Raw genomic sequence first — 288,358 nt, forward strand, 5'->3', positions numbered from 1 at the left:
TCCCATCATTAACTCATTTTACCAGGTCCTGATTTCCCATCTTGACCTACTGCTGCCTTATTTCCTGGCATCTGAGAGTGTGGAGGGATGATCTATGTCTGGACAAGAGTAACCTGAAGATAAGACAGGATGAGGTCCCTGTGGGAGATACAAGATCCTTCCTGCCTGCTTCATCAGCATCAGATGTTCCTCTGGAGCAACTTGTAATGGAGTCTTTATCTTTTCTGTTTTCCTGGTTTTAGTCTTGGTAGCAAGCTTTTAGGTTGTGATTAATTGGCAAAATGACCTAACTTTGTTTTATATCTTAGTACAACTGACATTTCAGGAGACATATGTTTTTCTTCATTCTAGTCCCTTAAATGAATTATGTTTTCTTAAACCAGCAATATGAAAAACTCATGAAATATCTTTTGAGGATTTTTTAGAAAGTTTAAAAATTAGTTCCATCATTAATAAAATAAGAAATTGAATAAATCACTGTTTCAATATACTATGTGTGCATGATTTCAGGTATTCTATAATCACATCAGAGGATAAGGATAAAGGCTGCTATTTATATAATATTTTTAAAGTCTGCAAAACACTATGTGTTATCTCATTTTATCTTCACCACTTTCTTAGGTAAAGAGTACTCATAGGCATTGTTCTTTCTATTTTAGAGATGGGGAATCTGCAGTAGAGGCTAGTTAAGTAACTTGTCAATGGTCATCTTACTAATCAGCGTCATAACCAATATTTGAACCTAGATCTTCTTGATTCTAAGATAAGTATACTAACAACTATTCCACATTCTTTCTGTTATCATCTGAATCACCTGATAGACCAGAAAAGAATCCTAATTTCCTAATAATGTTTTGAATTTCTTTATTTCTTTCTTGTGTATTGAGAATTAAATAGTTAAACAAATAGAAATGTTAGGAAGAGGATCAACATCAAGGGTCTGACCTATGATTTCACTAATCTAGTGAACTCTGGTTGTCAAAAAACACTTTAGGAATTCAGTCCTACAACTCATTTATAAGAGTCTTTGGAGAGTTGCCTGTGTCAGGAAGAAGAAAAGTAAATTTTATATGGTCATACAGATTTTATATTCCAGAGGCTATATGTGAAATCCAGGTCTTTCTGAATGCAAGGGTGATCCTCTATCCCCTAGGCTTGCTTTCTTTTAATCTTCTGTTTATTAGACAAAACTAAGCAAGATTTGGATGTTTATTAGCATCAATACTTTTTAATTCTTTCATCTTTTGGATGACTGTAAAATGTTAAGGGATTAATCCATTAAAATATAACATTACCTTCTGTTTATACTAAATTCATATCCCATGTGAAAAACTGTACTGAATCAAGCTGGGAAATACAATCACAAAAGTTTTCTATATGAAAAATCCCACGTTACCTACAGTCTTCTGTCTGATCTGAGATTGCTCTGAAAAAGGAAGTCAAGGAAAAAGCCCATTTTCAATGGGATCTCAAGTTAGAGACACATACAGAGTAAAAAAAAATAAGGAGAGCTTACAATAGGGTAATTCCCAGTATTTTTATTTAAACAAGGCAAACTATAGGGAGAAGTAGAGTGTGTCAGAGTACATGTGGGGACGGGGTTGTAGGCAGTAACTAAGTCAGCCTATGTTTCCCTCTGCCCATGAATCATCCCTTTTTCTTTTGAAAGGTGGGGTAGCCATACATATAACTAAATGGATAGAGGAAGACAAACTCATAAACCACTATTCCCAAGATGCTTAGGATGAAAATCAGACCCATGTTAGGTGTAGAAACTGAAATAAATGGAACATGTTCAGGAAACAGGGACTGAGTTTTAAGACAAAAGTTATGGAATGTAAGCTACTTTATCAGTGCATTTTATCCAGAACAACTTGTAACAGATGAAGTCTGTAAGCTAAATTTTTCTAGATCAAGGCTCCCCAGATTTGTTTTAAAGGAAGCTAGTTTTAATTTGTTCTATTATTAGCATCATAATATGATATGGCATCCATAAAACCATTGGAGAATCAGAGGAGTACTGGTAAGACCACATTTGGCATATTATGGTTGCTTTTTTTCTTTTTTTTTTTGTTATTGTTGTTGCATGTTTGGCCTTTCCTCCCAACTATCTGAATTTTTTCCTCACCGTGCCCCAGGAGATTTATCATCCTGGAAGATTCCTCTGGTCCTGCTGATCTTTCCTCTACCTGGTCAGTTACTCAAACAATATAATTTTTAATTAAGACCCAGATCTAGTGTTCACGACCTCATTCTTCTTTGACCTCAGCTCCTTTATCTTTTTATATTTTTTCCTCTTCCTTCCCTTGTCAGTCACCCTTCTACTTTTTGGCTTCCTTTTCTGCGCGGTCTTACCCTGAAACCCACCTGGTGGAAAAAAGGCTTTTCAGCTTCCTTTTAATATGTTGTCTTTTTTCATTAGAATATAAGCTCCTTGAGGCATGTACTATCTTTTATTTTACTTCTATTTGTCTTCCTACCACTTACCGCATTTCCCAACAAGTAGAAAGAGCTGAATAGATTCTTGCTCACTTGTTCACTTCACTCAATTCTCTGCAATCTGGCTTAAAACTAATCTTTCTAAAGTTATGAGTAATTTCTTAGTTGACAAATTTAACATGTTTTTTTCTCAGTTGTCATCTTTCTTGACCCCTCTGAAACCTGTGATGTTGTAGAATATTTCTTCCTGGAAACTCTGTCCTCTCCATGTTTTTGTGATACTGTTCCATTTTGGTTCTCCTTCCTATCTATCTTTCCTCTTTCTTTTGTTTTCTTTCTTGTATTTTTAACCAGGTTTTGCCCCCTAGCAGTGACTGTCCCTGAAGGGGCCCTCAAGTCTTGGGACTTGTTCTCTTTCTCCTCCTCTATCCAGTCTTACTTTTTCCTTTGACTATCTCTCTTGGGTTTAACTATCATCTCTGTGCAGTTAACTTCCAGAGAATATATACTGCTCTGACCTTTGTCCTGAGTTCCAGTGATATATTACCCTACACCTTTTATAAGTTTTAAACTTGATGTCCCAGAGGTATCTAGGTATCTCAAACTCAACATGTCCAAGGTGAATTAATTATATTTCTTCCAAAAGCATCTCCTCTTTCTAACTATATTGTTAAGGGCACCATCATTCTCTCAGTCACCTAGGTTCCTCATTTTGGTATCATACTTGATTGCTTACGTGTGCTGAATACACATATCCAATCCCTGGCCAATCTTGCCATTTTTGCCACTTCAACCTGTATTTCTGATATGCTTCCTTCTCTCTACTCTCTCCAATATCACCTTCATTCAGGCTCTCCACTCTTTTCATTCGGACTATTGCAATAGCTTTTTAATCTTTTAATTAGACTCCGTGCCTTAGGTTATTTTCCATTACAACCCATCCTCCATCTAAATCTAAAGTGACTTTTCTAAAGCTCAAGTCTGACAAGATCAGTAACACCCCCATGTATTTAAATATAGCATCTCCCTATTACTGCCAGAATCCAATATAAAAGCCAGTATTTGCCATTTATAGGTCTCTCCCACCTGGCAACTTCCTACCTTTCCAATCGTCTTATACTTTACTCTCCTGCATAGACTAGCATTAAGCTGCTTGTTAGTCCTAACATAGGACACCCCATTTCCCTATGGTTTGCCTTTGAATTGGCTGTTGTTCATGACTGTAATATTTTACCTATCTACCTCTGCTTCTGAACTGCCTTGGCTTTTTTCAAGACTGAGATCAAATCTTGAGTTCTGAAGACAGACTTTCTGTTCCCCTCCCCTAACCCCATGTGCTTTAAATTCCATGTAAACTTCATAACATTCAAATGAATAGTTATTTGAATGTGATCTCTTCCCTGTAGGTATTTACTTAAGTATTATATCCTTTATATGAATAAATTGTGGGAATGTTGTCTCTTCTATACATATAGATTTTTAAATGTTATTTCCCTATTAGAATGTGAAATTCTGGAATATATGAATCCTGTTTTTGCCTTTCTTGTTACAGTACTTAGCTCAGTGCCTGATACATAGCAATCATTTAATAAAAGCTTAGCTGAGCCTATTGTTGGGGAAAGTAATATTAAAAGTTGTTTATTTTTATTTTTATAGGATTTCTAGTTTCAAATTTTTCTCCCTCCCTCCCCCCTCCCTCCCTCCTCCCCAAGATAGCAAGTAATCTGATATAGGTTATACATGTACAATCACACCAAACTTATTTCTGCAGTAGTCATGATGTGAAAGAAGAATCAGAAGAAAAAGGAAAAACCTCAAAAAGGGAAAACAACAACAACAAAACCAGTAGAAATAGTATGGTTTGATCTGCATCTAGATTCCACAGTTCTTTTTTTTTCTGGATTTGGAGAGCATTTTCCATCATCAGTCCTTTGGGACTATCTTGGACCATTATATTGCTGAGAAGAATCAAGTCTATAACAGTTGATCAACATATAATGTTGTTTATACTGTGTACAATGTTTTCCTGGTTCTGTTCATCTCATTCATGATCAGTTTGCCCCTGTCCTGTGGGTGGCCCTCCATCTGGCAGCCTTCCCTCTCCACTGGTGTTGGTGGATGTCACAACTGGCCTGCTGTACCACCAGCATGCTGAACCAGGATCAAGGGGCCTCAGTTGCTCTGCTGTGGCCAAGAGCATCTTGCTGACAGGCCCAGACCCCCTCTGTGCTGCACTGCACTTTGAGCTATGCTATGCTCCCCTTTTGCCCCAGTGAGATAGACCTTTCCTGAAGTCTTCTAAATTATCTCAAGTTGGCAGATTGTGTGTCTCTGTCTTTTTGTAGGTTCTGTAGTTTCAGAATTCATTTAGAAGCTTGATTTAATGTTGTTTTTGAGGGAAACTTGAGAGAGCTCAGGCGACTTCCTGGCTTCTCTCCTCCATCTTGGCTGCACCTCCTAAAAGTTAAGTCTTTAAACAAAGTTGATCTTTATATTTATGACAACCTGACATTTGTTTAAAATATGCTTAATTCATGCTGTCTAGGGGAGGGGGGAAGGAGGGGAGGGAGGGAGAAAAATATGAAATTGTAAAGCATGTATAAACAAAAGTTGAGAACTATCTTTACATGTAACGGAAAAAATAAAATATCTCAAAAAAAAATAAAAAAATAAAATATGCTTAATTCAGAAAAAAGCTACTTTTTCTGTTTAAGGATAATCTGTAATTTCATTGCTGTAGAACAGAGGTGCTCAATTCACAAAATACAATTGGGCAGTGTTTAACAAAATAAAAGATAATACAACATAGATAATTTTAATTTGTGTTTTTCTAAGTCAATATATATTCTGAAAACCTGGAGAGCATTATACATAGTAATAACAACATGGTATTATGAAGAACTGTGAATAACTTGTTGATTCTAAGCAATGTAATAATCCAAGACAATACTAAAGGACTCATGAGAAAAATGCAATACACCTTCAGAGAAAGAATGAATGTCACTTGAATACAGACCTAAGCATATTATTTTTGCTTTCTTTATTTTTGATTGTTTTCTTTCACAAAATGACTAATATGGAAATGTTTTACATAATTGCACTGTAACCTATATCTGATTGCTTCCTATCTCAGGGAAGGGAGAGGGGAGGGAAAGAATGAAGGTTAATATTTGGTAGTCAAAACTTTAAAAAAAATGTTAAAATTGTTTTAAATGTAATTAGGAAAAATTTTCTATGTCTATCTAGCTCTCTATTATCTATCTGTCATCTATCTATCTTGGAGAGATTTCTTTTTATTGGAGTTTGATGCTACTGGCATAGAAAACTCCCAATCAAAAGAATCCCTCTACTAATATAAAGCACTAGTTATTTTGAAATTTTTAATATTTGAGCATGGCATGAAGAGATCAAAATATTAAATAACTCACTAAGGATCACACAAAAATATGTGAGAAGGCTAAATTTGAACTTATGTTTTCCTTACTATGACCAATTTATCATATACAATATCAAGCTTTCTCATGCTTCTTTATTGACAAAAACTCACTTTTTTTTAATAATGTTTAAGATTTTTAAAAATTCTTTTTTCTCCACATACTGGCCCCCTGGCTTTTTTTTTTTTGGGTGGGGCAATGAGGGTTAAGTGACTTGCCCAGGGCCACACAGCTAGAAGTGTCAAGTGTCTGAGGCCAGATTTGAACTCAGGGAGTCCTGAATCCAGGGCCTGTGCTTTATCCACTTCGCCACCTAGTGCAGTGGATAAAGCACCGGCCCTGGATTCAGGACTCCCTGAGTTCAAATCCGGCCTCAGACACTTGACACTTCTAGCTGTGTGACCCTGGGCAAGTCACTTAACCCTCATTGCCCCTGCAAAAAAAAAAAAAAATTTAAATTTAAAATTTAAAAGAATTTAAAATCCTTTCTTCACAAACACTCTAGGAGAGAGATCATGTAACAATTATTTTCTTCATCTTACCTGAAAGGAAATTGAGGTTCATATAGACAGTGAATTAATTATCACATTGCACTAAATGTGAAATAAGAATCAAAATCAATTTTATAGACTCTGGGCCTACCTAGCTCTATTTTTCCTGAACCATACTGAACTGTCGCTTGATTGCCAGAAATTATAGACCCCTATTTTTAGCATCATGTCAGTGAAACCACAGTTTGAGCTTTTTTTTTTTTCCAAATCCCCTTTTATAACATCCCACTTGAGCAGACATGGAGACCTCAGCTTAGTTTCCCTTTACTGTGAGCATTCTTTGAAAAAAAATTATCTCAAATATGACATCACTTTTCAATCCACAAAACTGGCAAAACAGGGGCTCAAAGGAAATGACATTTCAAAATTGAAAAGCACCAATGAAATTTCTGTATGTAGAGGTATGAAAGATTTTTTTTTCAATTAAATCATTTGCTTTTGTATGTTAAGGTATAACTATATATGAAGAAGCTTATGTGGTCTAATATGGTAGTACTATTTTCAGGGAAATAAGCAGGAAAAATAAAACATTGTGGTAGCAATTCTTTATTTTTTCTGTTCAGTATTTTTCCTCTGCTTTGGAAATGGTTTCCTATTATATATAAGCAAACAGAAGCATCCCCAATATGCCAAAGTCATTTTGTGCTGAACAAAACAGTGCTCATTTTTTACATAAATGTTGGATTTTGTTTTGATGCTCCCTAATTTATAGTCTGCTGTACAATCATGTGCCAAGCCTGCTTTTGTGAACAGAAAACCCCTAATCGAAATGAGTCATGGGCAAGGAATACTGATTCTTCCTCAAGAAGTGAAGCATTATGCATTATGCCTGATGTGGCTAATGGAAAATAAATTGAATGATTTTTCTTTATTATGTCATGATCTTGATGAATCTGCCTTAAGCTTTTGTCAGTTAAAGTACAGACCTTTCTACAAATGTAGCCCAGGGTACTTCTTGGCTTCCAGGTCAATAATCTGATCCTGATTTGTGCTGGTATGAACAAGAAGAATGAAGCCTTCTGGGTTTTATGTATGTGAAAAAAAAAAAGAAGCAACCATGAATATTTCACATCCTTTGACTCCTTTCTGTATGAATATCATAGAGACCAATAGGATCCACAAAGGATATAAGCTCCTCAAGGAGAGGGACTGTTTTTCAGTCTATCGTTGTGTCTAGAATGGTAACAGAAATGTAGCAGGCACCTCAGAATTGCTTGCTGTGCTGTGAGAAAGTCGACCCTGCATGGTAGATGATGACCTTTCATTATTCCTGAGACTATGAGTACATTATAAGAGACTTTGTGTCTCCAAGTCTCAGTTCTATCATCTGCAAATTAGAAGAATTAGATTAGATCTTTATTTCCTTTCACCTTTTTTTTTTTTTTCTCCACAGGCTACAATGATTCTCCTTGAAATTTTCTACCATACCCCCAAAGCCTCTTTTATCGTGTAAATATTTTTTTTCCAATTACATGTAGAGATTGTTCTCAACATTTGTTTTTATAAGATTTCTAGTTTCAAATTTTTCTTCCCCTCTCTCTTCCCTCTCCCCTCCCCCAGACAGAAAACAATCTGGTATAAGTTACACATGTACAATCACATTAAACATATTTCTGCATTAGTCATGCTGTGAAAGAAGAATCAGAACAAAAAGGAAAAAAAAAAACCTCAAAAACGAAAAACAATGACAATGACAACAACAACAAGAAGACATAATGTTGTTGATACTCTGTACACTTTTCTCCTAGTTCTGCTAATCTCACTCATCATCAGTTCATGCAAGTCCTTCCAGGTTTCTCTGAAATCTGCCCATACATAGTTTCTTATAACACAATAGTATTCCATTAAATTCATATACAACAACTTATTCAGGCATTCCCCAATTGATGGGCAACCCCTCAATTTCTAATTCCTTGCCACCACAAAAAGAGCAATTATAAATATTTTTGTACATGTGGGTCCTTTTCCCTTTTTTAAGATCTCTATGGGGAAAAGACCTAATAGTGGTATTGCTGGGTCAAAGGGTATGCACAGCTTTATAGCATTTGGGACATAATTCCAAATTGCTCTCCAGAAGGATTGGATCAGTTCACAGCTCCACCAAGAATGCATTACTGTTCCAATTTTTCCACAGATTCTCTAAAATTTATTATTTTCCTTTTTTTTTGTCATATTAGCCTATCTGATGTGCGTTAGGTGGGACCTCAGAGTTGTTTTAATTTACAGTTCTCTAATAAATAGTAATTTAGAGCATTTTTTCATATGACAATAAATAGCTTTGATTTCAACATCGGAAAACTACCTGTTCATAACCTTTGACCATGTATCAATTGGGGAATGACTTGGATTCTTATAAATTTGATTTAGTTTCCAATATATTTTAGAAATGAGACTTTTATCAGAAATACTGGCTATAAAAATTGTTTCCCAGCTTTCTGCCTCACTTCTAATTCTGATGCATTGCTACTATTTGTACAAAACCTTTTTAATCTGAGGTATTCAAAACCATCCATTTTGCATTTTATAATATGCTCTATCTCTTGCTTGGTTATAAACTGTTCTCCTTTACATAAATCTGAGAGGTAAACTATTCCTTCCTCTCCTACTTTACCTATTGTGTCACCTTTTATGTCTAAATCATTTATCCATTTTGAACTTCTTTTCATATAAGATGTAAGATGTTGGTCTCTGCCTAGTTCCTGCCATACTATCTTCCAGTTTTCCCAGCAGTTTTTGTCAAATATTGAGTTCCTATCCCAGAAGCTGGAGTCTTTTGGTTTATCAAATAGTATATTACAAAAGTCATTTACTACTGTGTATCCTGTGCCTAACCTATTACATTGATCCTCTACTCTATTTCTTAGCCAGTACCAAATAGTTTTGATGACTGCCACTTAATAGTAAAGCTTTAGATTTGATACAGCTAGCCCACCTTCCTGTGTATATTTTTATGATTTCCCTTGATATAATTGACCTTTTGTTTTTCCAGATGAATTTTGTTATTTTTTCAAGCTCTATAAAATAATTTTTGCATAGTCTGGTATCTCACTGAATAAGTAAATTAATTTAGGTAGAATTGTCTATTTTATATTAGATTGACTTATCCATGAGCAGTTGATATTTTTCCAATTATTTAGATCTGATTTGATTTGCGTGAGAAGTCTTTGGTAATTATGTTTATAGAGTGCCTGGGTTTGTCTTGGCAAGTAGATTCCCAAGTATTTTTTGTTGTCTACTGCTACTTAAATGGAATTTCTTTTTCTATCTCTTGCTGCTGGACTTTGTTGGTCATGTATAGAAATGCTAATAATTTATGTGGATTTATTTTATATCCTGCTACTTTGCTAACGTTGTCAATTGTTTCAAGTCATTTTTTAGTTGATTCTGTAGGATTTCCTAAATGTACCATCATATCATCTGCAAAGTGGTAGTCTTGTTTTCTCCTTGCCTATTCTAATTCATTTAATTCCTTTTTCTTCTCTGATTGGTAAAGTTAATATTTCTAGTACAATATTAAATAATAGAGGTGATAATGCCCATGCCTTTTTCACCCCTGATCTTATTGGGAAGGCCTCTAACTTATCTCCATTACATATAATGATTGCTGGTGGTTTTAGGTAGATACTACTCATTATTTTAAGGAAAGCTCCACCTATTCCTAAACTCTCTAATGTTTTTATGAGGAATGGGTGCTGTATTTTGTCAAAAGCTTTCTCTGCATCTATTGAGATAATCATATGATTTTGATGAGTTTTCTTATTGATGTTGTTGATTATGTTAATAGTTTTCCTAATGTTAACCAGCCTTGCATTCCCAGTATAAATCCCACCAGGTCATAGTGTATTATCCTGGTGATCACTTGCTGTAATCTCCTAGTTAATATCTTATTTAAGATTTTAGTATGAATATTCATTAGAGAAATCGGTCTATAATTTTCTCTCTCTGTTTTGGCTCAGCCTGGTTTTGGTATCAACACCATATTTGAGTCATAATAGGAATTGGGTAGAACTCCTTCTTCACCTATTTTTCCAAATAATTTGTACAATATTGGAATTAATTGTTCTTTAAATGTTTGGTAGAATTCACCTGAAAACCCATCTGGCCCTGGAGATTTTTTCTTTGGGAGTTTATTAATGGCATGTTCAATTTCTTTTTCTAATATGGGCTTAATTATTTTATTTCCTTTTCAGTTAACCTGCAGTTTGTATTTTTGTTAATTTATATCAATTTCATTGAGATTGTCAACTTTATTGGCATATAGTTGGGCAAAATAGTTCCTAATTATTGCTTTAATTTCCATTTCATTGGTGTTGAAATCACCTCTTTCATTTTTGATACTGGTAAATCGGTTTTCTTCTTTCTTTTTTTTTAAATCAAATTAACCCAATGGCTTATGTATTGTATTATATTTTTTCCCATAAAACCAGCTCTTTGTTTTACTGATTAATTCTATATTTTTTTGCTTTCAATTTTATTAATTTTTCCTTTAATTTTCAGGATTTCTAATTTAGTATTTAATTGGGAATTTTTAATTTGTTCTTTTTCTAGCTTTTTTCTTTGCATACCAAATTCATTGATCTCTTCCTTCTCTTTTTTTATTGATGTAAGCCTTTAGAGATGTAAAATTTCCCGTAAGCACTGTTTTGGCTGCATCTCATAGATTTTGGTATATTGTCTCATTATTGTAATTCTCTTGGATGAAGTTATTGATCATTTCTATGATTAGTTCTTTGACCCACTCATTATTTAGAATGAAATTATTTAGTTTCCAATTAATTTTCAGTCTACCTCTCCATAGTTCTTTTTTACATGTAATTTTTATTGCATCATGATCTGAGAAGGATGTATTTACTATTTCTGCCTTTCTACATTTGACTATGATGTTTTTGTGCCCTAATACATATTCAGTTTTTGAATATATGCCATTTACTGCTGAGTAAAAGGTATATTCCTTCCTATCCCCATTCAATTTTCTCCAGAAATCTATCATATCTAACATTTCTAACATTGTATTCACCTCTTTAATTTCTTTCTTATTTATTTTGTGGTTAGATTTATCTTTCTGAGAGGGGAAGATTCAGATACCCCACTACTATAGTTTTGCTGTCTATTTCCTCTTGTAATTCATTTAACTGCTCCTCTAAAAATTTGGATGCTATACCACTTGGTGCATACACCTTTATTATTGATATTACTTCATTATCTATGCTACCTTTTAGCAAGATGTAGTTTCCTTCCTTATCTCTTTTAATTAAATCTATTTTTGCCTTTGCATTGTCTGAGATAAGAATTACTGCCCCTGCTTTTTTTACGTCATCTGAAACATAATATATTTTGCTCTAACCTTTTACCTTTACTCTGTGTGTATCTCTCTGTTTTAAATGTTTTTCTTGTTTAGAATTATGTATTGTAGGATTCTGGTTTTTAATTCACTCTGCTATTCACTTCCCTTTTATGGCAGAGTTTTTCCCATTCCCATTCACAGGTATTATATTGTCTATTTCCCTCCATTCTATTTGCCCACTTTTTACTTTAATTCCCCTTCTTTCACTCTATTCCTTTGCTTCTTACCACTGCCTCCCCCAATCTCCCCTCCGTTTTATCAGCCCTCCTCCCTTTTCTTTACCCTTTCTCCCCTGCTTCTGCCTTCCCTTCTATCACTCCCTCCTTATACCCTTACCCTTTTACTTCCCTAATGAATATGCTTTTTCTTTATCCAAATGAACATATATTTTATTCCCCCCTTTGAGCTAAATCTGATGAGAGTAAGGTTATAACAATGCTCACCCATTCTTTCTTTCCCTCTATTGTAATAGGTATTTTCTGCCTCTTCATATGATGTAATTAACCCCATTCCATCTCCCCTTTCCTCTTCTTCCCCAATACTCCTTTTTAACCCCCTAATTTTATATCATCACATCGAAGACAATTTATATTTTACCCTCTCTCTCTCTCTCTCTCTCTCTCTCTCTATATATATATATATTCATTCTGTCTGCACAAATGGAGATACAGTTCTCAAGAGGTATATGTATTATTTTCCCATGTAGGGATGTAAACAGTTTAACCTTATTGAATAACGTTTGTCACCTGTGTGCCTTTTTAAACTTCTCTTGAGTCTTGTATATTAAGATTGAATTTTCTATTCAATTCTAATCTTTTCATCAGGAAACTTTGAAAGTTCCCAATTTCTTTGAATATCCATCTTTTCTGCTGAAATAGAATGCTAAGTTTTGCTGGGTAATAGATTCTTGGCTGCAATCCAAACTCCTTTGACTCTCAGAATATCATATTCCAAGTCTCTCAATCCATTAATGTTGAAGCTGACAGGTCCTGTGCAATCTTGACTATTGCTCCATGATATTTAAATTGCTTCCTTTTGGCTGCTTGGAGTATTTTCTCCTTCAGCTGATAATTCTGGAATTTAGCTACAATATTCTTTGGAGTTTTCTTTTTGGGGTCTCTTTCAGGAGGTGATTGGTAGATTCTTTCAATAATGATTTTATCTTTTGATTCTATAAGAACAGGGAAGTTCTCTTTGATAATTTCTTGGAATATGGTGTCTAGACTCTTTTTCTGATCATGGCTTTCAGGTAGTCCAATAATTCTCAAATTGTCTCTCCTGGATCTTTTTTTCCAGGTCAGTTGTCTTTCCAATGAGATATTTCATATTTTCTTCTATTTTCTCATTCTTTTGATTCTGTTTGACTGATTCCTGGTGTCTCATGGAGTCATTAGCTTCCATCTGTTCAATCCAAATTTTTAAGGCATTGTTTCCTTCAGTAAGTGCTTATACCTCCTTTTCCATTTGGCCAAATGAATGTTTAAGGAATGTGCTTCCTTTTCTTAACTGCTGATTCTTTTTTCATAATTTTCTTGTGTTGCTTTCATTTCTCTCCCCACTTTTCTTCTCCCTCTCTCCATTTATTTATTTATTTTTGTAAGGCAGCTGGGGTTAATTGGAAACAATTTAGTGGCTTGATTTAATTTTTTTTTGAGGGAAACTTGGGAGAGCTCAAGCAAGTTTTTGGCTTCTCTCCACCATCTTCGCTCTGCTGAGCTGATTAAATCAAACACCAGCAAAGAGAGAGCCAACAGAGAGCCTCCAAAGCCTCTTTACCCTGGAAGCTCACTCCCAACCAGGACTTCATACACTAAATACTTTCTGCTCCATGTGGACTCTCCCTCTGATTGATAACTTCCTCCATGAACCTCCACTTTAAGAAGAAGACCCAAGTCATCAAGGTTTTCATTCTTCTCTAGTTTGTATTCCCAAATCTATTTAATTTTTCCTACATCACAATATCTAGTATCTATATTTCTTTCAGATAGACTTTTTTCCATTTTCTTTTGTGTTTGCATGTGTGTGTTTATGCATGTCTGCATGTGCAAGTGTGTGTTCCTTTACACCCCACTGGAATGTAAGCTCTTTGAGAGGAAGCATTATCTTTCTGCTTATATTTATATTCCTAGTATTTAGCACAAAAAGAGACACTTAATAAGTACTTGTTGATGTGTTAAATCTATAAAGGACAGCATAGCAGAAGGTATAGAAAATTGTATGTTGACCAAGAAAACCCTGGTTTAATTCCTAGATCTGACACTTTCTGGTTGTGTGACCCTGAACTAGGAATTTAACTTCTCAGTGCTCTAGGCAACACAATAAGATTGTTGGTTTCAGAGCAGTGGATTACCTTCACTGATAGAGGGAATTCCCTCTATCATTAAAATCGAAGGTCCAGTCCCAACCCCTATTTATTATACCATGACCCTGAGATTCTTTATTTTGATCCTCTCAAACCAAGTATCACCTTAAGTGAGCCTCTAGCACTAACACTCTTATTTATGTTCCCCAGGTGAAAAAAAATATCTTCCAGAAGAAGCATTATGGCTCCTCTAATTTTTTTCCAAAACCAGCTATTCCAAAGACCATATTTCAGAGTTGACATTCTAAAAAGAAAAAAAAAATCTCTTAATAGGATAAATTTATTCCTTTTTTCTTAAGAAAAAACATCAATAGATTTTCTTATAACTTAGATTGTGTTCCTAATAATTTTGAGTTCCCCAAACCTAAAGCTTCATGCACGGTATGCCTTGAGCTTGTCCTGCCTTCAGACCTCTTTGGTCATATTATGCCATTCATGGTGAATGTTTTATTTCATCATCTCTACCTTCTGAAATATTAATCATTATTCAGGGCCCAAATATGACTTCAACCTTAGCATCCTACCAACTGTTCTCCCTTCTTTCCTATAAGATATTAATTTAAGTAGTTGTTGATTGAACTGCACATGGTATAGCAGAAAAGTACTGACACTGGAATCACAGGACCTAGGTTCAATTCCTGCTTCAGATGAATATAATTAGGCAGGTTACTTAACTTTCCTGTGTTACTTGTACAATTTCCTTATCTCTAAAATGAGGAGGTTGGATTATATGTACTATGGATAAGAAAATAAGAATTATATGATGGAAAGAGCATCAGAGAGCAGTTCTGATCATACCCCTGTTACTCCCTCCACTTTAATAATCAATTTCTTCACCTGTATAACTAGCATATTAAACTTGATATTATGTAGGGACTTTTTCTTCCTATAAACAGCATTTTTGTTGTTTTAAATTATGTACATACTTTAATGCATATGTCCAAATATTTTTATGTTTTGGACTGAATACATATAGCCTAACAAAAATATGTTGAACTTCAAACTGTAGTTTTAAAAATGCAAATATACTTCTCAAATTAGTGAAAAACAAATGTCACTTCAACAACATCATATAACCTTTTCTTTACCTCTTTATAAGAGTAGCTGGGCAGGAACTAAATATGCATACAAAAAGAATTGAACAGATGACCTCATTCTCTCTTCCCTAGCAACCTGAAGAAGATTTTTTTGTGAGTTTCTTAGTTGGGTATAGACAGTAAGTAACAAGCTGCATTTCCCAATGAGACAGTCATGAATTTTTCAAAGCTTGTTTTTCCTATTTCTTTTGTGTTCAGTCTTTCCTGATCCTAGGTAAATAAATTTTATAGATGATTTGTCTCAGTGAGGACCTTGTGAACATTGAAAGTTCAGTGAAAACATCAAATGTATCTTTATGCACAAGATTTCGTAGCATAGACAATCAGAACTAGTAGCAGTAACCACTGAGATGGTAGAAGTGCTAGTGCTTCAGCCAAATGACTGTCTTGCCACAGGCCTACATTTTATTGACTTGTCACCTGAGGCACTACTCCTATGAAAAAGCCAACTTACCTGAACAACAGAGGAGCTCATCCAACAACTTAACTTGAACTAGGTAAGGACTCTTCAAAAGAAATAAAGAATCCTCAGGGTAAGGATTCACAAAGGACTTTTGATCTTATATGTTATGTTTACATGTGACTCAATAACTTCATACCTTTAAATCTGTGCCCACTCTCTCCAGGGTCTGGGTTTGTGGAGAATGGAAGTTATCTGGGGAATGTTTTTAAATTTCTGTCCTTGTTCTACCTTCTCAGTGCATTATTCTTGTAAAAGATAATCAATGCCATTTGCTTAATTGGTATTGGGGACATATCAACTGCTTAATTGATATTGAGGAGCATACCAGATGGGAATTTGTAGAAGTGTTAGAAAACCAAGTCTTTTAGGGTTACATGGTGATCAAAACCAGATGATGTTAGAGAAGTAGTCAGTTACTTTCTGGTAATCTTACCTGCAAGCAAGTGCAATAAGAGTTTGGTATATAGCCTATAGGTAGAACTATACCTCTATTCAATAGACATGTTCAATATTTATTAAATTTCTATTATGTGAGAAAATAATGGAGTTTTGGGGACTTGGACCCCCCCCCCCAAACACACACATACACAAAGGAAATCTGGCTTGTTTTGCAGGGCCAGCCCACAGTCAGGAGAATTTCAAAGGAAATGTTGATCAACCTTCCTAACTAACTAATGGAAGTTAACTAACTTAAGACCACCTTCAAGTCATGTCAATCAATGGACTTGAATGCTACCAGCCAATAAACTTGGAGCAATGTGTAGGGACTGCCTCTGTTCTGGACCTACAGGTAGCTTCCACTCTCACAGGCACAGGAACTTTCCCTTTTTGGCCTGAGACTGAGAGTTGGAGATGCCTGTTTTTCTCTTCTCTCTCCCTTAGATCCTAGCTAAGCTTTCTTTCCTATCTTTCAGAGCCAATCACACTCTCTTTAATAATATTTAATATACTTTAATAAATGCTTAATGCCCCTAAACTGGAGCAATAGCCTCTAATTTCTAAGTAGAAAATATATTATAAACCCCAGCTAATGTTCCCTATAATTTGGACAGTAATAGGCAACCACAATTAATTTTACCCATCCCAATTATATAGAATACACTGTGTCATTTAAAGTCTATGGTTGGACAGCTAGATGGTGCAGTGGATAAAGCACTGGCCCTGGATTCAGGAGTACATGAGTTCAAATCTGGCCTCAGACACTTCACACTTACTAGCTGTGTGACCCTGGGCAAATCACTTAACCCCAATAGGCTCACCAAAAAAATCAATCAATAAATAAATTTAAAGTCTATGGTCTCTTGTCCCATTTGTAGAAATTTATTTTTCTTCTATCATTTTAACATAGTTACTTCTTTATGTTATTTTTCACTTAATTCTGCATTATTGTTGTTATTGAGTTATTTACTGATTAAACATCATATATTTGTATATAAGTTGTATATTCTGTTAATTCACACATTTTAAGGATCTTGCCTTCACATCATCTAATATAGTTCTATATTAAAAAATGGTTGTTAAATAAATTAATGAGTGAATGAATAAAAATGCATTAAGCACTTATGATGTGTAAAGTATTAGGTATATAAATTTAAAATCAAGACAGCCACCATTCTCTTTTTTTCATTTATTTAGAATTTTATTTTCCCCAAATTACATGTAAAAACAAATTTTAAGGTCAATTTTTAAAACTCTGCATTCCAAATTTTCTTTCTTTCTTCCTCACTAACCCCTCCTTTAAACTCAAGCAATTCAATATAATTTATACATGTGTAGTCATGCAAAACATTTCCACATTAGTCAGGTTGTGAAAGAAAACAGAAACAAAAAAACTTGAGAAAAAGGAACTAAAAAAAATTATACTTCAATCTGTATTCAGACACCATCAGGTCTCTCTCTGGAGATAGATTGCATTTTTCAAAATTCCTTCAGAGTTGTCTTGGATCATTTTTTTTTGCTGAAAATAACTAAGTCATTCACAGAAGATCATCTTACAATATTGCTGTTATTTTGTATTCAATATATTTCATTTTGCATCAACTAAGTCTTTCCAGGGTTTTTCTGATAGGATCTTGCTTATCATTTCTTATAGTACAAAAGTATTCCCTCCTAATCCCACCCCACAATCTGTTTAGCCATTCCTTAATTGATGGGCATCTCTTCAATTTTCAATTTAACTTTTAAAATCTCTTTTTGGATATCAACCTAATAATGGTAGTACTAGGAGAAAGAGAATGCATGGTCTTTTAGAACATTGGCCATAGTTTCAAATTGCTCTACAGAATATTGGAATGTTTACAACTTCACCAAGAGTGTATTAATGTCTCATTTTCCCCATATGCCCTAAAACATTTAGTATTTTCCTCTGTTGTCCTTTTATCCCATCCAATAGGTATGAGGTAGTACACTAGAATTGTTTTGAACTGCATCTCTTCAATCAATAGTGAGCTAGAGCATTTTTTTTTCAATATTTCATCTCAAAACTTCATATCTTTTGATCATCTATCAATTGGGGAATGGCTCTTATTTTAACCAATTTGACTCAGTTCTGTATGTGTTTGAGAACTGAGGCCTGTCAGACAAACTTGCTGCATTTTTTTTTATAGTTACTGTTACTAACCATATTTCCTTCTGTGCTATTGCTTCACCATGACATTTACTCTATGTTTTATCTTCTTTCACCATATCACTTCTCAAAAGTATTTTGCTTTTGACTACCATCTCCCCCAATCTTACCTCCCTTCTTTCACTTCCATCCCTTTCCCCTCCTACTTTCCTGTTGGGTAAGCTATATTACCATACACAATTGAGTGTGTATGTTATTCCTTCTTTGAGCCAATTCTGATGAGAGTAAGATTCACTCACTCTCTAGCACCTCCCCCTTTCTCCCCTCCACCATATAAGGGTTTTTTTTTACCCTATTTCATCTCTGCCTTTTCCTTTCTCCCAATACTTTACTTTCACCCCTTAATTTTATTTTTAAAATGTATCATCCCTTCATATTCAACTCATACCTGTGCCTTCTGTCTAAATATATTCCACCCAGCTACCCTAATAGTGATAGAGTTCTTATAAATTACAAGTATAATATTCCTATGTAGGAATGTAAACAGTTTAAACTTTTAATATCCCTTATGATTACTTTTTCCTGTTTTCCTTTGTATGCTTCTCTAGGGTCTTGCATTTGAAGGTCAAATTTTCTATTAAGTTCAAGTATCTTCATCAAGAATGCCTGAAAGTCCTCCATTCATTGAATTCACATTTTTTGCCTGAAAGATTATGCTCAGTTTTGCTGGGTAGGTGATTCTTGCTTGTAATCCCAGTTCCTTTGTGCTCTGGAATACCATATTCCAAGCCCTATGATCCTTTAATGTAGAAGCTACTAGATCTTTTGTTATCCCGAATGTGGCTTCACAGTACTTGAATTGTTTCTTTCTGGCTGCTTGCAATATTTTCTCCTTGACCTGAGAGCTCTGGCATTTGGCTATCATATTCCTGGAAATTTCCATTTCGGGATATCTTTCAGGAGGTGATCAGTGGATTCTTTCAACTTCTATTTTAACTTCTGCTTCTTAAATATCGGGACAATCGTCCCTGATGATTTCCTGGAAGGTGATGTGAAAGCTATTTTTTTTATCACAGTTTTCAGGTAGTCTAATAATTTTAAAATTATGTCTCCTGAATCTATTTTCCAGGTCAGTTGTTTTCCAATGAGATATTTCTCATTGACTTTTATTTTTATTTCCTTTTTGGTTTTGCTTTATTGTTTCTTGATTTCTCATAAAGTCTTTAGCTTCCATTTTCTCAATCCTAATTCTAAAATTATTATTTTCTTCAGAGAGCTTTTGTACCTCCTTTTCCATTTGGCCAATTTGGATTTTCAAACTGTTGACATTTTTTTCATGACTTTCCTTCATTTCTATCATTTCTCTTTTGATTTTTTCTTGCTACCTGTCCTACTTTATTTTCAAAGTCCTTTTTGAGCCCTTTTATGTCCTCAGACTAATTCATATTTTTCTTGGAAGCTTGGAATGTAGGACGTTTGACTTTGTCATCTTCTTCCGAGGGTGTATTTTTATCTTCCTTGTTATCAAAGAAGCTTTCTAGGATCAGTATTTTTTTCTATTTGCTCATTTTTCTAGCCTACTTTTTGACTTTTAACTCCAGCCCCCATTCTCAAGGATATCATATTCTAATTAGAGGGAACAGCATATGTAGGTGGTTTCACATGCAAGTTGAATGTTCCCTACCTTTATTCATTTACAACCCCAAAAAAGACATAGATATTTATGCACAACAGCTTCCTTACTATAGTGGACAGAACCCTGACTAAGCATCCAAAAATTTTGTCTTGTATTCCCAGTTACGTAGCTTTATAAATTGAAAAAGAAGGAGAAGTAGCTGGATGGCATGTGAACCACATATTAAAACAGCATTGTATGATTCTAGACAGGTCACTTAACCCTCATTGCCCTTAAAAACAAAGCAAAAATAAAGAAACAAAATAAACCCAGTATTGTAAAGGTAAAAAAATAATATACAAGGGGCAGCTAGGTGGCAGAGTGGATAAAGTACTGGCCCTGGATTCAGGAGGACCTGAGTTCAAATCTGGCCTCAGACACTTGACACTACCTGTGTGACCCTGGGCAAGTCACTTAACCCCCATTGCCCCTCATAAAAAAATATACAATCTCCAGTATTTTCAAATTGTTGACTTCCATATTTTATTAAATAGTATTGTAATTATTTCTCAGTTTTGTTCTTAGTTTGTGCTTAGTATTACAATATGATATTCATAACCTTTTTAAATTATTCATACATATTTGCAAGAAGCTAAAATGCCTGATAAAATCCACATATTTGAGAGGAGTAATAATTTTAGCTGGATTTGGAATGTAAAGTCTTCAGTGAGATTAGGAATATGACTTTTAGTGCCATATCAATTGTTGATTTGCTCAGCTGATTAGAACACTATGTTGATTAGCCAAAGTTGAGAGTTTAGTTACTTCCTGAGGCAATCCCTCTATGCTCGAAGGCTACATGCCATATCTCAATCCACTTGCAAACTTGGAATCAGCTGAAAAAGTATAGTTACTTAAATGATAGAGTCATCACCAGAAAAACTTGGAAAACAGTGAAAAAACTCATACTAAATAAAGAAACTTCTTTGAATACAGATAATAATGATTTCAAAATGTTCAAGCATTATTATTTAAATTAATTATTTTTTATTTTTTTCCTCACTAAATGAAACATCACTTAAAATGGAAACAAAGAAACAACTTAAAAAACCTTGTGTTCACAGCTTATTTAATGAGAGAGGATGAGGGAGGTACAAAAAATCATGACAGTTTGGGGAGTAAAATCAGAGGTTAACAGAGTGGTCTGAGGGCATCAAGGAGGGAAGGATCACAGATAGGTTTCTTTGTAAGATCACGGATAAGTTAGTGTAAGTGGTCTTTGAAGGTAAAAATGATTTCCAGCTTGGAGAGGTGGAGAGCAGTGATGTCCATTCAAGAGTAGGAGCTGATGTATGTTTGTGTGTGTGTGTATTTGTGTATGTATATATACATATATTTACATATATGTATATATTAATATATGTGTGTTTATCATAGATATTAGAAAGTATAAGATGAACTTGAAGAACAAGAAGAATTTAACTTTTTCTAGATAATAGTGGACATGAAGGAGGATTCTGTCAAATCAAATTGTTAGATAGATGGAAAATAGAATGTTGGGAGAATAGAATTCCAGGTTACTATCTGTATTCAAATTTAATGGAGCTAGTCCATTGAAGTTTTATAAACAAGGCATGGCCATCATCTGAGCTTTGCATTAATATGTTGTTGTTGTTGTTTCTGGCATCTCTTTGTAGGAGGAATTATAAAAGGGAGAAACTAGAGGAAGGATAAATACAACATTAAGACAGAATTTTAGAGGGGACTGAGATCTTATTGGTTATCTAGTTCAAAACTTACCAGATAAAAGGATATGGAATAAAAATTCACTTGAAAACTTCTAAAGGGAATAGTCAACACTTCCACAGAGGTACACAGCTCATATGTTTCTCGGGCCTGCTTTTAACTCAGTTCTTCCTGACTCCAAGCTCTATGATGTACCCACTGCACCCCTTAGCTGCCTAGTATAAAGAGTTCTAGTTAAGAGACTTCCTTTACTTATATTCTTAGTGAGTCACACCAGGCTCTTACGGTTTAAGTAACTTGTCCAGTCTTGTAGCCATTATGCCTCAGAAGTGGGACTTGAACCCAGGACTTCCTGATTCCAAAGACAGCTGTTTATTAACTATAACATCTTGCTACTGGTTGACATATGGCAAGTGTTTATTAATGTTTGATGAATTAAATTGGATCCTTACTCCTTGTCTAAAAATAGCCATCAGCTCAGCATAAGGATAGAAAATAATATTATTATATACTCTGAATCTCCAAATAGAAGCTAACATGGCTTTTACAATAAAAGTCATGTTCTGATAAGTGCTTTGGTTAAGAAAAGTGGCAGGGACTCAACTAGTTGGATTCATTTCTTATTTCTTTGTGTGCTGCTAGCAAAGGGGAGTAATTTATCTAGCTTTTCATATTTTATTAAATTACTATATATTATAGTTTGTCTATTCTGTCACCAAACATAATACATGCTAAACAGATGTAATTCCATAACTTGGTGCCAAAACTGTGCTGTCCTTATGTTATAAATTATACTTTTCCCATACTGAAGACATATTTAGTTCTATTCTTTAGGATACCAGACTATTTTGCTTTTAAAATGTCACCAAGTGCCTTTCATGTATTTGTACAGGAAACTTTTATATTTTCCTTTCCACTTTATGTGTACCATCCATTGATTATTTTTTGACAGAATGCATTAAATATGTTGACTACTAACACTATATTGAATACCACATAATTTTACTTTGTTAATTCAAAAGACATACACTTATTATCTTAAAAGCCATCAACAAAAACCCTAGGTATCAGTATATTGGCAACTTATGCATCAGTTTCCATTAATAAAAAGCTGGACAAATGAACCTTCTTGGGCTATACTATTTGAGAGTTCTTTCTCCCTTATTTCTTTATTTCTTTTCTTTTGACTATTGTGTTTCTTTCAGCAATTAAATAATCTTTACTATTTTGTAACTGGGAGAAGGAGGAGAAGGAGGAGGAGGAGGTGAAGAAGAAGAAAAGTGAGGAGAAGGGAAAACAGAAGCAGTAGAAGCAAAAACAGCAGAAGACGACAGAAGAAGAGGAAGAGGAAGAAGAAACAGAAGCAATAGCATAAGAAGCAGAAGCATAAGAGGAAGAAGAAGAAGCAGAAGAAGAAGAAGCAGAAGAAGCAGAAGCAGAAGAAGAAGCAGAAGCAGAAGAAGAAGCAGAAGAAGAAGAAGGAGAAGGAGAAGAAGAAGAAGGAGAAGGAGAAGGAGAAGGAGGAGAAGGAGAAGGAGAAGGAGAAGGAGAAGGAGAAGGAGAAGGAGAAGGAGAAGGAGAAGGAGAAGGAGAAGGAGAAGGAGAAGGAGAAGGAGAAGGAGAAGGAGAAGGAGAAGGAGAAGGAGAAGGAGAAGGAATAAATTATGGTATTTCCCTATACTATGATACACTCTTTTAAATCATAAAAGTATTTTATTTTTTTCCAGTTACATGCAAAGATAGTTTTCAACATTTCTTTTCATAAGAGTTTAGTTCTAATTTTTTCTCCCTCCTTTCCTTCCCTCCCCCCTCCCCAAGACAGAAAGAAATCTGATATAGGTTAGATATATACAATCACATTAAACATTTCTGCATTAGTCATGTTGTGAGAGAAGAATCAGAACAAAATGGAAAAACCTCAAAAGAGTAAAAACAAAAACAAAAATAGAAATAGTATTGTTCAATCTGGATTAAGAATCCATCATTCTTATTACTGGATATGGAGAATATTTTCCATTATGAGTTCTATGGAATCATCTTGGATAATTGTATTTCTGAGAAGAGTTATGTCTATCACAGTTAATCAATTATGATACACTCTTAAAGACATATGCACACCCAGTGCACCTAGTGATTAAAAATGACTCTGAAGGGGCATCTAGGTGGCCCAGTGGATAAAGCACTGGTCCTGGATTCAGGAGTACCTGAGTTCAGATCCAGCCTCAGACACTTGAAACTTACTAGCTTCATGACCCTGGGCAAGTCACTTAACCCCCATTGCCCCACAAAAAAAAAGCAAAAACAAACAAACAAAAATGACTCTGAAGTCTAAATCCAGGTGCATTGCTTAAAAGAGTAATAAGTGACCAACTATAATACTCTGATGCAGAACCACTAGGTCTTATATTTCATACATTTATTTTCCCTAAATACCTGGTTATTATCATCTTGCCTGCTGATTCATGGTAAATATACTGGGACATTGCCATCTTCCATTCTTTTGAATCTTTAAATGGATCTTCTTAGATATGTTGCTTTCCTCAATAGAATGTGAATTCTTTGAGATGAAGGATTATCTCACTTTTCAATTTGTTTTTGTATTCACAGCATTTAACACTTGTCTTTGACACAAAGTGATTAATAAATAGTTATTCATTAATTAATATACATATATATAAGCATTACACATATGAATGTGTGCATGTATGTGTATAGACACATACCCTATAATGTCCAATAGGAAAAAAGAATATATTTCACAGGATTCTTGAGTCAGGTGCATAATTATTTACTATAGGAGAGGAAGCATTTAATTTCTCATGAAGGTCAAGGTTTACCTGTTCAATAAAAAATAATAGAGGCTTTGGGAAGGTGGAAGAGAGCCTTGTAGTTTGACAATATTATGATGGTGTTCAAAATTCCGGAATATCTTGGGTACACCCACTGCCCTTTGGTGCAGCAAGGTTGCCAGTGGATTGATTACTGCACCTGGAGTCATGAAGACTTCAGTTTAAATACAGCCTTGGACATTTACTATCTGTTTGACCCTGGGCAAGTCACTTAACCCTGTTTGCTTAGTTTACTCATCTGTAAAATCAGCTTGAAACAGAAATCACAAACTACACCAGTATCTTTGTTAAGAAAAATTATGTCATGAAGAATTGGACATAACTGAAACAACTGAATAATAGCAATCCCTACTACCCAGTAAGAAAGAAGAAAATACATATAGCAATGCAGAGTGTTGGGATCGATTGGGATCTGAGCATATATCATATCTACTTTCAACTAAGTTTCTTTTCAAGTCAAAAAGTATTTATTACACACCTATTTTGAGCTAAGTACTATTCTTAGCAGTAGGGACACAACAAAACCCAAAAAATAATACTCCTCCCAATCACAGTTGACACAACATGAAAAGAACTGTGTACAGATAAAATCCATATCATATAAATTAGAAAAAAATCAATTTGGGGGCAGGTAGGTGGCACAGTGGATAGAGTACCGGCCCTGAAGTCAGGAGGACCCAAGTTCAAATCCAGTCTCAGACACTTAACACTTACTAGTTGCATGACCTTGGGCAAGTCACTTAACCTCAATTGCCTCAACAACAACAACAACAAAAAAAAAAAAAAACAAACAGAAACAAACAAAAAACAATAGAGGTAAGGCACTAACATTAAGAGAGATCAGAGGGGCAGCTAGGTAGTGCAGTGGATAGAGCACTACCTCTTGAGTCAGGAGTACCTGAGTTCAAATCCAGCCTCAGACGCTTAACACTTACTAGCTGTGTGACCCTGGGCAAGTCACTTAAACCCAATTGCCCCACAAAAAAAAAAGAGAGAGATCAGAATTTCAGTTAGGACTTGAAGGACATCTGGGAAATCAGGAAACATATATATATATATATATATATATATATATATAGAGAGAGAGAGAGAGAGAGAGAGAGAGAGAGAGAGAGAGATGTATAGATGTATAGATGTGTATGTGTATATATGTATATATGTGTGTGTATGTATAAATATAGATAGATAGAAAGATAGATAGATATCTATAGAGAGAGAGGGAGGAAGAGAGAGGAGAGGGGAGCTCAATAAACCCCAGCATTGAAAGATAATTGTCCTAGTTGGCAATTCAAACCTAGTATCCCTTCCCACTTTTTCTGAATCAGTGAACCCAAACACCAGGCTATCTCAGACTTTAAAATAAATTCCTTTGTACATATAATATGCTCCTAGAGTGCTGGCTCATACCACCCCTCACAGAATTATTTGTTAGAAATTGCTTTGTAAAGATCACTGTGCCTAATTATTATTATTGTATCTTAGGGATGGGTAAAGAACCTTCTCTCCTGTGGAGTTCCCATCCTCCCACCAGTCTTATGGAGTGGGCAGGATGACATGTCTGATTGATATATAGATTACACACTATAATTAGAGGAGGAGCTTTGTTGGCACCCCAAGGTAGGAATAATATTCATGATTTGTATATTATGTTATTTTTTCTAAGAAAATATGCCTCAACTATTAAATGTTTGAGCTTGGAAGTTCTGAGATTCAGTAGTTCTAAAGATAAACAGATGTCTGAATTTACTAAGATCAGGACCAATGTAATGATTTTCCAATTCCCTGTCTACAAATATGAGAGTCTACCAGCCTACCTAGAGTTGTTCAAGCCTGTTAGTGTCAGAAATGGAGAAGGTCAAATTTTCTATACCACATAGCTGTGGGATTACAGCAATGAGTGGCCAATTCACTTCCAGCCTGGGCAAGTAGGAAGAACCACTAAAAATAATGAAAAATCTTAAACAATTCATGTTCCTAAACAATATTTGTATGATTTTATCTTTTATTTTAATGCATGCAATAAAATTGTGTAGGTAACCACTCAATTGAAACAAGTGGGTAATGGATAACTGTCAAGCCTGAGCAGGAGGGTAAGAAAGTTTTCATTAATTGGTACATCATTGGAGTGAGTGGATGGGGGAAGGAGTAGAAGAAGGAGCAGGAAAAACAAGTCCAAAGGAGAGGGCAAAAGATGAAGTAAAGCAGAAATTTTATTGGGTAAGTAGAAACAGAATGATGAAGTATAAAGTGTGTCCCACATGAAATACAATGTACCCTATTCAAATTGTAGCTTTTTCCATTACTAAATAGGGTCATGGGCAAAGTGTTTAGGGCTGGGTTAAAAAACAAACAAAAACCAAAAAATCAGTTTTATATGTATGGTATGCTAGCAACATAGCTCGATTACATTTTTCTGAGAAAAATAAAAAGCTAGGGGTTTTATTGTGATTTAAGCTTAAAAGGTATCAGCAATAAAGTATGGTACACATACACAGGCCTTTTTTTGGGGTGGGGTTGGCTGGAAACAACAAAAATTTACATTATTTTCTATAAGTAGAGTTATGTCCAGAGCAAGGAATTTGATATTCCCGCTAATCTTTGCCCTAGTCAGAATATATCTGTAATATTGTGTTCCATTACAAATATCCTATTTAGTAAGGACATTAATCTTACATATCAAGTATATCAAAAGAAGGATGACTGAAGGTGTCTCCACCTCTCAGCTGCTGCCATCAGGTAAGAAAAGGCAAATGTGAGAGGCTGAATGGAAGAGGTTGGAGTGTAAGAACCAATGCTATACTAAAGAATAAGAAACAAAAGTTTCTTATGTCAAGCAATGACAATAACAGAAATAAGAGTTCAAAGAGAACCTAGAAACCATTTTTTAAATTCATAATTGAAAAAGAATTTTCACAAAAGCCCCTGAAGATTCAGTGACAACATGCTGCCTCTATGTGGATTTTAGCTCTATTAGAAAGTTTCTCCTTTCATCAAGTCTAGGTTAATCTCTTTATCATGTATATCAATTATTCCCCAGTTCTTCTCTCTGTCCTTAAGCTCAAGAAGTTTCTTTCAACAAGCTTTCAAGTATTTGAAGACAATAACTATCCCTTTATACCCCTCTTCTCAATCTTCTCTTTTCTAAAGTTCGTATTCTCAGTTCCTTCATCCAACTCTGATAGTACAAGGAACCTAGACCTTTTATAATTTTGGTGGTTTTCCACAAAATTGTTTTCAGATTATGTTATTCCTAAACTATAGCATGCAAAATTTTACATAGTAATTTACATGCAGTCTGCCCAGAGAAGTAAAGTATAACAGCACGCTCGTCTTTTGTCTCTCATTCCTGGAAGATATATTTCTCAATTCAAATCAAGTAGTTGTCATTTTGGATGACATTGATTGTTTTTTACCCCATTTGAAGACACTTAAAACTCCTAGATTTGTTTTTCAAACAAACTGCTATTGCTCATCAATATTTTACTATGGGAATTGATTTATTTAACATTAGACTGTGACTTTATATTTATATCTGGTAAATAAAATAATTTTATATATGTTCCAATGTCCAAATTATTTATAAACATGTTAAAGAACTCAGAGAAAAAATATTATGTGACATTGGATCATTCAACCATTTTATTTATACAATTGTACCATGTTCTAAAAAACATATTCTTATATTGTGCAGCCACTATGTTGACCTTAATGACCACTTCTAGCCTTTTTAGATGTTTTCCAACCATTTTTTAAATAGTAGCTTCAAGATTTTGTTAGGCACCAAAGTCAGGTTTACTGGTCTATAGCTTATAAAATCAGTATTCATTTATTTTTTTTTTGAATCAGGATATTTTATTTTTTTCAGTCTTGAAACAATTTTAATTCACTATGATCTTTTTAAATAGTACTGACTGAAACAGCCACATTTAACAGTTATTTCAATGCATGAGAAATTATAATTTATTTGAACCAAGTGAGTTCAATATCTTATGGATAGTTAGTTGCACTTTTTTTAGTTAGTTCTTTAATTATACTTAATATATATTCCCTACTACACATTTTTGTTCTGTTTTCATCTCCTTGACAAAGAAAAAAGAAAAGAAATAAAGTTTGATCCACTCTGTTTTCTTTGTTATCCATTTTTATCATCCCATCTATACCAAAGAGCACCCTTATGTTGTCCTTAATCTTTCTTTTTAAACCACAGTCATTAACATTTTAAAAAATATTCTTCTAAGTTTCTTCATCATCCTCATCATAATCTGGTCACTAACATTTTGACATCATTATAATACTGTGCCAGTTTATATACATACATACATACATATATATATATATATATATGTATATACATATGCCACACACATATGCAAATATATCCTTTCTTGCCTTTGATTTTACCTTTTGCATTTTTTTTGAAAATTCCACATTAGGAAGCCAAGACTGTGGAAGAAAGGCAGTGACTTCCTGGAACTCTTCCCAAATACCTTCAAATAATGCCATAAAACAATTCCTGGAGAAGCAGAACCCACAAAAGGGTGGTGTAGGATCACTTTCCAGCCAAAGACAGCTTAGAACATCAGCAGGAAAAGTCTGTAGTACTAAGGTGAGAATAGAGCCCAGATCCTGGTCATGCCAGGACAGATCCAGCACCAGGCAGATCATGCCAGAGAAACAGGGCTCTGGAACCTTGGGATCAGCTGTAGCAGTGGCTACTTCTGGAATTCAGCTCACAGAAAGGTGAGGGGGTCAAGTGGTTGACCAGGTGGAGATTTCAGGGGTCTCTGCTGGGAATGCTGTTGTTTTGCCCATGCTCATAACCAGGAAGCAGTATTGAGTGCTGTCCTAGATAGGGGAGGGGCACAGGCATGCCCCAGCTTGCAACCACAGTGAACGAGAATTCTCTTCCGAGGTTAAAGAGTAATCAGGCCTGTGGTTACATAACAAGCAGAGCACAGACCATGGGAGTGTAGAACATGCCTCTTCTTAAATCGTGTCACCTGGGACCCCCTGAAACTAGGGACAGTGTGCCCTGGAAACAGTGACCCACTTTAAGAAGGAATTAAAAGTCAAGAAATAGGATAGGAAAATGAGCAAACAGAAAAAAAATGCTGAACTAGAAAGCATTTTTGGTGACAAGAAAGATCAAAATACACCCTCAGAAGATAACAAAGTCCAAACTCTTACATTCAAAGTTTCCAAGAAAAATATAAATTGGTCTCAGGCCATAGAAGTGCTCAAAAAGGACTTTGACAATAATGTAAGAGAGGTAGAGGGAAAAATGGAAAGAGAAATGAGAAAGATGGAGGAAAGTCATGGAAAAAAGGCAACGAATTGAAAATCCAAATTGTCCAAATGGAAAAGGCAGTACAAAAACTCTCTGAAGTATATAATTTCTTAAAAATCAGGATTGAACAAATGCAAGTTAATGACTTTATGAGAAATCAAAACACAATAAAGCAAAACCAAAAGAATGAGACAATAGAAGGCAATGTGAAATATCTCCTTGGAAAAACAACTGACCTAAAAAACAAATGCAGGAGAGAGAATATGAAAATAATTGGACTACGTGAAAGCCATGATCAAAAACGGAGCTTAGACATCAACCTCCATGAAATAGTCAGGGAAAATTACCATGATATTCTAGAATCAGAAGACATTGAATAGACATTGAAAGAATCCACTTATTACCTCCTCAAAGAGATCCCAAAATGAAAACATCCAGGAATATTATAACCAAATTCCAGGGCTCCCAGATCAAGGATAAAATATTTCAAGCAGCCAGAAGGAAACAATCCAAGTACTGTGGAGCCATAGTCAGGACAATACAAGATCTAGCAGGTTGTATATTAAAAGATCAGAGGGCTTGAAATATGATAATCCAGGGTACAAAGGAACTTGGATTACAATCAAGAATCACTTACCCAGCAAAACTGAGTATAATCTTTGAGGGGGGAAAATGGACTTTCACTCATTCTTGATGAAAAGCCATGAATTTAATAGAAAATTTGACATTCAAATACAAGACCCTAGAGAAACATAAAAACATAAACAGGAAAAAGAAATCATAATGGAAATTAAAATTTAAACTGTTTACATTCCTACATGGGAAGATGATACTTCTAACTCATTAGAACTTCCTCATTATTAGGGATGCTGAATGGAGTATATATATACAGAGGGGACAGGGTGAGTTGAATATGAAGGGATTAAATCTGTAAAGCATCTCTCTATCTATCTATCTATTCATTTATTGATTAATGGTTGATTCATTTATTGACTCATTTATTTATTTATCTATCATCTATCTATCTATTTATCCATCTACTTATTTATTTATTTGTGGGGCAGCCAGGATTGGGTGGCTTGCCCAGGGTGTCATGCAGCTGGTGAGTGTCAGGTGTCTGAGCACAGATTTGGGCTCGGGTTCTCCTGGGTTCAGGGCTGGTGCTTTGTTCACTGCACTACCTAACTGCCCTATTATGATATCTTTTAAAAATCAAATTAAGGCATGAAAGGAATGCACTGAGAGAAAGGGAAAGTGAGAGGTGAATGGGGTAAAGTATCTCACATAAAAGAAGCAAGAAATAGTATATGGAATTGAGGGGAAGATGGGTGAGGTGCAGAGGAGTGAATGAGCCCTACTCTTATCAGAATTGGCTCAAAGACAGAATAAAATACACACTCAATTGATTATAGTAATATATCTTGCTCTGTAGGGAAGTGATAGGTAAAATGGTTAAGGTGGGGAGGGAAAAAGAAAGGAAGTGCAGAATGAGGGAGGGGCAGTCAGAAGCAAAACACTTTTGAGGAGGTAAATATAGGTAAAAGGGGAAATATCAAGGGAGAGGAAATAGGATGGATGGTATATTAGTAATAGCAACTGAAAAAAAATGTAGCAAGTTTGTCTGATAGGCCTCAGTTCTCAAACACATAGAGTACTGAGTCAGATTTGTTAAAATGAGAATCACTCCCCAATTGATAGATGATCAAAAGACACGAAGTTTTCATGATATAATTAAGACCATCTAGAGTTGAATGAAAAATTGTTTTAACTCACTATTGATTGGAGAGATGCAAATCAAAACCATTCTGGGTGCTACCTCAAACTTAATAGATTTGATAATAGGACAGCAGAGGAAAATGATGGTGACATAGGGAAAATAAGGTATTAATACCCTTTTGGTAAAGTTGTAAAGATTCAAACATTCTGTAGAGCAATTTGAAACTATGGCCAAAGGGCTAAAGAACCATGCATACTCTTTGACCTATCAGTACAACTACTAGATTGCTATCCTAAAAGATTTTTTTAAAGTTGATGATGCCCATCCATTGGGGAGTGGCTGTGAACATATTGTAGGATGAGATTAGAATGGAACACTATTGTGCTATAAGAAATGTTGAGCAAGATGCTGTCAGAAGGTCTTATGAAAAATGCAATCCATCTACAGAAAAAGAACTGATGGTGTCTGCATACATATTGAAACTTGATTTTATTTTAGTTCCTTTTCCTTAAGGTTTTTTTGTCTGTTTTCTTTCACAGCCTGACCATTGTGGAAATATTTTGCATGACTACAAATGTAAATTGTATATTGATTTATTTGCATTGTTAAGGCAGGGGTTAGGGAGGAATGGAGCAAGAGAATTTGTAAAACAAAGTTTTAAAATTGTTGTGAAAATATATTTTTACATGTAACTTTGGGGGGAAATTCTAAATAAATAAATAAGAAAACAAAACAAAACAACAAAAAAAGAGTTGGACAGCTAAGTGGTACAGGGGATAGAGTGCTGGGTCTAGAGTGAGGAAGTCATCTTCCTTAGTTAAAATCTGCCCTCAGGGGGGCAGCTAGGTGGCTCAGTGGATAAAGCTGTAACGATTGGAATAACGCCACCTGCTGGATACTTACTGTAGAGGAGTTCTGCCCATGAAGGGAAGGTCTTTGAGGGCAAGACCAGGAGTCAGGAAGTGACGCGGGCTAGTGGGAGGAGGAAGGAAGAGACTGGCGCTCAGTCTCGCTCTTTTTTTCCTCTGGACTCTGGTGGAGAAGGGAGCTAGAAATGTGCTCTCCCTTTAATAGATAGAAATCTAGGCCTTTTTCTCTCTCTTTACCAAATTCTTATTCTCCTTAATAAATGCTTAAAAGTCTAACTCTTGCTAAAGCTTATAATTTATTGGCGACCACTCATTAGATATTTTAGACAGTTTAGCTAGAATTTTACCCCTTAACAAAGCACTGGCCCTGGATTCAGGAGTACCTTAGTTCAAATCTGGCCTCTGACACTTGACACTTACTAGCTGTGTGACCCTGGGCAAATCACTTAACCCCCATTGCCCCGCAAAAAAAAAAAATCTGCCCTCAGTCACTTACTTGCTGTGTGACCCTGAGCAAGTCACTTCACCTTGTTTGTTTCAATTACTCATGTATAAAATGAGTTGGAAAAGAAAACAGCAAACCACTCTAGTTTATTTGCCAAGAAAACCCCAAATGGAATCATTGTGAGTAGAACACAAATGAAAAAAAAAATGACTGAACAGCAACAGCAAAGGGTACATAAGAAAGAATTACTATGTAGTTGTATACACCAACATTTTGACATAGTTTTTGCAGTCAGGTGACATGTATTTATAATTATTGCCTGGGAGAGAGGAATTTTAGTATACAGATGAAGCAGAAGTCAAATTGTAAGAGGTTTTGGAGTGAAATGGAGCAGAAGATTTAAGCCAGGGGCAGCTTGGTGGCACAGTGGATAAAGCACTGGCCTTGGATTCAGGAGGACCTGAATTCAAATCCAGCCTCAGAATCTTGACCCTAGCTGTGTGACTCTGGGCAAATCACTTAACCCTCACTGCCCTGCAAAAAAAAAAAAAAAAAAAAAGAAGAAGAAGAAGAAGAAGATTCAAGTCAACAAGCACAGACATCTTTTTTTTCTAGACATTCAGCAAAGAAAGGGAGGAGAGATATAGGATGACAGATTGAATTATGTCACTTATTATACACACTATGCTATTTACTGAGCACTCTAAGGGAAAGAAAAAAAAGTTGGATTGTCCCTCTTCTCAAGGTATTTGCATGTTATTATTTGGCGATACAAGTCTACACATAACTAAATAGAGTATATATATATAACACACACACACACATATATATATATATATATATACACACATACATATACATACATTTACATATATACATACACACACACATACACCCCAATGTATAGTCCATCAACCCTGCCCCAAAGGGGCCCACTGTGAAAAAATTTTGTTAGCAATGCAAATTGGAACCTTTCAGCTTTTCACAAAATTGAGTTATCCCAGTAGGAAGTCTAGATGCCATAAAAACTAAGCTCTATCTGAACCCTCAAACTAACACATAAACAAATGAACAGAAGAGCAATGAATCACCAAAAAATGCATTTTAGAGATAGTGGGTTTATAGAATTTGGCTAAAATGAGTGAAAAAGGAAGCGGAAGAACTCATTCATAATGAAGCAGGATTTACTCCATATTGCTTATTCAAAAATAATGCTAATAGTTCTAATATCTGAATAAAAAAAAGGGTTAGCCCATAATATGCTGATTTAAAACTTCACATCTACCATATGACACTCTGGGCTTATCAGTTTTGATGATTATTTAACTTTAAAGTTTAATTTTGAATTTAGCTCAGATTTTCTTATAAAGACTTCAATTAGTATAATCCCATAAAACATTGATATCTAAACCTGTCCACTGATGGTGCTATCTTTAATTAGATCACAGAGAATTATAATTCTAATGAGAATACAGAGTTAAGTACTAAGGATTTCTGTTATATTCATCCAAAGCTTCAGGTGACAAAACTAGCCAGGTTTATGGGGGGAAAAGAATCATATCTGTCCCTTGAGCATACTGAACTCACTTCCTTAGTTTGTTTAAGAGTTTAATAGGTAGCCTTCTCTTGGTTACCTGCCCAGTAACATTTAAAAAAATGCATAACTTGCTGGTGTTCCTTATGGACAAAACCTCTTAGAATAATTCATATCTGTTACTATGCTTGTAAATTATTCATCTTTTGATTAATGAAAATATGTTAATTAAGGATTTGCTGTTAAAAAGGTATAAATATCTTTCATTGCCTAAAGTAATTAGAATAAGTAATTACTTAAACATTATGATTCTGAAGTTAAATAATTACTATGGAAAAAAATGAATAAGAAGAAGACACAAAAATATGCTTGATATGATTTAAACGGTTGAACCAAATGACAATATTTTTGGTTGTTTATATAAATATATACATATGCTTTGAAATATTTTAATATTTGTTTTCATATTATGCAATTTTTTCTGTTCTCATCTCTTTGACAAATGAGAATCTGAATTTTTATCATCTCTTTCCCTAAATGATTTTAAATTTAAGAAATGCACAATTTTCTCAATGATTTCATCTTGGAACAATTGATTTGGTTGTCCTAAGGTGAACTGTGACTGAAAGGAAGAATGTTTTGTTTGGCCATAGAGGAGGGATTGAAAAACAATTGTTTGAAATTGAAGACAAAGTCTGGCTTTAAGGAAAAGCTTCTTAAGAATTTGAGCTGTCCAATAGGAATCCTGGATTTGGGTTCATGGGGGTTTCCTCTATTTAGGGATTTTATGCAAAGACTACATCCTTCCATCTCTAAGATTCCTGAATTTTGTGGACCCTTCAGACTGTCACATGAATCATCATATAAATGTATGTCATACTAGTGTTTTACTAGTATATTCAGGCTTAGGTTGTGGTCTTGCTTGAATTATGCATTATAAAATGATGACATAGTTTTTGCAGTCAGGTGACATGTATTTATAATTATTGCCTAAAGTGAATATAGGGGATAATAGATATTTCACCTCAGTTATACTAGAAAATATTAAAAGCTCTAGAAGAAGGCCTCAATCACACGGCAGATCTCTCAGAGACAGTTATGGAAGAACATGGCCTAGAATCAAAGAGAACATGGAGGCAAAGATAGGTAGTTATGTCTACCATTGGAGGAAGTACATTCTCTGATGCGATGAGAGAGACTTTGAAAAAAACATCATTGCTATATATTTGGGGAAATAGGATGGTACGATTCTATCGTTAAAAAACATATGATTTGGCACTAAGCACAAACATCTGATGGCAAAAGAAAGAGGGAAGAGGATCACAAGGGAAATTAAGACTTCAAACAATAGTGTTTGTGTCTTTTTCTTTTTATTGATATATCTTTTTAATGCCTATGTGTTTATAAGCATATAGTCATATATCCATATGTATACACACAATGATAACTAGGTAGTAAAGAATTATTCTATTTTTCATCTTTTCTTCACTTCTCTCTTCTTTGTGTGGAATTTGTAAAATATTTTCAGCACTCTTTTCTTTAATAGCTATTACTTCTCACCATTCCACCTGATGTCAAATAGAGACCCCCCTCCCATTTTAAAAAAAACATGTATAGTTAAGTAACATAAATCAAGTTTTTAGTCATATCTAAGATCACATGTATGATTCTGTACCTCTAGTTCATTACCTCTCTACAAAGAAATTGAAGATATGCTTCATTATAAGTCTGAAATTGTGATTGGCTGCTGTGTTAATTAAGGTTCTGAGGACTTTCGGAATTGTTTTTTCACATAAATTTGTAGTTGTCATGTAAATTATTCTCCTGATTCTATTCACTTAACTCTACCTCAATTCATGAGTCTTTCCAATTAATTAAATATTGTCATATATATTAATTCATTTATTGCAATAAATTCTACTTCATTCACATATGATCATTTGTCCAACTGGTGGACACATGTTTAGTTTTCACTTCTTTGCCACACCAAAGTATGTAGCTATAAATATTATTGTACATATGGGTCCTTTTCCCCTATTCCTGAACTCCTTGGACATCTGATAAAATTCTGACTTGGCTTGCCTACAATTTCATCTTTGAGCAAAAAATAAAGGAAATTGCTCCTTTCTATTTAATTCTGATTAACAAAGTTGGGGAGGGGTTATTGAGGTCAAAATAGAATACTAGCTTATCTATAAATAATACAGCATATCTTTCAGTTTTCATAAAAGTCATCTGAAAAATACATTTCAATTTTGTGGAAAAGGTCATTTAAATTCAAAAAAGTTAATTGACTTGGTTAAGGTCACACATCTAAGTATCAGAGATGGAATGTGAATGCAAGTCTTTTCAAATGATTCCATTTCCAGTGTTTTGTTTTGTTTTTTTTTTCCACTGCCCCAATGATGAAAGGCAAATTTGGCACTTAGATAAGCACCTTGAACACTAGGACACCATATTTCAAAAAAATCCATTAAAAATTATAGTTATCATACAATGGTCAGATTGATAGGATTTATGTTTAAACACAGGCAGATACTGTAAAGGAGAAATCAGCACAAAAGGAAAGGAAACGTCTAAAAAAAAGATATTCTGTTCAAAAAGCAACTTATTCCAAATGAGGAGGAAAACAGAAAGATATCTAGAGAAACCAGTATGACTACCCCAGGAGCTCCAAGCTTTTACAATAGTCATTTAAAATTTACAATACTCTGAATTTTAAAATCATATGAAAAGGAGAAATAAATATAATAAAGGAAGAATTTTTAATAATGCTAAATGGCAAGGAAAAAGGGTAGAAGCTTAAGCTTTCTATGATGTGAATTTAAAAACAAAAAAACAAAAGAAGGTCAAGAATATGCAATGAATAAGTGATAAGAGCTTTGGAGAATATGCTTAGAAGAAAAAGATGAGCAAAAAGAGATGTCTAGTATAAAGATATGGAGATAAATTGTTATCAAAAGACAGAGACAAAGCAAAATGTCTAAATTCCTCTTTTGCTTATGTTTTGGTTTTCTGGGAGAAAGTATAAAAAAATGGGAGATAGAAGCCATGGTCATAAGGAAATTGAAACCTAAAATAGGTGAGGATATATTAAATATAGTTAGTTAGGTAGCCCATTTCATGAATGCATGATGTACATGCATACACTTGGATATAAACTTTTTTCAAATAACAATAACATTTATATAGCATTTGTTAGCCAGACACTATGCTAAGCACTTTATAATTATTAACTTTTTGGATCCTCACAATGACCCCAGGAGATAAGAACTATTATTATCTCTATTTTATGAATGAGTTACTGAGGCAAGTAGAGGTTGTGATGTGCCCAGAGTAAGTAATATAGCTAGTAAGTGTTTGAAGCTACATTCAAACTGATTCTAGGACTGGCTTTCTGTATACTGTGCCACTTAGCTACCTCATACAATAAAAAGATAAACATGTGATAAACAGATAGATAGATAGACAATGAGGGTATCTCATATCGGATATATGAAATATATACATATATACATGTCTAGTATATTAAATGATTATGTGAATATGCACAGCATATATCTATGTCTATACACATTTATATTATGTATATGCATCTTTTCATGCATATATAATTGCAATAGATTATCTGTCCAGCTAAATTTTATAAATACCCCAGGTTGTATTTTAATTTTTATTATCTTACATGTGTGGATTATTAAAGGTATCCTTTTTTAAAAAATCTATTTTATTGAAATAGTAACAATAAAATGATACTAATTGTAATAAATGTAAATATTTTAAAACCAAGTAAATTCTACTTGGATGATACTTGGGGCACAAAGAAGGGAAAAATCCCCAAGTAATTATTAGGTACTCACTAGATGCCAGTCACTGGGTTAAGCATTTTATAAATATTACATCATTTGATCCTCAAAACAACCCTGAGAAGTAGATGTTATTATTTGTCCTATTTTACAGCTGAGCAAATGAAGGTTAAATGATTTGAATTCAGTTCTTCTTGACTCCAGAACCACTGTATTATCTATCCAGCCACCTTTCTGCTTCTAAATAAATATAATGAAACTGTTGACTTACTTTTTTCATTTCAGTTTGTATGCATTTCTGTATACAGCTAGCCACTGATTCAGAGAAGGTACAGTTTTCAAAAAAAAAATAAAGAACACACAATTTTCTTAATTTGTTTATAGTTTTCAAATGTTTTGTTGCAGCTCTTCTCGTAGGCATGGATTTTTTTGGTTAAAGGTCTAATTTAATTTTAAAAGGATAAAGACTTAGAATAATCTTGGATAGGCACTTTATTTGGCAATGAGCATGTCCATGTCCTTGGCTGAGTTGGAGAGGATAGGACTGTATCTCATTGAAAAACCGTACAATGTTTCAATATTCCTAAGCTTTATAGACAAACAGAAAAACCCATAAATCTTTAAATTTCCAAAATTCAGTTTAGCTGAAAATCACAGGATTTGTTGGAAACAATATTGTAGATCATCCAATTGACACTGAATATGTACTTGGTGGGTGTAAGTGGATTGTAACGCATCACTAATCATGATGTGTATGTGAGAAGCAAGGCAAAAGACATTGCCAAGAACATGTGTCATTTCCAAAAATGTGATTTGATACTGTTTTAAGAGAGAAAGAAAATAAATGGGTAGACCAGATTTTAGGTTGGTAGTTACAAGATATGAAAGAATCAGAGTAAAATCTCTGGAACATTCAGTGAATCCTTTATGCAAACTTTAGTAAAAGACATAGTATGAAAGACATATGAAGAAAGGTGTTAGCTGCATTGAGAAAAAAACTGATAAGTAGAAGTATGTATAGAATAATTTTACACACACATTAAATACATATGCATACAAATATATGGGTGTATATATGATATAATTAAATATATGTATATATGTGTGTATCTATGTATTGTGTGTATATATATATACATATATATATACACATTTACATATATACATATATATATATATATATAATAGTAACCATCTGTAGTATGGGGGGCAGGGAAGAAATAAAAAGGAAATTTATCTGATAATTTCATTGTAAATTTGAAGAGAATAGCACCTTGTACATAGTAGATTGGCAGTTTCATGTACAATCATATTTTTATTGTACTGTATTATGGAAATGTTTGTTTCATTCCACAAATTAAAAGTAAAATAAAATAAAGGCATGGATAGACATCACACAGCATAAAAAGGCATAGATAGGTTAGGATCTGCATCACTGGAGGTATCATCTACACTAGTGAGCTATATATTAGTTTCTAAGGCATATTATACATTGTTTTTGTTGACCACTCCCCACCCATAAACACATATGTATTCATACACACAAATGTATGTGCTAAAGTATTCTTTAATTACCTTTGTTCTGACTCTTGCCCAGAATACTGACATAAATTGCAAATACAATGGTCAAATTGTTGGCAATGGGGTGGCTAGGTGGTGCAGTGGATAAAGCACTGGCCCTGGATTCAGGAGTACCTGAGTTCAAATCCAGCCTCAGACACTTGACACTGACTAGCTGTGTGACCCTGGGCAAGTCACTTAACCCCCATTGCCCCGCAAAAAAAAAAAAAAAAGTATCTGGAAATAGTGAGGGGTTTTCCTCTGTTTGGATAACTTTCACAGACAAATTTTTGTATTTCAATCTATTTTTATTAATACTTCCTTCTAGATCAGACATTCTTGAGCTTTTATGTAATGAGTTCTTTTGGTAGTCGAGAAATGATGCCTCAGAATAGTTTTAAATGCATGAACTAAATAAATTTCTTCAGAAATGAAGCCAAAGGTTAGGGAAAATAAAAATATTTCCCTTCATACAAGTTCATGGATACTCTAAAATTTATTCACAGACCCCTTGGGATTTGTATATTCCAGGTACAGAAACAATGTTATAGATTAAGGGTTGACAAAAAATTCAGAGGATTTGGATAGAAGCAAATGGTTTTACTTCCCCCCACCCCCCAAAAAGAAAGAGAAACAAGGGATTTTTATGAATTATAATCTGAATAGAAAATTTCCAGAAATTCATAATTAAAATGTAGTTCTATATTAATTACTTGTTACATTTCTGTAAGACAGTTGGGCACACCTACCAGTATCTCAAGCATTTCAATTTTATCTGCAATGGGAGATGAGATAGAAAGCAATGAAGCACCACAGTGCAGCATCAGCTGGAAATCATAAGAAATAATCAAGGATCATCTACTCTAGGAAGACAGAAAATGCTATTTTCTCACATCCAGGGTGCAAATAGGGCCAGGCTCTGCAAATATCAGCTGTAGCTACAGAGCAGATGCCAATCTCTATGTGAATGTGGTGTGGAAAGTAGTATTGGTCATGCATCAGCCTGCACACAGGGAAAGTTGCAACCAGTAGCAGTAGCAGCGGCAGCAGCAGATTCAAATCCAAAAGCCCCTCAGTGAATATCATCTAGGCAGAAGAAACTATATATCCACTGCCAAAGAAAATGTCTCTTGCTGTTCTGGTTAGGAAAATTTCTCTAATAAGGAACTTGAGCAACTCGCCTGGTAGTAAAAGATAACTTAAAGTCTGATGGTCTCTGTTATTCCCCAGTTTAATTGAATTCAAACAAAAAATGACTTTTGAGATGTCCTACTAAGTGTGACTAAGATATAGTAAAATCATATTTTTACAAAGTAGGTCAGGAATAATGTAATTTTTTTGGTGGGGAAATGAGGGTTAAGTGACTTGCCCAGGGTCACACATCTAGTAAGTGTAAAGTGTCTGAGGCCGGATTTGAACTCAGGTACTCCTGAATCCTGGGCTGGTGCTTTATCCACTGCACCACCTAGCTGCCCTAATGTAATTTTTTAAACTCCATTAAAACAAATTGGCCTTTTTGTCTAAGAAAATACTATGAGAACTGCAGAGTACCTTGTAGAGTCTTACATACATCTATTCTGGAAAAAAATAGAGTTCTTTTGCTTGGGGAGGGGAGTAAATGAATCCACTCTTTAAACTAGTGAATAATAGAAGCCATCAGACATATACTGAGGAAGAAAGCTGAAGTAGTTGATTAAACTTTTGTCCCATCAAGAACAGAAAGATATGGTTTTAAATGTTATGTTTCAGGGGAAGCTAGGTGGCACAGTGGATAAAGCACAAGCCCTGGATTCAGGAGGACCTGAGTTCAAATCCGACCTCAGACACTTGACACATACTAGCTCTGTGACCCTGGTCAAGTCACTGAACCCTCATTGCCCTCCCCCCCCCAAATTAAAAATTTATAAATGTTATGTTTCCAACCTTATAGGGATATACTTTAAACAACAACAGAATATAGTACTCCCTGGTGGTTGGTTTATGAATTCTAATTTTCAGATGAATTCCTAAACACAGACATACCTAAGACTGTGAAGAGGACACATGCATTACTATATTCAAACTGAAGATGTTGTATCTTTGCTCCACAAATGAAATGTGTGTGTAATATATAGAATAAACCCTTTGGAGAAAGCTTGATTTAGGTAGCATGGTGAGAATGAGAAGTAATGGGGGAAAAAATTGAGGTAGGAAAGCAGGCATTGCCAAACCTGTGTACTTAGTCAGAAAGATTGTGCACATTATTCTTGATTTTCTTCAGAAAGAATGATCTTAGAAAATGGTGGGGGTAGTGACAAGTCTAGAAATATTCTGTGCCTTAATATTATAGTTGTAAGTCCTTAGTAGTCCCCATGACCACCAACCACCACCATCATCATCATCACATTTGTATAAGGTTGTAACATTTTGACAATGCTTTACCAAAATTATTTCATTTTTATCCTCACAATAACCTAGGAGGTAAGTGCTATTATATTCACATTTTACAGATAAGTAAAATTAGACAACCTGAGGTTAACTGCTTTGTCCCTATTCATAGTCATCTGATGCAAAATTTATAATCAGGTCATCCTTATTCCAATGAAAAAACTTTATCTACTACTATACCTAGCACCTAGATAGAGTTATAAGAGAACACAAAGCCTTTCATAGGAAAAATATAATAAATGTGGATCATTAATTAAAAAAACTTATTTTTCATTCTCCTAATGTGTCCTAATTCAAGATTTATCCCAATGTTTGTGGTGAATATATTACACACAGATTTCATTTGTGGAGAAAGAGATACAACTTCACAGTTTGCCTTTAGCCATATGTGTATTCCTTTCAGTCTTAATATTTACTTGGATTTAACAGTTCAATTGCAGCTTAGAATCCATAAAATATCAACCAGGTAATACGATGGATGAGTGACAGAAAGACCCTAGATGATAATTGGTTTAGTTAAGGATGAAATGGGCCATTTTGTTGAATGGAGAATTTGCATTCACATTGTATCTAGAAACAATTTATGTGAATGAATTAATCCATGGAATCAGAATTTGAAGTGACCTTTAAAAAATTCAAACCTTCAAACTTTTATCTCTGGTATTTATTTGTAGCATTTTCCTTTTTAGATGATATCACACTAGCAAATCTAATTCTTCATACCCCAAACGGATCTCATTAGATTCCCCAAGATGCCTGTATCACTTTATCTCTACACATTTTTATGATTACAGTACCACCATTCAAACAGGCTGTACTATTCAAATTTTGGATTATGTTTGGCTCTCTCTTCCCTTTACAATGCCACTTATTCAGTCCCCAGGTTTTGCCAGTCTTATTTCCACCCCTTTTGTATCTGTATATTTCATTATATGTTCACTGCTGCCAAAGTAGTACAGGTCATCATTACCATTCTCTTGGACCTCCTGTCTCACTCTATAGAGTATAATCCCATTGAGAGAAGAGTATTTTATTTAGCCTTTATAACCCCAACATACAGCACATTGTGGGACATGTAATTTATGCTTATAATGCTTGTTGATTGATTATTATAATTTCTTAAAAGTCATCTAAGCTCCATATATTATCTTCCTCATATCTCACCTTTAATATGTATTACCATATTTTCTGGCTCAGTGGATGGAGCACTATTCCAAACCATGAGTTCTTATCCTGCCTCAGATACTTACTAGGTAACTAACATGTGACCGACCCATGGACAAGACAGAATTAGAACTGAGATCTTCCTGACTCCAAGTATGGTGTTACTATGCCACCTTTCTTCATAATAGTATTGTTGATAAGAAATTAATTTGTAAATCTTAAAGCACTATATAAATATATAAATATGAGTTATTTTTATGTGATTAGAATCATAAAAAAGTCAGTGCCCATAGGAAGAGCCTAGAGAAACATTTTAGCCTTTACTTTTAATAGTTTCATATTCTCTCATTTAATGCAGGCTGACATCATTCATTATGTCAATGCCCACTGACCTTAATAGAAGAATCTAAGATTAAACCAGAGTTTGAAAAGGCTTTAGAAGTTATCAGAAGAAGTATAGGGTGATATTTCTTTATGAACTCTTTTGAGATCAAAGCCTTTGGTTTAAGCCACACAGAAAAACAGAAACCACTCTGATCATTTCTGTATCTTCTCTCTTTTTCTAATAAGTAGAAATTGACCATTTCTTTTGCCATTCCTAGTCTATATGTTATTAATTTATAACTTTGAATTGCTTGTTGAAGAGATCGTGTTTAAAATCTCAAAAGCTCACTTCTAGGGGCAGGAGGAATTGCTGACACATTCACTGACTAAATGAAGTTGCTCTCGAGTGTATTTTAATGATTCCTCCCATTACTTTGTTCGTACATTATTACAACTTTGTTTTCTGCTTGTCTTTTTTTTTTTAATTTGTGAAGCTCTATGCAGTGATCAAAGCAGATTTTGTCATTTTCAACAATGGAGAAATTAGAGCAATGCAGGAAACTGACTCGCACCAGCAAGCACAAGTGACAAATCCCAGCCCTGCTGTGCCTGGTTTCTGCCATCATCAGAGCCCTTCCAGATGTTAATCATCCTGTATTGTGGTGGTTTCCTAGGGTCTCTTCTATCTTCCCATTTAGAGAAAGATAGTGATGTGGGAGATAACAAGGAGACTTTCTCACAGCAGAAAGCTCTTCAAATAAACATCTCAGTAGTTTTATGTGGATGTATCTATTTTCCTTTGACAGAAGATAGCAAACAGGCAAATGTTTCTTAGGGAAGCATGATAATAAAAAGTGCAGTTTTTGTGCCAGAGAGGATTTTCCCTAATACTCTGATGACATATGAGTTTGAATAAATGAAAATCTAAACCTGCCCACTCTATGCCTAACTCTTCACTCCTCCCTAACCACTATGGATGTGTTTGGTATGGAGCAGAGAAACAGCTCTATACTTGCTTCACAATATGGTGTTATTCTTGAAACCTGTATAATTTTTCAGAGGCAGCTAGGTGGCACAGTGGATGAAACACTGGCCCTGGATTCAGGAGGACCTGAGTTCAAATCCAGCATGATACACTTGACACTTACTAGCAGTATGACCCTAGGTAAGTCACTTAACCCTCATTGTCCTGCAAATTAATAAGTATATTAATATTAATAATAATAGGAAACCTGTATAATTTTTTAATGAAAACTGACAGTGCAGATCATTTTATTACCCATTCCTCTTTTTTTTTCTATTGGCAAGGACATGTGATTTCATTGGTATAAGGGTCTTCTGAGAAAACCCCCACTACGAACACAGATCAGCACTTGTTCTGCTACTTAGAGAGTTGTCTGGATCCCTGAGATGTTAAGTAACTTGGAAATAGACTGTCACAGAGACACTATGTGTCAAAGCACAGACAAGAATTCAGGTGTTCTTAGTTCTGAGGCCAGTATGCACTCTAGCGACTATTTTAGTCTGTCTATAAAAATTATTCTTAGTACAGCATTTCAAATACACACATGGAAGAGTTGGGACTAAAAAAATCTAAACTCCTATATAAATAGAATTTAAATTCTGGCTGATATTACCAAGCTGGAAAGGCTTTATAATAGGCAAAATTAACTAAATAGATTAACACAATGTGTGCTTCCTTCCAATTGGGAATCCTTATCACCGGGATGTTTGTTTGGTAATTAATTCTAGGACAAAGAAATTTCTGTTGACCACCCAATCTGATTTCATTTTATCCTTCTTTTATACTTCCTATTGTAGCAAATTGGACTGCTAACTTTCTATTTAATATTCCATTTTATAACATTTCACTATATCATATACTATCATATCCTTCTATATCTTTGCAATAGTGGTCCCTGTGTTTAAAATGTGCTACTTTGTAGAAGTGAAATATTCAAAACAACTCTTGCGGCAGCTAGGTAGTGCAGTGGATAGAGCACCGGCCCTGGAATCAGGAGTACCTGAGTTCAAATCCGGCCTCAGACACTTAACACTTACTAGCTGTGTGACCCTGGGCAGGTCACTTAACCCCAATTGCCTCACTAAAAAACCAAACCAAACCAAAAACAAAAAACAAAAAACAAAAAACAAACCCAACTCCTGCATTTCCTCCTACATAAAGCCTTTCTTGATCCCACTGGTTATAAAATCCCTTCCCCCTTGAAATTCCCTCATATTGTTTCATATTTTTTGTATGCTATTTCCCCCTGTGGGAGCCTATCCAACTATTATTGCCTATTAAATTCCTCCACATACTTTAAATTAGGCGAACTGCTGTTCTTGATGATCCTCTCTAAGAACATTCCATCTTTTCTCTCCACACCTTGATAATAACTGTCTCCCATAAATAAGCTGTGCCCCTTTCTCACTTCCAAATCTTTGAATCCCTAGTTTTTTTCAACACTATCCAATACTAACTGCTAAAGAGAGACTTTTCTCATCCACATTCATGGTTATAGGAACCTTCCTGTCTCTCAGGTTTATCTTGTATTTATTTTGCCCGCTTTCTGCCTATACTTATAAATGTGCATGTTGCCTTATTGTCTCCTACATTACAATATAAGCTCTTTGATGGTAGGGACTGCTTAACATTTCCTTTGTATCTCATTGACTAACCCAGAGCCTTTTATATATTAGGTATTTGATAAATAAATACTAGTTGACTGAGTGATTTAACAAATATTTGCTGAATTGCATTTCCTTAATCTACTAAGGCATAGACAGATTTCCATCTACATTGACCGTGTAAATATCCTAAATATCATCATTTGTTTGAGCAATTCAACTAAGGTAAGTATAGCCAAAAAAAGTAAAGGGAAAAAAGTGAGAAATTTGTTAATAAAATACTTTCTCTTTTCAATATGAAAACAGCACATGTTGACTCTGGATGTTCTAATTTATTTCACTAGATCAATGTTAAGTCATAAGTAAGTTGTGAAAGACATGTATAAAAAGCAAATAGTAGTCTTAAATTTTAATTATAAGCATTTTACACTACATTTCCATTTTTTTACTCTATTAGATTCTGTGCTTTGCCTTTGCTTCTTTTTCAAATAGTCATTAAATTCAACTTTATGTATAAATAATAAAAAGTTATTCAAAATATTTCTTTTATCTAGATAAATTATTTCTATAAGACACATAGAGAAAACCAGAGGGAAATGTTAAAAATATCTTTCCTTTATGGATTTGAAAACAAAACTAAGGTATTATTAGGGCAGGATTTTAAATAGATAAGAACTTAGTTTTCTTGAGAGATTCATAAAGAATCTTAAAAAATAAACCAGTTTGAGCCAAGATGGCAGAGGAAAGGCAATGACTTACCTGAGCTTTCCCTAAGATCCCTCCAAATACCTTCAAATAATACCATAAGACAATTCTTGGAGCAGCCTAACATACAGAAGGATAGGGTGAAATGCTTTTCCAGCCAAAGTCAATTAGAAGGTCTCCAGGAAAGGTCTGTACCAAGGTGAGAGTGGAGTGCAACCCAGCACAGAACAAGCCCCCATAGACCCAGCCCCAGCAAACCAGGAGCATGCCTCAGGACCCTTTGAATCAACCAGTTCAATCTCCCATTTTATACATGTGTAAACTGAAGTCGAAGAATCAAAGTGAGACTCAGTTACAGAGAAATAGTTAGTTCCTGAGTGAGTACTCAGTTACACAGAAATATGTCCCTCAACGCCAAGTCTGTCTTTCATTTCACTGTACCATATTGTTGCACAATATGAGAGAAAAGATCAGATAAGAGTGTCTAGAATGACATAAGTAGGATGATGAATGCTCTGGAAACTACGGGGATAAGAGAAATGTTTGAAGGGGTAGGTGAAATTTGGCCTGAGAATTGAGCTTTCTCAGTGTGGATAAAATTAATGACTTAAAATGCATTTTTTTTCTACACTGACAATACTTAATTTCTAATATCTGGCCTTTTGCTGAGTCTATCTCATGTCTATAATTTACTCCCTCTTTACCTCTACCCCCTTAGAATTCCACAAGTAGGACTTTTTTTGAGCACCTGTAGATAATCTATTTATTCTTGCAACTAAAAGTTGCCTAAACTATTTTAGCATCTATATATCAATATAAGCTCTTATTAATTATGTGATCTTTTTCACATGTATTAAATATTAATTTTTTCTCAATCTTATCATTATAGGATATATTCCTTACTCCTATATATTAATTTTTACATTTGTTGATGTTCAATTATGTCTTCTTGATTTTAGTCTAGAATTCCAGTTGGTAGAAATATTTTTTTTATTATTCATAAACCATCACTCCCAACTTTATAGCACAACTCTATCTGATACTCTTATTTTTATATTGTCATTTGAATCAAGGGTCACAATTTTAAAAATAACTAAGGGGTTATTCACTTGGGCTGCCTTCTAGGAGTTTACAAAGCTACTATTCAACAATTTTGTTTTGTGTCCATTTAATTGATATCATAAATCCACCTGATGAAAAATGCTAATTAACCAGACTAAGAGGAATGTGTACTGCCCAGATGTGATATACAGTTGAATCATTAACCCATAGAAGTCATCCATCAGTACATTTACTTTGATAATGGTTAAAAACAAGTGAGGAACTGAACCCAGACTGTTAAAATGACACTTATGTAACTTGCTTTTGAAAATATTTTTAAAGCTTGAAATAATCTTCCTGAAATAGAGGCCTATGTTTTATAACAGCAAAATTCTTTCAGTAATGCTATCTTTTTGTAATATAGCATTTATATAATAGCTACAATTTATATATTGCTTTCAAATTTACAAAATACTTTACAGTTATGATCTCATTTGATCTTCATAACAACCCTGTGAGCTGGGCATTATGATCTCTATTTTATAAGTGTAGAAACCAAGGCAGAAAGAGGATAAGTGAGTTGCCCATAGTGACACAGTTAGTAGCTAATTGATGCTGAGTTTCAGCTTAAATCTCTATCATGTAAGAGTTAATATTCTTATCTGCTGCATCATCTAGCTATTTCAAAGTCTAGTAAATTTATTTAAAAATATTATGTACAAATCCTTTTTGTTTGACAGACTGTGATGAGGGTTGCACAGAGGATAATAAATAGGCATATAATGGGTTTGAATGAGCTGAAACACTTTGTCTAGAAAGAACTTTGGGAAGAAAAGAAATTCGGGGGCAGTTAGTTGCTACAGTGGATAAAGCACCGGCCCTGGATTCAGGGGGTCCTGACTTCAAATCTAGCCTCAGACACTTGATTCTTATTAGCTGTATGACCCTGGGCAAGTCAGTTAACCCTCATTGCTCCCCCCCCCAAAAAAAATAGAAAGAACTTTGTAAGGGAAATAGTATAAAAGACCTCATCAGGAAAAAAAAAAAGTTTGACCAGAAAACAAAATATCTTGGCCCCGTGGTAAGAACCAGGGTTACAAAAGTTAACTGACACATATGCCACATGCTAGACTGGTATCCAGGCAATATAATTTCGTCAGCATAACATAGGGACCTTCTATAAAGGATTAATGGGGAAAATGTATAAAAGTTTTGTTCTTGATGAACAGAGAAAAATGTGTAATGATTTGCACCAGTGGAAAGACAAACCTACTGTGATACAAAAATGAATCCCTCACAGTATTGACATAACGGAATACATCTGCTTATTATCTTTATTGAGCTGCCCATATTTCACCATAACTATACCATGGGAGGCACTGTCAATAGTTTGACTAAAATGAAGATATGGTATATCTAAAGAATTTTCAGGATTTATAAACCTAATCACAATATCATTAAAGGAATGTACATCCATTTGATATGATTAGCCCTTAGAGTGAAATCACATTGTTTCTTCATGATTATTACATTCTTATTTTGAAAGACTTATAACTTATCTGCTTAATAATTAGGATTTTGCCAGGGATACACAGCAACCTCACTGTTCTATCATTTTTGAATTCCAATCTCCCGTCTTCACCTTTAGAAAACCAGGGAACATTTGCTTTTTCTCAATTAAATACAGTTGGTGCCTATTAAGCCCAGACATTCAGTAGTGTCCTAATCTTGATGACCTCATTTGAGGACTTCTTGGCAAAGATATTAGACTGGTTTCACATTGCCTTCTCCAGCTCATTTTACAGATGAAAATACCAGGTCAAACAGGGATAAGTGACTTGCCCAGGGTCGCAAAACCAGTAAGTGTCTGAGGCTAAATTTGAATTCAGGAAAATGAGTTTTCTCGACTCCAGACCCAACGTTCTATCAATTGGGTTGCCTATGCTGCCCATTATTAATTCCATTGCTTTTCTAAAATTTTAACGAAGATAGTTATACTTGCAATACCAATATGACAAAATTTTCATGAAAAAAGGGATTGTCAAATATTAATGAAATAAATAAGCTCAAGTTATTGCTTTTGTTTCTAATTTTACTATGTGTAAATGCATAGCAAGGAGCTGTGCTACATATTGGGAATACAAACACAAACAAAAGAAATGAGTCCTAACACAAAAGTTATTTTAAAATACTTGGAAAGGGAAAGGGAATAGCACATGCACAACATGATAGGTATATACAGGTTAAGGGGGTGATGGGAGGAAAGGCATGTTCAAATTACTCAGGAGATATTTAAGGAAAGAATATCTTTAGCTCAAAGGACCACAGAAAGACACAGAGAATAACAGAAACCCTAAAATGAATCTCAAAAGTGAGCAAACACATTTTAAGTCCGCATCTCACATAGCAGCATGAGTGTCTCTGGGGTAGCATCCATCAGTATCTTCAGCACTTGCAGGTATAACATGTTTATGGATGTTCATATCTAAAGCTACTAGATTTAATCTAAAGCTAATAAATTCCACATTACTATCTTCTCACGATCCTTTAAATAGTATTCCTCTTATCCATGTTTTCTGTACCTTTTTCAAGCTGGAAGATCATTGTCCTTGTTGGAAAAGACAGAAGCTCTCAAGTTGTTGGGGAGTCCTGCTTTTGAGTACCATCTGTTAATATCCCACGTGCCTAGGCAATAGATCTTTTCGAACATTCTTCTCTCTTCTTTATCCAAGAACAAATAAATTTGAGACCGCATATTTAGTAACCCTTTAAAAATGCATTTATAAGGAGGTCACAAAAAGACCCATAATACCATCTGCTTCTTGTCTTATGGACAATATTCTCAAAAGTCAATATCTAAACAAATGAAGAATTGGAAATAGGATAAAAATCAAAGGATTATCCCAAAATAATACCAATAATATATAATGTAATTAAAAATTTAGAGTTTAGGTTGAATCTTTTGAGAAACATATTTTGTCTTCCCTGTTCATAATTAAGTTAAATTAATGAGTTAATGGAAATAACTAAAAACCTAGGATGACTAGAAATTCAAATAAATAGATATAGAATAGCATTGATTTTTTATACCAAATAATTATAAATTTAGAGAAAAGATAAGAATAAAAAAATTGTGGGGCTAAGATAGCAGAAAATAGAAAGCACTAAGCTGAGCCCTCCCAACATTAGGGGTCCTGTCCAAGCAACTTTTAAACAATACCTCAAATTGAATTCTGTAGTGAAAGAGTGAACAAAAGGTTGGAGTGAGGCATTCTCTCATCCCAAGAAATCTTGGGAGTTCACAAAGAGATCTGTGACATTGGAGACAGGGCCAAAGAGATCAAAGAAAAAGAGAAATTTCTATATGTATAAAATATTTATAATAGCTATTTTTCTGGTGGAAATTGAGGGGAAGCTCATCAAATAGTGAATGGCTGAACAAGTTGTAGTACATGATTATGGATGAGTACTATTGTGCTACAAGAAAAAGTGATCAGAATGGCTTGAGAACATCCTGGTGACACATATATGAACTCATGCAAGGTGAAGTGATCAGAATGAGAACATTGTACATTTAAACAGAAATATGTAACAATGATAACTATGAAATCTTTAGCTACTCTGATCAAGAAAATGATCCAAAATAATATCAAAGGACACATGATGAAAACTGCCTCCTGAGAGAGAACTGATGGACTTTTAATGCAGAATTTTAAAAATATCTTTTATTTTTTTTGTTATATTTTCTGTGATACAGGACTTGTACAGAAATATGTTTTGCCTGAGTTCCTATGCTTTAACAAAATCAGGTTGCTTAACTTTTCACCACAAGGGGAGGGATTTGTGGGAGAGAATTTGGAGCTAAATTTACCCCCCAAAAATGGATTAAATATTTTACATGTACATGTGAAATATTTAATAAAATAAATTAAAAATAAAAATAAGATAAAAATTATGAAAACATTTCTTTTAAGAGGCAAGAAGATGAAAGAGTCTTGAACTTCACCATAACATTATATGGGTTCTAATCAGTTCCATCACTTAACTAGATAGTTCATCATTGGTGTCTATAACTTCTCAGGGACTATTGTTTTTATCATAAAAGTATTTTATTATTTTCTAGTTAAATATAGAGATAGATTTCAATATTAGTGTTTGTAAGATTTCTAGTTTCAAATTTTTTCAGCCTCTCTCCCATCCCTCCCACATCACCAAGACAGCAAGCAATCTGATAAAAGTCATATATGTACAGTCACATTAAATATATTTCTGCATTAGTAATGCTGTGAAAGAAGAATCAAGAAAACGGGAAAAAACTCAAAAATGAAAAACAAACAAAAAAGTGGAAATAGTATGGTTCAATCTGCATCTAGATTCCACAGTTCTTTTTTTTTTTTTTTCTGGATTTGGAGAGCATTTTCCATCAGGAGTTCTTTGGAACTATCTTGGACCATTGTATTGCTGAGAAGAGTCAAGTCCATCACATTTGATAAACACATAATGTTTTTGATACTGTGTACAGTCTTCTCCTGGTTCTGCTCATCTCACTCAGCATCAGTTCATGTAAGTCCCTGCAGGTTTCTCTGAAATCTTCCTGCTCATCATTTCTTACAGCACAATCGTATTCCATTACATTCATACACCACAACTTGTTAAGCAATTCCTTGCTACCACAAAAAGAGCAGCTATAAATATTTTTGTATATGTGGGTCCTTTTTCTTTTTTTATGATCTTTTGGAAAAAGATGCAATAGTGGTATTGCTCAGTAAAAGTGTATGCACAGTTTTTTAGCCCTTTGGGCATAATTCCAAATTGTTCTCCAGAATGATTGGATCAGTTCACAGCTTGACCAACAATGCATTACTGTTCCAATTTTTCCACAGCTTTTCAAAAATTTATTATTTCCCCTTTTTGTCATATTAGCCAATCTGATAGGTGTCAGGTGGTACCTCAGAGTTGTTTTAATTTAATTTTTATAATTAATAGTGATTTAGAGCATTTTTTATATGGCAATACATAGTTTTGATTTCTTCATCAGAAAACTGCCTGTTCATAACCTTTCACCATTTCTCAATTGGGGAATGACTTAGATTCTTATAAATTTGATTTAGTTCCTGATATATTTTAGAAAAGGTGCATTTATCAGAAATACTGGCTATAAAAAATTGTCCCAGCTTTCTGCCTCCCTTCTAATTTTGTATGCATTACTTCTGTTTGTACAAAAACTTTTAAATTTAATGTAATGAAAATTATCTATTTTGCATTTAAGAATATTCTCTATGTCTTATTTGGTCATAAATGATTCTCCTTTCCATAAATCTGAGAGGTGAACTATTCCTTCTTCTCCTAATTTACCTATGGTATCACCCTTTATGTCTAAATCATGTACCCCTTTTGACCTTTTTTAGTATAAATTGTAAGATGTTGGTCTATGCCTAGTTCCTGCCATACTATCTTCCAGTTTTCCCAGAAGTTTTTGTCATCCCTTGATATTCTTGACCTTTTGTTCTTCTAGATGAATTTTATTATTATTTTTTCTAACTCTATAAAATATGTTTAGGTAGTCTGATTGATATGATAGTTAATAAGCAAATTAATTTAGGTAGATTTGTCATTGTTCTTATGTTATCTTGGCCTATCCATGAGCAATTGATATTTTCCCAATTATTTAGATCTCATTTTATTTGTGTGAAAAGTGTTTTGTAATTGTGTTCATATAGTTCCTAGGTTTGTCTTGGCAAATAGATTCCCATATATTTTATATTGTCTACTATTTCTTTAAAAGGAATTTCTCGGGGGCAGCTAGATGGCGCAGTGGTCAAAGCACCAGCCCTGGAATCAGGAGTACCTGAGTTCAAACCCGGCCTCAGACACTTGACACTTACTAGCTGTGTGACTCTGGGCAAGTCACTTAACCCCCATTGCCTGCAAAAAAAAAAAAAAAAAAAAAAAAAAAAAAAAAAAAAAGAATTTCTCTTTCTACTTGACTTTGTTCAGGAACTATTTCTTTTTTTTTTCACTTAATAGTGAAAACTGTGAAAATAGTGACCATTTCTCAATTGGGGAATGATGTCTATTCTTTTCATTCACTTCTCTGTATATTTGAGAAACGATGCCTTTATCACAAACACTGTAAAAGACAAAAACAAAAACCCAAAAGTCCTGTTTCCTAGCTTTCTGCTTTTCTTCTAGCATTGTTTTGTTAATGCAAAAACTTTTTAATTTAATGTAATCAAAATTATCCTTTTTGCATTTCATAATGTTCTCTATCTCTTGTTTGGTCATAAATTCTCCCCCTCTCCATAGATTTGACAAGTAAACTATTCCTTGCTCTCCTAATTTGCTTATGGTATCACACTTTATGTTTAAATCATGCAACACTTTTAAACTTATCTTGGAATACATTTTGAGATGTTGGTGAATGCCTAGTTCCCGCCATCCTGTTCTCCAGTTTTTAGCAGTTTTTGCAAATAGTAAGCTCTTATACCAGAAGCTAGAGTTTTTTGCTTTTATCAAATAGTAGATCACATTAGTCATTTACTACTGTATTTTTTGTACTTAACCTCTTCCACTGATTCACCACTTCATTTTCTAGCCAGTAACAAAAAGTTTTGATGATTGCCATCTTATAATATAGTTTAGGATCTGATATAGCTAGACCACTTTCTCTTGGATTTTTTTTTTCATTAATTCCCTTGTCATTCTTGATCTTTTGTTCTTCCATATGAAATTTATTATTTTTTTCTAGCTGCATAAATAATTTTTGGTAGTTTGATTGATATGGCACTGAATAAGTAAATTAATTTAGGTAGCATTGTTATTTTTAGTATATTACCTCAGCCTTCTCATGAAAAATTGATATTCTCCAATCATTTAAATATGAATTTAATTGCGTGAAAAGTGTTTTCTAATTCTTTTCATATGGTTCTTGGATCTGTATTGTCTACAATTATTTTAAATGATATTTCTTTTTGCATCTGTTGCTGCTGGGCTTTGTTGGTCATAGGTAGAAATGATAATGATTTATGTGGGTTTATTTAATATGCTATAGATTTGCTAAAGTTGTTAATTGTTTCAAGTAGTTTTTGAGTTGATTTTCTAGGATTCCCTATACCAATATATCATCTGCAAAGAATGATATTTTTCCTTCCTCCTTGCCTATTCTAATTCCTTCAATTTATTCTAGCTCTCTTATTTCTAGTAAAATATTGAGTAAAAGTAGTGATGATTGGGGCAGCTAGGTGGCGCGGTGGATAGAGCACTGGCCCTGAATTCAGGAGTACCTGAGTTCAAATCCAGCCTCAGACACTTGACACTTACTAGCTGTGTGACCCTGGGCAAGTCACTTAACCCCCATTGCCCCACAAAAACAAAAACAAACAAACAAACAAAAAGTAGTGATGATTGCCATCCTTGTTTCACCCCTGATCTTAATGGTATAGCTTCTAGCTTATGCCCATTACATATAATGTTTGCTCAAGGTTTTAGATAGATAATGTTTATAATTTTTAAGGACAACTAAATTCATTCTTTTGCCCTCTAATATTTTTTAAAGGAATAGATGCTGTTTTGGTCAAAAGATCTTTCTGCCTTATTGAGATAATCATAAAATTTCTATTAGTCTTGTTATTGGTATGTTCAATTATGCTGATAGTTTTTTTTCCCCTACTTTTGATTTAGCCTTTCATTCCTGGTATCAATCCTACTTAGTCATAGGGTATGATCCTTATGATACTTCATTGTGATATATTTGCTAGAATTTATTTTAAAAATTTGGATCAATATTCATTAGTGAAACTGGGTCATTTTTTTCTTTCTATGTTTTGGCTCTTCCCAGTTAAGGTACCAGAATTATATTTGTGTTCTAAAAGTAATTTGGTAGCACTCATTCATTGTCTATTTTTCTAAATAGTGTATTTAGTATGTTGTTCAGTAAAAGTTTGGTACGATTGACTTGTAAATCTATCTGGCCCTGGTGTTTTCTTAGGGTGTTAATTGAAGCGTTCTTTGATTTATTTTAATGGGTTATTTAAGTATTTATTTCCTCTTCTGTTAATCTGTACAATTTATTTTCTTTGTAAATATTCATCCACTTCACTTAGATTATCAGATTTATTGGCATAGTTGGAATAAACAGCTCTGAATTATTGCTTTACTTCATTGGTGGTACATTCATCCTTTTTTATTTTTTATTGCAATAATAAACATTTTTAATTAAAGTTTTGATTTACAAATTATATTCCTCCTTCCCTCACTCTCCTATCCCCTCCCTGAAGTAGTAAGCAGTCAGATATAAGTTATATATGTGAAATTATTTAACACATTGCCATATTAGTTATTTCATATGAGAAAAGCAAAGCATGAAAGAATTAAAAATAAGTATGCTTTAGTCTGTGTTTAATCAATATCATTCTTTCTTTGGAGGTGGATAATATACTTCATCATTAGTTCTTTGAGATTGTTTTGGATCATTGTATTTTGAGCATAATTATGTCATTCATTAACAATTCTTCATCAAACAACATTGCTGTCACTGTGCACAATGTTCTCCTGGTTCTGCTTATGTCACTAAACATCAGTTCATGTAAGTTTTCTCAGGCCTTTCTAAAATTGTCTTATACCACAATAATATTCCATATCACTCATATATAGCATAGCTTGTTAAGCTATTCCCCAATTGATAGGCATTCCCTTGATTTCCAATTCTTAGCAGCCACAAAAAGAGCTGATGTAAATGTTGTTGTACAAATAGGTCTTTTGGTTTGTAGGGATATCTTTGGTATATAAACCTAGCTGTGGTTTTGCTGGACCAAAGGTATGCATGGTTTTATGGTCCTATGAGCAGAGTTCCAAATTGCTTTTCAGAAAGGTTGAATGTAGTCACAACTCCACCAACAGTGGATTAGCATCTGTTTTCCCACATCCCCTCCAAAATGTAACATTTCCCTTCTTTCGTTATATGTGCCACTGTAATAGGTATGAGATGATACCTCAGAGTTGTTTTAATTTTCATTTATCTGATCAATAGTGATTTAGAATATATTTCATATGTTATAAATAGCTTTGATTTATTCATCTGAAAACTCCCTGTCCAGACAGTTTGACCATTTATCAATTGGAGAATGACTTGTATTTTTATAAATTTGACTCAGTTTTCTTTATATTTGAAAAATCAGACCATTATCAGAGATACTTGTTTCAAAAATTCTTTCCCTGTTTTCTGCTTTCATTGTAATTTTGGCTACATTAGTCTTCTTTGTGCACAAACTTTTAAATTTTATATAATCAAAAGGAAAATATACATTTTATTTTGCTCTCTATATCTTCTTTGGTTCTAAATTCTTTTGCTTCCATAAATCTGACATATAAACTATTCCATGTTCTCTTAATTTGCTTATGCCATCACCCTCTATGTGTAAATCATATACCCATTTTGACATTATTTTAGTATGTTGTGTGAGATGTTTGTCTATTGCTAGTTTCTGTCATACTGTTTTCCAGATTTCCGAGTAGTTTTTGCCATATAATGAGTTCTTTTGTTCCAAAAGCTTGGAACTTTGGGTTTATCATATACTAGATTATTATAATCATTTATTATAGTATAATCTGTACTTATTCTCTTCCATTGATCTACCTCTCTATTTCTTAGCCAGTAGTAGATTGTTTTGATAATTCCTTATTCATAATATAGTTTGAGATTTAGACTACTTTACCCTTTTTTATTGATTCCAATGATATCCCTGATCTTTTGTTCTTCCAGATGAATTTTGTTATTATTTCCTTTAAGATCAATAAAATATGTGATAGTTTTATTGATATGACATTATATAAATAAATACAGGCAGGTTGTATTGTCATTTTTATTATATTGGTTCAGACTTCTGTAAGGCACTAAAACTCTAGCTAGTCTGTCTAAAATATCTAATGAGTGGTTGCCAATAAATTATAAGCTTTAGCAAGAGTTAGAATTTTAAGCATTTATTAAGGAGAATAAGAACTTGGTGAAGAGAGAGAGAAAGAGGCCTAGATTCAGCTATCTTTCTCAGGAAGCCCACATTTCTGCTCCGCTCTCCATGAGAGTCCTGACGAAAAAGAGCAAGAGTGCCAGCCTTGCCCCTTCTTCCTCCCACAAGCCTCCTGTGAAACTGGGAACATCCTGTCCACATGCACACACAGCTCCAAGCTAATTGGCTGGTAGCTTTGATAGACAGTACCCACAAGCAAACATCACTTCCTGAGGCCAAAGAAAAGCCGCATGGCTTGCCCTCAGATGCCTTCTTCTCATGGTGGAGCTTTCCTACAGTAACTCTCCAGCAGGGGGAGTCACTCCGATGATTACACTATACATTAGCAATTAATATTTTTCCTATTGTTTAGATTTGACTTTGTGTGAAAAGTGTTTTATACTTCTGTTCATATAGTTCCTGTGTTTGTCTTGGCAGGTAAACCCTTTTCTTCTGTCTTTTTTTTTTTTTAATTCAAATTAACCAAATATTTTTTTCTTTTAAATTGGTGTTTTTTTCATAAAACTAACTATAGAATTATTTCTTAATTCAATAGTACTACCTCCATCCTATTTATTGCCCTGTTCACACTTTTCTGCTTCCTTTTACCCAGTCTCTATTCACCAGTCTTTTGCTTCTGACCATGACCTCCCTCAATCTGCCCTTCCTTCTATCAGTCTCACTTTTTCATTCCCCTTTTCCCTCATACTTTTGCCCTTGCTTCTGCCTTCCCTTCTATCAGCTGCCTCTCCTTTCTTTTCTCCTTCTTTCTTTCCCTCTACTTTAATAGGCTTTTAAAACCTCTTTATCTGATGTAATATACTTTGTTCTGCTTTTCCCTTTTTTCCTAGTACAACATTTTTTACCCCTGAAATTTTTATAAATTTGTCTGGAAAAAGATTTCACCCTGTCTTTTTGTGGGTTTTAGTACTCCAGGAATTGTCTTATGACATTATTTGAAGACATTTGAAGGGGGAGAGCTCAGGCAAATCACTGCCTTTCCTGTGCCATCTTGGCTCCACCTACATTGTCTAATAATTCTTAAATTATCTCTTCTGGATCTTTCCCCCCCTCAGGCGAGTTGTTTTCCCATTGAATTGTTTTACATTTTCTTCTATTTTTTTCATTCTTTTGATTCTATTTGAATGATTCCTGATGTCTCATAGAGTCAATAGTTTCTACTTGCACAGTTATAATTTTTTAGGTATTATTTTTTTCAGTTAGCTTCTGCAACACCTTTTTCATTTGTCAGATTATACTTTTCAAGGAGTAATTTTCTGCTGTGGATTTTTCTTATTATGTCAATTATGTTTTTTTTTTTTTTGTGGGGAAATGGGGGTTAAGTGACTTGCCCAGGGTCACACAGCTACTAAGTGTCAAGTGTCTGAGGCCAGATTTGAACTCAGATACTCCTGAATCCAGGGCCAGTGCTTTATCCACTGTGCCACCTAGTTGCCCCTCAACTGTACTTTTTTAAGGAATTATTTTCTTCAGTCACTTTTTTTTTGCTTTCTTTTCCAAGCTACTAACTCTCTCTTGATTAACTAATTTATTTTCCCAATTTTTCTTCTACTTCTCTTATTTGATTTTTAAAATCCTTTTTGAGCTCTTCCAAGAAGGCTTTTGGGGCTTGAGACCAATTAATATTCCCCTTTGAGGCTTCACATATTCCCCTTTGAGGCAAAATGATGTTTGTAAGAAGTCACAAATGAGAAAAAGAAGCTACAGAGGGGAAGACAACTTAAGTATGGAGGCATAGTCTGGAGAGTAAACTATGGTATTTCTAGCCTATCCCTCCCAAGGTTATAAGGATCACATGAGAAACAAAAAGCATTGAAAAGATTAACTGAGCAGAATTCGATAGTATATTGATTAAAATGGTTAACACATATAACACTTTAAATGTTATAAACAGTTTATACATGGATCTCATTTGATCCACACAACATATCCCTTTGTTTTTTGGGTTTTTTTTGGGGAGGGGGGTGTTTGTTTTTTGTTTGTTTTGTTTTGTTTTGTTTTTTGCAGGGCAATGAAGTTTAAGTGACTCACCCAGGGTCACAGAGCTAATAAGTGTCAAGTATCTGAGGCTGGATTTGAACTCATGGCCTCCTGAATCCACGGCTGGTGCTTTATCCACTGGGCCACTTAGCTGCCCCCACAATGCATTCATTTGTAAGGCACTATTCATATAACTATTCCAATTTTATAAATCTATAATTTGATTCTCAGAAAAGTTGTAACTTTTTCTTGATTATGCAGCTAGCAAGTGAAAGAAAGTAGTTCACTCAATTTAAAACATATTGGTCTTTTCATTGTCACAAAGTCACCAAAGAATAGGGACTAGACTTGTCATGACACTGGCACAGGTAATACTCAATTCAGCAAGTCCTGGTTACCAGGGCAGATCAGCTCCTTCCTAGCCATTTATAGTTTTAGTGAATTGCCTAGGCACCTAAGCAATCAAATTAATTTTCCAGTGTCACAAAGATAGTATTTATCACTGGCAAGACATGAAGCTGGTTATGTATTCATTACACCATACAACAAGAATCATTCTTTTTTTTTTTTTTCAAATCCTATGAACCAGAAGTGGGCCATTAAGATACAATTATTTACATAGACTAATACTTTGTTTCTCATACTTAGCTGCTTCTTATAAAATATTTCTTTTCCTTTAAAAACCCATGCCCCATTTATAACAATAAGGAATTGAAAAGACATGGAGATTGCCTTTAGAAAACTATGAAGCTTGGAATGATCTTAGTTTATACCAATGATAAAATAAATATGCATGCTGGTTATTGATTAAAATTATAGGAATACAACAGTATAATTTTAGTTAAAATATTTTAAATGCTTCTACTTATTTTTTTTTGCAGGGCAATGAGGGTTAAGTTACTTGCCCAGGGTCACACAGCTAGTAAGTGTCAAGTGTCTGAGGCCACATTTGAACTCAGGTCTTCCTGAATCCAGGGCCAGTGCTTTATCCACTGTGCCACCTAGCTGCCCCCAGTGCTTCTTATTTTAAAGGTGACAACTCCTATACTTAGGGCTAAGAAACAAAATACCCCCCCTCCCAGTATTGGCAACTGATTTTTAGAATTGGAAATAAATCACTTACTAGTGATTTCACTTGTGTCTGTTATAATTAACAAAATAAGATAACCAAAACATCATTTTGTTTCCTGATGCAGTTGCAACACTAATTTAAAAGAATTAAAATAAATTTCTGTTCTAAATTACATTGTTCACATCTTCTAAAAATGAAACATTCAACTGAGATGTGAAGAATATATTATAAGGTTGTGTTAATCTACAGAAGTGTAGCTTTAATTGAAAAAAAAAAGAAAATCAAATGATACTATAATGTTTGAGTTCCAGCTGTGTTATTTACATCAAATCCTGTCAATTTATCCTTAGATATTTGGCTAATTAAACAAATATTTTAGGACCATAAATATATCAGAATATCTATAATTGTCATTCAGACTTCTCTGTGCTGTCTGGACACTCAATGTCCAGGTAAAGAGTATATAGATAAATTGAAGGTTATCTATGGCATTGTTGTCTCAAATGAGATATAAAATAATATAATTTTGGCTTAAGATAGAAAGTACATTATGAAGAAATTTGAGTGTGGGCAGCTTCTTTTCAAATAAATGTAGATGGATTTTAGACAGAGGAAATAAAGAGAAGAAAGGAAGCAAGGAAACTAAAAAACAACCTAAAAACACCCTAAAAACTAAAATAATGCATCATATGTATGCATGTGAATGAGCATCATCAATAAAATGTTGTATAAGCCTTTAAATTAAGACAGGTAAATTAAGACAATAACAAGATGACTGACAATATACCTTGAACTCCACAATTCTCTAGTAAAGAGAGATCTAAAATTTTCCAGCTTCATGGACAGCAAATGTAATCAGTTTAATCTTGCTTCCATCTGCAATCTCCTTTCCCATTTCCTGATTCATCTTGACCTTGGTTATCTCAAGCAGCTGGGGTGTTTGAGACCTATACTGAGGGAAGAATAAAAGAAACTTTTTTTTTTCAAGAAATCCCACAAGAAGGTCTAATTTATTTCTTTTATATTGAAAGAAATAGCTGGACCATCGCTACAGCTCACAGATAATTTTTTTAAAAATATATTATTATTATGGAATTTAGCCAACATAAAGAGAAGTGAGAGAACATTTCTGAGCCATTCAGATATTCCCCAATACATTATGATCATAGCTGAGTAGGTTTTAGTTAGTAGCTTTTCTTTATCAAATCCATGATATATCATAAACAAGTATAATTATCTGAAGTTAGCCATTGCTTTTTCAGTAGTTCTTCAGAAGAACTCTTTTTTTTTTACATCAGCTAAATATAGTTGTACCAGGCATGAATGTGAATCACCACTAACTTGGAGTCCCAAGGCAAACTAAGCTGACTTATAATCAATAAGAAATGAAGAATAAAAGCCATGGAAGTCATAAAAGGTCACTTTCCTATAAATTATGTCAGAATAAAAAGGCATATTGTATGTTAACTCATTTTGGGGTAATGCACAGCAAAATGTTAGTTCATTTTGGGGTAATGCACAGTTGTTATGTATAGTGAGACACAATTTAATTCTTCCTTGATTTATATGGTCAATACTGATGTGGCCTTCTTGGAGTATTTTACAGGAAGTTTTAAGAATTTGTTTTTGTGATTAAAAATAACTTCAGAATTGGTAAATAGAAGCTATAAAAAGGGTCTTAAAGATTTTTGTTTTTATTAATGTAGTTTTTATTATGATTAAGAATGTGGCCCCCTCAAGTTATTAAAGAAATCCCATATCCAACTATTTGGTGTACAACTCAGTGCCTATAGAATATAGTGTATATCTGCTGGTTGTTCAACATCTGCTTTCTGAAAGAGGGATATCATTTATTAATCTCGAAAGTCCTAAAAACCTTCTTTCCAGAGTGGCAAAATATAACACAATGTAGAATTTTGATTAATACAGATTTATTTTAAACAGTGTATGAAAATCATTGTTTTTACTAAAAAAAAATATTGGAGGAAGGGTAGGATTAGGGAGGATTGTTTTTTCTCTCTCATTCCTCAAGTTTTAATGGCTCTAGTGGAGCTGCTGTACTTCTTTGTAGCTTGTGAACACCAAGATCAGGTTGAGGTTCTGGCTAAATAAAGATCGTTATCTACAAAGTTTTTTAAAAGAGAGTGACTATATCAAACAGTGCTCACATGTTAGGTATGATGTGGAGAAGTGAGCCAATATGACATCTATTCTCACATGTCAAGATGGCACCACTTCTCAAAAGGAAACTCCTATTAAAGTAGTTGAAGAACTCTGTTTTAGGGTTATTAATTCGATATTTCATAGATGAATTGCAAAGAGGAGAGACTGGACATTGAGAGAAAGTTAGGACTTAATTGTAATAGGTCAGGAATGGAGAGGGCCTGGATTAGGGTAGTAGTTACTTGAGAAGAGAAGAAAACCACAAGTAGTGCTTCTTCTCATGTAAATATCTGGAAGTTTGCATCAATTTATATATGAGACATAGAATGGAGAGTGAGGAAGAGTTTAAAGTAGGAGATAACTCAGCTATTACCAATTGGGGTAAGTGGAAGGATGGTGGTATTTTAAACAGAAAAACATGAAGTTTGCAGGATTGGATTCAGGGAGAAAGATGGTGACTTCTGCTTTGTGCATTTTGAGTTTGAGTTACTAATAGGATATGGAAGTACCACTTGAAGTCACATATTACTGGCAGTTGGAGATAATTGACTAAAGTTCAGAAAAGAGAGTACAATATGAATGAAAGTCAATGGAATTTGAAGAATAAGGGCACATGTTGATTTTCTCGTTCTGATACTGCCTATGGGTTCTTGAACAAGTTTCTCTTCACTTCAGGTTTCCCACATCTTAAATGAAAAGAATGAAGTTCATGATAACTGAGATCCTTTCCTGTTCTGCACCTATGTATATATTAATCAAAAATAAAGATTTGGGAAATATATATGCATGTATGTATATGCATGCATGCATGTGTGAATACGTATATATTTATATGTGTATGGGAGTTCGGTGTATGTATATGTATGTATGTATGTAAGTTTCATTGTAAAGGGGAGAAGATAGTTAAAATCATACTTGGAAGAGAGTTAAGGGTTAAGTGAAAGTAACTTAATGATGTAAGGAGAACTGGGAATAATTACAGGAAACAAGAAAGCATTCAAAAGATAAGAGAATTTGAGAAACTACATGGTATATATGACATATTGGAAAGGGAGGATTTTATGTTTGTATTTATTTTTGGTGAGGCAATTGGGGTTGTGACTTGCCCAGGGGCACACAGCTAGTAAGTGTTAAGTGTCTGAGGTCGGATTTGAACTCAGGTCCTCCTGTCTCCAGGGCCAGTGCTCTATCCACTATACCACCTAGCTGCCCCAGAGGTTTTTATTTTTGGTAAAATTATTTTCTATTTCATGGGAAACTCAGGTTCACTTCTGAACTCATGAGCTTCTTTTGGAGAGGCAGAATTGTTTAGTGGATAACATTATGGGCTTGAAACAATGATTCCTTGCTTTCAAATTATACCTCAGGCATTTACAGCCCTTGGATAATTAACGTTTCTAAGATTTAGGGTTTTTTCTCTCTAAAATACCCTTACTGGAACCATATAAAAAGACTCTCAAACACCAGTCATCAGAAAAATCCAAATTAAAGCAATGCTGAGGTGAGCTTCAACTGACATCTATCAGATGGGCAAAGATCACAAAAATAAATGAAAATGTCGGGAGTTGCAAGGAAACAAGGGAACAGCTTCATTAGTTTACTTTGGTGAATCTGTGAAATGGTCCAGCCATTCTTAAAAACAATTAGGAAATATTCCACAAAACTTCCTAAACTTTACATACCCTTTGTCCCAAGCTATACTGCTGCTAGACCCATAGATCAATGATCTCAAAGAAAGAGGAAAGAGGAAAAGAAAAAGATACACACATATAAATGTATGTATATGTATAGACATAGACATATTCATATACATATACAAAAACATGCATATATATAAACACATACCCATACCCATACCCATATACATACATACATTTATAATGTATATCTCAAGACACACATATATATGCATGTTTATATGCACACATATGCATGTATACATAAATATCTGTACACTTTGTATAGTAGTTATATTTTTTAAACTAAGGTAATGTACTATTGAGGAATGGCTAAATGAATTATAATGATGAAATGGACAAAGGTCAAGGAAATTGATAAGAAACTTATGAACTGATAAAGAGTAAAATGAATAAAATTAGAACAATGTCAACAATAACTATGCGATATAGAAAAACTATTTTGAAAAACCCTAAAACTCTGATCTATTATATATTCTATGATTCCAGGATAATGAAATGAAACTTGAAAGTCACCTCTTACTAATAAATACATACACTTTTTGGCCAGTGTGAGAATTTGTTTTGCCTGAATATGCATCTTCACGATAAGGATTTTACTCTGTGTGTGTATGTATCATGTATGTATGTTGTTCTTGTTGCTAAAGCTGTTGTTATTGTTGTTCATTGAGGAGACAGTGGGATAGCCAGATCATAAATTTAATATGAGATTAATAAATGCATATTTTTAAAAAGAAGGTGCATCTTTAAGGTTCCTCCCAGACCTAAATCTCTGATTCCAAAATTTATGATTATATGAAGAAGTGACAGGTGAGAACCAATCAAAAAGGCAAACTACCAAAGAGAGTAGAAGAAAATGGGATCAAGGATATAATTAGATGGTATGAACTTGGAAAGGAAAAGTTCTACTTGCTTAGTTATAGCATAACCTTCCATAATTCACCACTTTGAGGAGCCTGGGGTATAGGTATAAAGGAAATCCATTTAGTGGATAGCATTATAGGCTTGGAGCAATGATTTCTTGCTTTCAAATTATACCTCAGGATGCAAAAATCTGTGATATTTAGGTTCTGCAGACCAGACTGAATTTACACTTTGTTCCATTATTGTACATGAATCAAAATGATGTATGTAGATGGGGTGCTTATATAGGAGATATACAACATGGGAAGTGTGAGTGGACCCACTACTTAAGTTCTAGTATAAGTCTGGAAACACAGACCTTCTCATACATTTCTCACTCGGTATTTCTGATATTACAGATCATTAATATAGCTGTCACCTTAGTTTCCAGATTTTCCGGTTACTTTATTCTAGTTACTCTTTCCCGAAGCATAGAAAGTCTGATGCATGTGAATCCCTTGTCATGAAGTCAGCATCATTCATTCATTAATTCATTCATTTATCTATCCATCTATTTAATTAATTATTGGGGGGGGGCAAGGTAATTGGAGTTAAGCGACTTGCCCAGGGTCACACAGCTAGTAAGTGTCACGTGTTTGAATCTGGATTTGAACTCAGGTACTACTGAATCCAGGGCCAGCACTCTATACACTGTGCCACCTAGCTGCCCCAACATGATATATTCATTAGATTTCTACACTGGGAGTCAGAAAAACATGAGCTCAAATCCCCCTTTTGACACTAAGTATATAACTTTGATGAAGTAAGTTTAACGCTCAGAGCTGCAATTCCTCTTCTATAAAATTTAGATAATAATAGTATCTATCACAGGGTTGTTATAAATACCAAATGAAATACCAAATGTAAAACACTTGCTACAAACATCAATGTACTCTTTATATGGGTTATTATTATTAGTGCAGAGAATCGGGAGTTATTAGTTATCCTTGAAAACAAATAATATGATTAAATTCATTTTTTTATGAATTTTAATTTTAGGCTATTTCCAATGAATTCTACTCTGAAGACTCATCATAGTGGCATAGAGTAACATTTATTTATTCAAAGCTATGAAAACCAAGTATAAGATTTGACCATTTCTGTTGATCTAGTTAAAGTAGTTTTATGGCACAGTCTTTAGTATTAGAATTGGAATCAGGAAAACCTGAATTCAATTCCTCCCTCAGACACTTAGCAGATGCGTACCCACCAGACAAGCTGTTTAACCTATTTCAATCTCGGATTCCTTATCAATAAAAAAGGGGTACATGTTTGCCACTTTTCACAGGGTTCTTGTGAGAATTGCATAAGATAAAAAAAAAAAAAGTAACGTACTTTGTAAATCTTTAAGCCACAATAGAAATGCTAATTGTTATTGTTGTTGTTGATGCTACTATTGTGATTGTTCTTGTTATTTCTTTCAGGATAAACCCTGTGATTGGCTGATCCTGGGGCAAGGCTAGTTTAGTTCTGAGAAACTCACAACCACATTTATTTCAGGGTGATGCATTTTTCAGCCACAACAATTTACAAAGACAGTTTATTAACATGACATTAAGACATAGAATAATCTGTATTTACAAAGGAATGGTCCACTACAACAAAACTGCAGATTCTTAGAATATAGAAATGAAATTCTATGAAGGTATATAATGCCAGTTAAATCAGAAAGATTTGATTTTTGTAAAATTTCTGTAAATTTTTACTACTACTTTCCTAATCACTTTCTCGGTGTTATTACATTACTTTGGGGCTGTTCCACTCTCAGAAATATGGGAACATGAAATTGGAAAGTCTGTACCAAACCCATCATGCCATGACTGTATGTCATCTTTTCCCTGGTCACCACTTTCAATGTTAAAGCTTTTGGCTTGTTCTCAGTTTCATTTGAATTTGCTTTGAAATATCAATGCTTTCCAGGCAACTGTCAGGTCACCCCTATGAAGGGAGATCTACAAAAGATTAAGTTATTCAATGCCATGCCTTTGTGAACTGTGAAATAAAGGGAGCAAAGACTCATTTTTATAATCTCCTTCAGCAAAATGTAAAAGACTAAAAGCTGGCCATTCTTTCCAACAAAATGAATGTTCTAACCTACTGGGAGGAAGAATCTAATTTTTGTGTCAGCAAGTTTCTTCAGTAGACCTCAAAGTCATCCAAACAGCAATATATCAATTGGTCACCATCCAGTGTTCTTTCCAAAGGGCCCAGGTACCTCTTGATAATTTAGCCAGCCTTTTATTCTACCTCACATGGTTAGAGATATAGTGAAGCTTCATTATAGCAACCCCTAGTTAATGTGTTCCTTTAGGAACTTGCTTTTTTCCTTAAGAAATAATTTTAAATCCCATATGGAATCTCTTCTTGAAGATATATATATATATATATATATACATACATATATATATATATATATACACACACATACATATATATATACACATACATATATATATATATACATATATATATACACACACACACACACACACATATATATATATATATATATATATATCTGTCTTAAAGTCCTACCTCCTAGCAGTTCCATAAAAGCACCTCATTTCATGATGCTTTGAAGATATTGTTATATTATATGTAAAGGTTTACTATCAATTGATATAACATATCCACAGACCTACACACACACACCCCAAAACTATTTACAAGTATTATCTGGTATGAGCCCTGGTGTCTTACAGAGTACAAGGATCTCTCTTGGCAGTAAGTGAACTGTTTCATTTACTCCTTCCTTCATTCTTTTGTTCCTTTGTTCCTTCATTCCTTTCTTCCTTCCTTCTATCCCCTCTCTCTCTCTCTCTCTCTTCTCTTCTCTTCTCTTCTCTTCTCTTCTCTCCTCTCCTCTTTTCTTCTCTTCCCCCTCTCTCATTCATTCATGACTCTCTTCAAAGTAGAAATCCCAATTCACTAAGGGTAAACAGCAAGTCATTATTTGTGGAATGAAGTCTTTAAAACTAGTATCCCTAATATAGTAGTCACAAACACTAATCACATTAATTCAGATCCTTTGGTTAGCTCACAAGATCCAATTTAAATGCTGATGATGTTTTTCAATTTATATTTAAAGGAAACACCTTACTGATGTTGTTTTCCCTATATCTTAACTATATTGCTGTACTTTTGCTATAGTAAAATCAATCCATTGATCATCCAAGTAGATTTTGTCAATGGTGCAAGAAGTGAGATATTGATATTTTTATAAGGTCAGTAATACAGAAGCTAGACACAGCATATAAGACAAGGTCCTAGGGAGGCAGAGCCAAGATGGTGAAGGAGAGGCTGTGACTCCCGCAAGCACCTAATAAACCTGTCCATTCACTCCCAAATAATGCCATAAAAACAAACCAGAGCAACTTAACTCACATAACAGAGTGAGACTATTTTCCAGTCAAAAATGGCAATTGGGATCACCTGCTGATGGGATTGACCCAGGCAGGAACAGACCACACCTCCAGCACCTCAAAGTCTTTGGCGCCAGCCACTTCTGAGGCTAAGCTCATGGACCTGTGAGGGGTTCAGGGGTTTGGCGGTTGGCCAGGGTGAAGTGGCTACAGTCTCTGCTGGAGCTGGGGCAATGCGCCCTGGTTCTGAACCAGTGGACCAAATCAAGCAATGGTGGCCCAGTGGGAGAGGGGCACAGGCCAAGCTTCCAACCATAGAGAATCAGATTTCAATCAGACATCTACTTCAGGCTAGAGATGAGTTGGCAAAGAAAATAGCAGACAATAGATGGATTCTTTGGGAGAGGGATAGACCAGAATACACCCTCAGAAGATAATAACAAAGTCAAAGCTCCAACATTCAAAGCTTCCAAGAAAAATATGAATTAGTCTCAGGCCATGCAAGTGCTCAAAAGAGACTTTGAAGAGAAATTAGGAGAAATAGAAGGAAGACTTAGAGAAATGGAGGAAAGAATGGAAAGAGAAATGAGAGCAATGTAGGAGACTCATGAGAAAAAAGTCAACAGCTTGAAAAGCCAAATGGGAAAGCTCTCTGATGAAAATAATTGCTTAAGAATTAGGATTGAACAAATGGAAGCTAGTAACATTGTGAAAAACCAAAACACAGTAAAGCAAATCCAACTGAATTTTTAAAAAAATAGAGGAAAATATGAAATATCTCCTTGGAAAAACAAGTGACCTGGAAAATAGATCCCAGAGAGATAATTTGAAAACCAATGGACTACCTGAAAACCATGATCAAGGAAAGAGCTTAGATGTCATCTTCCAAGAAATTGTCAGGGAAAATTATCCTGATATTCTAGAACCAGAAGGTACAATAGAAATTGAAAAAATCACATGATTACCTTCTGAAAGAGGTCCCAAAAGGAAAACATCCAGGAATATTATAGCCAAATTCAAGAGATCCCAGATCAGGGAGAAAATATTGCAAGCAACTAGTAAAAAAAGGAATTCAAATTCTGTGGAGCCACAGTCAGGAAAACACAAGATCTAGCAGCTTCTACATTAAAGGACCGGAGTACATGGAATATGATATTCCAAAGGGCAAAGGAACTGGGACTACAGCTCAAAATCACCTACACAGCAAAGCTGATTATAATCTTCCAGGGGGAAATATTGGACTTCAAAGAAAAAGAGGACTTTCACGCATTTGTGATGAAAAGACCTGAACGGAATAGAAATTTTGAATTTCAAAAGCAAGACCCTAAAGAAGCATAAAAAGATAAACAGGAAAAATAAATCATGAGGGACATTAAAAGGTTAAATGGTTTATATTCCTATGTGAGCAGATGATGCTTCCAACTCATAAGAACTTTCTCAGTATTAGGGCAGCCGAAAGGAATATACTTATACAGAGGGAACAGGTGTGAATTGAATATGAAGGGATGATATCTAAAAAGCATTTATCCTTGTTTTTTTTTTTTTTTTTTGTAGGGCAGGCAGGGTGGGGTGGCTATTGTCTAGGGCTGGATTTGGGCTTGGGGCCTCCTGTGTACAGGGCTGGAGCTTTGTCCACTGTGTTACTGAGCACACCCATAATGACATTATTTAAATAAAGTTAATGGGTAAGAGGAATGCACAGGAAGAAAGGGAAAGGGAGAGGTAGACTGGGGTAAAGTAGTTCACATAAAATAAACAAGAAAAAGCTTATGGAGTGGAGGGAACAATGGGGAAGGGAAAGGGGAGTGAGGACGCCTTGCTTTCATCAGAATTGGCTCAAAGAGGGAAAAACATAAACACTCAAGTGGATATTTTCATATATTTTGCCCTGAGTGAAATTTGGAGTGGAAAGGGAAAAGAGGGTGGGGAGAAGCAAAGGAAGGGAAGACAGAGTGGGGCAGGAGGCAATAAAAACAATAATACTTTTGAGGAGCAATAGGGTGAAAGAAGATAGAAAATAGTGTAAATATCAAGGGGAGGAAATAGGATGGAGGCTACTACATTTAGCAATAGTTATTGTGAAAGATATGATAAGCAGAATGCCATCAGAAGGACATATGAAAAATGCAAACCATAAACGGAGGAAGAAATGATGGTATTTGAATACAGGTTTAAGGATAATTTTATTTCTTTGTTCTTTCTTTCTCAAGTTATTCTATTTTATTTCACAATTTGAATAATGTGAAGATGTTTAACATAATTGCACATGTATGACATATTGAATTGCATGATTCCATAGTGAGGGTTGAGGAGGGAGGGAGGAAGAAAATTTAGAACACAAGTTTTAAAAAAAAATCAATGTGAAGAAATGATGAGCAGGCAGTTTTCAGAGAAATCTGGAAGGATTTACAGGAACTGATGTTGAGTGAAATGAACAGAACCAAGAGAACATTGTAAATAGTATCAACAACATTGTGTGTCAATCAACAGTGATAGGCTTGGGGCAGCTAGGTGGCGCAGTGGATAGAGCACCGGCCCTGGAGTCAGGAGTACCTGGGTTCAAATCCGGCCTCAGACACTTAACACTTACTAGCTGTGTGACCCTGGGCAAGTCACTTAACCCCAATTGCCTCACTAAAAAAAAAAAAAAAAAAAAAAAAACAAAAAAACAGTGATAGGCTTGACTTCTCAGTCATACAATGGTTCCAAAGGACTCATGATGGAAAATGCTTTCCAAATACAGGAAAAAAAAGAACTGTGGAATCTACATGCAGATTGAACTATACTATTTCTACTTTTTTGTTTTCCTTTTCTGAGGTTTTTCCCTTTTGCTCTGATTCTTCGTTCATAACGTGACTAATGCAGAAATATGTTTTATGTGATTGTACATATAAAACTTATATCAGATTCCTTGCTGTCTTGGGGAGGGGGGGAGAGGAAGGAGGGGAGGAGAGAGAAGAATTTGTAACTAGAAATCTTATAAAAACAAATATTGAGGGGCACCTAGGTGGTGCAGTGGATAGAGCACTGGCCCTGGAGTCAGGAGTACCTGAGTTCAAATCCAGCCTCAGACACTTAACACTTACTAGCTGTGTGACCCTGGGCAAGTCACTTAAGCCAAATTGCCTCACTAAAAACATATTGAAAACTATCTCTACATGTAACTTGAAAATAATAAAATACTTTTATGAAACACATGAAAAAGACAGAGACCTAGTTACTGGAATCAGAATGTAAGGTCAGAATGTGATCAACAGCAGGTCTCACTCAATGCTGAGGCACTGAGTTACATGTATCGGATTGGGTCAAGAGACTGGGGAAGGACTCAGCCTGCAGCTCAGGGTGAAGTAGCCCCAACTGTGAGAACTATTTCCAAGGATCCTTGAAGGAATTTACTGTTGCCATTTCTGATTCTCTATTGGTGACCTTTAAATAACCACAAAGAATGATAAAAGATTATATGAGATAAGAGATGGGCAAAAATCACATCAGAACAAGAGTAAGAAAATAAATTACTTAAACTAGGGCTTAGTAAGCTTGATATTAATGCCAGGAAGAATTCTAAAATGTATTATTTAAAGAATGCCTTGTGAGTACATAAATAGGGAAGCACTGATCATCATAAACCAACATGATTTCATAAAGAGTCAATCATACTAGACTAAATTAATTTCCATTTTGACAAAGATTCTTCAATGATAGAGAAGGGATCTTATACATATGTCAATTTCAGCAGGATGCTTAATCTCTCATACCTTCCTTCTATAGATTATGAGATGCTCTAATGCCATGCTTATTGACAGATAAAGAGCTATTTCTGGTTTCTGAGCTGTTTGAATGAAAAGACCCAAAGAAATATGAGGAATGGATAGATGTTAACCTTTGCGTCTATCCTAGTGTTGCTGGGCACTGTTTAGTTTTACCACTGACTTGGACAAAGATAGAGATTAAATTTCTATTAAATATGCCAATAGCATGAAGTTTACAGTGATAGTTTTAATGTTATATAATAAAGCTGGGATTCTAAACAATTTTGATAGGCCAGAGCAGATAGGAATAAACCTAATGAAGTGACATTCTATCTAAAGGGGTTATTAATGAGCTTACAATATAATTAGATATTGTACCTTTTTGGCTGGGGATTTATTGGTTTTCTCAAACCATTGTGGGTCAAAACCACTCATCTCTGTTAGACCTTTAAAAGAGAGTCATCCTCAGAGCTCCCAAAAGATTTGTCCCCATATATACAAAGAAACACTGTAAGACAACTCCTGGAGCAGTGGAACCTACAAAAGAACAGAGTGAGACAGTTTTCCATTTAAATATGACTTCGAAGTTTGGTAGGAGTGATCTGTTATACCAGGGTGAGAGAAGAGCTCAGTGCATGAAACAGAACCAACCCCAGGCAGGCCATGCATACAGAGCCTTAGAATCCTTAGCATCAGTACCTTCTTCTGAATCTCAACTCACAGACTTATGAGGAGATCCAGCAGTTGCCCGGGGGAAATAGTAGGGGTCTCTGTGGAAGCAGAGGTGGATCACATTGCACAGGAAGCAGACATGAATGGCAAAGGCCCAGTAAGGGAGGGGCACAGGCTCACCAAGCTTGTGGACCACAGAGAATCAGATTTCAATCAGACTTCTGCTTCCTGGTTAAAGAGAAAGCAGGCCCAGTGGTTATTTACAGGCCAGGTAAGCGGAGAATGAGCCTCTCTTTGAATAATACCACCTGGAGCCCCCTGTAGCTTAGAACAGTGAATCCTAGAAGTAGTGCTCCAAATTAAGAAAGAGTTAAAAGCCAAGAACTAAGTGGGCAGGATGAGCAGGCAGAGAAAGCAGTGGACCATCAAATGCTTTTTTGTTGACAAGGTAGATCAAAATTTACCCTCAGAAGAAGATAGTAACAAAGTCAAAGTTCCTACATCCAAAACTTTGAAGAAAAATATGAATTGGTCTCAGGCCATGGAAGCACTCAAAAAGGAATATACTTAGAGGGCACAGGTATGAATTGCATACGAAGGAATGATACCTGTAAAGCACTTATTTTTTGTTTATCCTTTTTTTTTTTTCTGAGGGGCAGGCAAGGTGGGGTGGCTTATGTCTAGGACTAGATTTGGGCTTGGAGTCTCCTGTGTCCAAGGCTGGTGTTTTGCCCATTGTGTCACCTAGCTGCCCCATGATGGCATTATTAAAATGAAGTTAAGGTGTAAGAGGAATGCACAGGAAGAAAGGGAAAGAGAGAGGTTGACTGGGTAAAGTAGTTCACATAAAAGAAACAAGAAAAAGCTTATGGAGTGGAGGGGAAGATGGGGAAGGAGGGGAGGAGTGAGTGAGATGTAGTCTCATCAGAATTGGTTCAAAGAGGGAATAACATACACACTCAAGTGAGTATAGTAATATATCTTTCCCTGCTGGAAAGTGGAAGGGGATAAGGGGAGAGAGGTGAAGGGAGGGCAGATTAGAAGAAAGGACAGTAAAAAGGAAAACAACTTTGAGGGGGAATAGGGTGAATGAAGATAGAAAATAGAGTAAATATCAAAGGGAGAGAAATAGGGTGGAGGGCAATACAGTTAGCAATAGTAACTGTGAAAGAAATGATGACCAGGATGCTATCAGAAGGACTTATGAAAAATGCAATCCATCTACAGAGAAAGACCTGATGGTATCTGAATACAGATTGAAGCATATTTTTTGTTAGTACTTTTTTCTAAAAGTATTTTGTCTCTTTTCTTTCACAACTAAACCAATGTGGAGATGTTTTGTATGACTGTACATCTATAACTTATATTGAATTGCTAGATTTCTTCGGGTGGAATGGAGGGAGGAAAAAATTTGGAACGCAAAGTTTAAAAAAATCAGTGTGAAAAATTAATTTTTTTACATGTTACTTGGGGAAAATTCTAAATAAATAAATCCAAAAATGAAAATAAAAAAGAGAGTTATCATGGTAGACTTTAGTCTAGAACTTATGGTACTTGACTCATATAGGAGCTCCAAAAATGGCGTTTGAATTAAATGATATATAATGGGTTTGTAGATATATTTTGACTCTTTATCTATAAAAGTATGTATTTATTCAGTACCTATTATTCAGCAGGTACTGCTGGTTTGGAAAACCAAAGGTAAAATAGCTTCTGTCATTGAGGGACAGACTGTTCTTTTGAGTACCAATAGTAGTTTTGACTGATTTGTCCAGAAATGCAAAGTGTATAGCAAACTAGAAAAGTGTATGGAGTATATAAGAGAGATGAGAAGGTGGCCAGGAGGACTCATGTCTGGGACCTCCTGAGTGGTAGGCCAAATGAATCAACAAGCATTACAAAAGAGCATATAAAGTACATCCCTTAGCAAAAGAATGACTTAATTTGCCAAGAGGAGAGCAAAAGTTGCTAAAGAGAACAATATAGGTTAACATTTAAGCTGATATAAAGTCATTTATATACTGATGATAGACTAAGCATGGCAGGATGTGGCTGTAGTCTGTAGTAATGGGGGAGGTGAGGATCATGAATCACTTGGGTTTAGGAATTTTAAACCATATTAAGGATAAAATTGACCAGGGTCCACATTTTCTGATACCAGTATACTTAGTCCCTGGTAGCAGAGAACAGTGCAAGGAAGGGAACACCAGTTTAGGTTGGAAAATGGAGAAAATTAATTCTTTATTGATTAATATTGGAATCTTCTTTACCCAGTCAAGATTCAGCCTATGAATGATAGCTGTACTGCTAGCTTAGGAGAGACAGAGACCCAGTTTCAGAAAACAGAACAAAATAGTAATTATATAATGATGAGTAAGCAATATTATCACAGAAATCAGTGAGAAATGAGGGTCAAAACTAATTTAGATAAACTTTGACTAGATGTCCAAATCAGCAAAGTAATCCTAACATAAAAATGGAAGATATGCAAATAGAAGTTAAATGGGTTACAACTTTCTATACGATAGTAGAAGAAACTCACTTGGGTACAAATACCTCAGCCCTATATATTCTTAATGAGGAAGTAGAAAGGACATTAAAGATAACAAGGGTTTGAAAAGCAGCCAGATTGTACCACATATGATCTATGGGAGATGTGATATGATTGTATTAAGGAATATATTTTAAGGGTTTCTGAAGGATGGGAAGATACCATTAAGTATGAAAACAATCTTGGATTTTACTAATTCAAAAAAGGTAACTGAGAGAACATTGATGAACCTGTTATTACTAATGTAATATCTATACCAAATCTTAATGATACAAATCACCCAATTTATTTGATGTACAAATCAAGGACATTTTGAATGAAGGCATTACTAGGAAATAAGTGAGCTTTGACAAGCTATGTTAAACAAAAGACTTCTATGTTAACCTTTTATAATTAACTGAAAGATATAGAAAATTTCCCATTGTGCTTATTTATTTTGGTGGTTACAAAAAAGCACTTGACTTGTTAAACCAAAAGGAATTTAAAGTGAAAATAAAGGAATAATAGGAAAGGTATTTCTTTATGTCCTCCAAATAAACATGTTTTTATGGTAGGGACTGGATCAGGGAGTTTCTTGTTAATTTGAAGACATCCCCAATAAACTTTATGAGGTTATGTCATGTGGACAATTATTTGTATTTCTTGATAATACTCAGTGAATACTTCATGACTGACCACCTGAGACTAAGTTGTTCCTTCTTGTAGCCTATAAAAGCAAGGTAGCTGGGGCAGCTAGGTTGCCCAGTGGATAAAGCACTGGCCTTGGATTCAGGAGGACCTGAGTTCAAATCTGACCTCAGACACTCGACACTTGCTAAGTGTGTGACCCTGGGCAAGTCACTTAACCCCCATTGCCCTGCAAAAATTTTTTTTTAAATAAAATAAAAAATAAAAGCAAGGTAGCCATATAGTCGTGCTTTCATGATCCGGAACTGATCTTGGATTTTCCTGTACCTTTTTATGAGAGTAAAATAAGAACAGATGTTTTTCTTTTCTTGTACATTCAAGTGAACCTTTGTAAATTGTAGAGAATCACTTGGCAGTGTTAGACTGATATCTGAGTGTAGAAAAAGGGAGAACTTCATAGACACTTCCTGACATGCAAATTTATGTATCAAGGAAGGAGAAATTTTAATTTTATTAGCAGTATTATCCCAAAATCAATCCAACAGTTAAAGAATAGAGATTTAATGCATAGTGCAAAGTTTGAAAATTACAAGTCAGAGAGCTCAAAAGTTTTAGAGGTTGGAAACCAGACTATCTTAGAAAGAGAATATTTTTGGATTCAATATAAAAACAATCTGTCTAGTTCACACTTCAGTGCCCTTCTTGAAGAGCAACAGGTTCAAAGTGCAATAGTGTCACTGTGCAATGACCAAGGAATATTAACCTTCCAGCAATAGACAAAACCACAAAGTAGTCAGTCCTATAAGTTTAGGACAACTGTGTAGAAATATTTGGGAAATAAGAACTCACTAATATAATCAAGGGTTTCCCTGATAGACACCCCAAGTTTAGTTCCTGTCCATGAGTTTTGAATTTTTGATGCCGCTATATTTGTTCACATACTTCTCTATTTTTCACCTTATGACTTTTAAAAGGATAGGGTAAAAAAAGGATAGGTTAAGATAAATTTCATCTTATAAACAACCACATATAGTAGATTGAGTGTTCTATTGATTTATTTTTTTTCCAGCAAGCTAACATTTTCTCCTCCTACAGACCCTTTCATACAATGTAAAATTCTTCTGACAATTAGCAAAATCAAGACAAAGAAATTCCTATATTATCCATGTCACAAAATAGATATCAATAATTTATTAGTTTGTTTTGATTTGCTAAGATTTATATAGTGCTTTAAGGTATGCAAAGTATTTCAAGATTTATCATTTTATTCTCACAATCACCTGGGAGGCAAGTACAATTAGGAAAAATAAAAGTAACACCTTCTAGTTCATAGTGCAGCACTACAAAGAAGAATTCAGAAAAAAATACATTATCCCAGAAAGCTATACAAAAATGAAACTAAAAGCAATTGATTCAAATTTAGAAGAATCAGAACCATTCCCTAAAAGATAATATTTTCAAAGACATGGACAGATAATTTTCAAAGAAAGAAATTCATGCTATCAACAATAATATAAAAGACTTCACTAATAATAATATAAATATAAACTAAACCATCTTTACACTCTACCTGACACCTAAAAGACTATCAAAGGTAATAGAAGAAAGAAATAATATGTTACAGAGACTGTGGAAAACCAGAAACACTAGTGCAATGTTGATAAAGCTGAGAATTTGCCCAGGATTTCTGGAAAGAAATTTGGAATTATGCCCAGAAAGTTATCAAACTCTGCATACTCTTTGACCTAGTCATGGCACTATTCAGTCTATACATTCAAAAAGATAAAAGAAAGAATAAAATGACCCCTATGTACAAAAATAGTTATAAAAGCTCTTTTTATGGCGCTGCAAAATTCAGAATGATCAGACTTTTACTCGGGAATGGCCAAACAAATTTTGCTATATAAATATAAAGGGATATGATTGTGGCATAAAAAATAAGAAAATAGAAAATTTCAGAGGAAACTAGGAATATATACATAGTAAAGTGAGTGTAACTAGAGAACAATTTATAAAACCAAAACATTATAGAGACTTTTGAAGGACTTTAGAACTCTGATCTAAGATGAATAAAAAAATGATGATAAAACATGCTACTTACCTGACTGAGAGTTGATGAACTTTCAATTAAAAAAAAAAAGAGGATTGTGATGTGTAATCAAATTAATGGGGATCCAGGTTGTATAGATATTTAAATATCAAAAAGAGAATTTTGTATATTGTTATAGATGGAATAGGGAGACACAAGTCTTTTGAGCATCATAGTCACAAGGTCAGACTTCCTTTGGAAATATCACTTTGTCAGCTACATAGGTATTGCTCTGAGACCCAGTTGTGTGCCCTTTTATTCAGAAAAAAAATATGACAGTAGTTTTTAGGACTTTGGTGGAGAGATATTGAAACTCTAAAGAATCTCAATGCTACTTTTTTTTTTTTTTTTTTGGTGAGGCAATTGGGGTTAAGTGACTTTCCCAGGCAGATTTGAACTCAGGTCCTCCTAAATCCAGGGCCAGTGCTTTATCCACTGTGCCACCTAGATGCACCTCAATGCTACTTTAAAAAAACTGCTTGCCAAAGGAATTTATCTAGTTTCATCTTCATGAACTTCTTTTTAATTGCCTTAGAAATGTTTTTTACTGTTCAACATTTGAATATATACATATATATGTATACATATATATATATATGTATACATATATATATATATATATAATTTTAAATGGATTGTCTTTTTAAATCCTTGAGCTCAGAATAATGCACTTTAACAGATGTGGAACTCACAAGACATATCTAATTCACCCAGTACAGGATCTTCCACATAGTCAGCATTTAATAAGTACTTATAGAATGGAAAAGTTATATATTTTTATGAACATGCTTTTATATTGTAATATAATTATAGCATTAAATCACCCATCCTCTTCTATTCAATTTTTCTTTTAATACTTCAGTATACAAGGAAATGATTGCTGAGACTGTTTTTGTTTGTGTTTGTGTTTGTTTGTTTTTGATTGTTTGTTTCTTTGGGAGGCAATGAGGGTGAAGTGACTTGCCCAGGGTCACACAGCTAGTCAAGTGTCTGAGGCCGGATTTGAACTCAGCTCCTCCTGAATCCAGGGTTGTTGTTTTATCCACTGTGACACGTAGCTGCCCTCACAGAGACTCTTTGGACAGAGTTCAAGCTCTAACAGGTTTTACCAAACTAGAAAGGTGTCAAAATTCCCTGGTAATGGGCCATATTTTTATTGACAAGGCACTAGCTACATCATGAGATACTACTTATTGATTCCTTCCTCTGAATGATAGGATTATTGTACTTACTGCTAGAAAGGAAATTAAATATAATTTCATCCAATGAACTAATTTTACATATAAGTAAACTGAGGAATCTGGTGGGACATGAGTGAATTGCTTGGTCATACAAGTGGTAAAATTGGTAAGGAAAACATATTCTTCTGAATTTAATTCAATATTCCATTCACTATGACTTCTTTTTCTAATACCTTGTGGGAACTAAATCTTGGCCAGGACTAAATCTATCTCTATGGATAAAAATATCATAACCATCTTAAGGAAATTATGTGTATTAAAGTTTAAATTATTATCTTTCCTAATTGTCTATTTAGAGACACATTTAATTCATTGATCATAAATATTTCAGAATCCAGCTTTGATTTTTTAGTGAAATTTTATCTTAGACCTGATGTCTGAAAATTAGTCACAGAAGAAAAATGAAAGAGGTGTTTATTTTTTGAATAATGTTATTTTCCTACTCAAATTTATAAAATCTGGCTTTGCTTCCTTTAAATTAGACAGTTTATGAAATAGGGATAGTGGCTACAGTAATTTTTCCACCTCTTAAATGGTATGAAAATAATGAGAACATATAATATTTAACAGTCCTTTAAGATTTACATAGTTTAAATCTGACCTGAGTTATGTATATAGTGCATGACTCTGAGCAAGTCACTTTTCCTTTGTTGGCCTCAGTTTCCTCATCTGTAAAATGTGGATAATAATAGCACCTATCTTTCAGAGTGGTTGTTCAGGTCAAATAATATAATAATAATAAAGCACTTTAGCATAATACCTACACCTAGGAAGTGCTCTATTAATGCTAATTTCTTGTTTTTAGTAATTACTATTATTGATTTTTTGTGCAAAAGATTATTTGAAATAGATAAAAATTTCCATAATTCATCTATTTTGCCCACTTTTAAAGTCTTTTGTGAATCTTATAAATGTAGAATGCTTGATTACCTACTACACAAGTGGAATTCCCATCTTTTCATCAAGTATAAAACTTGAAATCATCATATATTTGCCTCAAGGCAAAAGTGATTTTTATTAATTTATCCTATTACTTTCTATTAATTTCCTTTGTCTTCATCTCATGCTATATTGTATTAAAATATCTCAATGCATTTTATTCCAACCTTTCGTTAAAATCCTCATGAGTATGAAGACTCTAATTTTTCATCTTTGTGTTCCCATTAGACAATAAATAGGAAACATGGAAGAAATTTTTCTTGGGTTGAATTGGATGCTCATAAATGAAAATACAAATGCATGGTTTCATTTTATTGCGTTTTGGGGGGGCTCAGAATTGAGAGTCACATTCCCAGGAGTGCAAAAGGAAGTGTTCTAACTTTTCATCCTCTTTCTTTTGTTGCAGTGGGAATTAATTAAGGCAAATTAATGTAAAATGGTTTGAGTAAATATGTTTAAATTTGAGATGAATTTTAATTTTAACTTTATTCAGAACCTTGATAAAGGTTTAGCTCTTTTTTTCCCCTCATATGCTGATAAGACCTGTATTTGCATGTTTTTTAAAAGGATATGTAAATATGTGTGCATGTGTATACATGTGTACATACATGCAACAAACATAATATATTACAAATACATGATGTAAATAGTTTATGTATCTGTATGTGTATATATGTGTGTATGTGTATGCATGTACATATAATGCACACACGCATCTGTAATACATATATGGATACATGTACACATACACATACTCATACATGTACAGACACATATGCACATACTCATGTATGCATATATACACTTACTCATGTATGCATATACATATATATACAAAATTATTATATATTCACATACTTATATAGATACAGATATAGAAATATACTAATTGCTCACTTTCTAACTGGAGTAGTCCACTTTCTGCTTGTACTTTTAAAAGAAGCTTAAAACAATAAAATGCTTACAGAAATGAAGGTTATACTCAATGTGTGAATATGCATATTTTCTAATGAAGGGGTATAATGACCTTGTCTAAAGTCTTTCTTAGATACCTTTTGTGGTGCAGTGGTGCTCCTGGGTTTTCAAGAGTTATTTCAGGAGAATGCAGTCAGTAACCTGCCTCACCAGTGTCCCATGGACAATGGAATGTATATTGATAATGGGCCTCATGGATTTTCTTTATTGCCATACCAACTAAATTCAGAGATTTAGCTGCAAGTTCAACCAAAAAATATTTATTGTTTTGCCACAACTCTTAAAAAAATATGACTGCCTACCAGACTAAATAAGAATCATTGCATACTTCATAATTATTCATAATGACAAGCCTTGATGTAGTGCAGAAAGTATGTCACATATATTATTTGTTCAAAAATTTCTGTGAATATATAAATCAATTTTGAGAGTAGTATCATTTTATACACATGTATTTATGAGGCATGCACAACACACATACATATGTGTAAATTGTATGTATAAACTCTAGATTTTTTCCAGTCTCATATTTTCTGACAAATTGTTTCTTCAGAGGTAACTCAACTACAGTTCTCTCTCAGATTACCACTGGCATTATCTGTCTCGTTCAATTTCATTCTCTAAGATACAGTTACTTAAGTATGCTACTTCTTCTGTTAACCTAAGCAATTGATATTTTTTTGCAAATATTCACACATTTACTGTAGATTGTCAATTTTGCTGGCACATAATTCTGCAAAATAACTCCTAAAGTTGATTTAATTTCAAATTTAATGTTGGTACATTCATTCTTTTCATTTTTGATACTTAAAAGATGGTTTTCAATTAAAAAACAGCTAATCAATGGTTTATATATGTTACTGTATTTTCATAAATAAAGTAATTAGTTCTATTTATTAGTTAAATTTTTTTACCCTTAATTTTAGTTCTTTCTCCTTTGACTTTCAGTATTTCCATTTTGGTGTTTAATTCAGAATTGTAAATTTGACCTTTTCTTATATTTTAGGTTGTATTTCCAGTTCATTGATCTACTCTTTCTTTCTTGTATAAACATATGCATTTAGAGATACAAATTTTCCCCCAGGGAAAAATAAAGTTAAAAAGTTCACAGCAAAGAACAAAAGAAAATCACAAGGTAAGCAAATGAAAGCTGGGCAGTTTTAAAAATAATATATAGTATTAGTGTAGTATTAATTACATAGATTTTCTTAAAATTTCTGTTTTATATTGAATCCTCTCCTATATTCTGCTATATACATATCACTTTTTCTTTTCTAAGTTTGTATTTGTTCCAAATAAATTTTAATATATAAAAAGATCAAAGGAATAAAGTATTTATTAAGACAAAAGATTCCTAATATTTTGTTATAAGAAATGACAAACAGCCCGATTTCTGCAAGGTCTTGGAAAACTTATATGAATGGAGAACATTGTGCCCTGTGACAGCAATATTGTTTGATGAAGAACTGTGAATGACAACCTTACTCAGCCATATATTCAGGAAGCCAGCCAGTCAGCCATTCAGATACTCATCCACCCATCTAGCCATCCAATGATCCAAGACAATCCCAAAGGATTGAAAGTATATTATCCACCTCCAAAGAAAGAATTAATAATGTTTGAACACAGACTGAAGCATTCTATTTTTCAATTTATTTCATAGTTCAACTTTTATTATGCAAAATTACTGATATGGTAATGTTTTACATAATTACAAATGTATATCCTATATCTGAATTATTACTGCTTCAGGGAGGTGGGAGGAAAGGCAAGGAAAAATAGAATTTGGAAATCAAAATTCTATATAAAATGTTTATTATTACTTTTAAATGAAAAAAAAATCCCCTAAGTATTGCTTTGGTTGCATCCCACAAATTTTGGTATTGACTCATTTTTGTCATTATCTTTAATTTATTGAAAGTTTCATGATTTGTTCTTTGGTCCACTCTTTTTTTCTAATTTATTTTTTTTGGTTTTCATTTTGTTTTTGATCTATGCTTCCACAGGACTTTTTTGAACCTAATTTTAATTATATTATTGTCTTAAAAGGGTGTATTTAACATTTCTCCTTTCCTCGTTAGGATTTAGGTTAATATTGGGAAGGTGACATGTACTGTTGAGAAAAATGCATAACAATGCTATTCATACTTAATTTCCTCCCCAAGCCCATCATATTTAACTTTTCTAACACAATTTTTATCTCCTTAGCTTGTTTCTATTTATTTTATGATTAGATTTTCCTAAATCTGAAAGGAGAATATAGAGGTCCATCACTAGCATATATTTTCTCTTAATTTCTTCTTACAATTCATTTGTCTTTTCTTTTAAGAATTTGGATATGATGCTATTTGGCACATGTATGCTTAGTGTTAATTTGATTTTGCGGTTCCTTTTTGCAAAATGTTTCTTTTTGCTTATCTCTTTTAAATTAAGTCTATTTTTGCTTTCTCTTTGTCTGAAATAATGATTGTTACCCCTGACTTTTTTTACTTCAGCTGAAGAATAATAGATTCTGCTGTACCCTCCCTTTTTTTTCTCTAAATTTGTGTACCACTCTCTGCTTCAATTGTCTTTATTATAAAGGACATATTGTTGCATTCTGGTTTCTAGTTCATTCTACAATCAGCTTACGTTTTATGAGTGACGACTCATCCCATTCACATTTACAATTATGTTTACTAACCGTGCATTTATATACATCCTATTTGCTTCTGTTTTTTTCTCCTTCTCTTTTTTGAAATCATGTCCTTCCTCTCAACTTTGTACTTCTTTTGATCACTACCTTCCTTTATCCCCTATCACTTTTATCATCCCCCTTCCTTTCTCTTATCCTCTTCCATTCTGTAAGGGTAGATTTTATCAAGTAATTGAGTGTGATTTTAACAAGCAATTGAGTGTATTTCTGTGTGTATACGTACAGACACACACACACATATATATTTATATACACAGACAGATATCTATATCTATTTCTATATCTACATATTAACCTCTTTTTACCAATTACAAATGATGAGTTTCAAGAATTCTCCCTTTGCTCTGTTTTCTATAGACCATAAAAAAATTAATTTGCTCTATTTCCCTCTTCCTCTCCCCTTCTCTCTGGGCATCCCTTGTCCTTGCCCATGCATTTTTCTTTTCATTCTTTCAACATAATCACATTAATCTTATGCCTCTTTGTTTTTTTTTTTTTGTTGTTCTGGGTGTGGTTTTGTGGGGCAGAGGGTTAAGTGACTTGCCCAGGGTTACATAGCTAGTCAGTGTTAGGTGTCTGATAATGTATAACCTATATCAGATTGTCTGATTTGAACTCAGGTCCTCCTGAATCCAGGACCGGTGCTTTATCCACTGCACCACATAGCTGCTCCCCTATGCTTCTTTTCTATGTGGAAACTTAATAAATGCCATAATAATGAAAAAGTTTTTAGTAGTTATAAGTATTATCCTAATATTAAGGCTGTTATAGTTTAAACTTATGTAGTCCCTTTTGTTTTTTAGGTCATATTCACATTTCCATGCTTCCTTTGACTCTTATATCTGAAAGACAAGCTTTTCTATTCTACTCTGATCTTTTCTTCAGGAATTATTGGAAGTCATTTATTTCATTAAATACATCTCTTTCTCTTAAAATAGTATATTTAATTTTACTGGCTACGTTATTCTTCATTGGAATCTTAGCTCCTTTGTCTGCCAGAATATCATCTTCCAAACCCTCTTATCCTTTCATGATGAAATTGCTAAATCTTGTGTGATCCTGACTGGGTTTATAATTTTAATTATTTTTTTTTAATTTTTGGAGCAAATTTCTGCTTTATTTTTCCCATTATATATAACACGATTTTTAACCATTCATTTTTTTTTTTGGTGAGGTAATTGGGGTTAAGTGACTTGCTCAGGGTCACACAGCTAGTAAGTGTCAAGTGTCTGGGGCCAAATTTGAAATGAGGTCTTTCTGAATCCAGGGCTAATGCTCTGTCTACTGTGTCAACTAGCTGCCCCTAACCATTCACTTTGTAAGATTTTGAACTCCAGATTTTTTCCCTACCCTCTCTTTCCTCCCTATTCCTGAAGCCAGCAAGCAATCTGATATAGGTTATACATTACAATCATGTTAAATAAATTTCAACATTAGTCATGAAGTAAAAGAATGAGAGCAAATGTAAAAAAATAAAAGACAAGAAGAAACAACAGCACAAGCAAAAACAAAAGTGAAAATAGTATGCTTCAATCTGCATTCAGGTATCCATTATCAGTCTTTTAGCATTGTCTTGGATCATTGTATTGATGAGAGGAGTTAGATTTATCACAGTTGATCATTGCACAATTTATGTTAATACAATGTTGTCTTAGTTCTGTTCATTTCACTCAGCATCAGTTCATGTAAGTCTTTCCAGGATTTTCTGAAATCTCTCATTTATCATTTCTTATAGTAAAGTAGTTTTTCATTATCTTCATATGCTACAACTTTTTTAGTCATTCCCCAATTGATAGGCATCACCACAATTTCCAATTCTTTGTCACCACAAAAATAGCAGCTATAAATATTTTTGTACATGTGGATCATTTTTCCTTTTTAATAATCTCTTTAGGATATAGACCCACTAATGTTATTGCTGGGTCAAAGGGTATGAACAGTTTTATAACCTTTTGGGTATGTTTCCAAATTGCTCTCCGTAATGTTTGGATCATTTCAGAAGTACACCAATAGAACATTAGTGTTCCATTTTCCCCACATCTTCTCCAATATGTATAATTTTCCTTTTTGACCATATTAGCCAATTCGATAGGTATGAGGCAGTACCTCAGAGTAATTTTTATTTTCATTTCTCTAATCAATAGTGACTGAGAACAATTTTTCATATGTCTGTAGCTAGCTTTAATGTCTTCATCTGAAAACTACCTGTTCATAAGCTTTGACCATTTCTCAACTGGGAAATGACTTGTGTTATTTCAATTTGATTTACCGCTCTATATTCAATAAATTATCAGAAACATTGGATGTAAAAAAAAATGTTTCCCAACTTTCTGCTTTCCTCATAATCTTGTTTGCATTGGTTTTGTTTGTGCAATTTTTAAAAATTTGTTGTAATCAAAATTATCCATATTGCCTTGTTGGGGCGGGGCAATGAGGGTTAAGTGACTTCCCCAGGGTCACACAGCTAGTAAGTGTCAAGTATCTGAAGCCAAATTAGATCTCATGTCCTCCTGAATCCGGGACTGGTGCTTTATCCACTGTGCCACCTAGCTCCCCCCCCCCATATTGCATTACATAATGTTCTCTATCTCATCTTTATTCATAAGTTTTTACCCTCTCCATAGATCTGACAACTAAACTATTCCTTCCTTTTCTAATTCACCTAGGGTATCATGCTTTATGTCTAAATCATGTACCTATGTTTTTGTTTCATTTTATTTTATTTTACTTTATTTGCAGGACAATGAAGGTTAAGTGACTTAGCCAGGGTCACATAGCTAGTAACTGTCAAGTGTCTGAGGCTGGATTTGAATTGAGGGTTGGTGATTTAACCACTGAGCCACCTAGCTGCCTCCCACATACCCATTTTGACTTTACTTTGGTGTATAGTGTAAGATGTTGGTTTATGCCTAGTTTCAGCCATACTATTTTCCAGTTTTCACAGAAGTTTTTATCAAATGGTGAGTTCCTATCACAGAGGCTATATTTGCTGTGTTGATCAAACAGTAGATTGCTATAGTCATTTACTGCTGTGTTGTGTTTGCCTTACCTATTCCATTGATCCACCATTCTATTTCATAGCCAGTACCAAATAGTTTTAATAGTTGCTGTTTTGTAATATAGTTTTACATCTGGTACAGCTATACGACATTCCTTTGCATTTTTTTTTCATTAATTCACTGGATATTCTTGACCTTTGGTTCTTTCAGATGAATTTTATAATTATGATCCATGGTATTTAAATTATTTATTTATGGCTGCTTACAATATTTTTCTTTCATCTGGGAGCTCTGAAATTTGGCTATAATATTCCTGGAAGTTTTTGTTTCAGCTTCTCTTTCAGGAGGTGATTGGTAGATTCTTTCTATTTCTATTTTAACCTCTGGATCTAAGATATCAGAGTAACTTTTCATGATATTTTTTTTAAAAATATGATATCTAAACTTTCTTTTTTAGTATAGTTTCCCGATAGGTCAATAATTATCAAATTAACTCCCTTCGATGTATTTTCTTTATATACTTAAAAAATAATAGTGAACATTTTTGGTTTTGACTTCCAAATTTTATCCCTCCTTTCTGCTTCAGTCTCTGTTCAATCAATATTAGTTCTTTCTTTGGAGCTGGATAGGAAGCTTTATCATTAGTCCTTTGGGATTGTCTTGGATCACTGTATTCCTGATAATAGTTGTCATTCACAGTTTTTCATCAGGGTTACTGTCACTATGCACAATGTTCTCGTGCTTCTGCTCACCTCACTATATATCCATTCATTTAAATCTGTGCAGGCCTTTTTGAAATCATCCTGTTTGTCATTTCTTATACCACAATAGCATTCCGTCACAATCATATAACACAGCTTGTTTATCCATTTAATTACTGTTTTAGGTTACTTTGACTCTATTTGTAATCTTGCATTCTCTACGTTGTGAAATAAAGATTTCTCTTCACCATCTATTTATTTGTTTACTTAGGTCTTTTATGGGAAGTGTAAAGGACTTTTTTGACCCACATCTACAGTAAGCTAGACACAAACTCTATTAGAGCTATATAATGTGTTTCTACTTCTGGTGGAAGTAATAGGTGTCAAAGAGACTTTGACTTAGGAGGCAACCTTTGAATTCAAACTCAGTTTCCATAAAATCAAAGCTTGAACCAATGGCCCATGGGTTATGTATCATTTGCAGTTCACAAGGATATTCCCCCAAATATTTTTGTCTTGTAATTATAATATTTGGGGATATTCCTTATGGGCTACAGAATTTTTAAGTGCAGCTCAAACCACATTAAAATATAATCGATAACTATTTAACAAAAAATATAAACATATAATAAAAACAAAAATAATGTTAATTTTCTAAAGTTGATTGTTGTCCTTCTGGATTCTTTTTGTATGGTTTAATGCCTTTCTTATAAAAAAATTAAGTTTTATACCACCGCTCCATAGCACCTTATGCAATATCTTGCATACAACAGGTACTCAATTTGTTTGTTAATGTCAAATGAATTTGGATAGCATTTTACAATTACAGTGATTTCACAGCTAGTTCATCTGAGTATCAAAATAATTATGATAAAGGTAAAGCGCATATTATTGTTCTTCCTATCTTACAGATAATGAAGCAACTTTCAGAAGCTGTACACATGTGAAACTCCCAGAAACAATCCAAATTTGTGGGCGAATACAACTTTATGATTTCTCTATCAGAAATAGAGCTTTGGGGACAGCTAGGTAGTGCAGTGGATAGAGCACCTGCCCTGTAGTCAGGAGTACCTGAGTTCAAATCTGGCCTTAGACACTTAAAACTTACTAGCTGTGTGACCCTGGGCAAGTCACTTAAGCCCAATTGCATCACTTAAAAAAACATAGAGCTTTGTCCTTTTTCTTAAAGTTCAGATCATATAGACTCATATATACAACAAGTCTGATCTCACTAGCAATAAAGGTAATACTGGGCATAGCCACAACAAAATATGGAGGCAGAAAAAAGCTTTCATGCACATGCATATTGTACCTCAAAAGACATACAAATATTCTCACCTCAAAAAATTCTCCCAGTGATACAAAACAATTTACACACCCTCTTTCCCTGCAAAAGAAAAAAAGTATATGGATCTGAATCACTCTCCAGAATCAAATCTTCCCAAAGACTATAGAGAAGTACCCAAACATTCTACTAGAAGCACATGCCATTCTTCTTCTATATCTGAATACACAACAACCCTCTCCATACACAGTCCCCAGTTCTATTCTCACAAGCTATGATAGGTTATATCCCTTTTTCATGTAAGGGTTCTAACTAAGCTAATCCCTATTGCTGGTCATGTTGCTGAAGCGCAGGTCTCACACATAACTTGAAAGTCTGTGTGTGTGTGTGTGTGTGTGTGTGTGTGTAGGAATATTGAGTCTAGATACAAATGCAGATATTTTAACTCCAAATCTAGGGGTATTTTGTTGTTATTGTTATTTTTTTCTACCTTACCATAGTGGGAGAAGACTGAGATTGAGGTAAAAGGCCCATATGTTTTCTCTGGAGCAAAGAGTGCAAGCTTCCTGTTGAGGGAAATGAAACATTTAAAACATGAATCATTCATAATTTAGCATATTACATATTTCCAGAAAACAAATGCTTTTACCATACATTCTCTAAAATTAGTGGAAAATGAAATATACATTTTAGATATTAATTGACAGGGAGCCACCAAACAGAATTCCCTAGAGACTGAAAAAAAGTGTTCTGAAATGTGAAGAACTGTGTTTTCCATGCCAAACCTCTTAAGGATGACAGAGAGACTGGTGGAACCTATGTTTACTCTGGGCCCTCAGGACAGGTGTTTGGATTACATTAAATGAGCATTACTTGAAGGAAAATCAGCAATGCTTCAACACAGATTTATCTGTTCTCATTTGCATTGGCCTAGACGATCATATCTCTGTAATTTGCATGTTTCTGTGGTTGGTGGGGGAAGAAGGGGGAGAATAGGGATGAAGACATTGTATTCATATCCCTTGATGTGTAAAAGCCAATAACTTTTATGTGAAATTTTCCTTTCCAGTAAAATATGAAGAGGCAGCATTTTTCTTTTCTTAATGTAAACATTTGAGAAAAAATAGGCCAAGCGTTATTAAATATATCTGTTCCAGAAGAATAAAAAAAAACCTAGTAATCTCAAAGGAATACTAAAACATAGCTAGACGGATGAATGGATGGGTATTGAAAGATAGCCCCTGATTATGTAAAGCATTCTCATCCAGAAATCTCAACCTAGTAAAATATACTATTGAAACTCTAAGATATTTTTGAAAAACTTTTATCTGGGGTGAACAGTGGGGTCAGGGTCAAGATAGTAGAGAGAAACCAGGAAGTAATTACCCTTGAAGCCAACATCTAAACAGATTCTGGAGCTACAGAACCTAAAACAAGATGCAGTGAATAAATCTTCCAGCTTAAAATAACCTAGAAGGACTTCAGGAAAGCTTTGTCTCACTTGAGTAAAAGGGAAGTTCAATTCAGCACAGCGGGTTTCTGGGCAAACTAGCATAAGCCTCTTAGCCACAGCACAGATGAACAGCAAAAGATCCTTGTTCCTGGATCAGCAGGCTAGTGCTACATTCAGGCCAGTTGTAAGCCCCCTATTTCCAAAACATAAGGCAATGTGGAAGATGAAATGTATACTACACAACAGGCACAACTAGGCTGGAACAGATAGTCCAGTGAAGTACAGTGAGCAAGCCTCAAGCCACTGCGGATGCAAAGAATAAAACCAGTGATAAGATCCCCTGGAACCAACAAAAGAAGCTGGGTAGAGTACTCCCTGTATGAGAGGAGCAGAGATCAACAATAAAAGGCATGAAATAGGCTAATATATGAGCAAGAAACAGAAAAGAACCCTCAATATAAAAAGCTACTATGGTGACAGAGAAGAGCAAAACACAAACTCAGAAGAGGACAACAATGTCAAAATTCTGACATTGGAAGCCTTGGTGGAGAAGCCGACTTGGTCACAAGACCAAAAATCCCTCTTAGAAGAGGTCAAAACAGATTTTATTAATAAAATAATGAGGTAGAAGAAAAAATGGGAAAATAAAGGATATGTAAAAGAGAACCAATAGCTTGGAAAAAGAATACAACTCCTTAAAAATACAATTGGCCAAATGTAAAAGGAGGTGCAAAAGCTGACTGGGCGAAATTATCCTTAAGAATCAGAATTGGGCAGATGGAAGTTAATGACCCAATGAGAAAACCAGAAGAAGTAAAGTAGAAGCAAAAGAATGTAAAAGTAGAAGAAAATATAAAATATCTCATTGGAAAAACAATAGAACTGGAAAATGGATCCAGGTTGGACAATTTAAGAATTATTGGACCACCTGTGGGCCATGATCAAAAAAAAGAGCCTGGACAGCACATTTCAGGAAATTATCAAGAAGTGTCCCACTGTCTTAGAAACAGGAAAAAATAGTCATTGAAAGAATACAACAATCACTTCCTGAAAGAGACACCAAAATGAAAAGTCCAAGGATTATTGTAGCCAAATGCCAGAATTATCAGGTGCAGGAGAATACTGCAAACAACCAGACAGCTTCAACAATAAAGGATCAGAAAACTTGAAATATGTAACCAAGAATATACTGCCCAGGAAAATCTAGCATAATCTGTCAGAGGGAAAAGCTTTATGTACAAGAAAATAGGGGACTTTAAAACTTTCCAGATTAAAACTATGGGCCTGAACAGAAAATTCAGCCTTCAAATACATGACTCAAAGAGAAGCATAAAAAGGTAAAACAGAAAAAAAAATTACCTGCTATTCAATGAATTTAAAAGTTTAAATCCCTATATGGGAGATAATATATGTAACCTTTGAGAACTGTTTCCCTATTACGGCAGATAGAAGGAATATACATAGATAGAGGGTGTTGGTATAAGTTGATGTTTATGCAATTGTATTTTAAAAAAAAAAGAAACCTTAAGGCCATAAAAAGAATTGTGCTGGGAGAAAGTAAAGTGAAAGTAGAATGGAGTAAATCACATCACATGAAGAGGAAAAAAATACCTATTACAATAGATGGAAAAAAGGAGGGCTGAGTATTTTTTCAACCTTACTCTCATTGGAATTGGAACAAAGAGGAAAAAATATACAACCTCAGTTCAGTATATAGTAGGGGGAGAAAGGGAAAATAAGAAAATTGGGACACTGATAGAAGGGAGGGCAGATTTAAGAGGGCAAGGGGAAATAAAAGAGTGGTAGAGGGCAGAATGAGGGAAATGGCCAGAAACAAAACACATGTGAGGACAGAACAGGCAAAAAGAGAGAGAAAAGTTTAAACAAGGGGAAAAGTAGGATGGAGGTCAATAAACAGATAGTAATCAAAACTGTGTACATGGATGGGATGAACTCTCCCATAAAACAGAAGTGAATAACAGAGTGGGTTAAAAAACCCAGTCCTACAATATGCTGTTTACAAGAAACACAGTGTAAGGGTGGCAGCAAAAAATATCCTTCAGCTGAAGTGAAAAACAAACAAACAAAAAGAAGTAATGGTATAAATCCTTGTCTAACACAAAGCAAAAGCAAAAGAAAAAATAGATCTAATTAAGAGATAAGGAAGGAAATGACATATTCCTTAAAGGTATCATTGACAATGAAATAATATCAATATTAATCACTTATGCACCAAGTGATATAGCATCTAAATTCTTAGAGAAGAAATTAAGTGAGTTACAGGAAGAAATAGACAACAAAACTATAATAGTGGGGGACCTCAACCTCTCCCTCTCATTACTAGATAAAACTAACCACAAAATAAATAAAACAGAATTTAAGGAGGCAAATAGATTTTCAGAAAAAAAATTAAATATGATAGAGCTCTAGAGAAAACTAAAGGGGATAGAAAGGAATATACTTTTTCTCAGTGGGTCATGGCACCTACAGAAAAACTGACCATGTATTATGGCATAAAAACCTCACAGTCAAATGCAGAAAGGCAAAAATAGTAAACATATCCTTCTTAGATCATAATGCAAAAAAAAAAAATTCATGTAGTAAAAGTCCATGGAAAGATAGACTGAATATTCATTGGGACCTAATTAGTTTCATCCTAAAGAATGAGTGGGTTAAAAAACAAATCATAGAAACAATAAATAATTTCATCAAAGAGAATGGCAATACTGAGGCAACATCCCAAAACTACCAGTATCAAAAATGAAAAAGGTGAATTCACCACCAATGAAGAAGAAACTAAAGCAATACTTAGGAGCTATTTGGCCCAACTGTATGCCAATAAATTTGACAATCTAAATAAAGTGGATGAATATTTACAAATTATTAATTTCCCAGATAAACATAAGAGGAAATAAAATATTTAAATAAGTTAAATTTTAAAAGAGAAATTCAGCAAGACCTCAATGAACTACCTAAGAAAAATTCTCCAGAGCCAGATGGATTGACAAGTGAATTCAACCAACCATTATAAAAAATTAAAAAATGAAAAAAAAATTCCGATACTAGACATTATTTGGAAAAATATGTCAAAGATGGAGTCCTACCAAATTCCTTTTATGTGACAAATGTGAAGCTGATACCGAAATCAGAAAGAGCCAAAACAGAAAAAAAAATTATAGACCAATTTCCCTAATGAATATTGAGGGGAAATTCTAAATAAAATATTAGAAAAGAGATTATAGCAATTTATCACCAAAATAATACACTATGACCAGGTGGTATTTATATACAGTGGTGCTTCAATATTAGGAAAATTATCAACATAAGCCATTCCTATTGAAAACATCACAGAGAATAGGAATCAGTGGAACTTTCCTTAAGATGATAAGCAGTATCTATCTAAAAGTGATCAGCATGCAGTAAATGTCATGGGAATAAGTTAGAAGCATTTCCAATAAGATGAAGTATGAAACAAGCATGCCCATTATCACCACTATTAGTCAATATTGTACTAGAAATGGTAGTTTTAAAAATAAGAGAAGAAAGGGGAATAAAAGGCATTAGAATAGGCAAGGAGGAAACAAAACTATCACTCTTTGTAGATGATATGATGATATACTTAGAGAATCAACTAAAAAACTACTTGAAACAATTAACTTTAGCAAAGTTGCAGGATATAAAATAAATCCACATGAATCATCAGCATTTCTATACAGACTAACAAAACTAAGCAGCAAGAGATAGAAAGAGAAATTCCATTTAAAGAAACTGTAGACAATATAAAGTACTTGGGAGTCTACCTGCCAAGACAAACCCAGGAACTATATGAACAAAATTACGTTTTTCATGCAAATAAAATTAGGTCTAAATAATTGGAAAAAAAGTCTGTTGCTCATCTATAGGTTAAACTAAAATAATGAAATTATAATTCTTCTGAGATTAATTTACATATTCAGTGTCATACCAATCAGACTACCTAAAAATAATTTTTAGAGCTAGAAAAAAATAATAAAAAATTCATCTGGAAGAACAAAAGCTTAAGAACATAAAGGGAACTAATGACAAAAAAATGTACAGGAAGGTGGGCCAGCTCTACCAAATCTGAAGCTATAATATAAAGGAGCAGTCATCAAAACTACTTGGTACTGGCTAAGAAATAGAGTGGTAGATCACAAGAATAGGTTAGGTACAGGAGATACAATAATAAGTGACTGTACTAATCTACTGTTTCATTAACTGAAAGTCTCCAGCTTCTGGGATAAACACTCACTATTTGACAAAATTTGCTGGGAAAACTGGAAGATAGTATGGCAGAAACTAGTCATAGACCAACATCTCGCACTGTATACCAAAATAAGGTCAAAATGTATACATGATTTAGAAATAAAGGGTGATACCATAGGTAAATTAGGAGAGGAAGGAATATTTTACCTCTCATATCTATGGAGAGGAGAACAATTTACGAGCAAAGAAGAAGTAGAGAATATTATGAAATGCAAAATGGATGATTTTGATTATATTAAAGAAAAGAAAAATATTTTGTACAAACAGAAGCAATGCAGCCAAAATTAGAAGGGAAGGAAAAAGCTGGGAAAAATTTACAACAGCCAGTTTTTCTGATAAAGTCCTCATTTCTAAAATATATAGGGAACTAAATCAAATTTATAATAATGGAAATCATTCTCTAATTGAGAAATAGACAAATGATATGAACAGGCAGTTTTCAGATGAAATCAAAACGACCTATTGCCATATGAAAAAATGTCCTAAATAATTTTAATTAGGAAAATGCAAATTAAAATAACTCTGAGGTAACACCCCATACCTTTCAAATTTGGTAATATGACAGAAAAGAAAAATAATAAATGTTGGACAAACTGTGAAAAATTTTTAACACTAAAGCATTGTTGGTGGAGTTATGAACTGATCCAGCCATTCTTGAGAGAAATTTGGAACTATCCAAAGGGGCATAAAGCTGTAATGACCTTTTTACCCAGCAATGCTATTAGGTCTATATCCCAAAGAGATCATAAAAAAGGAAAAGGAACCACATGCACAAAAATATTTATAACTGCTCCTTTTGTGGTGGCAAATAATTGGAAATTGAGGGGATGCCCATAAATTGGGGAATGGCTAAACAAGTTGTGGTATATAAATGTAATGGATTATCATTGTAATGTAAGAATTGATGAGCAGGGGAATGTCAGAAAAACCTGGAAAGATTTACATGAATTCATGATGAGTGAAATGAACAAAACCAGGAGAACATTGTACACAGTAATTACAACACTGTGTGATTATCATCTGTGATAGACTTAACTCTTCTCACCAATACAATGATACAATGATAATTCCAAAGGATTCATGATGGAAAATGTTCTCCATATCCAGGATAAAGAACTGTGGAATCAGTATGCACATTGAACAACACTGTTTCTTTTTTTATATGTTTTTTTTGCTTGTTTGTTTGAGGTTTTACTTTATTGTTCTGATTCTTCTTTCACAACATGACTAATACAGAAATATGTTTAATGTGACTCTACATATATAAACTATATCAGATTACTTTCTGTCTTGAATAGGTGGGAGGTAAGGAAGGGAGGGAGAAACATTTGGAACTATAATTCTTATAAATATAAATGTTGAAAACACTTTACATGTAACTGGAAAATAATAAAATAGTTTATGGTTTAAAAAAAGAAATGAGAAGAAAATAGAAGTCCTTAGAATAGGTAAGGAAGAAAGATACCTATCATTCTTTGCAGATGATATTATGGTATACTTAGAGAATCCTAAAGCATCAACTAAATAAACTACTTGAAACAATTAACAACTTTAGCAAATTTCAGGATATAAAACAAACCCCCAATAATAATCAGCATTTTTATATATGACCAACAACACCCATCAGCAAGAGATATAAAGATAAATTCCATTTTAAATAACTACAGACAATATAAAATATTTGAGAGTCTACTTTCCAAGGCAAGCCCAGGAAGTATATAAACACAATTATAAAACACTTTTTCACAGAAATAATGTCACATCTAAACAAATGAAAGAAAAAAAATTGCTCATGGGTAGGCTGAGGTAACATAATAATAAAGAAAATTCTTTCTAAATTGATGTGCTTAGTCAGTATCATTCCAAACTCTCCAACATTCTTTTATAGAGCCAGAAAAAAATATCTTTCATCTAGAATGACAGATCAAGAGTATTAATTGAAAAATTCAAAGAAAGGTGTTCTAACTGTACCAGATCTAAAACCATTTTATAGTGTGGCAATCATTAAAAATATTTGGCATTGGCTTAGAAATAGAAAGGTGGGACAGTGGAATGGGTTAGGCATGCAAAACAAAGAAGTAAATTAATATAGCAACTTGTTGTTTGATAAACCCAGAGATTTCAGCTTCTGGGATAGGGACTCACTATTTTCCAAAAATTGCTGGGAAACCTGGAAAATAGGACGGTAGAAACTAAGCATAGAACAACATCTTACACCATGTACCAAAATTAAGTCAAATGAATAGTTTCCCTATATGATCTACAGAGAGGGGAAGAACTTATAACCAAAAATGAGACAGAGATAAGTATAAAATACAAAATGGATAATTTTATTACATTAAATTAAAATGTTTTATGCAGACAAAACCAATGAAACCAAAATTAGAGGGAAAGCTGTGAAACAATTTTATAGCCAGTGTTTCTGATAAAGATTTCCTTTTTCAAATATATAGGGAACTGAATAAAATTAATAAGAATACAAGTCATTTCCCAGTTGAGAAATAGTCAAAGGATATGCACAGGGAGTTTTCAGATGAAAACATTAAAGCTATCTACAAAGCTATGAAAAAAAGTTCTCAGTCACAATTGATTAGAGAAATGCGAAGTAAAACTACTGTGAGGTACCACCTCACACCTGACCAACTGGCAAATATCGCAAAAAAGGAAAATGATACATGTTGGAGTTGTGGGAAAATTGGAACACTGAGGTTGGTGGAGTTGTGAACTATTACAATCATATTGGAGATCAATTTGGAACTATTCCCAAAAGGCTATAAAACTGTATATACTTTGAGCCAGCAATACCACTACTAGGTTTATATGCCAAAGTGATCATAAAACAGGGAAAGGGATCCGCATGTCCAAAAATATTTGTAGCTGCTCTTTTTGGGGTAGCAAAGAATGGGAAATTGAGGTGATGCCCATCAATTGGGGAATGGATAAAAATGTGATATATGGATAAAATGGAATACATTTGTTCTATAAGAAATTATGAGCAAGCCGATTTCAGAAAAATCTGGACTTACATGAACCGATATTGAGTGAAGTGATTTGAACCAGGAAGACAATGTAATAGCAATGTTGTTTGATGATCAACTGTGACAGACTTGTCCCTTCTAAGCAATATAATGATGCAATACAATACCAAACGTCTCATGGTGGAAAATGCTTTCTTAAAGCATTGTATTTTCACTTTTTAGTGGTTTTTGTTGTTGTTGTTGTTGTTGTTGTTTCTTCTTTATTGTTGTTTTCCCTTTTGCTCTGATTCTTCTCTGGCAATATCACTAAGGTTGAAATATGGTTAACATGATTGTAACATAATGTATATCAGATTGATAGGTAGCTTTAGGAGGGCAGAGGGATTAGAGTAAGGAGAAAATTTGAAACTAAAAATCTTAGAAAAATGTATGTTGAAAAATATATTTTTATGTAATTTGAAAAAAATAAAATACTATCTATTAATAGAAATTTAAAATACATTAGTAAAATGATGGTAAACTGTCACAAAGATCTCACCCTAAAGTTCAATACTTTGCTCTGTACCCTTTATACAAACCCTCTGAGACTCAGTATTCTTATATGTAATAAAGGAATAGTAAATTTTCATTACCTAATTAATAGAGTTGGGAATAATAAGTCAAAAGAATATGAGCCACTTAATGTAAAGGCTTCAAATTTGCCTTTGTAAACTAAGGAACTAGTATAGTTTTTTTTTTTTTTTTTTTTTTGTTTTTTTTTTTTTGCAGGTGCTTAATAAATGTTTGTTGAGTTGAAGAAGATATTTTGTAAAGTTCATAGGATTGGAATAGAGTTTGGACTTATGATAAAATTGATATGGGGAATATAAAAATTAGGAAACTTCTCTATACATTTATGTCAGTATATTCACAGAAATTTCTAGTTTTACAGACTTTTACCTAGAACAATGAAAGATGAAATGACTTGTTGAGGGTTCCATAACCAATCAGGACCAGAGTTGGACTTTGAAAGACAATGTAAGTATGCTTTATAAATTATAAAATTCTTACCATTCTTGACTTTATTGACCCCAGTTCACACAAGATTAATATCATAAAACAGTGGGGAAGTCCAAAGGATGTTAGAGCCAGGTGCAAGGACAACATTAGAAGGAAATGGACAGATAAAAATTCAAAAGTAGATAAAGAACTGTGTTATTAATTATAGAAAGGTAGAATAGTTATAATTCATTATGTTGACCTTGAGTCTACATAATATATAATTAGTTCATTAATGTTCAATGTGTTCTTACACAACAAAGGAGTATGTAAACAAAATATATATTTAAAAGATGCCTATTAAAATGGTTAAAACATAAAATCTATTTTTAAGAGGAAAATTCATTTATTTAGTAAATAAAACACCATAGAAATTTCAAATGAACATTTACACAGATATATGTTTGTTTGTACATACCTGTATATGCCTACACACAGGAATATGTGAAACATACCTATACACCTATATGCGTGTTTAAATATGATATATACACATTCAATGCTTACATGTTTATATACATGTTATAAATATGGGTATTATTAGCACTATGATTTTATTGCTATTAAGAATTTTGTTGAGAAAATTCTGTTTACAGAGCAGTTTGGCACTATAACTTATCTCCTTAACAAAATTGTTTGGTATACAGAGATCTTATGTGACTTATCAAGAGTCACGGAAACACTTCATGTTACAGGCAGGTCTTGGATCCAGGACTTTCTGACCCTAAAAGCATTTCTCCATCCACTGTGCCACACATGTAAATTTTATTGCTTTGATGAGATGAAATGATAAAATATTTTAAATATGGAAAAACTATGGAAACATAGATATTAATTTAATAAGTTAAGTTAAATAATTGAAGAAACATTCATTAAATTGTCTTCAGAACATTGGTTAATATACATATTTTAGGTAAATCACAGATCCTATGTTCTTGGAACTTATTGCAAGCAATAGAAAGTGACTTTGGCACAAATGCCTATACCACTAGACAGTAAAATTGTTCAAGGAAATCTCCAGTGTGTTAACTTTCCTTTAAAGCTCATCTCAAATTCCACCATCTCCCAGAAGACTTCACTGATTCTCTCAGGAAGTCATGATGACAATAGCAATTACTGCTTACATTTATATAATTTGCCTTGAATTTTTAAAATATAATTTTCCACAAAAAGAGAGAAAAATGGAAGGAAATATGTTGGGAAGCAAGAAGTGTTTCTTGAGAAGAAAGATTAGAGCAGAGAAGCTGTAAAGATGCTATGAAAGAAGCCTAGAAATATGGCAATGATGCCTCTACAAGAATGTTGTATGGTTATTGAGGAGGGAATTTGTTCAAGAGAGACTAAGCTTGAATGAATAAAACTTGAGAACTGATTGCATCACATTGCACTGAGAAGAAGGGATAACAAAAAAACTGTCATATATGAGAGACAAGTCCTGATAGAAAAAAAAAAGTCAATTCAAAAGAAAGATTGGGTATGAGAGGAAAGATTATCTCCATTTTGTATAACTTAAGTTGATGAACTGGAAGAATATTCACATGGACATTTTTTAAAGACAGTTACAGATCTAAAAATGGAGCTTCAAGGTAAAATATCAGGGTTACAGATTTTAATTTGGGAATCATCTTTCTAGAGAGGATAGTTGAAGTAAAAACAAAAAGAGAATGAGATTATTAGGGAAGAATGTGTAGAAAATAAGAAGGAAATTCTCCTGGGTTGAAGCGACCTTAAAGAGTCAAAAAGATGACTAAAAACCAGTAGAGGGAAGTTGATAGATGATTAGAAACACAAATATGCAATGTCAAATGCTTATTGAACAGCTAGTATACAATATTGAATGTTGGGACAGATATTATATGAATTTTACAGATTTTATGGTAGTGACCTCTGTGGGCTAACTTCTTTAATTGGGCACTCATACTTACATTCACAGGATTTTATGCCCTTACAAGTGGCTACTTCTATACTTGGTATGTCAGAAGTAATCCTGGATGTCTATATTATTCACAAGCTTCTCTGCCCAGGTTTTCAGAATGGTTGAAAGTGAATGTGCATCCATGTATGTGTGTGTGTGTGTGTGTGTGTGTGTGTGTGTGTGTGTGTGTGTGTGTGTAGGAATTAATTTGATCATCTATCTATGTTTTCATAACTTATTATTAGGTGGTAATCAGTTTATTTTAATGAAATATTATTTATTAAGGAAGAAGTATAATAAAAATATTTGATGAAGAGAATTCTTCCAAATTTGGGCTCTCTTTTTACAGGTACACATAAGATCACTGGAAAAAGTAGTTTCACACTTAAAGTATGGTAAAAAGGAATACAGGTAAGGAGCACATGTAGGAAATCATGCTTACAGTCTTTTTATCTCTGGGATTTTCCTTAAGTATAACTCTTCTGAGCTCATAGACCTTTTTTGTTTGTTTGTTTGTTTGTTTTGGTTTTGTTTGGTTTTGGTTTTGGCAGTGTCTATAGCTTGTACTTCTCAGCATCATGAGGGGCCACAATTCCTGAAGCTAAATATGGCTTTCTTTGTACCATGATCCTCTATAATCACCTTAGTAGTGACTACTAATTTCTCCATTCATTGGCAGAAGATTTGATAGGATCTGAAAATGTAATAGGAAAGACAGTACAAAAAGGAAACTGAAAAGGGTGACTCAGAGTTACTTAGTGTTAACGTGGTGTTTTTGTAGTTAAAACCAAGGTGTTGGGAAATGAAGATATGATTGGAAATTCTGAGCCCTCTATAAAGGGACATTTTTGCAAGTGGTTATTTTTCTGTTTCTCTCCTCACTCCATACCAAAGTCTAAGGGGAGAAGCAAATTATGGCACAGAGGAGTTGTTGAATAACAAAGATGAAGTAATCTTGATGATTTTAAGATTTCATGTGATAAGTTTATTGGAAAACATGACGTTCTTGTAATTGAAACCAAGCAGGGAAGCCTGTGGGAAATAGGGAGGTGGGACTACCATACCACGAAGTTATTCAGGCTTGTAAAAAAAAGCAGTATTCATAACTAATCTCCCCCAATATTTGATAAGATATTAAGTTTATTTCATTTTCTATCTACCACATATTTTGCATTATTCCTTTTTCTCTATTCTTATAATCATAGAATCATAGATTTAGAAATTAACAGGATCTTAAAGGCAACCAAGTCAATCTCCATCAGTTTACAAATAAGGAAAGTAAGGAACACATAAAGTGACTTGTTCAGAGTAAAGGGTTTGAGCTGTGATTTGAATTCAGTTCTTCCTGATCACAAGCCCAGTGGTATATTCAATATAGTAAGCTATATTTTCCAAAAAAATTTCTAATTGATCCTCTTGCCCTTAGTCTTCCTTTTATATAGTGCATCCTTTATATAGCTACAAATTTAAACAACTGCCAAAGCTAACCTCTGACCATGTTACTCCTCCATTAAAAACAAACAAACAAACAAACAAACAAACCAAAAAAACCACCCCTCCATTGTTTCCCTTTTTGTGTAGGATGAAATAAGAATTCTCAGGAAGGCCATATCAACTTCTACCATCCAAACCAATCTACATTTTCAGCCTTATTTCATAGTATTACTGTCAACTAGTAAAAACAGGTATGAAGCCCAGAGCCTTAGATTTAATGTATGCCAAGGGTAAAAACATAGAAATTAGGCTTTAACCATTTCTAGACTCTTGCTGGAACGATGCCATTACGATTAAGTTCCTTACTTCTTTGGTCCTCATTTATACTTCTCTGCTCCTTATTCCTTATTAGATAATTTTAAAAAATATCATCACTTTAATGATCCTATTGGTATGATACTGGATCAAATGTATATATACATATATGTGTGTGTGTGTGTGTGTGTGTGAGAGTGTAAGTGTATAATTTGATCACTGAGGGGCTTTAGACTTGATGAGAGATGGAATAGATTCTATCCAATTCAGGCTATGCTGCCTAATCCAAGTATGGTGGCCACATACCCAAGATTGACTCTACTACCTACTGTCCTCCTCTTCCTCTTGCTAGTAGCAATAATCTTTCTTTAAGATATCTTTCTGTGGGCTGACTCTTTTCATCTGAATTCCCCTAAAATACAATTCTCTACATGTATTCTATGTACTATTCATAGTTGATAACTAGCTGTTCTTGAATTCAGCATTCTGTTTCAGCTGTGTATGTATTTATGTGCCTGGTATGAACTTTCTCCTTACTTCTACCTTTCTGGAATCTCATTTCCCTTTGAGATATAGCCCAGGTACTATCTTCTCTGTGAAACCTTCACTGATCCCAGTCCTTATTAATCTTCTCTATCTTCTATTACTTTTCCTTGACATATTTGTGAATAGTTTGAATCCCTCCAATGGGATTTAAATTTCTTGAAGATGGGGACTTTTTCATTTTTTTTTGTTTCTATCATCTTATGAATGATGGGCTCTTAATAAATCTTCACTGAATTGATTCAAAAGGAATCTAAACTCTTAATTAACTTCAATGCTCTTTCCATGACAACATCATTGACTCTTATCATAGCTTAGCCTTATCCTTCTCTGTGTATGCTCACTTGTTCAAATGTCAATTCAATTCTAAGTATCCACCATGCACTACTTTAAATCATCTCATGTTCAAATAGTAGAGACTAGTTTAAATGGTGTCATGTTAAGAAGTTCTGATAAACATATATTGGGAAGAGGAAAAACAGAAACAAACCAAGAGGGAGCTTTGACCACTCAAAATCAAGGAAGTCTGTCAGAATTATAAAGGAGAACAAAGTTATCATATTTACTCATAGGTAGAAATACTGTCCAGGAGATAAAATCATATAAAATAAATACTTTTTTGGTTATCCATGAACTATAATTTCTTTCATTCCGGGAGTATGATTTTGAAGCATAATTTTTGTGTTTAACAAGATTACATTTTTTCCAGTGCTGTGTTCCTTAGTAATCTCCATTACCCATAGTAATCAGGAAATGGCCCATTTTTTCAAAGCCATTTTGTATATTTCACGTCTCCTTCATTTTGTCAAAGTGCTCTGCTGCTAGTCTACATACAAAGTAGAATGATAAATGACATTTACATAGCACTTGAAAAATTTCATGTACATTATCTCATCTGAGACAACAACCATATCTGGGTAAGTTTATATGTGTGTATACACATGCATATACACATATATGTATATGTATTGTGCGCATATGTATATTTGTGTATATACACATAGATGCATACATATACAAGTATATGTTTATGTAGGCATGTGTATATATGTTTGTGTGTGCATATATGTGTGTATCATTTTACAGTTTGCAATTATTTCACAGTTTACAGTTATATTTTAAAATTAAGGAAATGGATGATAAATGGTTAAAGGTTATAGTGTCAAAGTTGGTTATCAAACACTTGTCTCACCTGATTTTAAAGCTAGAAATTTGTTTTTAAGCATGTCATTCTGAACAAAAGTTGAATTCTTTTGACACAGGGTCCAAAAGTCTTCATTCTCCTAAAGCTCCCACTATTTACACTTTAATAACCTATAAACGGGCATTGGAAGGAAATGTTTGACATATTTCCTGGTCCATTTTATGGTTATTACCCTCTTGATATAATTTGATTTTTTTTCCAAATCATAAGCATATCTTCTGAATATTCTCTATAAGTTGTACTACATACAGAGGAAATGTTATATGTTGCTTTTTCTTGTGTATAATTAATAAAAATGCTAATTAGTGGGACATAGCTTAAATTGATGCTAATTTTATAGGAAGATGATTTGCAGGCTATAGAATAATGAGGAGCAGTTAAGTGAACTAGACGTTTATCGATGTTCTTAGTTGAAAATTAAGTTGTGTTTGTATTCTCTCTTCCATCCTATTTCTCTTTTATGCATTCTCTTTTGTTTTGCAGGTCAGTGAGGGTTATGTAACTTGCCCAGGGTCACACAACTAGGCAGTGTTGTGTCTGAATCCAGATTTGAACTCAGGTCCTCCTGAATCCAGGACAGGTTCTCTATTCACTGTGCTACCAAGCTGCCCCTCTTTTATGCATTCTTTATGCATTTGTGATAGCTATATGTATTGTTGAAGAACATATTATTTAAGTGAAAAAAAAACTGTTACATTTGTCCATGTTAGCCAAATTGAGTAAAGGAGAGGTATAGTTTTAACATATTCATTTAGTTGATGAATTAGAGAGGTTATTTGATTTTTAAATCCATTTCATCTCTGAAATGCACCTTTGCATTAAAGTACCTATCAGTTCACAAAGATTATACTACCATACTATAAACCCTGCATATCCTACCATGTTAAAATTTGTTCATGTGAACAAAGCGTGTTTATTAAAGGAACTATTGAACAATTAAATGAGCTCCTTCATCAGCTGAAAGATTTTACATTTGAAGTTATCTAATGGCTACCACCCTATGGAATGTGAGCATATCTACTAGTATTGTACTACTTGGGTTTCAAGACAGGGTTGCTTCCTTTATTTTTTTTTCTGCAGGGCTATGGGGGTTAAGTGACTTGCCCAGGGTCACACAGCTAGTAAGTGTCAAGTGTCTGAGGCCGGATTTGAACTCAGGTACTCCTGAATCCAGGGCTGGTACTTTATCCACTGCGCCACCTAGCTGCCCAGGGTTGCTTCCTTTTGATCACCTGAATAAGAATTTCCATCATTTGAATCTCTCAATCTCTCCCTCTCTCCCTCTCTCCCTCTCTCCTTCTCTTCCTCTCTCCCTCTCTCTCTTAGAAGATCATATTTATGCCGTAAGGTAAATAATATTTTATTTAATGAACTTCATGTTTCCTTTCCCTTCCTAACTGACATCATTTTAATTGCCCTTCTATGAACCATTTTCAACTTTAAAGCCAAGTTGACCTGAGAAAAACTAAACTGAAACAATATATACTTAGACAAAGTGTTCATAAATAAAATTTATGTAATAATATTCCAATACTTAAGACTTGTTTTGAAGAACTAGCCCAAAGCAAGAAAAAGTCTGAATTGTAGACAATCTATTATAAATAGGAAACTGCATCTTGAATTTAAACTATTTTGAGATATTATGTATTTAATAAAACTCCCTAAGCTAGATAATCTTACTACAAATGTTTTACTAAACATTTTCTGAAAGACATTTATAAGTAAATGTAATGTAATGTTTATTTGCATCTTCCACAAACTTTTCAGGGACATATGTAACCTACAAAATGAAAATAACATTGTTGTTATCATTCAGTTGTTTTAACTTATGAAAGGAAGTACTGCTCTGTGGTTATCCTTAAAATCAGAAAGACCTGCATTCAATATTTCTTCTGACACACACTAGATGTGTGGTTTTTTGAAGCAGTGTGCCAGGCTAACCTGCCTGACAATCAATTACAGATAATGTTCTGATCTTCATTGGCAGAAGTAATTTCCACAATGGGAGTTGAGTATGCTTAAGAAATATTAGATAGAGATGGCATTCCTTCCTCCCCCTCTCTCCATGCTTTTAGTATTTATTTTTTTAAGTTTTATTATTATCTTTTTAAACATCACAGACATTTGAACATTATAAAACATTAAGCTCTACCATTTTAGTGGGAATAATACATAAAGGCAACATATTACTTCATAGCATATATAAATCCCAATAGAAAATTTCAGATTGTATTAGATAAGCATTAAGGGATCCTCCAATGCTGTGATTCCAAAGTTCTTTCAAAAGTTCTTTTTATTTTAATGTCTCTAACATAGGAGTAATTAATATTCACTTCAACATTATATATATATGTATATATATATATATATATATATGATTGTATTCATACTTCTCTTTCAAGTGTAACCTTCAGCATCATCAGGAAAATGAATGAGTTTTAAAATGTAAGAGAGTGGGGAATGTTCTGTCTTTGCATTTACTTAGTCTTGGATACAAATCCCTCCTGATCGGTTTGTCAATAAAAAGTCACATACTGGGGGCAGCTAGGTGGCACAGTGGATAAAACACAGGCCCTGGATTCAGGAGGACCTGAGTTCAAATCCAGCCTCAGGCACTTGACACTTACTAGCTGTGTGACCCTGGGCAAGTCACTTAACCCTCATTGCCCCACCAAAAAAAAAGTCACATATTTTTTCTTCTTTCATCAACTTAATTATTCCCCTCTGACAGTGTTTTAGTTTTTAGTGAAATCAAGGCCAAGTAACAGAGACCTCAGGAGGAAAAGGAAAATTAGGCAGTGCAGAAAAGCTCATTTTCTTAGTATTGACTTTCAGGCCAGATACTTTTTGAGATGTGTAGCCAATCTGCTAATGAAAAAATTATGGGGAATTGATCCATTGTTTTTTTTTCTTTTTTTCTTTTTTTTTCTTTTCTTTTCTTTTCTTTTTTTTTTTACTGACTTGAAAGATAAGGCTAGATTGGAGGACTAATTAGCTCACCCAGCTGGTCATCTTGTACAAGATAAGAAAGCCAAAGTAGGGACCTGGATGGTCAATTAATATTCATGTTTTCCTCTTACTAAATCAATAAGTTCTACTATTCTGTGAATCTTACTGTGTCCTGAGCACTTTGTCTAGGTATATACTGTTTCAGTTTAGTTTTTCTCAGGTCATCTTGACTTTAAATCTGAAAATGGTTCACAGAAGGGCAATTAAAATGATGTTAGGTGGGAAGGGAAAGGAAGCATGAGGTTTATTCAATAAATGATAACTGCACCCTTACTGTAGGCATAGCACTGTGGAAGTTCTAGACAGAATCAGTCAGTTTGGATAAGATACATTTCCTGCCCTAAAAGAGTTTACAGACTAATCACCTGTAGAATAGAACTACACTATAAAAACAAAGCAAAATGATGAGCACTTCTGGAGTAACTGAAGCTGGAAGAGAACATGACTAAATCTATCAAATTGTGAAGGGTCTTAATACGATGATCTTGTACTTTATTCCTATAAAAATCAGAATGTTATATTTTTGAGACTTCAAGAAGCTGGAATAAGGAAAAATTAGGATAAATGAAAGGCTTCACAAAGTGCAAAATTAACTTAATGAGATAATGTCACAAGATTGTATGGTCTGGAAATAAATAAATACATTTAGATGAAATTGGTTAGTAATAGACACATAATGAGTTAAGAGAAATTAAACAATTTACCATTACTGGAGAAACAATGTAAACTTTTGTTGAATGATTTTTAAAAGTTTCTTTAATAGATGAATGAAAGAATTTGGACTGAATAAATTAATATATCAACAATAAAATATTACTGTAGATAGACCTCAGTTTAAATGTCAGCTCTACATGTATGGAGAAGTCACTTCCAACCCCCATCTCAATTTTCTCCACTATAAAATGCACATATTAGGAATTCCCTAAGAATTCTATCAATACAATGAAGGATCTGTGGTTACTTCAGATGGGATACTAAAGGATACGAACTCCTTCCACGCAAGTAAAGAGTTCTCCAACTATGACCAAGTAGATAAATCCTGGGTAGTTAACAGAAGTGCTTAAAGACTGAGGGTAAATACACTACAAAGTTTCATTGATGGAGTAGGAAAGTGCATACTCTGATTCTACCACCACAGCTTTGTCACGTCTTCTTGGAAGAGAGACAGCATTTTGGAGTTTGAATTTTTTTCTTTAAACAGATTGTAGCCTGAGTTATTAAAGTAAACATGATTTCTCTAATTCTGCTCTTGAATCTCATTGCATTATTTGTCTTGTCTATGTGGAATTTGATGTAAAATTTCTTCTGAAGCTGAATGAGTTTAAAAATAGCCCTCAGCAAACTGAGTGTTTAAAATACTTTGTCACACATAGCAAGACCAATTATTTTCTTACTTTGTGAAATATTGATGTGATCATAGACTTTATGAGTTAGAAATGTACCCTCTTGATTTGAGATGAGAACTCTCAGATCCAGAAAAAGGAAATGATGCACCTTATTGTTGGTGTTATTTAGTGATGTCCAACTTTTTGTGACTCCATTTGGGGTTCTCTTGGCAAAGATAACGTAGTGTTTTACAATTTCCTTCTCCAGTTCATTTTACAGATGAGGAAATTTAGGGAAACAGGGATTAGAGACTTGCCCAGGATCACACAGCTAGTAAATGTCTGAGGGTGGATTTGAACACAGCACTGTACATCCTAGCTGCCCTGCATGATGTTCCTAAAATAAATAAATAGTTCCTGATAAATCTAAGACTGAAACTATGTATTTTTATGGTTTTTTTTGTTTTTACTCTAAGTTCAATCCCTTACACAGTCTAATAATTAAAAAATAAAGTAACACCATTTTTACATTTATTGAGTGGGAGATATTACTCCTAACATAACTTTTCATATAATTTAAACATGACTTTTTAAAATATAATTGAGTTAATGTTTATAAGCCTTCAATATCATATTCGCTTAATAAATGTTTGTTCAATTGAATGGACAGTTTAAAAAATTATTCTTAGTGCCTTATCCCCTTTTGAACCACTTAGCTTTTCCATTGGGAGAACATATTGGAAACAGGGTGATGCAGTATTTTCTTTGTCCTATATATATATATATAACTTCTGGCATATTAGGTAAAACCTTTGTGGTTTCTTTATACAAGGAGATGAAAGTCACACAGGTTTTGAAGACATTGGTGCATTGCTATCTGTATGACTAGAAGGAGAATCTAAATGGATGTGACATTATATCCATTATCTTATCAAGTATTGAAGTACTCCTTTAAGGAACTTTTAAAAATAATTTAATGGAAACCTTTCTAAAATGTTTTTATTCATTCCCTGTCTTCCTGGAGAATATAATAAAAACCATTTAACTTCTCTTGATGAATCAGAATCATTGTTATAATTATGTATTATTATAATACAGTGTTGCCCTCAAAGGATATTGGGGTAAGTAGAACTATTTGCCCCTCAACTAAGTAATACCAGACTCTCAAGTGCTTGCATCTTTTTAGAAAACACTATTTTTATCTCTTCCATCATTTTGAAGTGAGGCTAACCATATCCTGACTTCTCAGAATCCTGCTCTTTTATTTTCTCATTTGTTGGGGATAATTGTCCAGGCAGTAAGAAAGCAGAGGAAAAAACAAAGACATAATTGGAATTGTATTAAAAGTAGCATTAAAAGTATAAAATTATTTAAATTATTAAATAGAGTCTAACTAAATTAGTACTGAGAGATTTCTAATTAAGGTATAGAATATAGCCTTTAACAGGTTCCACCAAGCTGGAATCATTTTTAATATGGTTTTATGACAGTCAATGTAGTTAATAATAATAAATAGGCATTTATATACTGCTTCAAATTTTGTAAAGTGCTTTAAAATATTGTCTCATTTGATCCTCACAATGAACTTTGGAGGTAAACCTTATTATTATCCTCATTTTGTTGAGTATGAAGCTGAGGTATATAGAAATTAAGTGACTTTGCCCAAAGTCACACAGTTAATAAGTGGGAGACATGATTTGAACTCAGGTCTTCTAGATTCCTAGTCATTGCTTTGTCCACTTTACCAGCTAGATAATACTATGTCTATTATCTGAGGCTATACCTGTCATCTGACGAAAGTCAGAAGCACTTCTCCAACAAAAATGAAATAGCACTTTTATACATAAGATTTTCAAAGTGCTTTATATGCATGATCTTATTTGATATTCCCTCCCTGGTAAGAAGTTGCTCTAATTATCCTCATTTTACAGGTTAGCAAACTGAGGATAGGAGAGGTTACAATTACTTGTCCAGGGTCAAACTGCTTATCAATATTTAATGTATGGTTTGAATGCAGGTCTTTCTAACAATAAGCGTATCACCCTATGTACTGTGCCACATAACTATTTTTGATGATTATCTTATTGGACAATTATCTTCTTAGAGCCTGTCTTCTAAGTCACAAGGAATTTCACACAGGATCAGGATGAGTATTGTTGACAAAATCACAGGTTCTTGTTATAAAAAGGTATTAAAAGAATCTCTGACTGAGGGCCTGAAAGGGAGTCATGTAATAACAGTAAATCAAATCTATATAGTTCTTTAAAGTTTGCAAAACATTTTCTTTAGACTCTGAACTTAATTCATCTATTTATCTTGTTTCTAATTTATTCCAGATAGTTGAAGCTGAATGGCCTCTAGGTAATGCAAAGGTTATGTCAATACTTTCTTTGTGTAGGCATTGCCTATACACTCACAAAGATAATCTTTTAATGCTTTTTTACACTGTAAGTTAAATATTACTGTAATGTACTATACTTCAATGTGAGTGTGTCTATTTCTGGAATCATGTGCTCTTGATTCTTGTTTAAAGGCTTTCATCAAAATTTTTGGATTCATTGTTTTGGCTTCTTTTCCTGAATACCTCAAGTGCTTTACAGTGCCTGATCATAGCAGTAACTATTGGCATAATGCTTTTAAAGTATTTTTTGCATTGTTTCATTTCATCCACAAAACAATTCCATGAATTAGGCAGTACAGTTCTTACTTCCCTCATATTTCAGATAATTAAACTGAAGTTATTGGAGTTTATGAGATTTAAGTTTAAGAGGCAGCACTCATACCCAGTTCTCTATTCCCCTTTCCCCAATCCAGTACACCTGTCAACCATTTACATTATTAATCCCAGTGACACAAACCTCAGAACTAGCACAGTTCTTTGTCTTGCAACTAATAAACAGCTATTCAAAGTAGTACTGGATGATGCATCTTTTATTTCCAGTGTCCTTTGGGTCCATTTTCTCTCCTTCAGGTCTCCTAATCTGTAAAAATTAGCCAGTTATCTAGATTAACTAGGTGGTTCAATGGCTCAAAGAAAATATATGGTCTCAGAATCTCCTGAGTTCAAATCAGGACTCAAACACTTCCTAATTATGTGACATTGGAGAATTAATTTGATCTGTCTCCCTCAGTTTCCTCATCTGCAAAAAGGAGATAACAATACCACCTGCTAGGATTGTTGTTATGATAAAAATGAAATAATATTTGTAATGGACATTTTAAACTTTAAAGAGCTATGTAAATTCTGGTTATTATTTTTGTCAATAATAATCTCTATGTGGCCTGATTGTTTGAAATAAATCACTGCAGTAGATAATATTGATTTCCCAATCTTTATTTTCTATATGATACTTACAATTGCTACTTTTTCCCAGACTCGTGCTACATCAAATTTCCCTGATGCTAAAGACTGTGATCCTTAAATTAACCATAGGATCTGTGACCAAAAGGATCACTTTACTCATGTGGAAACATTATGTAATCAATAGAGCAGATTATTTAAAGGCTTTTGTATGCGTGGTGATGGTAAAATAAGTAGAAGCCACCAAAAGCGGCATTTGACAATAGATTGTTTAATGAACCACTTAAAGATCTACTATCCCTGTCTGAAAAAAGGAATATACTAATGATTTTAGTAATTTTTCACTTAACAGAGGAATGCCAATAGAAGACTTACTCTTTATTCAAAGACGATGAATAGCAAGGGCTAAAGTCTAAAAAAAAGTTGACTAATGCCTGAAAATAAACATAGAAAAAAGAAAATTTGTATCCCTACCATCACAAATGTTTCTTTACTGCTTCCCTCATCTCCAATGCCTTGGGAGAAATATACCCCAAGTCATTAACATTTTAGTTTGTACTGCTCAAATAATTTCAGAAAAAGTTTGAGAGTATGAGTTGTAGAAGGGAGGAGTGATTAATTTTCCAGGCATTAAATAATGGCAGCTCTGCTATTGATGTGTTATTTGAATTTTAATTGTGATCTGGATGAAAGTTTACTGAATTCTATTTATCTAAAAATATTTGATTTTGTGGGTGGGTGGGGCATGTAGTGGAGTTAGGGAAGCATGATATAGGAAAGCAAAGTCTTTATTGTATTCCTTAGGGGTGTATTCAGATATGTGGTATAAGGCTAAGAATACTGACTCCAAGATCACAGGACATGGATTCCAATTCTCTCTGATGCTTTTCTTTATGACCTTCAGCATGTCACTTAACATGAATGGGCTTACATTTCTATATTGGAAAGTTAGGAGACTGAACTAGATTATCCCTTCCAGTTTTAAAGTTGTGACCTTCTGAGATGTATAGTCTCACCACATCATGCACAGACTGATTTTGGTTGTTTTTAACAACAAGTACCATTCTATTTATTTTAATCTCAACATCAATAAAAAAGGATAGAAGAAGGTTGAAGTCATCAGTGGCACCATGTTTCAAGCCCTGGATCCAATTATTTCTCTTCTATAAGATGTTTTTTTTATCTTATAGAAGTCCTAGTCTGAAACATCCTCAACTTAATAACAGTGTAATTTTTGTATCTTTCTTATTGATCTTATATATTATATGTGAATATTGTTTGTAAGATTTGGGATACCTAGAGCAGTATCTAAGTGATTAGGCACAATTTTAATTCTGGATAGAAAGGAATGGGGTGAGAGTTTAGAATGTCAAGAGGATCACTTATTCTCATATTTCAAGCAGGCACAATTTCCTTCAAGAATTCCTGAGGGAGTAAATCCAGTGGGAGAATAAAAATGGACATTTTTCTATGTACTCCACTAATTGCAGGTAGTGAATATGGGTTCCCATTATCCTAATATGTACTATCTATCTTACACAATATTTTGTTTTAATTTTGCTGTGAGATAGGGTCTTTGTAAATGGCGAGGTAATTATGTTTTCAGCAATAATAAACAATAACAATAAATGAATGAATGAATGAATGAATGAATAAATAGCAAGGTATTTCAGAGAGTGTGCATTTTTGTTCTTCCTCCTATCACCCCAACATGGATTTCTTTTGTGTATATATATATACACACACACACACACACAGACACACACATATTTATATATATTATATATATATATATATATATACATATAAATCTGTATTAGCTATATGTGTGTGTGCAAAATTTGAGGAAGAAAGAAAGAAACTGAGGGAGAAGGGAGAAGGAAGAAAGGCAGGGAGAGAAGGAAAGAGGGAGAGAGGAAGAAGGTTTATGTAAAGGGATGCCTTATTCTTCCCACTATATGGATTTTCCATTCAGTGGATTTGCCATTTAAAGTTCCGATTAGAAACACCAATAAATAAATCCTTATTACTCATGTTCCTTGTCTTCTGGAATTAGAACCTTATTAGAACTTCTCAGGATGACTGTCTTTTCACTTAATGCTATTGCTTGCACATCTAACTCTTTTTGAGATTGGAAAATAGAACTAGAGAAGGTTAAAGCTGAGTGACCTTAGAAAACACATCACCTTACTAGATATTTCAAGCAAAGCCTGGATTGAGGAGCATAGTTTCCAGGGAAAAGGATCTGAAATACCATAGTATTTGGCCACATCTGACCTACAGTGTATCATTCTGAGTACCACAATATAAACTATTGGTGCACTGAAGAACATCCACAAAATGTCATCAACAAGAGTAAAAGTCTTCCAGTACAAGTCACAACAACAAAATTTAAAGAATCTTTAGCTATTTAACTTGGAAAAGAGATTTAACATGACATGATAATTTTACATATGCACATACATGCACACACATACACATTGTATATGTGCATATGCACATATACACATAAATATGCAATACACATATACGTGCACCTACACCTATGCCTACATATAATTACATATATTCATTAAATAAGAAATTCCATCCAGTAACTTCAGTAATTTTCACTGGCTGTCTCCAGTGTCTTAAATTTTTACCCTTGTCACCTCTATCTACTGCCCTCCTTGATTTCCAGTTAAAATTACACTTTAAAATAATCCCCCTAATATATAACCTTATTTTCTATTGATTTACTCCAATTTATTCTATATATATCTTAGTTGATAATAGTTGTTATATACTATATCTTACTAAACAGTAAATGTTCTTCGACCTCGCCATACCACCATTAGGTTTATACTCAAGTGATCAAAAAAAGAGGAAAAACATACTTTATAAAATATTTGCATGTATATTGTGAGAATTGGAATACCGCCCCCTGCTGGAGAGATAGTGTAGGGAAGCCCTGCCATGATAAGAAGCCTAGTGAGGACAAGTCAGGTGGATCTTTGGCATTCAGAAGCTGGCTGGCTTGCATTTGTAGAGCCGCCTGTTAATTCTGTCAATCAGGGCTGTCAGCCAATTAGCTTGGGGTTTTGTGTGTGGATGTCCCTGTTTCCTGTGGGAGAGGGGGCTTTTGGGAAAAAGCCAGGGAGGAGAGAGCTCACTCTGGCCACGAGGGAGAGGGAGAGAGATGCTGTGCAGCTGGTTCTCCTCGAAACTGTGGATTCCAAGTGGTAGTGAGTTTGCAGGTTGTATTTTTTTCTTCCCCTATTCTCTTTTTCATTGTCCCTAGCTCTATTAAACTCAATTGTGTTTTAAATTTGTTCGCATTAATAAACCCTGTTTTGTTTATTGAAAAGAAGCTGTTTATCTCCTTTCTTACCCCAATATTATGGCGAGCTGCCCAATTAACTAACTCTCCCCATACTAAATTTGGCCTTTACAATATAATTGTATATGCATATTGTGGTAAAAAATGAAAGCTTTTAACTAAAATTTAAAAGAGTTGGTTAACAATAACTGAAGGATGCCAGTTTTTGAAGGACCGCCCTTTCAGGGAGGAGACCATGACGAACAGCCATGGGCCTGCTGATCCCAAGCACTCCACTTCCGGGGTTCGAGCTTAAAAGCAAGGAGAGAATGGAAGTGCTCTCTCTCGCTCTCTTGCTCTCTCGCTCTCGTTCTGCACACACACGCTGACTCAGTTTTGACGGTGTGGTCTGGTGATTGGCCTGGTCCTAGGTAACAACACGTGCTTGACGTGGTTCTCAGTCTCAGAGATGGCCTTAGGATTTGGTGAGTTTTATAAGGAATATAGACTAAGCTTAGATCTAAGACTATTTATTTGTATTTCTACTTTCCTATTTCTCTAATCAGCATCACCTTGTTTGTTGGCTAATTAATTCCCAAACAATAAAAGCTAAGTAATCAATCTCTAACTAAAGCTCAGAGGCTTCTTTCTCTTACTGGTGTGGGAGATATATAAGGGAAAGGTTAAAGGAGAGTTTAATGCTCTTATATCCAATTTTAAATCTTACAATAGGAATATACTTATGTGTTTATATGAATATCTCAATAGAAACATAGGTATAAACATAGGCAATTATATATATATATATAAAATTAGGTGCATATGTGTGTGCTTATGTTCATAGATACACATACGTATATACAATCACAAACTGCTAGCATAAGCTTTAAAATAATCATTTATGGTAGATTTAACTGTACATTATATTTAAATAGGGCTATTAGACTACTGTATCAAGGAAATGTCATAGGCATAGGACATTTGGATTTTGTCAAGACAAATGTCAAGTAGCAGGTTGAACAGAGTGAATTAAATTGTTCTTTTAAAAAGATAATTGGTGTTTTATGACCGGACCCAAAGAATCATGATTATTAAGCCAATAAGAAGTCATATGTGGAGTTTAATGCCTCGAGGCAATATAATTGGCTCTAGATTGTTCTGTATTTAATCAATAATATAGATGAAGACAAATTATATATTTACAAAATTTTCTGATAACATGTAACTCAGAGGGATAGTTAATGTTTTAGATAGGATCAGGTAACAAAAATGACAGAATGACAGTCTCAGCCTTGGAAGATATTTCAAAGGTCCTATAGTCAAGCCAATACTTGTCAAGATGAAAATGGTGATATTTAATATGTATAAATACAGTATATACATTTACATTATGATCCAAAAATATCAATCAACTATATAAGAATAGCGTTGGGTACAAATGGGTATTCAACGATCTTCTGAAAAAGACCTAGAGATATTAAAGGACCCAGAGGTTAGGATGATCCAACAATATGACATAGTCAAAAACAACAATAATTAATATTAGTTTAGACTACAGCAATAGAAAAAAGGTTTTCTAGACCAAGGGAAATAGTTTCACTTTGCTAACATTCAGAGTGAGTGGAGGGGGCGGCTAGGTGTCACAGTGGATAAAGCACAGGCCCTGGATTCAGGAGGATCTAAGTTCAAATCCATCCTGAAGCACTTGACAACTTGAAAACTTGACACTTACTGTGTGACCCTGGGCAAGTTATTTAACCCTCACTGCCCTAAAATAATAATAATAATAATAATAATAATAATAATAATAATAATAATAATAATAATAATAATAAAGAATGAGTGGAAGTATATCCTTGAGTGCTGTAAATGTCCTTATTGAAAATATTTTGATAAAGTGAACCATTTCCAGAAGGAGGAGAGGGATGATATGGAAATGGTGTATTTGATTTTAGGAGTGTTTAAAGGAAATTGGCATATTTAACCTTAAGAAAAGGAGATTTAGGACTATCACTTACATGAGGGATTAAAATTCCTCTTTTTCAATGTTTTCATTTTATATTATGTCCTTGGAGAAATTCCAGTGTTATTAAACTCCAGTTACTTTAAATGACAAATTCATATTGCAGGATCTTGAGGGCCATCACCATTGGTACATCTCTATTGTTCTAGGAAGCAGATAAACCACTGTAGGGAATTTGGGTTGGGATGGAGCATTACTAACAAGCAAATGAAAATTGAATTAGAATTTTTGCATCATCCTTGGGGATCCAATCATTGTTTCTATTATCACTAATTCTTACTAAATGATCTTATACAATGTAATATGCAGATCCTCAATGAAACTAATTTATTTTTATAAGAGGAAAAAGTTGTTCTTTTAAGCAGCTGTTTCCCATCAATCCTTTTTTATGTATAACTTTTCAAAAATTGTTCTACATTTAGAAAATGAAATGATCATGTAAAGACTAATAAGATCATGGATTTAGAGCAGGATGGGACCTCAGACATCAATGGCAAACTAGTACTATTACTGATGAAAGAAATGAGGCAGGAAAGTTGAAAAGGCTTGCCCATGGTCACACAGGTACTAAATGACAGCTGAATTTTGAAGATAGGTACTTCAATTAAAAGTTATTTGGGCTCTTGAAACTTCATCATGCTCATCCAGTCTACTTGAAATATTTAGATGCCTATATTTATCCTGATTTATATCTTAATTATTTTTGCCTTAGCTTAAAACTTAATTTTAGTCCTTCTAAGTTTAGAACTGCATATATAGGAGAAAGTATGTTACAAAGTGCAAACAATATAGAAACATATAACCAAATAGGTTAATACAATGCTGTTAATTTAAATATTTTAATCCTAAAGATAATTGAACTCCCCACCATTATTTTAAGATGATATTCCATGCATATTCCCATAGTTACTGGTTTCAATTTATGGGTTATATATGGCTTGAACCCTCATTTAGTACCTGATGCTCTGTGAATATAGTAGCCAAAACCAGAAATCAGATGGCATTTTCCTTAATTTGGAAAGCAAGGAAAACTAAATAAGATTGGAAAGAAAAGCAATTAAATCATTCTCACCTTCTCTTTCCTGCCATCATACACAGCCAAACACAGTCTTCCTCAGATTCATGAGTTAATGTAAAATGGTTTGGGACCTTCATTATGAGACTCAAACTTTGAGGTAAGGTATGCTTTGGTTTTTAATTCTTTCTAAAAGTGAAAGACTCCATATTCGAGTTTTCATGTCCATGTTTCCTAGGAAATCAACTGTGCCTCCTTCTTTCTCTGTCCTGCCTCCCAAAATATATTTGTGTGATCCAGAAATTTCTTGCCCCAAGACTATTCTCATGGAGACTCTCTGAGGCTGTAGTCTGCCTCCAGAGCTTTCATTCACTGAAGTTTGGTCCCTTTTTTTCTGCCGCCGTAGCTGCATAGATTGAAGATCCATCGGTGGCCACAGCTCAGCTACTCCTGTTGTTGATATTCTGCTGGCAAGCACTGAATTCCCTTCTTCATCCCCATGGTGAAACCCCGATGGCATCACTGCTGTTGATGCCATACTTCCTATTTTGGAGATATGTCATCATTTAAAGGGAGACCTCCTGAGTCTAAAAATAATAGCATTGAAAAATTATGTCAGTCTTATAGCCTGATTTGGTTAGTAAGATTTTTTATACCTAAAGAGTAAACCATGGTCATAAAAGGGGAAATTTGATAGCTATAAAAGTTAGACTTGGTCTTTCAAAGTCAGACCTCCTCCACCCCTTGCTTATAGTTGAATTTTGGCAACCTTATTTCACTCTTCACAGACTTAGGGTGCAAGTAACATGCCCACAACAGTTAGGAAGAGATAAATTTCCATTTTGAGGTAAAAAAAAATGTTTTAAGACCTAAAGGAATGAAAATTTAATAGTGAAATTTTAGACACTATAACAAATGCTTGGCAGGGTGCTACTTTGAGACTACAAGTCTGTCCTATCCTTCTTTTAAAGCACATCATACAATTACGTCTTGTTTTCTCATACTCCTATACAGGATGCTAATAACCTATGAAAAGCACAGTTCAGTATTCCAGGGATGTGATAAATCATGGTTGAATGACACATCTGGATTTTCAGAAAACAAAGAAATGACTCATACTCTCAATTCTATTTGATTAATCTTCTCAGAGAGCATTGATAAACATCTTTGAAAATGGGAACTGAGTTTCTAAGAGACTTAGTTTTCTCATGACCAAAGACATGAGTCTCAATTTCTTATTCCAGTCACCTGTGTGTTGTTTTCATTTACATATAGTCACATATATCTCCTGCAAAGGAAATGTCAGGTTTCATTTCTTGCCACGTGACCTCTTGGATTATTTTAGTCAAGCTCTGTTTACAGAACTTTAAAAGATGATTGTAGAAAAAGTCATATAAACCGTTCACATATACCTCTATGGTACATGCCTCTCAATTGTATGAGACTTCATGTAATACTTGAGGCAGAGATATAAAAAATAAGGCTCTGTATCAGGCCCCCAAATATCAAGGGACTATTTTTTGTTCTTTATTAGAAGAAAAACCATAAAGTTTGATATCTAGTTGGCAAAAACATGAATGGGTGTGGAGATAATTTAATTTAATTGCTATGATGTTGGTGGAGCTGTGAACTTATCCAACCATTATGGAGAGCAGTTTGGAACTATGCCCAAAGGGCTATAAAGCTGTGTATACCCTTTGACCCAGCAATACCACTTTTAGTTATTTTTCCCAAAGAGATCATAAAAAAGGGAAAAGAACCCACATGTACAAAAATATTTATAGCAGCTTTTTTTTGTGGTGGCAAGGAATTGGAAATTGAGGGGATGTCCATAAATTGGGGAATAGCTGAACAAGTTGTGACATATGAATGTAATGGAATTCAATTGTGCTGTAAGAAACGATGAGCAGGAGGGAGTTCAGAGAAACCTGGAAGGACTTGCATGAACTGATGATGAGTGAGATGAGCAGAACCACAAGAACATTGTACAAAGTATCATCAACATTATGTGTTGATCAACTGTGATAGACTAGATTTTTCTCACCAATACAATGGTACAAGAAAGTTCCATATGACTTATGATAGAAAAGGCTCTCCAAATCTAGAAAAAAAAGGAACTGTGGAATATGGATGCTGATTGGACCATACTATTTTTTTTTTTTGGTTTTGGTGCTGTTGTTTTTCTTTTTTGAGGTTTTTCCTTTTTGCTCTGATTCTTCTCTTATAACATGACTAATGCAGAAATGTTTAATATTATATATATAACCTATATCATATTACCTGCTGTCTAGGGGAGGGGGGAGAGGAGGGAAGGAGAAAAATTTGAAATTGGTAATCTTATAAAAACAGATGTTGAAAACTATCTCTACAGTAACTGCTTTAAATAAAATAAATTAATAGAATAAAAATTAAATAAATAATAAATAAAATAAATATATAATAATATAATAAATAATAAACAAAATAAACAAAATGCTTTTATTCAAAATAAAAAAGAAAGAAATGTTTTTGTGCTAGTGAGAAATTTTGGGTCATTAAAAGAAATAAATAATTTCCAAAATGCAAAAAAAAATAATAATTGCCATGAGAAATTCCTACATGAGTAAAAAGGATCTTCTCTGTGTCACCTTCTCTGTAACATACAGTTTTGGTGAGTTGCCCAAAATACCAAGAAATAAAATGACTTGCTCATGGTCAAACAGCCAATTGTAATATAGGTAGAAGCTGAACATAGTTTTCTCTTGATTAGAGGCCAAATCTCTACCTTCTGTGTCAGGATGTCTCTAATTAAAATGGGGAGCTTTGGAAAAGTTTCTTTCTTCCAGGTGCATATACCCCAGAGCAATTCATCTTTACCCTTGCCCTGGCCTGCTCTTCTCTCGGTTGTGGCCTCCTCACTTGTGGTTTAACTACTTTCCACAGACTATATTTTCCCCTTGCTTAGATGGGATTCCTTAGGCCTTTCACCATTAGAAACTAATTTTGGTGAAGCAATTTTGGCTGTTGTTGCCTGCTCCAGACCTAAATAATTGCTAGATAGTTCTCTTCAAAGTATTGTGGAAACTGATTGAAACATAGGAGACCACAGACACCTGGAGATCCAATAAATAGCATTATAATTTTCCTTCTCAGATACTCAAACTAATTTTCTGTTTCTTAAGCTCACATGAAACAAATACAAAGGACTGAGGTAACTTAGGAGGTCATTTGATGAAAGAGTTCTTCACTTTGTTTTGTTTTGTTTCATTTTTTGAATGAACTTGTTTCCTGAAAGGCCATGAATAATGTGGGGGAAACAAGGAGTTGGAATATTGGTGTATTGAGAAAAGCAATACTCTCGGAGCCATTTCATAACCTCTTGAAAGTCATTTCCTGGCTCATAGAATCTCCCAATCTGAAGAAATCTTCATGTAACCCATACATAAAAAAGGATATTGCTTTATCACATCCCACAAGAGTTATTCAATATTCTTTAATCAATCAATCAATCAATCAATCAATTCCATCAACATTTACTAGGCACTGTGATAAGTGTTTCATATATTGGTTGATGGGGCATTTACTCTCTACTGTGCTAGACCATTGTATCATTGTAGCTTTCATCCCTTGCTACTAGTTCTCTTCTCTGGGTCTAAGTAAAGCATATCTACTCCACTGCTCCACTGTTATTATGTTGCTTCTCATCTTCTCAACGTAAAGATAAACAATTCTTTCAACCTATTGGATGAAATGACTTCTAAAGTTTCTTCTTGTCCACATTTTCATAAGATGATTCTATAACATAGTCTCCAGTCCCAATTTATTCTATTTAGCTTCTTAACAGCAGGATTTTCATATCATCCTTCTACATATCAATCCTCCCAATGCTACCTATATAAATTAGCATTTTGGGCTTATATTTCATTTTATTGACACATTTACATAGAAGTAGAAAGACATGGTCCTCTAAACCCATTTTTCCCCATATGAAAACTATTATCTAGCTCCTTTATTCATATGTACAACAGGGATGGGATATGTAATATGTTAAGGTCCTGTCACCTTTCATGATGCAGTTGAAGGTACATTGAATTGGAAGCCAGCAAAAGCCTGGGTTCAGATACTATCTCTGGCCCTTATTGATGTGAGAGCATAAGAAAGTTATTTAACCATGTATGTATATGTTTATGTATATACACAGATATGTGTGTGTACATCTATGGATAAATCTATCTAGATTTATGAGATACATGTACTAAATAAGCAAAGGCTGCAATGCATTTTAGCTATTTTGTCTAAGTAGAATATTCTCATCTTAAATCATCTTTTTATCTTTACTCTGAGTGGAAAAATGAAACTCAACTGCATTTGAATGTAAAGTAGACATTAATGGATCTTTTCCTGGAATGAGAGCATTTATGCTCTGTAGAGATCCTAGCACCCATTTTCAACCCCTGAAGAATGGCTCCAGAAGTCTTAGCCAGGAAGGTGGGGCAAATAAAGGTTGATTTTATTAAAGGGCCTTTATTTTGGTCCATGTAAATATGCTGCACACATCCCGCTTTTTATGGGAAATAAATGCCAAAAGCCACAAAGATAAGCATGAATTGGGTCACTTTTGAGGCACATCTCAAAGCAGTTTAATTGCTTCCTCCCTCGTTTTGTCTGAGAACTCTTCACATCATCCCCAGGCTAGTTTATTGTATTTTATAGGTATTTTCATATTCTAAATCTCATTTTATCTTTATAATCATTAGGAAGTAATATAAAAAGATTTATCTCCATTTTACAGATGACAAAGTTGAGGCTTAAAGACATTAAGGGATTTTTCCCAATGACTTATCTTTTCTTTCAATTTGATAAGTGATTTCTTTGCTTGTGGAATTCCCTCATGTGGGACTTCCCTCTATCAAGATAGATCAGATTCTCAGCTATAATTTGTAGTATCAAAGAGTTTCATGGGACAGAGACTTAGTCTGTAAATAGGTACTTGAAATGCATACTATGTACTGTGCAGTGTGGTAAGCACTAAGGTGATTTTAAAAAAAAATGATTAGAGAAAGGACAGTTCCTTCTCTTAAGGTACTCACAATCCAAAAGGGAGACAACATGCAATCGACTAGATACAAATAAAATATATGTATTATGTATATATTTAAAGATATAGATGATAGATAGATAGATGATAAAGATATATGTCATATTCATGTATGCACATATGATGAATTAGAGATAATTACAAGAGGGAAGCCCATAGCATTAATTGGGACTGGGAAAGGCTTCTTGCAGAATGTGAGATTTTATTTGGGACTCAAAGAAAATCAGAGAAGGCAGGATGTAGAGATGCAGAGATGAGAAGGGAAAACATTCCAGTTATGGGAGTCAGGCAATGAAAATACACAGATTCAGGAGCTGGAGCTGAGACATGGATTGTATCAAATGAAGAATAGCAGAGAGATCAGTGTCACTGAATCACAAAGAATGGGTTAAGGTGTAAAACGATTCTGAAAAGAGAGGGAGGCTGGTTATGAAAGACTTTGAATGACATATGATTTTATATTTGATTTTAAAGCAATGGAGAACCACTGGTTTTTGCTTAGTTAGGGGAGGGGTGTGACACGGTCAAAACTGTGACACCTGAGTGAAGGATAGACTATAGTGATATGAAACAGTTTGCCCTTGGTAAATCAACCTGACAGCTAAGTGGCAAAGTGAATAGAGTACTGGGCCTGGAGTCAGAAAGACTCATTTTCCTGAGTTTTAACATGGCCTTAAAAACTTACTGCTTGTATGATGCTGGACAAGGTACTTAACCCTGTTTGCCTCAGTTTCCTCATCTGTAAAATGAGCTAGAGAAGGAAATGCCAAGCCACTCTATTATCTTTGCCAAGAAAACCCCAAATGGGGTCACAAAGAGGTGGACATAACTTAAAAGTAACTAAACAACAAAAATCACCTGAAACATGGAGGTTTTGATCCCAGGTCTCCCTTAACACAAGGCCAATTCTTTATATAATAAAATACCCTACCCCACTTCGGTCAGTGTAATACAATTAATACATGCTAGAAATAGGGCTTAAACCCTCATTTTTCTCAGGTGCTATTCACTTCAACAGTTATTATAAATATATTCATGTATATATGTGCATAAAAATATGTAAATATGTATGTACATATATGTATATGTTTTTACACACAAAACCAAACAAAAAACACACACACACAAAAGAAAATCACACCTTTTCAAAAGAGCTTGATCTCCTATCCCCTGTCTCACCCCTATCTTGGCAAAAACAGTGTAGATACTCCCTGTTTTGGAAACCATTGAGCTCTATTCATATATAACTACATTATGCATGCAGGTCTCAGTGTAAGTGAAATATATGTAGCAGTCCTTGCCCTGGCAAAGTGCTTTCTGACATGTGCTAATTCCTACTGCGTGTCATTTCAAGGGAAACATGCTCACATACAGAACAGCTCGGCTCATGTTAATATTCATCATGCCTGTCTCTTGCAGAATGCATATTGATGAAATGTTATCCTGACATTGCAATATCCCAAGAATGCCATTTTTAATTCTTACTAAATATTTAACATAACAGTATGTCATACAATCTCACAATGTATAGTCCATGATTGAAAAAAAAGGAAAGGAAAAACTAATTTGCCCCAAAGCATATTTTTCATTATGTCTTAAATATATATATTAAATAAGGTATATCTTGACTATATAAATAGCTTTCATGTCTCTCCCATATCATCATTATTTTAAATGCTGAATTTGATTATCCAAATGTGATTTTTGGTCATTGGTAATGAGAAAATTAAATATCTCTTTCATTTGTCATTTTTTTTTACACCATAGTGATACGTACATAGTATTTTGAATGCATACATTTGAGTGATCCAGGCTAAGAAACAAAGACTCCTTGGTTCTGGTTACAGTTCAGTGGCATCTGATAATCCCTGATACAAGACTGTGACTGATGTAAGATTACAGATACCTTTTGGAATATCAGCAGTCTCTGTGGCCAGCATGCAGCCCCATTAATCGAGCCTTTTCTATTCCTTTCACGTGTCAGAGAATCATGATAATGAACCAGGAAGCGGCTATTTGCAGCCACTGCAATAGACAGAAGCAGTTGATCATTTTCTGTTTAAACCAAAGTGCAACAATAAAAACAGAATTACCTGTGATGGCTTGGAAGGCTCTAAAGGATGGATGGTGAGTGTTGGGCAAAATGAATTCTGACCAGCTGAGGCCTCTGTATGGAGCACCAGACAAATCCAATCCTAAAAATTCTTAACATGCAATGATTTCCATTGGTTATGGTTACCACACAGTAGTCTGAAGACACATGCACATAGCCATGGCCTAAGTGACCACTGTAATGTTTAAAATCTAAATGTGTGGTCACCTTAAATTAGAAGCTTTAGCACCAGTCTTTGGGCATTAAACATTTATTAAATCATACCAGGTATTAGTAAAAAGGAAAACACAGGGAGTTCAGAAAGTTAAGAAAAGACCTATCTAGCCTAGAGTTCCAGCCTGGTCTGTTTCTTCCTTAAGTCCTCCTCCATGAACCTGCTTCAACCATGAACTCCTCTCAAACTGAGTGTGGAAGCTTTTTATAGGTCTGGAGCAGAGGCAGTCCTTACATACTGCTTCAAGCTGATGTGTAGGCATCATCCAAATCCATTGGTTCACTGGACTTGAAGGTGGTCCCGAGTTGAGTTAAAAGTCCTTAGCTTCTGAGAACAATACCTTCTTAAGGGCTAGCCAAGTGTGGTTACAATCTAATTAACTTGAAGTAGGCCAATCAGCAAATTCAATCACTCTCACTAAATTCAATCAGTTTAGATTTCTCTCCAGGAGAGCCTTTGAGTATCTGCCAAATCCCATTATTTTCTCACGCCATTACATAAATACACAGGTGAACCATTTGAGTTCAATTGGGTAAGTGAACAGAAATCAACTCCATTCTGAGACAAGCTTTATTCTACAAGCGTTGAATCATGAAACTGACTTATATAAGCAAACAGAGGAAATATTTGATTGATTGGAAGATGATCGTATTAATGATTTTAAACCACTATAATGTAGCAGTACCATGGGGAAGGTATCATAGTGGACTAGAAAGTGGACTTGATGTCTAGAGTAAAGGGACCTATATCCAAATGCTCATTCTACCACTTGCATTTTCCAGAAGCCCTATGATATAGTGAAGAGAGTAGTTCACTTGGCCTCAGATTCTAATTTTGACCCTTAATAGCTGAACAAGTCACTTAATCTCTCTGTTGTTTTTTAAATGCCCAAAGTAAAATATATAGAGAACTACAAAGGAAAGCAAAGGTTAATGAAAAGAAAGATATATTTTTTCCAATCCAAATTCATAGATCCTCTGAATTCCAAGGGTTATGTAGGTCCCAGCTTAAAAACTCTGGCTCTATTTTTATTTTTATTCAGTTGTTCCAGTCGTGTCTGATTATTTGTGATCCAATTTGGATTTTTCCTGGGAAAGATAATGGAGTGGTTTGCCTTTTCATTCAGCTCATTTTACAGATGAGGATACTGAGGCAAAGAGGGTTAAGTGACTTGCCCAGGGTCACACAGCTAATATGTGCCTGAGGTCAGATTTGAACTCAGCTCTTCTTGAGAAGACCCAGGATTCTATACGTAGTGCCACCTAGCTGCAACTTGCTCTATATCCTAATCTAATTCAGCATTTGTCTCTGGGTTGGGGGTGGCTAGGACATAAGGAGAGATATATGATGACAGATTGTGGATTCCAACTCTGTGCTATGAAGCTATTAAGGCCAGAGATCAGTCACTGTTAGTACTATCAGCGACACAAACTGGGATGCTCACATTCCCTAATTCTGGTGTTCAAGATTAATTGATCCTTCTACAGAAGTATGGGCAGTATACCTTATGGATATCAAAGTGAGGTCAGAAAGCCTAGACCTTGTCAAGGTTTCAGGAAAACTAGTTTCTATGGTTTTGACAATTTGCTTGGACAATGTATGTCATATCTCTGCCCCTGATGACTATGTAGAGTTAGAATTTAAAGGTCTCTTTAATAAGCCTCCATAGAATGACACTTGGTAATAGCATCATATATGTTTCAGGACCTTTTGCAGATTAGTTTTACCCAGGTCCTTCTGTCTTCCATTTGTATTTTAGTAGTTTTACCTATCTGGGCCTTTGGAAAGTGATCTGATAAAATAATTTCCAATGCATTGTTAATTACCACTAACAGGTGCATGTGTATCTGGGTATGTGTATATAAATATATCCATACATGCATATATGTATACACACACATATATATGTACATATATGTGTGTTTATATACATATTTATATGTATATATATATATATCATATAAAATTTATTCACTCTAACAAATAGTTCTTGTATAAGCCTAGTGGAATGACTCTGATAGAGGAATTTCAGACTCTGTGATAAGCAACAGGAAAAATTTTAATGTACCATGATGCTCCATGCTAATGCTAAAGGCCAAAATTAGTAGGTATGTACATTTCACAATGAATTTCTCTCTACTCTAAGAAATGCATGTTGGAAAACCCAGGCTACCTATATTTCCCCATCAGGAATATTATTAGGTCTGAACAGAATTATATTAGTACTTTTTTTGTTTATTGTTTCACTTTATTTTTGTTTTCTGTTTTTAAAACATCCTTAACCACAGGGAGAGAGATACATTCCTCACATAGTTTGATTTGTGGAACACAATCATAAAACCATACCTGCTTCCAAATGTCTCTTCTCCTAGTGTACATTGTCTCAGGCCTCTCCACATTCATAGTCTGCAATTCGATCACATGTCTGACTTATATAAGGAAGCCTGAATAATTGTGTGGAAAGACACTGATCAACTGCAATGTGTCCAGAAGGGATCCACTGTGCCAAAAGGTATTGGTTAAAGGAATTTGGTATGTCAACTTTAACATAGGGGAAAACCAAAACCAAAATGAAAACCAAACAAATTTTAAAAATCTTCTTGATAAGGGGACCTGTCAGAAATTGGAAAGGCCTACCCAGGGGAATAGTATATTTCCACAGGTAGACTTATAGACAGGACTTTCACATAGGTATGCATAATAGAGTATAGGACGTCTGAGTCACCTGCTGGGTCTTGTATTCCATGAACCTAGGGATTTTTTTAAATGTAGGATTTCAAACCAAGGTCACTTAACTATATTTGACTTTCTTTCTAGTTTGGGAGATAGCAAAGTGGCATAGTGAATAGAGTATCAGAGCATTAGTCAGAAAGCCCAGAGTTCCAATCCTGCCTTATAATTTGTGACAGAGGCAGAAGCCAGGTCTTCTAATCCTTTGTATTATGTGCTTTCTACCATATCAAACCACCTGATTTCATGGCTTTCCAGACTTCTTGGACATGTACAATATAAATCCCTTATTAAATTCCTTTAAGTGTACACAATTCTTCATTCAACTATCAGTCTATTCAACAAGCATAAAATCCACTGAGCCTAGAATGTTTCTGCTTACTTATCTTTAAGGCTCATCTCAAGTTCCACTTCTCATAAGAACCATTTCCTCATCCAAGGAAATTGGATGTAAGTTCACCATTTTCAAATTTCAAATTACTCAATTACTGGTGATTTGCTTTATTTATTTTTGTACATCTTTTTCCCCGGTAGAATATAAGTCCCAAGAGGATAGAGCCTGCCTCCTATTACATAGTATGTACTTGCTATTTCTGCTCTTTGGGAAGAAATAGAAAGATTCTGTGGCATAGTTCTGTAGGACACTCTTATTTTCTATTTAGGCATCTGTGACTTACCTTCTCCCTAGTTAAAAAGAAGTATGTGTGTATGTATGTATTTATTTATGTATGTGCAAATTTTCAACTACATCTGCACACAAAGAATTGCATCCTTCATTAGTATTTAGATAATTTATGAAGTATTTTACTTGAATAAAGCAAATTACATCAGTGACAGAACCTATTTAACATGTCAGGTTTTCTCAAGTCCCATTTTTGAGCTTGGTCTCTGGGGATACTTGTAATATAAGACATAAGGTTCTGCTAACAAACAGATGATAACCTATCCAATTGTTGCTTTCAAGTATAGTATTACTCTGTGAATTGTTGTGGGTATGCTACCTTTTTGTATACTTGCATATATTCCCTGAATCATACCGGTAAAATTAAATTATTTATCCTTCCTTGCACTGTTTGTATAATAATTTTCCCTTTCCTCCTTAAAAGTTCTCCTCCTCTGCTTCATCATGCTGTGGGATTGGATGGGCTCTTGAGGGCCATGACCTGAACCCTGGCAAATCTTGCCAAGCTGGAAAACAGAAAAGCTTTTGAGTATGCGCTGTGTAATATGTATCTTTCAATGACCATTTTACCTATCTAATCAAGTCAAAACCAAGGATTAGCTATAAAGCAATGTTTTTATTTAATTTTAGAGCCTTGTGTAATTTAAAATTCTAAATGTGGTTTCTAATCTGTTCCCCCAGTTTTGGGGGGAAACTGACTAAAATCACTGATAAACAAGTTTAGGATTTTAAAGGGTTTATTGAAAAATAGTAAAAGAAAGAGAAAGATTGAGAACAGATTTCCTATAACCTGACAATCCTAGCCTTCCTAATCTCCCACTTCTGAAGTTCTCTGCCACCATGCCCACATCTCGCAGTGCAGAGAGTAAAAACCCTCCCCCAGCGTCCACCTCCTGCTTCATGTTCCCCTCCCAGAAATGGGAGGTTCCTCAAGCTGATTGGCTAGTATCATTCAAATTCATTAAGTACCAGCCAGATGTGCTTATAATCTAGTAAACCAGTCAAAGTACCCTTAAGTACCAGCCTGACATGCTTACAATCTAGTATGCCAATCAGTCACTCTTCTCCAACTCACTAAGCCCAGATCAATATCCAGGTGAACCCCTGAGTTCCATTATCTTGACATACTCCCCACTTTGTTTCTTTGAGGAACAGGATGCTCCTTGATGAAACACACACTATGCTAACAAACAATATGTAAATAACAATATAGGAAAAAGGAGAAAGAGGAAATTTTGTCCAGAGGGGCTTTGACACTGGGCTGCAGAGGGAGGGCCTCTGCAGGGAATACAAATAGTGTATAGAATAACAGAAGGAAAAAAGAAAAAAAAACAACAAAACAAAACTGTTCATTTAAAGTCTCTGAGATATTATCTTCTTGGAGTGGTCATCAGGAAAAAAAAAAACTACACTGTGGTCTGGACTCTTGTGTGAAAAGCTAGACTCTGGTTGTCTCTGGACTCATTTCTTTAGCTGTTGAACTGCTGGATCTTTACTAATCCTTAGCATAGCATAGTCAATGATCAAATTAAATAGTGAGAGCTTCAAAATATAACTCATACTGAAACTTTATATAAATATATATACATATATATGTATGTATCATATCATATTACATTCCCCTCCTTTTGGAAGATTTATACCCATATAATACCAAGTTGGGGCAGTTATACAATCTATAACACTTCTTACCACCATGTGTCCGGATCAAGGCCAAATTTTGTAATATGTCTATGATGATACCTAAAAATATTATGGAAAGGTTACTATGCCACATCTTGTGGTTTGGAGACATCCAACAATTGTGCCCCTCCCAGAAATGGGAGGTTCCTCAAGCTGTTTGGCTAGTGTCATTCAAATTCATTAAGTACCCTTAAGTACCAACCAGATGTGCTTACAATCTAGTAAACCAGTCTAAGTACCCTTAAGTACTAGCCAGACCTGCTTAAAATCTAGTATGCCAGTCAGTTGCTCTTCCCCAACTCAATCAGCCCAGATCAATCACCAGGTGAACTCTTGAGTTCCCTTATCTTGATAGCCTTATGAACATAATCTGCTAAAGCATGAAAGGTTTTAATCCACATGAATGGCTAGTAGAAAGAGACTGATGGTTACATGGATTTTTGAAGTATTGAAATATAAACACACTTGTGTGCATATATGAATACAAACATACACATACAAAAATGCATGTATGACTACATGTATATATGTATATTTATACACATGTATGTAAGTGTATATGTATGTCTTCATACTTGTGTGATCAGTACCGCCTATGCAACTCAGATTTTTAGTAATTTGCCTAGAGTATTAAGAAATTATGCTATTTTTCAGGGTCACAAAGCCAGTATGTATCAGAAGGGCAATGAAAACCCATATCTTCCTAGTATTGAGGCCAGTTTTCCACCCATTACACTATACTGCCACTCATTTAGATAGAAGTAGATAGATAAATGATGATAATGATGATAAACAGATAGAAGATAAATAAGAAGAGAAATTTGATTTGGTCTGATCCAACTCAGTTGATATTGTCTAAAGGTATTTAAGTATTAAAAAAAATGTAAACTTTGAATTAGAAAGAAGCAACATCACTTGAAAAGTAATGATTGCCCAAAGCCCTGGAGAATCCTTAAAAACAAATACATTCTAGTCAATTTGAGCCAAAGGAAGAAAGAATTATATATCTTTATCTCTTGGGTGGAAGGGATTTTTTCCCCTCATGTTCATGGCACATACTTGAGAAGCTACTTGTCATGAGGGGGATGCCCTAACCAACATTGATAGAGTCCCAGGCATAGCTCATAGGATTAGAGGATCAAAGATTGAAAATTGTAGGAACTTTAGAGACCATAGTGTCTTAACCTTTCATTTTGAAGATAAGGAATTTGGGGCACAGAGGGGTTGGATGACCTGCCTGGCTCCAGAATGCTGGTGAGTTGCTGAGGCAGGATTTGAATGTGTCTTATTGATTTTGTACCTTGTTATCTAACCAATATGCTACCCAGTTGCCTCAGAGCAGAAGCACGCACTAAAGATAATGATGCAAAGAGGTAATTACTTAATGTTAGAAAAAAGCTTCTTAAAGTGAAGAAGAGAGCAAGCTATAGACTAAATGAAGATGCAACCCTCTAAATACAACATAAATTTAAAAAGATCAAATCCTGGGACCCTAACTGAGCAACCCATCTAGCAAAGATGATATGTATAGAAGAGATCTTTTTGTAGATTACAAAGAGAAAAAGGACTTGAACTCTAGCAGTGTAGAAGTATTGTTATATACATGTCAACATGTAGAGAATACATATGTCCCCATACCATTGTATTCTAATTGTTCCCCACCATTCACCTGAATGCCATGTATATATACATCCCTAATGTTTAAAAGGAGAGGAAGAAGGATGTTTCGAGTCATTATTTTTTTCTATTCTATCTTAGAAAATGCATTTTTCTAAGTCATTGTGTCTACTGGCTGACTGCTAATGGAATCACACAAGTTTGATGTTGTGAGCTCTAGTCAAAGCAGGGCAGATCCATAGGATAGTCTGAGAATGCAAAGTAGCAGTCATTAGTTAAGTAGTTGCCATTAGGCACCTAAATTGGCAGTATGAGTGGCCCTCCATGTGTTTATATTTTCTACAGTAGCTCGACATGTAAATGTTAGTAGAGCATATTAAAAATATTGAATATCCATTATGTGCAATCAGTTGTATTATCTAGTGAGTGATGAATATAAAAAGATTTTGTGATTCTTATACTGTATTAGGAAAAAAGATAAATATGATAAAAAGTAGATTGTGATGGAGGAAAAGTAAAGATATAGACAAAGTTTTCTTAGAAAACTTAGAAAGAGTGTATTAATTTTACATTATAGAATCAGGGAAGGGGGGAGGTGACAGAAGAACTTAGTCTTGAATGAAGAAAAGGAATTCAACAGGCAAAGATGTAGAGGGTATAATACATTAGTTTGTTTTCAGCATTTTCAATATCAGTATTCAAACCAGGAGGGGAACTTATTAGAAAAAACCCTTCATTTTACCGAGGAAGAAAGTGAGGACTATGGAAATTGTCACTTGCTTTAAGTCATTGTTGTTGTTTGTCTTTCATTCTCGAAAAAGGACCATGACATCAGGAAAGTGATATTATGACTTGCAAGTGAGTTGGATAAGTGAAGTGGGGCCATCCAAAGTTGCCAGCCTCAATCTCTCCTCCATAGCCACCTGTGTCCAGTGGTAATATATTGTTCAGGACTACAAGAGATGGCCCAGGATACCATGGGAGACCTTGGCCTTTTCAAGCTAAGGTCTTTTCCAGGTCTCAGTTTATCTGAGGTACCACCCATTCAGTGATTAAGGCTAAGTAACAAATGAGGCAAAAAATGGTAACTTTTACCTAGTCAAAAACAAGACAAAAAAAATATGGAAAGAGAAGAGCCTCAGGGATTCTGGCCAAAATAGTAACTATTACTATTTACACTCACTCTGAGTCATAAGAACTCAAGCAATGACCCAGTGAGGCTTGGGCTGGGACCTATTGTTGGACAACTCATATAGGCCAGAGTGATTTGATTTAAGTTCATGCATGGCCCTTAAAAAAGAAATCTAGCCCATAAATCTCAAGATATCTGGTGAAGTTTCAGTGATCAAAGTTTATATTCCTTTCGGGCAGAGCATCTGCGGGTAAGAGCATGATTCCTTATGAGGAGAGGTGAGAAAAGAGGGAGAGAAAGAGGGAAGGAGAGAAAAAGGGAAGGAGGGAGAAAAGAAAGGAAGAAAAGAGAGAAGTAAGGAATGAAAGAAAAATAGAGGCAAGGGAGGGAGGGAAGGAAGAAAGGAAGAAGCAAGAAAAGAAGGAAGGAAGGAAAGAAGAAGGATCTGTGTTGTCCAACTGTTGCTGGTCAGTTGGATCTGGAGTAGGGCAGTTATTACCACTAAGAGGTTATTTGTCATTTATTCATGAAGATGGCCATGATATCAAGAAGGTGACATCATGACTTGTAGTAAGTTGGATTTAAGTGAGGAAGGGCTGTGCAAAGTCACCGGCCTCACTCTTTCCTCTAGAGCCATCTGTGTCCAATGGCAAGATACAAATCAAGATGACTGGAAATGCCCCCCTACTTGAAGTCACACTTATAGTAAAAGGAGAGTTAAGATTCAAACTCAGATCTCTGACTCAAAATTAAGTGTTCTCCTCACTATAAATTCTATTTCCCACCAAACAGCTCTCTCTGTGAGATTCCTCTTTGTCAGCAGTAAAAATAAAAGAGCTTCTTTTTGCAGACTGAATATTCTAATGATCATTGGAAAATAAATGTTTTATGCAGACAACAAAGTCACATTTGCAAAAGACCCTACCAGGCCACATTTTATATCTACATATTCGACTAATTGAAAGATCGACTAACTAATCATGCCTTAAAATAAAAGGAAAGTGGTCAGGAGTGGTCATGGTTAGTGAAATACATTGTAAGCCATCTAACATGTAATTTTGACTCCTAAATTACAACTGGAAGAAAATCTGCAAACACAAAATGAAAGTGTGGCCTCTCTCTCTGTCTCTGTCTGTCTCACTGTCTCTCTCTGTCTCCCTCTGTCTCTCTATCTCTGTCTCTCTTTCTGTCTCTGTCTCTCTCCCTCTCCTTCTTTCCCTCTCTCCTTCCCTCCCTCAAATGGGCTTCTATACTTTTACTATGCACAGTTCATAATTTGTATTTTTCTCAATCTTAATGTAGAATTGAATAAATATTTGTGGGTATATTTTCAGGCTTAGTATAGGTGCAACTAGTTTATTCTGGATTGCTTATGCTGCATGTTGTATAGTTTTTAGTGTTTTGTTTTTCTGTGTGTGTCCCCTAGAGTAGGGATAAATGTAAGTGGTTTAACAACTTAGTAATAACATATTTATCCAAAATCAATTTATATGACAAACTAAGTTATCCAAAGTTGAGTTTAGAAAGTAGCACTAAAAAAAAGAAAGAAAAAGAAAAAAGAAATCTGGATAGCTAAAATCTGTGTCATTAAGTTCATAGTTTAACTTGAATTAGTCTGCTTATGATCTGGAAGTACTTTGTTACTCTTATTTTTATGTATTATTCTAACAATGTATCATTTACCAGTTCATGACATAGTAAAAGTAACAGATTCAAAGAATCTATTGGAGAAATGAGAACGAAGAAAAAGTGGTGAAAGTAGGAATTTGAAGGCAAAAAAAACAAAGTAGCTAGGATAATTTTGAGGCAAATAGCTTTATATACTTCAAAAATATCATTTTATATTTTTCAGCATAGTAAAACTAATTGCTCATAGAATCATTTTAATGGAAATGACTTTAGATATAATTTAACCTGTCATGAAAAGGAGTCCAGAGGAGTAAGTGTCTTAGTGTAAGCAATAATTTTTTGTTAAAGGCACTGAACATTTATTTTGGTATTTGCAATATTCCTAGCACCTATCATAGTTACTAGTACATAGTAAATACATAGTAATTTTTTTTAATGTGGAGCAATGAGGGAATGAGGGTTAAGTGACTTGCCCAGGACCACATAGTTATTAAGTGTCAAATGTCCACAGCTGTATTTGAATTCAGGTCCTCCTTAATCCAGAGCCACCACTTTCTCCACTGCACCACCTAGCTACCCCCTATATAGTAAATTCTTAATAAAGGTTCACTGAATTGAATCATCAAGAAAAGATAAATTACATTGACCATATTGCCTAAGAAAATAAGAGATCTGTGCTATATTTCAAGGGGAAAAAATTCTTTCCAAAACAGTTAAATTATAAAGTTTGGGCATTTAAAATTCACTTCTGTGGAACTGCTCCTTCCCTGACATTATGGGGGGTGAATTGTGTTAATAAATAATGTTTTTCATTGCTTTGTAACTGTTATTTAATCATAGGCAGGCTCAGAGATTTTAAAGGAGAGTTCACATTGCCTTTTCTACTCAATCAAATGAGAACAGTAATATTCTATGTGGCCTTATCCATATGCCTTCTTGTCTTGTTAAAAAATACTGGCAGTCATTTGGACACATCTCATCAGTCTCCTCCGTTACATTCTTTCAGAACTAGTGTGAGACACCAGATGGGTGAAAATGTGCTCGAACCAGCCAGCCTCTCCCCAAAGACTATGCCTGTTATCTTTCTTAAACCCTTGTGCTATTAATTACCTGGTAGTGCTAGTAGATTATGACCTGCTTTGAAGAAAACCTGGATATTTTTTAAAAAATATCCATTTTCAGAGTTTTGTCAAGATAGTCCATTGTTGGGGGGGTGCCTTTCTTAGATAATTCCACTTCCTCTAGCAATTATTCATCTTTCTTCTCTTGGTAAAGTGAAGGTGCATGCTTAATCATGTCTAGTATTAGTCTGGTTTTACCTAGACTTTCAACCATCCCCAGGTATTCTCCTTTTTCTACCTTAGATTAGGCCATTGTTGTCTTTCTTTTCTCTTGAGACTGAGATTTATATTATACTTGCATAGTAATTTCTAAAAGGGAGGGGAGACAGACAGACACAGAGAGGGAGACACAGAGAGAGATAGAGAGGGACAATCAAATATATATGTATATATAGATATCTATCTATACCTATGCTCATATCTGTCTTTCTATCTATGTATCTATTTATCTATATATGTATCTATGTATCAATATATCTGTCAATCTATGTATCTGCATACACATACAGAAACAGACAGAATCACACTGAGATAGGCATAAAGGTATAATACATAAATAATGCAAGAACAATATGCCGCAATTTGAGAAGAATAGCATTGTTGGTGAAAAGTGGTCTCAGATATGGAACCAGAAGATCTAGATACAAATATCTGGCTTTGATATTACCTCTTTATGTGACTTAGGACAAAGTGTTCTCTGTTCTGCTTATATTACAAAGCTGTTTTAACTACATGAGATACTGTTGAATAAAGTACTTAGCAAACTTTCAAACAATATATTTTTTTTTTAAAAAAGGAAAAAACAGGGGGGGCAGCTGAATGAGACACGAGATAGAGTACTGGCTCTGGAGTCAGGAGGACCTGACCCTGGGAAAGTCACTTAAGCCTATTTCCTCACCAAAAAAATCAAAACAAAACCCTAGATAGATGATAGATAGATAGATAGATAGATAGATAGATAGATAGATGGATGTATAGATATAGATATGTATTGATTTATATATGCTAGGTATTATACACATGAATATGCTTTCTAATATGTGGTACATATGTGATATTAATATAAGGTGTATAAAATGTGTTATATATTGTTTATTTTATATTATTCATGACCACTCTATTATTTTCCTACTTACTCCCCCACTGTCACTTTGGAAGCAGAGAGGAAGAGGTCACACAGGACTAAGAGTTGTTTTTCATTATTATCTCTTTTGTCATGGTCAAATAATTCACCCCCTAGTAACAAATTTATGGTGATCAGCTTCTTGAAATTTAGCCAGGATGGTCTTTGGAGAAAAGATACTATCTATTTCTGAGGTTATTCTAGAAGCATTTCTGGGTTTGTAAGACAAAATTCTAATAAGAGCTTATACTTGGCTGGGAAAGTCTTCCAGAAGTTACGTTTACCTCCATTCTACCTTACCACTTTATTCCTCTTATTTTTTTAAAGTATATTATTATTTTCAGGTAACATATAAGGATAGTTTTCAACATTTATTTTCACAGGATTTTTAGTTCCAAATTTTTTTTCTCCCACCCTCCTTTCCCTCCCTCTTCCCAAAGACAGAAAGCAGTCTGATATAAGTTGTATATGTACAATAACGTTAAACATATTTCTACATTAGTCATGTGAAAGAAGAATCAGAGCACAAGGGAAAAAACCTGAAACAAGAAGAAAAAAAAAACAATCAAAAAAGAGCAGCAGTATCATTAAATCTGCATTCATAATTCACAGTTCTTTTTTTTTTTTTCTGGATGTTGAGAACATTTTCTATCAAAAGTTCTTTGAAACTGTTTTGGATCATTTCATTGCTGAGAGGAGCCAAGTCTATCCCCATTGTTCATCACACAATGTTGCTGTTACTGTATATATATATATATATATATATATATATATATATATATATATATATATATATAAAGTTCTACTGGTTCTGCTCCTCTCAGTCAACATGAGTTCATGTAAGTCCTTCCAGGTATCTCTGAATTCCTCCTGCTCATCATTTCCAACAGAAAAATATTATTCCATTATATTCATATACCACAACTTGTTTAGCCATTCCCCTATTGATGGACATTCCCTTGATTTCCAGTTCTTTGTCACCACAAAGAGATCTGCTATAAATATTTTTGTACATGTGGGTCCTTTTCCTTTTTTTATAGTCACTTTGGGATGCAGACCTAGCAGTGGTACCACTGGGTCAAAGGGTATGAACAGCCCCATAGCCCTTTGGGTATAATTCCAAATTGGTCTCCAGAATGGTTGGATCAGTTTACAGCTCCACCAAAAATGCATTAGTGTTCCAATTTTTCCACAGCTTCTCCAACATTTATTATTTTCCTTTGTGTCATATAAGCCAATCTGAAAGGCATCAGGTGTTACCTGAAAGTTGTTTTAATTTGCCTTTCTCTGATCAATAGAGCCCTGGAGCCCTGGAGCATTTTTTTTTCATATGGCAATAGATAGTTTGACTTCTTCAACAGAAAATTGCCTGTTCATATCCTTTGATCATTTCTCATATGGGGAATGATTTGGATTCTTATAAATTTGATTTTGGTTTCCAATATATTTTAGAAATGAGGCCTTTAGAGGGCAGCTAGATGGCGCAGTGGATAGAACACCGGCCCTGGAGTCAGGAGTACCTGAGTTCAAATCTGGCCTCAGACACTTAACACTTACTAGCTGTGTGACCCTGGGCAAGTCATTTAACCACAATTGCCTCATCCAAAAAAAAAAAAAAAAAGAAATGAGGCCTTTATCAGAAATGCTGGCTGCAAAAATTATTGCCCAGTTTTCTGCCTCCCTTTTAATTTTGGATGCACTGCTTCTGTTTGTAAAAAAACTTTTTAAATTAATGTAACCAAAGTCTTCCATTTTGCATTTCAGAATATTCTGTATCTCTTGTTTGGACATAAATAGTTTTCCACTCCATAGATCTAAGAAGTAAACTATTCCTTCTTCTCTTGATTTATCTATTGTATCACCCTTTATGTCTAACTCTTCAATCCATTTTGACCTTATTTTTGTATAAGGTGTAAAATTTTGGTCTATGTCTAGTTTCAGCCATTCTATCTTCCAGTTTTTCTAGCAGTTTTCATCAAATACTGAGTTCCTATCCCAGAAGCTGTATTCTTTGGGTTCATCGAAAAGTATATTACTATAATCATTAATAACTGTGTTTCCTGTCCCTAACCTATTCCATTGATCCACCACACTATTTCTTAGCCTGTACCAAAATCATTTTGATGACTGCCACATTATAGTATAGTTTCAAATTTGGTACAGTTATCCCAGCTTGCTGTGCATTTTTTTAAATTATTCTTCAGCTCCCTTAATATTCTTAACTTTTTGTTTTTCCAGATTAATTTTTTTACTATTTTTTCTAACTCTATAAAATAATTTTTGGTAGTCTGATTGGTATGACACTGAATAGGTAAATTAATTTGGGTAGAAATGTCATTTTTATTATATTAGCTCTGCCGATCCATGAGCAATTGATATTTTTCCAATTACATAGATCTGATTGTATTTGTGTGAAAGGTGTTTTGTAAATGTGTTCATAGAGTACTTGGGTTTGTCTTGGAAGGTAGACTCCCAACTATTTTATGTTGTCTACCATTGCTTTAAATGGAAATTCTCTTTCTATCTCTTGCTAGTGACCTTGGGTGGTCATGTATAGAAATGCTGATGATTTTGGTGGGTTTATTTTATATCCTGCAACTCTACTTAAGTTGTTAATTGTTTCAAGCAGTTTTTTAGTTGATTTTTTAGGATTGTCTAAGCATACCATCATATCATCTGAAAAGAGTAAAAGTTTTGTTGCCTCCTCACCTATTCTACTTCCTTTAATTCATTTTTCTTCTCTTATTGCTAAAGCTAATATTTTTAGTACAATATTAAATAATAGAGATGATAATGGACATTCCTGTTTCACCCCTGCTCTTATTGGGAATGTCTCTAACATATCGCTATTACATATAATTTTTACTGATGGTTTTAGGTAGATACTGTTTAATGTTTTTATTATTTTATTATTTTAAGGAAAGCTCCACCAATTCCTATGCTCTCTAGTGTTTTTCCTAGGAGTGGCTGTTCTATTTTGTCAAACACTTTCTCTGCATCTATTGAGATATTCATATGATTTTGGTTAGTTTTGTTATTGATGTAATTGATTATATTAAAATTTTTTCTAATGTTAAACCAACCTTGCATTCCTGGTATAAATCCCACCTGGTCATAGTATGTTATTCTGGTGATCACTTGCCATAATCTCCTTCCTAATATTTTATCTAAATTTTTTGCATCAGTCTTCATTAGGGAAATTGGTGTGTAATATTCTTTCTTTGTTTTGGCTCTGCCTAGTTTAGATATCAGTACCATATTTGTGTCATAAAAGGTATTTGGTAGAATTCACTTGGAAACCCATATGGCCCTGGAAATTTTTTCTTAGGGAGTTCATTGATGACTTGTTCAATTTCTTTTCCTAAAATGGGCCTATGTAAGGATTTTATTTCCTCTTCAGTTAACTTAGGCAATTTGTATTTTTTTAAAATATTTATCCATTACATTTAGATTGTCAAATTTATTGGCATACAGTTGGGCAAAATAGCTCCTAATTATTCCTTTAATTTCCACTTCATTGGTGTTAAAATCACCCTTTTATTTTTGATATTGGTAATTTGGTTTTCTTCCTTCTTTTTTTTTAAATCAAATTAAACAATGGTTTATCTATTTTATTGCGTTTTTTTTTCATAAAACCAGCACTTACTTTTATTGATTAGTTCTATAGCTTTCTTGTTTTCAATTTTATTAATTTCTCCTTTAATTTTCAGGATTTCTAATTTAGTATTTAATTGAGGATTTTTGATTTGTTCTTTTTCTAGCTTTTTTCATTGCATACCCAATTCAGTGATCTCCTCTTTCTCTTTTTTATTGATGTAAGCCTTTAAAGATATAAAATTTCCCCTCAGAACTGCTTTGACTACATCCCAGAGGTTTTGGTATGTTGTCTCATTATTGTCATTCTCTTAGATGAAGTTATTGATTGTTTCTATTATTTGTTGTTTGACCGACTCATTCTTTAGGATGAAATTATTTACTTTCCAATTAATTTTCAGTCTACCTTTCATGGTACTTTATGACATGTAATTTTTATTGCATCATGATCTGAGAAGGATGCATTGACTATTTCTGCCTTTCTATATTTGACTATGAGGTTTTTGTGCCCTAATACATGGTCAAATTTTGAGTATGTGTCATATACTGCTGAGAAAAGGGTATATTCCTTTCTATCCCTATTCAGTTTTCTCCTGATATGTATCATATCTAACTTTTCTAATATTCTATTCACCTCTTTAACTTTTCTTATTTATTGTGTGGCTAGACTTATCTAATTCTGAGAGGGGAAGATTCAAATCTTGCACTAGTATAGTTTTGCTGTCTATTTCCTATTGTAACTCATTTAACTTCTCCCATAAAAATTGGATGCTATATCATTGTGTATCTGTGTTTAGTATTTATATTATGTCATTATTGTTCATACCTTTTAGCAATATGTAGTTTCCTCCATTATCTCTTTCAATTAGATCTATTTTTGCTTTTGCTTTGTCTAAGATCAGAATTGCTACACCTGTTTTTTGAGGTCTGCTGAAGCATAATATATTCTGTTCTAACCCTTAGCATTTATTCTGTATGTATCTCTCTGCTTCAAATGTGTTTCTTGCAAAGACTGTATTATAGAATTCTGATTTTTAATTCACTCTGCTACTTTTTTATGGGAGAGTTCATCCCATTCACATCCACAGTTAAGATTATTAACTGTTTATTTCCCTCCATCCTCTTTTCCCCTTTGTTTGTACTCTTTTTCAAGTCTTATACCCTATTCCTCTTGACCAGTGTTTTTCTTCTGGACACTGCCTCCCTCAATCTGCCCTCCCTTTTATCAGCTGATCTTTTTCTTGCCCCATTCCCCCCCTTCTGCCCTCCCTTCTATCAGTACCACACTTTTCCCCCCTCCCCTTTTGTTTCCTTAAAGATTAATCTAAGTTCCTTTATATAAATGGGAGTGTATTTTATTCCCTCTCTGAACCAAATTTGATCAGAGTAATGTTGCAACAATGTTCTCCCCTCTTTTCTTTCCCTCTATTGTAACGGGTTCTTTTTGTGCCACTTCATATGATGTGATTAATTCCATTCTACCTCCCTCTTCTCTCCTCCCCCTAGTCTCCTTTTATTCTGCCCCTTAATTTCTTTATATCATCACATCAAAGTCTATTTAATAACAATACCTTAATGGATACAGATCCCAAGAGTTAAAAGTATTATTCTCCCTCATAGGAATGCAAGCAGTTTAACATGATTGAACAACTTTCCCCCCTCCTTGTTTACCTCTTTATATTTCTCTGGAGTCTTGTATTTGGAAATCAGTTTTTCTGTTCAGTTCTTGTCTTTTTCTCAGGAAGCCTTAGAAGTCACCTATTTTGTTGAATGCCCATCTTTTCCCCTGAAAGAGAATGCCCAGTATTGCTGGGTAGTTGATTATGGGTTGTAATCCAAGCCTCTTTGTCTTCCTGAATATCATATTCCAAGCCCTGTGATCCTTTCATGTTGATGTTGCTAGGTCCTGAGCAATCCTGACTATGGCGCCATGATACTTAAATGGTTTCTTTCTTGCTGCTTGCAGTATTTTCTCCTTCACCTGATAATTCTGGAGTTTGGCTACTATATTCCGTGAAGTGTTCCTTTTGGTGTTTCTTTCAGGAGGTGATTGGTGGATTCTTTCAATGATGATTTCATCCTCTGATTCTACAATTTCAGGGCAGTTCTCCTTGATAATTTCCTGGAATATGATGTCTAGACTGTTTTCTTGATCATAACTTTCAGGTAGTCTAATAGTTCTCAGATTATCTTTTCTGGATCTATCTATTTCCAGGTCAGTTGTTTTTCAATAAGGTATTTCACATTTTCTTCTATTTTTTTTCAGTCTTTTGATTCTGCTTGACAGATTCTTGATGTCTTATGGAGTTATCAGCTTCCATCTGCCCAATTTTAATTTTTAAGGCTTTATTTTCCTTAGTATGCTTTTGCACCTATTTTTCCTTTTGTCCAATTTTTTCTCCTATTTGGCATTTTTTTTTCTCATTTGGCCAATTGTATTTTTTAAGGAATTTTTTCCTCAGTCAATTTTTGTGCTTCTTTTTGAAGTATAACTCTCATTTCTCTCATTTACTTTCCCATTTTTTCTTCTACCTCTCACATTTGGTTTTTAAAAGCATCTTTGGGCTCTTCGAAGAAGGCTTTTTTGTCCTGAGACAAGATCATCTTCCCACTTAAGTCTTCACTTGTAGACATTTTGACAAACTCATCTGAGTTTGAGTTTTGGTCTTCCCTTTCACCATAGAAGCTATCAATGGTAAGGGCCCTTTTTTTGTTTCTTGCTCATGTTTTAGCCTATTTTTAAACTTATAAAGTTGAAGTCTGCTCCTGGGGCACAGGGTTCACTGTTTCAAGCTTCTTACTACTCTCAGCTGCCCCAGTCTCAGCTGTGTCGAGTTGCATCAGTGTTGAGCTGCCCACTGAGCTGAGCCAAGTAGTGCTGAGCTGACCTCCTCTTTCACCCAGGTGAGACAGACCTTTCCTTAAGTCTTCTAAATTATCTCAAGTAGGAGGATTGTCTCTCTCTCTTTATAGGTTCTGTAGTTCCAGAATCTGTTTAGAGATGATTTAATGTTGTTTTTGAGGAAAATACAGGAAAGCTCATGCAACTTCCTAGCTTCTCTCCACCATCTTCATTCTATTCATATTATGAGAGAACATGCTAGAAGCTGCTAGAAATAAATACTCTGTCTCACTCAGGTAGATTTAATTACTCATCTAGTTTTTGTTATGATACCAATGGAAAGAGTCTATTCCTATTCTACAATGAGGTATATGAGTAGGGTGTCAGTTGAGGCCAGTCATGAAGAGATAGGACCCTTCTGATATGGTTTAAGTTTATGTTGAAAAAATATCTGAGATCATCACCTAAAGAGACACTATTTGTGGAAGGTGCCAGTGAACTATTTCTGTGAGAAGACACTCTGTGTTTCCTCCCCAAGTGAGTAGGAAAAGACTCTTTCCATTAGTATCATAAAACAAACTAGATGAATAATTAAATCTAACTGACTGAGGCAAAATAGTTATCTCTAGCAGCTTGTAGTGTGTTCATTCATGACATGAATAGAATGGTAAGTTGGGTAGGGGTAAAGTGTTATCCTTGCCCACAATCTGTACACCCTAGTGCCTTGAGAAATGGGCTTGGATATTTTGTCTCTTTCATTTATCCTCTTTTGTAAGTGCCAGAGGTGCAGTCTAGAAAACAAAAGCTTAAGTCATTGTGGCCTTAAAGGCCAATATTCTAGACCAAAGCTTTCTCCCAGTCCAGCAAAGAAGTCCTGAGAAGCTATTTTGCCAGGACACTAGCCTTGGGAGAAGGGTGGTTCAACTAGCCCTACATAGGAACTAAGCTAAACTGTGAACTTCATACCTTTCCCTTTCACAGAGAAAGAGGAGATGTGGGTGGGGGAATTATGCCTCAAGTGCTGGGGAGATAGATATTTGTTCTTGCTATAACTTCAAAGTTATTATATTTTTAAAAATCTTACCATGACTTTTACATGGTTAAATGGTATGGGGATACTTGGGACTTTGGAAAGGGAGTAAACAAAACCACTGAGGGTTAAATATCATTGCAGTGACTAGTCACTCATTCTTCTCCATATCCTAAGATTACTGAAGAATCCTGGGGGAGGGTAAAATATTCCATACTGGCCTTCAGGCAGCTGGTGCCAGAGTATTCACTATGACACCTCAAAAATATATAAAGTAGGTGAACAATGGCCAACCCATAAATCAAGGTGGTTGTTGTTTCTTTATACTCTAGGATATTTGTCTTGTGTTTTCTTTTTGGTCAATTCTAGGCTCTTAATAATCAGTTTATCTGAAATTATCAGACCCTGGGAGCAGTGATTTATGCTACCCAAACTCAAAAGAGCCTTAAATATAAGAAAGCCAGTTTAAGAATAAACAATGAGAAACAGAATCACTTGACAAACTGACATTTCAGCAAGTGGGTCAAGACAGTCACTCACTCTAGGAAAGACTACGAGAGTTTCAAAATTAACAACTACTAAACTGTTCATACAGTTGCTATAATTTCATAATTCTGATAATGATCTTACACCCCAAAGGAAGTTAATGAAAAGAAGAAAGGACCCATAGAAACCAAAATATTCTTTGGAAACTATAATAGAAAATAGTTTGCATCAAACTATGAGAGGCTATGTCACGTAGTAAGAATATTCTGGACTCATATTAAGAAAAATGTGAGGAAGAAGCTAGGTGGCACAGCGGATAAAGCACTGGCCCTGGATTCAGGAGGACCTGAGTTCGAATCCAGCCTCAGACACTTGAAACTCATTAGCTGTGTGACTCTGGGCAAGTCACTTAACCCTCATTGCCCTTAAAAAAAAAAAAAGAAAGAAAGAAAAAAAATGAAAGATCTGAATTCAAATCTTGTTTCTTATTGTGTGTCTGTAGACATTTCATTTTATCTTCCAACACCACAGTTTTCTCATCTGTGAAATTACAGGGTAAATGGTGGATCTGTTGACTTCTTAGGTCTCTCCAAGCTCCAAATCTATGAACTTTTAACATCATACATCCAAAAATAAGATAACGGTGGATAAATTGTATTATATGAGAGTAGTGGTGTACTATTCTACCACAAAAATGATGAATACAGTGTATTAGTAAAACATAGGATTTGTTTTAATTGATGAAGATTTAAGAAAGCTGAATAAAGACAATATCCACAATGTCTAGAGAAATACAAAAGAGGGGAATGTGAAATCAATGAAGCTCATTTCATATACAATGGATAACAATATATATCTCATTTTTAAAGGTGCATACTATTAGCAAAATATTAATTTACACATGTAGAAAGCTATATACACTGTGTTACAATTACTAGATAAAGTGATTTTATTTGCCTGGTGTTTATTGGTAAACAATTTTGGGGGCATCATTTAATGGGAATGTTGTTGTTCAATCATTTTTTAATTGTGTCCAAGTCTTCATGACCCAATTTGGGACTTTCTCAGCAAAGATAATGAAGTAGTTTTCTATTTCCTTTTCTATCTCATTTTAAAGATGAGGAGACTCAGGAAAATAGATTTAAGTGACTTGTCCAGGGTCACAAAGCTGGTAAGTGTCTGAAGCTTGATTTGAACATAGTTCCTCTTGACTCCAGGGCTGGCACTGTATACAGTGAATTACCCTAGCTGCCCCACTTAATGAGAATGCCAAGAATGAAATAGAAATTGATCAGTGATTAAAGAAAAATGCAGAAAATATATATTTAGCCAATGGTCTTTGATCAAATTGAACTGATAAGATATGATGTTTTGGTGATCATGTGGAATCTAAGGAATGAAAGTGTCCATGTGGTAGAGACTACCCAAACCATGCAGATTCTACTCTCATCTGATTGAGGTTTCCTTTAACCATTGGAGGAGATATATGCTTCCCAGATGAATCTTTCAAACTCCAATTTATTAATTTGTGTTACTTCAGTAGCCATCAATATACCTCATAGAATTCTGTTTTTCCTTCCTCTTCACATAAAACAGGTATGTTTGTGCTTACCGATAAAATGGGTTAGATTGGGCATTGAACGATGTGGCCACCTTCTTCCCCATCTTAATTTTCAACAATGGGACTTTTCAAGATATATAGTTGAAGTCCCTCCAGACTAGAAATATAATTAAGATTTTTTTCAACTGGGGAAAAATAATCAAAAGGAGTGAGGAAAGTAAGAGGAAGGGCAACAATGACCGAGATAATCCTCTATTTCTTATAAGTGAAGTATGATTCTGGCCAGTATTACAGTTTGATTTTAAGGTGAAACACTCAGATTTAATAATTAATGAAAGAAGATTGATTTAAGCATTGCAGAGAAAGAACATTCATTGAAGATACACTATGGATTCTACTGAGCATAGTTTATTTGTTCCTGTGTTAGCCAGGCTCAGTTGCCTCAGGGAGGAGCTGCTGACTCCTCTGGTGATGACTTTTTGTACTTAGTCTACCAGAAAGATACATAAGTGTCATGAACCTTTGTCCCCGGAAAAAATACATTCTTTTGGATCATATCAGTCTTTTAAAGGAAAATCTAACCTAGCCTATGTAGGGGACGGCCTTATGCAGTTAGTCCTAACATACTACTAGCACAATTTTTCTGTGAGAGAAAGCAGATTGCTTTTCCTCATCCTTGGTGATAAAGTGAGAGAATAGACTCAGAAGACACAAGCCACAGTAGTAGGACCCTGTGGGTGAAGTTGTTATACTATTAGGGCCAACAAAAGATAATAAGAAAAGTTATAAAGGTGTATTTGCCATGAGTTGGAAGGAAAAAAGTTCCCACACAACATCTTCCAATGTTTTCAGGCAATGATGGATTTATCATATTTGAAGTATAGCTTTTCTGTGATCCAATATTTTGCACATGCGTGTGCAAGCGTGTGTGTGTGTGTGTGTGACACAGAGAGAGAATGAGAGAGAGAGAGAGAAAGAGAGAGAGAGAGCGAGTGAGCGAGCGAGCATATATTTAAGATTAAGGACTTTCTCAGCAAAAATAGATACCTTAAACCTCCTGGGGATTTATTGTGTGCTTTTATAAGGAGAATAAAGCAATAATTACCCAATTAATTAATGATTTCACTAAAATCTAGAACAATAAATTTAGGATACTTAAATGAGGAGCATTTAGAGTCCAATAATCAGATTACTCCCACTTCCTGGACTTTAGTAAGGTTTGTTACCCCTCTTTACTTATTAATAAATGGTATCTTTCTCTTGAGAGAAAAAAAACTAAATGATCAACAAGAAATTAACTTGTTTATATAACATGCTGTAGAATATACTTAAGAGGAAAAATGATCCTCCATTTTTCCAAATATGCAATTAATTAAAGAAGTAGCTATGTAATTACATTATCTGTGCATGTGCATGCATGTGGGGAGTCAGGGGGGTATCAGGGTTGTTTATGGAAGATGGATGAACATTTCTAAAAAATGACCTAAAGACCTGGACTACATGACTGTGGGCAATTAATTAACCATTCTATGCCTGTGGTCCTTATTTGTTAAATAGGTATAATAATATGTTCATGATAGAATTATTGTCTAGGTTCTAGACTGTAGAAAATGTTTTTTAAGCCATGAAGTGCTATGGAATTGTCAGCTATTATTCAAGAATGAGAGTAAACTTAAGAAGTTATCATTATATCAGATCACTGGTCTCTTTTGGCCAAAGTAGAAAATATCTTAGCAGCTTTCCATGTGATTGCTAGTGAAAGTCAGGGCAGAGGGTAGATCAGAATAACCAGGGAATATCACTTTAAAGGTGAGATTATTTTTTTTAAACAAACAAAATGAGTTTTCAGAAGAAGCAATTTTGTTTTGTTTTTGCTCAGTCATCCAACACATCTATGGCTCACCTGGGACATATCTCAGATATACCATAGAATGGCATGACTTATATAATCAAAATTAATAAGGAAAAAAAACACATGTTTATAGAAACTAAGAATGTAAGAACCCCAGAGACCATCTAGTTCAACCTATGTTTGTAACTGAGTCCTGAAAAGTGATCAGCAAACTTCTACAATAATATCCTATTTTTTTTTATGAACCCAATCATAATATAGTCTATTTTGCTTTGGGGTAGCTCTTGGAATGAATATTAGTTTTTTTATCATCTAAAGCTAAAATCTGACTTTCTGCCTTCAATTTCATTGATAATTTTTGCTACCTCTGGTGCCAAACTGAACACTCAATCCCTCTTCCGAGTGATGGTAACATAAATTCTCAAAAACAGCTACCATTGGGGGCATCTAGGTGGCTCAATGAATAAAGCCCCAAATTCAGGAAGATCTTAGTTCAAGTCTAGCCTTAGGCACTTGATATTTACTAGCTGTATGGCCCTGGGCAAGTCACTTAACCCTCATTGCTCCACACACACAAAAAAAAAGAAAACAAACAAACAAACAAAAAAACCCCAAAAAACAAACCAGATACAATTCCCAACCATGCCTTTTCCTATTCTACAGGGTAAACAGAGATCTATTTGCTTCAGACTATCCTTGTATGGCATGTTTTCTAGACATTCTACCATCTTTGTCACTCTCTTCTGCTTCTGCTTCAACTTGACAATGCCTTTCCTAAAATGTGGTGCTTTAAACTGAACATCGTATTTTTAAAAATTTATTCGTTATTGGTTTTGGCAAGGTGATTGGGATTAAGTGACTTGCCTAGGGTCACACAGCTGGTAAGTGTTAAGTGTCTGAGGGCAGGTTTGAACTCAGGTCCTCCTGACTACAGGAACATGTTCTATCCACTGTGCCAACTAGCTGCCCCTAAACATCATATTTTAGATGTGGTCTACCCAGAGGCAGTGTTAAAGGAAAGACCAATCTATCTCATTAAAAAAAAAAATTCTGCCTCTGAAAGTTATATACTTTTTTATGTAATATTTATCTTAAAGCACTGACACCCAGATTTTATCTGATATGATAGAGGACATGAAAATATCTTTTTGAGATCTTTTTGTCCTTCGTGCTCTTGTTAATGGTCTGTGTAGATAGAAGAGGTGTATATATAACACATATCTACATAAAGAAAACAAGTAAATGTGTTCCATGAACCCATGAATTCTTTGGGCACTTTAATATTTCATATTATTTTACTTTCCTACACTTTGAAGAACACTTGGAAGTTATTAGGTTTTTCTCTTCTGTTGTCATGAAAATATTTTGCCATGAAAAGTTTGCATGGCCAGCAAATTAGGTGATTCAAGCATATGTTGAGAGTAGGAGATAGGAGATAAAAAGACCTTGCGCTGTTCTGGTTACTCATTAATATTAAAGGAATCAGAGATAGATCTGTAGGACATTTTGTAGATTGATAATAGAGGAATTCTAGATTGACATGAGCAATAATTAGATAAAATGTGAAGACGTTGGGGGTTGGGAGTTGCTAGGTGGCACAGTGGATACAGCACTGGCCCTAGACTCAGGAGGACCTGAGTTCAAACCCATCCTCAAACATGACACTTACTAGCTGTGAGACCCTGGGCAAGTTACTTAACCCTCACTGCCCAGCCCTCCCCCCAAAATATTCAAGTATAGAAATGGGCTATTATCCAATATAATCATGATAAAAACCTACATAGATTGTGACTTTAAATTACTAGTGGGATCTGAAAGTGTTAGCTCTTTCTCAATATTTTACTAGAGCATAAAATACACACTATTTTCTGAGTAGTATTTCATTTAGCCTGTTAATTTCTACAATAAAAAAATGTTGGTTCTTCGAGGTATTTCAGTAGGATGTCTCAGTATTTCTTTGAGGAATATTTGTGGGTATATTTACTGTCCTTGGAAAGGACAAGGGAGTTTTGGAGTTTTTGAGAACTGTAAAGGGCAGTAGCATATACATCAGTTCTTGCTACCTATAACTTCATAGGGAAATGTAAAAGGGTAAGAATATTAGGAAAATGTAAGAAAAAAGGAAAAATATTGGATATTGTACAGGATGTGGGAAAACTGAGATGCTAATCCACTGTTGGTGCAGTCATGAACACATTCAAACAATCTGGAGAGAAATTTTTAACTATACTCAAAGGACTATAAAACTACGCATACCCATTGATTGAGCAATACCACTGCTAGCTTTTATCCCAAAGATATCCCCCAAAATAGAAAAATTGTTTATTTTATTTATAATTTATAGAAAATTTAGCAGCTTTTTTTTCTGCGGTGGCTAAGAATCAATTTGGGAGAGGCTAAACAAGCTATGGTATAGGATTGTGATGGAGTATTATTTTGCTATAACAAATGATAAGCAGGATGATTTCAGAAAGGCCTAGAAAGACCATATGTGAATTGATATATAGTGAAGTAAACAGAAACAGGAGAATGTTGTGCACAGAGATAACAATATAGTGCAATGAAGAACTGTGAATAACTTAACTGTTCTCAGTAATAAAATGATCCAAGACAATCCCAAAGGATGAAGCATATATACATCCAAAGAAAGAACTGATATTGACTGAACACAGACTAAAGCATGTGATTGTTCACTTTCTTTCGTTTTTTTCTTTTATTCAAGTATTTTTCTTTCAAAATGACTAATAGGGTAATGTTGTACATAATTGCACATGTATAACCTATATCTGATTGCTTACTGCTTCAAGAAGGCAGGGTGGGATTTGGAATTCAAATTTTTAAATAAAACATGTTTATTTTCTTTTAAAAAGGGTTTTAGACTACAGTAGACAGCATTTGCTCTGGAACTCTATTTTTATAAAATTTATTTTGTGAATCTTTTCTTATAATATATCTCTTTCTCCTAAAAAGAAATTAAAAAGGTAGAAAAATGAAAACAAAAAGAAACAAATCTGTGAAGTTGGGATTTCAGATACTTAGGTAATTAGCTTTCATTATTCCACATTGTATCTAGGGAGAACCTGGTTCAATTTATTTTATTTGTATTAGTCACTGCATTAAGGTACATGAAAAAACCCCATTTATCATTTTCCTATATGAGGTATGATTTTTAGTCATTTTGAAAAGCAACTATTAATGGGCTTTATTTAATTCTTCATTTCCAATATAGTGCAGTGCTTTATTTCACAGACTAGAAAATTTGCAAAATTACACGTGCTTGTTTAATTTTTATACCAATAATTTGAACATAAAATTAATGGATTATAGAAAAATGAACTACCTTGTAGATTCTAGATGAAGTAGAAGTCCATTTCTGGAGAGTTATAATAACGATTGACATTTATATAGAATTTGAGGTTAGTAAAGTACTTTGATTTAATTTTCTCATTTGATCTTGAAAACAATCCTGTGATTATGTGCTACCAATTTTTTTTTTCTCCAATTTGAAGACTAAGTTCAGGAGAGATTAAGTGAATTGCACAAGGTTATTATGCTATATTGTTTCTTGAAAGTTGTAGGAGGAGAAATTTTCTTTTTTGTGATGAGTTCAACTAGATGAAATTTTAGGTTCTTTTTTAAGTAAAGGGTATTATATGTCTATTTTTCTATAAAATGAAAATTTTAAACAATGCATACTTACCATGTTACATAAACTATCAATGGTGATGGTCTTTACATATCCTCTTACACTGAGAAGCACCATGTGGTAGGACACAGAAGAGCTACAACTACAAAAGCCTGTACCACCACATGGTGCCTCTTTCATGGTAATGACTACTGGCTGTGTGCCTCTGGACAAGTCCATTAACTTTTCAGTGTTCTGAGAAAATCTCTAAGTCTGTAAGTTTCGGGTGAGGGACCCACCTCTATTGGTAGAAGGAGTTTTCTTAGCTAGGAATTTCCTATGCCGATAAATAACCCAGATCTAGTTCCTACCTTGAAAAAACAAACTGGTTTCCAAACCCTTTTGTTGGAACTAAAATTCAAGTCACAAGATTAAAGAACACTCTGAATCTCTCTAAACAGAGAAATATGTTCCATAAAGATTGGCATTTGGTTCCTGTCATAAAATATATGGCAAATTACCATAGATTTCTGCAGGATAGGTTAATATACTCCTTGGCAAACACATTGTACCTTGCAAAGCAATTTACCATAATGGCTAAAACAGGTTAACAAGTTAAAGGAGCAGTAGAGTATCTAGATATTATCTTTTCTCATGTAATCCATCTATGTCTGTGAAGATGGAAGGATTCCTACCTTAAGCTTACCCTGGAACATGTTACATAAACTATTATTTGGCTGCTTTCTTCCATAGGAGCATCTGCTCAGCTGATGGTCCCTCATGGACCCATTTTGTTTTGTCCAAGGCAGTGATCATGAGTAATGGATCTGGCTAAGTCTGATAATGCATGATGTAATTGTCAGAGGGATTTAATTATCAGCACATTACATGTGGGATTATTGTGCCGTGCCAGCTCCAGTTCACTTTCAGGCAATTTAGAAACGGCTTGGATGTTGGTGAGTTGTAGCACTGAACAATCATTAGGAATATATCTTCCCCTTCCTCAAAAGACACACCTGTCTAAAAGTGTGGAAAACGAGTTCTTTAGCTCACCCATTAATTCCAACAGAAAATCTATAGTAGGTTATTGCTCATATGCATTATCACTATAGTGTATAACATCAATTCATATATCAGACAAATCACTAAAAAGGGGTCTAGATTTCAAATCCACTACTCACTCAAACATGAACTCAAGGAAAGTTCACATGAAAGGGCTAATTATCAGATATTCTCTCACTCCTCTGGGAAGCTTGCAATTTTCAATAATGAAGCAGGGTACTATCATGTTTCAGGGAAAGATTTGGAGAGACTTATAGTAAGGAAAGGAAGCTAAATCTCATGCAAAGTCTAACACAAAAGGGATCTGATTAGCAAAAAAGCCATTACTATCATTCAGTAGCTAGGATTATATAGCTATGATAACAGAGAAAGGATATGGAAACACATATAAATTGATCAATGATAATTAAGTATCTAATATACCTCAAGTACTGTACTAGGCACTGGGGATATAAAAGTAAAAGTGAATACATTCCCTGCTTTCAAGGAGCTTACAATCTAGCCGAAAAGACAACATGGAAATATGCAAGTACATTCAAAAGAGGTGATACATAAAAGGTGATTGTTTGGAGAAAACATCCTAACAGCTGAGGGGAACAGGAAAAGTATTCATGTAGAAAGAAGTACCTGAATGGACCCTTGAAGGAAACTAGAAATTCTGAGATATAGAAATGAGAAGGGGGTAAGTCATTCAAGACATGGACAACAGTTATTGCAAAGGAAAAATGCAATTGGTGGAATATCATGTATGAGGTATTTATAGGACAGTTTGGTTGGAATGCACTCTGAGTGAAAGGGAGCAAATTTCAATCAAAGAAAAAAGGTATTTTGGGGCTAGGTCATGAAGGGCAAAAGTTAGGAGTTAACATTTAGTCAGGAGTTAACATTTAGTAAGACTTTCTCTTTAGAACGGTTGCTGGTTAGTAAGCAGGCGAGTGACTTATTCAGATTTGTATTCTGTGTGGGCAGTGATAGAGTTTCAGAACATGGAGCACTGGTGGCCAAGATGGACATTACTTAGGGACGTTGCAATGAAGAGGAATGCTAAACATGTGGTGAATTTAAAAAGGAGGTGGTGAAAAAAATCAAGGGAAAATATTGAAAGGAATAAACTTAGCTTTGGGATATCATTTTAAATAATGAGAGGGTCTGTGTCTTTCCTTTAGGTCTGGATTGAATAAAAGGGAATCTCCTTGTTCTTCATCTATGTCTCATTTCTGTCCATCAGCATTGTGATTCTCCTACTGTGACTAGTTCTTTTAACAATCTCCAAAAGAAGACAGCTGGATCACTTACAAGACATCTAACTTTCATAACATTTTTCACTGGTGTAAATTCTAATATTGCTTTATTCAATCTGAAGAAGTTATTTTCCCTTTTTTCTGAGACTATATATACTTATCTGTTCTCTCATATTAGTCTTTTAAAATTTCATAATTTTGTTGCCAAAAATTGATAAATTTTTATTGTTTTCAGCAATTTAGTATGTATTATCATTCATTGAAATTCAGGTAAATTTAGCAGAGATTTATGAAGTGCCCACTATGTATAAGGTACTGTCCTACGGGCAAGAAATGCAAAAAAAAAAAAAAAAGAAGAAGAAGAAAAGAAAAGAAAAAAAGAAATACTGCTTTCCTTTAAGGATAATCAACTTCCATTTTATTTCTACAGCCTTTACAATTTATATTTTCAATTTTTTGGTCACCTCTGTTTTATTAATATTTTAGTTCTCCTTGTTCCCTCCATCTCTCATATGTGCATTTAAATTATACACTTTTGATTTTGCTCCTTAATTTCACTTTCTCAAAATTTTGATAAATTTATGAGGCCCTTTAAGTAGTTTATCCTACCTCCAACTGTGTTCTTGTTATCTTCTACCTCCCAGGTTCATGTCAGTAGCCAACTTGATGAGCATCTCCTAGCATACTCATTATTTCAGGCCCAGAACAAACTCTTGAGGTTTAGAACTTATATCTACTTTCATTTGATATTAAACCACTGATAACCATACAAAGAGTTGAAAAATTAATATATTCAGAAAGTATTATGTTCCATTGTCATAATGAAAGTATTAACAAATCAAGAAAACTTATTTTGTTCCCGCTACACTATCAGTTTATCCAAATCATCTCAGTTCTTCCTTTTAAAAGCAAGTGAAATTTCTTTTGAAAAGACATCATCATGATCATCAATTTATGAAGCAATTTAAAGTTTGGAGAGTGTTTTATATTTCTTTTTTCATTCGAGCAATGCAAAATCTTCCTGACACAAGCACTCTATTTATTATTGTTTTTGTTTCACAGATGATGAAACTGAAGCTCAGACTTACCCTAGTCCAAAAACCTAGAAAATGTCCTATCGATTGAAATGCAAATCTTCCTGATTCCTTATCCAACAGTTTATCCACTCTAGTACTCTGCCTCATGATAGGCCTTTGCATTTATTTTTAAGGAAACTGATTATCAAACACAAAGAGAGAAGCAATAAGTAGGAGAAGAGAATTCATTTCTTTTACATTTCCACAATCTTCTGGACTTGGAAGGTATTGCCTTATGGATTTATTTGCCCAATTAGAGAGACTGGTAAGAGTGAAGGAACAATAACAGATTGTAAAAGTATGTTGTCATTGTATACACAGACTGCCCCCAACATAGATATGTGTATGTATTTATCTGTATAAACACATATGCATATATGTATCCATTCATGTGTGTGTGCATATATGTGATGTGTCAATATAGATATAACTATATATTTGGGTTTTCTTTTTTTCATAAGATTTTTAGTTCAAATTTTTCTCCCTCCTTCCCTCCCCCCTCCCCAGGACAGAATGCAATGTGATATAGGTTATACATGTACAATCACATTAAACATAATTCTGCATTAGTCATCTTGTGAAAGAAGGATCAGATCACAAGTGAAAAATCTCAAAAAAGAAAAGAAAAACAGCCAAAGAATAGAAATAGTATGGTTCAATCTGCATTCAGAATCCACAGGTCTTTTTTTCTGGATGTGGAGAACATTTTCTATCGTGAGTTCCTTGTTATTGTCTTAGATCATTGCACTGCTGAGAAAAACCAAGTCTATTACAGTTGATCATCATGCAATGTTTCTGTGACTGTACAATTTTCTCCTTGTTCTGCTCACTTCCCTCAGCATCAGTTCATGTAAGTATTTCCAGGTTTTACTGAAATCTGCCTGCTCATTATTTCTTACAGCACAATAGTATTCTATTATATTAATATACCACAATTTGTTCAGCAGTTCTCCAATTGATGGGCATTCCCTTTATATCCAATTCTTTGCTGCTATAAATATTTTTAAATATATGGTTCCTTTCCCCTTTTCTATGATCTCTTTGATATACAAACCTAGTAGTGGTATTACTGGGTCAAAAGGTATACATACTCCCATAACCCTTTGGGCATGGTTCCAAATTGCTCTCCAGAAAGGCAGGAACAGTTCAAAATTCCACCAAGAATGCATTAGTGTTCCATTTTTTCCACAGCTTCTCCAACATTTATTATTTTCCTTTTTTGTCATATTCGCCAATCTAGTAGGTGTGAGGTGGTACCTCAGAGTTATTTTAATTTGCATTTCTCTGATCAATAATGATTTTGAGCATTTTTTTAATATGACAATAGATAGCTATGATCTCTTCATCTGAAAACTTCCTGTTCATATACTTTGACCATTTCTCAATTGGGGAATGATTTGCCTTCTTATAAATTTGATTTAATTCTCTGTATATTTTATAAACAATGCCTTTATCAGAAACACTGGCTAGAAAAATTGTTTCCCAGCTTTCTCCTTCCCTTCTAATCTTACCTGCATTGCTTCTGTTTGATGAAATACTTTTTAATTTGAGTTAATCAATATAACCCATTTTGTATTCCATAATATTCTTAAATTGTTCCCCTCTCCATAGATCTGAGAGGTATTCTGTCCTCTCCTAATTTACATATGTTACCACCCATTATGTCTAAATCATGTACCCATTGCTCTATGCCTAGTTTCTGCCATACTGTCTTCCAATTTTCAAAGCAATTTTTGTCAAATAGTGAATTTTGGGTGACAGCTAGGTGGCACAGTGGATATAGCATCATCCTTGCATTCAGGAAGACCTGAGTTCAAATGTGACCTCAGTCAAAAACTTGACACTTACTAACTGTGTGACCCTGGCCAAGTCACTTAATCCCCATTGCTGTGCAAAAAAAATAAAATTGTGAATTTTTATCCCAGAAGCTGGAGTCATTTATTACTTTGTCTCCTGTTCCTAACCAATTCCATTGATCCACCACTTTATTTCTTAGTCAGTACCAAATGTTTTCTTTTGTTTTGTTTTGTTTTGTTTTAAGCAACAAACATTTATTTTATTTTTCTAGGTACATATAAGGGTAGTTTTCAACATTCATTTTCATAAGATTTAAAGTTCCAAATTTTTCTCCCTCCCTCCCTTTTCTACCCCCTCCACAAGACCACACACAGGTTATATATGTACAATCCACAAGTGCTCTTTTTATCAGTTCTTTCTATGGGGGTGGATAATACACTTCATCATAAGTCCCTTATGATTGTCTTGGATCATTTCATTGCTGAGAGTAATCAAGTCCTCCACAATTGCTTGCTCATTGAACAATACTGCTGTCACTATGCACAATGTCCTCCCAGCTCTGCTTACTTCACTATACATCAGTTCATGAGTCTTTCCAGGATTTTCTGGGATCATCCTGTTTGTCATTTCCTATAGCACAAGACCATTCCACCACAATCATATACCATAGCTTCTTCCATCATTCCTCACTTGATGGACATTCTCTTGATTTGCAATTCTTAGCTGCCACAAAGGGTTGCTATAAATATATTTTGTGCCATTTTCCCCCTTTGCTCTTTTTCATGATTACTATTGTTAACTGTTTCCCTTCCATCCTATTCCCTTCCCCATGATATTTATTCTATCATCCATCTTCTTTCATCCTATCACTCTTCAAAAGGGATTTGCTTCTTTCTGTCCCCTCCCCCAATATGCCCTTGCTTCTTTTGCCCTTCTCTCTTTATTCCCTCTCCTTCCTATTTTTCTACAGTGTTACAGAGATTACTCTACCCAATTGAGTGTGTATGTTTTTCCCTCCTTGAGCCATTTCTTCTGATTGAAGTCTTTGAGCCAATTCTGATGAGTGTTAGGTTAATTTACTGGCCAGATTAAATAGTTACTCCACCCAGTTGGGTGTGTGTGTTAATCCCTCCTTGAGGCAACTCTGATGACTTTAAGGCCTTTGATCCTTTTCTGATGAGTGTAAAATTCATTTGCTGCCCTGCTCCTCCCCCATCTCTTCCCCCACTCCATAAGCCTTTTCTTGTTTCTTTCATGTGGGATTTCACCTCTGCCCATCCTCCTCCACCAGTGCATTCCTCTCACTGCTCAATTTAACCCTAAAGATGTCATCATGGTTCAGCTAGGTGATACAGTGGACAAATCATCCCCGCTGGACCCAGGGGGATGCCAACCAAAACCTGGCCTCAGACACAAGACAGTCACCCACTGCATGAGCCCAAGTATGTCTTCTAACTCCAATTTTTTATGGTGCTCTAGGATCTTGTATTTGAAAGTCAGATTTGCCTTTCAGTTCAGGTCTTTTCATCATGAATACCTGAAAGTATTCTTTTTCATTAAAATCCCATTTTTTCCTCTGAAAGATTATGATGAGTTTTGCTGGCTAGGTGATTCTTGCCTGTAGTCTCAGTTCCTTTGCCCTCTGAAATATCATATTCCATGCCATCCGGTCCTTTAATGTAGAAGCTGTTAGATCTTGTGCTATCCTGACTGGGACTCCACAGTATTTGAATTCTTTCTTTTTGGCAGCTTGCAATATTTTCTCCCTTACCTGAGAGCTCTGAAATTTGGCTATAATATTCCTAGGAGTTTTCCTTTTGGGATCTCTTTCAGGAGGGGATTGGTGGATACTTTCAATTTCTATTTTACTTTCTGCTTCTAGAATATTTAGGGCAATTTTTCCTGACAGTTTCTTTCAAGATGAGGTCTAAGCTCTTTATCAGGTAGACCAATAATTTTCAAATTATCTCTCCTGTACCTATTTTCCAGGTCAGCAGTTTTTCCCAGAAGATATTTCACATTACCCTCTATTTTTTATTCATTTGGATTTGCTTTATTGTGTCTTGGTTTCTCATAAAGTCACTAGCTTCCATTTGTTCGATCCTAATTCTTAGGCAATTATTTTCATCAGAGAGCTTTTCCATTTGGCTTTTCAAGCTGTTGACTTTTTTCTCATGTCTTTCCTGCATCACCCTCATTTCTCTTTCCATTTTTTTTTCCTCTACCTCTCTAACTTTATCTTCAAAGTCCTTTTTGAGTGTCTCTATGGCCTGAGACCAATTAATATTTTTCTTGGAAACTTTATATATAGGGGTTGTGATTTTGACATCTTCCTCTGAGGGTACACCTCGATCTTCCTTGTCACTGAAGAAAATTTCTGTGGTCCTGCCCTTTCTCTGCTCATCTTGCCTTTCTTTTACTTGACTTTTAACTCCTTAAAGTGGGGCACTGTTTCCAGGCTGCAGTATCTCAAGCTTAAGAAGTCCCAGGTGTTATGATTTAAGGAGGATCAGGTTCTTCACTCTCCTGGCCTATTTCCTGGTCTGTAGATGACCCCAGACCAAATTGCTAATTAACCAGCTTTGTAAATTTTGCTTGTCAGCTCTGACGAGCCTGTGCCCCACCCCCACCCAGGCCACTGCTACTCAACCCTACCTCCTGTTTCCCAGAAAGGGTAAAAAAATGAAGCTCTGCCTCAGCACCAGCATAGACCCCTGTAGTCTTCCCCCTGCCAAGGGCTCAGCCCTCTCACCAGACTGTGAGCTTAGTTTCAGTTGACATTGATGCTTCAGCTGATTCAGAAGCTCTAGGGTTGCCTTCTCTGGTGAGGCCTTCCTGGGACTAGGACTGGGACTCGATCTGCATCAGGGTGACTGTGGGGTTAGGCTCCACTCCTGTATCAGCACAGCAGCTCCCTCCTTCTGACCTTCTAAGCCATTCTTGGTTAGAAGATGATTTCAGCACATTCTTCCTTGGGTTTTACTGCTCTAGGCATTGTTCTATGGCATTTTTTTTTTGGAGTGATTGTGTCATGAGTTTGAGAGCTCACTGCCTTTCCTGCTCCATCTTGGCTCTGTCCCCTCAGGTTCAACCCGGCCTCCTTCTTCTTTCCTTTCTGCCATCAACACAAGGTTCTGGAACAAGAAGAGCACCAAATAGTTTTGATGATTGACACTTTATAGTATAGATTCAATTTTGGTATGGCTAGCCCAACTTCCTGGGCATTTATTTTTCATTAGTTCCTTTGATATTCTTGACCTTTTCCTTTTTCCAGATTAATTTTGTTATTATTTTTTCTAGCTATTTAAAATAATTTTAGGCAGTCTGATTGGTATGGCATCAAATAAGTAAATTAATTTAGGTAGAATTGTCATTCTTGTTATATTTGCTAAACCTATCCGTAATCAATTGATTTTTTTCCCAATGATTTAGATCTAATTTGATTTGTGTGAAACGTGTTTTATAATTTTGTTCATAGAATTCCTGGGTTTTTCTTGGCAGGTAGATTCCCAATTGTTTTTTATTGTCTACAGTTACTTTAAATGGAATTTCTCTTTCTATATCTTGCTGGTGAGCTTTGTTGGTCATGTGTAGAAATGCTGATGCTTTATGTGGGTTTATTTTATATCCTGCAACTTTGTTAAATTTGTTAATTGTTTCAAGTATGTTTTAGTTGATACTCTAGGGTTCTCTAAGTATACCATCATGTCATCTGTAAAGAGTGATCAGTTTTTTGTTTGTTTTGTTTCTTCCTTGCCTATTCTAATTTCTTCAATATCTTTTTTTTTCTTCTCTTATTGCTAAAGCTAACATTTCTAGTACAGTATTGAATAATAGAGTTGATAATGGACATCCCTGTTTCACCCCCATCTTATTTGGAATGCCTCTAACTCTTCCCCATTAAGTATAATGTTTGCTGATGGTTTTATGTAAATACTACTTATTGTTTTAAGGAAAGCTCTACCTATGCATATGTTCTCTATTGTTTTTTACTATGAATGAGTGTTGTATTGTGTCAAAAGCTTTCTCTACATTTAATAAGATGTTTGATTTTGGTTAATTTTGTTATTTATGTGGTTGATTATGTTGATAGTTTTCCTAATATTGAACCAGTCCTGCATTACTGGGATAAATCCCACCTGGTCATACTGTATTATCCTGGTGAAGAACTGCTATAATCTCCTTGTTATATTTTATTTAATATTTTTGCTTCAATATTCATTGGGGAAATTAGTTTGTAATTTTCTTTCTCTATTTTGGCTCTGCCATGTTTTGATATCAACACCATATTTGTGTCTTAAAATAATTTTTTTAGAATTGCTTGTTCACCTATTACTCCAAATAATTTGTATATTATTGGAATTAATTGCTCTTTGAATATTTGGTAGAATTCACTTGTAAACCCATCTGGCCCTGGAGATTTTTTCTTAGGAAGTTCATTCTAAAATTGGCTTATTTAAGTATTTTATGTCCTCTTCTGTTAATCTGGGTGGTTTATATGTTTTGTAAATGTTATCTCCTTTCATTTTTGATGCCGATAATTTGGTTTACTAATTTCTTTTTTTTCCTTCATTCATCCTATTCCTCCACACCAGTGTTTTGCTTTTGACCACTGCCTCTCTCAATCTGACCACCCTTTTATCAGCTCCCCTCTGTTTTCTTTCCCCTTTTCCTCCTCTGCTTCTGCCTTCCATTCTGTCAGTACCTCTCTTTTCCCATTACTATTTTACTTCCTTAAAGAGTAAGCTAAGTTTATTTATCCAAATGAGTGTACATATTATTCCCTCTTTAAACCAAATCTGATGAGAGTAAGTTTGAAACAATACTCACGCCTCCTTTCTTTCCCTCCATTTTCATAGGTTTTTGTGCCTCTTCATATGATGTAATTAACCCCATTCCACCTCTCCTTCCCTCTCTTCCCCCATTCTTCTTTTATTCTCCCTTAAGTTTCTTTATATCATCACATCAAAGTCTATTTAGTGGGGCAGCTAGGAGGCACGGTGTATAGAGCACTGGCCCTGGAGTCAGGAGGACCTGAGTTCAGATCCGACCCCAAACACTTGACACTTTCTAGCTATGTGACCCTGGGCAAGTCACTTAACCCCAATTGCTTCACCAAAAAAAAAAAAAAGTCTATTTAGTAACCATACCCTAATAGAGATACAGATCTCAAGAGTTTAAAGTATTATCTTCCCCCATAGGGATGTAAACAGATTAACCTTATTGAATAACTGCTTTTTCCCCCATTTTACTTTTTTTATACTTCTCTTGAGTTTTTTTTTTCAAGAATAAATTTTCTGTTCAGTTCTGTTTTTTTCTTCAGGAAACCTTGGAAATCCCTATTTCACTGAATGTCAGTCTTTTCCCTTGAAAGAGAATGATCAGTTTTGCTGGGTAGCTGATTCCTGGTTGTAATCCAAGCTCCTTTGTCCTCTACAATATCATATTCTAAGTCTTTGTATACTGTAATGTTGAAACTTCCATGTCCTTTGCAATCCTGACTGTGGCTCCCTGATATTTTAATTGTTTCTTTCTGGCTGCTTGCAATATTTTCTGCTTCACCTGATAATTCTAGAATTGGCTACAATATTTCTTGGAGATTTCCTTTTGGGTTCTCTTTTAGGAGGTGATTGGTGGATTATTTCAATGACTTTTTTCCTCTGATTCTAGACTCTTTCTGATCATGACTTTCAGGTAGTCCAAAAATTCTCAATTTTCTCTCCTGGATCTATTTTCCAGTTCAGTTGTCTTTCCAATGAGGTATTTCACATTTTTTTCTTTTTTTTTAAATATTCTTTTGATTATTTTTTATGGATTCCTGGTGTTTCATGGAATCATTAGCTTCCATTTACCCAATTTGAATTTTTAAGGCATTATTTTCTTCAGTAAACCTTTGCACCTCCTTTTCCATTTGACCAATTGTTTTCTCCCTTTGGATAATTGTATTTTTTAAGGAATTCTTTTCTTCAGTCAATTTTTCTGCTTCATTTTCCAAGCTGCTGATTCTTTTTTTCTTCTCTCTCTCTCTCTCTCCCTCTCTCTCTCTCTCTCCCTCTCTCTCTCTCTCTCTCTCTCTCTCTCTCTCTCTCTCTCTCTCTCCCTCTTTCTCTCTTTCTCTTTTTGTGGGGTGATGGGGGTTAAGTGACTTGCCCAGGGTCACACAGTTAGTAAGTGTCAAGTGTCTGAGTCCAGATTTGAACTCAGGTACTCCTGAATCCAGGGCCAGTGCTTTATCCACTGCACAACCTAGCTGCCCCTGATTCTTTTTTTTTTAATAATTTTCTTTTGTAGCTTTCATTTATCTCATTTCTCTTTGCATTTTTTCTTCTACCTCTCTCATTTGATTTTTTAAATCCTTTTTGAGCTCTTCCAAATAGGCTGTTTGCTTTTGAGACCAATTCATCTTCCAGTTTCAGGCTTCACATGTAGACATTTTGAGAGTATTGTCCTCATCTGAATTTGTGTTTTGGTCTTCTCATTCATCACAGAAGCTCTGAATTGTAAGGGCCCTTTTATGTTTCTTACTCATATTGTGGCATATGCATATATATTTCCCTTTAATGTTGAGGTCTGCTCCTGGAGCACGGAGGCCACTGTTGGAAGCTTCTTATGCTGTGGGATAGAGGCCAGATCACTGGAGTTCTGCTCTGAGGCCAATGTGGCTAGTGGATTCATCACAGCCCTAGACCTGTTTCCTTTGCTCTTGGCAAGAGTGTCTGTCCTGTGGGGGTTTCTCTAGCTGGCAGTGAGCATTGGCTCAAATCCCCTGTGATGTCCTACACTGAGCTGTGCTTGATTCCCCTTTTTCCTGAGTTAGACCGACCTTTCCTGAAATCTTCTAAATTATCTCAAGTTGGAAGATTGTGTCTGTCTGTCTGTCTGTGGGTTCTGTCATTTCAGAATATGATCAGATGCTTGATTTAATATTGTTTTTGAAGGAAACTCGGGACAGCTCAAGCAATTTCCTAGCTTCTCTCCACCATCCTGGCCTATAGCTATATCTTCCAAAGGGTTTTTTTTTTTTTGGTTTTGTTTTGTTTATGTTATTTTGTTTATATCTGTCTAATATAGATAGATAGATAGATATGTAATGATTGGAATGATGCCACCTGCTGGAGTGCTACTGTAGGAAAGCTCTGCCATGAGGAGAAGGCATCTGAGGGCAAGTTATGTGGTCAGTTCCTTGGTGTCAGGAAGTGACATTTGCTCCTGGCTACTGTCTATCAAATCTACCAGCCAATCAACATGAGGAGCCTTCCATTTCTGGAAGGAGGACATGAAGTAGGAACTGGACACTGGCAGAGGAGTTCTTCCTCTTTTTTGGTTCCTGACCTTGCCATGGCAGGTCAGATGGTGGAGTCTCTTAGAAATAGTTAGATTTTTACCTTTTTCTCTATTCCTAATGCTCTTTAATAAATACTCAAACACTTAAATACTCTTGCTAAAGCTTATAATTTATTGGCGACCACTCATTAGATTTTAGATAGTACAGCTAGTATTTTAGCCCCTTACAGCTATATCTTAATAAATATATATAGCTATATCTTAATGAAGACCCAACTCAACTGTTTCTGGCTGTTTGTATATAATGGAGAGAATGATAGCACTTTGGTGGGTCCTTTTTATATATCAGAGACAAAGAGCCAAAAACAGTTAAATAAGTTTTTATAAATTTTTTAAAAATTTTCATTTAAGCAGAGTCAATTGGAGGACAAAAAGAGAGACTTGTTCATAATTATTTCACTCCTCCCCCCCAAATAATACCCTCAGTAAAATATACCACTATAGCAGTGCCCTTTTATACTTTTCACACTGGTATGATCACAATGGCATCTGTTCAACTTTTCAAATAAGTGTTTGGCACACAATTAGAATAACTATAATCTTTGTTTTTCAAACTCCAACCATTTTGTGATATTTTTAGAACCATGTTACCCAACATTACATGAAGGTATGATATAAGGTAAAGTGCAAGAAATAAGCCTGAATTATTTTCTAGCTCTACATTATTAAAAAAGTGAGGTTAAATATAACTCATGAGAAAAGATTGATTATTTTTTACATTAGTTACATATCCAAACAGAAAGCTCCCCAGAATCTCAGAATCCAAGAGTTAATAGGAAGACCAGAGATCATCTTCAAACCATAACTGGGAAGGAATTCCCTCTTTGAAACACACAACACATGATCACTCAGCCTCAGCTTTAAGGCTTCTAATGAGAGTGATATCACTTTTTCCTGAGGTAGCTCATTAGAATAGTTCTGTTTGTTAGAATTTTTTTTTTCTTACACCAACATAAAATTTACCTTTCTTTTACTTCCCTGCAGTGTTTTGTTTTCTCATCTGGAGCTGAAGAGAAAAAGTCCAATTCATCTTCCACATGATAGTTCTGAAGAGAATAATGATATTCTCTTTAAATGCCCCCATTCTTTGCTTTAGCATTTACATATGTGACCTTGGCCACAATCCCTAACCCCTTAAAGTTTCATTTTCCTCTTCTCTTTTGACCTTCTATAGCAAAAAGCCATTTAAGTAATGAATAAACTCAAATTAAAGACAAGAAAAATTGATGTGTCCAGTAAGGATGATAAAGGTGAGTCATTTTCCCTGGGCATCTTGGAAGCAGTAATTGGTTTTAAAGATCCAGGTGCAAGTTCAAAACATCTAGGCAGGTGTTTGGATTGTGTGTGTATGCATTGTGTGCTTACTTTTAATGACTATCAATTATTCTTATATTCATAGCAGAAATGATGTTTATTGTTCTTCACCAAGATCATGGAGCACATCAATTCAGCTTTACTGAATTTACTGAATCAATTTTAAGATTAACAAATATGGCAAAACGCCCAGAAAAATAAATACAGAGAGAGGGAGAGAGACCAGAGAAAAACTGTCTAAAACTCACTCTGTATTAAGTAGACATAAAAGAAGATAATTCAAACTCAAACCAAAACCAACAGCATTGAAATGCATTTTGAAGAAGTCAGAAATGGCTGACAGCTCATGGAGATCTCTACAGAGTTGAGCAAATCTTTGGCATTTTAGAGATTAATTTGGAGAACTTTAGCAAATACCATCATTACTACCTTTGAGGGTTAAAAAACGTATTGGATATGGTCAATACTTTGGTGCATACACCTGTAATTAATTCTTAGTCTTCGCTTTATGAGCATGTGACCTTCAGCCAGTGACTGTCATTTTATGGAACTGTAAAATGGAAGAGTTATACAAAATAACATTGAATGTGCTTACAGTTTCTGAGAACTGCTATTTTTGGTGTTTATTTTAATTATATTCTCATTTAATGGACTATGATCTATTACTTAGTACTAAGCTAGGATTTTGTTATTTTCCAAAGTAAAATAATAGTTTTAGAAACATCATAAATCAATCAATCAATTCTATATATGTCTAGTCTCGTCTCTTTTGACTACTTCAAATGAGTGATGTTCAAAGGTCAGCTATCCCTCCTTCCTTCTTTTCTGTAGAAACTTCTATTTGAATATCAATATTATATATGTTCCCCTAAGTATTCTTTCCTTTCTTCTTCTATTGTATTTTTCTTCCCTTCTCTTCCCATTCTTCTTTTTTTTTCTTTTTTTTTCCATTCTTCTTTTAAAATATTGAATATATTCCATAAGCATTTGTAGGCCTTTATCTAATTAACCTCACTTTATTATATTTGATAGTTATAAGGCTCAAGAGAGGCAACATATATCATCTCTCCAAATTATATTGTAAATATTTTTCCTTTAGAATTTTATAATGTTAATTCATTGTATCCTTTTTACATTTCTCTTAAATACTGTGAACTATAAAAGGTGTTTTATAACTCTGCTCTTTTTTTACAGGAATATTTGGAAGTCCTCCATTTCAATAAAAAATCCCATATTTTTGTCTTAATGATTATACTCAGTATGATATGATGATTCTTGCCCATAATTCTATATTCTTTGCCTTCTGGAATATGGTATTTGAAGATCTCCATCCTTCATGATAGTGGCTACAAATTATGTGTGATTGTGACTGGTTCTTTGATATTTGGAATCTTTCTGGCTGCTTTAAGTGTTTATTCTTTGGCCTGGAGTCTGGTTTTCTTCTTCCTCAGAGTTTTTATTTTGCACTTCTTACAGAAGGTAACTTGGACTCCCATTTCCACTGTGCCCTCTAATTCCATGACTTCTATTTAGTTTTTATTCAAAAGTTCTTGAAATAGCATGCCAATGGCTCTATTATAGATTTATTTTTTGGTCATGACTTTCAGGTAGTCTATGATCCCTAATGTTTTTTTTTACTCCTTGGTTATTTTTCATGTGAGATAACTTTTATTTTAATCTATTTTTTTCAGTCTTTTGATTTTGTTTTCTTGTTTTCTCATGGAATCAATGGCTTCTATTTAATCCATTCTAATTTTCAGGTTTTGTTTTTTTCTTCTTCTTGGTTAAGTTTTAGTACCTCTTGAAAAAAGCTATTAATTCCCTCTTCAATCCATACTTCCATAGCTCTAATTACTTTTTAAAAATTTTATACTTCATATTTCTTATTTCCTTAGTTAAAAAAGAATAATATTTTTAAAAATCTTGTTTTATCCCTTCCAAGAAAGCTAGTTGAATTTTTGGCCAAGCTGTGTTTCTCTTTGAGGATATGCTTGTGTAGTCTTGAAGTAGTTCTCTTCTAGGTTTATGTCATGGATATCCTTTTCATCATAACAGCTTTTTGTGATGGTATTATTTTTTCTTTGTTTATTCTCCCAACCTACTAATTTATTTTGGACTTAATGTTAGGCTAGACTCTAGAAGGAGGGAATTTTTAGACTCTTCCTTTTGCTATTTTCTTGTGAATATTGAGTGTTGCATTATTTCAAACCTTCAGGATAGCTCAGATTGGGGACCTACATGTAATCAGTGCTCCCAGGACAAAGTTTGATCAATGGCTTCTTGGATTGAGATTTGTAAATTCCTAACCTGGATGTCTGTCTGAGCAATAGGAGATTGCTGCTGGATTCAAAACCTCATAGATCGCTGAGGAGCATAGTTGTTTAAGATTGACAAAACTGTAAGCTTCCATTTAGTATAGGATTCCAGTCCTGGTTAATACTCTGGAGGCTTCAGCCTGGGCTATAGTTAGAGTTGAGACCATGTTCTTCTTCTGGTCTCCCAGATATACTGCTTCTGCGTGCTTTTGAATTTCCTCCTCTCTCAATATACTTCCAAGTACCCACCACTTCTCCCTTCCCTAAAAGATCACTCCTGGGAACACATCCCCTCTTCAGTTTATCCTAGATTTATGACCCAAGAGTGAGTCGTATAAAGTTGCCAATTGACACTTGTCCTCATACTCTGAATGAGGTCCTAATGCCCCAATATGAATCATGTATTTCCTGTTATGCTTGTGAGCAACCTCTCCCTATGTGGGAATGTTCCTCAAGGTGCATTACTGGACAGACCTAGACTTCAGTGTCAAAATAATTGTTTCCTTGTGGTGACTTGGGCTGGAAAAAATGACTCATTATGACTTTTTCTTGAATTTCCCCATAATGATTCCAACTCATTCTTTTTCTAGATTTGTTTAATGTTTTGATTATTGTTGTTGTTGTTGTTTGAGAGGAAAGAGAAAGAGAAGATATTAATGTAATTCTTCTGGCTACCTCACCATTCAATGCTCTTTGGAATCTAGCTTCAAATTGTATCTTCTCTTTCTTTCTTTCTTTCTTTCTTTCTTTCTTTCTTTCTTTCTTTCTTTCTTCCTTCCTTTCTTCCTTTCTTTCTTTCTTTCTTTCATCTTTCTTTTTAAGATTCTTAGCCTTTTGGCGGGGGGGGGGGGTATGGCAGGGCAGTTGGGGTTAAGTGACTTGCCCAGGGTCACACAGCTAGTAAGTGATGTGTCTGAGGCCAGATTTGAACTCAGGTCCTCCTGAATCCAGGGCTGGTGCTCTATCCACTGTAGCACCTAGTTGCCCCTTTATTTTCTTTCTTTACTTAACTTAACCTATACAAATAGAACTAATTATGGACCCATGGGCAAATTCTATGTATCACCATTAACATCATAACAACTTACATTTTCATAGTGGTTTATATTTCACAAAGCAGTTTTTAATGATTCAACATCTATTTTATAGACTTCATTATTTTTTTTAATAATTCAGGCCCTTAATATAAAAAGAGAGGACCTCAGAATTTAGGAATTTCTAATCAAATTAATGTGAGAAATAGCTATAGGCATAATCACTATCCAAACAAGGGTGAAATATGTTCAATGGATCATTCTAAACAAAATCAAGATATTAGGATCATAGTCCATGATTGACAGAAATTTTAGGTGAAATATATATGTATTTTGGGGGGTGGGGTGGGTATCCATTTATTTATTTATATATTTTGTCAATGACCAGAGAGATTAACTTGCTTTTCCAAATTCTCACATGTTATATGTCTTATGAGAAACCGGAGTAGAAATACCTTTCATGTAGGGATTCAAAGGAAGAAGTGATTATTTTCTTGGCCTAAGGGGACAAGCTAGAAGAGACTTTATAAAGGTGGCACTTGAGTGGGTTATGAAGGAATGGAAAATAGAGGTGGGGTAGAATCTATCTGGGAAACAGGAGCATAACATGATTACAGAAGAGCCTGGAGAAAAAAAAGGGCATACAAATGTAGAATTGATAACATTGCAGTTTGGAATCATCATGACAGTTTGGGTTTATCACTTAATGGCATGAAGAACTTCTAGTAATTACTCATAAAGTTCATATTTATAAACCAGACAAGATATTCCTCACATTCCAAAATGAACAAGTGGCACAGTCAAGACTCTAAGCATAATTTCTTAAAGTCCAATCTAATGCTCTTGCCAGCATATAACACTACATTAATGAGTGAGTAGACACACTGGGAATCCTATGTTTTTCATTATTTATACTATTTTTAAATGGATTAATGTGAAACCAAACTGTTCTTGGACTTCAGCATGTGCCCATATCCAGAGAGTAACATCTCCCTTCTTGGTCATAACATAAAGTTCACAGTTGGCATCTTTTCCTGGGGCCTATAAGTTCCTCTTCCTGGTGGTGACTAATATAGTTTGCAGTCACTTCTGTGCTTAGGTGGGGTATCTAATTGAGTATCTAACTGAATCAACACAGCTAGAGGTGTTAAAGTCTTATCTTGTCCTGTAAGTGCTTCCCTAAAGCTTTCTCTTTCATGAAGCATTCTTGTTAGGCTGAATAGATCAAGCTATAACGTTCCCATTTGCCTCATGTTGCCAGTGTCCTTCAAATTTCACAGCTGCTCTAAGACATCCACTCTATCTGCATGTCTAATTTGGGATTTTGGAAGCATTTCCTTTGCCTACTGAATCTAGGCATGTTCCACAAGGAACTGGTTAAGAATTCATCTTGGAAACTGGGAAACCAGTGAAGATCAACAATTGTCAATGGGAAGGAAAAGCTACCTAAGTCAGGCAAAATGTATCCAAATCTGGCATAGTTACTTGTGGTCTCCTCATATTCCCTGGATCTCTATTGGCATTTACTCCTCTCTTTTCAGTGTGATATTTCTGTCAGGTAATTTTATGGATTGACTAATTTTTTTATAAGAAAATAGAAGTGTCAAGGTTTAAAACGTAAATGGCTAGAAAAGAATGCAACAGTTGGAATTTAGATGCAGAATTTTTTCTCTTAGATTCTGACCCTGTTTCACAAATTAATGTAGTTCAGCACTCTGGCAACACAGTTTGAACACTTGTACTTACTCTATTGGGTAGTAGAATACCTCGCTCTACCACTATAGACTGTACCACTCGTGAGAGTCATAAGTTAGAGTTATATGAGACCTTGGATGACATTGAATACAACACCCTAGTTTAACAGATAAGAAACTAAGGGAGAGACAAACATGAAATGACTTTTCTAGTGTCACACACTTAGTAAGTGTCTGAGGCAAGATTTGAGCTCTGGACTTTAAGTCCAGTGCAATTTCCACTCTAACTGTCCATATATGTGGTCATAAGGAAATTACTTAATAGCTCTGACTTTGAGATTTCTAATCTATAAAATGATGGTAATAACTCTATTACCTAATTTATTTGATAGTTGTATTGAATAATGTCTATAGAAAATGGATTATAAGCTTTAAAATGGGTTACTTTCTATACCATTGAAAGGATTGCCCAAGTATATGCTATCAGAAGGCATTGAAGGATTATTATAAATGAAATGCATAATTATGGTTATTATTATTACTATGGAGAGAGGCAACATGGGATAATGGAAAAAGAATCAGCCTTGGAGTCAAGAGAAACATAGACTAAAATACTTGCTATTATATATATATATATATCCCATGTAACCAAAGAGATAGAGAAGTTGGAAATCCAGAGGCATGAGGAAAATGCTGGAGAAGTCCTATAGTGGCTATCTTCCTGTATATCATCTTCATGTTATACATACCTCGAGCCCCAATTTCCATCCTAATATCTCACAAAATCCCATTTTTGATTGAATTCAATTCACATTATATAATTTTACTCTTATTATACACATTCAATAGAAAAGAAAATTGATATCTCACAGGGTCATACAACTACTACACAGAAGAGTAAGAACCAAAAACAGTTTTTTCCTGATGAAAAATATACTTTTTAAAAAATCATGCCATACTGACTTCTCAATAAATCACCAGTCATTATGTGTCAAAGTATTTTATACAAGGCAAATTTTCATTATACTTAGAAGGCCTCTTCCATATCTTCAGTAACTTACTGAGGTTTAACAATATGTACCAGGTGGATTTCGGGAACAAATAATAGTAAGCCACATTCATAGTATTTTAGAGTTAACCAAGTAGTTTGCCCATAATACCATATGCTTGCTTTGTCACTTGTCACAATGCCTCACATATCATCAATATTTATTGATATGTTCCTTATAAAATCTTTAGGACAGTGGTTGAACTTTAAAAAAGCAAGTAGGTTTCATAAAAAACAAGAGAAAGGAACAGGTAGATGTTTGCAGGTAACTCTTTTTTCTCTAGCAGGACACACGCATATGTATAGCTATGAGATATGAAAAATATATGATCCCTCTTGCCTCACCCCTTTCTTCTTTTGTTGTCCTTTGGGTATAAGAAAATACTGAATTCAATAGAACAAAATTCAGCCTTACAGGTTCACAAGAGATAAAATTACTTTCATGCATACATAAAAATTACACTACTCCTAGTAGGTACCACTATAGAAATAGACCTTTTCAATGATCCCATAAGTGGTAACATCACACAAGGTGTTAAAGGGAAAATATGTTGCCAACAATGTTTACCAGTTTTAGGAAAGGTGTCCTCTATAAGGTCCACATGTTCAAAACATTTCCTATTGATAATGTGGTTCTCTAAATATTCTTATTTACATAAAACATCATATAACTCTCATAAAACTCAGAAATAATACAAAACACTAGTGAAAAAATAGAAGATTTAATGCATTCATAGAAGATGAACAAAAATGATTATAATCGGTACTGGAGTCATGTCTCACTACATCTAGAGAGCTGATTATAAAATATTTAATTTGAGAATTTTAGCTTTGGAAATTGGCAAACCTAGAAAGTAAAGTTTGATTTATTTTTTTGTTATTTCTAGAGTAAAGGAAGTGATGGAGAAAATACTAATAATCCAAATTAAACTTAAAAGTGTGTTGTGCATATTTGGAGCACTATTTGTTAAACATAGTCTAAGACACACTTGATTATAGCTATCACCATAATTTGACACAAAGTTGAATATTCTATCTGTTAAATCATTGTTTGTTTTGGCCAGGAACTATAGATAAATTCTTGAATCAAGAAATGAACAGGAGGAAAAGATTTGGCTTAATAAAATAGATGGTGCTACCAATGATCCCAAATTGTTTACCAACTGCAAACATGTCTTCACTTAACACTGATTTTCTTTTAATGTTGGTACATTTTTGTGAATCTTGAAATAATAAAATATAGCTCTCAAGACACTTATTTATTTAAACATAAAAAGTATTTTTTCTAATTACATGCAAAGACAATTTTCAACATTCATTTTGGAGGGTTTGGGGGTGGGGCATTGAGGTTTACATGACTTGCTAAGGGTCACACAGCTAGTAAGAGTCAAGTGTCTGAATTCAGATTTGAATTCTGATCCTCCTGAATCTAGAGCCGGTGCTTTAACCACTGTGCCATCTAGGTGACCCTCAAAATTATTTTTTGCTTTTTTTTGTGGGGCAATGAGGTTTACGTGACTTGCCTGGGATCACACAGCTAGTAAGCGCCAAGTGTCTGAGGCTGGATTTGAACTCAGGTCCTCCTGAATTTAGGGGCACTGCTTTATACACTGTGCCACCTAGCTGCCCCCCCAACACACTTTTTTTTTGGGGGGGTAAGGCAATTGTGGTCCAGTGACTTGCCCGGGGTCACACAGCTAGTAAGTGTCAAGCATCTGAGGCTGCATTTGAACTCGAGTCCTCCTAAATCCAGGGCCAGTGCCCTATCCACTGTGCCACTTAGCTGCCCCAAAACACATTTAAAATTCATTTTAATAAGATTTTGAGTATGAAATTTTATCCCTCCCTCCCCAAGTTAGCAAGCAACCTGATACAGGTTATCCATGTGCATTCATGTAAAACATATTTCCCCATTAGTTGTGTTGTGAAAGAAGAAAAAGAACTGAAATAAAAGGAAAAAAAAAGGAAAGTGAAAAAAGTAGACTTCAGTCTGCATTCAGATCCCATCATTTCTTTCTCTGAATGTGGAGATTATTTTCCATCATGAGGGTTTTTTTAATTTTATTGAATCATTGTATTGCTGAGAAGAACACAGTCTAGCATGGTTGATCATCACACGATGTCGTTGTTACTGTGTATTAGTGTTGTTACTGTGTACAATGTTCTCTTGGTTCTGCTCATTTTGCTCATCATTAGTTCATGTAAGTCAAGTTTTTTTTCTGAAATCCACATGCTTATCATTTATTATAGTACAATAGTAATACATTATATTCATATACCACATCTTGTTCAGCTATTCCCCAATTGTTAGGCATCAAACTCAATTTCCAATTCTTTGCCACCACAAAAAGAGCTTCTATAAATATTTTTATATATGTGGGTTCTTTTCTTTTTATTATTATCTCTTTGGTATACAGGCCTAGTAGCGGTATTGTTTGAGACTCGAGACATTGTTTCAAACCTTGAACTTTGTCCTTCTGACTTGACCCACACAAATGTCAAATTTCAACAATCATGTCAAAGTTTATCATTGAAATAAAAACACACACACATACACAAGTGACTCTCACTAGGTAAATAATTTTGCTATGGGGGACCTGGATAATTTATCCATCTTTTGTATTCAACTAAATTCCATTGTTTACCAACTCAGGGAGGGGGGAGGAAAAGACGGATAAAATTTGGAACTCAAAATTTTAAAAAAGATAAATTCCATTGGGTCCTTTTTCTCTCTAGGAACAAATAAAAAATCTTATTTAACTTGACCTGGAGTCAGGAAAATGAATACAAATTCAGTTTCAGCCTTAGTGGATGTGTGACCCTAAGCAAATCACTTAACTGCTCTCTGCCTCAGTTTCCTCAACTTATCAAGTAAAGATGATAATAGTATCTACTACCCAGGTTTGCTTGAAAAATAAAATGAATTAATATATGAAAAGTGCTTAGAAATAGACACTTAACAAATGAGTGACTCCCTCATTCCCTCAAATTACTGTGATTTTCCTTTGAGATTACCTTCCATTTATGCTGTGTGTTTTATGTACATTTTATTTTCTTTGCAGATTGTCCCATATTATTAGAATATTAGCTTTATGAGGGCAGGGAATATTTTTTATTTACTGAGCACTTAGCACAATTCAAAGTAAGCACTTGATATGTTTCTGTTGGCTAACGTTTCAGTCTTTGAAAACTGGCCCTTAGCATCCTTTCCTTTCTGCATAGGCTTTAGTTTAAAGGGAGGGTTGGTCACACAATTGTAATGAACATTTTTTAAAAATCTCCTAACATTCTAATATCTATATTATTTCCATAACCTTCCCTGAAATCACCTTCTCAGCCTAATCCCTAGTTTTTCTCTCTGCACATAGCAGGCATGTCTGAACTTCTCACTTTTTATTTTATTTGTGACAGCCTCCAAGGAATGGGTACACAAATTGATATCTGGAGCTGAGTATATTTTTTTCAGAATACAGAGTAAAATTTTTAATGAAGTTAAATTCATTCCCAAGTGAACCTCAGCTGTATTTCACCAAAGTCTTACTTCCAGTTACTTTCAATCCAGTCCCATTTCAAGGGATATTTAATCCAAGATCCCTGGTAATTCATTCTTGTTTACTATAGGATCACAACAAGGTGGAATGAACCTTAGAGCTCATCTAGTCCAGTCAACTCATTTGACAAATGAGCAAATCGATGTCTAGAGGGGGCACCCAGTTCAAAGGGCACACATTTATTTAATGCCCACACCTACGTAAGGACCCCAATCTCTAGAAGTCTCCAGCCCCTGTACTTTTCTGTAGACCAGACTCCACTCCCTCTAAGTGAGAGAGAATTTACTTTTTTTCCATAAAAGTTATTTATTATTCTCCAGTTACATTTAGAGATAGTTTTCAACATTTGTTGGATAAGATTTCTAGTTTCAAATATTTCTCCCTCCCTCCCCATCCTTGCCCCTTCCCAAGACAGCAAGTAATCTGATATAGGTTATAAATGTACAATCACATTAAATATATTTCTGCATTAGGCATGCTGTGAAAGAAGAATTGGAGCAAAAGGGAAAAACCTCAAAAAAAAAGAAACACAACAGCAAAAACATTAAAAATAGTATGGTTCAATCTGCATCTAAATTACACAGTTCTTTTTTTTTTCTAGATTTGAAGAGCATTTTCCATCATTAGTCCTTTGGAACTATCTTGGACCGTTGTATTGCTGAGAAGAATCAAGTCTAACACAGTTGATCAACACATAATGTTGATACTGTGTACAATGTTCTCCTGGTTTTGCTCATCTCACTCAGCATCAGTTCATGTAAGTCTTTCCAGGTTTCTCTGAAATCTGCACGAACATTTTTTCTTATAACACAAAAGTATTCCATTACAATCATATACCACAACTTGTTCAGGAATTCCCCATTGATGGGCATTGCCTTGAATTCCAATTCCTTGCCACCACAAAAAGAGCAGCTATCAATATTTTTGGACATTTGGATCATTTTCTTTTTTATCTCTTTGGGAAAAAGAACTAATAGTGGTATTGCTGGGTCAAAGGGTGTGTACAGCTTTTTAGCCCTTTGGGCATAATTCCCAACTTCTCTCCAGAATGGTTGGATCAGTTCACAGCTCCACCAACAATGCATTATTGTTTCAATTTTTCCCCAGCTTTTCAAATATTTATTATTTTCACTTTTTGTCATATTAGCCTATCTGATAGGTGTCAGGTGGGACCTCAGAGTTGTTTTAATTTGTATTTCTCTAATCAATAGGGATTTGGAGCATTTTTTTCATATGGCAATAGATAGCTTTGAGTTCTTCATCAGAAAACTGTCTGTTCATATGCTTTGACCATTTATCAAATGGGGAATGACTTCAATTCTTTTAAATTTTATTTAGTTCCGGATGTATTTTAGAAACGAGGCCTTTATCAGAAATACTGGCTATAAAAATTGTTTCCCAGTTTTCTGCCTCCCTCCTAATTTTGGATACATTGCCTGTTTGTACAAAAACTTTTTTTAATTTAATGTAATCAAAATCATCCATTTTGCATTTCATACTACTCTCTATCTCTTGTTTGGTCATAAAGTGTTCTCCTTTCCAAGGATCTGAGAGGTAAACTATTCCTTCCTCTCCTAATTTAGCTATGGTATCACATTTTATGTCTAAATCATATACTCCTTTTGATCTTATTTTAGTATATGGTATAAGATGTTGGTCTATGCCTTGTTTCTGGATACTGTATTCCAATTTTCCCAGCAGTTTTTGTCAAATACTGACTTCCTATCCCAGAAGCTGGAGTCTTTGGTTTTATGAAACAGTACGTTACTAATGTCATTTACTCCTGTGTCTCCTTTGCCTAACCTGTTCCATTGATCCTCCACTGTATTTCTTTTCTTTTCTTTTTTTTAGTGAGGCAATTGGGGTTAAGTGACTTGCCCAGGGTCACACAGCTAGTAAGTGTTAAGTGTCTGAGGCCAGATTTGAACTCAGGTACTCCCTGACTCCAAGGCCGGTGCTCTATCCACTGTGCCACCTAGCTGCCCCATCACTGTATTTCTTAGCCAGTAACAGTTTTAATGACTGCTGCTTTATAGTAAAGCTTCAAATTTGGTACAGCTAGCCCACCTTCCTGTGCATTTTTTTCCATTATTTTTCTTGATATTCTTGACCTTTTGTTTTTCCAGGTAAATTTTCATATTATTTTTTCTAGCTCTACAGAATGATTGATTGGTATGGCACTGAATAAGTAAATTAATTTAGGTAAAATGGTGATTTTTATTATATTAACTTGGCCTATCCATAAGCAATTGATATCTTTCCAATTATTTAGACCTGATTTGATTTGTGTGAAACATGTTTTGTAATTGTGTTCATAGAGTTCCTGGGTTTGTCTTGGCAAGTAGACTCCCAAGTATTTTGTATTTTCTGCACTTACTTTAAATGGAATTTCTCTTTCTATATCTTGCTGCTGGACTATGTTGGCCATGTATAGAAATGACGACTATTTATGTGGGTCTATTTTGTATCCTGCAACTTTGCTAAAGTTGTTAATTGTTTCAAGTAATTTTTAGTTGTTTCTCTAGTATTCTCTAAATATATCATCATATCATCTGCAAAGTGTGATAGTTTTGTTTCCTCTTTGCTTGTTTTAATTCCTTTTTCTTCTCTTATTGCTAAAGCTAACATTTCTACTACAATAGAGGTGATAATGGGCATCCCTATTTCACCCCTTATCTTACTAGGAAGGACTCTAACTTACCTCCATTACATATAATGCTTGCTGATGGTTTTAGGTAGATACTGCTTATTATTTTAAGGAAAGCACCACCTATTCCTAAGCTCTTTAGTGTTTTTATTATGAATGGGTACTGTATTTCGTCAAAAGCTTTCTCTGCATCTATTGAGATAATGATAATTTACTTTTAAGAAGCCTTTTGGATTCTTTTCAAGTTTTTTTTTTTAATTTTTCCCTTTTGAGGCTGAAAGCTGAGCCTTTCTGAGGCTAAACAGAAACTCAGGAACCTGAAGTTAATAAACCATCTCTCCCTACCCCCACTCCCTTTGGCCCTCCTGGGTGCTTTCACTATGTGTGGTGGCTGCTGCAGCTGCTGGCAGCTGGCATTTGGGGAGGTGACTCATTCTACCCTCTGGGACATGAGGGAGCTGCATCACCTTTGCATCATAGCTTATCTCCCTAAGCCCAGGATGGCACTTGGGGAGGCAAAGCCATATTTGCTGGCACAGTGAATAAAATAGCCTCTTCTTTCTTCTTTTCCCCCCTTTTTAAACAAAGTAGCCTTCAGCATCCTGCAACCAAGCAATTGATTATACTCACAAAAGCCAACTAACTTCCCCAGTGACCATCCTGACTACTCCACTGATGGTGCTAGCAGCAAGCTCTGGGAACAAGTTCCTAGAGAGCTGAATAAAGGTTGAATTCTCTTTGGCAGGCTCTGTAACGCCCCAGTCTGTGCTCTGGGGATGCCAAGTTCCTAGCTCCCTAAAGACATATGACAGAAAACTGGAGTTCCTTGCAGTGTTACTGGTCTCCAGAGGAAGATGAGATTACATGGTGCTTTTGGCTGGAAATGGAAAGGGTGGGGCACTTTGCTAGCTGAAGATGGGCTGGATGACTGGATTCATTAGTGAAAGCAAAAGGAAGGTTGGCTAGGGAAGGAGGTTTCTGGGACAAATTGATTCTGAATCATGGTCTGGAAGAATTGGATAGAAAAATACACTTGCCTTTCTTTTCTTGCTCATTTCTTTTCTGTACTTTATTTTTGTTTTCCCCATCTCTGTCTCCTTTCATGTTCCAGAGGAAGATTTAACTACACCAGGGAAAACCTCACGAATTAATTAACTTGACACTGTTAAGCTGATGAACTGTAAGTAGGCACTTCTTTGAGACCAAGCCCTTCCACATCTACCTGAAACAAGACTATGGTAGAAAAGAGGCTTGCAGGGAGTTTTATCCAGTTTTCAAGCACCATGTTAATAGGTTAGGCATGAAACCAGATTGGAAAAAATATTCCAAAGTTCCCTTCTAACCAGATGACTCTGAGGTCACCAAACCACTGTTTTCCTTGATCAATAAGCCTCCAGAATAGAAATCAGGGGCTGTGTGGCAGTTTTTCTGTATCAAATTCTAAATAACTTACAGAAAAACAGCTGCATCTTGATAGTTGTTGTGCCTTTATTTCTCTCCCCACCCCCCAACCAGAACTGCAGGCAGGCATGCTGGTTAGAGTACTGTCCAGAAAATATCTAAGTATGACAAAGAAAAGAAAAAAGAAGTCACCAAGCCATAGAAAACAGGTTTATTGAGAGAGGGCCTATCTCACAATGAATCCAGTCTCTAGCAGGGGTAGACTTACAAAGATCTGGAGCCTGGGGCCAGGCATGGTATTCTACCCCTACAAGTTTTCAATGCTTTTATACCCCACTATTTTTAGACAAAAACTCCTACCACTGCAACCATATACAACAGTCCAAATGTACATTGGACAAGAAGATGAAGGACCCAGGGACTCATATAAAATGGAACTCTTGTCCCAAAACTAGTTCTGAAACATGTGTCCCCTTAACCTCTTCAATTTCACAATGCTGATTGGCCCATTTTGCTGATGACTGGTCCATTTTGATAAGAAGAGAGTGTCCTGAGTCACTTAAACTGTTGGTCATGCCTTATTCTCTCCTTCTCTGAATCTGATGGATCTGATTGGTTCCTTCAGCTTATAAGATACTATTTTTAGTATCTTAAACTTTAAGCTGAGTGGTTGGACATGTAACTACAATTGAACAATTGACAAAGTTAATGGACATCAGTTTAAGAATCAGGTGGAAAGGGGCATCAGTGATGATGGATAGAAAAACAAGTTCACACTGAAGTTGGTATATAAGAACATAATTCTAATGAATATAAACCATTAAAGAATATTCAGAGCACATAATAACAAGTTACATAATATCAGTATCTTTTTTTTAAAATATTTATTTTTGGTGAGGCAATTGGGGTTAAGTGACTTGCCCAGGGTCACACAACTAGTAAGTATTAAGTGTCTGAAGATGGATTTGAACTCAGATCCTCCTGAATCCAGGGCCAGTACTCTATCCACTGCACCACCTAGTGGCTCCTTATGGATATTTTTTTGTATTTATATCTCCTACATTTCCCATTCTTTCAAATGATTGGTAATACTTTTTTTCTTTTCTTTTCTTTCTTTTCTTTTTTGGTAATACTTTTCAATTTCTCTTTTGAAAACTATTTGTTCATACTCCTTATGACCAATTATCTTTTTTTTTAGGGTTTTTTTTTTTTTTTTTTTTGGTGAGGCAATTGGGGTTAAGTGACTTGCCCAGGGTCACACAGCTAGTAAGTGTTAAGTGTCTGAGGCCGGATTTGAACTCAGATACTCCTGACTCCAGGGCCAGTGCTCTATCCACTGCACCACCTAGCTGCCCCATAATATCACTATCTTAAGAAACTAGAAAACACTTCAATATGTTGAATCACCATTTGTAGTCTATTATACTGATTACTATAACAGTTGAATTACTTATATCTAAGGGTTAGGGAAAATTTCACTCACAGTACTCAACTTTGAGTCAGGGAGACTGGAGTTCAAATCTATATTTGGATACAGCATTTACAATAAGGTGCTACCCCTTTCAATAGGTAAGCTATTTGGGTTGTTGAAGCTCACATAAAATGAACTTTTTCAAAAATAACATAATTAAATTGCCTTGTTAAGGATGCAAAATACTATCCCCTTTCAATATCATATCTTCAGGTTTTTTAAAAGCAGAGAAAAGAACTTTTTTGTCCAAAAATGATAAAAATATATATAATTGGGAGACATTTTTTCAGTTAAAATATGAGGACAGATAACAAGATTACTGAATTGAGAGCTGAGAGAACCTGTTTGAGGACACATATGACCAAAGTTTCAAGGCATTGTAATTCCTCAGTTCATATGAATCTGCCTTTTTCTTTTTAGTTAGATGATAGGTTAGATAAATGCAAGAGAGATGGTGCTGGAAGGAGGGAGGGAGGAAGGAAAAACAGTTTCGAATAATATTACATATGTCACAAGATTGTTTTGGTTAAAGAGATAATACATGTAAAGTACTTTGCAAAGACCTATATAAAAATTAGTATGATCATTATTATTGTTATTATTATTAATCATCATCATCATGATCAAGGAAATTATATTCAATAGGGGAAGACAGAACATAAAAGGCAGCTGAAGGGTATGAAATTACTCAGGGATAAGGCAACTGTAGTAGAAGTAGAGCAGATCAGAGAATAAGCAGAAAGTAAAGTGTGCAGTGTGGCTGGGGTTTTTCAATAAATGGCAGTCTCAGATATATATTCACCAATCAGTGAGAATTCCTCATCACAGAGTCATCCTTGGGAAGGTAAGACAGATGGTGGTGAAGTGGAATGAATCTATGTGTAAGTAGGGAGTGAAGAGGTATGCAAGTTTTGAGCTTGAGGCTAAAACTCACAAATTAGTAAGTCAAATAACTGTTTGGAGAATATGTGAAGGTTAAATGAGAAATGTTGGTATCATAACTGATAGCCAGGTAGACTTTATGAGTTTTACAATGATCTTGAGAATGTTTAAAAGTCTAGCAAGGAAGAACAGTTAGGATAGTAATAGCAGCTAAGAGAGGAGAAGCTAATACATCAGCCAGCTGTCAGGGAAGCTTCTTAAACACCTGTACATAGTTTGGAGGCTTCTAATTGGCTGGAGAACAGCTAAAAATCATTGGAAGATGACTTCACTGAATTTTGCCTGTATTGCCCTTTAATTCCATCTACAATTGGCCAGAGGTAAAAACTCAGAAAAATGCCTGGTTACTCTCTTCTGCCACCCTCTGGTTTGAAAGGGGAAAAAAGACAGGAGACAAGGGTTTTGCAGCTGCTTTACTGTAAGTATAAATCTCAGATGAGTGGATGCTACAACGTCTTGTAGAATGAGGAGCTGGCTAACCTTTTCTGCATCTCCCAGAGAGCCAACTGAAATTTTTGCTCAAGGCTCTGCTTTGCTGTAAAGAGATACTGAGATTTGATTGCATGAAGCAGAATCTAGTTAAATCAAGAACTGAGTGGGTTAGTGTGCATTGCTCAGAGAACCAGTTTAAGGAATTTTGCAGGGCTCAGGCTCACAAGAACTGCTTATCATCAATACTACTTTAGCACCCTTTAAAGGATGATTTTGGGCTAAAATATAGTGTTGTTTCTATTTCTATCATTTGAGAGAATAGTAACAAATGGCCTAGAAAAAGGGTAGTGAAAACTAGGAGGAAGGAATTAGCAGAAAAATGTTTTCATGTGTTATAGATTACCCATTAAGGCAAAAAGGACATCAAGACTTTCAGTACAGAGGTGCAATTTCCTCTGCATTATATATGTTAACCTGGAAATTAAGGAAACAATCAATATAGGAGAAAATAAGGTCTTTAATTGGGGCAGAGGAACTATAGCTCATGGTATCAGAAAGCTCAGAAGCTAGGAATAGCCAAAGATGGGAACAGAGGACAGGGTTTTTATGGGGTAACAGAACAAAAAGGGAACCAAAAGATTGCTTCAGAGTGACATGTAGCTACTTAATGTAAATGAACCTTTGACAAAAGAAATAATAGTACTGCTCCTAAGTTAAGTATAGGCATTACTGACTCTGAATTGAAACTACTTAATGTAGGTGGACATTGGGAGGGGATAAGTTGCTTGGGGGAAGGTCCATAAGTCCATTGAGAGTCTGGAAATGACAAAGACAGTCAGTCCCAGGCAATTTATTTGTCTGGGAAAGAGGGGACTGGGTGGGGAATCAGTTCTCAGTAAATTTTGTAGTTCTCATATAGACTGTTCTTATTCATCTATATCTCTGTCATGATTGTATCTGTCCACTCTCCCACAGTTTTTATGTAGATTTGTAGTCGAGTTTGGCCCATATTTATAGTTTAACCAACATATTGTTGTTTAGTCATTTCAATCGTACGTCACTGTGACCCCCATCTGAGGTTTCCTTGGCAAAGACACTAGAATGGTTTTTCATTTCTTTTTCCAGCTTATTTTAAAGATGAGGAAACTGAGGCAAATAGGGTTAAGTAATTTGCCCCAAATCACACAGTTAGTAAGTGTCTGAGGCCATATTTGAACTCTCAAATATGTCTTCCTGGCTTCACTCTATCCACTATGCTACCTAGCTGCAACCGATATGTACTGGTTATCATTATTATTATTTTGACTTCACATTAAATAACTGTGAAAAATTAAATATTATTGTTTTATCTTTGTGTTGAGCACATTTTTGTTCTTAATAGTTTCATCATTATGAGTGATTGGTTATTTTTGTATCAGAAGCATACTGGTAGAGGTTCAGCAACTACAGTGGTCTACAGGTACAGGGTATTGCCCCCCACCTCCATGACCAAGTTATCTCTAAAAACCTGGTAGAGTGTGAGTTGCAGTCATTTTCATTGAGAATGGGATGGACCTTCTCTGGGAACCTAGACCTGCCACTCCAAGGTCAGTTTAGAATGAACAAGTCAGGCCAGGAAGAAATATGGTAACCTATACATCATGATAGGGAGTATCATTTCTCATGAGGTATGTGTCTCCCATTAGTAAATTGTGTTCTCTGCGAGTGTTTTATTGGGAATTAACAATCTCTAAGCCTCAATTTTCTAACTTGTTAAATTGGTGTCTTAACAGTCTAAAACTTGTTAGGTTTTAATAAGGTTCAAATAAGGTATTATCTGTAAAGTGCTATACAAACCTTAAAGCAATATGTAAATATAAGGTTTGATTGTGGTCATATTTACATGATGATATGTTTTATTCCTGTTATTCCTATCATACCGTATGTATAGGAAATAAATAAAGATAGGCCAAAAGATGACCAACCCCAAATATGGTAAGTAGATGATAATTGGTAGAATCTTGACGTGATAAGGAAGCAAAGAAGGAATCCAGCATCTTAGGTGGAACTTATGTAGCAAAATTATGGGGGTGTATGTATAAGAACCAAAGTGGTTGACCAACCATGGGTGACTAGTGATCTGAGTCATTGGAAAGAATGTCCAAATAAGTGGAATCATGATCAATCAACAACATTTATTAAACCCTATTTGTCAGGTTCAGTGTAAGGTACTGGGGTTGTGAATAAAAAGAATAATAACAACAAAAAGCCTACTCAGAGCTTATGATCTTATAGAGGAGATATCAAATACATATATTAGTACATACTGAATGAACAGTAAGAAGAGAAATACAACAAAAAATTTAAAGAAATAAAATAGAAGACGGTGACAGTAAGCCAAGTGGTAGTGGGAATGAGGAAATATACTGAAAGCTTCATGAAAGACCTTGTTTTGAGTTGAATCTTTGTGCTTGAAATGAATCTTGAAGAAAAGAGAAAGATTCTGTGAGGGAGAATTAAGGAGGGAATATATTCTGGGCATGTTAGCAGGGAAGAGGGGTGTGAATTTCAAAGTCATTTGGCACACCCTATGTGAGGACAAGAGAGGTCAGTTTGGCTGAATAGCAGAATGGTGAAAGAAGAGTAATTTACAATGAAACTGGAAAGATAGGTTAGGTTCAAGTTGTGTAGAGCCTTAAAAGCTAAAAAAAGATATATTTTATACTGGAAGAAATGGAAAAGCCACAGTAGTTTAATGAGTAGGGGAATGATGTGGTCAGAACTCTACTTAAGGAAAATCATTTTGACAACTGTGTGGAGGATGAATTGGAGTAAAGAGAAATTTCAGGCAGGGTGACCAATTAGGAGGCAATTGCAATCATACAGAGCAGAGGTGATGAGAGTTTGAACTAAGTTGATATCTCTGTGTGTAGAAAAATGTCAAATCCAAGGTAAGCTTTTGAATACTTAAGTACATGGTCATATTATCTCAGAAATCAGGTTCACATATTTAGTAAGTATGAGGTAGACTACATTTTTGAGAGAGATTAGTGAGAGGGAAAAGGTCTTCCCTGATGAAAAATTGGGCATGTTTTTTGACATATGAAAAATCTACTTTGTTGGCTTTAATTTTCAATTTGGCTGCCACCTCTAACTTGTTAGTATAGTATTTTCTGCTTTCTCAATTTTCCTTGTATTATACTTATTTGTGAACACCTCCCACCATCACTAGAATGTAAGCTCCCCACAGAAGAGAAAGTCTGGTTGTTATCTTTGGCAGTTTGGTAGTTATGAGGACAATTGTTCAATCTATAACACAGGTGTCTAATATTGCCCTAAAGTCTCCTGATATCTGGCCTCTGATGGCCTACAATAAATCTATTAACACAAAATAAAACAGATAATCATTTTAATAACCAATTATATATGAAAAATAATATTTTTTCAGTATATTTAAACCACTGTCCCCAACAATAATACACACACACACACACATACACAGAACAACTCTAAAAAATGTTAAGACAAATAAACATCAAACATATAAAAAACATTATTGTAAATTCATAGCGATGAAAACAGACATATGTTCCTAAAATTCCACTGGATTTCAAATGTGCAAGTAGAATCATAACTAGAAATTTTGGTATGCAGAGTCTGGATTTGAACTCAGTTCTTCCTGACTCTAGGTCCAATGCTCTTTGCTACTTTGCTCCTATAATGTAAGGAGCAATTATGGCAAATTCAATCAAACTGGAGGCAAGACCCCAGAATGCTATTTTCTATGACATCACGAGGCTTGTAAGTAGAGGTAAAGGTGCAGGGTGGAAGAAAGTGAAGTAGGACAGTTTTTTTTTCCTCCAAGGATATCCTCAAGGCATTTGGCAACATATGTGTGAAGCTGGCAATTTCTGGCTACAAAATCTTATAATTTTTTTTTCTTGCTGTGTACTAAACAATTGTTGCTACAAGGAGGGTAAAATGAATGGAAATATAGTCTGAATATAAATGTACCTAACTTTAAATATGTATGCTATTTTATTATCTTTATTTACTAGTCTTGAACCCTTACAATTTGAGTCCTCTTAGGCAAGACCCTAGTCTCTTTGCATTAGCAATAACTAAGCTTAATAATTTATGAAAAAATCTAGAAATCAGAGTTCACTTAATGGAAATTCAGCAAGCCTTTCTTTTCTTTTTCTATTTTCTATACCAATGGGAATTTTTGCATGGAAACTTTTAGGATATTTGCCTTCATCAGGAGCTATGATATGGGACATCATATCAGATATGAAACTGACAACAAGTGATTATAATTGTTGTTAAATGGGATAGTCTGTTCTTGAATATATGTTTTCTATATACTTATATGTAAATATATATGTATATATTAATTTCAATAAAAACTTATTAAGCATATGATTGTTTTATGTCTCCATATACATGACTGTATAATATATACATTGTGCACATATGTACATATATGTGTACATATATGTGTGTATATATATATATATATGTACTTATGTGTATATGGAAAATGCATTTGAAAGTAAACTATCTCATTTAACCAAGGTTGCATCATCATTTTAACATGAGGCAGATCATCTTTTACTATCCAGCAGGGGTTCCTAACCTGTGTTTGTGTGTGTGATGGACCTTTTTTATTTATTTTTTTTAAGTGAGGCAATTGGGGTTAAGTGACTTGCCCAAGGTCACACAGCTAGTAAGTATTAAGTGTCTGAGGCCGGATTTGAACTCAAGTACTCCTGACTCCAGGGCCGGTGTTCTATCCACTGTGCCACCTAGCTGCCCCCTGTGATGGACCTTTTTTAAGAGTATGGCAAACCCCATGGATCACTTCTCAGAGCTATATTTGTAAGTGAATGAAATAAAAATGGTAGAATTACAAAAGAAACAGAGTATATTGAAATATATCTTCAAAATATTAAAAAGAAAACAGAAAACAAATCTGTCCCATGTTAAAAAGCCCCTGACCTAACTGCAACTTGCAAATAGATGCTAGCTAATACATTTATTTCTATTTTCTGATTCAACCTTTCTTTATACATTAATATAAATTAAATTTTGTAATATAACTCTTTAAATTAGTTTTGTCAATATCTGTGATTTTGCTGCGGTAGAAACTCTCAGAGAAGAAACTATTTCTACCAATGTTTTATAATTAATAGTCTTGCTTAAGAGAGTTACCTGGGGCTCTGAAAAGTTACATGACTTAACTATGCATATTAAATATTAATAAGGATGGAAAGATACAAAAAAAGGTACTAAACATTTAAGAAAAAATGGTGGGCAAACAATAGAAAGGGTTTCTATTTACTTTATGGATTCTGTAAGCAACTATCTGCTAAAATTGATCACCTTCTTTGTGCCAGACATTGTGCTAGGTCTCATACATACAAAGACAAAAATAAAATAGGCCCGTGTCTAAGGAAGCTTATATTCTACTGCTCTTCAATGTCTAAACATTAAAATTATTTGGATCTTCACTTAAAAACAAACAAAAAACATTGACTTTTCATCTGCAAGACCTCTATGCTGAGCAAGGAAGAATATAATAATATTGATTTATAAGACATGATCCATGCCCTCAAAATTACCATATTTTAGAGTAAGAAAAGAATTTAGAGATCACCTAGTAAAAATATCATAGCTTTAGAGACAGAAGAGACTTTACCATTCATCTAGTATAATCCACACATTTTACAGATGAGGAAACTCTTGACCAAGGAAATCAAGGAACTTGCCGAGGTTAAGGGATAACCTTGTTACTCTTTGTTAAAGTGTTATAGAAGGTACTTTGATTTAATTTTTTTTTTTAATTCCCCACTCTGGCATACTACCAAGATGTATATTTGATTTGGGAAAATAAGACAGATGCACAAGTAATCATAATGTTAAGGAGAATATGGCAAATTCACAAAAGAGATTAAAACTATTATCTGATTCTAGAGGAGAAGATTATTCTTTCAGACCAGGGCCCCGAGGAAAGGCTTCTTGTGGGACATTGCTTATGAGATAAAACTACACAGAAGTGTAAATATTGCTTGTATGGAGCTTTAAAGGAAGGGGTTTTCAGGAAGAGGAAAAGACATGGGGCAACATTTTGGACATACATCTATAAAAACAAGTGCTACATGGTTCATTGGAAGCAGGGGTTAGTGTGGGAGAGGACTCATTTTTAGATTGTTAATGAATGATTGGCCCTTGTAAATAGGCAACATATTGTTTTCTACTTAGATACCTTTGGCCAGGAACAATGTGTGTTGTATAATCACTGGAAATGTCCTTTCGTCAGTCACAGAATTGTCAGTGCAGAGCTAAAAGAAACCTTAAAGTTCATTTATTCCTACCGCCTCATTTTCCCCATGAAGAAAGTAGAAATAAGAGAGGTGAAAAGGTTTGACTAAAGTTACCAATGTGAGGAATGGCAGTATCCAGATCATACCCAGTACTTGATTATTGTCATCTAAAAGCTATGGATTCATGAAAGGTTTTGTTTGTTGTTGTTGTTGTTTTTTATTTTTTGTTTTAGTTTTTGACTTTGGGTTCAGAAGAGAGTCACTGTGAGTATAACTTTACGAAGTTCATATGAAAGACAGAGCTAACCTATCAATGAATTTACACATCTGAAAAACTGTATGCTGAGGTGGATAAAGTCCTGGAAGTGGGTTCAGGATGACCTGGGTTCAAATCCTATTTAAAACTTTGACTAGCCATGTGACCCTAGACAAGTCCCTTAACCTCTTTGGGTTTCAATTTTTTCATCACTAAAATGAAGGGCATGGACTTTATTAAAACTGAAGTCCATTCAGTATGCAAAACTATGATCCTGTTATTTTTTACTATACTTGGTACCAGCTGGTACCTGGATCTTTAAGGGATGTGGACTATTTAGAAGCCATATATGTATTAGTGAAATTTACCAGTAACAAAAGAGCATGGCCATGCCTTTACAAAATTGTCATTGTAAAACTTTCTGATATATTTGAATCATAATGTTTTATAGTTAAATATTATAACCAACATCCTCATAACACTAGAGTAAGTCATAATGCAGGGTACATTTCAGCTTCAACAAATGAGAAACCTGAAGTTAAATGATTCAACAAAGTCCCTACCACTGACAAAGCAAGCAATCACAGAATTTCAAAGTTAAAATTGATCTCACACAATCAAGCCCAATCTCTCTGATAAAAGATCCCTTCTACTATATATCTGCTTAGTGGCCTACCAGCCTCTATTTAAATGCATCCTTTGAGAGAGAATATGTTACTTACTAAGAAAACCCTTTCTACTTTTGCAAGACCCTAGTTGTTGGAAATTATTTTTTCTTTAATGTTTTTTTTTCTTAGAAGCTTAAATTTACCTGTTTACCCCTCCAACCCATTCCTTTTAGTTTCAATCGGTGAAATGTGTCCTACCCATTCATTTTTATAGGTGAGAAAACTAAGAGAAAAGTTAACTGGACTGTCTAAAAATTCATATTCAATAAGAAAAAAATAGATTGAGGAAAACCTCTTAGAGTCTATCTACACCTTAGTTTGCTCTGCTAAGGAGCCAATAAAATCTAACCAGTTTCTTTAAGATGGGCCAAAAATGTTCCCTAGATAATGATATACTTAGGGAACATATTGGCAAAGGTAAATGTTGAGGCGCCTTTCTTTTCTAGATTCAGGGAAATGTACATCTCCCAGTGAGCAGGAGAGAATTGGGCTGATTATTCATTTAGAGTAATCAAAACAGAACAAATTAGAATAAGTCAAAAGCCATCATCCATCTCTCTCTCTCTCTCTCTCTCTCTCTCTCTCTCTCTCTCTCTCTCTCTCTCTCTCTCTCTCTCTCTCTCTCTCTCTCTCTCTTCCATTTTAATTGTCCTTGAGAAAATCAAGAGAATAAATAGAAGAAGTAAGACACATGGGAAAAGCAGCCTGAGATGAAGCAGATGCTGATTCTTTCATAATTAAGAATGAATGGAAAGAATAAGAAAAACATTATTTACCTAGCAAACCATGGGAGCTGTATGCATTCATGAATATTTGTGATAATCGTACTTGAAATCAGGTTCATACAATTTAGACTAAACATATGGTGCAAATTTATCTTTCATTTGCTGAGTGGTACTATTATTCTCCCAATTAATTCCAGCAAACATTTATTAAGGGCCACCAATGTGCTGGCCAAGCACTGCAAGAGAGATGAAGATAAAGATGAATAAGGCTTCATAGGGCATAAATATACTCATGAAATATATCAGTATACATAGACATATACGCATATATACACACATCTATGTCTATCTCTATAGCTATATCTATCTATTGTCTGCAGGTCTCTCTATCTATCAAAAGCTTGGTGGCACAGTAGATAGATTGCCAGGCCTGGAAGCAGGAAGACATTTTCCTGAGTTCAAATATGGCTTCAGACTTTTACTAGCTATGTGAACCTGGCAAGTAATTTTTTTGTTTGCCCCAGTTTCTTCATCTATAAAATGAGCTGGAGATGGCAAATGAATGGTAAATTAAACCAACATCTTTGCCAAGAAAATATCAAATGGGGTCATGAAGAGTTGTAGATGAGTGAAACCAATGAATAACAACCCATAGATAGATGATAGATAGATTATATATATATAGAGAGAGGTGTATGTATGTTGTTGGAGCCTATGCTATCAGAATAAAAACTCTGAGAGTTTCTATTAGTCTTTTCAGAAATTGAGTGTAGCCCTAATCCTAGTCTACATTGTGTGTTCATTATAATATGATCATTCTAGTCAAATGCAGAGAGGTCCATAAAGAAGGCTGGGTATGGGAATATGATTTTTTCAGTCATGAAACTATTTTTCTTTTTTCCGGGCCAGTGAGGGTTAAGTGACTTGCCCAGGGTCACACAGCTAGTAAGTGTCAAGTGTCTGAGGCCAGATTTGAACTCAGGTCCTCCTGAATCCAGGGCCAATGCTTTATCCACTGTACCACCTAGCTGCCCCACCCCCCAGTCATGAAACTCTTTAAGATTATCTATTAATTCATGGAAAAGCTGCAATCTGCCATCAGTAATAGAATACTCATGACAGTAAAATCACCGAACTTTGGAAAATTGAGTTATACAAATGGATTGGTTTGAATGAAACCCTGTTGAAGGCAAGATCTGGCAGATAATGAAAATCTAAAGGACAGTTCGGGTTTGAGGAATTATATAGACATCCTTGGAAGCCAATGCCCTGAGTGGGGTGGAGAATATAGGACACTTGTCTCCTAGACCTAAAGTTCCTAGAACAAATTCCCACACCTTTAGGGAATCTATATTATCACAGAATTTTCAAATAAGAAGGAATCTCAAAAAATATATTTAGCCTAACCTATATGTGAACATGTAACACCAGTAACTAGTGAAATTAAGTCATACATTTGTACAGTGTGTAGATTGCTGGGCTTGGAGTCAGGAAGTTCTAAAATTAGATATAGCCTCAGGCCTTTATAGCTATGTGACCCTGGGAAAGTCATATAATGTCTGTCTACCTCAAATTCTTCATCTCTAAAATGGGGATTTTAATAGCACCTACATACTTATGGGTGTTTTGAGTATCAAATGAGATGATATTTGTAAAGCAATTAACAGTCCCTGGCACATAGCAAATTCTGTATAAATGTTAAGGATTAGCTATTACATCCTCTGTTTTAATATTTGTTTTTGTTTTCTTTTTAAAATCAGACCTGTGATATCATGATATCATTGCTGTAGTGAGCTGCTGGTTTAGAAATACTATCTACTAATGCAATGCTTAGCCCTTGTCATTGAAAAGTGAGCTCTCTACCCCCTTCCCCCAAGAAATCAATGCAGCAAGTATGTCTCAAAGGTGAGAACTTAATCTAGGTTTTCTTAATTCTGAGGCAAGCTTTCCATCCACAATAGTACGAAGTGATAAACTTTTTATGTAAAGGGCCAGATAGTAAATACTTTAGGATTTGTAGATAAAGAGGCAACACTCAGGTTATTATGTAGGTGCTTATATAACAAGAGATAAAAATGTATTTCCACAATTTTTGTTTATGAAATTCAACTTATAAAATTTATAATTCAGCAATTTAAAAAAAATACCAATATATTCATGAGAAGAAGAGAATTCTTTTTAGGGGATAACATCTTGCTTAATTGGGCTTAAAAACCATTGTTCCCTATCATTAAAATTGATTTTAAATGGACATCAATTGTAGTGAAATATGTAATAAGATTGACATATTCCCTCTTTTGAAATATATTTTCACATAGATAGGTACTGACTCATAATGATATCAATCCCTGACCATATACATTTATTTGAGCATATTCATTGTTTGTGAGGTATTTATCAAATTCTGCTAGATTCTTCTCTTGATATTGGCCTTTGAGTATGTCATTATATTACAAGGAGGCAGCTAGGTGGCTAAGTGGATGGGGCACTGGCCTGGGAGTCAGGAGGATCTGAATTCAAATTTGACCTCAGACACTTACTAGCTTTGTTACCCTGAACAAGTTAATTAACCTCTGTTTGCCTTAATCTACTAGAGAAGGAAATATCAATTAATTCCAGTATCTTCACTAAGATAACCCCATGAGCAGTATAGTCCACAGAGTCATGAAGGTCTGGGAACCATTGAATGACTGAACAACAACATAGTACAGATTAATCATTTCCAACTGACAGGTGTCAGTTCTTCAATAACACAGTTAAATGCATTTTAAAATATGGCAATGTCTTTTGTACTTACATCAAGGCACAAAAACACTGTTGGGATTATAGTTTGAGATTATGAAATATATGCTTATAATCTGTGTAAATTAATATTTAGCTTCTCATTTTAACTTTTGACACCAAAGGAATTGTATAAAGCAGCTTCACATGACTTGTGATTCAAACAATTCTGAGTATTGAATTGACTTTACTGATATGTATTATATATGTATACATATGCATATACATATATGTGTATATGCATATGTATATCTGTTTCTTTGTATATATGTATAAATATGCATGCATACATATTTATGTGTACATAGATAGATGTTCAATCATTTTCAGTCATGTTTCACTCTTCGTGACTCAATTTGGGGTTTTCTTGGCAAAGAAAATTCCCATTTCTTTCTCCAACTCCTTTTACAAATGAGGAAACTAAAGCAAAAAGGGTTAAGTGACTTGCCTGTGGTCACATAACTAATAAGTGTTCCAGGCTAGATTTCAACCAAGGAAAATGAGTCTTTATGACTCCAGTCCCAGCACTCTATTCACTGCACCACCTAGCTTGTAACACATAGACAAGCACAGACACACACAGATACAGACACAAAGACATACACACACATATGTGTGTGGGTGTGTATAATGTTTATATTATATAATATAATACAGACATATATGCTTTTAACTCTTCTATTTTAGGTAAAAATCATTAGGAAATATTATCACGTATATAGCAAATGCTAACTTAGAAAGCTTTTTAAATATTCAATCATAGTGTTGGAAGCCAGTTCTCACTCAGAATTTCAATATGAGAATTTTAAAACAAAACAAAAGCAAAATAGTCTAACAACAACAACAAAAAAAATCCTCCCCCCCCCATCAGTTCTTGGTTTCACATAATGGGCATGGAGTGTTAATTTTTTAAAAATTCAAACATGGTGACAATACTTATAGTACTTGAAATTCCGTCACATTATAACCATGTCACTATGATTTGTAGTGTGCTAAGTAGTAGTGATGAGAATACCACATATGGTCTTTGTCACAGTTACTTAATTCTTCCATTCTGGTGCAAAAGTAACCATACACATCATGAAAACAAACGCATATGACTTTGTTCCAATAAACATTATTTAAAAATATAAAAATTGTTCTTGGCTCATGGACCCTTCAAAAGCAGGTGGCAGGATAAATATGGCCCATGGGCTGTATTTTACTGACCCCTGAAATATACCTTGGTAACTTGCAAAATAGATTGGACAAAATAGGCAAGAGTTAATAATGTGGTACAGTGGAGAAAACACTAGAGCTGGAATGAGATTCGTTGGGTACCTTGGTGGTGTAGTGGAGAGTACTACACATTGAGTCAGGGAGCCCTGATTTAATTCTACCTCAGATACTTAACTATGTGCTTTTGGACAAATCACTTAGCTTTGATCTTCCTCAGACTTCATTTTTGAAGTAGTAATAATAATAGTATCTACCTCCTGATGCTGTTGTGAGGATCAAATGAGATAATACTTATACTTTATAAAACTTAAAGTACTATATGGATGATGGTGGTGGTGATGGTGGTGATAATGTATAGGATGATAATGATCATGATAATGATGGTGGTGGTAGTGGTAATAATAAGGGATTTAATACCCCAACAATGATACTTCCTAGAGCAGCAAGGTGGTGCAATGGATGGAGCACTGGCCCTGAAGTTGGGAGGACCTTAGTTTGCATCTCACCTCAGACACTTGCTAGCTGTGTGACACTGAGAAAGTCATTTAACCCCAACTGACTTAAATAACCAGTGCCATGTCCAGTCATTATGATGTCACTGGTCCCCGATATCTCAGGAAGGGAGAGTAAGGTTGGAGGCCCTGGACAGCTCTCCCTCACTTAAATCCAATTCTTTATCCTTGCCCTGACCCAGATTTCATGGTCCTCTTCATGAATGAAGGACAAACAACAACCTTGAAACTTCCTATGTGATCCTAGACAATTTGAAACTCCCAGAGCCAGCTCCAAACCCTATAATCCAAAGCCCTTGATAATTTTTTGTTGTGAGTCAATAAACATTCATTATCATTTAACTATTTGCTAGGCACAGATCATAAAGAAATCCAGTTGGAGAGATTATATGAAATGATAGGTTGTTTGGTATGGGAATCCTCTTTATTTGGAGACTGGGGTGTGATAAAATAATGGGATTTGGCAGATGCCCAGGGGTCCCACCTGATGATTGATTTAGAATTGTTTGAATTGGGTGAGACTGAGAAAATGAGTACCTACCTAGTTAAGGTGATTGATTGGATGGAGACCACACCTGGCTGGTCCTGAGTGACATGTTGTTCTCAGAGGTAGTGTATTACTGACATCAGCAAGAGACCACTCTCAACCCATCAGCTTGAAGGACATCTCCCTTTCGTCATGGAGGAGCCAGGGTGGCAGCAGACAGCAGAAAAAGGAGGGTCCCCTGGTCATCCAGGACTTTTGGCATGGTGAGTGATTTCACATAGGCTGCTAGGAAAGGAAGAAGGTATTTATTTTTCTCTCTGGCTATACCAAATAGATCCAAGCTAGGATTTTCCATGCTATAAGGAATCTGTTCTCAATCTCTCTCTCTCTCTCTCTCTCTCTCTCTCTCTCTCTCTCTCTCTCTCTCTCTCTCTCTCTCTCTTCAATAATTTATAATATATTTTAATAAATCCTTAAAAGCCTAAACTCTTGCTGAATTTATCAGTGATTTTAGCCAGCATCCCCCCCAAAACTGGGTGGGGGGGCAGTTAGAAACCACATTTAGATTTTAAACAATACAGTTGGGAGTTCTTTTTTCAACTCTCTAACCCTCCAATCAGAGGGGTAGAGATTACTGAATATGCTGATGAGTTGTGAACACCAAAGTTGATGCAATATCAAAGGCTGATGAATTTTCTGGAAGCATGATTGTGGAGGAGTAAGTGCAAGAAGCACATTTAGTGAGAAATAAAGAGCAGTTGGGCAACAAGAATTAATATAGTCTCAAAAGGAATTTGACTAGGTTGGTCCAGAGACAACTTTACACTCAGAAAGTACTTTATAAAATTGAAGTATGTGATATAATGGGAAATAGTTATTGTATAAACTATGGCTTCTTGTACTACCATAGACTAAAGAACTATTTCCCCAAAATTTAATTACATATTAAAATAAAATTAAAATATTTGTGTTTTTTTGAAAACCACATGTGTTATTGGGAAGTTTCTTTTATTTTTTCACTCTACATTCATTATAACTTGTGATACATACAAATTTATAAAACATAACCTGCCTATTTGTCAAACTTGAAGACAAAATGATAGTAAAATAACATACAAATTATTACATGGGTAAAGGAAGACATAGGAACACTCTGGTTAATAATATATTGCTAATATATTTTATAGAATGCTGTCTAAAATATGCATATTTATAAACACTGTGTTAAAGAGGGAAAAGAGATTACATTGGCGGTCATAAAGTCTTATGTTTGAATTCTAGCTTTTCTCTGTATTGCTTGTGTGACTTGATGAAGTCACTTGACCACTCTACTTCATTTTCCTTCTTTGTACAATGGGAGATTTAACAAAATGTTCTCAAAGACTCTATAATCTATATTGCTATCCTACTAAATTATTTATCACAATTCTTACACACACTCCCTATAGGAAGTTTTCCCCAACTCTTCTTGATCCCTGTTCTCTCTATTAATTATTTCTTGTTTATCCTGTACATTGCTTGCTTTGTATATATTTGTAGATTCTACAGTACATTCTAAGCCCTTTGAAGGGAAGGATTGTATTTTTTTTTTCTTTCTGTTTCTCCAGAACTTGGTCCAATGCCTAGAACATAGTAGGTTATTAATAAATGCTTCTTAAATTGAATTTCACACGCATTGAATATTACTAATGTGCCTTTTTATCTGTAAGAATGCTAATCTGTAATATCTGATTCATTGGGCAATCTACCTATCTTGTTTATAAATTTCAGGACATGGACCTTTTTAAGACTAGAACATCTTCTGTGAACTAGGGCATGGTCCCTGGATTCTTGCTAAGAAATATAGACCTTACCAGGAAGGTATTGTAAGCTCATCTCATTGGTTTATAGTGAATAGATTACCTCCTTGTGATTGCTTATTATTGTGGTTGAGTTGTTTTTCAGTTGTGACACTTTCATGACTGTGACCCCATTTGGGATTTTCTTGGAAGAGACACTAGAGTGGTTTGAAGATAAGGAAACTAGGGAAAGCAAGATTAAGTGACTTACCCAGGTTCACACATCTAGTAAGTGTCTAAGGCCAGATTTAAACTCAGGAAAATGAGTCTCCCTGACTCCAGGCTAAACAATATGTTCACTATGCCACCGAGCTGCCCCCAATGATTAGTTATTTTTAGGTCATCTTTTGAAAGGAACAATCTTCCCTCCTTGGTCTATGAAAACTTTGGAAGCAGTATCAACATTGTTTTTGCTTTTTTTCCCCTTTTATTGAACTTTCTCTACCTTTTTCTACCAATAAGCAGGAGGTGAAGATTTCTCTCCTACCTTTCCCCCATCTGGGATGGAGGAAAATTACATATTATTTTATATTTCTGAGATTTTCCTTTAGCCAAACCATAGATTAAAGTCTCCAATAGAGCAAAATCCTCTTATATCAAATGCCTGATATTTTGAAGCCTCTATAATCACACCAATATTGGTGTTATCTTCATGAGTTTAGATCACAGCTCATCACTATCAATTCATCAATAAGCATTAATCAAGCATCTACTTTGTGGCAAGCAACATGCTAAGTTGGAAATACAAAAATTTTAAAAAGTCTTTATTTTCTAGGTTGAATTATATAATGCTTTAAGATTTACAAACCATTTTAGGAATATAATCTCATTTTATGGCCGCAAAAGCTTTGGGAGCTCAGTGCTATGAATATTCCCCTTTTATAAAGGAGAACACTGAGGCAGCTCATGGTTAAGTGACTCCCTGCTATAATTTACATAGTGATTAAGTGTTTAAGGGTACATTTGAAGTCATAGCTTTCTGGTTCTAGTTCTAGCTTTCTATCCACCTTGTTACCTAACTGTCATACGTTTTAACAGAGATTATTCTCTAGCCATTCTTTGTGATTTTTGTCCTTATCCTCTTGTAAATCTCCCATAGGTGATATATCCCATATAATGGAGAACTTACATGCTGTCAAACACATTGTCATGGTTTATGTTAAAGGAAGGTATCATAACACAAAAGGTCCACCTCTAGTTCTGACAATCTATCTCCCAGGTAATAATTTTCATCAGATTTTATAACACAAATCACTCTTGATCTTATGTTGTGTTCAACTTTTACATACCAGGTATCACCAGGTAATCATTAAGATTATACAAAATATTGATTCATTAGCCATAGTGTTTCCCCATGATTCTTTGACATATAAGATTGTACAGATAATATTAGTGTTATAAAGATTGGTTATGTAATAAATCACTAAGCACTTATTAAGAACCTACTATATGCTAGGTGCTGAGAATACAAAAAGACAAAAGACAGCCTCTGATCTTAAGGAACTCCCAATTTAATTGGGAAGAAAACAAACAAATATATGAAACATTAAAAAAAAGAAGAAGAAAAGGAAACAATTAACTGAAGGAAGCTACTAGAATAAAGAGGAATTGGGAAAGGTTTCCTCTAAAAGTTGAGATTTTAGATGGGTCTTGGCAGAACTCAGGGAAGCCAGTAGGCATAAATTAGGACATTAGAGGAAGATCAAATGCCCAGAGCCAAGACAGAGTGTTTTCTTCTTGGAAAAGTAAGTAGGCCAGTGTCATTGGATTAAAGAGAACATGGTGGGGAGTAAATTTTAAGAAGCCTGGTATTTCCAGGAGCCAAGATGGCAGTATGAGTTAGAAATTGTAATAGATCCTCCATATTCACCTCTAAACAACTACAAAATAGTGCTCCAAAATGAATCTTGGAACAGCAGAACTAGCAAAAAATGGTGCAAAAAACAGTTTAGCCCAGGAAATTTGGAAATTTGGCATGAAAGGTCTGTCTCACTTGGGTAAAAGGTGAGCACCATACAGGACAGTAAATATCCCAAAAAGTCAGTAGCAAGCCTGGCCTCAGCAAACCATTGGGACATCTTGAGTACCAGAGTGGTGGAGCAGGCAAATACAGACACTGGGACCCCACATATGCTTCAATATAGAGAGGGAAATGGGCAGATGCAAGCTTTAGGAACTACCAAATGATTCAGTATAGCCACAGGCAAATAGGTAAACAACAATGCAGGAATTCTACAGATGCTTAAGTAAAGGGGAAGACACCATCACCAGAATCCCACACATAGCCGAGCATAAGCAGGGGAACAGGCAGCCACTAGTGCCAAAACCCACCAGGTGCTTCAGTGTAGCCCTGTATAAAGAGGCAGACAAATAGGCATACACCAATACAGGGACAACCCACTGGACTAACTACACACCAGACACTAGCACTAGGATCCTGGCTCAGCACCAGGTAAGCTGCTAGACCCCTCCTGCCACCAGCAACACCAATCATGCCCCATCGCCTCATCACAACACCAGACAGGATGGTCCATATGGGCTTCAGGGTAACATCAGCACACCACCTAAATAGGCATGGCTTGCAGCCCCTTTTGCAAATAGCTTATCTACTTCCACTCCCGGAGCAAAGCTCAAATTTAAAAGTAAAGAAAAAGGCTGAAAAAACATGAACAAAAAAGGGACAAATTCATATGATTATAGAAAGTAATTATGGTGACATGGAAAATCAAAACAGAAACTCAAAACACAAATGCAAAACACCCAAGGGGAAAGCCTTAAAGGAAAATGGGAAGTGGTCTCAAGCCCAGAAAGAACTCATGGAAAGGGGCAGCTAGGTGGTGCAGCAGATAAAGCACTGGCCCTGGATTCATTAGGATTTGAGTTCAAATCTGGCATCAGACACTTAACACTTACTAGCTGTGTGACCATGGGAAAGTCACTTAACCCCCATTGCCCTGAAAAAAAAAAAACAACAAACTCATGGAAGATGTCAAAAAGGAGTTTAAAAATAAAATAAGAGAGGTAGAAGAAAAACTGGGGAAAGATATGAGAGTGAAATGAGAATTATGAAAAAAAGTTAACAACTTGGAAAAAGAATACAACTCCTTTAAAAAGTAGAATTGGTCAAATGGAAAAGGAGGTAGAACAGCTGAGGGAAACATTTCCTTGAAAATTAGATTTGAGCAGGTGGAAACTAATGATTCTATGAAACATGAGGAATAAAAGATTTAAGAAGACTGAAAAGGTAGGAAGGGTCTAGCATATAAAGGACTTTGATAGCCAAACAGAGGACTTTGAGTTAGATGCTGAAGGCAATATGGTACCACTGGCATTTATTGAGTAAGGTGGAAGGGTGTATGATATGGTTGGACCTGTTTTTTTAGGAAATCACTTTATAAGTTGAATGGAAGAAAAAATTTAAGTTGGGAGAGACATGTAACAAGCAATCCCACCAGCATGCTATTGAAATAATGCAGGAATGAGGTAATGAGAGTCTGTGCTGAAGGCATGGCAGTGGCAGAAGAGAAAAAGAGGTATATTTGAAAGATGTTGCAAAGATAAAATCGATGGGTCTTGGCAACAGATTTTATATGGGTGTTGGTTGAGTATGAAAAATAATGAGTGTGCTCTACAGTAATAGGGAATTTCAGAGGTAAAGATATTTTTTTAATTTATTTTTATTTATTTAGAATTTTCCTGAGTTACATGTAATTACATGTAAAAACAAATTTTAAAATCAATTTTTAAAACTTTGTGTTCCAAGTTCTCTTCCTCCCTCCCTTCCCAACCCCACCTTAAGAACTCAAGCAATTCAGTATAAGTTATACATGTGCAGTCATGCAAAATATTTCCACATTAGTCAAGTTGTGAAAGAAAACAAACAAGTCAAAACCATATTATTGGTTCTTTCTCTGTAGATGGATTGCTTTTTATATAACTCCTTCAGAGTTGTCTTGGATCATTGCATTCCTGAAAATAACCAGGCCATAGACATGCTCAAAAAGGACTTTGAAGATGAAGTAAGAGAGGTTGAGGAAAAAATGGAAAGAGAAATGAGAGAGATGAAGTCATGAAAAAAGTCAACAGCTTCAGGATTACACAAGATCTGAGAGATTCTATGTTATAGGATCAGATGGCATAGAATATAATATTCTGGAAGGCAAAAGAATTGGTTTGCAACCAAAAATCACTTACCCAGCAAAACTGAGTATAATCTTTCAGGGGGGAAATTGGACTTTAATGAAAAAGAGGACTTTCAGGAATTCGTGAAGAAAAAACCTGAATTGAATAGAATATTTGACTTTCATATACAAGACCCTAGAGAAGCAAAAAAAAAAAAAAACAACAGGAAAAAGTAATCATGAGTGAGGTTAAAAGATTAAATTATGTGCATTTGTACATGGGAAGATGATACTTCTAACTCATAAGAATTTTCTCAGTATTAGGGCAGCTGCAAGTAGTAAATTTACTTATTTATTTATTTTCAAAGTATTTTATTATTCTCCAATTACATATAAGGATACTTTTCAACATTTGTTTTCACATAATTTTTACTTTCAATTTTTTTCTCCCACCCTCCCTTCCCTCCCACCTCCCTAAGATGGAAAGCCTGATATAGGTTGTATATGTACAATCACATTAAACATATATCTACATTAGTCATCTTTTGAAAGAAGAAACAGAGCACAAGGGAAAAACCTAAACAAAGAAGGAAAAAAAAGTGAAAGGAATAAATTTAGACAGAGGGCACAGGTAGGAATTGATTATGAAGGGATGATATATATTTAAAGCATTTATTTTTTGTCAATCATTTTTTTTTGTGTATTTGTTTGTTTGTTTCCCAGGCAGTCAGGGTAGGGTGGCATGTCTAGGGTCAAGCAGCTAGTGAATTGCTTATTTCTGGGGCTGGATTTGGGCTCAGGTCTTCCTGGATCCAGGGTAGGTACTCTGTCCACTGTGGTACTTAGCTGCCCCATGATGACATCTTTAAAATAAAATTAAGGTGTGAAAAAATTACACTGGAAGAAAGGGAAAGGGAGAGGTAGAATGGAGTGAAGTATCTCACATAAAAGGAGGAAGCAAAACCTGATGGAGTGGAGGTAAAGATGAGGGGAGTGGGGGAGTAAATGAGCCTTACTCTCATCAGAATTGGCTCAAAGAGGGAATAACATACATAGTCAAGTTATAGCAATATATCTTGCTTTGTGGGGAAGTGAGAGGGGAAGGGGATAAGGGTGGATGGGGTGAAAGAAGGGAGGGCCAATTTGGGGAGGGAGAGTCAAAAGGAAAACAATTTTGAGGAGGGAAAGGATAAAAGAAGATAGAAAATAGAGTAAATATCATGGGAAGTGAATAGGATGGAGGGAAACACAGTAATTGTAATTGGGGGAAAAACTTTGAAGCAGAGGCAAGAGCAAAGTAAGATGAGGTTGATGATGATAATCATTCTTATTTTGTTGGGTTATCATGAAGAAAATTCTTTGTCAGGTATAAGGAACTATAGAAATGTAAGCTATTATTGTTGCAATAATGAACCTCATGTGTTTTGCAAGGAAAGCTATCTTTAAAGTACTATTGAAATGCAGTTTACTATTTAGAAAAAAAGAAAAAAGATGACCAGCATACTATCAGAAAAACATGAAAAGACTTAAATGAGCTAATGAAAAGTGAAATGTACTGTATACAAAATAACATAAATATTTTAAGATGATCTGCTGCAAATGATTTAGTTATTTTCAGCAATGCAATGATCCAAGACAATTCTAAAGGACTTATGAAAAATGCAATCCACCTACAGAGAAAGAACTGATAGTATCAGAATACAGATGAAAGTATATATATTTTGTGTTGTTGTTAGTTTCTTTTTCTAACATTATTTGTCTTATGTTTTGCATGACTTCACATGTATAACTTATATTGAATTGCTTGAGTTCTTAAGGTTTGGGTAGGGAGGGAGGAAGAGAATTTGGAACAGAAAGTTTCAAAAGTCAATGTTACTATTGGTTTTTACATGTAAGGTGGGGGGAAAGTCCAAATAAATAAATAAAATTACGATACCATTCCTTCATATTCAACTCATATCTGTGCCTTCTGTCTAAATATACTCCATTCAGCTACCCTAATAATGAGAAATTTCTTATGAATTAAAAGTGTCATCTTCCCATGGAGGAATATAAATGATTTAACCTTTTAATATCCCTTATGATTTCTTTATCCTGTTTACCTTTTCATGGTTCTCTAGGGTCCTGTTTTTTGATTCAGCTCATGTTTTTCATCAAAAGTGCCTAAAAGGGCAGCTAGGTGGCACAGTGGATAAAGCACTGGCCTTGGACTCAGGAGGACCTGACTTCAAATCCAGCCTCAGACATTTGACACTTATCTAGCTGTGTGACCCTGGGCAAGTCACTTAAACCTCATTGCCCTGAAAAAAAATGGAAAGGAAAAAAAGTGCCTAAAACCCCTATTTTTATTAAATTATAATTTTCCCCCTGAAAGGTTATACTCAGTTTTGCTGGATGGATGATTCTTGGTTGTAATTCCAATTCTTTTGCGTTAAGTAATATCATATTCCCTGCCCTACCCCATCCTTTAATGTAGAAGCTGCTAGATCCTGTGCTAGTCTGACTGTGGCTGAACAGTATTTGAACTCTTTCTTTTTGGAAGCTTGTGATATTTTCTCCTTGACATGGGAGCTCTGGAATTTGGCTATAACATTCTTGGAAGTTTTCATTTTGGGATCTCTTTCAGGAGGTGGTCAGTGGATTCTTTCTATTTCTATTTTACCTTCTGCCTCTAGAACATCAGGGCAATTTTCCCTGACTATTTCTTGGAAGATGGTGTCTAAGCTCTTTACTTGATCATGCTTTTCATGTAGTCCAAGAATTTTCAAATTATCTCTCCTGGATCTATTTTCTAGGTCAGATGTTTTTTAAAGGAGACATTTCACATTGCCTTCTACTTTTTCATTCTTTTGGGTTTGCTTTATTGTGTCTTAATTTCTCAAAATGTCATTAGCTTGCATTTTCTCAATCCTAATTCTTAAGCAATTGTTTTCTTCAGAGAGCTTTTATACCACTTTTTCTAATAGGCCAATTTGGCTTTTCAAACTGTTAACTTTTTTTTCCATGACTTTCCTGCATCTCTCATTTCTCTTTCCATTTTTTTCTCTGCCTCTCTGACTTTATTTTCCAAGTCCTTTTTGAGCTCTAATATTGCCTGACACCAATTCATATTTTTCTTGGAAGATTTGGATCTAGGAGTCATGACCTTGCTATTCTCTTCTAGGGGTGTACCTTGATTTTCCTTGCCAACAGAGAAACTTTCTAGGGTCAGCATTTGTTTCTGTCTGCTCATTTCCTGGTCTATATCTTAACTTTTAACTGGTTCTTAAAGTGGGGCACAGTTTCCAGGATGCACTGTCCCAAGCTTCAGGGGGTCCAAGGTGGTATGATTTAAAAAGAGCCATGTTCACCATTTCCTTGGCCTGTGCTCTGGTCTGGAAGCAATCCCAGGCCTGCTTGCCCTTTATTTTTTTTCTTTCTGAATAGAATTTTATTTTATTTTTCCAAAATATATGTAAAAACAAAATTTTAACATCAATTAAAAAAAAAAAAAACTTCGTGTTCCAACTTCTCCTCCCCCTCCATTCCCACCCTTGTAACGATTGGAATAACGCCACCTGCTGGAGACTTACTGTAGAAGAGTTCTTCTCATGAAGCGAAGGTCTTTGAGGGCAAGACCAGGAGTCTTTTCTTTGGTGTCAGGAAGTGACGTGGGCTAGTGGGAGGAGGAAGGAGGAGACTGGCGCTCAGTCTCAGGCTCTTTCCTGAGGACTCTGGTGGAGAGCGGAGCTAGAAATGTGCTCTCCCTTTAATAGATAGGAATCTAGGCCTTTTCTTCTCTCTTTACCAAACTCTTATTCTCCTTAATAAATGCTTAAAAGTCTACTCTTGCTAAAGCTTATAATTTATTGGCGACCACTCATTAGATATTTTAGACAGTTTAGCTAGAATTTTAGCCCTTAACACCCTGCACCACAAGAACTCAAGCAATTCAAAATAAGTTATACGTGAGCAGTCATGGAAAAATTCCCATATTAACTAGTTGTGAAAGAAAACAGTAAGAAAAAAAAAAAACACAACCCAAACTTCAGATTAAGGAATTGTCAAAGACGAAATGAAAAAAAAATTTAAATGTGTTTCCATCTGTTTTCAGATACTATCAGTTCTTTCTCTGCAGATGGGCTGCAATCTTTATAAGTCTTTCAGGGTTATTTTGGATCATTGCCTTGCTGAAAATCACCACATGCTTCCCAGGAGATCATCCCCCACTATTGCTTTTATTTTGTACACAGTACATTTCACTCTGCTTCAGTTCATGTAGGTCTTTCCAGGTTTTTCTGATAGTATCCTGTTCATCATAACATTTATATAGTACCTTAAGCTTGACAGACAATTTTCTTCATAAAAGCCCAGCAAAGTAGGTACCATACGTTTTGCCATTATAATCAAATCATAAATATTTTCCTCCATCCCACTCCCTTCCCATGATATTTACTCTATCTTCTTTTTACCTATTCCTCTTCAGAGGTGTTTTACTTCTGACTATCCTCTCCCTCACTCTGCACTCCCTTTTTTTCACCCTTCCTTCCTTATCCTCTTCCTCTCCTATTTTCCTGCAGGGTTAAATAGATTGCTCCTCCCAACTGGGTATGAAATCTATTCCCTCCATGAGCACACTCCAATGAGATCAGGGTCCCTGAGCTAATTCTGTGTTCTAAATTTTTCTTCCTCCCTCCGTCCTTAACCCTCCCTATGAGATCAAGCAATTCAATATGCCATACTGGTGCAGTAATGCAGAACATCTTCATCTTCTTTGAACGTGTTTTGCTTTTCACTGCTCTCTCCCCCAATCTGCCCTTTCCTCCTTCCCTTCTCCTCCCCCCTTTTCTCCCTCCCCCCAGCAGGGCAAAAATATATTACTATACCTACTTGAGTGTGTATGTTAGTCCTTCTTTGAGCCAATTCTGATGATATTAAGGTTCACTCACTCCCCAAACCCTTCCCTCTCTTCTACTCTCCTCAATAAACTTTCTTCTTGTTTCCTTCATGTGAACTACTTCTCCCCAGACCATCTCTCCCCTTCTCCCTCCCCCAGTTTATTCCTCCTACACCTCAACCCTATTTTAATGATGTCATCATGGATTAGTTAGGTGGCACAGTGGACAAAGCACCAGCCCTGGACCCAGGAGACCCCAAGCCGAAATCCAGCCCCAGACATAAGACTCCCCACCCTTCCTGCCCTACAAGGAACAAAACATAAATGCTTTACAGATATCATCCCTTCATATTCAGTTCAGCCCTGTCTTCTGTGAACTTCTTACTGAGATAGTTCTTATGATTTCAAAGTATTATCTTCCCATGTAGGGATATAAACAGTTTGATCTTTTAATATCCCTCATGAAGTCTTTTTCTTGTTTACCTTTTTATGCTTCTCCAGGATCTTGTATTTGAAAGACAAATTTTCTATTCAGTTCAGGTCTTTTCATCACAAATGCTTGAAAGACCTCTTTCTCATTGAAATCCCATTTTTGTCTCTGAAACATTATACTCAGTTTTGCTGGGTATGTGATTTTTGGCTGAAGTCGCAGTTCCTTTGCCCTCTGGAATATCATATTCCATTTCCTTCAGTCCTTTAATGTAGAAGCTGCTAGATCTTGCTTTATCCTTATTGGAGCTCTACACTATTTGAATTCCTTTTTTCTTGCTGCTTGTAGTATTTTCTCCTTGACCTGGGAGTTCTGGAATTTGGCTATAATATTCCTAGAGGTTTTCATTTTGGGATCTCTTTCAGCAGGTGATCAGTGAATTCTTTCAATTTCTATTTTAGCTTCTGCTTCTAGAATATCAGGGCAATTTTCCCTCACAATCTCTTGGAGGATGTTGTCTAAGCCTTTGTTTTGGTCATGGTTTTCAAGTAGTCCAATGATTTTCAAATGATCTCTCCTAGATTTATTTTCTAGGTCAGCCGTTTTTCCAAGGAGGTATTTCACATTGCCCTCTATTTTTTCATTCAATTGGATTTGCTTTACTGTGTCTTGGTTTCTCATAAGGTCACTAGCTTCCATTTGTTCAATCTTAATTCTTAGGCAGTTATTTTCATCAGATAGTTTTTTAATCTCCTTTTCCATTTGACTTTTCAAACTCTTGACTTTTTTCTCATGACTCTCCTGCATCGCTCTCATTTTCCTTTCCACTCTTTCCTCCTTTTCTCTACATCTTCTTTCTATTTCTCCTATTTTCTCTTCAAAGTCCCTTTTGAGAGCTTCCATGGCCTGAGAGCAGTTCATACTTTTCTTGGAAGCTTTGGATGTTGGAGCTTTGACCCTATTATTTTCTTCTTCTTCTGAGGTTGTATTGTGGTCTACCTTACCCCTAAAGAAGTTTTTGATGGTCTTCTGCTTTCTCTACCTACTCATCCTGGCTTACTATTTCTTGGCTTTTAACTGTTAAAGTGTTGTGCTGCTTCTAGGACACACCATTCAAGCTACAGCATGGCCTGGAGGATGGTTGGGCTTCTTCTCAGTCTGCCTGGCCTCACTTTCATTTGATTTTAAACTCTCCACTGGGGGGAGGGGGGGGGCTGCTGCTTTTTGGCTCAGTTCCTGTTCTCAGGTCAGAGGGTCCCAGGTGTTTTGGTTTGAAGTGGGGCAGGCTTTAATCTCATCTGGCCTGTTCTCAGGTCCGGAGATAACCTCAGGCCTACTTTACTAAGCAACCAACCAGCAAAGCTTTCTGTTGTGTGGTTCTCAGCTTCTGATGAGACTGCTCCGCTGATCCCCTCCCCCAACTGGGTCTCTCACCACTAAGGATTTCTTCCTGGTTCCCCCCTGGGGTGGGACAGTCAAATACTTCCCTCTAGTCCACTGGTACCTCTGCACTTACCCCCCTGGGCCAGTCATTCAGTCCAACCACGTGCTTGGTTCCAGAAAACTGTGGTGCTGCATCCTATTCAGAGGCACTGGGGCAAATTCCTCTGGTGGGTGTCTGGTGTGTCAGCCTGATTGCAGGGTTAGGCTTTATTCATGCCCCAGCACACGCCCCTGAAATCTATAGCTGGAGAAATCTCTCAGCCTGTATTTTTGTGTTTTTCTGCCCCAATGGTTCTTTTATTGCTATTTTTGGGGTGATTGTATCAGGAGCCATCTGGGTTTAATGTCTTTCCTTCACCATCTTGGCTCCACTCCACCTGCTTGCCCTTTAACCAGAAACAGAAAACTGTTTCACTGTGGCTGCAAGCTCTAGTGTGCCTGTTCCCCTCCCTCACCTGGACTACCACTCAAGACTACTTCCTACAGCCTAGCACTGGTAAAATAATAAAGCCCTGCCTCAGCACTAGCCAAGACCCCTGTAATCTCCCCCTGGCCCACCACTTGACACCCTCACTGTCTGTGAGCATTTGTTCCAGAAGTAGATGCTGTCACAGCTGATTCCTTTCAATTTTTCTTTTAGCTTCTGCTTCTAGAATATCCAGGCAATTTTCCCTGACAGTTTCTTAGAAGATGATGTCTAAGCTCTTTGATCATGGTTTTGAGGTAGACCAATAATTTTCAAATTATCTCTCCTGGACCTATTTTCCAGGTCAGCAGTTTTTTCCAAGAAAATATTTCACACTGTCCTCTATTTTTTTATTCATTTGAATTTGTTTTATTGTTTCTTGGTTTCTCATAAAGTCACTAGCTTCCATTTGTTCAATCCTAATTCTTAGGCAATTATTTTCATCATTGTGTACCTCCTTTTCCATCTGGCCAATTTGGTTTTTCAAGCTGTTGAGTTTTTTCTCATGTCTTTTCTGCATCACCCTCATTTCTCTTTCCATTTTTTTCTTCTACCTCTCTAACTTTATCTTCAAAGCTCTTTTGGAATATTTCTATGGCCTGAGACCAATTAATATTTTTCTTGGAAGCATTTCATAGAAGCCCTGCTGTTGACATATTCCTCTGAGTGTGCACCTCAATCTCCCTTGTCACTCAAAAAACATTCTATGGTCCTCACCTTTCTCTGTCTGCCCATCTTGCCTTTCTTTTACTTGAATTTTAGCTCCTTATAGTGGGGCACTGTTTCCAGGCTGCAGTATCTCAATCTTCAGAAGTCCCAGGTGGTATGATATAAGGAAAATCGGGTTTTTCACTCTCTTCATCTGTTTCCTGGCCCGTAGATGACCCCAGACCAAATTGATAATCAATTAGCTTTGTGTGTTGTGGTTCTCACCTCTGACAAGCCTGTGCCCCTCCCCTACCTGGTCCACTGCTACTCAAGCCTATCTCCTGGTTCCCAGTATCGGGTGGGGGGAAACCCAAGTTCTGCCTCAGCACCGGCATAGATACCTGTAATCTCCCCCCTGCCAAGGGATCAGCCCTCTCACCAGACAGTGATTCAGAGGTTATATGGGCCTCTTTTTCTGGTGAGGCTTTCCTGGGACTGGATCTGTGTTAGAGTGACTGTGCGGTTGGGCTCCACTCCTGTCTCAGCACAGCAGCTCCCTCCTTCTAAGCTGTGCTTTGTTGGAAGTTGATTTCAGCACATTCTTCTGTGGTTTCTGCTGCTCCAGGAATTATCCTATGACATTATTTGGATGGTTTTTGAGCGATTGTATAATGAGGTCGAGAGCTCACTGCCTTTCCTCTGCCATCCCCATTTGCTTTTACAGACAATGAAGAAATAAATGGACCAAGGGTTCTCACAGCTGATTCCAAGACTGCTGAGGCCTGTTTCTCTTGGGTGGTCTGCCTGGGTCTGTATTTGTGCTGGTGTGGCCTGTACAGGTCTGCACTCAACTCTTACCCAGCTATAACAGACCTTTTCTGAAGACCTTCTAAGCCATCTTTGGCTGGAAAATTATCTCACCCCATTCCTTTGTGGGTACTGCTACTCCTGGAATTGTCCTATGGCATTATTAGAATGTATTTGGAGGGGTCCTGGGAAGAAATCAGGGTAGTCACTAACTTTTCTCCATCATCTTGGCTCTGCCCTCAGACTTTGAAGATACTTCATTGAGAAAAATGATTGAGATATCTCCTGGATATCCATTTCAAGATGTCTGATAGGCAGTTGGAGTTGCAAGATTAGAGGTCAGTAGCAAGTTTGGAGCAGGATAGTTAGATTTGAGAATCATAAGAACTGACATGGTAATTAAATCTATGGTAGTTGATGAGATTGCTTAGTGAAATAGTATAGAGGGAAAAATAAAAGGACCCAGGATATAACATGGTGATACACTGGTAGTTAGAAGACATGATCGAGGGGGCAGCTAGGTGTTGCAGTGAATGAAGCACCAGCCTTGAATTCAGGAGGACCTGAGTTCAAATCCAGCCTCAGACACTTGATGATTACTATCTGTGTGGCCCTGGGCAAGTCACTTAACCCCCATTGCCCTGAAAAAAAAAAGACATGATCAGTGAAGGAAAATGAGGAGGAGTAGATAGAACTAATAATGGGTGGTTTCCCAAAAATCTAGAAAGAACATCATGGAGTATCTTGTTCAATCTAGATTCAACACATTGTCCATTTGCCATCCCTCTCTAAGACAAAAAACTAGTTGAATGGGCCAATCACTTACCTGTGTTCAATAATCCTTCCCAGTGGCATAAAATGTGCTAACTTAATCAAATTAAAATGTAATTGAAAAATGTTTAATAAAACAAATAAAAATAAAATAGAACATAGAAAACATTAACATGTCTCTCTTAGTCAAAATGTGATCTGTATGCTTTCCTATTCTTTCTTATTTGAGTTTGATACCACTGACCTAAGCAATATGCAATCTTCATACACTTGATTTTTTTCTACTTGGATTTTAACGGTGACTTCTCCTAAGAGGTTTTGTAACTTTTCCAGCAATCCCACAATATTTTGTGTTAGTGTAATTAGTATAATATCACATAAAATAGGAGCATCTGTAGAATATAACTATATATAGTGAATACCCCTTCATTTGGACTCTGCAGCACATGTTTAATGGTGAAAAGAAACACCTTTGGAGAACATATGTTTCTCTGTTTTATGGCTTTCTTTATCCTGATAATTAGAGCTTCATTGAACAAAATTATCATCAAGAAATTTTGAATAATATTAATATATGTATCAAGGGCATTTTATTGGAAGACACTCATTAAGACAAAGTTTTTATTTTCTTCTACTTGTCCAAGGTTTGAGGATCATTTGTTCATTTTTAGTAATTAACTGTAAAGCTTAAAAATCTAACTGTGGTGTCTAAAAATCTAATGGGTGGTTGACTTAAATTAGAAGCTTTAGCAGCAGTCTTTGGGCATTAAGCATTTATTAAAGTATATTAGGGGTTAGCAAAGAGAAGGAGGAAAAGCTATCTAAGACAGTGAATGCCCCTCAGTTCCAACAGAAACCCCCTGTCGAACTGGAAGAGGGCAGTCCACATACACAGCTCCAAGCTAATTGACTGGTCCATCGATTGATGTGACTTACAGGTGGTAGACATAACTTCCAGATGTCAATCTGACCTTTGAAATCTCAGAAAAGTCACCTCATATTTTCTCCTCAGGGCAGAGCTGCCCTGGTTCTCACAATGTCTTTCTCAGCAGGGTAGTATCACTCTGATTCTCACATCACTTAGAATTATCACACAAACTTGTATTTTTATTCCTTTTCTTCAATTGTTGTTACTGTGGAGATCTGATCTATTGTAGATTATTTGTAAAAGTCTGACCATTTTTTTTACTCGCATAAGAATACTTTTTATACCATCCCTTACATATGTGACATTCTCTGATTCTGTGTTTATCTCAGTGTGTGTTGACTATGCTTATAAAGTTTTATGGAGATATGAAAGGAATATTATGTCTGAGTGAGTAACTGCTGCTCCTTCCATAGATGGTTTTTTGTGAATAATAATTCAATCCCCCCCCAATTTTTTGGTTATCTTTTTCTCTTTGAAATATCTTAAACTTCTATTTTCAGTGCTTTGAATTTCTTTACTATAGTATGAGCTCCCTGTATCTCCACTTGATCAGGTAAAGCTACTTGTTCCAACTTAATCTTCTTAAGTTCCATTTTCACTTCATGATGGGGATATGAGTTATCGAGTCCAAATGGCATAGTTACACAGTAACTGAGAATGAGAATAGATGGAAATCAAAATGCTGTCAAATCTGTTCTATCTTGCATCTGTCAGTTTGCCTTCTCTTCTTCCAGTTTCAAGTCCTTGCAATAACCTGGATTCATTGGGTCTTACAACTATCTTCCTGGACATTTTCTTTCCCTTCCACTATTTTTAAGGACTTAATAAATTATTTAAATAACATGCCTGCAGGTAATAATATTGTACAAGATAGTTGAGCTACTAAGCGATGTAGTTCTCTTGGCATTTGCATTTTTTTCTGTGCTTTTTTTTCTATTGTATGTCAAACTGTGAATACCACTAAGCAATTTCTTGAGTAGTAATAACTAGTGATTATTACATCAAAAGCAAAATAAACTGGAGAGCCATGAGGTAACTCAGAAGATAGTCCCTTCTGGGTGTAGTTTTTTTTGTGAAGAGAGGAAAACTTCTGATAGGTCAGGGATTGCCCTAGGGCAGATGTTCCCCACGTCATAACACCCCTGCCCAAATCCTGGGGAAGATCTTGGATGATTACACTGAAAATGGACATGTGAAGAAAAGATCTCTGGCAAGGGCTAGAAAATTGTCACAAGGAATAAGTGCATCTCCTCTTCTGACCCACCCCATTCACTATAATGTCCCACCGTGCTTATGGCTTTGCTCCTTAGTGAACTTATGAGCAAATACCAAACATTGTTATCTGTATGTGTATATATATATATATATATATATATATATATATATATATATATATACTCACATATATATACATATATACATATAAAATCTTTATTAATATATGCACTTGACCACAGAAATATTATATACGAGAGATAGCATGCTCTCCACCAGCCTTGCTAGATGATTTTTAGCAGAGGTAACTACAAAAATAGAGGCCTTTACACATGCAAACAGACATAAATACAACAACAGTAGCTAATAGCTAGCATTTATATGACACTTTAAGGTACCTGCTATTATTATACTCCATTTACAGAGAATAAAACTGAGGCAGACAAGTAAGTTACCCAGCTATAACATATACAGTTACTAAGTATCTCATGCAGGATTTGAACTTAGGTCTTCTTGACACATACTATCCACATTGTACCACATGGTTCACTCTGGAGAGAAAAGTGCAGGCATGAGGAGACACAATCAATTAGTTCCCCTGACACATGTCATCCTTCCTCACTCCACACCATCAGAGTATTCTTTCCCCAAAAAATTGTTGTTTTTTTGATCAAACATTATTTTTCTCTCTTCAATTATCCTCCAAATGATCAATTAAAAAAATGAAAAATTGGGGCAGCTAGGTGGTGCAGTGGATAAAGCACCAACTCTGGATTCAGGAGTACCTGAGTTCAAATCTGGCCTCAGACCCTTGATACTTACTAGCTGTTTGACCTTGGGCAAGTTACTTAACCACCATTGCCCCGCAAAAAAAAAAAAAAAAAAAAATTAAAATTAACAAATGTCAATAATTCCCTAATGAATCCAGGATAAAATTGAAAGACCCTGACCTGACTAGTAAAGCCCTTCAGAAAATGGCCCCAACCTACTTTTCCAGCTTTATAATGTCATATACCCCTCCCACAGAATTTAAAATTGAACCAAAATTGCTTTCTTGATATTCCTCACAGTCATACACAAAAAAACCTACAATCCTAAAATATCCAAACATGAATAAGATATTATGCCATGATAATATATTTGAGCAGAACCATCCAAAGAAAAAGCAATTAATTTATATTGAAAACTTTATGCTCAGTTCTAATTAGAAGCAATTTACTTTGCATTATGTAAAGCAAAATTCTACATAGACTCAAAAAAATGTTGAAAAAGCTCTTCTATTTAATTGAAATAGACAAATACTTACAAAAATATAAATTTCTCAGATTAACCAGCAAGGAAATAGAATACTTAAATAACCCTATCTTGGACAAAGAGAGCCATGAATGAGTTCCCTAAGAAAAAAATCCCCAGGAACAGATGGATTCACAAGTGAATTCTACCAAACATTTAAAGAACAAATAATCCCAATGCCATATAAACTATTTGGAAAAAAAATCAAAGAAGGAGTCCTGCTAAATTCCTTTAACAATACAAACATGTTGCTAAACCAGAAAAAGGGAAAATCAGAGAAATAAAACTATAGAAAAATTTCCCTAATTATTTTTGGTTTTCTATTTATTTTTAATTATTTTTTTCCAGTTATATGTTTACATGTAAAAGTAGTTTTCAACATTCATTTTTTTTTTTTAGTGAGGCAATTGGGGCTAAGTGACATGCCCAGGGTCACACAGCTAGTAAGTGTTAAGTGCTGAGGCCGGATTTGAACCCGGGTCCTCCTGAATCCAGGGCCAGTGCTTTATCCACTGTGCCACCTAGCTGCCCTCAACATTCATTTTTATAAGATTTAGAGTTCCAATTTTTTCTCCCCCTTCCATGAGACAGTAACCAATCTGATATAGGTTATTATATGTACAATCCACAAGTACCCTTTATTTTTTTTTTTAGTCTGTATTTAATCTATATCAGTACTTTCTCTGAACATGGATGGTATGCTTCATCATTAGATTTTTGGGATTGTCTTGGATCATTGTATTGCTGAGAGTAGTTAAGTCATTCACAATTGCTCATAGAACAATAATGCTGTCACTGTGCACAATGTCCTCCTGGTTCTGCTCATTTCACTCTGCATCAGTTCATATGAGTCTTTCCAGGTTTTTCTGAAATCATCCTGTTTGTCATTTCCTATAGCACAATAATATTCCATTACAATCATATACCACAGCTTGTTCAGTCAGTCCCCAATTGATGGACATTACTTTGATTTCCAATTCTTAGCCACTACAAAGCAACTACAGTTTCTATAAATATTTTTTGTACATTTTTCCCTTTTATATTTTTCAAAATTACTATTGCTATTTCCCTCTATCCTATTCCCTTCCCCATGATATTTACTCTGTTATCTATTTTATTTCACCCAATCCCCCCTCAAAAGGCATTTGTTTCTGATTGCTCCCTCCCCCAATCTGCTACCACTCAAGGTTTCCTCCTGGTTCCCCGCTGGACATCCAAATCCTCCCCTGCTCCTGTATATACCCCAGGAGACTCTCCCGGCCCCTGGCCATTCAGCCCTCTGACCAGACTATGAGCTTAGTTACAGAAGATTCCTGCACTGCAGCTGATTCAGAGGCTTGGGGATAAATTTCTCTGGTAACACCTACCTGGTCTGTGTTGGCATGATTGTGGGGCTGGACTCCACTTCCAGCCTAGCTCCCCCTTCTGCTGAAGTTCCAAGGTGTCTTTAGCTGAAAAATAATCTCAGTTTTCTTTTTATGGGTTCTGTTGCTCCAGGAGTTGTTTTCTGGCTGTGTTTGGAGTTTTTTGGGGAGTAATTGTGTCAGGAAATCTGAGAGGTTACTACCTTTCCTGTGCCATCTTGGCTCTGCCCCCAAAAGTCCCAGTCCCAGCCCCTAATTATTTTTTTAAAAAATTTAAAAATTTTGTTTCATTTTGTTTGTTTATTTACAGGGCAATGAAGGCTAAGTGACTTTCCCAGGGTCACACAGCTAGTAAGTATCAAGTGTCTGAGGCTGGATTTGAACTCAGATCCTCTTGAATCCAGGGCCGGTGTTTTATCCACTGTACCACCTAGCTCCCCCACCTAATTATTTTTAATGGAACAATTTTAGATCAAGTACTAGCACTAAGAATAAAATAATATATCACAAAGATGATATGCTCTGATCAGGTGTGATTTATACTAAGAATGCAGGGATGGTTCAATATTAGGAAAACCATCAGGATAATCAACCATATCAATAATGTAAGGTTGGTTGCAGTGATGTGGCTAAAATTCTATCTATACTGTCTAAAAATCTAATGAGTGGTCACCAATAAATTAGAAGCTTTAGCAAGAGTTTAGATTTTTAAGCATTTATTAAGGAGCATATGAATTTGGTAAAGAGAGAATGAGGCCTAGATCCCCATTTCTATCTATCTCAGGGATCCAGCATTTCTAGCTCCATTCCCCACAAGGTACTGATGAAAGAGAGAGAGCCTCATTCCTTCTTCATCCCACAAGCCTCCTGTCTAAACCACAAACATAAAACATCACTTCCTGACACCAAGAAAATGACCTTCCAAGCCACATGGCTTGCCCTCAGATGCCTTCTCCTCATGACGGAGGTTTCCTACAGTATCTCTCCAGCAGGGGGTGTCACTCCAATTGTCACAATAACAAAATCAGCAAGAATCATATGGTTTTCTCAATACATGCATAAAAAGCTTTTGACAAAATACGATCCCCATTCCTATTAAAAACAACATCAACAACAACTAGAGAACATATAATACATGAAGTTTTCCTTAAAACGATAAGTAATAACTAGCTAAAAAACACGAGCAATTTTTATCTGTAATAAGGTAAACTTGAAACCTTGTCAATAAGATCAGGAATAAGCAACAATGCCAATTATTGCCATTATTATGCATTTTTTTCTGAAAATGCTAGCTATAGAAATAACAGAAGAAATATATAGTGAAGGAATAAAAATGGGTAAGTAGGAATCAAAAGTACAACTTTTTGTAGATACAATGATGATATAGAAATTTATGTAAAATCAGCTGGAAAACTAGTTAAAAAAATAATAGCTTCAGCAAATTTGGGCTATATAAAATAAATCCACATAAATAATTAGCATTTGGATATATTTCCAACAAAGTACAGGAAGGGGTATATGAAAAGACAAATTCCATTTAAAATAACTTTATATAATAACAACCTTACCTAAATAAATAATTTTAGTGCCATACCAATAACCCATCAAATATTCATTTATAGACCAAGAAAATATAATAAAAAAATTCATCTGGAAGAAGAAAAGCTGAAGGATATCAAGAAAATCAATGAAAAAATGTAAAATAATGTAATGTAAATGTAAAATACACTTTAGCTGTACTAGATCTCCAACTGTTATATAATGTGGAAATTATACTATTTGATACTTCTAACGAAATAGAGTAGTAGATCAGTGGAAATGAACAGGTACAAATTAAACTTTAGTAAATTACAATAATAACCTCTTATATGATAAACCCCAATATCTAGCTTTTAGAACAAAAACTCATATGACACAAACTGCTGGAAAACTAGAAAACTGAATGGCAGGAACAAGGTTTAGACCAAGATCTAACATCACTTACTAAAATAAGGTCAAGGGGGGCAGAGCCAAGATGGCAGAGGAAATACACGAAACGCTCAGAGTTCTTGACACAGTTAGTCCAAAAACAGCCATAAGACAACCCCTGGAGCAGCAGAACCCACAAAAAGATGGGTTGATATTATTTTCTAGCCAAAGACAATTTAGAAGCTCGACAGGAGGGAGCCCCTGTACTGGACTGGGAGTGGAATCCAACCCCATGATTGCAATGTCTCAGACCCAGCCCCAGGCAGGCAATGGCAGAGAAACTTAACCCCAAGGCTCTGATCGAGCTTCAGTGCCTGCTTCTTATGGAACTAAGCTTATGATTAGGTGAGAGGTTTGAATGGCTGGCCAGAATGAGGAAATACAGGGGTGTCTGTGGGACCTAAGTAGGAATTTGGCTGTCCCACCCCAGCAGGGAACCAGGAAGAAATCTTGAGGGGAGGTCCAGGTTGGTAAGGGGCACAGACTCATCAGAGCTAACAACCACAGCATGCAAAGTTTTTCTGTCTGGTTAATGAGCAAATTGGCTTGAGGTTATCTTTGGACCAGAGAATAGACCAGGCAAGTGAAAATCTTCCTTTCCTTAAACTGAAAAACCTGGGACCCTCTGAATCTTGGGAAAGTGTAGTTTGGAAATAGAACCCCTGTAAGAGGGAATTAAAAGTCAAGTAAAAGACAGGCAAGATGAGCAAGCAGAGAAAACTGAGGACCATAGAAAATTTCTTTTTTTTTTTTTTTTTTCAGGCCAGGTCCACAACTTTATTGGGAGTTCCAGGTACACACATATGTACACACAGGCACGCACACGCACACAGACACACACACACGTACACCCACATTTGCTCAAATGCTCACAATATAACTGCCACAACAGCGGCGGCGTTATGGGGTGTATGGCACCACACACAGGGGACTCCCCTTCTCCGGATCCCGGCCAGGGTGTGGTCCCACCATCCCAGACGGTAAACTCAGAGCATCTGCTGGGGGATGGGGCAGGGGCAGGGCTGGGGGGGGAAGGGGGTTGTCCAGCTGGGGACCGCCTGGGCCCCTCACTCCAGGGACTGCAGCATCAAGAGCTGTTTGAGCACCTTTGTCTGGCTCGTCTCTCGGATCTCCCCGGCCAGGAACATCTCATCCACCACCGTATAAACCTTGTAGAAGTTGACGACGAGGTCCAGTTCACAGACATTGTGGAAATATTCATTTAAGACCTCCACGAAGTTGTGAATGGCTTCCAGGTACGCCAGGTTGTTGTCATTGACGTCCACACAGATGCAGAAGTAGAGGCCCGCGTAACGGCAATAAATGATCTTGAAGTTGCGGAACTCCACAAAATTGGTGTGCTTGGCATCCCGGACCGTGACGACAGCGTGGACCTCCTCAATCAGCTTCTGCTTCTCATCATCATCAAACTGCATGTACCACTTGGCCAGGCGGGTCTTGCCTGCTCGGTTTTGGATGAGGATGAATCGGATCATGGTGATCCCTCGGGGTCGAGCTCCCACCCCGATCTCCCCGATCTCCGGGGTCCCGCGGAGACTGGGTGACTTCCAAAGCCGCGGCTTCAGGCAGCTCCAAAAATTTCTTTAGAGACACGGAAGATCAAGGTGCACCCTCAGAAGAGAATAGTAATATCAGGGACCCTGCATCCAAAGCTTCCAAGAAAGATATTAATTGGTCTCAGGCCATAGAGGTGCCCAAAAAGGACTTTGATGACAAAGTAAGAGAGGTAGAAGAAAAGATGGGAAAAGAAATGAGAGTGATGCAGGAAAATCAGGAGGAAAAAAGTCAGCAACTTGAAAAGCCAAATGGAAAAGGAGATACAAAAGCTCTCTGAAGAAAATAATTGCCTAAGAATTAGGATTGAACAAATGGAAGCTAGTGACTTTATGAAAAACTAAGAAAAAATAAAAGCAAATCCAAAAGAATATATATATATATATATATATATATATATATATATATATAGAGAGAGAGAGAGAGAGAGAGAGAGAGAGAGTATGTATATGTATATATATATATATAGAGAGAGAGTATATATGTGTGTATATATATATATATATATATATATATATATATATAGAGAGAGAGAGAGAGAGAGAGAGAGAGAGAGAGAGTATAGTAGGCTGCCACCAGACATGGATGACCATAGATTAGTGCCTTGAAGAGCCGCAGGCCACAGTGTGGCTGTGCAGTCCAATATGGGAGCCGCAGCTCCAGCCACAACGAGGACATCAGAAAACTGTGCTCTCGGATGCCTGTTGGTTTCTGTGTCTCATTCGTTTTTCTTTCTCCTGAGCTTGAAGGCCCATCTCAGTTGCACACAAGCTGCTCCTGAGTACTGAACTGCAACACGTGTGGTCCTTGGCCATCTCCTCCCAGCTGTCAATGTCTATTCCCAGAGCCCTCAAGTCTCACTTGCATACCTCTCTGTAGCAAAGCTGGGGGCATCCAGCAGGTCTTTGGTCTGAGGCTAACTCGCCATAGAGTAGGTCTTTAGGAATATGCCCATCTTCCATGTGGTGCACATGACCAAGCCAGCACAGCCATCTTTGTTTCAGTAGCGTGTAGATGCTTGGATGTTGTGCATGTTGGAGCACTTCTGTGTTGGTGATCCTATCTGACCAAGATATGCCAAGGATGTGCCAAAGGCAGCACATGTGGAAGCTGTTAAGCTTCTTCTCTTGTCTAGTATACATAGTCCATGTTTCGCTGACATACAGTAAGGTACTCAGGACACATGATCTATAGACAGCAAATTTGGTTTGTCTTGTCATTTTACTGTTTGCCTAGACACACTTGGCAAGCTTAGCATTGGTTGAAGTAGCTTTTCCAATCCTCTGATTGATCTCAGAATCAAGTGACAAATTGTCACTGACAATAGAGCCAATATATGAGAATTGGCTTACGACATCCAACTGGTAGCTACTGATGTCCATGGAATATGATATTCCACAGGGCAAAGGAATTGGAATTACAACCCAAAATCACCTACCTAGCAAAACTGAGTGTAATTGTTTGAGGGTGTAATGATCGTAATGATACCACCTGCTGGAGACTTACTGTAGAAGAGTTCCGCCCATGAAGCGAAGGTCTTTGAGGGCAAGACCAGGAGTCTTTTCTTTGGTGTCAGGAAGTGATGTTGGCTAGTGGGAGGAAGAAGGAAGAGACTAGTGCTCTGTCTCACTCTCTTTCCTGAGGACTCCGGTGGAGAATGGAGCTAGAAATGCACTCTCTTTAATAGATAGGTGAATGTAGGCCTTTCTCTCTCACTCTCAGCACACACACACACACACACACACACACACACACACACACACACACACACACACACACACACACACACACTGGCTCAGGTTTGACAGCAGGTTTGGGTGATCGGCCCTGGTCCTCATTGGCAGCACGTGCTTGACCTGTTCTCAGCCTGAGAAGTAGCTTTGGGATTCAGTGAGTTTTATAAAAGAATATAGTCTAAGCTTATATCTAAGACTATTTATTTGTATTTCTATTTTCCTATTTCTCTAATCAGCATCACCTGTTTGTTGGCTAATTAATTCCCAAACAATAAAAGCTAAGTAATCCATCTCTAATTAAAGCTCAGAGGTCTCTTTCTCTTACTGGTCTGGGAGATATATAAGGGAAAGGTTAAAGGGGAGTTTAATGCTCTTATATCCAATTTTAAATCTCACAAGGGGGAAAAAGGGACTTCAATGAAAAAGAGGACTTTCAGGTTTTTGTGATGAAAAGACCTGAACTGAATAGAAAATTTGACTTTCAAATGCAAGACCCTAGAGAAACATAGAAGACTAAACAGGAAAAAGAAAGCATGAGAGATGTTAAAAGCCTAAACTGTTTACATTCCTACATGGGAAGATGATATGTCTTAATCATAAGAACATTCTGAGTATTGGGGCAGATGATAGGAACAAATTTAGACAGTGGGCACAGGTGGGAATTGATTATGAAGGGATGATATCTTTAAAGCATTTATTTTTTGTTTATCTATTTTTGGGGGGAGACGTGACAGGGTTGGTCAGTGTCTTCTGTCTAAGGATAGATTTGGGCTTTGGTCCTCCTGGGGCCAGGGCACGTCCTTTTTCCATTGTGTCACCAAGCTGCCCTGTGATGACATCTTTAGGGTAAAATTGAGGGGGGAGAGAATTGCACTAGGCAAGGGGAAACAGGAGAGCTAGAATGAGGTGAAATATCACAGAAAAGAAGCAGGAAAGGGTTTATGGAATGGGGCAGGAGATGGGGGAGTGGGGAAGTGAATGAACCTCACACTCAACAGAATTAGATCAAAGACGCTAATCTCATCAGAGTTGGCTCAAGGAGGGAATAACATACACACCCAATTGGGTAGAGTAATCTATCCAACAATTTCAGGAAAATAGGAGTGGAAAGGGATAAGGCGGGAGGGGTGAAAGAAGGGAGGGCAGAGCAGGGGAGGAGGCAGTCAGAGGCAAAACACTTTTGAGGAAGGATATGGTAAAAGAAGATAGAAAATAGAGTAAATATAATGGGAAGGGAATAGGCTGGAGTGAAATATTTAACAATAGTAACTGTCAAAAAAATTTTGAAGCTGAGGCAGTAGGAATGTAGGTTGATGATGATTATTGATGACGATGGATTGATTGGTGGATTGATGATGATTGGGGAAAGATAAGTATTGATTGATGAAAATTGATTGATGAAAATTGATCGATGATAAGGACTGATTGATGATGATGAGGAGGAGGAGGAGGAGGAGGAGGAGGACTGATTGGCAATGATGAGGATTGACTGAGAATAATGATGAGGATTGATGGATGTTACTTGATTGCTGATTGATGATGATGATGGTGGTGCTTATTTTGCTGGGCTGTTGTGAAAAAATTCTTTGTCAAATTTAACATGCTATATAAAGGTCATCTATTGATGTTGTTGCAGTCATCAACCTTATGGGCTCATTGTAGGGAAATCTCTCTTTAAAGAACAATGTGAATGTAGTTTACTATGAAAAAAATGTTGAGCAGGATACTATTAGAGAGACTTAGAGGGACCTGCATAAGCTTATGCAGAGTGGAATATACTGTATACAAAATAACAATAATACTTTTAGATGTTCTGCTGTGAATGCCTTCATTGTTTTCATCAGTGCAATGATACAAGACAACTCCAAAACTCTTGTGAAAGATTCGGTTCATCTATAGCAAGAAAACTGATGGTATTTGAATGCAGATTGAAACATAATTATTTATGTTAGTTACTTTATCAGACACACCCCCAAAAAAATGATGAGTAGGACACTATCAGAAAAACCTAGAAAAACATATATGAAATGATATAGATTAAAATGTACTGTATACAAAATAGTAGCAATAATGTATGATAATCTCCTGTGAATGACTTGGTTATTTTCAGTACTACAAAGATTCAAGATAACTCTGAGAGACTTATGAAAATTGCAATCCATCTACACAGAAAGTATTGATGGTATCTGAAAACAGATTGAAGCACATTTTTTTATAGTTCCCTAATATGAAGTTTTGTTTTCTTTTGCAACCTGGCTGCTGTGGGGTTGTTTTGCATAACTACTCATGTGTAGCTTGTATTGAATTCCTTTAGTTCTTGGGGGGATGGAGTTGGGAGGGAGGATGGATTAGAGGTTGAAACACAGAGTTTAAAAAAATGATGTCAAAGTTTGTTTCTGCATATAATTTGGAAAATATTAAAATTCCATGGATTAAAAAATGTCAAAGTGGTTATATGATTTACACAGAAAAGGTGATAACAAACAAATTAATAGATCATGGAATAGATTATCTTTCAGATTTATTGACAATGGAAGAATTTAGAACCAAAGAAAATATAGAGATCACTAAAAATGTGAAATATATCATTTTGATTATATAAAATTAAAAAGCTTTTGCAGAAAGAAAACCAATGCAAGCAAAATTATAAGGAAAGCAGAACACTTGGAAAGGTTTTTTTGTTTTTGTTTTATTTTGTTTTGTTTTTTGCAAAATGTTTCCCTGATAAAGGCCTTAGTTTTCAAATATATAGAGAATGGAGTCAAATTTATAAAATCACAAGTCATTCCACAATTGGTAAATAGTCAAAGCAGATGAAAAAAAAGTTTTCAAACAAGAAACCAAGCTATTTATATTCAAGTGAACAATTTCTTGAAATCACTATGGATCAGAGGAATACAAATTAGAGTAACTTTGAAGTACCATCTCATACCTATCAGAGGGGCTTATATAACAAAAAAAAATGTTGGACGTTGGAGGGTATGTGGGAAAACTGGGGTGCTAATCCACTGTTGGTGGATTTGTGAACTGATCCAATCATTCTGGAGAGCAATTTGGAACTATGCCCAAATGGCTATAAACTGCTAGGTTTATATACCAAAGACATTCCAAAAGAGAAAAAGACCTATTTGTACAAAAATATTTATATTAGTTCTTTTTGTGGTGGCTAAGATTTGGAAATCAAAGTAATGGCCATCAATTGGGGACTGGAACATTATTGCATTATAAGAAATGACAAGCAAAAAAAATGATAAGAAATATGATTTCAGAAAAAACTGAAAAGTTTAACATGAAGTGATATTATAAGGAAGTGAACAGAATCAGTAGAACACTGTGCATGGTAACAGCCATTGTTGGATGAAGAGTTGTGAATGATGGCTATTCTCCGTCATACAATGATCTATGGCCATCTGAAATGACTAATGAAGAAGCATGATATCCACATCCAGAATCATAACTGATATTTTTGAACACCGACTGAAGTATGCTAATATTTACTTTCTTTCATTAATTTTTTTCTTTTATTCAAGTCTTCTTATATGGAAATGTTTTATATAATTGCACATATATAATCTCTATTTGATTGTTTGCCATCAGGGAAGGGTAGGAAAGAGAGGAATGGATAAAATTCACGACTCAAATCTTTAAAGAAGAATGTTTATTAAAATTCTTTAAAAATGTTTATCACCTGAAAAAAATTACTCTATTAAAATAAAATAACTGTAGAGGAGAGTGGAGCTAAGATGACAGAGAAAAGGCAGAGGCTTTCCTTAGCTCTCCTGAATTCTCTTCCAAACAATGGTAAAATAATGCCTTAAAATGAATTTTGGAATGTCAAAATCAATAAATGGTAGGGTGAAACAATTTTTTTATTAAGATAACTTAGTAGAGTGGAAAGAGATTTCATCTCACCTGGGTGATAGTGGATAACAGTTCAGTAGGGGCCTTGAGGGCAACTGAATTGAATGTAATGATTTTCACAGCTCTCAGCCCAAAGAAAGTAAGGGGTTTGGAAATCTTGTCAGAAGGAAATTACAGGGGTCCCTTTGTTGACCCTTATTACAGGACTCTGATGCATTGCACATACCTGGATCCAGATTGCAGTCCTGGGTACCAGTCACAGTTTGAGAGCAAGAAGAAACATTAACACACTAGAGCTTGCAGCTAAAGGAGAGCAGAGACCCTTGTCATATTTCCAGGGCAAAAGAAAAGAAAAGAAAAAGAATGCTTCTAGCATAGGCTAGACCTCTTCTTAGGTCATATAACCATGGAAGAACTGAAAATTTACAGACCACCAGAACTAGCTCTGAAAAATAGCTGCACAAAAACATGAAGTTTGGCACTATGCATACTCCACTATGGGAGAAAAATCTAAACTTTAGCATATAGTTAAAAGTCAAGAAATTGACTGGAAAATATGCAAATAACAAATTAAGAATCTGACCATGAAAAGCTACTATGGTGAAAGGTAAAATCAAAACACCCTCAGAAGAAGACAAAAAAGTCAAAAGTGCAACATTCAGAACCTTAAGTAAAGCTGTAAAGAGATGCCAAGCCCAAAATGCAATTTTAAAAATCAAATGACAGAGGTAGAGGAAAAATTGGGAAATTAAATGAGAGAGAAAGTAAATAAATAAATGTAAGAAAGAAATGGGAAAAAGGCGAACCATTTGTTAAAGGAGGAACAAAAATTACTGAAGAAAATAATATTTTGAAAACATATTAGGAGAAATAGTAAGAAAAAAAAGCAAAAAAATTCAAAAATAAGAACTCTTTAAAAAACAGAAATGTAACCTATATCAGATTACCTGCTGTCTAGGGGAGGGGGGGAGGGAGGGGAGGGAGGGAGAAAAATCTGAAATTTTAAAGCATGTATAAACAAAAGTTGAGAACTATCTTTACATGTAACGGAAAAAATAAAATACCTCATACATTTAAAAAATATATTTAATAGTACCTTAAGCAATAAACACTTATATAATCATGCTAAAAAAAACACAAACAAACAGAAATGTCCACATGGAATGATGTACAAAAATTTCCCAAAGAAGTCCTTAGAATCGGTCAACTTATATAGAGAATTCAATCAATTTTATAGGCATACAAGTCATTTCCCAATTGAGAAATGGGCAAAGATATGAACATCTTTCAGATGAAGATATTAAATCTATGTATAGTCATATCAATATTCCAAATCACTATTTCAACAACTATTAACTTATTTAAAACAACTCTGAGGTACCATCTCAAACCTACCAAAATTGCTAATGTTACAATAAAAAAAATATGATAAAGGTTGGAGAAGATATGGGGAAAAATGGACACTAATATTTTGTTGCTAGAGTTGTGAACTGACCCAAACATTCTGGAGCGCAATTTGGAACTAAGCCCGAAGGGCTATAAAACTGTATAAATCCTTTGACCCAGTAAACTACTACGAAGTCTATATCCTAAAGCGATCATATAAAAGGGAAAAGGACTGACGTGTACAAAAATATTTATAACAGCTCCTTTTGCTGTGGTGATTTAACCATTGGGCCACCTAGCTGCCCCTCTAAGTCACAATTGATTACAGAAATGCAAATCAAAACAATTCAGAGGTACAACCTTCCACCTATCCATACTTACTAATATGACAGAAAAAGAAAATGCCAAATGTTGGAGGGAATGTAGGAACATTGAAGCATTAATGCATTGTTGGTGAACTGATTCAACCATTATGGAGACTGATTTGGAAATATCACTAAAGGACCATAAAACTGTACCAGAAATACCACTATTATATTTATATCCCAGAGAGAGAGCTCAAAGAAAAAGGCAAATCTTCAATATGTACAAAAATATTAGTAGCAACTCGTTTTGTGCTAGCAAAGAATTGGAAATTAAATGGCTGCTCATCATTTGGAGAATAACTATCACCCTGTGGTATATGATTGTGACTTAATACTATTGTGCTACATGAAATGACAAGCAAAAACATCCTGAGAATGATTATATCAAGTTATACAAAGTGAAATAAACAGAATCACAAGAATATTATACAGAGTAACATCAATATTGTACTATGATCAGCTGTTAATAACTTAGCTATTTTCAGAAGGTCAATTATCTAACAGTTATGAGGGATCTATGATGAAAAACACTATCCACCTTCAGAGAAAGAACTGAGGGTCAGAACGCAGGTCAAAGCATACTTTAAAACAACAACAACAACAACTTCCTTTTATTACCTTTTTGGTTTTAATATGTATTTTCTTTTGTAACATGATAAACATGGAAATGTATTTTATATAAATGAACATGTATAATCTATACCAAAATTATAGGAGCATGTGATTTTTATAAAAAATTAAGACTACTTTTTAAGACCTTTCGTTTTTTCAAAGTGCTTTCATAAAACTTAGTACCTAACAATAATGTGGTTACTAGGTCAATTTGCTCAAAAGGAAATTTTGGTTTTAGAGCATTTGTAATTAACCTAAGATGGCATAACTAAATTGTAATGAAATCAGTACTTGAATCCATGTCTTCTGACTTGATTTTTTATCATCCTTCCGTTACAATATACAGCATCCCAATAGCTATATCTTCTAGTTGCCCTAAGGTTATTTTAGCAACCTTGCTCATCATCCCATCTATTCTGCTTTACCCATGTAGATTTACTTTAAAATGTGATGATATTTTTAAAAATATATTTTACATTAGTTTCCCCCCTGCTTCAGTTTGATCTCAGAAGTACTCATAAACAGCTATAACTCTCATGCTTCCCTAAAGAGAAGTAAAGGAAAGGAATGCATTTTATGGATCTATAATTTATTGGAACTGTTAAAATTGTGATTTTGCTTTGTATTTTATAAGTGTACTGTATTTATTAATATTAATGATAAAATAATTTACTGACAATCACAGAACAAGTGGCAGGTTGAAATTATTAAATGTCAAACCCTCATTTCAGTTGATTAATTTTCAACTTAAAAGTAAGGGGGGGAAAGATACTAGGATATATTGTTTTAAAGAGACTGTCAGTAATATACTTCAGGAATGTATCTTCACCTCCTATAATTCCAGAAATTAAATTTAACAGCAGTCAACAAATTCATAGGGCTTGTTCCACTATACAACCATTTATTCTCTTATTAATATGGTTGTAGTGCCAGAATGTTAAGACTAAATCAACTGAAATGTTCTTTTAATGGCTGATTTATATATTATTTGTTTTTTGTTAAACCATGTGATCACTGTTTTGGAGGAAGTAGACAGGTAAATAAATAAGGGGTGTTTGAGTTATAGTGTTTGGCTATTTTCAGTTTCCAATTGGGAATAAATAGAAGGGAATTAACATGAGTTGTAGCTAATAACATTGCATTGAGAGGGTGACATAAGAGGATGAGTGGATTTGAAACTAAACAAACAAAAAAAGACTTTATTAAAAATCTAGTCCAATTCGTTCTCAGAGAAGGAAACTGAGGAGCAAAGAGAAGTGACTTGCCTAAGGTAACATGTATAGTAATTCATAAAATGTGATATGAAACTCAAGTAGGTGCTTTTGCATAAGAGTAAAAAATCATATGCTACAGTATTTTTTGAGGATGCTGCCTACTAATGATTATATCTGTTAAAGTGTTTCTAGCATCAGTTATGCTCAGGAATAATGAGCCTTAGATATTACAAGAGAATCAAACTAAATTGATCAGCATTCGAAATACTGAGACAAGTCTGATCCAAGCATTACAAATATATCCCCAAGAAAATCACAACTATAAAGTGACATCTTTGCGGTTCATGCCATTAAGAAGTGCAAATTTTTCTTAATATCACTCATATTAATAATATTTTCTCTAGTGTTTGGAAGTTTAAACAATGTTTTCTTTTCAATAAACATTTAAGTAGGTAGTCCAAATATTATCATCTTAACTTTTACAAAATTGGAAATTTAAAATCCACAGGGATTCCAGATCACAAAATAAACTCTAGATGATCCTATTTTTTAATACAAATTATATAAAGATGCAACCCTTGACCTTTAGGAACATATAATTTACCATAACAGATGGAATATATAAAAATAACAAGGATAATGTGAATAATCATGTTTATACACATATAAGGATACATGTATACATGTTTACACACATGTATATATGTATATAGATGATAGATAATGGATAGATAGATAGATGATAGATATGGTTATGTATACAGAAGATAATTTTTTTTAAATGTAGGTAGAATATAATAATTTTCAAAGACCCCTTGCTTAGAGCTTGTAATCTGTACTACAAGTAGGAATCAGTGATTTCTTTAGTTTGAAATTTTACCTCCCTGATGTCTAGAGGGTGATCCTTGAGAGTTACAATCTTCTGTCTCTAAAAATCATCACCTGGGGGGCAGCTAGGTGGCGCAGTGGATAAAGCACCAGCCCTGGATTCAGGAGTACCTGAGTTCAAATCTGGCCACAGACACTTGACACTTACCAGCTGTGTGACCCTGGGCAAGTCACTTGGCCCCCATTGCCCCACAAAACAAAACAAAAAACAAACAAAAAAAATCATCACCTGGTAGCTAGCATGACTTACCTAGTTGATCTTTAACAGATACATCACTAGGCTCATAGGAAAATCACTTCCATCTGATGGTGTTGAAAGTTATGTTGACCTATCTACAGCCACATGAAATAGTTCTCAATTACTACTGTTTAGAGAAATTCAAATTAAAACCACTCTGAGGTACCACCTCACACCTATCCAATTGGCTAATATGAAAAAAAAAGGAAAAGGATAAATGTTGAAGAAGATGTGGAAAAATTGGAATACCAATGTACTGTTGGTGGAGCTGTGAACTGATCCAACCATTCTGGAGAGCAATTTGGAACTATGCACAAAGTGCTATAGGACTGTGAATACAAATTGACCCAGTAATAATACTACTAGGTCTTTTCCCCAAAGAGATAATAAAAAAGGGAAAAGGCCCCACATGTACAAAAGTATTCATAGCTACTCTTATTGTGGTAGCAAAAAATTGGAAATTGAAGGGATGCCCATCAATTGGAGAATGACTATAACAAGTTATGGTATATGAATGTAATGGAGTACTATTGTGCTGTATGAAATGATAAGCAGATGGATTTCAGGAAAACCTGGAAAGACTTACATGAATGGATGAATTCACATCCTCCTGGATTCAGGAGGACATGAGTTCAAATCTGGTCTCAGATACTTGACACTTACTAGCTATGTGACCCTGGGGAAGTTACCTGCCCTGCAAAAAAAAAATTAAAAGAAAGAAAGAAAGAAAGAAATTAAATACACCTCAATACCTAGATGAGACATTAGGATTGGACTTTAGGTAAGACAAACACTGTGAGAAGTATATATCAAATGATATGTGAGTTAAATTTCTGTTTAGCTTCATAAAACTTGTATTAATCCCTGGAGATGTTTAGAAATAACATAAAGATTCAAATTCTGTGCAGGCATTAATATATTATTGCAAAACATCAGGAGAACAATTTAGTTCTCAATAAAGATTGAGTGATGTTAGGCTACTTTTCTGTAAGGGTCATTACTATAAGGTTTATCATTTTATCACTTTCATCTCAATTTTTCTCACCTGTAAAATACTAAGACTGTATAAGGTCATTTCTGTTTATAGAGCAGTGAGAAGGATGACTTGACAATAACAGGAAATATAGCATAATAGGAGATAAAAATTGATTTATAAGCTCAGGCTTGAGCATGAAACTAAAAGAAACCAAACACATACAGTTATCTGCTGTCTTGTATAATTCTCTGTTGTTTTATGTGTCTCTTCTTTTTTTCCTCTAAACTCACTATCTTCACTTTGACTTTCTTATATATCTCATAGTAAATCACTTTGGCTCCACCCATCAAAAAGACAGATTTTCACCATAGGTAAGAAATTCTGAATTCAATTCTCACTTCCCACAGGTGCTAACTTCCAAATCTCTGATCAAACAAAACTGTTAATTAAGAATACTCAATATAATTCTCGCTTCCCTCAAGTGTTAACTCCAAACTCCCATCTCAAACTGGAGTCTTAGCCCTAGTCCCAAGTAACTATTTACTTGCATAGTTCATATTCTTCTTATACTGAAATAGACAAGTTTGAAGATTTCCTTCTTTTTTTATCAGTTGTTGTGAAATTTACCATAGCTTTTCAAATGAAGGCCAATTTTATGGAAAATGTAACAATCGAAAAACCATGAAAAATAGATTTGGGTAAAATGGTTCTGCAAGATGAGATTTGTCATTCCTTCGAAATGCAGTTTGAATAGACTTTATGGTGTGCCTGAGATAATACTCATGGGACTTTAACAACATTGAATTTGATTTAACTGTGTAAAAATAACTCCATAATTGATGTGATTTTCTTCGAATTATACAATTCAAAGGAATAAATAGGATAAAATGATACTCTAAGAATAACTTTTGAGACACAGAGAAATGTCTGAGAGAACAGAAAAGGAAATAACTTCTTTCTGCTAAGCACAGCTCCAGGTCTTATCTCCCATATTCTGCATATATATCATGCTAATCCTTTGATAAAAAATACCATTGACTACTGAATAAAGTTCATATCCTTCTGCTGGTCTTTCTCAAAGTCCCCAGCAATTTGGTTACAGCTACCTCTTCAGCTATTTTTTATCATACACTTTCCTCCAAGTATTCTATTGTCTATTCAAATTTGACATTAAAATCAGCCCAGAAAATAACAAGAAGGACGGAACTTTTCACACTTCCAAACTTTTATTCAGTATATTTCTTATATCTGGAATGTAATCTCACTTCTCCATTGAATACCTACTCATTTAAAATAAAGGCTACATTGATCATTGTTTCCAATTCTTCCTAATTAATAATGATCCCCTGCCCAGTTCTCATAGAATGATTTTTTGCCACCCAATCCCTTATACAATGTTTTTATTTGTTTTGTTTTTAATTCGTCTGTATCATTCTGATCCTACTAGAATATAATAAAATGCATTAAACAAATTAATGAATAAATTAAATGAATAAGCAATTACTAAATTATAAGCTCCTTAAGCCCAGGTGCTATATCTAATTTTATCTTTTTTTTTTAATCTTGCCAACATGCCTGGGTGTCTTAAACACAGTATTCCCTCAAATATATATGTTGAATTAGATTAGATGATATCTAAAGACCTTTTCAAACAAAGGGTATATTAATTCAGAAAAAAAATACATTAAATTAAATGGATTAGTGAGGTAAATAACAAGAAACTCTCCAACCTCCAAAGGGGCACCCTATCTTACATATGCTTTTGTAACCAGTGGGAGAGAGACTATATGTAGAGATCATTTAATAAAGAGACTATGACAAATGTTGCCTCCTTGTTTTGTCATTTCAACTACCTTGTTGTTTCATCCACTGAGCAGAGAACTATTTTCTCTGCTTTATTGCTATTTGCTAGAACTTCTTTTCAGTGATCTATTGAAATGCTGCCACCTGCTCATTCTTCACTGTGATATATATTCACTAATAAATTATAAATTCTAAAAAGTTTCACTCCCACAAGAGATTACTCAATGTTCTACTTAGATTTTTGTCATATAGTTTCAGAAATATTGCAGTTCTTTTGTGAGTCAGTCCTGCATTGTATAAAGATGGCTCACAACAACTTTGGATGAAGGCTGAAGGCTAAAATGTATTTTTCTAATGAGCCATCTTATCATGATTTTGCACTATTTGTATCAAAGTAAGAAATTTACTTTTAGTTTCTTATATTTCTGGCTGTTCAAAACAGAATAATATTTTATGGAATTTAATATAGTAAAACTGTAAAGGCAAATTGGAAATGTTTGTTCCTTATATTTCTTTCAAGACCAAAGTCACTACTCTCCTACATAACTTTATTTGTTATTTAATAGATAGAAATAGATTTAATAGTACACTTAGTTAGCCTTACATGAATATAGACATATGCATGGAGGGAGCAAGATGTTGGAAGCAACAGAGGGAGGAGAAAAGGGAAAGGGAAGAAAGAGAAAAAAGGGGGAATAATCTTTTTTGCTTTTAGGTGAGGAGGACTGTTCTGTAAGAAATTTTGCAGGATCAGCTGGATGGCACAGTAGACAGAGCACTGACCATGAAGTCATGAGGATCTGAGTTCAAATCTGACCTCAGGCACTTAACACTTACTGGCTGTGTGACCCTGGGAAAGTCACTGAACCCCAATTGCCTCACTAAAAAAATAAACTTGCATGATTCTAGTATAAGTAATTCTCTGGTGGGAAGACACCTTCCTTTCATGAAGATTAGAAATTCATATATGACTTAAGCATTTTAGAAGGTTGAGAATTGACCAACTCACGATCACCAAGATAGCATGGCAAAAAAGCTACATTTCATCTTAAGTTGTCCTAATTCAAAATAATGTTTGGTTTTTGTTAAATCTATTCCATTGATCTACCTTTGTTTTTCTTAGCCATAACCTGATAGTTTTGTTAGTTATTGAATTATAATACAGTTTAAGGTTTAATACACTGCTTTTTACTATTTCTTTAGATCTTCTTGAATTATTTTTCTCTTTCCAAATTAATTTTTAATTATTTTCCCATTTCAGTAAAATAATTTTTGGTATGGCATTTGGGATGGCATTAAATGTCTAAATTAGTAAAATTGCATTTTTTTGTTTTATTGCCACTGCCTACCCATGAATAGTTAATATCTCTCCAATTATTTAGATCTGCTTTAATTTGTATAAAAAGGTGGTTTTTAAATTATAATTTTGTTTATATAGTTCCTGGGATTGTTTTGGACAGTGTAGTACCAGGTATTTTATAATGTCTAGAATTATCTCAAATGTGGTATTTTTTTTTTACTATCTCTTCTTACAGAGTTTTGTTTGTGATACATAAGAATTCTGATCATATATGGGGAACTACTTTATATCCTCCTACTTTGGTAAATTTATTTATTGTTTTGACTGACTTTTAGTTGAGTCTTTGGGATTTTCTAAGAATATCATCATATTGCCTGAAAAAAATAGTTTTATCACCTCATTCCCTATTCTGATTCCCACATTTTCTTTTTTTCTCTTATTGGCATTGCTAAGGATTTCCAATAAAATATTAAATATTTGTAACAATGGGAACCTTGTTTCATATCTTATCTTACTGGGAAGGCTTTTAGATAATTTTTAATCAATTTAAGAAAGATCTATCTATGTGAATACTTCCCAATGGGTTTTTTTTTGGGGGGGGGTTGTTTTGTTTTTGTTTTTGTTTTTGGTGAGGCAATTGGGGTTAAGTGACTTGCCCAAGGTCACACAGCTAGTAAGTGTTACGTGTCTGAGGCCAGATTTGAACTCGGGTCCTCCTGACTCCAGGGCTGGTGTTTTTAATAGAAAAAAGTTGTTTATTGATATATGATTGAATTGATAATTTCATGTACTTCTTAGTTGATTCTATAGGATTTCCTAAGTATAACATCATATCTGCAAAGAATGATAGTTTTTTCCCCCTCATTCCCTATTCTAATTCCTTTAACTTATTTTTCTTCTCATTACTATAGGCAACATTTCTAGTACAATATTAAACAATATAGGTGGTAATGAGCATTGCTTCACACCTGATTGTGTTGGTAAGGCATCTAGCTCATCCCCATTATAGATTATGCTTGCTGATAGGCTTAGATAACTAAGAGTTATTTCTAGGTAAACTCCATTTATTCCTGTGTTCTTTGGTATTTTTAATAGGAATAGGTGCTGTATTTTGTCAAGGACTTTTTTTTTTCATCTATGGAAATAATCATATGATTTCTGTTGGTTTTGTTATTGAAATGGTCAATTATGCTGATAGTGTTCCTAATATTGAACCTGCCCTGAATTCTTAGTATAAATCCTACCTGTTCATAGTGTATTATCCTTGTGATATATTGCTGTCATCTCTTTTCTAGTATTTTATTTAAAATTTATGCACTGATCGTTATTAGGGAAATTGGTCTATAATTTTCCTTTTCTGTTTTGACTCTTCCTGGTTTTGGTATAAGCAACATTTTTGTCTCATAAAAGGAATTTTTTATGACTCCACCTATTTTCTCAAATAGTTCATATAGAATTTGGATTAATTGTTCTTTAAATGTTTGGGAGAATTCACTTGTGAATCCATCTGGTCCTTCAGGTTTTTTTTTTTTAATGTATGAGGTATTTTATTTTTTCTGTTACATGTAAAGATAGTTCTCAACTTTTGTTTATACATGCTTTACAATTTCAGATTTTTCTCCCTCCCTCCCCCCTCCCCTAGACAGCAGGTAATCTGATATAGGTTATATCCATATATCTCTATACATGTGCATATAGATATATAGACACACACATATATATACACATAATAACATTAATCCTATTTCTGCATTAATCCTGTTACAAGAGAAAGAATCAGAGCAGTGATGCAAAACCTCAAAATAGAAAGAAAAAAAAAAACAACAGCACCCAAAACAAAAGAAATAATATGGTTCAATCAGCATCTATACTCCACAGTTCTTTCTTTCTTTTTTTTTCTTAGATTTGGAGATCCTCTTCTATCATGAGTTCCCTGGAACTCTTCTGTACCATTGCATTGGTGAGAAGAATATAGTCCATCACAGTAGGTCAACACTCAATGTTGATGATACTGTGTACAATGTTCTTCTGGTTCTGCTCATTTCACTCATCATCAGCTCACGTAAGACCCTCCAGGTTTCTCTGAACTCTTCCTGCTCATCATTTCTTACAGCACAATAGTATTCCATTGTATTCATATACCACAACTTGTCCAGCCATTCCCCAATTGATGGGCACCCCCTCAACTTCCAATTCCTTGCTACCACATAAAGAGCAGCTATAAATATTTTTGTACATGTGGGTCCCTTTCCCCCTTCCATGATTTCTTTGGGAAAAAGACCTAAAAGTGGGATTGCTGGGTCAAAGGGTATGCACAGCTTTATTGCCCTTTGGGCATAATTCCAAATTGCTCTCCAGAATGGTTGGATCAGCTCACAGCTCCACCAACAATGCATTAGTGTTCCAATTTTCCCACAGCCTCTCCAACATTTATTATCTTCCTTTTTTGTCATTTTAGCCAATCTGATAGGTGTCAGGTGGTACCTCAGAATTGTTTTAATTTGCATCTCTCTAATCATTAGAGATTTAGAGCATTTTTTCATATGGGAATAGATAGCTTTGGTTTCTTCATCAGAAAACTGCCTGTTCATATCCTTTGACCATTTCTCAATTGGGGAATGACTTGGATTCTTATCAATTTGATTTAATTCCCTATATATTTTAGAAATGAGGCCTTTATCAGAAGCACTGGCCTCAAAAATTATTTCCCAGCTTTCTACTTCCCTTCTAATTTTGGATGCATTGCTTCTGTTTGTACAAAATTTTTTTTAATTTAATATAATCAAAATCATCCATTTTGCATTTTATAATATACTCTATCTCTTGTTTGGTCAAAAACTGTTTTCCTTTCCAAAGATCTGATAGGTACACTATTCCTTTCTCTCCTAATTTACCTATGGTATCACCTCTTATGTCTAAATCATGTATCCATTTTGACCTTATTTTAGTATAAGGTGTAAGATGTTGGTCTATGCCTAATTTCTGCCATACTATCTTCCAGTTTTCCCAGCAGTTTTTGCCAAATACTGAGTTCCTATCCCAGAAGCTGGAGTCTTTGGGTTTATCAAACACTACATTACTAGTGTCATTTATTACTGCATTTCCTGAGCCTAGCCTATTCCATTGATCTACCACTCTATTTTTTAGCCAGTACCAGATAGTTTTGATGACTGCCACTTTATAGTAAAGCTCCAGGTTTGGTACCACTAACCCACCTTCCTGTGAATTTTTTTTCATTATTTCCCTGGATATTCTTGATTTTTTGTTTTTCCAGATGAATTTTGTTATTATTTTTTATAGCTATATAAAATAATTTTTAGGTAGTCTGATTGGTATGGCACTGAATAAGTAAATTAATTTAGGCAGTATTGTCATTTTTACTATATTAGCTCTGCCTATCCATGAGCAATTGATATCTTTCCAATTATTTAGATCTGATTTGATTTATGTGAAGAGTGTTTGGTAGTTGTGTTCATAGAGTTCCTGGGTTTGTCTTGGCAAGTAGACTCCCAAGTATTTTATATTATCTACCGTTACTTTAAATGGAATTTCTCTTTCTATCTCTTGCTGCTGGACTTTGTTGGTCATGTATAGAAATGCTGATGATTTATGTGGATTTATTTTATATCCTGCTACTTTGCTAAAGTTGTTAATTGTTTCAAGTAATTTTTGACTTGATTCTCGAGGATTCCTTAAGTATACCATCATATCATCTGCAAAGAGTGATAGTTTTGTTTCCTCCTTGCCTATTCTAATTCCTTTAATTCCTTTCTCTTCTCTGATTGCTAAAGCTAACATTTCTAGAACAATATTAAATAATAGGGGTGATAATGGACATCCCTGTTTCACCCCTGATCTTATTGGGAAGGCCTCTAATTTATCTCCATTGCATATAATACTTGCTGATGGCTTTAGGTAGATACTGTTTATTATTCTAAGGAAAGCTCCCCCTATTCCTAAACTCTCTAGTGTTTTTATTAGGAATGGGTGCTGTACTTTGTCAAAAGCTTTCTCTGTATCTATTGAGATAATCATATGATTTTGGTTGGTTTTCTTATTGATGTGGTTGATTATGTTAATAGTTTTCCTAATGTTGAACCAGCTCTGCATTCCTGGTATAAATCCCACCTGGTCATAGTGTATTATCCTGGTGATCACTTGCTGTAATCTCCTTGCTAATATCTTATTTAAGATTTTAGCATCAATATTCATTAGGGAAATTGGCCTATAATTTTCTTTCTCTGTTTTTGCTTTGCCTGGTTTTGGTATCACCAACATATTTGTGTCATAAAACGAATTTGGTAGAACTCCTTCTTCACCTATTTTTCCAAATAATTTGTCTAATATTGGAATTAATTGTTCTTTAAATGTTTGGTAAAATTCACCCGTAAACCCATCTGGCCCTGGGGATTTTTTCTTAGGGAGTTCATTAATAGCTTGTTCAATTTCTTTTTCTAATATGGGTTTATTTAAGGATTTTATTTCCTCTTCAGTTAACCTGGGCAGTTTGTATTTTTGTAAATATTTATCCATTTCATTTAGATTGTCAAATTTATTGGCATACAGTTGGGCAAAATATTTCCTAATTATTGCTTTAATTTCCACTTCATTGGTGGTAACATCACCCTTTTCATTTTTGATACTGGTAATTTGGTTTTCTTCTTTCTTTTTTTTAATCAAATTAACCAATATTTTATCTATTTTATTGGTTTTTTCATAAAACCAGCTCTTAGTTGTATTGATTAATTCTATAGTTTTTTTGCTTTCAATCTTATTGATTTCTCCTTTAATTTTCAGGATCTCTAATTTAGTGTCTAATTGGGGATTTCTAATTTGTTCTTTTTCTAGCTTTTTAAGTTGCATGCCCAATTCATTAATATCCTCTTTCTCTTTCTTATTCATGTAAGCATTTAGAGCTATAAATTTTCCCCTAAGCACTGCTTTGGCTGCATCCCATAGATTTTGGTATGTTGTCTCATTATTGTCATTCTCTTGGATAAAGTTATTGATTGTTTCTATGATTTCTTTCATTCTTTAGAATGAAATTATTTAGTTTCCAATTGATTTTCATTCTACTTTTCCCTGGCTCTTTCTTACATGCAATTTTTATTGCATCATGATCTGAGAAGGATGCATTTACTATTTCTGCCTTTCTACATTTGACTATGATGTTTTTGTGCCCTAATACATGGTCAATTTTTGAAAATGTGCCATGTACTGCTGAGAAAAAGGTATATTCCTTTCTTTCCCCATTCAATTTTCTCCAGACATCTATCATGTCTAACTTTTCTAGTAATCTATTGACCTCTTTCACTTATTTCTTATTTATTTTTTGGCTAGATTTATCTAATTCTGAGAGGGGGAGATTCAGATCCCCCACTAGTATAGTATTACTATCTAATTCCTCTTGTAACTCATTTAACTTCTCCTCTAAGAACTTGGATGCTATACCACTTGGCGCATACATATTTAATATTGATATTACTTCATTATCTATAGTACCTTTAAGTAAGATGTAATTTCCTTCCTTATCTCTTTTAATGAGATCTATTTTTGCCTGCACTTTGTCTGAGATAAGGATTGCTACCCCTGCCTTTTTTACTTTAGCTGAGGCATAATATATTCTGCTCCAGCCTTTTACCTTTACTCTGTGTGTATCTCTCTGCTTCAAATGTGTTTCTTGTAAACAGCATATTGTAGGATTCTGGTTTTTAATCCACTCTGCAATTCGCTTCCGTTTTATAGCAGAGTTCATCCCATTCACATTCACAGTTATTATTACTGACTGTCTATTCCCCTCCATTCTATTTAGCCCCTTTGTACTTTTCCCCCCTTCTTTCACCCTATTCCTCCTCACCGACGTTTTGCTTCTTACCCCTGCCTCCCCCGATCTGCTCTCCCTTTTTATCACCCCCCTCTCTTTTCTTTACCCTTTTCTCCCTTGCTTTTGTCCTCCCTTCTATCAGTCCCCCCCTTTCCCTTCCCCTTTTGTTTCCCTAAAGAATGAGTTAAGTTTCTTTATCCCAATGAATGTATATGTTATTCCCTCTTTGAGTCAAATCTAATGAGAATAGGGTTGAAACCATGTTCCCCCCTCCTTTCTTTCCCTCTATTGTAATAGGTTTTTTTTCCCACCTCTTCATATGATATAATTCATCCCATTCCACCTCCCCTTTCCTCTCCTCCCCATAGACTCCCTTTTTATCCCCTTAATTCTTTTGTATCATCACATCAAAGACAATTTATATTTATACCCTCTATATAAAGTCCTTCTCTTTGCCCAAATACATTTACAGTTCTTAAGAGTTATGAGTATTTTCTTCCTGTGTAGGGATATAAACAGTTTAACCTAATAGGGTAACTTTTTTTTTCCCCTCTGTTTACCTTTTTAAACTTCTCTTGAGTCTTGTATGTTGAGATCAAATTTTCTATTCAGTTCTGGCCTTTTCACCAGGAAAGATTGAAAGTCCCCAATGTCATTAAATGTCCATCTTTTCCCCTGAAAGAAAATGCACATTTTTGCTGGGTAATAGAGTCTCGGCTGCAATCCAAGCTCCTTTGCCTTCCGGAATATCATATTCCAAGCCTTGCAGTCCTTTAATGTTGAAGCTGCCAGGTCCTGAGCAATCCTGACTGTGGCTCCATGATATTTAAATTGCTTCTTTCTGGCTGCTTGGAGTATTTTCTCCTTCACCTGATAATTCTGGAATTTGGCTACAATATTCCTTGGAGTTGTCCTTTTGGGGTCTCTTTCAGGAGGTGATCAGTGGATTCTTTCAATGATGATTTTCTCCTCTGATTCTATGATATCAGGGCAGTTCTCCTTAATAATTTCCTGGAATATGGTGTCTAGATTCTTTTTCTGGTCATGGCTTTCAGGCAGTCCAATGATTCTCAAATTGTCTCTCCTCGATCTGTTTTCCAGATCAGTTGTCTTTCCAATGAGGTATTTCACATTTTCTTCTATTTTTTCATTGTTTTTATTCTGCTTGACTGATTCTTGGTGTCTCATGGATTCCTTATCTTCCAACTGTCCCACTTTAATTTTTAAGGCATTGTTTTCTTCAGTGAGATTATGCACCTTTTTTTCCATTTGGCTAAGTGAATTTTTTAAGGTATTGTTTTCTTCAGTGAGATTATGCAGCTTTTTTTCCATTTGGCCAAATGAATTTTTTAAGGCTTTGTTTTCTTCAGCTTCCTTTTCCAAGCTGCTGATTCTTTTTTCATAGTTTTTTTTTGTTTTGCTTTCATTTCTCTCCCCATTTTTTCTTCTACCTCTTGCAATTGATTTTTTTTTTTTTTGCAGGGCCATGGGGGTTAAGTGACTTGCCCAGGGTCACACAGCCAGTAAGTGTCAAGTGTCTGAGGCTGTACCTGAACTCAGGTACTCCTGAATCCAGGACCAGTGCTCTATCCACTGCGCCACCTAGCTGCCCCCGCAATTGATTTTTAAAATCCTTTTTGAGCTCTTCCAGGAAGGCTTTTTGTTCTTGCGACCAATTCACCTTCCCTTGTGAGGCTTCAGATGTAGACAATTTGAGGCTATTGTCCTCATCTGAGTTTGTGTTGGCTTCTTCCCTATTGATACAGAAGCTCTCAATGGAGAGGGCTCTTTTTTGCTTCTTACTCATTATTGCAGCTTATTTATTTATTCTCTAAGTTGAGGTCTGCTCTGGGGGCACCAGGGTCCCTGTTTTGGGCTTCTTGTGCAGGTGTATAGGTGCTGTGTGACCGGGCTTTTACTCTGAGGCCTTTATGGTGTGTGGAGATCCCCCACCCTGCACTTCCTGTCTGATTGTGCTAGGCCAGCCAGGTGCCAGACCCCGGCGTCTGATCCCGCTGTTCATGGCCCTCTCGGCCAGTGCAGGTAGGTTTTTCCACTGTCCTTCTTGGCCACCAGATTTTTGAACCAGGTTCCGGGAGCCTCAGTTGTTCGGCTGTGGCCCGCAGCTCCTGTTGACTTGCCCCGACCCCCTTGGCGCTGGGTTGCTGCCCTGCGCTGGGCCTCCCTTTTGCCCGAGTCAGACCGACCTTTTCCTGAAGTCTTCTAAATTATCTCTGGTTGGAGGACTGTGTCTCTCTGTCTCTTTGCAGGTTCTGTAGTTTCAGAATCCGTCCAGGGGCTTGATTTAATGTTCATTTTGAGGGAACAGAAGGAGAACTCAGGCAGCTTGCTGCTTACTCTCAGCCATCTTGGCTCCGCCCCCTCTTCAGGTTTTTTTCTAAGGAAGTTCATTGATGATTTGTTCAATTTATTTATTTATTCATTCATTCATTCATTCATTCATTCATTTATTTATTTATTTATTTGTTTGTTTGTTTTTTAAAGTGAGGCAATTGGGGTTAAGTGACTTGCCCAGGGTCACACAGCTCATAAGTGTTAAGTGTCTGAGGCCAGATTTGAACTCAGGTACTCCTGACTCCAGGGCTGGTGCTCTATCCACTGTGCCACCTAGCTGCCCATTGTTCAATTTATTTTTATAAAATTGGATTATTGAAGTATTTTATTTCTTCTGTTATTTTGGTTAATTTATATTTTTGTAGAAATTCATCCATTTTGTTTAAATTGTCAAATTTATTGGTATATAATTGGGCAAAATAGTTCCTAAAAATTGATCAACTTTTTCTCTCTTTTATTGATACAAACGGTTAGAGATATACCTTTTCCCTAAGTAAAGCTTTGGTTGCATCCTTTAAATTTTAATGTTATCTCATTGTCATCATTTTCTTTAATGAAATCAGTTCTTTCTAAGAATTGTTCTTTGACCCACTTGTTTTTTTAAGTATTAGATTATTATTTCTAATTAATTTTACTATTCTCTTTAATTGTCCATTATTGAAGGTATTTTTATTGAATTATAATCTGAAAAATTGCTTTTCTGCATTTTATTGTAAGGTTTTTATGTCTTAATACATGGTCAATTTTTTGTAGGTTCTGTGTACTGCTCAGAAAAGGTATTCCCAGTCACTCTCCTCTAGAGATCTCTCATATCTAACTTTTTTCAGAATTTTATTCACTTCCTTTATTTATTTCTTGTTTATCTTTGGTTACATATATCCAGTTCTGATGGGGAAAGGTTAAGTTCCCCCATGAGTATAGTTTTATTGTCTATTTTTTTCTTGTAACTCCTTCAACTTCTCCAAAAATTGATGTGCTATATAATTTGGTACAGATGTGTGAAAGATTAATATGATTTCATTGTCTATGATAACTTTCAGTACAATATAGTTTCCTTCTTCATCACTTTTAATTATATTTATTTTTGCTTTTGTTTTGTCTGAAATCAGGATTGCTACCATTCATTTCTTCACTTCAGAAATAGATAGTAAAACTATAGTAGTGGGGGATCTGAATCTTCCCCTCTCAGAATTAGATAAATCTAGCCATAAAATAAACAAGAAAGAAGTTGAAAGAGGTGAATAGAATTTTATAAATTTTAGATATGATAGACATCTGGAGAAAACTGAATAGGGATAAAAAGAAATATACCTTTTGCTCAGGAGCACATGGCACATATTCAAAAATTGACCATGAATTAGGGCACACAAACCACATAGTCAAATGTAGAAAGGCAGAAATAGTAAATGTATCATTTTCAGATCATGATGCAGTAAAAATTGCATATAATAAAGAGCCATGGAAAGGTATACTGAAAATTAATTGGAAACTAAATGATTTCATCTGAAAGAATGAGTGGGTCAAACAACAAATCATAGAAACAATCAATAACTTCATCCAAGAGAATGACAATAACGAGCCAAAATGCCAAAATACATGGGATGCAGGCAAAGCAGTGATTAGAGGAAATTTTATATCTCTAAATGCTTATATCAATAAAAAAGAGAAAGAGAAGATCAATGACTTGAGCATGCAATGTAAAAATCTAGAAAAAGAACAAATTAAAAATCCCCAATTAAATATTAAAGTAGAAATCCTGAAAATCAGAGGAGAAATTAATAAAATTGAAAGCAAGAAAACTATAAAATTAATCAGTAAAACTAAGAGATGGTTTTATAAAAAACAATAAAATAGGGCTTTGGTTAAGTTGAGTAAAAAAAAAAAGGAAAAAAGAAAACCAAATTACTAGTATCAAAAATGAAAGGGGTAATTTCATCACCAATGAAATGGAAATTAAAGCAATAATTAGGAACTATTTTGCCCAACTGTATGCCAATAAATTTGACAACCTTAATGAAATGGATAAATATTTAGAAATATCCATATTACCTAGTTTAAATGAAGAGGAAATAAAATCCTTAAAGAAGCCTACATTAGAAAAAGAAATTGAACACGCCATTAATGAACTTAAGAAAACATCTCCAGAGCCAGATGGGTTTAAAAGTGCATTCTACCAAACATTTAAAGAACAATTAATTCCAATATCATACAAATTATTTGGAAAATTAGGTGAAAAAGAACTTCTAATAAATTATTTTTATGATACAAATATGGTGTTGATTCCAAAACCTGGCAGAACAGAAATAGAGAAAGAAAATTATAGACCAATTTCCCTAATGAATATTTAAGCAAACATCTTAAAAAAGTTGTTAGCAAGGAGATTACAGGAAATAATGACCAGGATAATTCACTATGAACAGGTGGGATTTATACCTGGAATGTAGGGCTGGTTCAACATTAGGAAAAATATTAAAATAATCAACCATATCAATAAGAAAACTAAGCAAAATCATATGGTTATTTGAATAGATGCAGAGAAAGCTTTTGACAAAATATAGCACTTATTACTTTTTTTTTTTTTTTTTTGGTGAGGCAATTGGGGTTATGTGACTTGCCTAAGGTAATACAGCTAGTGAGTGTTAACTGTCTGAGGCCAGATTTGAAATGAGGTCCTCCTGACTCCAGGGCCTGTGCTCTATCCACTGTGCCAGTGCCCCTCCCATTCCTAATAAAAACACTACAGAGCTTAGGAATAGGTGGAGCTTTCTTTAAAATAACAAGCAGTATCTACCTAAAACCATCAGCAAGAATTATATGTAATGCGGATAAGTTAGAGGCATTCCCAATAAGATCAGGGTTGAAACAGGGATGTCCATTATCACCTCTATTGTTTAATATTGTACTAGAAATGCTATCTTTAGCAATAAGAGAAGAAAAAGGAATTAAAGGAATTAGAATAGGCAAGGAGGAAACAAAACTATCACTCTTTGCAGATGGTATAATAGTATACTTAGAAAATCCTAGAGAATCAACTCAAAAATTACTTGAAACAATTTTAGTAGAGTTTCAGGATATAAAATAAATCCACATAAATCATCAGCATTTCTATGCATGACCAACAAAGCTCAGCAGCAAAAGATAGAAAGAGAAATTCCATTTAAAGTAATGGTAGACAATATAAAATACTTGGTAGTCTACTTGCCAGGACTAACCCATAATTCTCTGAAAACAATTACAAAACACTTTTCACACAAATCAAATCAGATCTATATAATTGGGAAAATATCAATTACTCATGGATAGGCTGAGCTAATATAATAAAAATGACAATTTTACCTAAATTAAATTACCTATTCAGTGCTATACCAATCAGACTACCTAAAATTATTTTATAGAACTAGAAAAAATAATAACAAAATTCATCTGGAAAAGCAAAGGTTCAAGAATATATAAGGAACTAATAAAAAAAAATGCACAGGAAGGCGGGCTAGCTGTACCAAATCTGAAGCTTTACAATAAAGTTGCCATTATCAAACTATTTGGTCCTGGCTAAGAAATATAATGGGGATCGATGGAATAAGTTAGGCACAGGAGACACAGTAGTAAATGACTTTAGTAATGTACTGTTTGATAAACCCAAAAACTCCAGCTTCTGGGATAGGAACTCAATATTTGACAAAAGGACCCACATGTAAAAAAAATTTATAGCTGCTCTTTTTGTGGTGGCAAGGAACTGGAAATTGAGGGGTTGCCTATCAATTGGGGAATGGCTAAACAAATTGTGGTATATGAATGCAATGGAATACTATTGTGTTGTAAGAATCAATGTGCAGGCAGACTTCAGAAAAACCTGGAAGGACATACATTAACTGATGCTGAGTGAGATGAGCAGAACTAGGAGAACATTGTACACCTTATCAACAACATTATGTGTTCACCAACTGTGATAGACTTGATTCTTTTTAGAAATACAGTGGTCCAAGATAGTTCCAAAGGACTCATGATGGAAAATGCCCCCCAAATCCAGATAAACGTAAAAAAAAGAAAAAGAATCGTGGAATCTAGATGCAGATTGAACCATGATATTTCTATTGATTTTGTTGTGGTGGTTTTTCATTTTTGAGTTTTTTCCTTTTTGTTCTGATTCTTCTTTCACAGCATGATGATTGCAGAAATACATTTAATGTGATTGTACATATATAACCTATATCATAGTACTTGCAGTCTTGGGGTGGGAAGAGGGCATGGAGGGAGGGAGAAATATTTGAAACTAGAAATCTTATAAAAAACAATGTTGAAAACTATCTCTACATGTAACTGGAAAATGATTTAATACTTGGAAAAATAAATAAAACAGATTTTTTATCTTATAGAAATATAAACAGCTTAATCTTATTAATATTTTTTAACATTTTTTCTTTTTTTTTTACCTTTTTATGTGTCTTTTGAGTCTTGTATTTGGAGTTCAGAATTTTTTATTCAACTCTGACCTTTTAATCAGAAATGCTGAAAGTTGTCTATTTCATTAAATATCCATTTTTACCTGAAAGATTATTTTTTATTTTGCTGAGTAGATTCTTGGTTGTAAAACTAATTCCCTTGCCTTCAATATGTCATATTCCAAGCCCTCCAATTCTTTAATGTGGAAGTTAGTAATACTGTGTAATCCTGAGTATAGTTACATAACATTTGAATTTTTTTCTTTTTTTATTGCTTTAAACACTTTCTCCTTGATCTATGAGCCCTGGGATTTGTCTATGTTTTTCCTGAGATTTTTCATTTTGGGGTCTCTTTCAGGTGGTCATTGGTAGATTCTTTCAATTTCTATTTTGCCCTCTGTTTCTAATATATCAGGGAAGTTTTTTTTTTATATTTGTTTGTTTTTTGATTATTTCTTAAGAGATACTGTCCAGGCATTTTAGTTTAAAATCATAGCTTTCAGGTAGTCCAATAATTCTTATATTATGTCTCCTGGAACTATTTTCAGGTCACTTGTTTTTCCACTTAGAAATTTCATATTTTCTTCTATTTATTTTACTTTTTTGAATTTGCTTTATTCTATATTGATATTTCATAGAATCATAAGTTTCCTTTTATTTACTTCCATTTTTCAAGGAATTATTTTCTTCAATGGCATTTTGTATTTCCTTTTCCATTTAGCTAATTTTGGTTTTTAGGGAGTTATTTTACTCAAGATATTTTTGTAACTTTTTCCATGCTATTGACTCTTTTTTCATATGATTCTATTTTATTACTTTTATTTCTTTATCCAATTTTCTTCTACTTCTCTTATTTGTTTTTTAAAGTCCTTTTTATGGGCTGCTAGGTGGGGTAGTGGATAAAGCACTGGTCCTGGATTCAGGAGGACCTGAATTCAAATCTAGCCTCAGACACTTGACACTGACTAGCTGTGTGACCATGCGCAAGTCACTTAACCCTAATTGCCCAGAAAAAATGAATGAATGAAGAATGAATGAATGACGTCCTTTTTAAGTACTTCCAGTAATCCTTTTTGGGCTTGAGACAAAATTACATTTTTTTTTTTAAGTTTCAACTATAGCGATTTTTGTACTATTGTACTCTTCTAAGTTTATACTTTGAATTTCCCTATCATCATAGGATCTTTCTATATTCAAGATTTTTTTGTTTGTCTTTTGCTCATTTTTATGCCTTTTTTTTAACTTGATGTTATTCTGTGAGAATTGGGTTCTAATCCTACACTATCCCCAGATATTGTTCTGGGATTCTAAGATTTACTATTTGCTTTCACTTGGCTGCAGTGTTTATCTTGCTTTTTTCTGTAGTTTAAGCTTCCCCCCTGTTACCAGGTCCTAGAGGGAGTAATTTTCTAGCAAAATTCCCAAGGTTTGGGCCCACTGCTGCTACATTGTTATGGAAATAGAGTCTCTCAGCTGGTAGGCTTGAGCATGGGGGGGGGGGGGGCATAGTCATTGTTGGCCAGCCTGGGAACAGGTCTTCTCTACTATTTAGCAGTGGGTTAAGGCCTCCCTGGTGGCTTGTTCAGGGAATGGGGTCCTGGGGTGTGACCTTGCTCTCCAGCTTAGACTGCTTACTTGCCCAGGGGACTGACTGCAGGTTTGCAAAAGGGTGAGACCTCATGGGTAAATTGCCCCAGTCTTAAAGTCTCTCAGCGGGACTCCTGTTGTGAGCCTGGGTGCTATTGCTGCTGCTACCACTCTTGAACTTCACTCCCTTCCCACCCAAGTAAGACAGGCCTTTTTCTATTGTATTGCCAAGCTGTTCCCCTGCTCCTAGAACAATTCAGAGCTGGTATTCTAGTTGTTTGGAGGGGAATTTGGAAGGGCTTCAAAGGGTTTCTTCCTCACTCTGCCATCTTTGCTCTAGAATTCTGTGTTCTCCCACTTTTATCTTTTAGTAATAATTATAATAGTCTGTCTGGGTTCTCAAACCTCTCTTCAAATTTCTATCTAGTTGTAGGCCTAGAGGTGTACCTAATTCTTTCACCCAATTTCAATATATTTCATCATCTAATTTTCACAAATGGAAGCTTTTCAGTTTTTACATCTAGTTTATATATTTGATGAATTAATATAATAGGGGTCATTAGTAAATTGCTTTAAACATTTCATTGATACATTAATTCTGTAACTCAAAGAGGCATGGGGGGGGCAGCAGGGCCAAGACAGAGGAGAGGAATCAGCAAGCTGCCTGAGCTCTCTTTCTGTTCCCTCAAAAAGAACATTAAATCAAGCCTCTGGACGGATTCTGAAACTACAGAACCTGCAAAGAGACAGAGAGATACAGTCTTCCAACCAGAGATAATTTAGAAGACTTCAGGAAAGGTCAGTCTGACTCTGGCAAAAGGGAGGCACAGCTCAGGCCTGCAGCGCAGAGCCAAGGGGGTCGGGGCAAGTCAGCAGGAAGCTGTAGGCCACAGCTGAGCAATTGAGGCCCCTGGATCCTGGCTCAAAAATCTGGTGGCACAGCAGGACAGTGGTGAAACCCACCTGTACCAGATGAGAGGCAGGTTGCCAGCTGGAGGGCCACGGACAGGATAGGTGTGATTAGGCCCACTGATCCCAGCACGCTCAGACAGGAAGTCCAGGGCGGTGGAAATCCACATACCATAGAGGCCTCAGTTTAAAAAGCAGGTGACACAGCCCCTATACCCCAGCACAAGAAGCTCAAAACAGGGACCCTGGTGCCCCCAGAGCAGACCTCAACTAAAAAAATAAATAAATAAGCTGCAATATGAGTAAGAAGCAAAAAAGAGCCCTCTCCATTGAAAGCTTCTGTATCCAAAGGGAAGAGGCAAACACAAACTCAGATGAGCACAATACCCTCAAATTGCCTACAGGTGAAGCCTCAAGAGGGAAGTTGAATTGGCCTCGAGAACAAAAAGCCTTCCTGGAAGAGCTCAAAAAGGATTATAAAAATCAATTGAGAGAGGTAGAAGAAAATATGGGAAGAAAGCTCAAAAAGGATTTTCAAAGTCAGTTGAGAGAGGAAGGAGAAAAAATGGGGAGAGAAATGAAAGCAAAACAAGAAAATTATGAAAAAAGAATCAGCAGCTTGGAAAAGCAAGCAGAAAGATTTACTAAAGAAAACAATACCTTAAAAAATTCATCTGGCCAAATGGAAAAAAAGGTGCCTAATCTCACTGAAGAAAACAATGCCTTAAAAATTCATTTGGCCAAATGGGAAAAAAGGTGCATAATCTCATTGAAGAAAACAATGCCTTAAAAATCAAAGAGGCATTCTCATCTGATAAAGATTTTTTTTTAAGTGAGGCAATTGGGGTTAAGTGACTTGCCCAGGGTCACACAGCTAGTAAGTGTTAAGTGTTAAGTGTCTGAGGTCGGATTTGAACTCAGGTACTCCTGATTCCACTGCGTCAACTAGCTGCCCCAATAAAGATTTTAAGACAAAAATTATCACATTAGTTACATTAGTTGGGATTAAGGGTGTGAAATGCCTCTGTTATATGTATATGGCTTGTTTTCCAACACAGGGAACAAATGACTCTACTTTGTCTGATCCATCAGATGATGGGCAGGAAGACACTTATATTTGCATACACCAAGAAATCTGAAGAAATTGAGAGGCTACATTTTAATATGTTCAGGGGAATAACCATAAATTATTTTTCTGGATTTTAACAAATAAGTCAATTAAGAGTAAATGTGGTATAGTGGAAGGATTATGGAATTTAACATAAAAGGCTCTAGGTTCAAATCTTTGCTCTTCTTGAATACCTGGAGCAAGTTGTACTCTCTATTTATTCTTCCTCATCTTTATCTGGAAAGGTTGGAATATATCATATCTGAATTCCCTTTAAAATTATTTGTAATTACTCGAGAGTCTCTTGTAATTCTCTTTCAGGAGCTTAGAGATAAATGGCAAATAGTGAAATAATTACCCTAAGGAAGATATGGGATTGAGGAGCTGTGCAGTTCCTAGAGAGAGTGGGGGACATTGTGTTTAAAAAGGAGTCTGATCGCTTCATGGAACAAATAATATTATTATGATAATTATTGTTGATATTATTTGTCTAAATTCTTTTCTCCAATATATAGACCCCAGGTATAGAGCATCTATATTTTATAACAAAAAACATTCACTTTAAGGGCATTAATAATGTGTGTAGGGAATTTAATATTAGTTTGTGTTTCTTCCTGTAATTTTTTAAAGTGTTCTTTCTTCAATATTAAGCAGGTTTGATAAAATCCCCAACTATTTTGCTTCTTTGAAAAAGTTCATTTAAGATGTTTTCTTTTAGTAAAAGCATTTCTCTGAAAATGAATACTCTATACTAGAAAAAAAATGTCTACTCAGCTTACAATTAATTTTTCCTTATATAACAAATGGGTGGGTAACATTAGTTATCTATAAGTTATTTCAATCATACTCCTATTTGTATAGGCTACTTAAGAAGGAAATTGTTTTATATAATTTATTCTAGATATCACTGAGTATTTAATTAAAAATATTGTTTCACTCAATATTATTGGTAATAGGGTGTAGCTGGATGGCACAGTGGATAAAGCACCGGCCCTGGATTTAGGAGGGCCTGAGTTCAAATCCAGACTCAGATACTTGACACTTACTAGCTGTGTGGCAAGTCACTTAACCCTCATTGCTCTGCAAAAAAAAAAAAAATATGGTTAATTCCCAAATTATAGAATTTCAGATATAGAAGGGATGTCAGTAGATAAGAATCCCAAATTATAATTGATAAAAGAATCCTCTACCACCTGACATCCACCCCAAATTATCATATAGCCCTTGCTTGAAAAACTACAGTGAAGGGGAACCTTAATACTTCCTAAGGTATATCATTTCACTTTGTAAAGAAGCCCCTCCTCCCCCCCCCCCCATTTCATAAAAGCCTTTGTTTTTCTCTTTGTTACATAACTAACATTTTATTTCTACTGCAAGTTTGGTCGAAACAACTTCATTTCAACTCTGATAGTTTGTTTACCTAGCAACAACATGATTTGGCTGAATCAAAAAATTGTCAAATTAGTGCGAACACTTTTACAAGATAGAAACCCATGCTTGAAAGGGGTTAATCTCTTCTCCATACAAAATATCTCCAAGCCTTTCAACTCACACTTATGGCATAAACATGAAATCCTTCACCTTTATTGTTGCCCTGCTTTGAACACTCTCAATTTTATCATTGGTCACGCAGAATGAACATAAAACTCTAGGAGTGATCTGTGTAGAATAGGGAGAAACTTTCATCTTTCTAGTCCTCAACAATCTGCCTTTCAAAAAGTAGCCTAAAATTGCATTTTCTTTGGCTGCCATTAAATGTTTACACCTCGGGTATAGTCCCTCAAACAGATTCAAATCCCATGAAGCATAATCCTATCTATCCCACATTTTTTCATCTTGTCCACAAGAATGACATGGAAGATTTTATCAAATGCTGTCCTAAAACTTGTTAAATTTATATTTATGGCAAAACCTTGATTTACCCATTTAGTGACACTGTAAAATAAAATAAGATTTGCCAGGTGTGAAATGTTCTTGGAAAAGTCTCTGTGATTAATATATATTAAAAGAAAGATTCAGTAAAAATACTTTAAAGATTTGATTCAAGAATTTTGCAAGGCAATCACAATAAATGATCCACCAGTTGCCACATTCCATTTTGTTCACAGTTTAAAAGTAATACATATAAGGCCAATATTTGTTTTTCTCTGGTCCTTTTCTCTTACTGTGTAACTCTTTTCAAAATTAACTGACAGTGACTCACTAATCCTGTCTTCCAGAATTTCATTTTTGTTTTCTTGTTGTTATTGGTTTTTTTAAGTTATGACTGACAATAATCAACATTAATAAAGGTTCATCAGAAATTAATATACAGTTAAAATATTTCATCTTTCTTTTTTTGGATTTTCTAATTTGCTTAAATATGTAATTTTCTCCTAATTGTGACGAGCATACCTGTATTAATTTTCTTTTTTTAATTAAAAAGTACTTTATTATTTTCCTGATCCATGTAGAGATAGTTTTCAACATTTGTTTTTATAAGATTTCTAGTTTCAAATTTTTCTCCCTCCCTCCCCTCCCTCCCTCCTCCCCAAGACAGCAAGTAATCTGATATAGGTTACATACTCTATTGATTTTCAAAAATAAAATTTATCAAAATAATGATATTCAGGAGTAGAGATATCTATGCTTATTTCCTTGAGCTCAATTTAGTCCTCTGTTATAATAATTATTTCTTTCTAGTTCACATCTTCTACTAGTATAGTGTAATCAACTTGGGGGCAAAGACTTCTAGAACAAAATTAAATCTGCAATCTAGCTCAACAGGTTATATTAAATACAATCTAATCTTATTTCTTCCTTGCTTCTTTTGTGTTTGTATATTTATGATTTGGTTGTATGGATTGTTCAGGGTAGACTAGAACCTCTAGTGTGTGGACTTGCTGACCTCTTTTCAGAGATACTTATCCAATTCTGCTGTCCATTTTTCACTAAACTCTCACCTATGGCTCCAGGAAGTTGTAGCGTGACCAGCAATAACACCTCAATAAAACTGTCTTGGCAGACAAGTTAAACCACGTTGTGGGTAATCAATAGTCCTGAAACCCATAGGGGAGTTAGGGGGGTGTCTGCCCCAAGCATGTGAAGAAAGACTTCCCCCAGCTAAATGGATGAATAAGAATAATTTGCTCCTAGGGCAAAGGGGGTATTAGATGGAGGCACTGAGGAGTGCTTAGAGCATTGTCAGGTTTCAAACATGCCAATATACATGGGACTTTGAAAGGCATTATGACTTTTGTCTTGCCACTGGACTTCAATGACCAGAAGAGAGAATAAGACTAAAGACTTTGTGCAACTCTGCCCCCACTTAAATCCAATTTATGTGCATGTCATTACCCCAAGGTGTAATTTATTCCCTTTGAAAATGAAGCATGAACAACAATAACAATAGTTAGAATTAATCTAGACTATGAAGGAAATGCTATGGACCTAGTTTATGTAATTTTAATGAAAGTTTTTGATAAACTATACAATGTAGCTAGGTGGTGCAGTGAATAAAGACATGGAATTGTTAAGTTCTGGGTTGAAATCCAGCTTCAGACACTAGTTGTGTGACCTTAGGTAATTCACTTAACTGTTATCATCCTCAGTTTCCCCAAATGTAAAATGGGGATAATAATAGCACCTGCCTCTAAAGGTTATTGTCAGGATCAGATAATAGAACATTAATAAGCACTTTGAAAACCCAAAGGTGTTATATAATTATTATTATTGTTTTTGTTGCTGTCATTGTTATTGCTCTTGCTTTTGCTGTTTTTTATTGTTGTAATTCCTGTGAAGGTTATGGAGAGATGGGGAATAGATAAGAATACAAATATTCAGATTCAAAATTATACAATTATATTATTTGATGGTCAAATTGTAGTGGGTTTCATAGGTTTGTTGTCAACTTGGCAGTTAATCTTTAATGCTGTACTCTAGGGATCTGTACTTGGAATTGTGCTGTTAACATTTTTATCAATGACACACAAAAACAAAATGACATATTTGGAGATAATCAAGGGCTAAGAGTACTAGTTATTACAGTGAATTACATTGTCAGAAACTAAAAGATTATGGTTTTAGATAAAAACTGGGCTGAATTTAATAATATGCATTCAGTTGAGGAGGATATAGAGTCCTACATTTGGCTACAAGGAGTCAAATTCTAGAGCAGAAGATTGGGGAAGAATGAATCGACAATAGTTACTCTGAAAAAAATGATCTCAATATTTTAATGGAATAGAAGCTCAAATTCATCAGTATGTTATGGAAGCTAAAAGAAGGTAATTCGTTTATGAAAACATTACAAGATTCATAGATTCCAAGAAGATGTAGGTGATTGTACCACACAATTCTACACTGATCATCATTATTTGGAGTATTGTGTTCAACTCTTGGATACTCATTAAAGATTTTGATAAGCTGAAGAGTATCTAGAGGAGGGTAATAAGAATTGGCAAAGAGTATGAGTCTATGTCATATATGGTTGAAAAATTGGGGATATTTATCCTGGAGAAAAGTAGACTTAGTGGAAATATGATAGCTCCCTTCTAATATTTGATGTGGAGGAGAGGTTAGATGTCTTCCCTTTCAGCCCTAGACAGAAAGAAGACAAAGCAGCAGTAGGTCAAAGTTACAATGAGATAAATCAAGACCAGATGTCAAGGAAAAAAAACCACTCTAATAATAAGTTATCCAAAAGTGGAATGATCTGTGTCTAAATTTTCACCCTAATTGTTGATTTTAGAGCAGTGACTGGATTACCTTTTACCATTTTATAAAAGAGAGGATTCCTTTTCTGTAAGGATTAGATTTAGGTGACCACTTGACGTCCACCTCTTCCTATTTTTGATTCTGTATTTCCGTGTTTTGCTGTGCATTTAAGTTTAGGTCTATGTTTGCAGAAGGGAAGAAGTCTACTGAGAGAGGGTCTAACATTGAGGTTTTGAAATATATAACAAAGTGTGAAAGAGACTCTTCCCAGAAACAAATGTATCAACAAAAGTTCCTATACTCTCCATTCTTTTATCATCTCTTCAAATGTACACCCATAGGTCCTCAAACTCCCCACAAACCTTTACATATACCTGGGTTTTAAGATATGGAGCATGACTAATAGCATCAGTTCCTTTCCTCCAATACCCCAGGTTTCACTACAATGAGTCTATCTTCTAATTATTGTTGCCACAGAAGCCATGAAATCATGGAATTTGAATCTAGAGTGGTCATTAGAAAGGATATAGTCACACTTCTCATTTTACAAATAAATATACTGAAGCCAGTGATAGCAAAACCATGTTGAAACATATGTATAGGGGTATATATCCTCCTGTCACCTGAACTGAGATTGCTAAGTCCCCTTTCCAGTTATTCCTACAACAGAAAAGTGGTAAGGGGAAAGAATCTTTCCATCAAGTGGCAATACCTCCTTATGTTTTCCCTCTCATCTTTGTTATTTCCTCACTTGCTTTTAAATTTTGTATACTTTTTTCTTAGCATGAGATGTTATTTATCTTTTATATAAGAAATTATTAAGATTTTATGTCTCCAATTAATAAAATTTTCTTATTTTTCTCCAAAGAGCTCAAGGCACTTTGTATCCATTATCTCATTTGCCTTTAAAATGTTTTTGCTGGGTTTTACTGTTTTGATGTTTGCTGCTGGGGGTTGTTTAAGAAGGGCCTTTCTTTGATTTCTTTTATATAACCTCAGATAGGTATGTTTAGTGATCTCTTCTTAGAAAATCTTCCCTTCACAAATTCTCATTGACAGTCCTGCAGTTTTGAATGGGAAAACAACTGAGAAGCCGCTCAAAGATGATCTAATCCAAGGCATTTATTTTATAGTGGAGCAAACTGAGATCCAGAGAAAGAAAGTGACTTGTAGGAGGTCACTCCATTAGTTAATGCCATAGCCATAACTAGCTCAGAGGTTTGCTACTTATCACACTGCCAGGAAACAAAACATTTATAGCTAGTTCCTGATTTGTATAAATAATAAATGACAGGAATTGGTTATGAGTATTCAAATTTGCATTATTTAATGTTATAATTATGCAAAATAAAGTCATTGGTCCCTGTCAGTTCGAGGCATTCGAGACAAATTAAAAAGAAAATTAACCTCTTCATGGAATTAATTATTGTACTAATTGGCAACTAGCTGTATTGTTTGTCAATTCCAAATGCAATATGTCTCCGTCCAAAATGCTCGGTCTCCTTGCAAGATTTCTCACGAGTGTTCAGGGTTTTGTGGACTATTCTATGATTGGTTTTGGTTAAGCAAATAGAAATTTGATACAAAGTCCCTTGTCACTCTGCAAGAATGATATCATCAATTAATCACAAGTGAAAAAATGTTTTAATGATTTGTACAAAAATTCCAGATACTAATCTAAAGGTCTGCTACCTCCAAATGAACTATGACCCTTGGATGACTAATGTTCAAATATGTGTTTATGAAGTGTTGAGCATCTGAACAGGAACTAGATTAGTTATCACTATTGTTTTTGCTCAGAATTAGATTTTGCTTAGGCAATTATCATTTGCACAAGTTACAGCAGCTGTACTTATCATGAAACTTCCAGGGAGATATATTAATGGTCTCACATTTTCTTAATAGAGCTATTAATATGTATCACCATTGAATCACAAACATTATCAGTATTAAAAAATAGATTAAACAGATGTGTAGAAGCACTTTGGGAATAAAATATAATGAATACAAACCCCCCTCATTTCTGCTGTCACATTGGATGAAATTTGCCTTGTAGGAAAGTCTGTAGCTAAGAAAAAAAATACAATTTCAAAATACCTTACCATCATATTGCATGATGAAGAACATATCCTTTTCAACAAATTAGAGAGCAAATGTTGCTATCTAGAATTGAGGTGTAAGAGTTGTAAGTAACCTTTGCAGTAATCTAGTTGAACCTATTTCTGAAGAAGAATCCTTTCAATATTATACCAAAATGATTGTCATTCAACCTTTCTCTGAAGACCTCCAGTGAAGAATATTTTTTTATCTCAATTCCATACATTATCACTAACTTTCTTACATGCAGAAAATTATCTTACTTTTCATCTCTTCTCCATCAATACTAAAAGAGATTCAATCTCTCCAAAGGGTTTTTCCTCCACTAACCCTTCTCATTCACCTGCTAATTCTTTTCCTTTGTGATTACTTTCCAGGTGTATTGTGTGAGTATATAATATGTAAATGCTTATTTTCTGCTGTTTTCCCATTTGAAAGTGTGCTCTTCCAGGTATCTAGATGGTACTATGTATACTGTGTTGGACTTGGAGTAAGGAAAATTACTTCAAATCCATCTTCAGATACATACTTTCACTGGACAAGTCTTTAAACATTTTTAAATCTCATTATCCTAATTTATGAATTGGGAAGAACAATAACTCACCTCACAAGGTTAATGTTAAGATTGAATGATTTTGCATTTGTAAATTATTTGGAGGACCTTAAGGCTCTATATAAAATGTAGTTTTTTCAGGGAATTTTTTTTTTAGTTGTTTTTGTTTTTGTTTTTCCTTTGTCACCAGTGTTTATCACTATACCTGGGACATAGTAAGCATTTAATAAATGCTTGTTGATTGACTAAATGACTAAAATAGCCTAATACAAGTTTGGATAGCTCTACTTTTTTCATCTAGATATGATTTTATTATTTTAGTACATAAACCAAAATTTATGCAACTAGAGCAGAGGCTGTGGATGATTCATATTTCCAATTGGGTGGAAGCACTCTCTTGGTCTTGTAGTAACAAGCCAGCCTGTGAATTTGGCTCTCTTTGAGAATCAGAAGGAATTTAGAATCCTTATCCTTTCTGTTTCTCTCAAGATGCTTTAGAACAGCAAGCAACAGCTTTCTTGATCAAGTGATAAAGCTTTTCAGGAAGATCAGGGGCAAGTCCTTTGGACTTGGAATTCTCAAAATGTTGTTGCCAGTTACAAGGCGCACTTGTGCCACACCATGAGAATCCCTCAGGATCACGTCGATCTGGGAGGCCCTTCTTGGCCAGCTTGTAGATCTGTTCCTTCACGTCATCCGACGTGAGCTTCAGCCACGTGGGCACGCTGCAACAGTATGGCAAAGCCGACTGGGACAGGCCCTTCCCGGGAGCATGCGTGTGACCCATGATGACAATAATCAGGAGGCAAAATAGAGAGGACCGAAGGAAGGAAGCAAGGCAGGAAATCAGTCAATTTGACGGAAGTGATAGCTCTACTTTTTTTTTTAATTGAATAGAATTTTATTTTCCAAAATATATGTAAAAACAAATTTTAACATAAATTTTTTAAAAATTTGTGTTCCAATTTCTCTTCCTCCTCCATTCCCACCCCACCCACTAGAACTCAATCATTTCAAAATAAGTTATAAATGAGTAGTTAGATAGCTCTACTTTTAAAGAAAGTTTTGTGTTGTTCTGTTTTATCTTGTCCACCCCACCCCACCCCGAAATCAAGCTTAAATTTACTCCTTTGCAACTTTAATCTATTGCTACTGCTCCCTTCTTCATCCAATTTGGGCCCAAACAGGGGGGGGAAATAGGATAATCATTGTTGAGCCTTTCAGGAATTTGAAGATACTGGTGATGTTTCATGGACGTTTTGGAGGATTCCTTTGGAGGTTTCTCATTAATATTAAACATTGCCATTTTTTTCAACTATTTCATGAATTCCCAGATTTATTTGTCTCCCCCCACCTCTATAGTCAAGTGTCTGAGGCTAGATTTAAACTGAGGTCCTCCTTACTCCAGGGCCAGTGCTCTATCCACTGCATCACTTAACTGCCCCTCAAATTAATTATAATATATTTCCCCAGCCGTTTATTGGGTGCAATTTTCTTACATTATTTTACAAAAGGAGTAAATTTAACTTTTCTTCTTTCTGCATTTTTGTGAGGTTTTTATGGCCTGATTTATGGTCAATGTTTTTGTTTTTTTGTTTTGTTTTGTTTTGTTTTGTTTTTTTGTGAAGGTGCCATGTACAGCTGAGAAAACTCCATCTATAAAAAAAAATAGTCCTTTCTATTGCCATTCAATTTTCTCCAGAAGTGTATCATATCTAATTTTTCTTAAATTCAATTCATCCCCTTAACTTCTTTCTTATTTATTTTATGGTTAGATTTATGTAGTTCTGGGAGTGGTAAATGGAGGTTCCCCACCAACATAATTTTATTATTTCCTCCTGTAACTCATTTAACTTATCCTTTAAGAATACTGATGCTATACCATTTAATATCTATATCTTCTGTATTGAAAGTACTCTTTTTTATTCCTCCAATTTTTTGAAACTCCTCCCAGCACAATTTACCCACTATAGTTCCATCTATGTAGACTCCTTCTGAGAGTCCTAAAATAATACATTTCTTAAGAGGTATAGTTATCATCTTCCTTGAAATGTAAATAGGTTATCTTCATATGTTCCTCTTGCCTATCTTTTTTGAATGTCAAATCATATATTTATCTCTGGCCTTTTCATTAGAAATTCTTCTATTTCATTAAATGTTCATTTCTACCTTGAAGTATTATAGTTTTTTTGATGTGTAAATTGTATTTTTATTGCAATGCTAGCTCCTTGTCATTCTGAAATACTATATTCCAAGTCCTATAATGCTTTAAGAAGGCAGCTAAAACTTATATGAACCTGACTGTGGCTTCATGGTACTTATATAATTATATTATGGCTCTTTGCAGTATTTTCTCTTTGACATGGAAGATCTAAAATTTTACTATATTATTCCTGGCTGTATTCATTTGAGAATCTCTTATAAGAGATAATTGGGTAAATATTAAAATTATATTTTTTCCTCTGTTTCTTATATATTGGGACAGTTTTCTTTCATAATTTTTTGATGTATGATGTCTAGGTTTATGGCTTTTAGGTAGTCCAATAAGTCTTAAATTACCTCTCCTTAATCTATTTTCCAGGTCAGTTTTTTTTTTTAACTTATTTACTTACTTACTTACTTAATTAATTAATGCCATTTAGATATTTGCTATTTTCTCACTTTAAAAAATATTACTTTATTTTATTGTTTCTTGATCTTTAATGTTGTCATTAACTCCTACTTGACCAGTTCTAATTTTTCAGAAATCATTTTCATCAGTGAAATTTTCTACTTCTCCCCCCCATTCTTCTTTTTAAGGAATTATTTTCTTTAATGAGGTTTTATACCTCATTTACCATTTGACCAATTTGATTTTTTAAGGTAATATCTTCTTTACTATGTTTTGCATTTCTTTTACCAAGCTGTTAATTTTCTTTTGATAATCTTCTTGCATTTTTTTTATTTTTGTCTCCCAATATTATTTGATTTTTTAAATCATTTTTATTCTTATTTCATTTAGGCTCTTCCAGAAATTTATGTTGGGCTTGTGTTTAATCTGCATTTTTCTTTGATGCTTTACTTATAGATTTTTCATGTTTTTTGTTTGTTTTGGTTTGGTTGGTTGGTTGTTTTTTTGTTTTGTTTTGTTTCCTCTGAGTTGGTGTCTTGAACTTCCCTGTCACCATTGCAGGCTTTTATGATCAGATTCTTTTTTGTTGTTTGCTTATTTTTTCAGCCTGTTTCTTTTTTTATTCTTTTTTCTTTTCTTTTTTTACTTTGGATTTTATGTAAGTGTTGGACCTTCCTCACCTGGAGACAGTTGTATTGGTCACTATGGTGAGCTACAGACTTTTTTTCATTCTGGGTATCTAAGTTTTTTGGTGCTTTCAAGGTGATGGGATCCAGGAAAAGGTATGGTCATTGTGCTCATGGTCTAGTCTCGGGACTTTACCCAGCTAGAGATCTGGCTCAATTGTAACCACAATTGCTAATGGTCCTCGCCAATCCAGAACTGGGACCTATAACAAAAGAATCTGTTCTCACTCAACCCTGGAACTCTGAAGAATTGCCCAACAAGGTCATGTACCCTGTGTCAGCATCAGCCCACCCCAGTTTATTTCTGACAAGTTATCCAACATTGTTACCATCTTTGGGTGGTGAGAGCTGACGGCGTCGTTGTTGCTGTTTGCGCTCCCACTGCTCCTCCAAGGCTTATTGCCGGAGTTTCTGCCACATTGGACTCCCAGCCAGTTCCTACTTTAGTGTCACATATCTACTTCTGACTTCCTAATTTAGTTGCATTGAGCTGGAAGAATGTCTCACATCAAGTTTCTGTTGCCTATGACACTCTAGAAAATTATTTCATTTATTATTTTAAAATCATTTGAAGAGAAGATTTCAAGCTGAATTATCTTTCTACTCTGCTGTGTTGGCTCTTTCCACATAGTGACATTTTGTTTATAAGACATTTTTGTTAAATATTTCTGAATTATATTTAAATTTTAAACAGACTTTATTTTTGAACTTATTTCCAAAGTATATCCTTTCCCTCTCTACTCTCTTTCATAAGATAAGCATTTTTATGAAGTCATGTAAAACATATTTCCAAATTAGCCATGTTGCATAAAAAGTGTTTTTTTCTTCTTCTAAGTATCCTTCAAACTACATTCAAAGTTCATCATTGGAAGTGGACAACATTTTTCAAAATGGATCCTTTGGAATTGCCTTGGATCATTGTCTTGATAAGAATAAGTCTCTCACACTTGATTATCCTTACAATGTTACTTACAATAGTGTTCTATTCTGCTCGCCTAACTTTTATCAGTTGATTTGTCTTCTCAGGTTTTTCTGATACTATTCTGCTTTGTCATTTCTTATAGTATCATATGCCACAACTTGCTTGCTTATTCCCCAATCAATGGATACCCCCTAGATTTCTATTTATTTGTCACCACAAAAATATTTTTTGTACAAATAAGTCCTTTTCCTTTTCCTTTGATCTCTTTGGGATATAGAGGTAGTAGTTGTATTGTTGAATCAAAGGGTATGCACAATTTTATATGCCTTTGAACATAGTTCTAAATTGTTCTTCAGAATGATTGAAGTTGGGGCAGCTAGGTGGTGCAGTGTATAAAGCACCGGCCCTGGATTTAGGAGCACCTGAGTTCAAATTCGGCCTCAGACACTTGACAATATCTGTGTGACCCTGGGCAAGTCACTTAACCCTCATTGCCCCACTTAAAACAAACAAACAAAAAGAAAACAAAAAAAACAGAATTCTTGGAGTAGTTCTCAAATCGACAATAGTGAACTTGGGTCACATTTTACACCCCCCCCCATCCTCTCCAGCAGTTGTCATTGTTCCTTTACTGTCATGTTAGGCCATCTGATAGGTCTAAGGTGATACCTCAGAGTTGTTTTAATTTGCATTACTCTATCGGTAGTGATTTAGGGCATTTTAATATGACTATGGATAACTTTGATTTCTTCTTCTGAAAACAGTCTATTTGTAGACTTGAATCAACAGGGAAATGGATATTATTTTTATAAATTTGGCTTAGTTCCATATATATATATTTGAAAAATGAATACTTTATAAGAGAAACTTGCTAAAAAACCTTCCTCCACTTTCCTGTTTTGGTTTTGTTTGTGCAAAAGCTTTTTAATTTAATGTAATAAAAATTATCCATTTTACTTCCCATAATCCTCTCTATCTTTTTTTTTGGTCATATAGTCTGCCATTTGACATGTGCATTTTCCCTATGCCCCAATTTAGCTATAACCCTTTATGTCTAAACCATTTATTCTATTCATTTTACCCTTATATTTTTGTTTGGTGTGAGATATTAGTCAATGCTGCCTAGTTTCTTCAAAACCACTTTCCAGTTTTTCCTGCTACATAGTGACTTTTTTTTTTTTGGCGAGGCAATGAAGGTTAAGTGACTTGTCCAGGGTCACACAGCTAGTAAGTGTCAAGTGTCTGAGGCTGGATTAGAACTCAGGTCCTCTTGAATCCAGGACCAGTGCTTTATCCACTTTGCCACCTAGCTGCCCCCTACACAGTGACTTTTTAAATACTTTTTAAATCTCTGCTTTAGTTACTGCTACTGAGATCTGATTCTGTTACTCTCAGATTGTAGCTATGAGTGAGAGAGAGACAGAGAGAGATTGAGAAAGAGATGTAAGTAGGCAGGTAGATAGGTAGGTAAGTAGATGAATTACTAAGTGAAAGGTAAGGCTGAATTAGTTTCTTTTGGTACTTAGTCTTTTCCAAATAATGGTAGAATCAGATCAATTGTCATTTATTTCTTGATGCAAAATTAAATTGTTTTTTTTTTAATTGATAGATATTCCCTGAGTGCTTATTGTATATTGTGACTTATTCTGGTTACTCTAAGATTAAAAAAAAAAAAAGTTGTCATCACTGCCTTCAGGGATCTTACAGGCTAGTACATTATTTTTTTCTCTTCAAAAATTAAAACTGGAATTTATGAAAAGTTAAATATCAACTAAAAAGAAAAGATGAATGACAAATGCCAAGATGTAAGAAATGTATCAAGGTCATTCAGGATTAATTATGGAATATGAGATTCTCATGCCTGCCTACCTACATTCTTGAATTTTGTCAACAGTCCTTTGTGTGTGTGTGAGTGTGTGTGTGTGTGTGTGTGTGTGTATGTGTGCCAATGTACAATGCACATTTGTACATTGCTGGATACTATGGGCAATAAAACATAAATGAGACAGTCCCTGCCAACAAGAAACTTACCATCTAGTGCTTAAAATAAATTGTTTCTCTGGTAGAGAGAGAAAGATTACTGAGTATGTTTGAATTACCTGAGAAGGTTTCTCAGAAAAGGAAAATTCTGAGATCAACTTTGATGGATGTCATTTGTAATAACATCAGAAAAGGTCTGTGGTTGATGAGTGTCCCTTGAGTTAATGCTAAAAGCAGGCTGAATGAAAACTCATTATATTTCACATCATCCCTGTGTAGTTACAAGGGGATGCACGTTTGACTAGCTCCTGGTTTACTATTGGCTGACCTGATTTTGACCCTTGCTTCTTGTTTCTACCCACTGTAAGATCATGTTACATTTGGCCTGAACACTTTCATACACCCAAAGACATTGTATAGTGTTTCCCTGGAGTCAATAGAGAGTGCAAGAAGAATTAAATATGAACTTGACTGAGGGGATTACTTGAATATAGTCAGTGACCAAAAGGCCACAGTCAAATCAGAGAGGAAATTGAATAATGGAATGAAGGAAACCAATGATGCAAGAGCTAGATGGAAAACCTAGATATTTTGAAGACTGACTCCCTCATTCTACTGAGGAGGAAACTGAGCTTTTGGTTAAGAGGAAAAAAAAAGTTTCCTGTCCAAACTCACGCTACTTTTTGCTTTCTTTATGAAAGATTAATTAATTATAAACATATATTATCAGATTACCACAGTGGAAAGCACATTGAAACTGGAATCAGAGGGTTTTGTTTGAATAGGAGGACATGGGTTTAAATCTTGGCTCTGTTTCTGAGATATTTATCTCTCTATTATACCTGTTTGGACACAGTTGTTTCTATATTGCTTCCCCCATTAGACTGTGAGTGCCTTGAAGGCACAGAATGCCTTTGGTCTCTCTTTGTATCCCCAGACTTAGTGCACTGCCTTCCACATAGTAGGTAATTAATAAATATTGACTGACTGACTGATGTACTGCTCATGTGATCTTGGGCAAGAAAATACTAGGTCTCAGTTTTCCATCTATGAAAGGAAGGAATTAGATGAAGAGGACTTTATGGATCTTTTCAGACTTTCTTCTGTTAATATTTGATACTGGACTTAAGTGAGTTATTATAAGTCTCATGGGGAGTTACTGGCAGAGTTTAGCCTTCAGTTCAGGTCTCCCTGAAGCCATATCCAGTATACTTTACACTAAACTACTCTGACATTGTATCAGGAAATGATACTGTCTCATGCTTTATATGACACTCATACAGCTGTCTCCTTTAGAAATTGCTCACAACTACAAAGAACTCTAAGGTTTGTAAGTCATTTATATAAACATTATCTTACTTGATCCTGTGAGACAAGGAGTATTTTTTATTATTTTATAGATGAGTAAACTGAGACTCAGAAAGTCAAATATCTTTGCCCAGTGTTACATAGCTAATAAGCATTGAGGTAAAAATCAAAATCATATCTTTCTGATTCCAAATTCATTGCTTTATCCACTATGCAAATCTGCCTCTCTCAGATAGTGTTCCCTGAGATCCAACCAACTTCCACATATCCCTTATTAACTAAATCTAAGCAAGATAAGTACATTTATTTCTTACATTCAAGGAAGCAATTGATAGAAAAGTACAGAATATATGTCTTTGTTATATCAAATTATATAAATTGGGGGGGGGAAGAGGCGTATTTAGCCTTTACTCCAAGTCAGCGCACTGAAGAATAATTAATTTAGGGGAAAGAAATTTAGGTTGAAGTACAGCAATTATAGTTTCTCCTGGCCCTAGTCAGGAAAGATAAGTTTGAGGTACATGACGGATGAAGGGCTCAGATCTTCCTTTTAAATAGAATGGGGAGGTCAGCCATATGATTTCCCACAGGGCATCCAGGGGAATTTAAATGTCTGTTTTAACAGTTCAGTGATCCAGTGTGCCTGCCATGAACAGTTTTGAAAAATTATATCAAAATCTGCTCAAAAGAAAAGCCTACTAGCATAGTAGTTTGGGGGGGGGGATTATGGAGGAGATGAAATAGTCTTGGCTATTTCAGGAAGTGATAGAAGAACTCAAGTGAGTATAAAGAAGATAGAATTTCAAGGGATAATTTTAAATTCTTTTGCATGGGAATCATAATGGAGTGGAAAGAACACTGGGCTGGAAGTCACTAGACATGTTTCAGCTTTAAAGCTGACTGTTGTTGATTGTTCTTTGATCTTAAAGAGGACCATGACATCAGGGTGATGTCATAACTTGCAATGAATTGCATTTAAGTGAGGGAGGGCTATGCAAAGTCACCAACCTAACTCTATCCTTCAGTGTCATCTAGATCCAGTGACCAGATACATATCAGGATCATTGGGAATGGCCATGGGTTTTTAAGGCAACTGGGGTTAAGTGAATTGCCCAGAGTCACACAGCTAATTAGTGCCTGAGATGAGATTTGAACTCAGGTTCTCCCAGCTTCAGGAACAGTACTCTATCCACTGCACTACCTAGCTGCCTCATAAAGATGACTAGTTGTTTGACAATTTACAAGTCATGTTCAGGGCTTGAGTTTATTTATTTGAAAAGTGGAAATATCCATACTACTATTTTTCTCTGGCCGGAGGGTTTGTTAGAAAAGGCTCTTTATAAAATCTTAAATATTAGAAAAAATGAGACATACTGTTGTTAATATTATGGGAAAGTAGCAGCTAATTAGTTACTATGCTAAGTGCTTTGCAAATATCTCATTTGATCCTCACAACAATCCTGGAGGGTAGGTGTTGTTATTTTTTCACCTTACAATTGAAGAAATTAAGGCAGATAGATGTAGAGTGATTGGCCCAGGGTACCAGAGCTAGATTGAGGCTGGATTTAAACTCAGGTCTTGCTGACTCTAAGCCCAGAATTCTATTCACTGCCCTACCTAGCTGCCTCAAATATTATTATGATTATGGTTATGATTATGATTAAAGGGTAGCATGGTATAATATATAGTTGTCATCCAATGAATTAGTAATCATTTGATAAGCACTTCCCAGGTGCCAGACTGTATGCTAAGTGATAGTGATACAAAGAAAAAAAAATCAGTCTCTACCCTTAAAAAATAAATATTTGGATAAGAGAGACAAAATGTAGATAACTAAGTACCTTGAGGATATATACAGAATTCATGAAGGTAGAGAGATGCTCTCAAAGTCAGTAACACCTCAGTTCAAGCATTACCTCTGAAACATACTTGCTCTGTGACTCCTAGGCAAATCTTAGTGCCCTAGGTACTTGTGCCCTTAGTGCCATGAGTTGCAGAGCCTCTACTTTGTAGGTCTCTACTTTGCTAGTTTAAGTTCCTCACTGGAAACAAAGGGTACCAATGAAATTTAAAAATCTGGTTAAAGACAAAAACAACAAACTTCACAAGTAGCTCATATATGTTAGTTCAGATTATGTTCAATTCCTTTGATGTGTTAGCCATCATCTTTACAATTTTAGGCTCTGATAATGTTACCCCAGAATTTATATTTAAGTATTATCATTAGCTAAATACTGAACAAAGAATGTGATTCATGGAAAAAGCTGGTGAAGCAGTTGTGATAAAATAAACTTAGGAGAAATAATGTTACTTAAAGTCTGCTTTATTTACCATCTGGTCTGATAAGTGATCTGTATATGGAATTAAATTAAAGTTACTCTACTTTCCTTCTCTTGTCAATATGATGTTCCATTTAAAAATTACAAAGGACATTTAAAATACAACAATTTTTTGATTGAAAACTCAAGGTCCCATTTGCCTCATATAGGGAAAAGTGAGACTAGTTTAATAATTTCTTGATTGGAAGAGAGACAGACAAAGACAGGGACAAATGCAAAAAGACTGAGAAAGAAAATTAGAGAGCATCACACAATGACAAAGACTGAGAGAGACTTAGTCTAAAACACAGAGACATAGATACAGAGAGACAGAGAGAGAACATCAAAATTATTTAGCAGTATTCTTCATGTCTTAAGACCATACAAATAGAGGGAACTTATAAATATCACCTGTGTTTTATTACAAAGATATGGAATTTTGGAGACTTTAACCTATCTTACAGAAAAAGGGTGGCAGATCAACCCTCTTCTCTACTAATATCAAGAGTATAATATGAAGGTAAGTGGATTGAGGTGTTATTTTTGGATCCAAAATCTGCAACTTAATGTCTTGCCTTGGCTAAGTCATAGTATCCTTATGGGTCTCAATTTCTTTTCTAACAGTTGAAGTGTTTATACTATGTGATCCCTAAGCTACTCACTTCACATCTCAACTGTACTGACAGCTGTCTTTTCTAGTAACAATGTGGCAACCCCACAGCTGAGATTTGTTAGGAAAGTCCATATTAAAAAAACAAAATAATAAGACTTTGCAAAAACCTTTGTGAGACCCTGTGTTCCAATTTCCGGTTCAAGGAATATGGTCACTGTAATTATCAGTCAGGAGGGACAATCTGTCAGGTCATATTGTTAGAGAGGATTCCTTGAAACTAATTTAGTAAATAGGACAGTTCTTCTGTTCTGCATGAAATAAGTCTACAAGTAGGGCATAAGGTTTAAAAAGTCATAAATATTTCAGTCCGGTATAATTAATTAATAGACTCTATTATGCAGAAGAACATGACCTTCTTAAAGCTATGACCTTCTCAACTCAGCAAATGTTTGGAATAAGAAAATCTCAAATTCAGAAGAAAATGTAATGGTGTCAGGAATGGGTGGATTTTGTTTATTTTTTGTCCTTCTGCTTCTAATTCAGGCTTGATTTGGGGTAACAATCTGTTCCCATGTTCAGTATAAGTGATAGGATTCTGGGCTGTGAACCAAAAGGAGACAGTCACAGACAGAGTGACCCCAAAGCAACATAAAAGCAAATTGACATCCAAAAGATTTCTCTCATATTATGGTAGATGGTAGATGGTATTTGGGACTATCAAAACAACCATTACTTATTTGCATATGAGTGTATTGATTTTTGTCCATATAACCTTATTTCATATTTTAGAAATATACACTTTGTTTACAGGGTGGGTGAGCATTCATGGGTGCATGATCAAATTAATTTACATGCTGTACTCCAGAACTCAAGGGAATAAACTGAGAATCAGCTCATGGTGGACTAATAGTTCCTAAACAGCTGAGTTGTGGTGCTCTAAGGTGGGGAAGTTTCCATGCCAGTTCCAAAGATTTTTCTTTACCTAGTCTTTTCAACCTTTTCCTCCCTTAGTCTTATTATTAGATATCCGGTGCTTGTTCTTAAACAGCATGATTATTTTTAAATAAAGGTAATTTGGATCCTAATAAAAAGTCTGTTTTTAAAGGAAACCAAGAATATGAAACCACCATTTGAGAATTACATAGTAAAAAATGTTACTTATAGACAAAATCTAAAATGGTATTGGAGAGGGAAAAGTGCATATATAGGTAGAAGACCTAGATTTGAAACTCATCTCAGCCAAGATTCATCACTTTGACTATAGCAAACTCTTTACCTCTTGAGGCATCAGTGTGTCCAACTGTGAAAATGGTGTGTCTAGCTCTAAATTATATGATTGCAATGTCTTTCATTGCTATTAGAATGTAAATTCTTGGAGAACAAGGATTTCTTCATTAATTACAATTAGGTGTAAGTGTGGCTGGAATGCTGGACATCATATCAGGAAGACCCATAAGTCAAACCCTACCTTAGACAAGTAACTATGAATCTGGTCAAATAAGTCACTTAACCTCTGTAAACCTTAGTTTCTTAATCTGTGAAATAGAGATAATAATAACACCAGCTTAAGAAAGTTGTTGTGATGATCAAATAAGGAAGAAAACAGTTTTTGGAAATTTTTTACTGGCTTTCTTATATTTAAGGTTCTTTTGAGTTTGCGATTTAATTTTTATTTATAGTGTTTTTTCATAAACCTTTGTGTTATTAAAGCAAATTTGTTTTGAGTTCAGTTGATTATGTAAATGTGGTATTCCTCTGCAGAAACGTTTCCCCTGGGTTCTTGCCTTTCAAGTAGTATGGACAGAAAATATAATGTGTATTTTGTCTATTCTACTTTTCTTGTGACTCCCAAGTATTTTATATTGGCCACAGTTATTTTAAATGCAATTTCCCTTTCTATCTGTTGTTGCTGGGTTGTATTGGCAATATATAGAAATGCTATGGATTTTTTGTATCCTGCAACTTTGCCAAAGTTGCTAATAATTTCAAGTAGCTTTTTAATTGATTCTCTAGGATGTTTTAAGTACAAAATCATATCATCTGAAAAGAGTGATTGTTCTGTTTCCTCATTACCTACTTTTCCTTAATTTCTTTTTCTTCCTTTATTGATATAGCTAAAATTTCTTGTACTATACTACACCCTGTCTGCCCTAAAAAGAACAAAACATAAATGCTTTACAGATATCATCTCTTCATATTCAGTTCAGCCATGTCTTCTGTGAATTTCTTACTGTGATAGTTCTTATGATTTCAAAGTATTAACTTCCCATGTAGGAATGTAAATGGTTTGATCTTTTAATATCCCTCATGAAGTCTTTTTCCTGTTTACCTTTTTATGCTTCTCCAGGGTCTTGTATTTGAAAGTCAAATTTTCTATTCAGTTCAGGTCTTTTCATCACAAATGCTTGAAAGACGTCTTTCTCATTGAAATCCCATTTTTGCCTCTTAAAAATTATACTCAGTTTTGCTGGGTATGTGATTTTTGGCTGAAGTCCCAGTTCCTTTGCCCTCTGGAATATCATATTCCATTGCCTTCGGGCCTTTAATGTGGATGCTTTATCCTTATTGGAGCTCCACAGTATTTGAATTCCTTTTTTCTAGCTGCTTGAAGCATTTTCTCCTTGACCTGGGAGTTCTGGAATTTGGCTATAATATTCCTAGAGGTTTTCATTTTGGGATCTCTTTCAGCAGGTGATCAGTGGATTCTTTCAATTTCTATTTTAGCTTCTGCTTCTAGAATATCAGGGCAATTTTCCCTCACAATCTCTTGGAGGATGGTGTCTAAGCTTTTGTTTTGGTCATGGTTTTCAGGTAGTCCAATGATTTTCAAATTATCTCTTCTGGATTTATTTTCTAGGTCAGCTGTTTTTCCAAGGAGGTATTTCACATTGCCCTCTATTCTTTCATTTAATTGGATTTGCTTTACTGTATCTTGGTTTCTTATAAGGTCACCATCTTCCATTTGCTCAATCCTAATTCTTAGCCAGTTATTTTCATCAGACAGTTTTTTAATCTCCTTTGCCATTTGGCTTTTCAAACTGTTGACATTTTTCTCATGATTCTCCTGCATTGCTCTCATTTCCTTTTCCATTCTTTCCTCCTTTTCTCTACATCTTCTTTCTATCTCTCCTACTTTCTCTTCAAAGTCCTTTTTGAGAGCTTCTATGGCCTGAGACCAGTTCATATTTTTCTGGGAAGCTTTGGATGTTGGAGCTTTGACCCTGTTATTATCTTCTTCTTCTTCTGAGGTTGTATTGTGGTCTACCTTACCCCTAAAGAAGTTTTTGATGGTCCTCTGCTTTCTCTGCCTACTCATCCTGGTTTACTATTTCTTGGCTTTTAACTCCTTCTTAAATTGTGGCACTGCTTCCAGGACACACTATTCAAGCTACAGCATTGCCCAGCGAATGGTTGGGCTTCTTCTCAGCCTGCCTGGCCTTGCTTTCATTTGATTTTAAGCTCTCCAATGGGGGGGGTGTGGTGTTGGTGGGGCTGCTTCTTGGCTCCACTCCTGTTCTCAGCTTCAGAGGGTCCCAGGTGTTTTGGGTTGGGTGGGGGGGCAGGCTTTAATCTCACCTGGCCTGTTCTCAGGTCCGGAGATAACATCAGGCCTATTTACTAAGAAACCAACCAGCAAAGCTTTCTGTGGTGTGGTTTTGAGCTTCCGATGAGACTGCTTCCCTGCTCCCCTGCTCCCCTACCTGGGTCTCCCGCCACTCAGGATTTCTTCCTGGTTGCCCGCTGGGTTGGGACAGTCGAATCCTTCCCCACAATCCACTGGTACCCCTGCACTTACCCCTCCCAGGCCAGCCATTCAGTCCGACCCTGTGCTCGGTTCCAGAATACGCCAGTGCTACAGCCAATTCAGAGGCACTGGGGCAAATTCCTCTGGTGGATGTCTGGTATGTCAGCCCGATTGTGGGGATAGGCTTTATTCGTGGCCTAGCACAGCCCCCTGAAATCTATCTATAGCTGGAGAAAACTCTCAGCCCGTATTTTTGTGTGTTTTTCTGCCCCAAGGGTTCTTTTATTGCTATTTTTGGGGTTATTGTATCAGGAGCCCTGTGAGCTTAATGTCTTTCCCCACCATCTTGGCTCTGCCCCTGCAAATCTTAAAGTGTCATACAAACCCCATTTGGGATTTTCTTGCAGTGGTTTGGAGTGGTTTGCCATTTCTTTCTGGAGTGCTTTGCTATTTCCTTCTCCATTATATTTTATATATGAGGAAACAGAGGCAAACAGGGTGAATTTACTTGCCTGTAGTCACACAGGAAGTGGCTTAATCTGGATTTGAACTCAAGTCTTTCTGATTCCAGGCCTGGTACTCTATCCACTGTGCCTTATATAAGTGATACATTGTTGTTTTTGTTGTTGTTGTTGTTGTTGTATTCCTGATGGTTATAACAAGGCATGGCATGTGATATATGCCAAATAAATACTTGATTGATTAGTTTGCATATGTATTTGAAGAACAATGAAGCTGAGGTTAGGATTAGGCATGTCATATCCTACATTTTCTGGGAAGTGTTTGATTTAAAATATTCTGTCCTTTTGCCAAATCAATACAACATCCATTGTTAGAATGTATGCCCTAATTGATTTTTGGTCTGGAAAAACAAAGTCATTTTATGTATAGATTGGCCTAATTGAACATAGGATCAGAATCCCTGACCCCAATTAAAAGGCAAGTTGAAATCATAATCTGTATAAAGAGAATTAGAAAAATCCATCCTCCCTTCTCCCACTTTTTTTATCTGAGTGAACTTCATAATATAAGACTTCAATTAAAAACATATATATGTATATGTACATATGCATCATATATGTATGTGTGTGTATATATATATATATGGAATATCATATAACTATGTATATATGTGCAATGGGTATATATGATGGCCACCCATAACAAAGACCCTTATATCTCTAATAAACAGCCTGTAGACAACTTCTTATTCTCTGAAGAGCCTTAATAATTCCAACTTGCTCTTACACTGATAGTCCAAAAATCCCCAGCGAAGAATCATGAACACACAGTTATAGACAAAATTTCTGAGTCTTATGGGTAACATAATTGCAGGAAATATATTTCTCTCTATGAGTTAACAATCTAGATCTGGCACCCCTACTAATGTGTTTCCGTGTACAAAAACATAGTGCTTCATTGTAATGACATTTTTAGTCTTTAAACATAACAATTTACTTAACATTATTGTAAAGAAAAATAATAACATTAAAGACATCCATATACTGGAGAAAACTCAAACAATAAATATATCATAACGCTATACATAGATATTGGTCATACTCTCTCACAAGCACAATTATCTGTAGAGGAGAGTAAGTAGAAACTTACAGAAGACTTCCAAGGAGAATATAAGTGGGGAAAAGCTATTCTTGAAATAACATACTTCTCTGTTATTGTAACTTCACTGTTCTTTTTTTTTTCTTTTTCTCTCAAGAATGATCCATGAATAAAGTTTCTTTATTAACATAGCTTTTGCATTGAGGATATATTTCAATGGGTAAACCAAATTGATCTACATTGTTTGGGTAAATTAATCTATCTGCTGAGTGACTTCTCTAAGTCTCTGATTTCAACTTTTTCTTCTGTTTAGATGAAATTAATCTTCGACTGTAGTATACATAACTTGAAACTTCACACTTAGCTAATACATTTCAAAAACTGCCATTGTTACCTCTCTGTCTCTGTCTCTGTTTCTCTATCTTTTGCTTTCTCCCCTCCCTCCCTCCATCCCTCCTTCATTCCCCAAATTTGCCTCTGGTTAATAATTATATTCTAATCTTGTGACTATAATGGCATAAAATACCTTTATGCCATAATCAGAAAACAATTCAGATTTTGATGTCTGTAGTGTGTATCTTTCCAGTGTACTACATCTTGTCACAAAAAGAGAAAGAACAACTGTTTGTTTCACAACAATTGGTTCTGACTCTTTTTTTCTGAGTAAAAGTAATTATAATTCTTATGATTCTTAAAAAAAATACTCAGCAACAAACGGTTCCATTTGAAAAAAAGTACTTTTAAGGCATAGTATCCTATGTATGTACGCACACAAATATATATGCATGCATGTATAGTGTGTATACATATAATATATGTATATATGCATGTTAATACATACATGAATATACATGTAAATATGTACATACACATTTATACAGATGTACATGTGTATATATGTATTTTGTATGCATACTATGTAATATAATGTATGTATCAAAGCAAGATGTCAAAACATAGTGATTCTTATTTAGTATTTCACAATAATGGTCCAAGATGTTCATACTAATACTTATTTAGTAGTGTCTTAAGTAATGAATTATTTCCCAATTGTTAGAGATAGTTTTTCTTCTGTGACAATAAGTATATGCATGTTTTAAGTACTACACAATTATTTCTGTAACTTCTTGAAACTGTCATGATAATTACAACAATTTTAGTGTTCAGTCAGTTATATCAAACTCTACTTCTGACTAAGCACAATGTGTTCTAATAATTTCTCAAATTGTCATCAAATTGTTTACAAACAAAAGGATTCAATATTATTAGCAGAAGCTGATTTCCAATGGATAATCAGACATATCCACATACCCTCATTTGCTTTTTTCACTTTACCAGAGTAGGTTCTTTGTTCCTCTCAGTTACCTATAATCATACCTCATCAGCTCTATTATCAAGATGTTACAAACATCTGTGTTCTTACAGTGCAAATGAGACTGAAATTGAAAACTATTATTGCTGGTCATGTGCTTTACCAACAATCTTGAATGATAATAAATATTCTGCAGAAACAAAGTTTATATTGCTTTTAATTGAAACATTGAGAATGTTTTACAATTTAAAATAATTCTCCAATTATGTTAGTATGTTCAAATGAACCAGTTGACTGCACAGGACAGTTGTTGTCTTTGTGAGAACATAGCCCATATATGGTAGTGGCAGAATAGAAGGATGCATGTTTGTAGATATTGCTTGCTAAGGTTAGTGTGTGCATAAACATTGTAAAAATGAAACAATATGTGGGATTGAACTTGTAAGTACATTTTCAACTTAATACAATAGCCATTAGAAAAGTAGCTTTTATAACTACTATTATTTTTTTTATCATTAGGCATAGGTTGCCAAATTTTTAACACTTAATTTCCACCTATCAGGAAGAGAATTTGTAATATTCTCCTATAATTTTCTACTACATATTTGTGTGCATGAGCCCTTTTCACTTAGTTCCTATTTTAAATCAAACAGAAATAATTTTGATTCAGAATGAGATTTCAGACTATGTGTGTGGGGTATTGAGCCATATATTGCAAATTTTACTTCAAATGTAAAAGTCCAAGTTTAAAATTCTTTTCTACATATGACTATATTATGTTAAATATCTAAATAAATTATAACTTATTTACTTTAGCATATTTATATTCAACACATTTGTAAAAGAAATTTAATACGAAATCTTGCATATAAGGTCTGGCTAGGTTACTTTTAATATCTTTACATAATATCCCACACAAAATATTCAAAATCACTTTACAATTATAATTTTGTTTTACATTTAATTATTTATATTTAAAATTACTTCAAAATTATCTTGGATCTTTGTGTTGCTGAGAATAGCTAAATAATTTATAAGTCATAATCTTACAATATTGCTATTACTATGTACAATGATCTGCCAGTTCTGCTTATTTTACTTTTCAACAATTCATGTAATTTTTAGCTGGTTTTCCTAATAGCATGCTGCTTGTCAGTTCTCATTATTCAATAAAATTCTGTCACAATCATATGCTACAACTTGTTCAGCCATTCCCCAATTGATGGGCATCCTCTTGATTTCTAATTTTTTGCTACCACTTAAAGAGCTGATATGTATATACATACATGCATACATATATATTTATATACATATTTATTTACATCAATATTTATATGTCATTTTCTTTTTTTATGTGTTTCAGGTAATAACCTAGTAGTGGTATTGCTGGGTCAAAGGTTATCCATGATTTTATAATCCTTTGGGCATGGTTCCAAATTGCTTTCCAGAATGGTTGGATCTATTCCACACTCCAGCCATAATGTCTTAGTGTCTCAATTTTCCCACATATTCTCCAATATTTATAATTTCCCTTTTCTGTTATATAAGCCAATAGTTGTGGGATGTTACCTCAGAGTTATTTTAATTTGCATTTCTCTGAACAAGAGTCAACATAATAACTTTCTGTAGTAAGATACTTTTGTTGTTAGTGTTTGCTCATTTTTCTAACATATTTCTTGAATTTTAGCTTTGTGTTAAAATTTGTCTTTGCTCCCAGTGTGGAGAGGGCACTGTCTCAAGCTTTAGGTTTTTGTACAACTGTTTTCAGGTCTAGTTCTGAGTATCTGTAAGTCTTTAGGTCTTCCAAGGTACTATAATCTAAGGAGAAGTATGAGAACTACTCTCCTGGCATGTGTACTGGTCTGTGAGTGATCACAAGAACTCCTTTCACCCTTGAAACTGTGACCAGAGTCCCTGCTATCCTGTGACCATAAACTCAGATGTGCTAATAGTGTGTCTCCTCAGTCTAGGAATGCAACTCAGGAATGTGACCTATATATGGACAATGCAACAGTCCTGCACCAAGTGTTAGTAAAGGGACTTTGTGATTTCCTTCTTACCAGTTCTTTGAACCTGTTACTATCTGTGGACTGACAGATTTGGAAGTTTCTTTAGCTAATTCAGTTGCTCCCAAGGCCTGGCACTTGCTTGCTGATGTGAAACCTGCTGTTGCTTTGCTGGGGTACTGACTGCATTGGACTGGACTTCATTCTCACCTTGTGTGACAAACCATTCATGCCAAACTTCTAAGTTGTTTTGGGTTGGAAAATTGTTTCACCTTGTCCTTTTCTGCATTATACTGCTCCATAATTAATTTTGAGCATTTATTGAAAGTTATTTGGAGGGGAATTTGGGAGAGCTGAGGGGAGTACCTATCTTTTCTCTGTCATCTGCTCCCTCCCGTCCTACTCACTGCATTTTAATCTAGTGGATTTGAAACGTCTGGTCTAAGAAATTTTATAAACAAGATAGAGTTTTATGTTAAATATTTAATGATTGATTTTGTTTTTAAGTTTTGCTGGACTATTTAAAATAATTGGTCTGTTTTATTTTTTTTTCTTTATGACAAAGTAGATAGTAAAGTGAATGTTAGGTAAAAAAAAAAATTATGGAAATCATGTGTCAGGGCAACTAGGTGGCACAGTGGATAGAGTACTGGCCCTGGAGTCAGGAGGACCTGAGTTCAAATCCGGCCTCAGACACTTAACACTTACTAGCTGTGTGACCCTGGGCAAGTCACTTAACCCTCATTACTCTGCAAGAAAACAATCCAACCAACAAACAAAAAGAGTCAAAAGGTTTCAAGTGAAGATTTAAGTGGCAGATGACCAGACCTGAAAATAAAGACTCTTTGACAACTGTTCAGCTTGCCAGAGACCTTTGGTCTTTTAATTCACAATTTCATATGGTTATGATTTCTTGAAATCCAGGCTCCAGGTAAATGGGGAAATTAAGGCATGAATTATAGTCTGTTCTAATTTCTATTTTTCCAAAAATAATCTGATTTTGCAATGGATAGAAGATAGTGTCACAATTTCCAAAAAGATTCAGTAAATATTATAGGGCAGCCAAAACACTTATAGAATATATGCCTTTACAGCTGCTTCTGAAATTGTTTTATAGCTTTAAGAAAGGAAATGTGTTAAGAAGAGTGCTTGGCTCACTTTCCCTGATCCTATTTTGAGGGCTTTGGGCAAACTGCTACTGATAATATGGTTTTATCTGGGTGTTTCTATAACTGTTTTGGCTGTTGCTAAATTGTACAAGAAGAAAAGCAAATCTCAAGTTTCTTTGTAGAATATAATTGTAACAAGATTTTCAAAGAAAAGAGAGAGCTTTGAAAAAGGAAAATCATTCCTTAAAGTTTGAGGATTTGGTAGCTTATGAAAGGAAGCAAGCTCAGGTTCATAGGGTTATTAGAAAATTCTAAGAGGCCCTGCTGGCAAAATGTCTGTAACACTATTAATACCCAGACTTCACTGGGAAGTATGAAATATGAAATAAGATTTAAGAGATCACTGATAGAGAGGGCAGAGGTCATTTGCAAAACTGACTTTAATTAAATTTGACATGTGGTCCTATTGTGAAGAAATCTAACATGTGGAGAGGTTTTCAACTTGAATGTTTTGGTATTTACAAGTATCCTTCCTCTTTTATGAATAAAATGTGAACAACACATTTTAAAATGTATTTTAAAATCTGCACTTTTTATATTTCAACTTCTTTTCAGGCCTTGAGTGGCATTACAAGAGTTTATCAGCACCATCAATTCTTTTGACATGTATATGTAGTATACTGGTAAAAAACAAAGAAATCTTCTGGATTTGAAGTTAGTAAAGCTCAGCTTCTACCCTAGCTTCACTACCTGTTACCTATTTCAAAATGGCTAATTTCACATTGACTCAACCAAATATTTATTACATACCTATTATGTAAGAGGCTCTATGCTAAGAATTGGGGCTACAAAAATGAAAAAAAAAAAGATGATCTTTGCTTTCAAGGAGGTTATAATAGAGTAGGAGGGGATGTGACGTCTACAACATGCCAATTAACTGTGCCTATTAGAAAATGATTAAGAGCATAGGAACAGGCAGAGTAATAGATGTTTGAAGGAGGTAGCATGTCAAGTTGGGGGAGGGCTTGTTGCATTGATAGTTAAGGAAAGGCATTGATAATACCTGAAGTGGACCTAGAAGATGGAGAGGAATTTTAATGGGAATTGAAGAGTCAAGAATATTGAAAAAAGTTAGGAAATCATTGGGAGAGGTAGGAGGAGTTTATAAACTATCACCAGTAAAGTACATCAGAGAGGTGAAAATCAAAGTGTTATATGAGCACTGAGAAAGAATTGATCCAATCAGAGTAGACATCAAGATGATGACATTTTAATTACTCTGATAGGAGTAATTTAACAACTGAAAATAAGAAGACAGATTTTCCAGGTATTGGGAGCAAATGCCTAAAAGTGGGAGAGGTAAATGAATATCCATTAACCAAAACATTCACTTTGAAATTAGCACACATTAATTAGGACAATTTCTTTTATATCTTTGCACACAAGAAAAAAATTTATTTGAGATATGGTGGAGTCTAAGTGACTTCATTTTCCCACACCCTGAGTAACATTACATGTTATAATGATAATTATATCACAATCAAGCATAGATCCATGTTGGTCTTCATTAGGAACATGTTTCTAAGTCAGCAACAAACTATTATGGAATAATTTTAAAACCTATGCATTCCACTAGTTCAAAATTGTACTATCATTTTTTAACTTCTTTCCATCATCATATCAATCATATACTTAAAATATATATTCTATTCTAGTGTACACATTTTTAATTTCCAAGGAGTTATGGCCTTCTCCTCCTCCTCCTCCTCCTCCTCCTCCTTCTTCTTCTTCCTCTTCTTCTCCTCCTCCTCCTTCTCCTTTTCCTCTTCCCTCTACTCCTCTTCCTCCTCTTTACATTTTATCTTATTTGCTTCTCACAACTCTATAATATGATAGATGTTATAATGCCCATTTTACAGATAAGGAAAAGGAGACTGAGAGACATTAAAGCACCTACACAGAGTCATAGTTTCTGAGAAAGGATTTGAACAAAGGGGTCTCCTATTTTAAGTTCAATATTCTAGCTACTGAGCACCTAGAAATGTAGTATAGCAAAAGGATTCTGTCAGAAAATCTGGTTTGGAAGCTCAGCGTTTCATTTATTGTGTGATAACTTCAGCAAAGTCAGTTCACTAATATGAGCCCATTTTATTCCTTTATAGTATAAGAGATTTGTATTAGATCACCTTTAAGGGACCTTTTAGCTCTAATTTGATGATTTTAAATTAACCTGGAGAATCTACATGCAAATTCTAGGCATCTCAGCAAACAGCTAGCTTTCCTTGCTCTTGATCAAGAGGGTGACACTCCAAGAAATTTACTGTAGATTGCATCAGGTTTGCTGCATGTTTGGTGAACATATAACATATATATTTTTTTCAAATGTCCTTTATAACCCTAAGTCACTTAATATTTTGAGAATCAAGTTGATGATTAAAAAAATAAAGGGAATGGGTTGGATTAGATGAGCCCTAAGGCCTCTATACCCTTTGTAAAATTCTAATTCAATTCAATGATATGAGCAGGACACTTTCAGCTATAACCATTAAGAGTGCAGAAATTTAATTTAGCAAAGGTTTTATTACATTAACATAATTTTTCCAGGAAAATTTGTAATGTTAGAATAAAAACCTCCTGTGACCCATTTTTCTTCATCTAAAAAAGGAGAGAGTCAGACGAGATGGCTTTTGAAGTACCCTTCCTACCAAAAAATTCAGTTTATATGATGTGGGTAGACCACTTTAAGTTTTTGCCTATAAACAATATCCAATATTTTGAGGTCCTTGCTGAGCTTTCATTAAATTGAAACATTTTTACAGTAAAAAAACACTGAGTTAATGTCAAAATCAAGTTGAAGCAAATTTATTCTTCCCATAAATGGCTTAAGTTTTGTAGTCATATCGTAAGTATTGTTAGGCTGAGAATTCTGCCTCATTTCTTCTTCAGATTATATGGCCTTCCTTTTGAAGAATGACATGTTGACATTCTTGTGGGCTTCTTATTAGGCCTTCTTGATAGAAGGAATAAAAAACAATAAGCTCTCTAATAGTCTTCTATTTTGAATATGTAAATATACAAGTTAATGACTCATGTCACCCAAAATTTCACTTTTGTTTTATGTAATTTCTATATATTTTCCCCAGAGTCATTTTATGTTTCATGTTGATGAGCAGATTTGTCTGAAGACCATGTAAAATGTTGGAAAATGAAGTCTTCCTGCTATTTATCTATTGTACTTGATAAAAGGTTCCACAAATTAACCTTATATTTATAAAAGCTGAAATTCAAATGTGAAAATATTAAAATACAGTCAGTTTTGTGAATTTTACGGTTTTTAGTGTATTAAAAGATATATTCTAATCAGGATATGTATGTATGTATGCGTGTATCTATAAATATGCATGTATATTTACATAGACATATAAATGAAAATACACATACTATATATGTATACGTGTATGTATTGCTTTTCTGCATAAATGTATGTCTAATGATCTCCAAATAACAAGGAGCCTTCAGATAAGAACACTTGGATCTCCCCAAATTACAATGTTGCCTGGGTATTCCCATTTTGGCTTCTTCATTAGTCTACACTTAGGAAAAAATAAACACAAAAGAAATGGACTGAACAAGGACTGTGAAACACGTAAATTGGAAAAACAGCAGCTTCCATTCCTCTTTAATTTCCTTTCTGGCAGGTGAGAGGAAAGAAGTTTGACAGTTTTCCTAGAGAAAAAGAAAAGAAAAGAAAACAGCAACAATAACAACAACCATTTCTATTTGTCCTCAGGATGTCTCTTTATTTGCTCAACTGCATGTATTGTTCCCTTCTTGTTTAGTTTCAGTAATATCATCAGCTGAAATGTAGGAAAAGAGAAAGAAATTAATGTTCCTGATTTTACCTGCAAAGACTATTGCCTCTAAGAAGTTGTGCTCTTATTCTCTGATATATCACTTGGAGAGATTCCAAAATTTGTTGTTTTTATAGATATGGCAAGAGATTTATCTGATTCGTTCAGTGAATTGTATATTTCCTCTGTTTGTTTAACCAATGATTAAAGTACTTAAATTCTTTTTAAATGATTAGAAACATGTCCATAAATTGGACCTTAGTCAGGAGGTTGTAGGAAATTTCTTAATACTTTTTTTATTGGTTAATTGAGACATTGGGTAGAATCCCATGTTTACATTTTACTTCTTGGAATTTTCATAGATCATTACCCATCAGTAGAATATATATATATTCCTTACTCAAGGGTATCTTATTCTATCCTTATCTTTCTTCAAGTTCTGCTCATATATCTCCTCCTCTAATAAATGATAGCTTTAAATATTATTGCTTTCATTGTCTTCAAAATACCATGTATTTTATTGGTTTGTGTTATGTGCATGTATATATGTATAAAATCCTCTCAATAGAATGTAAGTTATTTGAGGGAAATGTTTATGCCAATTTTTGTCTTTGTATCTGTATCAACTAGCATAATGCCTTGACCATAAGAGATGCATATTTGTGTATATACACATGTATATGTATATATATGAGTGTATATATAAATATATATATATACACACACACACACACACATATATATATAAATATATATACATGGACATACAATGTATGTCAATTTAGGAAGAATATATGATAATTGATACGTCTTCATATGTGGATGTGTTTTATATATGTATGTATGTATGCATGTGTATACACATATGTTATTCATAAAGGACCAGCACCTCTTGTATTAGGACTTTCTAAACTCTTCTACAACCCAGGTCATTATCAGTCATCTTAACTTTGCTTTTGCCACTGGACTTAAAATGGCTCTGGTAGAGAGAATCAGTAGTGATTTTGTGCAACTCTGCCTCACTTCAATGCAGTTTTTGCACAAGTCAAGACATCACTGGTAATATCATTGGTACTCTTCAAAAAGAAAGGATAAAAAACCCCATACATTGTTATTGTTCAGTTGTTCCCATTGTATCTGATTTTTCATAATAAGGTTCTCTTGGCAAAGATACTAAAATAGCTTGCCATTTCTTTCTCCAGCTTATTTTGCATATGAGGAAACCAAAGCAAACAGGCTTGTGACTTGATTTTGGTCACATGGCTAGTAAGTGTCTAAACCAGATATAAACTCAGGTCTTCCTCTAGGGATGGTGCTCTACATACAACGCTACCTAGCTGATGTATGTATTTATGTATGTATGTGTATGCACACACAGTTTAAGAGGAATATATGGTATATTTTCAAACACTTGCAGGGCTTTCACGTGGAAAAGAAATTATTTTTGATATGCTTAGCTCAACAGGAAATAATATGAAATAATGGGTAGAAATATTTGAAGCACAGATTTTATTTTAATATGAGGAAAGAGCTCAAGCAATACAATATTTAAATGGGCTACTTCGTGAACTATTAGTTCCCATCTCTGGAGTACTTCAAAGCAGGGTGTGTAACCACTCAATAGGTCTAGAAGATTTGACCTTAACGGGTTCTCAAATAGTACCTAGTCTAATCGACATGTGATCATTTACATATTATATATAAAATGTAGTTACTTTGACTACTTGGATTTCTATGGTAATGGGAGCTTACCATGTTCAAGGGAAAATAATTCTTTTAACTATTCAAATTTGTAGGATGATTTGTAGCAGTCAAACTCACCCTGTGGGTAGCATATTGACTTAGTAAACAAGAAATTAGGATCACCTATATAGAATTTAATTATATTTATTTGGGTAATATTTTTTCAATTATATTTTAATATACTTTTGGAAATATTGGAGTTTAGCTGCCTTCCTGTTGCCCATGTATTAGTGTATTATGAGTTTGATAATCTGCTTTAGATAGTATTTTTTAAATAAATAAATGTATTTTATTATTTTCCAGTCACATATAAGGATAGTTTTCAACATTTTTTCCAAAGGATTGTTAGTTTAAAATTTTTCTCCTACCCTCCCTTCACTCCCACCTCCCCAAGATGGAAAGCAATCTGATATAGATTATATATGTACCATCACATTAAACATATTTCTGCATTAGTCATCCTGTAAAAGAAGAATCAGAGCACAAGGAAAAAATCTCAAAAAAGAAGGAAAAAAACAGCCCCAAATTAGAAAGAGTATGTTTCAATCTGCATTCGTAATCCACAGTTCTTTTTTTTCTGGATGTTTAGAACATTTTCTATCATGAGTTCTTTGAAATTGTTTTGGAAGTTTGCATTGCTGAGAAGACTAAGTCTATCACCATTGTTCATAACATGATGTTGCTATTACTGTATACAGTGTTCTCCTGGTTCTGCTCATCTCACTCAGCATCAGTTCATGTAAGTCCTTCCAGGTTTCTCTGAACTCCTCCTACTCATCATTTCTTATGGAACAATAGTATTCCATTACATTCATTTACCAAAGCTTGTTTAGGCATTCCCCAATTCATGGGCATTCCCTTGAATTCCAATTCTTTGCCACCACAAAGAGAACAGCTATAAATATTTTTGAGCATGTGGGTCCATTTCCCTCTTCTATGATCTCTTTGGGATACAGACCTAGCAGTGGTACCACTGGGTCAAAGGGTATGTACAGTCCCATAGCCCTTTGGGCATAGTTCCAAATTGCTCTCCAGAATGGTTGGATCAGTTCACAGCTCCACCAACAATGGATTAGTGTACCAATTTTTCCACAGATTCTCCAATATTTATTATTTTCCTTTTTTGTCATATTAGCTAATCTGATAGGTGTGAGGCTGTACCTCAGAGTTGTTTTAATTTGTATTTCTCTATTCAATAGTGACAGAGTATTTTTTCATATGGCAACAGTTAGCTTTGATTTCTCCAGAAAACTACCTGTTCATATCCTTTGACAATTTATTATTAATTGGGGAATGACACATTCTTATAAATTTTATTTAGTTCCCTATATATTTTAGAAATGAGGCCTTTATCAAAAATACTGGCTATAAAAATTATTTCCAAACTTTCTGCCTCCCTTCTAAATTTGGCTGTATTGCTTCTGTTTGTGCAAAATATTTTTAATTTAATGTAATCAAAGTCTTCCATTTTGCATTTCATAATATTCTGTATCTCTTGTTTGGACATAAATTGTTTTCCTCTCCATAGATCTGAGAATTAAATTACTCCTTCCTTTCTTAATTTGTCTGTGGTATCACGCTTTATGTCTAAATCTTGAACCCATTTTGCCTTATTTTGGTATAAGGTGTAAGATGTTGGTCTATGCCTAGTTTCTGCCATACTATTTTCCAGTTTTTCCACAATTTTTTTCAAATACTGAGTTCCTATCCCAGAAGCTGGAGTCTTTTAGTTTATCAAACAGTAGATTATTATAGTCATTTACTACTGGATCTCCTGTGCCTTACCTATTCCATTGATCCACCACTCTATTTCTTAGCCAGTACCAAAGAGTTTTGATGACTGCCACTTTATACTATAGCTTCAGATTTGCCAGTACATTTTATAGTTTCAGATTTGGTACAGTTCACCCACCTTCCTGTTCATTTTTTTCATTAGTTCCCTAGAGATTCTTGACTTTTTGTTCTTCCAGATAAATTTTGTTCTTATTTTTTCTAGCTCTATAAAATAAATTTTAGGCAGTCTGATTGGCATGGCACTGAATAGGTAAATTAATTTAGTTAGAATTGTGATATTAGGTCAGCCTTTCCATGAACAATTAATATTTTTCCAATTATGTAGATCTAATTTGATTTGTGTGAAAAGTTTTTGTAATTTCATTCATAGAGTTCCTGGGTTTGTCTTGGGAGGTAGACTCCCAAGTATTTCATATTTTCTACCATTACTTTAAATGGAATTTCTCTTTCTATCTCTTGCTGCTGAGCTTTGTTGGTCATGTATAGAAATGCTCATCATTTATGTGGGTTTATTATATATCCTTCAACTTTGCTAAAGTTGTTAATTGTTTCATATAGTTTTTTAGTTCATTCTTTAGGATTCTCTAAGTAAACCATCACATCATCTGCAAAGAGTAAAAGTTTTGTTTTCTCCTTGCCTATTCTAATTCCTTTAATTCCTTTGTCTTCTCTTATTGCTAAAGCTAACATTTCTAGTACAATATTAAATAATAGAGGTGATAAAGGACATCCATGTTTCACCCCTGATCTTATTGTAAATGCTTCTGACATAACCACATTACATATAATGTTTGCTGATGATTTTAGGGAGATACTGATTATTATTTTAGGGAAAGTTCTACCTATTTCTATGCTCTCTAGTGTTTTTTAATAGGAATGAGTGTTATATTTTGTCAAACACTATCTCTGCATCTATTGAGATAATCATATGATTTTGGTTAGTTTTCTCATTGATTTGGTTGATTATGTTGATAGTTTTCATAATGTTGAACCAGCCCTGCATTCCTGGTATAAATCCCACCTGGTCATAATGAATTATCCTGGTTATCCCTTGCTGTAATCTCCTTGCCAATGTCTTATTTAAGATTTTACATCAATATTCATTAGGGAAATTGGTCTATTATTTTCTTTCTCTGTTTTGACTCTGTCTGGTTTTGGTGTCAACACCATATTTGTGTCATAAAAGAAATTTGGGAGAACGTCACCTATTTTTCCAAATAATTTGTATAGTATTGGTATTAATTGCTCTTTAAATGTTTGATAGAATTCACTAAACCCATCTGGCCTTGGAGATTTTTTCTTATGGAGTTCATTAATGGCTTGTCCAATTTATTTTTCTAATATGGGCTTATTAAAGGATGGATTTCCTCTTCGGTTAACCTGGGCAGTTTGTACTTTTGTAAATATTTATCCATTTCATTAAGATTGTCATATTTATTGGCACACAGTTGGACAAAATAGCTCCTAATTATTGTTTTAATTTCCAATTCATTGGTGGTGAAATCAGCCCTTTCAATTTTGATACTGGTAATTTGGTTTTCTTTTTTTTTTAAATCAAATTAACCAAATCCTTATCTATTTTACTGTTTTTTCATAAAACCAGGTCTTAGTTTCTTTCATTAATTCTATAGTTTTCTTGTTTTCAATTTTATTAATTTCTCCTTTGGTTTTCAGGATTTCTAAATTAGTATTTAGTTGGGGATTTTTAATTTGTTCTTTTTCTAGCTTTTTTAGTTGCATGCCAAATCCATTGATTTTCTATTTCTCTTTTTTATTGATGTAAGTACTTAGAGATATAAAATTTCCCCCAAGCGCTGCTTTGGCTGCATCCCATAGGTTTTGGTTTGTTTATTATTGTCATTCTCTTGGATGAAGTTATTGATTGTTTCTATGATTTGTTGTTTGACCCACTAATTCTTTAGGATGAGATTATTTAGTTACAATTAATTTTCAGTCTAACTTTCCCTGGCTCTTTTTTATATGTAATTTTTATTGCATCATGATATGAAAAGTATGCATTTAATATTTCTGCCTTTCTGCATTTTACTATGAGCTTTTTGTCACTTAATACATTGTAAATTTTTGAATATGTGTGAAGTACTGCTGAGAAAAAGGGATAATCCTTTCTGTCCCCATTCAGTTTTCTCCAGACATCTATCATATCTAACTTTTCTGACATTCTATTCACATCTTTATCTTCTTGCTTATTTTTTGTGGCTAGATTTATCTAATTCTGAAAGGGGAAGATTGAGATCCACCACTAGTATAATTTTGCTTTCTGTATCATCTTGTAGCTCATTTAACTTCTTCTCTAAGAATTTCGATGCTATACCACTTGGTGCATACATGTTTAGTATTGATATCATTTCATTATCTACAGCACCTTTTTAGCAAGATGTTTCCTTCCTTATCTCTTTTAATTAGATCTATTTTTGCCTTTGCTTTGTCTGAGATAAGGATTGCTACCCCTATTTTGTTTTTTTTTTACTTCAGCTGAAGTATAATATATTCTGCTCCAACCTTTTACCTTTACTATGTGTGTATCTATCTCTCTGCATCAAATGTGTCTCTTGTAAACAGCATATTGTAGGATTATGGTTTTTAATGCACTCTTCTATTCACTTCTGTTTTAGGGCAGAGTCCATCCCATTGACATTCACAGTTATTATTACTATTTCCCACCATCCTATTTACCCCTTTTGTACTTTTTCCCTTCTTTCACCCTATTCCTCCTGATTAGTGTTTTGCTTCTTACCCCTGTCTACCCCAATCTTCCCTCCCATTTATCAGCCCCCCTCCCTTTCATTTACCCTTTTTCTCCCCCACTTCTGCTTTACTTTCTATCAGTG

At 34.8% G+C, this 288,358-nt stretch overlaps 1 protein-coding gene and 1 pseudogene across 1 annotated transcript; both read right to left on the minus strand.

Moving 5' to 3' along the window:
* Positions 1–219,436: 219,436 nt before the first annotated feature.
* On the minus strand, positions 219,437–220,011 carry LOC122742835 (AP-2 complex subunit sigma). Its single transcript, XM_043987365.1, has one exon. The coding sequence runs from the start codon at positions 219,924–219,926 to the stop codon at positions 219,498–219,500; it is 429 nt and encodes a 142-aa protein (XP_043843300.1). The 5' UTR covers positions 219,927–220,011; the 3' UTR covers positions 219,437–219,497.
* A 38,260-nt stretch (positions 220,012–258,271) lies between these two features.
* Positions 258,272–258,738, minus strand: LOC122743311 (annotated as a pseudogene).
* Positions 258,739–288,358: the final 29,620 nt, after the last annotated feature.

This window comes from Dromiciops gliroides, chromosome 2, assembly GCF_019393635.1.
Source record: "Dromiciops gliroides isolate mDroGli1 chromosome 2, mDroGli1.pri, whole genome shotgun sequence".
Taxonomy (NCBI): Eukaryota; Metazoa; Chordata; class Mammalia; order Microbiotheria; family Microbiotheriidae; genus Dromiciops; species Dromiciops gliroides.

Excerpts from the sequence above, each read along its gene's own strand:
- LOC122742835 (XM_043987365.1), bottom strand. The coding sequence starts at position 219,926 with ATGATCCGATTCATCCTCATCCAAAACCGAGCAGGCAAGACCCGCCTG.